This window comes from Somniosus microcephalus, chromosome 27 (genome assembly GCF_052327205.1).
Source record: "Somniosus microcephalus isolate GS21.2 chromosome 27, FLI_Smic_1.0, whole genome shotgun sequence".
NCBI lineage: Eukaryota > Metazoa > Chordata > Chondrichthyes > Squaliformes > Somniosidae > Somniosus > Somniosus microcephalus.
Genome location: NC_141013.1, coordinates 10,793,735 through 11,082,092, shown reverse-complemented (window position 1 = coordinate 11,082,092; position 288,358 = coordinate 10,793,735). Strand labels below are relative to the sequence as shown.

General features: G+C 47.0%; 1 protein-coding gene across 3 annotated transcripts; it reads right to left on the bottom strand.

The window, feature by feature from the left end:
• Positions 1–59,922: 59,922 nt before the first annotated feature.
• On the bottom strand, positions 59,923–259,762 carry LOC147099965 (synaptic vesicle glycoprotein 2B-like). Of its 3 annotated transcripts, none has more exons than XM_085968509.1 (13): positions 259,606–259,762; positions 129,386–130,286; positions 110,604–110,784; positions 104,536–104,687; positions 97,136–97,269; positions 94,627–94,716; positions 92,071–92,181; positions 90,194–90,282; positions 87,392–87,556; positions 85,570–85,703; positions 82,771–82,977; positions 70,272–70,431; positions 59,923–68,019 (listed from the first exon to the last, which is right to left on the bottom strand). In XM_085968509.1, exons 2-13 carry the CDS (start codon positions 129,921–129,923, stop codon positions 67,836–67,838), a joined length of 2,145 nt encoding a protein of 714 aa, XP_085824635.1. In that variant the 5' UTR covers positions 129,924–130,286; positions 259,606–259,762; the 3' UTR covers positions 59,923–67,835. The 3 variants fall into 3 exon arrangements, with proteins under 3 accessions (XP_085824635.1, XP_085824636.1, XP_085824638.1); XM_085968510.1 differs by lacking the exon at positions 259,606–259,762 and adding an exon at positions 200,142–200,354; XM_085968512.1 differs by lacking the exon at positions 259,606–259,762 and adding an exon at positions 130,368–130,607.
• Positions 259,763–288,358: the final 28,596 nt, after the last annotated feature.

Below are 288,358 nucleotides of genomic sequence, written 5' to 3'. Positions count from 1 at the left end.
GTTTCGGATTTCCAGCATCTGCAGTATTTTGCTATCGTGACCAGTTGATCAATTGAGGGAGGAGTGGAAGCCTAGGACTATGTATCTGGTGAGAAGCGGCGTAGAGGGAATAGGGGCACACACGCAGATCAAAATGGCCAAATGGGGAACATGATAGTTTCTCAGCTGTTGGGACCGTGGACATTTCTCAAAGAAGGGAGCACAGGATGTCAGGTCAGATAGGTACTCTGGAATTTGACTACAATTGCCTTTCAGGTGGGAAGCTGTGCAAGAACTTCCCTCTTGTGGGCTCTGTCTGACCTCCTCATTCGATTTTCCTCTGTGCACTGAGCTTAAGCAATCCAATATATAACAAGAAAATTGGCCGCCGTGTTTTACTACCCCATTAACAACCCCGCCCAAATATCCTTCCCTGGTAACCTATTCCATAATTCCATCATGTCTGGGGTGAAAAAGTTTTGGCTACTTTCTGTTCTTATTCCGATTTTTTCATTTCTGCCCCTGGTATTTGAACCCTACCACATACCGAACAATTTACCTGGTTTGGTTTCATTAATTCCCCTCATAATCTGGAAGGATAATTGAAAGGCCTGGCTTTACTCAGATCTTTATTTGGATACGGGAAGAAATTTTGCAGAATTTTTCCCTCAGAGAATTAGATGGGTGTGGCAGGTTGTACGTGGTCTCTGGAAGGAATGTACGTGATAGACAAAGTAGCCCTTTCTTATTCCATCCTTTTATTCTTATTCCATCCTTTATGTTCTTTTCCATAGCCACAATTATTGCTGTACATCACAATGACTGCTCCTCACTCTCCCTGCTAACCAAGTCCGAGATGAGTACCAGTGCCAACAGCCAGTGGAAGTTACTTGGCTCTATGTCATCTGATTGGAAAATCACAATTACAATGGTCGATAGTTAAGGAGTCAAAGGCACTGAAACATAGAAATCTCAACAGTGACGAGCGTCTTAATGGACATGTGATGTGAGACATTTACCTTTTCAGAAAAGTTCATTCGGACAGACTAACCCTCATCATTGTTTAAGTACCTGGTGTCCTGGCCAATATTTATCCCTCAACCAACATAACTAAAACAGATTATTGGGTCATTATCATATCACTGTTTATGGGACTTTGCTGTGCGCAAATTGACTGCTGTGTTTCCTACATTACAACAGTGTCATAGAGTCATAATAACACAGAAGGAGGCCATTCGGCCCATTGAGTCCGTGCCGGCTCTCTGTAGAGCAATCCAGTCAGTCCCATTCCCCCGCTCTATCCCTGTAGCCCTGCAAGTTTATTCCCCTCAAGTGCCTATCCAGTCTCCTCTTGAAAACATTGAGTGTCTCCGCTTCCACCACTTCCGTCGGCAGTGAGTTCCAGGTCCTTGCCAGTCGCTGCGTAGAAAAGTTTTTCCTCACATCCCCCCGTATCTCTTGCCCAAAACCTTAAATCTGTGTCCCCTAGTCCTTGTACCATTAATTAGTGGGAACAGCCTTTCCCTGTCTAGCCTATCCAAACCCGTCAAAATCTTATACACCTATCAAATCACCCCTCAACCTCCTTTACCCCAATAAAAACAAATCCAGCTTCTCCAACCTGTCTTTGTAGCTAAGATCCCCCATCCCCGAAATCATTCTGGTAAATCTCCTCTGCACCCTCTCAAGGGCCTTCACATCCTTCCTAAAGTGTGGTGACCAGAACTGGACGCGATACACCAGTTGTGGCCTAACCAGCGCTTTATAAAGGTTCAGCATAACGTCTCTACTTTTGTACTTAGTACCTCTATTTATGAAGCCCAAGATCCCATATGCTTTGTTAACCACTCTCTCAATATGTTCTGCCACTTTCAGGGACCTATGCACATTAACTCCCAGGTCCCTCTGTCCCTGCACACTCTTAGAAACTGTGCCATTAAGTGTATATTGCCTCTTCCTGTTCCTTCTACCAAAATGCATCAGCTCACACTTCTCTGTATTAAATTCCATCTGCCACTTGTCTGCCCATTCTGCTAGCTTTTCTATGTCCTGTTGCAGTTGATTGGTATCATCCTCATTGTTTGCCAGACCCCCAAGTTTGGTATCGTCGGCAAATTTAGAAACTCTACTCTGTATTCCAAAATCCAGGTCATTTATCAAAAAAAGCAGTGGCCCCAGCACTGACCCTTGGGGAACACCACTGTCTACCATCCTCCAGTCTGAAAAACAGCCGTTTACCACAACTCACTGTTTTCTATCCTTAAGCCAATTCCTTATCCAAGCTGCCACTGACCCACCTATTCCATGAGCCTCATTTTTGTTAACCAGCCTTCTATGTGGTACTTTGTCAAATGCCTTCCTAAAATCCATGTAGACGATGTCCATTGCATCCCCTTCATCAATTCGCCCCGTTACTTCATCAAAAAATTCAATTAGATTAGTCAAACACGATCTGCCTTTTACAAATCCGTGTTGGCTCTCCTTAATTAGCTTAAAACTCTCCAAGTGCCCGTTAATTTTTTCCTTGATTATTGTTTCCAAAACTTTACCCACCACTAATGTTAAATTGACTGGCCTGTAGTTACTAGGATTGTCCTTACACCCTTTCTTTAATTTGTTGAGTTTTATTTAAAGTTTTGTTAAGTTACAGACTACTTGGTTAATCACCCAAAATCAGAAGTGTACACCCTTTCTTGAACAGTGGTGTCACATTTGCCACTTTCCAATCCTCAAGCACCTCCCCTGTATCTGACTACAGTTTTGAAGTGACTATGAAAGGATAATTACTAGTCCTAGCCCTTTTCGGGCTACCCCGGATCAGGCGTATTCCCTAGATGTTCACCTTCAACTAAAGTTAGAGATAGCTGAATCCTATAAGATGCTTAATTGGGACTAAAGGTCCAGACTATCTCTCCCTAAAGGAAAGGAATGACTTGAAGATGTTACCGCCCTCCAGATAGCACTTTTAATAAGTTTAACTAGACTGTAACCTTCCGGATATTATGAGGGTCTGGAAAACTCTCCCAGAATTCTGCAACTCCTCACCAAAGAGTGTACAGAGATTGAGTTCGTGAGTTTGATACAGAAGTACTATGTGAGACAATTCTAAAAATATATAGATTTATTAAAGAACCGACATGTAATTACAGCTGGTGATTCAATCGTAACTTTAACAGTTCAAAATACAAATAGCTTACAATTCTTATTCTCAGATCCTTATTCTCAAATCTTAACTTCGTTACATTTTTACATTTCTTACTTATTTCTAATCCAGGATATCCACCAAAATCAAATACCTTTGATTACCCGAGACTCAAAGGGTTTTAGGCTTTCAGAGCCTGTTTCTGAAGCTGAGAATCGCTTTGCCCCTTCCAGCGAATTCTGTCTTCCTCTTTGAAAGTTCCATATTTTATACCCTTTTTTCAGTGGTATATCCTTTGAAGTTTTCTGCTGATGTAAGCTAATTATCTCTAGTCATCTTTCTGTTGACTTCTTTCTATTCTTACAGTCAATTCAGCTGTTAGCTTGCAGAATTCTGTCTGCTGTGTAGGTGTTCAAAACGTATCATAAAAACAATGTGATTGTTTAGTGCATCTATTGATGTCACATTTACAAAGTCTTCTGTTTGTATCTTTTATAACATGTAAATTAAAAACACTTCAACCGAGTACATGATTGTCTTCCTAGCCACCTCGGTTGGTTGTATTACAGACTTATGTCTCCTGTCTTTCATTTAATGTCATATTTATGAAGGCATATGGTTCTTTAATGTTCTGTGTTTCTGTTTCCCGAAGTGTTGGTTTATGACACCTTAACATTATACCATTGTGCTCTTTCATGTGCCTGTTTATAAAGTGTTGGTTTAAAACAATTTAACTGGGTTATGGTATTGTGTTCTTCCCAAAGCTCAGGCTTTCTGGAAGCTCCAACCATTTGCTTCAATAGGGCCATTGTTTCAGTGTCAACAACCGATTCCCATTTCAAAAGCCTGTATGGTGTTTACAGCTTTGTGTTAACAACTTATCTTATCTCAAAAGCCTGTATTCTGTTTACAGCTTTGTGTCATTGAGGCTCCTAGATTTTTAAACCCAGTTTGTCATGTTTTAATAAAGTCAGAATTCTGTTCATAGGATGGTGTATTTTTCTGAATAGGTATGGCTCATTCCTTTACAACTAAACTTCAAACGAAATCCATTGGATGAAAAGGCCTTTGGGATGTCCTGAGATCGTGAAAGGCTCTATATAAATGCAAGGTCTTTCTTTTCTTTCTTTACATGCACGGGGAAATAAGGCTACACCTTATGGTCAGTATGCAGTCTCCCAGGAGCTCATAGCTGGCCATTTAAGCAGTCTGGGGATCCACTGTTAAGACAAAAGAGATCAAGATCACAAAAGCCAGACTGGCTGAACTTAATTTATCAGTAGTGACCTTTAGTGTTCAGATGAATCATGAATAGTGTGAATGTAGTTTGCAGTAAATCAGGGATTGATATATCCAATTAGGTGCACACCAGTAGTTCTCAGTTACAGTCTTAACATGAATCAGAACTAAATTGCACACTTATTTTTAATTACTATGTAATTTTGTGCTTGTGAAGGTGAGGGACGTCAGTGCTGGGGAATGGGACACGTTTTATTTCCATTTCAGGCATCCAATATGTGTCTCGAGCACTCCCAGATCAGGTCAGGTCAGAGAAAGAGTAAAGCTTCCCACTCTTTGTTCTTGGAGTGAGAATTCCAAATCAGGCCCAAACTCCTTGTAAGTAGGATCCATTCAGAGAGAGACAACAAACTTTCATCCATCACTCTAAATTTGACCTCTGGTCCCAGAGCTGAAAGGCTAGTGTTTAACGCCCTCGGCCATCCGGTTGTCTCCTACGCACTGTCTCGTTATTCTGTAAATGGAAGTCTTGTGCCAGGTGTGCATGCGTCATTCTCCAAAGGTCACACTTTGTTACAGATGCAAAACAATTATTAAAAAAAAAGAGTCAGCCATTTCCTGCTGGGCTCTTATGACCAGGGACTAGAAATTTGCAAGTAGTTAAAACTGCCTTTTAATTGAATTTCTCCCATTTTTGCCGCCTTCTGAAGACTGGCTCTTGCTGGGTGACAGGTCTGTGGGTACCAGCAACCTCCCGTCAGTGGTGGCGCTTGTTGTTTTAAAACAATCTTCTGTTGTTCAGTTGAGTAGTAACAAATTCAACCTTCTGGTTATAATCATTTTATTCTTTAGCTTCAGCATAAAAAGCAATTTACAATCGGAGTATAGTCACAGGTAGAGCACACGAACCTAGGCATGAGTTCCTTCTCCTGCTGCTTGAACAAAGGAAAAAGTTTATATTTATACTCTGTTTTCTTATCAAACTGGAACTGGCATTGCTGAATATGGTAGTCTTTGGCTCCTGCATAGTCCAGAGACACAAGTCTACATTTTCTTCAACATGAATCAATAACATTAGATGCACGTAAAACACCATGGCCTTGCTGTGGTAAGCATAGCCCTTCTAGTCTCTAGACATTCTTATCATAAATATTAACATTTCTGATCTAAACATCCTAATGAGGAACATATCCAAGGCCAGTTGGTTGCGAACACCGGCTGTTGCTAAGTGAAATCTGTATTTCTCTCTCTCTAATAATGCCAGCCACCTTTTTTTTCCCCCTTATACTGAATTAACTAAACATGAGCGCCTTTCGGAAGCTGAATTAATCCAGTTCCATATGCCAACAGCACTACAGAGCATCTACTGGCGAGGACAGTGTAATTATAATGTGACGAGTTTGCACGGGCAGTTTGCATTAAGTATGGCCACAGGAATTTGTGATGGAAAATGCTGATAGGAAGAGCAAGCAGTTACGAGATTTTTAATACAGTGAAAAATAAATTCTCTGCAAAATGTCGATAGCGCTCCTTGAATTGCATTGCTCAGTGCTGCACCTTTCAATTCATTCGGACGGGACGCGACATTGGAAAATTCAAAACTAGATTGTCATTTAACCTAACTGGAACTTTTAGAAATATTTTAGAAGCTGGTCACTATTTGAGTTTGCAATTGCAGTTAAGGAAAATCAAGATTAAAGTACATTTTGAGCGGAACTGTTTATCTTAAAATTCCTCGGGAATATTAAAAAAAAATCAAAGGACTGTCAGAGGTAGCGGAATGAAATATGAGTTTATAATTCCCATTTGCAACAGGGAAATTACATGCCGTAGAAATGAGGGAGGTCATTTTGCTCAGCTAGCTCACCCTTCCACAGAAGCATACGCTTGTCCTCCACCTTCTTAGCCGGAAGATCTTTCCAGGTATTGATCACTTTTGGTGTAAAAAAAAGTTCTTCCTGACATTAGTCCTGCACAGTACCTTTTACAAGGGTGCACCTCAGTGCTGGCCGTGGCTCAGTGGGTAGCACACTCGCCTCTGAGGTCAGAAGGTTGTGGGGTCAAGTCCCCACTCCAGGGACTTGAGCATATTAAAAAAAGCTAGGCTGACACTCCTGTGCAGTGCTGAGGGAGTGCTGCACTGTCAGAGGTGCCATCTTTCAGATGAGACATTAAACCGAGTCTGCTCTCTCAGGTGGATGTAAAAGGCACTATTTCAAAGATGAGCAGGGGAGTTCTCCCCAGTGTCCTGGCCAATATTTATCCCTCGATCAACATAACAAAAACAGATGATCTGGTCATTATCGCATTGCTGTTTGTGGGAGCTTGCTGTGCGCAAATTGGCTGCCGCATTTCCCACATTACAACAGTGACTCCACTTCAAAAAGTACTTCATTGGCTGTAAAGCGCTTTGAGACGTCTGGTGGTCGTGAAAGGTGCTGTAGAAATGCAAGTCTTTCTTTCTGTCCCCTTGTCCTGGAGTCATAGTATAACTGTAATAGTGTTCAGAATTAACCTTTTCTATTCCACTTAAAGTCAAGGAAGGAATATGATGCAGTGTGTCAGTGTCCATTAGTAATCTGTCAGCAGAATGTCTGCACTCATTTTACACTTTTATAGCTTGCAAATGCGTTTTGTGTTGGTGGGTCCATGCATGCTGACCCACCTCTAGCACCTAACCCCAGGAGACATCCTGCGTGTGTGCGGGCAGAGAGTGAGTGCAAGATATTTGTAGTGCGCCTCGTGCTGCACAAGGTTCTAATATACTGCTACAATAAAACAAGTTCATTTCTTCTGAAGAAAGCTAACGGCCCTTTGACTTTTACCACTGTGTGCATATCAGCCGGCCAATATATATCGCGACTATGTCTGGCATTCATGTGACATTCTGCCAGCTGGTGATTGCAGTTCACGTGACCATTTTCCCAGTTCAATAAGAAAGGAAGACTTGCAGTTATACACCCACTTTCGCGACCTCAGGATATCCCAAAGCGCTTTACAGCTAATTAAGTGCTTTTTGAAGTGTAATCACTGTTGTAATGTAGGAAACCAGCAACCAATTTGCAGACAGCGAGGTCCCGGAAACAGCAATGTGATAGTGGCCAGATAATCTGTTCTTTAGTGATGTTGGTTGAGAGATAAATATTGGCCCAGGACACCAGCAGAGCTCCCCTACTCCTCTTCGAATTAGTGCCGCGGGATCTTTTACGCCCACCTGAGAGGGCAGACGGGGCCGCGGTTTAAGGTTTCACGACTAGGGTATCTTAAGGGTGGTGGTGGTGAGGGGCGGGAAATCAGCCCGACCTTCTGCTCCTGACCACTATCCGGTGATCCCTGTGCGAGAACAGGATCGGGATTGACGGTGACGCCCCCATGACTGAACAGACTGCTGACCACTGTCTGGACTCACGTGAAGGATGCCCACTTCGCGGAGTCACGAGAGGGTGCCCAGCCCACATGGGTCCAGAGCCCTAGCGCGAGCCACTGTCTCGTGAGTAGACGAACACAGCAGAAAAAAAACAATTCCCACCCTTACGGGTGGCTGCGAATATAACTGGAGACTAAAAAGGAGATGCATTTTCTGTTGCAGTGGGAGTGCATTAAATACAGTGGCCTAGAAATTCAGTATAGCCACTTTTGGGGCGGTAAAGTCGGGCGGGCGCTAAAGTTAGCGCCCGCCGGAAAGTGGAGGCCACTTCGCCGAAATTCAGTAGCTTTGGCCAAGGAGTTTGGGCGAGCGCTGAAACTGGCGTTGCACTCCTATCTTTAGGCGCTAAGCCGGCGGTGCGGACTGATAACGCCGAGGCCGGGCGCAGCGCAGGTGCGGTCATGTTTTGATTGACAGCAGACACCCTGACGCCGGCCAGCTCTTAAAGGGGGAAGGGTCGACTTTGTCTGCAGCCACGCCCTGGATAGTGGAGCCCTGCAGCTAGGCCTGAACACTGCTGGTGGACCCAAATAGCGCCTGAAGCCATGCAGAAGGCCCGTGAACGAGCGCAGCGCTTCTCAGAGCATGCTTTGAGGGTGCTGCTTAGGGGGTTGGAAAAGAACAGAGAGATCTTGTGCCCGGACAGTGGCAAGAAGGCTCCCAGGAGGCAGTACAGGAGAGCCTGGAGGGAAATCGCCCAGAGGGTGTCAGCCAACAGCGATGTCCCCAGGACTGGTGACCAATGCCGCAAGAAGTACAACGACCTCAGTCGGTTGGTCAGGGTGAGTACCCTTTCCAGTGTCCTCCTCATCCTTGCATGTGCACCTCACATTATGGGCAAAGGGACCTCAAAGGCCTAATGGCCAGCCCTCCTCCCGCAGCTATGGCACTGGCATGATCATCAATAGCACTCTCTGCACTTAACACACTGGCCAAGCTATTCGACCATGGGAGGCAGTGCACACAACAACAGGGCACCACACTGTACTTAGAGGCCGTCCTTTCTCTTGCAGGCCAAGCTGGCGCGGAATTTGAAGAGCCAGACTGTCACCGGGGGAGGCCGTGCCCAGTTCCAGGAGCTCAGTCAGCTGGAGGAGAGCGTGGCTCGACTCATGCGTGGCCGGGTGACTGGCCCCGTTGCTATTGGAGATGCCGACCCTGTGCTGGGACCCAATGGTAAGGACATGACCGTTTGGACCTCTCTGGTTCCCCTTGCGCTTCAGATCTACATCCTTTGCCACTATCCCACCAATGCGCATAATGGCACCACTCATGCCTCCCTCGCTGATGCCCTGTCCTCACTCTAAAGCTACTCTTGTGCCTTCCTGCTTTCAGCTGGTGAGGAGGAGGTCCCTGAAGCTGAGAGTGCCAGTCCCTCGGAAGAGGAGGACGACGAGGACCAAGAGGAAGGCGGCACATCGGGGGAACCCTCATCCACGCCAGGGGATGGCAATGGAGGGGACACGTCTTGCCTGGAGGAGAGCCAGGCGGAAGTGTTGCAGGGGGGTGTAGCTCCTGGGCCCAGTGGCGTCCAGGCACGCGGGAAGGGTCGGGCAGCACGGCTGCCTTCTCCCCAGAGGGGGGAAGTGTTGCAGGGGAGGGCAGTTGCTGGGCCCAGTGGCGTCCAGGCACGCGGGAAGGGTCGGGCAGCTTGGCGGCCTTCTCCCCAGAGGGAGAGTCCGCCCTCCAGTCCGGAGACGGTCCTCGCCCAGGAGGTGCGCCTCCTTGATGAAATGTCCGCGGCCTCGGAGCGGCGCCACAACGAGTTCATGGGGGTTGTGGGACAGTTGCCTCAGGCCATTGAGTCCCTGGCTCATAGTGTGGCCAATTTCAGGGACTCACAGGCCAGGGGTGTCGAGCAACTCGCGGCAGCACAGGCCAGGGGTGTCGACCAACTCGCGGCAGCACAGGACGCGAGTCGCGAGTTCATGAGTGGTGCCGTCCAGACACTGGCTGATCTGATGCAGGCACAGACCAGGGCAGTTCGCGCACTCACTTCTGCCACACTCGCTGTGTCACGGAAGCATCGCCAGGGCACCCGCCGCCCTGCTGCAGCACAGCGGTCTGGCCTTCACCAGATTGCTGCGCTTGCTGCAGTGCCAGCCCGGCCGAGTGCCAGTGTCTCTGGCGACCAGCGAGCGCCTGGCATCAGCCAGCTTGCCCCCATTGCTGCAGCCGCCACTGCCACTCCCCCAGCAAAGCTGCGACGAGCTGCTGGAGAGACTGATGCTGGCCAGCCACAGCTGCAGCAGTCAGCAGCCGGCCCCTCCAGGGCCGGACCTCGTCTAGGCCGACCCCCAAGGGCATCTGCCGTCACGCATTGTGCCCCTCAGGAGCCTTCCCCCAGCCTTGCAACACCCACAGGGCCCAGGTTGAGGCGGAGCAACAGGTCGGGCAGGGGCCGGAGAAGCCTGCACAAGGTCTCGCCCTCTCGGCACACCAAGTAGAGTGTGTTGCCAACTGTTTTTTTTATATGGGGGTGTTTGTGTTCTGGAGGGGGGGGCTTATTTTGGTAAGGCCGAGGATGAAGGCCAATTGGATGGACGATTTTTGTTATTCCTCCCCAGGTTGTGGGAGTGAGATATGTTTTTGACTGTCTTTTGGGGGTCTTGTCTGTTTTTCTGTTTCATGTGGGAAGGGCCCTGAGTTTGTTAAATAAAGCTTTTTATTTATTCAGCTTGTCCAGGTGTCATGTTTCAAGTGGTTGTTGCGTTAACTGGCTGAGGGCTTGCGGAGCAGTTGCATTCAGGTGCGTTCATTGCCACAAGCCATTCCCTGACAGGGGGCCTAGAAGTGTCGTTCAATAAGCCGCCGGCGGACGGCCCTTGGACCTTGTGGCTCCCTCCTGGGCTGGTACTCCTCCTCCTCCTCCTCCTCCTCATGGTCCTCCTGCTCGTCCTCCTGAGGTGGTGGTCCAACGCGAGGTGGCAGTGCCTGAGTCCTGCGGATAGCCAGGTTGTGCAGCATGCAGCAAGCGACGACGAACTGGGAGACTCTATCCGGCGAATACTGTAGAGGTCCGCCGGAATGATCCAGGCAGCGGAACCGTTGCTTGAGGACGCCAATCGTTTGCTCTATGATGTTCCTTGTGGCTTGATGGCTTTCGTTGTATGCCTCCTCCGCAGGGATCCTGGGCGCGCGGAGCGGGGTCATGAGCCATGTACACAAAGGGTAGCCCTTGTCCCCAATAAGCCATCCCCTTGGTGGAGGCTGTGCCTCGAACATGTCAGCCACAGTAGTCTGGCGCAGGATAAATGCATCGTGGCTGCTTCCTGGAAAGCGGGCATTGACAGCTAGGATGCGCTGCCTGTGGTCACACACCAGCTGTACATTGAGGGAATGGTAGCCCTTCCGGTTGCGGTAATCCTCGGCATTGTCGATAGGTGCCCGCATAGCCACATGCGTGCAGTCAATGGCGCCCTGCACCATGGGGAAGTCGGCGATCCTGGCAAATCCGACTGCATGCTGCTCCTGCCTCTCTAGGGTCATGGGGAAGGAGATGAATTGGTGTCTCCTTGCGAAAAGGGCATCGGTGACCTGCCGGATGCAGCGATGCACGGCGAACTGGGAGATGTTCGCTATGTCCCCAGCAGCGGCTTGGAAGGAGCCGCTTGCATAAAAGTTCAGAGCCACCGTGACCTTCACTTCCACCGACAGAGACGTCCTGCACATCAGCTGTGGACGCAGATCTCTGTGAAGCAGCTGGCAGATCTCTGCAACCACCTCCCTTCTGAAGCGCAGCCTCTTAACACAATGCGCGGCAGTCATGGTGAGATAGGACACCTGCTGCCGGTATTCCCTGAGTGGGTAAGGCCTACGTTGCCGACGCCTGATGGCCCCTCTGTGTCTAGGCATGGCTGGCCCTCTCACACAGTGTCTGCGAGCCCTTCGCACATAATGCTGGAACTGAGGGTTGGAACCCCATGCAGCCCCCATAATAAACTTGCAAACAGTGAAATCACAATGAATCAAATTTCAAAGCTCTGGCCAGAAGCCAAAAATACCTCTCCTATGTTGTCCCAAATCAGTAAGGTCTGCTCCTTGGTCTCTGTCCAGAAATCCAAAGCACTAATGTCATTGCAGCAAAATGGCTGGCCTTTATAGTTCAGTGTAAGTGCCCTTTAATTAGCGCTCCCCGAGGCCCGCAGGGCCTCTGCTGCGTTCCACTTCACAGTTCTTAACAGCGCCACGCCCACATTGGGCGGGCGCTACTGAATTTCCGGTTTGGGGCGCACAAACAGCGTTGCACGACGAAATGACGTCATAAGCTGCGCGCGCAGCTGAGCGGGCGCAAACACTTTGCGCCGGCGCTAAATGTCAACTGAAGTTGGGCGTAGGCGCAGATCGGCCTGCGCCCGGGCGCTAAGTGCCTAGTGCTGGAAATCTACCCCTCTTATGGCGTTAACGGCTGGCGAACGCAACTGAATTTCTAGGCCAGTGGCTCAAACTAAACACTGGTTCAGAATAAATTTAAGTTTATCTAAAAATATATTCATTTCAACAGAGGATGGGGGGTGGTGCGGGGGCGCATAAATGTCACTTTTGATTTCATTTCTTCGCTATCAGATTCCCTAGCCGAACCTCAATGTTTATAAAGTGGCGATAACCCTCGGTACATGGGATAGTAGTTCATCATCCATCTGAGGACAGGAAGAAATTGAGTCAGGCTTCATTGCATGCTGATAAGAGTATAGATGCTAACTACCTGGTCGCCCTCTGTAAAGAAAGAAAATTCAATCTTTTACAACAGCGGGCACCCGTCAGAGCACATTGAAGCAGTATTGTAAAATTATTCAGCGTGGGAGACAATTGGTGGGGGGGACAAAATAGTCTTGAGGTAAGAAAGCCGATTGTGTATTTAAAAAAAAACATATACAGCTCATTGGGACAAATCTTAGCCATAGCCTGCGGAGGAAAGTACGGCCTGTGTAATGAAACTGGGATTAGTGTTTCTCGGCAATTTCTGCCTTGCTTTTTAATTATTTTTGATGAACTGCAAAGAATAAATGGTTTTCCTCTCCTGCAACTCAAGCGAAGAGGATTTCGTGAAGCAAGCTGCCTGGGACCCTATTCTCAAAGCTTTCTTAAAGGGAAAGCGTTTTCTACCCCCCTCGCCAATGTTCCCGTTTAAGCTGCGCGGCGGTCTGGAGGTCCCGCGCAGGCCGCTCGCCTGCTTTTAAATGGGGGGGAAAGAAACCCGCGCATGGGTGATTTATTTGAATGGGCCGTTCAACCTGTTAAAGGGGCCGCGCACCCCAAAATAAAAATTAGCGAGAACATTTCCCCTCGCTTTAGACCCTTTAGGAACAGAAGCCCAACAAGCCCCGTCTCTTTTTTAATAGATCGCCGACGCCTGCCCCCACTCACCCCAATTCACCCACCTTCTCACCATATCCTCGAATTGACAGGTGCAGGGAAGTCAAAATGTGTTTCTAAAGAACAGTGTTTCATGGTTTCCCAACCCCAGATACAGAGGAAATCTTCGCCCGTGGGCTAAATCTGCTGAGACCCTGTGCCACCAGAGGGGTCTCGCATGAGTTCGGGAGCTTCTTTGGAAAATGGCAGCCTGCAATGAAATCAATGAACAGAAAACCACAAGCATTGCATCCACGATAAGCCTCCTCCTGCCTGAGAGGCCCCAAGGGTTTCACAGGGTCTCAGACGATTTAGCGCCTAATGTCCTCTCCTAGTCACTACTTCTTCATTGGCCTCATTTTAAAAATGTTGTTGAGTAATACCCCTAACTTTCTGCATCGAGTTTAATTGACAATTAATTTGCAAATGCAGAGATCTCTTGAAACTCACGGGGAGGTTCAGGGCGAGCTTCCCTTTGTGCGAGACTAATGGCAAATCGTTCAGCAATTTGTGGCGATTCGCAATTCATGGCGTACCACTTCCTCGCCACAATTTGCCGGACAATTTCCACAGTAATAATGGCGAGCGCCGTTAAACTCGCCGCAAATTCAGGAATTCATGAGAAACTTCTTCATCCAGAGAATAGTAAGAATGTGGAACTCGCTACCACAAGGAGTGGTTGAGGCGAATAGCATTGATGCATTTAATGGGAAACTAGATAAACACACGAGGGAGAAAGGAATAGGAGGTTATGAAGATAGGGTTAGATTAAGAGGCTTGGGAGGAGACTCGTGTGGAGCATAAACACCAGCATAGACCAGTTGGGTTAAAGGGCCTGCTTATGTGCTGTAAATTCTATGGACGCAATTTTCCCCAGGTTGGGGGCGGGGGGGGGGGGGGCTCCGAGGCGGGCGGGAAACCCGGGAGGCCGAGTTTCCCGCAGGCCCTGCCAATTTTACCAGCAGGGCCTAATTTGAATCTCGGGCCTCGGATTCCTGGCTGGCTGCGGGCGGGTAGGCCTCAGTCGGCATCGGCGGTCCAGGGTCCCCGTCCCAACCCCATCCTGGCTCCGAGGAAAACGGGAGTGGGCGGGTTGGAGGTGGGATCAGGTCGGGAATTCCACTTTTAACAATTTAACTGCCCCCACACTCCAAAACCACCTGATTTTTTAGGGGGGAAATTCCGCCCTATGTCTGTTCTGAGCTTTGGGCCTTAGCCCTTCAAAATAAATCTCAACAATGCCTGGTTCCCTTCTCTCCAGAAGCCCATCTATTGTCTTTTTTATATGGTCTCTTTCTATGTCCTTGCCTGGCAACTTATTCTACAATCTCTTATCCTTTGGGCGAACCTGATTTCCTCACTTGCTTCAAAGTTTCTAAATTAGAAATTGTATCCCCTTCACCATAATGAACTATTTTCCTCAATCAATTCCATTCAAAAGTAAAACAAAAAAAGATAACTCCACCTGGGTCAAACCCAGCCCCAAGCCTCCACAGTCCACTAGTTATAGTGGAGTCTAAATTTAACATCATTGCGCCTGTTTTATGGGCCTGAACCAGCACAGCAGTAAACAATTTAGCAGTGCAGAAGCTCTGCCTAATCTGCACAGGAGTTTGGGACACTGCTAAATTGATTGGTGCCTTTTTTGAGACTGCTTGAAATGAGCGCAGGCCATATTTCAACATTGATTACCAGCATTTCCGGGTTTTAAGCAGCCTAACCAGTGGTCCTTAATGGGATCTCTGGAGGCCGCTCAAAAAGCAGCCCCAAAACTTCCAAAATGTTGTTTCTTGTTGGGTCGGGAAGAGCAGGAGTGCTCCTTCTGGCTTCACTAAATAACCACAGGCCTCTACCAGCCCGCCTTGGGAACACTGGGGCCTAAGGAATGTAGGCCCCAATGTTCCCAGGTGAAAGGAGTTTGTCAGTCTCCATCTAAATCCTACGGATGCTGGAAATCTGACGAAGGGGTCGACCCGAAACGTTGACTCCGTTTCTCGCTCCTCGATGCTGCCGGACCTGCTGAGTGTTTCCAGCACTTTCTGTTGTCGTTTCAATCTAAATCCTAGTGGGCATAATCAGAACAACACTGTTTCTAATGGGCAGAATCTAACTCGGGGAGGCCGCAGGCAGCTAGTACATTAAATAAAAAAATGTTGCGGGAAAATTGGGGCATGAAGCACATTGTGAAACAATGTAGAGGGAGCTGTACTCTACATGTATCCATGCTGGGAATGTTTGGTGCCAACACTGAGTGCTCAAGATGGGAAGTGCCCCATTCTCAGGTGCCCCATTCTCAGGTGCCCCATTCTCAGGTGCCCCATTCTCAAGCGCTTTCATTTTGATGAGCATAAAATTCACAAAGAGAGAGAGAAATGTGGCTTTAGAAGGTTTACGCCTATACTGCAGCAGGTGGGAAGCCCTAATGGTGTAAAATTTCTTCACACAGCTTACATCAAGCCATTGCCTGCACAATACTGGCTCCTGGTAAATACAGGTACGTAATTAAATCTTTCAAAAGCGCAGTTAACATTACCCACAGGAGAAGTCTCTAAGGCTTTGAAAACCTACTCACACTACTATACCTTTACATTAAACTAATTAAAGCCCCCATGCGTACATCTGTACATTTTACTAACGCAGTATTTTTTTTACACCGCACGGCAAGATACATTGACTAATCTTGAGCTATCTTGATAGATCACCAAATCAGTTTTTTTCTCTCTTTATTCGCATTGTTTTACTATGGCATTAATGTTACTGACTGCAAGCTTGTACTCACCAGGGGAGCAAAAGGCTGTGTGGGTTGTAAGCAGCAATTCTCTGCCTACTTTTGAGGGCATGCAAATTACATCTTATTCGCAATCAAAATAATACGGCTTGGAAAATGCGTCACTTCTCGCTCACAAAGCCACTTACCTGGATTTTCTTAAGCCATGACCTGCCCCAACTTGCTCCAACTACCCGGGAAGGCCCGTTGTCTCTTGTCAGAGGCACCCAGTTTAATTGATTTTATAATGTGCCACATAAACAGTGATATTGGTGAAATGCAGCGCTGTGTTGAGTTGATTTATGTGCAATTTATGTGTAAGCCAGTTTGGGTTTTGTCGTTGTGTTATTTGACTGCGGTTTTAGAAGATAAATGCTCTTCCCTCGAATGTGAGCGGGTTACCGGTTTCGCATTGTCATGAAAAGACTGGCAGGGTCGCACAACACCGACCAAAAAGAAAACCCACTAAAAAAAAATCCTGGAATCACGGACAATAGAAATGGAGTTTGACTTTATTTGGGTGCATTTTATGATCACATTTCAGTGGAATTGGGGAAAGAAGTGGAATAGAATCCGTTCACAAATAACCTCAACATGCTGTTATTATTGGGCTCTTTGAAAGCACTTTCACAAACAGCCGAGAACCCCACGGCGCTGAACGGTCACTTTAGATCGACAGATAGATGACGGCGTGCCGTACCAGCATAAACGGTACGCAATTCGATGGACATCTAAACGTCGTAATCAGAACCAATTTTATTACAATCAACTGCTGGGCGCCTTCTGGCTCCTTCTTTGAATATACAAAGTGCCCAAGGCCTGTTTCAGGCGCGGGCTCTGGACACTTAGGGGCTAGATTTTCATACTGGAGGTGTGTAGGAGGCGGGACTACAACTTTCGGGGTTGTAGTCCTGCCTCCATCGAGTTGTGGCCAGCCCACGCGATTTTCACTTGATTGACCTTGTTGAGCCCGCCCAGCGGGCTCAGCAGGCCAATTAAGGGCCAGCCGGCAACAGATGACGTCATAGATTGACATTTCATCTGTCAAAAGCTTTTGACAGATGAAATATCAGTGTTTGACAGCTCTTTGAAGCTGTCAAACACTGACAATCTGTACTTCAAGTTAATTCCTTCCTCTCAGGCTGATTTAGAGATCTCTCCAGAACAGAAAGCTGAATGCTACAACTCACGGCCATTCTGCTTTCTGTGCCGGTGAGATGAGGGACTCCCAAAACCTGAAGGAAGGAAGGCTGTAAAGGTAAGTAAATGTAAGTAAAACTTCTTTAAACACTTTACACAGACTAAACACACTTACCTCTGCACTCATCACTCACCTGAACACCGGACATCTCGAACTCTCCAAGCCCTTCAGCCCGACGGTCCGCCTTGCTAACTTGGCATGGTTTGGAGCCGTCGGGAATCCCACACTTCAGCTATGAAAATAGGGATTAGGCTAAAAACTGCCTGTTAACTACCTGTTAACAGGCAGTTAATTGGCACTAATCCCCTTCCCGCCTCGGGGAGGCGGGTCCCAGCGCGGGTCGGGTATCTGCCTCCTTTGAAACTGGCATGGAGGCGGGTTGGGGGCGGGATGGGTTCGTGCCCCCCGATTTTGAGATTTTAACCCCCCACACGCCTCCAATCCCGCCTCCACGGCCCAATGAAAATCCTGCCCCTATTGTTTTGCCTACACCGATATGGCGGGCAGCGCACCTCCGTCTCGTAATGAGCGTGCGCTTCCTGCCCGCCATATTGGAGGCGCGGGCGGCCATTTGGGCGTCCGAAAAACGGGCGGGCCGCCATCCAATTTCTCGGCCATGGTCCTGCAAGTTGATCACATTGTGGAGATTCAAAGTTAAATAGAGTGTAAACTTATACTGATGGCAGTTTAATCCCCCAATAGTACAGTTTTGAATAGTTAAAACAAAAACAAGAATAGATTTACCAGGCTTAGCTCTCTGACCTTAGCCAGCACAGCAGTAGGGGTTTTACAATTGGCGTGAATTCCACAGTCAACTCAACATCGTGTTATACTTCACCAGTATCACTATTTATAAGGTACATTATACAATCTATTAGCCGCACACCAAAGACGGAAGGCAAGGGCTATTTCTAGGAGGTTCAGGTAGGCCGTGGCTGGAGAACGGGCAGACAACAGCCAAATGACTCAGCCTAATTTATTTTGATCAATAGTAGGCTGCAATGTGTACGCAGCCAGGAAAAAAACGGAGCAGGAATAAATCAGTCAGGGTTCCTGCTCCTGATCGCTATCCAGTGAATCCTGTGCTGTGTGTGAAGGTCGGCATTGGGTTCAGCTCTGGTGCCCCCCCCCCCCCCACGTGGCTGAACGCTCGCCATGAAAGCTCTGACATGAAGAATGACCTTTTGGGTGAGGTAATTGGGTGGGGGCAGTGGTGGGAGGGTTAGTGATTGTAGAGCTCGTGCCCCAGTAAGAGTCAGCAGAGGAGGTTGTTTAAAAGAGAGAAAGGGATAGACTGAGCAATATCAGGCCAGTCAGCCTCACCTCGGTGGTGGGCAAAATATTGGAAAAAATTCTGAGGAACAGTATTAGTCATTATTTAGATAGGCACGGATTAATCAAGGAAGTCAGCGTGGATTTGTTAAGGGAAGGTTGTGTCTGACTAACTTGAACTTTTTGGAGGTAACAAGGAGGGTCAATGAGGGTAGTGCATTTGATGTAATCTACATGGATTTTAGCAAGGCTTTTGACAAGGTCCTACATGGCAGGCTGGTCAGAAAAGTAAAAGCCCATGGGATCCAAGGAAAAGTGGCAAGTTGGATCCAAAATTGGCTCAGTGGCAGGATGCAAAGGGTAATGGTCGATGGGTGTTTTTGTGACTGGAAAGCTGTTTCCAGTGGGGTTCCACAGGGCTCAGTACTGGGTCCCTTGCATTTTGTGATATATATCAATGATTTAGACTTCAATGTAGGGGGCATGATTAAGAAGTTTGCAGATGATACAAAAATTGGCCGTGTGGTTGATAGTTAGAAAGAAAGCTGTAGACTGCAGGAAGATATCAATGGACTGGTCAGGTGGGCAGAAAAGTGGCAAATGAAATTCAATCCAGAGAAGTGTGAGGTAACGCATTTGGGGAGGGCTAACAAGGCAAGGGAATACACATTAAATGGTAGGACACTGAGAAGTGTAGAGGAACAGAGGGACCTTGGAGTGCATGTCCACAAATCCCTGAAGGTAGTAGATAAATTGGTTAAGAAGGCATACAGGATACTTTCTTTTATTAGCCAAGGCGCAGAATATATAGAAACACACAGAAGAGAGGAATTTTAGTAACACAAGCTTGCTTCGATTATCAGACAGAAATATTAAAATGCTTGGAGGAAATATAAATCTGAAAGGGTTATTTCAACATCTGGATGTTGGAACAAGCTAAATGTGCCTCTTTTCTTCCCCGTTTATTGCATGTCACTAGATTACAAAGAGAAATTGCCATTATAATCCTGAGACCAACACTCAACCATCTTTTAACAGCGCAGCCCTTCATGCCTGGGCCCTATCTCCGTTCCACTATCTGTCTCATTGAAACTTATAATATTCTCTCATTGAAACTTAGGACTAGACAGACTAGATGCAGGAAGGATGTTCCCGATGGTCGGGGAGTCCAGAACCAGGGGTCACAGTCTAAGGATAAGGGGTAAGCCATTTAGGACTGAGACGAGGAGGAATTTCTTCACCCAGAGAGTGGTGAACCTGTGGAATTCTCTACCACAGAAGGCAGTAGAGGCCAATTCATTAAATATATTCAAGAAGGAGTTGGATATATTTCTTAAGGCTAAAGGGATCAAGGGATATGGGGAGAAAGCAGGGACAGGGTACTGAATTTGGATGATCAGCCATGATCTCATTGAATGGCAGAGCAGGCTCGAGGGGCCGAATGGCCTACTCCTGCTCCTATCTTCTATGTTATAGCTTTAGTCTGCTTTACAAGGAGAGCATCCTTGGCAGCCAATAAATTGGAAAGCTCTTCAAATGGCCCACAGTTCAGATCATTCGAATAACGCAGTTCGACCCCCACTAACCCCCTCACAATTCTACTCCCCACTCCCCCCACCCCGCCCCATCCTCCCAGCTGCCAACTTCAGCATGGAAGCAATATAGTTAGAGCTATCTCAGGGCCACTGGTGCCTGAGCAGCTAAAGTGCGCTGTAGTGCAAATGGAGCTCAGAGAGCATTCAATTAATTAAAGAAAGGTCAGTGGACCTATTGAAAACAGAAATGAGGAATTTGCAGCTGACAATCACTTAATGGCTTTTCTCAGCTGATGAATATTATCAGCCCTGCCATTAAGGTTTTTGCATCGCGTTCTAAAGTCTTCAGCATATATCATCGCTGTTGCTGGCTTGTAAGCAAAGCGCCAAAGTAGATAAATATACCTAGTGCCCCAGCCCCAAACATCATTTGCCCCAGCCCGTGTGGTAAGGTAAATAGCAGTTAGAAATAAAAGAAATAAAAGAGAGAACCCCCCCCCCCGCCACAGCTGTTGGGAATCTAAAATAACAAAACAGAAAATACACCGCACGTCAGTCAGCATCTGAATAAGAGAAAGAAATGGCTTAATGTTTGGGGTGGTTGCCCTTCGTCAGAGCCGAGAGTCAGGAAATTCTTCATCAATTCATAGATTTTTGCACAATGGAGATTTAAAAAAACTTGGAATCATTAGGAACAGCTGGATAATGTGATGGGCTGAATAGCCTCACTCATCTGTATCTATCTTGTCATCAGCATAATAGAAATGGAATACAGTCCCCCCCACTCCTCCGGCCCGACCCCCCCCCCTTTAATATTCCTCACCTGTTATTGTTGCTACGAATGGCTAAGGTCGGAGTGGCAGCATATCCTCCAGCAACTTGTGGTGATTTGTAAGTTCACGGAGTGTCTCTTCCTCGCCAGAAATTGTTGGCCCAGTTCCACATTAATAAGGGCGAGTGCCATTGAACTCGCCATTATTTAGTCAGCAAAATCAGAGCATGTGGAACTCGCTACCACAAGGAGTAGTTGAGGCAAATAGCTTGGATGAGGGAGAAAGGAATAGAAGGTTATGCTGATTAGAGTTAGATAAAGTAGGGTGGGAGGAGGCTGGTGTGGCGCATAAACACCGGCATGGACTAGTTGGGCCGAATGGCCAGTTTCTGTGCTGTAAATTCTATGTAAATCTAGGTAATCTTAATGCCCACTAACCAAAGTGGTGCGATTTCCCTGCTGTCAAATTCAGCCAACTATGCCAAAGTAGTCTAAACATACAAGCATCGATCTGCAAGGATCCAGCAGGGAATTCATGAGAAATTTCTTTACCCAGAGAGTGGCAGGAACGTGGAACTCGCTCCTGCATGGAGTAGTTGAGGTGAATAGCATAGATGTATTTAAGGGGAAGTTAGATAAGCACATGAGGGAGGCAGGAATAGAAGGATCTGTTACAAAAGCAAAATACTGCACATGTTGGAAGGGTCATCGACCTGAAATGTTAACTCTGTTTCTCTCTCCACAGATGCTGCCTAACCTTCTGAGTATTTCCAGCATTTTCTGTCTTTATTATAGAAGGATATGTTGATGGGGTTAGATGAAAGGGGCGGGTGGAGCACTGGAGGCTTGTGTGGAGCATAAACACCGGCACGGACCAATTGGGCCGGACGGCCTGTTTCTGTGCTGTAAATTCTGTGTAAAATTCTGGCCCCATGTGTCTTAAACTAGCTTGGCAGGGGGGTGGGCATCAGCATATAGGAGTAGAAAAGAGGAATCAGGTGCATAAAAGAGTGAGTGTGTTGGATAGTGCTACAGAAGAAAGTAGTACTAGAGTCGGAAATAGTACCATATTAGATAGGAGCAGACTAAGAAAGACTATGAAAAATTTGAAAATGGGTTTAGAACACATGTACGTAAACGCACAAAGTGTGGTGAATAAGGCTGGTGAGCTACAAGCACAATTAGCCGTGTGGCAATATGATGTGGCAATAACGGAAACGTGGCTTAAAAACAGTGAGGACTGGGCACTTAATATTCAAGGGTACAAGGTGTTCAGAAAAGATAGGGAAGGAAAAAAGGGAGGCGGGGTGACAGTGCTGATTAATGAAGACATTGTAGTGTTGGAAAGGGAGGATGTTCTTGAGGGGACAAGGACAGAATCCATTTGGTTAGAGTTGAGGAGCAAAAAGGGTATGATCACGCTATTGGGGGTATTCTACAGGCCTCCAAATAGTGAGAGGGAGGTAGAGGAGCAAATCTGTAGGAAAATCGAAGAGATATGTAAGAGCTGTAGAGTGGTGATATTGGGGGACTTTAATTACCCAAATATCGATTGGGATAATGCTAGGGTAAAGGGAAAGGAGGGGGAGGAATTTCTGAAATGTGTTCAGGAGAATTTCCTCGACCAGTATGTTCTTAACCCAACTAGGAAGAAAGCATTGCTGGATTTGGTACTGGGGAATGAGGTGGGCCAGGTCGACCAAGTGTCTGTGGGAGAACACTTGGGTACGAGTGATCATCGTATCATAAGATTTAGATTAGCAATGGAGAGGAGAAAGGAACAATCTAGAGTGGTACTTCTAAACTGGAATAGGGCTAACTTCAATGGGATCTGAAAGGATCTAGCCAGAGTAAAACAGAACCAAAACTTACAGGAGAAACTGTAACGGAACAATGGGTGATCTTTAAGGAGGAGATGTTCCAAGTACAGGCTAGGTACATTCCAACAAGAGGGAAGGGTAAGGGAACCAAAGCAAGGGCTCCTTGGATGACGAGGGAGATAGAGAAGATGATTAAACAAAAAAAGAGGGTGTATGATGAATCAGGTGAATTCTTCAAGGGAGAACCAGACCAAATACAATAAGTTGAGAGGAGAAGTGAAGATGAAAATAAGATTGGCAAAGAGAGAATATGAGAGTAGAATGGCGGTTAGCATAAAAGGGAACCCAAAAATCTTCTACCGGCATGTAAACAGTAAGCGGGTAGTAAGAAGCTTAGAGGTGCAGGGCAAGGCTAGAATATTGAATGAGTACTTTGTATCGGTGTTTGCTAAGGAGGTAGATGCTGAAAAATATCGGTAGAAGTGGAAAAGGTAGAAGCAATGGAAGGGGTGAAAATTGATAGACAGGATGTACAAGAAAGGTTGGGTATGCTTAGAGTGGATAAGTTGCCTGGTCCAGATGGCTTGCATCCCAGGTTGTTAAGGGATTTGGGGGAGGAGATAGCGGAAGGGCTTGCCATAATTTTCCAATCTTCCCTAGATGCATGGGAGGTGCCTGAGGATTGGAAAGTGGCAAATGTGACACCATTGTTCAAGAAAGGGTGTAAGGACAATCCTAGTAACTACAGGCCGGTTTAACATCAGTGGTGGGTAAAGTTTTAGAAACAATAATCAAGGAAAAAATTAACGGGCATTTGGAGAGGTTTAAGCTAATTAAGGAGAGCCAACACGGATTTTTTAAAGGCAGATCATGTTTGACTAACCTAATTGAATTTTTTGATGAAGTAACAGGGAGGATTGATGAAGGGAAAGCAATGTATGTCGTCTATATGGATTTTAGGAAGGCGTTTGACAAAGTACCACATAGAAGGCTGGTTAACAAAATTGAGGCTCATGGAACAGGTGGGTCAGTGGCAGCTTGGATAAGGAATTGGCTTAAGGGCAGAAAACAGCGAGTTGTGGTAAATGGCTGTTTTTCAGACTGGAGGATGGTAGACAGTGGTGTTGCCAAGGTCAGTGCTGGGGCCACTGCTTATATATATATAAATGACCTGGATATTAGAATACAGAGTAGAATTTCTAAATTTGCCAATGACACCAAACTTGGGGGTGTGGCAAACAGTGAGGATGATACAAATCGACTGCAACAGGACATAGAAAGGCTAGCAGAATGGGCAGAGAAGTGTGAGCTGATGCATTTTGGCAGAAGAAACAGGGAGTGGTAATATACACTTAATGGCACAGTTTTAAAGAGTGTGCAGGGACAGAGGGACCTGGGAGTTAATGTGCATAGGTCCCTGAAGGTGGCGGGACATATTGAGAGAGTGGTTAGCAAAGCATATGGGATCTTGGGCTTCTTAAATAGAGGTATTGAGTACAAAAGTGGAGAAGTTATGCTGAACCTTTATAAAGCGCTGGTTAGGCCACAACTGGAGTATTGCGTCCAGTTCTAGTCACCACACTTTAGGAAGGATGTGAAGGCACTTGAGAAGGTGCAGAGGAGATTTACCAGAATGGTTCCGGGGATGGGGGATCTTAGCTACAAGGACAAGTTGGAGAAGCTGGATTTGTTTTCATTAGAGCAAAGAAGGTTGAGGGGTGATTTGATAGAGGTGTACAAGATTATGATGGGTTTGGATAGGCTAGGTGGGAAAAGGCTGTTCCCACTAGTTAATGGTACAAGGACTAGGGGACACAGATTTAAGGTTTTGGGCAAGAGATACAGGGGGGACGTGAGGAAAAACTTTTTTACGCAGCGAGTGGTGAGGACCTGGAACTCGCTGCCGACGGAAGAGGTGGAAGCGGAGACACTCAATGTTTTCAAGGGGAGACTGGATAGGCACTTGAGGGAAATAAACTTGCAGGGCTACGGGAATAGAGCGGGGGAATGGGACTGACTGGATTGCTCTACAGAGAGCCGGCATGTAGTCGATGGGCCGAATGGCCTCCTTCTGTGCTGTTATGACTCTATGACACTGTGACTATGACAACAGCCAGCAGGGGGTCATGATCAGCAAAAAGGTGGAGAACTCAACAACGTGGTGATCAGGCTCCAACATTTCTGGGATCCCAAGAATCAGACCCCATCCGAATCAGCACAGACCATGAAACCAAGTCTTCTATTTTGTCCAAGGGGCTCAACGGTGACCAGCAGTGTGCCAATAAAGAAAAGATTTAAGGTGATTGGCAAAAGAACCAGAGGCAACATGAGGAAAGATCTTTTCACGCAACGAGTGGTTAGGATTTGGAATGCGCTGCCTGATAGGGCGATGGATACAGATTCAATAGTGTCTTTCAAAAGGGAATTGGATAAATACTCAAAGGAGAAAAAATTGCAGGAATATTGGGAAAGAGCGGGGGAGTGGACTAACTGGATTGCTCTTCGAAAAAGCTGGCGCAGACTCGATGGGCCGAATGGCCTCCTTCTGTGCTGTACTATTCTATGATTCTATAAGAAAGGCGAGAACTCAGGTTGAAGGTCTCCACTTGGGTGCTACCCTCCCGGCATCGTACCATTGACATAAAAATAGCTCGGGTGATCTACCACCTATTAATAATAATATTGGCAGCGTGCCGCTTGTGTTTCTGATTTGCAAGCCAAAAATTGTTGCAGATCACCACCACACAGTGACAGTCGTACTGTGGTAGCAGGCCCTTGAGTGATATCAAAGATGGCAGCGGACAGATTGACTGTGCCTCAGTCGTTCCATCTAACAGAGTTTTGTGCAGTTATGAAAAGCAGGGACCTCACATAACTAGGCTTTTAACAAAATTGTTGCTCTTGGGACTGTCAAAGAAAAACTGTCTTCCATCTAAAAATCAAAACAGATTGAATCTGTCACGTTCTGTCCTCGGCATTCAACCGGCTGGCTCCTCAATGCTTTGCAGCAACATCAGCAGGCAATGAAACGTTGCCACAGCCATTTCTCCTCTGCAAGGCAAATATTCCTGATGCTTCCGCTAATTAGGTTTTAGTTCCGCTTTAAGAAAGTAAGAATCCTACGGCATTTGAGTTCAAGGGCAACTTGGAGTCAAGCCAGGTGAGCACGAGGATGGGTTTGAGTCCTGTGACTCGGTGTTTGCGCTCTTGCTACAGGTTGGAGGTTCAAGCCCCACTGCTGATTCTTGAACAGATACCCTCATCCGGCACTCCAATGCCACGGGACCTTTTCCACCCAGCTGAGAGGACAGACGGGGCCAAAAAAACAGCACCTCCGATAGTGCACCTCTCCCTGAGGAGTCGTAGATTCATAACGGCACAGAAGGAGGCCATTTGGCCCATCGAGTGTCAATCTAACTCACGCGTTTAAAGCCTGGAATGGGGCTTGAATCCACGACCGCCTGATCAAGGTCTAGCGTGCTACAACAACAACTACTACTTGCATTTATATAGCGCTGTTAACGTAGTAAAATGCCCCGAGGCGATTCACAGGAGCATTAACAAACAAAATTTGACACCGAGCCACATGAGGAGAAATTAGAGAACGGGTGCTTGATCAAAGTGGTAGGTTTTAAGGAGCGTCTTAACGGAGGAGAGAGAGGCGGAGAGGCTTAGGCAGGGGATTCCAGAGCTCGGGCCCAGCCAGCTGAAGGCACGGCCACCAATGGTTGACCGATTAAAACCAGGGATGCTCAAGAGGCCAGAATTACCACTAAACCAAGGTTGACAGCTTAATAAGGCATCAAGAAAATTGTGTTAAATTACTACTACTCAGCTCCTTGAATGGCCTGGTACCTAAAATCCTTGCCTGCTGTAGCACAAAGCCAAATACACCAGAGGGTCCCAGGTTTTATCACTGAACTTGCTGAGTTAGCAATCTCGGGACAGGCAACAGTAGGGTACGACATGTTGTCCTAAGCGCTCCTATTCTAGGGGAGTGGGGGGAAACAAAGTCAGCCAGGGTTCCCACTCAGTTATCCAGTGACTGACTCCTACTGGAATGTGCATCTTGTGGGCAGGATCAGTATCGGGTCACGATCCCACCACGGTCGAAGAGTCCGTCGCCATCTCACCAATGTTCCCTTTAAGCTGCGCGACAGTGCAGCGCTCTGGAGCGCCCGCGCAGCCGGCTCTCCAGCTTTTAAATGGGAAAAACTGCGCATGCGCGGTATTTGAATAGGTCGCACAGCCCCTTAAAGGGGCCACACACCCAAAAAAGAATTAAAGGGAACATTGCATCCCATCACAGTCAAATAGTGTGTTTATTTTTATTCATTCATGGGATGTGGGCGTCGCTGGCAAGGCCAGCATTTATTGCCCATCCCTAGTTGCCCTTGAGATGGTGGCGGTGAGCCACCTTCTTGAACCGTTGCAGTCCGTGTGGTGGAGGTACTTCCACAGTGCTGTTAGAGAGGGAGTTCCAGGATTTTGACCCAGCGACGATGAAGGATCGACGATATATTTCCAAGTCAGGATGGTTTGTGACTTGGAGATGGTGGTGTTCCCATGCGCCTGCTGCCCTTGTCCTTCTAGGTGGAAGAGGTTGCGGGTTTGGGAGGTGCTGCCAAAGAAACCTTGGCAAGTTGCTGCAGTGCATCTTGTAGATGGTACAGACTGCAGCCACGGTGCGCCGGTGGTGGAGGGAGTGAATGTTTAAGGTGGTGGATGGGGTGCCAATCAAGCGGGCTGCTTTGTCCTGGATGGTATCGAGCTTCTTGAGTGTTGTTGGAGCTGCACTCATCCAGGCAAGTGGAGAGTATTCCATCACACTCTTAACCACCTGTTGCCATCCTACCAAAGTCAAATAGTCTATCGTGATCCCAACGCGGTCAAATAGTCTGTCACCATCCACCATCTAGGTTCGCACATGAAGAATGGCAGCTCGAGCAAGTACCAGAGGGTGTCTGATGCCGGCAAAATTTTAACCAACCAAGAATAATCTCCTTCCGGAGAGGAGAGGAAATAACTATATCTGTGTCGGCGCGGGGCGGGTGGGGTGGGGGGGGAGGGGAGAACGAGCAGGGAGAGGGAACAAAAGAAACAATTAAGATTGATGACGGCAGTGCACACCGATAAAACATTTGAATTTTTCTATTTACTGTGAAAGTGCTGCTTTCTGGAGATGCGGAGGTGGTGGTTTGTGCGACATGGACGAGAACCTCTCCAGAGTGCCATCTACTGGAGAAAAGCTAAAGCATTCCGTTCAATCTAAACAAACCCGAGGCACCGACAGAAGGCAAGCACCTGAAAATGTCCTGTGGGCCCATCAAAGCTCAACGGAGCAATACATGTAGGGGAAGAGAGGTGTATTTTTACTGAATAAAAACAGAAAACGTTGGAAATACTCAGGTCAGGCAGCACCTGTGAAGAGAGAAACAGTTAAGGTTTCAGGTCAATGGCCCTCCGTCAGTACTGGGAAAGGTTGGAGATGGAACAGGTTTTTAAGCAAGTGCAGGGGCAGGGAAAGGGGGGAGGGGAGGAAAGAACAAAAGGGGCAGGGCTGTGAAAGGGTGGAAGGCAGGAGAGATTAAATGACAAAAGGGATGATGGTGCGAGGCGGCGATGGCGCAATGCAAGAGCTTTTCCAGTTCTGACGAACATTAGTGAACTGGTTGAGGTTTTTACTGACCGCTTTCATGGCCGTGATCTGGTGCTAGCCCACTTTGGGTGAGAGGGACTCGACCATTGCTGACAGTTCATACCGCATTGACTACGCAGTAAAAGTTCCAGAAGTACACGCCGCGAAATAACGCACAATTTGACATCTGCTGAAATTATTAACCCATATTTGCAAGAAAAAGTGGGCACAAATTCATCAATTATTATAATTCCAATCAGATCTTTAAGGAGACGATGTTCCAAGTACAGGCTAGGTACATTCCAACATGAGGGAAGGTTAAGGGAACCAAAGCAAGGGCTCCTTGGATGATGAGGGAGATAGAGAAGATGATGAAACAAAAAAAGAGGGTGTATGATGCATATCAGGTGAATTCTTCAAGGGAGAACCAGACCAAATACAATAAGTTGAGAGGGAAAGTGAAGATGAAAATAAGATTGGCAAAGAGGGAATATGAGAGTAGGATGGCGGTTAACATAAAAGGGAACCCAAAATCTTCTGCCAGCATGTAAACAGTAAGCGAGTAGTACGAGGCGGGGTGGGGCCTATTCGGGACAAAGAAGGTGATACATGCTTAGAGGCGCAGGGCAAGGCTAGAATACTCAATGAGTACTTTGTATCGGTGTTTACTAAGGACAAAATATCAGTAGAAGTGGAAAAGGTAGAAGCAATGGAAGGGATGAAAATTGATAGACAGGATGTACTGGAAAGGCTGGGTATGCTTAGAGTGGACAAGTCACCTGGTCCAGATGGCTTGCATCCCAGGTTGCTAAGGGAATTGAGGGAGGAGATAGTGGAAGGGCTTGCCATAATTTTCCGATCTTCCCTAGATGCGTGGGAGGTACCTGAGGATTGGAAAGAGGCAAATGTGACACCATTGTTCAAGAAAGGGTGTAAGGACAATCCTAGTAACTACAGGCCGGTCAGTTTAACATCAATGGTGGGTAAAGTTTTAGAAACAATAACCAAGGAAAAAATTAACGGGTACTTGGAGAGCTTTAAGCTAATTAAGGAGAGCCAACACGGAAAGGCAGATCGAGTTTGACTAAACTAATTGAATTATTTGATGTAGTAACAGGGAGGATTGATGAAGGGAATGCAATGGATGTTGTCTACATGGAATTTAGGAAGGCGTTTGACAAAGTACCACATAGAAGTGTAAGCATCGAACGCAGGCCCCAAGTTCATTTCAGACTTTTTGAAAGATTGTTACCAACAACCTGTTTGGAGAAGATGGGAGGGGCCCAGGTGTTTGTGGACAGGAGATTCCAGCCAGGCCTACAAACTAATTATGGGAGAATTTCTGGGCAGACAGGATTCTCTGGGAAGACAATGGGCCCGGGCTAGGTGACTCTTACAGTGACGAGCACCTAGATGAGATAGGCCCGAAGGCGGGAACCAGACAAAAGAGGGCCATTGTAAATTAATGGGAAGCCACTTAACCCAGGATCAGGTGAAAAGTGCGGCCCATCATCTGCCATTAACACCAGCACTTAGATGGGATAGCCCAAAAAGGTGGGAAACCAGACAAAGAAGACAAAGAAAGGTGATTAAAAGGACATCACTGCAACGACACAGGGCTGGAAGGATGTAAAGAAGGCAGCTTTGGCCATTCTCTCTCTCTCGCTTGCTCAAACCACCATGAGTGACAAGAGCCTCGCCTTGCTCTTCGACTGTAGGAACGAACCTCGAAACTGGGACTTGGATACTGTGATACGGAACTAGGAGACACGTTCTACACAGGGGAGCAGCGAGAAAGAAAACGGACAATCAGGGTGAGCATTGTCTGAGCCCACGCATCCTTAAGACCACCGGTACTGTGTGAGGGGGTGTTGTGTGTCCCAACCAAGCCAGAAGGGTTTAGTGGAGAGGTTCTGTGTGTATTATATACAGGAAACTCTTTTTTATCCGGCACCGACGGGACCGGCGTGGTGCCGATTGATCAAAAAGTCCAGATCACAGAGAGGTATACTTACCAAGGTACGAGAGCCCCGTACACGGCCACAGATCCAGGAACCCTGGTTACACGGCCACAGATCCAGGAACCCTGGTTACACGGCCACAGGTGCAGGAACCCCGGTTACACGGCCACAGATCCAGGAACCCCGGTTACACGGCCACAGGTGCAGGAACCCCGGTTACACGGCCACAGATCCAGGAACCCTGGTTACACGGCCACAGGTGCAGGAACCCCGGTTACACGGCCACAGATCCAAGAACCCCGGTTACACGGCCACAGATCCGGGAACCCCGGTTACACAGCCACAGGTCCAGGAACCCCGGTTACACAGCCACTAATATATAGTAAAACTTACCTGAACCTACTCCTGAATTTTGCCGGTTAAGAGAGATTTCCGGATATTTTTTTTTTAGGTGCCGGTTAGGAGAGAGTTCCTGTAGTGTTTGTGGGATAAGTCCATGTTAAACACAGTGTGATTTTAGGCGTCTTAACACGAGACGGGCCTGTTCGACGGGCCAAGTTCTTTTTGTAATGTTTGTTTTATGCCACCAGGTATTTTATATACAGGAGGTGGGTGTGTGTGTTAACCTTATTAAACACCATACGGTTGAGTCCGAAAAGCTTGACTGTGTCCCAATCCTGTTCACCGTAATGCCTGTCGTATAGAACTAAGTAGGGGGGGTGATTCGAGCCACCAGAGCAAACCACCTACAGAATTGGTGACTGTCAGCAGGACGATAGGTTGTGTGAACAGGATCATGGAGAGTTTAGAGGGCCAGAGATCTGCGATGGGGGACAGAATTTCCTCCTATGGGTTTGGTAAAGTTATTAATGTGTCTCAGCGGTGGGTGCTGGAGATGTTGTGTTCTGACAGTCCTCACGATAGGGCCGCAGAGGGGACAGGCAGCAAGGAGCATAAAAAGTCTAAGAAAAAGGCGATTTGGCTCCTGCGCCTGCAGAAACAGGTCCAACTGCTCAGGGAGCAGGTTGGCAAGCTGCAGGCCGAGCTCAGGGAATCAGAAGAAAAGTCAGGCGCAAGGGGGATAGTCGGGAGTAGACTAGTGGAGGAGCTGCATGAGGAAAGACAAGAGAAACGCGCACAGGAGGAAACCTCCCGTAACACCGGGGAGTTCCTGCAGTGCCAGGTCACCGAGGCCAAGCTCAATGAGCAGGCTGTAAGGGAGGAGAACGCCCGCTTAACGGGTAAAGTTAACGGGCTACAGGGGCAGCTTAGAGACATAAAGGCAGCCTACAGGGTCACCAGGAACAGGGGGGTATGAGAATTTAAACCATGGGCCCTGCGAGGAAAGGATAAAAGGTCTGACCCAAGCCCTGTCCAAAGCCAGAGGGATGGTTTGCTTAACAACCCCGCGGGAAGCTCAGGTGGACTGGGAAGAGGAAAGACAGGGGTCTGAGGATTGGGTCTGGGATAGGGAAGTCCCACCGGTGCCGGAAGCACCACCGAGAACAATGTACCCTCTGCGACAGCAAAAGTACGGTCCGCCCGCACCTAATGGTGCTCAGGGCCCGCTGCAGAGCGATTACGTGGTCCCATTTACCACCCCACAACTGCAGGCTATGATAGCAAGCATGCCCAAATTAAGAAAAGAAGGGAACCCCTCCGTTCACTTCATGGAAGTGGAGCAAATTGGGGGGATCAATGGGTGTAGTGAGGACGAAACCCACAGGCTGTTACTATTTTCCCTGGATGGAGAATTGTACCAGGCCCTGTCCGCAGCCACCCAGCTGGGGCAGGGAACCAAGGCAGGTTTAAAGGAGGAAATCCTGAGAGCCATGGGACATACCCAGGGTAGTCCGTTCTCCCAAGTGGAGAGAATGCTGCAGCTGGCTGGTGAAGCACCACAGGCATTCACAGACAGGCTGTGGCCTGTTTACGAAAAGGCCACGGGTGGGATACTAGAGAGGTTACAGCTGCAAAGGGGCCCCAGGTATCACTGGCTCAGGACCCTCGTGGCAAACAGTTTGCCACGAATAAGGGCAAAAGCAGAAGCCTGGTTTGACTCCGAGGACCTCGCGAATACGGAGGCAGGCGTGCTCAGAAAGCTGAGTCTAGCCTTTAAGGCCGATTCTGGGGAGGAGGTCAAACCAAAGGGAAGGCCCACGAAATGAAAGCCAGTGAGGGTAATAGGAAGGAATGGCGTCAGGAAGGGGTTAGTGCAGAAAAGGCAAGGACATGTTTCAGGTGTGGGAAGACGGGACACTGGAAACGAGAGAGCCCGACCCGGAAAAAGGGGCAAGGCCGAGGGGATCCTCCGGTGCAGAAGGCACAGACTGTCGAGGTGAAGGGGGCGACCGGGAAACCGTTTGACGTTCTGGGGGCTGCCCTTTGGACGGTTTTTGTGCAGGAGAAAGGGCGAGTAGACGCTGCCGCGAGCAATGTGATCCCCACCGCTCCCGAATGCCCAACACTCTGACTAGAGCACGCCTAGCCTGAGTACCTGTGTCCGCTCACGTACGATGAGTGGGGCAGACCTTGTGTGAAGATGGGGGTGGAGACGGTGCATGGGAAGTACTTGGTGGACACCGGGGCCTCGAGCACGGTGATCCATTCAAGGGACCCGACCAACTCACCCTGGTCTAGCAAGATCCCATTCAGTCTCGTGGGGTTCACCGGGAACGACCAGGCGGGGGCAATGTCCAAACCTTTGGCCATAGACCTAGGATCTCTCCACACCACGTGGGAGTGCGTCCTAATAAAGTGGAAACAGCCAGGGTCAGGAGTCCTAGGGGCCGACTTTGTTAGCCCATCATATAATAGTGGATTTAAGGAATCACTGCCTATGGGGGGCAGTGGATTCAGATAAAGCCGAGGAGGTGCTAGTAATCCCTAAGGATAGTGAAGGAAGGGGTAGCGTGTGTACTATGAAGCCCAAGGGGAGTTACAACCCGGAACAATTGGTCAGTAATACCCCAGCCAAGTATCAGGCGAACGTAAAAGACAATCTCGCATCGTTCGCCACGCACAAGCACGACTGTGGCCGGGTGACGGGGGTAGAAGTCCAAATACACGGGGACCCCATGTCACAGCCACAAAAGCAGTATCATTTCCCCAGCGAGGCAGAAGCCGACTTGGAGACGGCACTGGGATCCCTGGTAGAACAGGAGGTGTTGAGGCCGACAGCCACCCACGTGAACTCACCACTCTGGCCGGTTAGGAAACCCGACCAGTCATGGAGAGCCACCATGGACTATCGGGTGCTCAATAAAAACATCCCAGCCTGCGCGCCCACAGTCGCGGCTGTTGCCGATCTGATAGGGAGCATCCCAGTGACCGCAACCACTTTCACGGTGCTGGATATCTCCAATGGGTTTTGGTCGATTCCCCTAAAAAGGGAAGACCAATACAAGTTTGCCTTTACTTTTAAAGGGCAACAGTACACCTGGACATGCCTTCCCCAGGGTTTTCATAACAGCCCTTCCATATTCCACCAGTGTATGGAGGATGCCTTAAAGGGTTTTAGCCGACCTCAGCAGTTAGTACAGTATGTGGACGACTTGCTTTTGTTCTCTGCCGAGGGGGAGGAGCATGGGCCACTGCTGGCCGAGTTGCTGGAGCTGCTGAGGGAGGCCGGGTTTAAAGTAAACCCGAAGAAAGCCCAGATCGGCCGCGAGGAAGTCAAATTCCTCGGGCTGACGGTAAGGGCAGGGGAAAGGGCCATAGATGAGGTGAAAAGAAAGGCAGTACAGGAGTTACCAGTCCCCAAGGACGTAACAGGGGTACGATCCTTCCTGGGACTCACCGGGTACTGCAGGGATTTTATTGAGGGTTACGCAGCCACGGCAGCCCCTCTGCTTCAGCTCCTCCGCAAGGGAGTCGGGTGGGAGTGGGACCAGAACTGCCAGGAAGCGTTCACTCGCCTCAAGGAGGATTTGCAGACAGCTCCCGCACTGGGGGCCATCAACGATGGGGAGGAATTCTTTTTAGAGGTAGCAGCCAGCGGGGATAGCTTGAGCACGGTGTTGCTCGGCAAGCTACGGCCCGTGGTCTACTCATCTAGGGTTCTCACCGAGGTAGAACGGGGATTTCCAACTGCGAGAGGCATCTCCTGGCCATGCATTGGGCCGTAAAGCGCTCACAGCTCTTTACGGGATCATCCCTGATAGTCCTACTCACCCACCATACCCCCACTCAGATGTTGTTGGACGGGAGAATAAAGGATGGGACAGTGAGCAGTGCTTGCATTGCTCGCAGGACTTTATTGCTCTTGCAGATGAATCTGAGAGTGCAGGGGTTGACCAAGCCCAAGTTGGCAGCGAACATGATTTACCCAGGTACGGCCCACACGTGTACGGTAGAAGGGGTATGGGACGTGGATGTCGGGTTCCGGGCCGGGACATTTACGTGGATGGGTCCAGTTCGGTAACAAAGGGGGTGCGCTTCAGCGGGTGCAGGATCTATGACCCCACGGCTAAGATAGCTAAGGCCCTTAAACCCCCCAGCAACCTGAGCGCTCAGCATACCGAACTGGCGGCGGTGGCGTATGTAGTCACCCACCCCAACGAGTTCCCCACCCCCTACACCATCTGCTCGGATTCCATGTTTACATGTAATTCGTGCACCGAGTACCTGGCCATCTGGGCTCGGCGCGGTTTTAAATCCACGGATGGGAAGCCCCTAGCAACAGCACCGTTGCTAGGGAGGGTTTTGGAGGTCACGGGCACCCGGGGAGATCACTATATACATAAGGTCAAGGCCCACTCTAAGACGGAGCCCAGAGGGGAAGGTAACCAAAGGGCCGACGAGTTGCCCAAGCAGGGGGCCAGGGAAGGAGAGTTCTGGGATCCCTATGAAGTAGGCCTGGTAGCAGCAATCCGGGACAAGGGAGGAACACCGGGGGTAACTTTGGCCCTGGATTTAAAACAAGTCCAAGCCCAGGATCCCGTTCTTAAGGCTATCCTGGGGAAGAAGGAAAAGGGCGAACAGGTAGAGGGTCCGTTCGGAGCAGCGGACATTACCGTTAAAGAGGGGAGCGGTGGATAGTTCCCAAGCAGTACCAGAGGGAATTCCTCCAGTTGGCCCACGGGGGCCCAGGAGCGGGACACCCAGGGCCGGAAACTACCTGGCAAAGGGTAGAACAGGCAGGGTGGTGGCCGCAAGTCAGGGAGGATGTCTGCGACTTACGGAACTATGCCCGGGTAGGGGCGTTTGAGCCATTATACATGGGGCTGTATAGCATAGTGGACAAGGCAAGCCCCATGGTGTACATGGTTAAACTCCCAAAACGCACAAAGTGGTTCCATATTAACCTGTGCAAGCGGTTTAACCCAGGGGAGAGAGTAACAAAAGTAAAACGACACCAAGGCCCAACAATGAGCATGGTGGTCGCGGGTCTTCCTCCCATGATTTGGGACGACGATGACCCGGTGGTTGGGACAGTAAGAAGGAGCAGTAGGGTCCCACGGCCGAGGACACCGTGGACGTCTCCTTACACGCCGACCGTGAGCCGCAAAAGGCCCCGGTGAGAAGAGCCTTAGCGGGGGCACCCGGCAACATGGGTAGTGATGTACATAGTTCTTGTATATAACGAAGCCAGACCTGTGGAGGTAAACCCTCTCACAGAAAGGGATTGTTGCTTTTTGTTTTCATAGGAAGCCGAGGACGGAATGGAGACGGCCCTGAGACTGAGCGTGATCTTGATGTTGGCCGGAACGGGACACAGCAGGAGAGGGGACACCGAGTCGTCCCTCCTCTCCGGCTATACTGGGGGGGGGGGACCCACTGTGACTAAGGGGGGTAGGAGGGGGGACACAGACGGGATGGCAGCCTACTTCCAAGAGGAAAGATGGCCAGGGTGGCTGGGGCCCAATTCGACGAAATACTCCAGCCACGCCGGGTTCACGTATGGGGAGGCTTCCCTACCATGTCCCCAACTGAAGATCACAGCCTCACGGGTTAGGGTGACCGAGGGCAAGCGCGTGTGCTTAAGATGCAAGGGACACATTCCCCTGGGACGGTGGTGGTGGCTTAGGAAGTTGAGTCAGGACAAGGGGAACAGGTCAGCGGACTGGGGAAGACTGGGGAACGACACGTACCGACAGATCACGGGGATGAAGGGGGGAATGGAAGTATGCTGGAACAAGTGGTGGAAGGAGGCACAGGGGATTTATGAGTGTGTGTGGGGGTCAGAACGGATCTGCCCAGCAGGTGTGTCGATTGCTTTCATACGGCAATGGCAGGATTCTGGAGCCGGGATGGGATGGGATCGGAGTTTGGATGCTTGCGTAGTCCCAGACCCTCCCAACACAATAAATTCTACGGAACTGGTAGTGCACGATAGGAAGCCCCTGCCCACAGCCCCACCGGTACAGGAGACAGAAGTTAGGTGTCCCGCCACCACACCAGGCCCAGGGAATGGTTCAGTTCTAGTCCCGAGCGGGAAGGTTTTATTCCACGATGTACATTACGCGGCCGCGTCGGTCATCTTAAATTTAACCCGGGTGCAGCTGCCCGAGTGGTGTCCGAAGGAGACTGAGCAGTTTTACGAAGCCCTTATTAAAGAAATGTTCCGCCAATTTTTCAAGCTCAGCTACGGGGATGTGAGTCGGGAGAAACTGTATGGCATGGATGCGTACGATAGAGGCAAACCGGGTAAACATTGGCGTCTTGAGGGACGGGGTGCATGTGCGGTATCATGGGGCCCCACCGTTTGTTATAAAGTGGGAGCACACCATGACCGGCACTGACCTCAAGGGGTGCCAGGCCAGAGCAGGGGCCACACGTGTCCCCAGCACCTGAACGCGTTCGATCGACCAGTGTGTGGGTTTGAATCGGAAAGTGCAGAGCCCATCAATTGCACCATGGAGGTGATGGGCCAGAGCCATGTTCCACCTCAGGTAGCATACGCGGGTGACGGTATGTACCGCGTCACGACAAGCGCGGACCAGTATCGGGTACACAACGACACTTGGTGCCCGGTCACTGATTCGACTTTCTGCTTCAAACCCCACACAGAAGCTCAGGTGGCGCAAGAGCACATCCTTCCCATTTCAGAGCCATCCACAGTACACCTCGTGGTAAACAACACGGTACAGTGATTTGATAGAGGTGTACAAGATTATGATAGGTTTGGATAGGCTAGATGGGGAAAGGCTGTTCCCACTAGTTGATGTACAAGCACTAGGGGGCACAGATTTAAGGGCAAGAGATACAAGGGGGATGTGAGAAAATATATTTTTATACAGCGAGTGGTGAGGACCTGGAACTCGCTGCCGACGGAAGTGGTGGAAGTGGAGACACTCAGGCCTAGAAATTCAGTAAGGCGCTGCAAGCTTTGCGCCCAGTTACCGCCTAAAGAGGGCTTCTGCGCCAGTAGAGGAGGTTGCGCTGATATTGAGCTCGGCGGTAATGGCGGCGGTAGCCGGTAGTGCTGCGCCGGCACGGATGACGTCATTGGTGTGCGCAGTGCCCCGTTTCCGCCCCGATGCCGGCCCGACGCCCATATTCAGTTGCCGCCGCCTCCGCCGTGGCGGCCGCTACTAACATCCGGAGACCAGGGCCTTACTGCAGCCTTAGTGGGGCGCATAAAGGTGGAGGTGCAGCCGGCCGCTTTTTCGCCGGCCGCCTGCCCGCACCTCCTTCCCCGGCCTCCTCCACCACCACCCCCGCGGCATTGCCGGCTGCTTTCCGCAAGCCCGGCACTTCTCCGTGGTGCCGGGCTCATTTGCCGGCACAATCCAGCGGCGATCTCCCTGTTGCAGGCACCTCCACCTTAAGAGAAGGAGGAGGCCTGCAGTACCGCAGCCTGCCGCACCGCATCGGGTGGCACAGCGGCACTTAGAGCGCTGAAATTCTGTTTCAGCACCCCAAGCGGGGCCGGGCACACCCTGGAATAGCGCCCGGTTCCGACTTGGGGCGCAAAAAGTGAATATCGGACGGTCGCACATGGCTCCGCGCCCAGCGCTATCTTTTGGCCGTTAGCCAGCTGGTGGGGCCATAGTGAATTTCTAGGCCTCAATGTTTTCAAGGGGAGACTGGATAGACACTTGAGGGAAATAAACTTGCAGGACTACGGGGGTAGCGCGGGGGAATGGGACTGACTGGATTGTTCTACAGAGAGCTGGCATGGACTCGATGGGCCGAATGGCCTTCTTCTGTGCCGCTATGACTCTATGGGGGAAAAATTTGGTTGCTTTGCGCAAAGCAACTAGCACCCGGGCGTGGCAATGTTTGCGCCACTCGCCAAATTGATCAGGCATTTTGCGGTGGCGCTAAACACTACCAGCACGATTTCCTTCAGCTGCAGATCGTGACCTCAGTCGAGCGTGCAACGCCCTGCTGGTGCCCTGGACCTTATATTGGGTGGCGCCCCCTGCCTTACCGCCTGCCGCTAGCAACGACAGGTTGAGGGGAGCGTTTTGTAGTCGGGAAGGGACTGGGGGAGCGCTATTTAAAGGCGATCGCTTCCTGATTTAGCGCTCCAATCACCTCCAGGGGCGATAGAAGCCAAGTTTGCAGTCGAAGGTGATAATTAGCGCCAGGCGCTAAACTTTGCGCCTGGCCGATAATTGCGCCCCAAACGGGGCGATACCGAATTTCTCCCCCATGACGCTATGGGGAAAAATTCCGTTGCTTTGCGCCTCCCGTTAGCATCCTAAGAGGGCGCTAATGGGGCGCAAATCAACTACTGCCCGAACGTGGCAATGTTTGCGCCGCTCGCGAAATTGACCAGACATTTTGCTGCGGCGCTAAACAGTACCGCCACGATCTCCTGTGCCCGCAGGTCATGACGTCAGTCGAACATGTAACGCCCCGGACCGGATATTGAGCGGCGCCCCCTGCCTTACCGCTTGCCGCTTGCAAGGACAGGTTGAGGGGAGCGTTTTGCAGTAGGGAAGGGACTGGGGGAGCGCTATTTAAAGGCAACCACTTCCTGCCTTTTTTTGTCTGTGACATTTTTGCACCACGCATTCTGAGAAAGAGAGAGAGACTTCTGGAGAGATTCAACGCTGTGTGAAGGAGTTTTGGGTACTGAGCAGCACTTTGCAGGTTCATTTTGATTTGCCCTTCCTTGCATCGATTTAGAAGAGACTATGGGGGCTGCACTGTGAGCTCTTTCCCTGGGCCTCTCCATTGTTCTTTCCAGCAGATTTGATGTACAGGTCTCTCCAGGCCGAGATTCAAGGCTGCAATGAGCAGGGTGTGGATGGAGAGCAAGATCAACCCTCCCCTTTAAGAACTGGCCGGCGCCAGTGTGTCTGTGTTCCATTGCCGACTGACATCACATGAGCGTAGCCAGCGCTCTGAGGTAGCGCCTCGCTCCTCAGCGCGAGCGCCTTAAGAGCAGTGTGAAGCGCCTGATTTAGCGCTCCAATCACCTCCAGGGGCGATAGAAGCCAAGTTTGCAGGCGGAGGCGATAATTAGCGCCAGGCGCTAAACTTTGCGCCCAGCCGATAATTGCGCCCCAAATGGGGCGATACCAAATTTCTCCCCCTATGACTCTGAGAGGCAACAGAATTTTCTGTCCATCCAAGTTAGTGGATTGGAAATGACAGGTTGGTAGGGTGCAAGTTTGTGATATGTGCGATCGACGTGCCCCGAAGAGCAGGATTCCAGAATCGATACTCGTAAGGCCCTCTTTGGTCACAGCCAGTAAGGAAAAAAAGAACTTGCATTTATATAGCATCCTACACAACCTCAGGACATCCCAAAGCGCTTTACAAACAAGTGTTGTCACTGTAGCCAATTTACGCACAGCAAGGTCCCACAAACAGCAAGGTGATAATGACCAGATAATTTGTTATGATGTTCATTGGCGGATGAATATTGGCCAGGACACCGTGAAGAACTCCCCTGCTCTTCTTCAAAGAAGTGCCATGGAATCTTTTACCGTCCACCTGAGAGGGCAGACGGGGCCTCGGTTTAACGTCTCATCTGAAAGACGGCACCTCCGACAGTGCAGCACTCCCTCAGTACTGCACTGGGCGTGTCAGCCTAGATTACGTGCTCAAGTCTCTGGAGTGGGACTTGAACCCACTGTAGGATTCGCAAAATTGAACTTTATATTATAAAGGGTCAAATGGCAGAAGAGGCCGTGATTTTTACAGACTGTTTTAAAAGAAGCCCAGAAAAAGTGGCATATAAAATGGCCGCCATACCACGTGACCGGCTTATTGGGACATTTTAAAATGGTTCCTGCGAATCCTCAGACAGTTTTGTGGATTCAACCCACAGTAAGTTCTGGAAGCCGTTTCTGAGGGAACGAAACCAGACCCACACGTATACATATGGATTAGATGCAGATCCAGTCAAGATCGGCCTGGAGACAGAGGCCATCTAAATGTTGACCCAGACAAAAGGGGACAATTTCATATTCATGAGAACAGCACCCAGGACTAGATAACGAGATCAGCAGGACATTAAAAACAATGAAGGTCATTCCAGACCAGAGATGGGCCTTTACCGGCCATCTAAAATATTTTAAAATATAATAGCTACCCCGCTGTGCTCCCAGCCCGCCAAAAGATAAACAAAGACTAACCTGATTTTGGGCGGGAAGTGGAAGCTTCTGAAGGAAAAGTATAATTGGAAGAGGAGTTGAAGTTGTTGAGCAGTGGAATTCGGCGGTTGTTGAGTTGAAGTGGAAGTTGAGCAGTTAAGTTCGGCGGTTGTTGAGTTGAGTTGAGTTGAGTTGGAGTGGAGTCGGAGCTTCTTCGGAGCGGTGGGGTGAGCCTCAGCTTTTCGAGCTCAGCCCTGGAGCGTTGGCAGCCGGTCCAGCTTTTGAGCTGGGTAAAGAGGAGCTGGTTTGGGAGAAGATCAGCGAACTCCTCTCCACCATCGGAGGAAGAAGAAGAAGACTAAGCCGCCATCAAGAAGGCCGTTCGAGCCGGCGTCCCGCCCTGGGATCAAACTTTGGGAGATCATCGACCAACCCCAGGCCGTTGACGAAAACGAGAGGCCCTCTCCCGACTCGGGAGAAGAGACAAAAACAAACAACAGAACCAGCCGGTGTCCAGCCGCCCCCGACCCCCACCTCAGGAGAGAGGTGTGGTGCAGCTCGCTGGGGCTCCACGATCCACGTGGAGACGGGACGCCTGAAAGGATCAAACGCAGACTGGTTCAAAACCTTGCACTTCCTAGTTGGATTGGTGAGCATGTTTCTGGCCCTTCACAATCAGATCTAGATAGGTTTAAGGGGGTGGATATTTAAGGGTATAATTAACATGAGTTGTTGTCCCTCGATGTTCCGTGTGTTTCCTTATTTCATGATGATCTTTGTAGAGTATAAGATGCCTGTATTTGCCTTAGTTAGTATTGTGTCGTTATGATTTGTTTGTGTTTTTCCCTCCCATGTACTCTCTTATATGCTTGCATTTGATTTATTTTTCCATATGCAATAAAATTTAATTTCGTTTCATCAAACTTGGTCTACAAGAGTTTTCTCTACATTGTAGTTCCTGCCCCAAAGTCCAGAGTATAGAATCTAAGGGGCGAGTGGGTCGAACCACTCAAGGTTTTACTGTGCAAGAGAGAGAGGCCTCAAGAGAGAGAAACCTCTGCGATCTAAAACCCCTTACACCACAACCTTCTGACTCCGAGGCGGAGTGCCACCACAGCTGAGAGAACTTAAGCCTGTTCCACCTTAAGAGATGTACTACTTTCTCTGGCTGCTGTATACGTAATACCGGTGGTGACCACCGGTATATAAGCACTGTGTAGTAATATTGTATTTAGTATAGTCCTGACCTCCAACCAGTAAAGACCTGTTGAACTTTAATCTTGTAGTCTGTGTTAGTAATTACAACTAGAACACACAGACTTAACAGTGGCGACGAGTCCGATTCTTACCCTGCGGCAGTTTATATCCACGGCGGCTTCGTCCACAGAACGGACGTCGAAGAGAGGCTTCCACCCTCATCACCCTGCTGGAAGACACGTCGCGCGGCAGACATCGAGAAACCAAAGTGCAGAAGACATCCTGAACTTGAAGCCTCCATCAGCGGCTGTCAGCTATCTTCTTTCTACCTCGGTGGTGGGTAAGCCAGGCAGCGACACGACCAGAAAGTCGGCCGCGTTGGCTGTACAGATGGGGAGGGAAGACGGAGGAATAAGGGCGGCGAGATCGATCGCGACCGGAGATAAGGGCCGGGTTGCATTCGGGCCGAAAGGCGCAGCGCGGGGACATCGATCGCGGCTGGTGATAAGGGCCGGGCCGCATTCGGGCTAAAAAGGCGCAGCGTCTGGGGCAACTGAAGGCGCGAGAGCCGCAGTGAAGCGGAGACAGCGTCGGGGGACGGGTGAGGACCACCAAGCGCGGGAAAACCGCCATCTTGTAGGCGGAGGACGAAGACAAGAGCGGGAAGCCGCCATCTTGGATAAAAATTAAAATAAATTAAATTGCAACGATGCCTAAACATGGGAACATTAATACCTTTGATAGCGACATCGAAGATTGGGCCATGTATGTAGAACGCATACAAAATTATTGTAAAGCAAATAAAATCCCAGATGAAGAGAAAGCACTAACATTATTAAACTTAATGGGTGCGAAGACATACGGGCAATTGAAACACCTTTTATCACCAGATGAACCGGTGGATAAGACGTTCGAGGAGATTGTTACTGTCCTGAAAAATCATCTAAACCCCACGCCGCTGATGCTAGCGGAACGATTTAAATTTTACAGCAGAAGGCAGCTGAAGGATGAAAGCAATGCTGAATATTTAATGGAATTGCATAAGCTAGCAAAGTACTGTCAGTTTGGAACGAGACTGACAGAGGCGCTACGAGATAAATTTGTGTGTGGTTTATTAAAAGAAGATACACAAAAGCGACTGCTCGAGGAGAATGAGCTGACGCTTGAGAAAGCGGTCACTATGGCAGCAGCACACGAAGCCGCAGCGAGAGGCACGGCAGTAATGCAGCTACGGTCACTGGAACTCAGTACAAATAAATTGGGTTTGAGTACTGTAAAATGTTATCGTTGTGGAAAGACAACGCACGATCAGAACCAGTGTTGGTTTAAAAACCAAGAATGCAGAACGTGTGGCAGGCTTGGCCACATAGCTAAAGTATGCCGGTCAGGAAAGAAGACCAGCAACAAAAAGTCACCGCAAGGAAAATACATAAAGGTACACAAGGTGACAAAGAACAGTTCGACCGAACAGAAGTCAGATTCAGACGCTAGCAGTAATGAACTGGGTAGCTTAAGAGAACACAACGTTGGTAAGGATGCAGATCTCCAGACAATTTGGGTCACCCTTCAGATAGCAGGAGTCCAAGTAAAGATGGAATTGGACACTGGATCGGCATTGACAGTCATGAATAAGAAAGATTACAAAAGGTTATTCCAACATATTCCCCTATGGGATACGGAGATTATATTGAAAACATACACGGGGCAAAGAGTGTACCCCATCGGAAAGATAGAGGTAAAAGTGGTCCACAAGGGCGAAGAAAGCCAAGTAATGGACTTATATGTGCTACCTGAAGGAGGTCCACCACTACTGGGACGGGAGTGGATTAGGAAAATGAATATGGACTGGCACTCCTTGAAGGCACTAACGGTAGATTCCGGGGAAACAGATGTCAAACCTAAACGATTGTCCAAAATATTGGATGATGCTAAAGAGGTGTTCCAGCAGGGACTGGGAACACTGAGAGGAATTACGGCAAACATCAAGATTGATGAACATGCACACCCAAAAATTTTTAAAGCCAGACCGGTACCCTATGCAATACGACCTACTGTAGAAGCGGAACTGGAAGCACTAGAACGTTCAGGTGTACTGTCTAAGGTAGATTGGAGTGAGTGGGCTACGCCCATTGTTCCCGTTCTGAAACGTCCTTCGAGCAACAAGCCAGGAGAACCAGGGAAGGTTCGCATCTGTGGAGATTTCAAAATCACCGTTAATCCGGTGCTTCACACGGTGCAGTATCCGCTTCCGCGGATTGAGGATATTTTTGCTTCGTTGTCTGGCGGGAAACACTTCACCAAGATAGACCTGGCGCAGGCGTACTTGCAGATGGAGGTTGAAGAAGAGTCACGCCAATACCTCACGATCAACACGCATCGAGGTTTGTACCGGTACAATAGGCTGGTTTTTGGAGTGGCATCGGCTCCAGCAATTTGGCAGAGGGCCATGGAGCAGGTATTACAGGGAATTCCAGGCACACAATGTTACCTGGACGATATTCTGATTACAGGTGATGGTGATGAAGAACACCTCGCAAACTTGGAACTGGTGCTCAACAGACTGAAAGAGTATGGACTTAGAGTTAATCGGCAGAAATGTGAGTTCTTCCAGAAGCGGATCTCGTACTGTGGTCATGTCATTGACCGGGAGGGGCTTCATAAGTCTCCTGACAAGATAGAGGCAGTTGTAAAGGCTCCCGCTCCGGATAATGTCTCTCAGTTGAGGTCGTTTCTAGGATTGATTAACTATTACCATAAATTTCTACCAAATCTATCCACGGTACTGCACCCGCTAAACGCTCTTTTACAGAAGGGGGTACCATGGGAATGGAGTGAAAACTGTAAGAAGGCATTTCGCAAAAGCAAAGAATTGATCACCTCAGAGGAAGTGTTGGCTCACTTCAACCCGACACTGCCTATTCGGTTGGCTTGTGATGCTTCTCCATATGGTATTGGGGCAGTACTCTCACACAAGTTGCCAAATGGCACGGAAAGGCCAGTCGCGTTTGCATCCAGATCATTGACCTCCGCTGAGCGCAACTATGCGCAGATCGATAGGGAGGCTCTCAGCCTTGTATGGGGAGTGAAGAAGTTTAATCATTACCTGCAGGGCCAAAAATTCACACTTCTGACAGACCATCAGCCGTTGGTATCCATTTTTAACCCTAAGAAGGGTGTTTCAGTGATGACAGCACAGCGTCTCCAGAGATGGTCCCTTTTCCTAGGGGCACATCAATATCAAATAGAATTCAAAGGTACGAAGCAGCATGGCAATGCTGATGGGCTGTCGCGCCTGCCACTACCTGAAGAAGAAGAAACGACGAAAGTTGACCCTGTTGAGTTATTTCATTCGACCATCATCGAGTGTTTACCAGTCACCAATGCAAGTATTGAAAGAGAAACCAGGAACGACCCGACACTGTCCAGAGTCTACGAGGTGACAGTGAAAGGATGGCCAACATGTGGTGATCCTCTGTTACCGGCATTCTCGGCAAGGCGAGACCAGCTGTCCGTCTGCCATGGTACTTTGATGTACGGGACAAGAGTGATTATTCCTCCCAAGTTAAGGGAAAGAGTTCTAAAAGAACTGCATGAAGGTCATCTGGGGGGAGTTAAGATGAAAAGTCTTGCTAGGGCTTATGTATGGTGGCCGGGTATTGACCAACAGATAGAGGAGTTGACGAAAAGCTGCGCTGGGTGCCAAAAAGTGCAAAATGCACCTCCGATCGCACCACTACACCCATGGGAATGGCCTTCAGCCCCATGGCAATGCGTACATATTGACTTTGCTGGTCCATTCATGGACTCCATGTTCCTAATTGTGGTGGACGCACATTCCAAATGGCCAGAAGTGATCAAGATGAATACCACTACTTCAGAAAAGACAATTGCGGTGTTAAGAACAATATTCGCAAGGAACGGATTGCCAGAACAGATCTGTTCGGACAACGGACCACAGTTCATGTCGGAAGAATTCCAAAAATTCTTAAAGAAGAATGGGGTGAAACATTATACCTCTGCCCCATATCATCCGGCGACAAACGGGTTGGCCGAGAGATTTGTCCAAACATTCAAAAAGGCAATAAAGGCCATGAACGATGATCAGATTCCGCTACAGCACAAGGTGGACAATTTCCTAATGGCATATCGAAACGCCGCTCATGCAGTGACTAACCAAAGTCCTGCCATGATGTTTTATAACAGGAGGTTGCGGTCCAGGTTGGACTTGTTAAAACCAAATGTGCGGAGGGAAGTGGAAAACAAACAGTTCCGGCATATTAATAATAAGACCACTCGAAGTTTCGACGTAGGACAACCAGTGTTGGCAAGGGGCTATGGAAACGAAAAATGGCAGTCCGGAACAATTCGGGCCAGACAAGGACCTCTGATGTACACAGTAGATATTGGTAACAATGTGATAAGGCGTCATGTGGATCAACTGGTAGAATCGAGAGCAAGGGTCGAACCCATGGTTGCGACAGAGACAACTGTGGAAGACGTTAATGAACCTGAAGCATCTACCTCGGCAGGGAATGTACCTGATGATGATAACACCCAATGCATGGGAGACCAACTAGAGGAGTCACCTCAGCAACAGGAATCAGAGACCACTGAAAGGCGTTATCCAAACCGAATCAGAAGGCCTCCTGAGAGACTGAACCTTTGAACTGTTATACCTGAAGTTATATATGTTATTATGTTATGTTAAATGGGGATATGACTGTTAAGCTAAAAAGGGAGGATTGTGGTGTATGTAATCTGTTCCACCTTAAGAGAACTTAAGCCTGTTCCACCTTAAGAGATGTACTACTTTCTCTGGCTGCTGTATACGTAATACCGGTGGTGACCACCGGTATATAAGCACTGTGTAGTAATATTGTATTTAGTATAGTCCTGACCTCCAACCAGTAAAGACCTGTTGAACTTTAATCTTGTAGTCTGTGTTAGTAATTACAACTAGAACACACAGACTTAACAGCTGACACCTTAATTAGTGCATTCATTCAGTGTCACTTTCCTTCACTCCTTTACCCTGTAGAAAATTGGATCCTTTACTCTTCATCTGCACCAATAGAACACTTCTAACTATCTCAAAGTTTCTAATGTTTAGGGATCAGTGAAGACTCCATATTACCCTCTTTTATTTTACTGCAAGTGTCTTCTTTTTAACTTACTGTGATCTTCATTTACACCACTGGGTCCTAATATCGGGAGAAAGTTAAGAGGTTAGGAGTGAGACGAGAAGTCAAGCAGAACCTTTCCAGGGGGTTATTGTTAGATTTTCAATGATACAACATCACTTGCGAGACCTTGTCCCATGAAAACTCTGGCCAATAATTTGGAGTGTGAATACTGGAATAGGGATCATCTACAGGTAAATGCCATTAGGCCTATCTAGCCCTTCCATTCTTCCCTTCCATTCTTGATAGATCAACACCATATTCCTCCATCCCTTCTCTCTCCAGAACTCCATCGAACTGCTTCTTCATACCACACTTACACGTCCTTCCCCAGTAAACTTATTACACAACTGTTGCCCTTTGGTTAAAAGTTCTCATTTTTACTCCTAACTTCCTCATTTTTATCTTACATTCCTCTGGCATTTGAACCAGGGAACAATGTACCTGGATCAACTTTATCAGCTGCCTTTATGATCTTCAAAACATTTGTCATATATTGGATACTACTACTTTTGTATTGTGGGAAAAGCTTCTAATGGGATGTCTAGTTTGGCTCTCCATTCGATGGCCTCCTGAGATGCCAAGTGGAGAAATAAGGTGCCTCCCGCAACAGATCTCAGTGGGCAGGTTGATGTAACGTGTTCCATGGTCTGGGACTCAGGGCCACAGTCGCACTTCAGGTCGTCCCTCATCTTCCACTTGTGCAGCGGGTGGCTGCATCGTCCGTGGCCTGTGTGGATTGGGTTGAGCACCGTCTACTGTCTTCAAGGGAGGTCGGAGCCAGGGACCTCTGCTGTTGGTTCAGTGATGAGGGGTTGGTTCTTTATGTTACCGTGCGTCCCACGATTCCGTCAGCAGTGGGTCGATACCAGCTGCGTGAATATTGGCCCACAATGGCCGGCCCGATTTTAAGTGCTTTTGTGGTGGGTTTTTCAAGTCTTTGTGAATGGGAAGGTCATGATTTTTTTCCCATCTCATGGAGCACGGTGGGGTCGCGGTGAATGGCAGGCGGGGCAATGTGGGTCAGCACCGGGAGCCACTCAGTTGGAGTGGACCTGAGCGTCCCTGACACTGCCCTCATGGTGGCCTTTAGCTGCATGTCCACGATCTTTGTGTGGCAGCTGCAGGACCATGAGGCGGAGCAGTTCTCTGCAGCAGTGTAGACCAGGGCCACTCTTCAAGTGTGAAGTGTTCTTATATAGGATGAAACCATATAGACAACCCATTCGAGGGCCATTAAAATTGTAATCATAACCCATCAAAGAATCAATTTATAGAAAGGATCTAAGGACAGGAGTCACTATTGGAGATGTTATTGTACGAACACCTAATGCACTCGTATCACACCCCCCTCATTAAAATGGAAGGGGTTGTGCCACCATTAGGAGTTTTGAGGGACTTTGATGCCATGTTCCTACAATAACATCGCTGACAGCAACTTCTAACTGTTTGAATCCTTCGCAGGGTTTCTCCTCTGGGATTCACCTGATCAGCTGCCGTAACTTTGGCAGAAGATCATCGAGAATCCCGTTTGTGTCCGAGGTTTCCGCTAATCTTCGGCCGAAGGTACGACGGCTGATCGAGGACATTTGCGGCATTTATTTCTGGAGCAGTCCCTGAACATTCCTCAACAATTCCAAGGCACAGACACTAGGTGGCACAGTTACCCCACACTGGCTACACAGTGCAGTGTGTCAGGAGTTTGTTACCTCCTAGACTCGACTATTCCAATCCTCTCCTGGCCAGCCTCCCACCTGGCACCCTCTGTAAACATGAGCTCATCCCGTTCACCCATCACCCCTGTGCTCGCAAAAATAACATTTTAATAAGGTTGCCCAGTCGTCCGCCTTGTGAGTAACCTGATTTAAAATCACTGAAAATTATGTAAAACGATACTGAACCATTTAATGCTCCATTGGTGTACACGAGTCAATTTCTTAGTAAATTAAATACTTTTTGATGTGAAAATACTTTTAAAACGTGCCTCCGAGTGCCTGTGCACCTAGGAAAATGAGCGCAATTTGAGGAGCCTCCCTGAACCAGTTCAATCGGTGGAACCCCGCAATTTCGACATTGGGGGGTAGGGGTGGGGCAGTTTTGTGGGCGGGGCCTGATCCGGGTGAATTGAATCTTGAACCAGTGTAAAAGATCGCGGAAAACGCAAACGTAAGTGGTTTCGCATGTTACTTTTAAAAATCCCTGATCTTTTGCCCTGGTTCCGGTCCAGCAAAGCCTCGATTTTAAAATTCTCATTCTTGTTTTCAAATCCCTCCATGGCCTCGTCCCCTCCCTCTCTCTGCAGCCTCCTCCAGCCCTACAACCCTCCAAGATCTCTGCACTCCTCCAATTCTGGTCCGCATCCCCAATTTCCATCGCTCCACCATCGGCAGCCGTGCCTTCAGCTGCCTGGGATCCAAGCTCAGGAATTTCCTCCCTAACCCTCTCTGCCGCCCCTCCTCTCTCTCCTCCTTTAAGACGCTGCTTAAAACCTACCTCTTTGACCACGCTTTTTGGTCACGTGTCCTATTATCCCCCTCTGTGGCTCGGTGTCAAATTTTGTTCGATAACGCTCCTGTGAAGCGCCTTGGGATGTTTCACTACGTTAAAGGCGCTATATAAATACAAGTTGTTGATTGGGTGATTCCACCTTCAGTTATGACATAAACTAAGTGGAAGGGATAAACGATACAGGGAATAAATACAATGGGGTCGAGTTTCCGGTAGTTACATCAGCGCAATCCGGGTGGATTCGGCCAAACCAGGGCAAAAGAGCAGGGATTTTTCAAAGTAACGTGCGGAACCACTTACGTTTGCGTTTTCCGCGATCTTTTACACTGGTTCAAGATTCAATTCACCCGGATCAGGCCCCGCCCACAAAACTGCCCCACCCCCACCCTCCAAGATCGAAATTGCGGGATTCCACCGATTGAACTTGTAATGTATATACCTTTAAGGGGGGAACTACTTTTTACAGCTCATGTATACTGTAGTACCGACAGTGACCACACCTGTATATAGCACTGAGTAGTAATCTGTACAGATCAGTTCCACTGTGAGCCACATTGAGTAAACACCTGTTGTACCGTTCGCCGCAGTCTGTGTCTTATTATACACGGATACAACATTGGCGATGAGGCAGGTTCGAACCTACCTGCAACTCTGCATCACCTCCCGGGGGTTCGTTCCTGGAGATCAGTGGATTGGAGGTCAAGGCCAGAGACTCGGGCGTCGACCACGGGCAACCACCCAGTCATCCAGCAGAGACTCGAGAATTGCGGGGGAGGCTGTCGAGAGTCAGGCTTGGCTTTCCAGTCGAGGTGGTCCAGCAAAACGGGCTGGCAACAGGTAGTGCGCAGACCCTTCCCGGACAGCGGCGGGCTAGAGCCCGACCGAGCGGCACAGCAAAGGGCCGAGCAACGTCGACGGGGGAGAGAGAGAGAGGGCAGAGCGCACAGGGCACAGCCGGTGTTCAGGGGCCGAGCAGCGTCGGAGAGAGGGAGAGAGAGACGCACAGAAACCCGCGAGGCGCCGCCATTGCCACGAGGACCGCCGAGAGTGGCGTTGGCAGCAGCGCAGGAGAAGCGCGTGAAACCTACAGGGCGCCGCCATTGCCACGAGAACCACCGGGAGCAGCGTTGGCAGCAGCGGGGGAGGAAGGAAAGCGCGGGAGACGCCATTTTAAGCCATTGGGAGACGCCATTTTAAACCACACCCAAAATGCCGAAGAGTGGCAGCATCACCGCATTTGACAATGAAGTCGAAGATTGGACTACATATGTCGAACGAACAGAGGTGTACTGCAAGGCAAATGAGGTGTCAGATGACAAGAAAGCGTCGGTATTGTTAAATTTAATGGGTGCAAAGACGTATGGTTTATTACGAAATCTAGTAACCCCAACGAAGCCAATGGAAAAGAGTTTTGAAGACATAGTAATGATACTAAAGGAACATTTAAACCCCACACTGCTGCTGATAGCAGAAAGATTCAAGTTTCACAAACGGAACCAGCATAAGGATGAAAGCAATGCTGATTATTTAACAGAACTGCGCAAACTATCGAAACACTGCCAGTTTGGAGCGGGACTGGCAGATACCTTAAGGGACAAGTTTGTGTGTGGGCTTCAAAGTGAAGGAACCCAGAAACGGCTTTTATCTGAAAAGGACCTTACGCTGGAAAAGGCTTTCAGCATTGCGGTATCATATGAAGCAGCAGCACGGGGCGCTGCAGAGGTACAACAGAGACCACAAGAATATGGCACAAACGAAATGTCATATGGAACAGAGAAGTGCTATCGCTGCGGCAGAACAACACACGACCAGAATGATTGCTGGTTCAAAGACAAAGTGTGCAGACAGTGTGGAAAAGTAGGACACATAACACGAGTCTGCAGGTCGGGAAAGGAACCAGCAATAAGAAACCTACCAAAGGAAAGTACAAGAAGGTACATAAGATGATGGAGAATAGTTCAGACGAACAAAAGAGTGATAACGACTCCGAAAGCAGGGAACTGAGTTGTCTGAAACTACATAATGTGATCACAACGGAGGATCACCGAACCATTTGGGTCACTCTCAAGATAGCAGGAGTCCAGGTAAAGATGGAATTGGACACAGGATCAGCCCTAACAGTCATAAACCAACGGGACTACGAGCGACTATTCTCACACATACCCTTGAGAGACACAAAAATTATTTTGAAGACGTACACGGGGCAAAAAGTCTACCCCAAAGGAAAAATAAGGGTGACCGTTATACATAACGGTAAGGAAACACCAAAACTAGACCTGTATGTATTGCAAGGTGGAGGACCACCATTACTGGGACGTGAATGGATCCGGAAAATACAACTGGATTGGCATTCCATACAGGCACTGACTGTGGCTGACAAAAAGGATGACGACATCACACCTGGGCGACTGTCAAAGATCCTAACTGACGTGAAAGAAGTGTTCCAGCAAGGACTCGGAACACTAAAGGTCATGACAGCGACGATTAAAATTGAAGAAAACGCAAGCCCAAAATGTTTTAAGGCCAGACCGGTACCTTATGCGATCCGCCCAGCCGTCAAAGCAGAGCTGGAGAGTCTGGAACGTTCAGGTGTACTGTCCAAGGTAGACTGGAGCGAGTGGGCTACACCCATCGTCCCTGTGATGAAAAAGTCGTTGAGCAGCACGCCTGGGGAACCAAGTAAGGTTCGCATCTGTGGGGACTTTAAGGTAACAGTGAACCCGGTCCTTCACACCGTACAATATCCACTTCCGCAGATTGAAGATATTTTCGCCTCGCCCATACGTACCTGGTGATGAACCCGACGTACAGGTCCATCTACCCCAGAAACAGTAGCATCGGAAGCTGATGAACCAACCGACGACAGGGGGCCAGAATCGCCTCCGCACCAAGAGCAAGACACTCGGGAAAGGCGCTATCCAGAAAGGATCAGGAGGCCTCCCCACAGACTGAATATATAAATAGACTATTTTCAGCTAATGTTGCATGTTAAAAGTGTTAATTGTAATTAGTTTGATATTTAATTGCTAAATGAGTGTTATGGTACTGTTAATCTAAAAGGGGAGGAATTGTAATGTATATACCTTTAAGGGGGGAACTACTTTTTACAGCTCAGGTATACTGTAGTACCGGCAGTGACCACACCTGTATATAGCACTGAGTAGTAATCTGTACAGGCAGTTGCAGTGTGAGCCACGTTGAGTAAACACCTGTTGTACCATTCTCCGCAGTCTGTGTCTTATTATACACGGATACAACAGAACTGGTTCAGGGAGGCTCTTCAAATTGCGCTCATTTTCCTAGGCGCACAGGCACTCGGAGGCACGTTTTAAAAGTATTTTCACATCAAAAAGTATTTAATTTACTAAGAAATTGACTAGTGTACACCAATGGAGCATTAAATGGTTCAGTATCGTTCTACATCATTTTCAGTGATTTTAAATCAGGTTACTCACAAGGCAGGCGACTGGGCAACCTTATTAAAATGTTATTTTTGCTGATGAAACCCCATTTCCAGCTGTATTAATCAAAACTGTGCACCAGGTTACCACTCTTAAATACATCAAGGAATACTTTTTAATGAGAAAAAAAAGATTAGGTTCTATTAGGCTGCCCGAGCTGGTTTGTGGAAGATTTTACATTTGTAATTATGCGATGAATTTTAGCAGAAATTTGAACTGCAACCATATTCTCTGCCCAATTTCAAGCGCATTTTCAGGCGCAATTTCCTGATTGCACCCAAAGTGGAAACTCTACCCCAACGTGCTTGAAAGTGCAGCGCTGCAAGGACGGAGTGACGTCCCCGTTGAACACCCCCGTTGCCTTCTGTCTGTTGTCGGTTGGACAAGTTGTCATTTATGCTTTAACTCCAAACTCCCAGCAGGTGTCACTGTTGTACTTGATCAAACTCAGTCCGTAAGGGGGACCCTGAGCTTCCGGTCGCCTGTCACTTTAATTCACCGCTCCATTCCCACTCAGACCTCACCGGCCACGGCCTCTTACACTGTTCCATTGAAGCTCAGCGTAAGCTCGAGGAACAGCACCTCATCTTTCGATTAGGCACTTTACAGCCCTCTGGACTCAACATAGAGTTCAACAATTTCAGATCATAACCTCGGCCCCTATCATATTTATATTTTTTATCTACACTTTTTGTTTGTGCTTTTTTTTTCCCCTCCCACATAGCAGCTGTCTTTCATTCTGCCAGCGCAACTCACACTTCATCTAGAGCCATCCTTTGTTTCTTAACCTGTCCCATTACCATCTCCTCTTGCCTTGAATATCTCTTAATGCCTCTTTACTTCTCCTGCCTTCCATCCTATCACAGACCTTCCCCTTTTGTTCTTTCATCCCCTCCCCCATTTCCCAGCCCCTAAACTTGCTTTTAAATCTGTTCCATTTCCTGCTTTTTTCCAGTTCTGATGAAAGGTCTTCGACCTGAAACGTTAACTCTGTTTCTCTCTCCACGGATGCTGCCCTGACCTGCTGAGTATCTCCAGCATTTTCTGTTTTTATTTCACTGTTGTACTTGTCTCGTCCACAAATACTTGTGTGATCGATGAGCCCAACGTCCAAAAATAATCACCGGAGGATAATCTACATTGTAGTTCGCAGACAGTCAATGGAGGAGCGTGCTTTATATTTTAGAATATTTTTGCATTGTTTTCTTTGACACTTTTTCTTTGGTCAACAAGGAAAGTGATGTTAAGCATTGGGGAATGGAACCTTTTGCCATTTCAGGCGATTAGATGTGGGGTAGAATCCCCATGACCTGGCCTCAACCACAGGAGAGCAACCGCCAAGTGTGATCAGTTTTTCACTGTCTCACATCTGGTTGTATCAGTGACCCTGTGGCTCAGTGGGTACCACCCTCACCTCTGAATCTGAAGGTTGTGGGTTCGAGTCTCACTCCAGAAACTTGAGCATAAAAATCTAGGTTGACACTCCCAGTGCAGTGCTGAGTGTGTGCTGCACTGTCGGAGGTGCCGTCTTTCGGATGAGCTGTTGAATCAAGGCCCCATCTGCCCTCTCAGGTGAACAGCAGTGGAGTGTCCTGGGCTAATATTTATCCCTCAATCAACATCACTAAAACAGATTATCTGGTTATTAACACATTGCTGTTTGTGGGAGCTTGCTGTGCACAAATTGGTTGCTGTGTTCAGTGGTGACGTTTGGGCATTGGGTAATGTTGTGTTGTGTGTTGTGTGTTGTGTGTTGGCATCACTCGTATACACACACTTGCTTTCTGCCCTCCACTGCAGTAGATCTTTGCTCTTGCTGGGGTACGATTCCAAAGGTGGGACCTTGGTCAAGTGGACTCCATCTGTGAGTGTAGAAAGGTAGTGGCAGCAGACTATTCAACCATGGGGGGATGATAGACAAGCCCAATCCTGTCATCCATGTCTATCCAGCAGGGCCACTGGAATGCGAGCAGGAACAACCCCCCAGGCTGATGTTCCACCTCTCGTCTCCCAAGTTGTCAGCTGTGGCTCAGTGGGCAGCACTCTCGCCTCTGGGTCAGAAGGTTGTGGGTTCAAGTCCCACTCCAGAGACTCGAGCACAAAAATCTAGGCTGATACTCCAGTGCAGTGCTGAGGGAGTGCTGCACTGTCGGAGGTGCCGTCTTTCGGATGAGACGTTAAAACGAGGCCCCGTCTGCTCTCTCAGGTGGACGTAAAAGATCCCATGGCACTATTTCGAAGAAGTGCAGGAGTTCTCCCTGGTGTCGTGGCCAATATTTATCCCTCAATCAAAATCTAAAACAGATTATCTGGTCATTATCACATTGCTGTTTGTGGGAGCTTGCTGTGTGTAAATTGGCTGCCGCGTTTCCCACATTACAACAGTGACTACACTTCAAAAAGTACTTCATTGGCTGTAAAGCACTTTGGGATGTCCAGAGGTCGTGAAAGGCGCTATGGAAATGCAAGTCTTTTCTTTCTTTCAGTGGTTTTGTGGCCAATTATGGAGTCCACTCCCCTGCCCTCGCTGAGATCAGAGAATCACACTTGGGACCCTGGTAACATAATGGCCCAGTAATTCCTGTCACAACGCGTAAGTACGGACGGGGTACTCACGCGTGTGCCCGGAGGAATTGCCGGTTTTCAGCATGCACAGCGCATGCGCTGAAAACCGGCATTTCCTGTCCTCTGACCCAAGGGGTTAAGAGGCAGTACGCGCGCGACTGCACAGGCAGCGCGAGCGCAGTGAAATTCCATTTTTTTTTCAGAGTTGCGCGCGTGTAAAGGCCTCCGGTCTTTACGCGTGGAAAAACCAGACGTATTTAGTTTTACAGGTAAGTGGGCTTTTAGTACAATGTAGAACATTTTTTTCCACAGGTTTGTTATTTTTAAAGAATTTACAGTAAGGTAAGTTTAGTTTTAGACCCTATTTTTTTTTAATTTATTTTTTACAAAAAGTTGATTAATTGTTTAAAACATTTTTTTAAACTTATTTATAGTTAATATAATCAGTGGGATGTTTTTTTAAAATTTTATTTAAAGTTAAAGTAGTGTTTTGGCAGCCCATACTTTTCATGAGTTTGACAGCTCTGTCAAACTCATGAATGAGTTTCCCCTCCCCTGATTGGCTGCACAGTGCTCACCTGATCACAGCCGGCACATCGCACTAACTACGCCGCTGGATCAGGTAAGCACAGCGCGCCGACATCTGAACCGGGCCTGTGACAGGAAATGCAAGCAGGCCCAGGCTTCAGATGTCGGCGCGCCGGGTGAGTGCACATCGGGGGCTTGCACACGCGGCAAGCTCCCGATCCTAATTTCAGGGCCAATACTGCACAGAGTGGTGCATTTACCCACTCAGCCATCAATGGAGTCCCCATGAGTGTTCAAACTTTCAGCCAACTCACGGTGATGTTGGCTCCTCTCCAGTTGCAGAGGTCACTTTCTGTCTGACACCAGTGGTCTGCTTCATAGTTCAGGCATTAGCGAGCTCGTCCCACCAAGAGCGCACGTTGAAAATATTGATGTGCCCTGCACACAATATATTGACCAAATGAACATTAGCCCTGAAGAGTGTGTTGAGGCCTGTTAGAGTACGCACCCATGTGTATGTGTGTGTGTCTGAGTGTGTGTGTGTCTGAGCGTGTGTGCGTGCGAGTGTGTGCGTGCAAGTGTGTGTCTGTGCGAGTGTGTGTCTGTGTGTGCGTGTGTGTGTCTGTGTGTGTGACTGTGTGTCTGTGTCTGTGTGTCTGTGTCTGTGTCTGTCTATGTCTGTGTGTGTGTGTCTATGTGTCTTCTACCTGTCCAGCTTTTCAATGGACCATCCAGAGATTTCCAAAAGTTAAACTTGAAAACCAAAGTCTGATTTTTTTTTTAAATAGAAGTCCATTTTCTCACTTTTTTCTGTGTCTCGAGCAGTTAATCAGAGTCCAAGCCCTGGTCTCACCCCATGCTCTGTTCCTAGCCAGGGATTTAATATAGGAAATGATGATAATCCTCCCTATGTGTGTGGGACATAGACCGAACCTCCCTCCCCCCTCCTTGGAGTTTCTAGTTCCAGCAGAGCTGCTGGTAAGGAGGCCAGGAGATGTCCATCAACTTGGTGGCAGTGTCTTTTCTAGACCCCTCTCCTGTATCGCCCATAGGCTGTGACCCGGGAGCAGGCCACTCATCCTGCCTCGGGGAGGTGGCCTGGACCATAAAGGGGGGAGAGAGGGAGGCGGACCTGAGCAGCCCGTGGCTGGATTTCCCAGCACTGTGGGGCAAGTCAAGATGTGCCCCTATTTGTGTGGGTATTTGCGAATTAGGTCTGCTTCCCCTGACCCTACTTACTCCAGCTGGGTTAGTGCTGGGATTGCTGGCCCGCAGGGCATGTCAAGAAAAAGTCTCTCTTTTTATGGTGCTTTCATCTCCTCTGGTGTCCTCCCTTCCATCAGGAGCAGGCAATTAGCTGTTCAACAGGCCTCTGCTCTTAAACTGACCACTGGGAGGCGCATGAGAACAAGTCAGAAGTGAAGCTCACTCCAATTCTCTCTCGTGTGGGTACTCCAACCCTCAGCTTGGCCACGCCTTACCCAAAACACCCTTGCCCAGATCATCAAACTCATAGTATATCACCACTCTGTGTACTTTAAAACAAATATGTTCTTAGGATGCACACAAGGCTGCATTTATTGCCCATCCCTAGTTTCCATAGTGATTGTTTTATAGCTAGACTGCTTCAGAATGTGGGACTGGAGTTGTGCGTGGGTCGGACCAGGAAAGGATGGCTCGTTCCCTTCCTCGGGGCTTCCATAGTCAATTGGTCTGATTCCAGCTCACAAGGTAGAATGACGTAGTATTTACAGCACAGAAACAGGCCATTCGGCCCAACAGGTCCATGCTCCACACTCGAGTCTCCACCCACCCTACTTCATCTCACCCTATGAGCAGATTCCTTTCTCCCCCATGTGCTTATCTAGCTTCCCCTTAAATGCAGCTATGCTATTCACCTCTCAACTACTCCACGTGGTAACAAGGTCCACATTCAAATTACTCTCTGGGTAAAGAAGTTTCTCCTGAATTCCCTGTTGGATTTATTAGTGACTATCTTATATTCATGGCCCCTAGTTTTGGACTCTGCCATAAGTGGAAACATCTTCTCTACGTCTACCCCATCAAACCCCATCATAATTTTAAAGACTTCTATCAGGTCACTCTCAGAAATGATCAGAGAAATGATCAGATTTATTGCATTTCCAACTTGCAGTGGTTGGATTTGAATACGTGACCTCTAGACTGTTAGTCTAGTACCACAATCACTACAATACTAAGCCAATGCGACTCTTTTTCCGTCCAACCAAACAGCCAAATGGGTACCACTGGAGACTGAATGGGATAATAGCCAATAGGAGCTTGGTATTTTGGGACGGGGGGGTGGGGTGGGGAAAAGGAGGTCGCTGGTTCCAATCCACATCCCAGCTCTCTTTGGTTTCATCGACCATTCATTCTGCACAGTTCTTCAAGGTGGGTTTGAGAACTCAAAGGTCCTTGTGAAAATACAGCAGGCTCACATTCAAACATTCAAATGTTTGCACTCAAAGGGACCTGGGTGTCCTTGTACATGAATCACAGACAGTTAACATGCAGGTACAGCAAGCAATGAGGAAAGCAAATGATATGTTAGCTTTTGTTACAAAGTGATTAGAGTATAAGAGTAAAGAAGTCTTACTACAATTATACAGGGCATTGGTGTACAGTTCTGGTCTCCTTACCCAAGGAAAGACATACTTGCCTTAGAGGGAGTGTAGCGAAGGTTCACTACACTGGTTCCTGGGATGAGGGGATTGCCCTATGAGGAGAGGTTGAGTAGGCTAGGCCTATATTCCCTAGAGTTTAGAAGAATGAGAGGTGATCTAATTGAAACATATAAAAATCTTAAGGGGCTTGACAGGGTTAATGCTGGGAAAATGTTTCCCCTGGCTGGGGAATCTAGAACACGGGGTCACAGTCACAGAATAAGGGGTCGGCCATTTAGGACTGAGATGAGGAGAAATTTCTTCACTCAGAGGGTTGTGACTCTTTGGAATTCTCTACCCCAGAGAGCTGTGGATGCTCAGTCATTGAGTATATTCAAGACAGAGGTTGATAAATATTTGGGAACAAAAGGAATTAAGGGATATGGGGATAGTGCGGGAAGGTGGAGTTGAGGTCGAAGATCAGCTATGATCTTGTTGAATGGCGGAGCAGGCTCGAAGGGCCAAATGGCCAACTCCTGCTTCTATTTCTTATGTTCTTATTATTCAGGTTTGACTGTGGGGTGCATCACAGCTTCGCCTGATGTGCCTTTACCTGGCATCCATACTTGCACCTTCTTCAGCACATGTTAGTAACATTGATGAGGAGCAGGAACCCTCCCTGACTTTTCCCCTCCCTGATCCAGTGGGAGACACTATAGACAGTTGTAAAGACCCAATACTGGCCTGACTAAGCCAAACCCAACATGGATAAAACCTGGGATCTTTTGTAACATAAGGCACTGCCTTTACCCAGTTGGCCATTGAGAGAACTCTAAAACACATGTACTTATATATAGAGATGTCCCATGGCTTTGTGTATGCTGAGTCAAGACCAAGATCAGGTGAAGTGGGGTTAGAGGCTGGCGGGATAACTGGACCAGGACACACAGATATAATTCAATCTCCATTTTAAAATGATGTAATCTGTCCTTATTTTTGTATTAACATTATAAATTCCTAAATTCACATCTATAGTGACAATTGTCTTTGAAAACTTGCTATGCTGTAACGGCATTCTCCCGTTGTTGTTAGCATTACAGCACCGCCACTGGCGGGAGGGTGTAATTACAATGTGACATGTTTACATATCATCATAAACACAGGCTTAGGAAAAAGTTGACAGGAAGTGTGCACAAGAGTAAGATTTTTCACATATATATATTTTTTAAATGAATTTCAGGTAAGACAAAAAATAAAACGTCCAATAATTGTTTTTTGTTTTAATATTACACACACGAAACAAAACAGACTCGGATTGTCAGCACCCGTCTCCATTTCTCAAGTGCAGCCAGACAAGCTTGTAGAAAAATAATTGTCAGATAAGACTGTGGTTAAACGTACGCCCAAATGAAAAATGAGAAATAAATTATTTATTCTCACCTCTGACAAGTGGACACGCCAGGTTTTATTTACAATTAACAACATACAGCACCCGCAAGGAGACTAACCTAACATCCATTAATGTGACGTGAAAACTGACACCAGCAGTACAAGACGCTTATCACATGTAAAGCTTTTTTTTTCTTCTTTTGGCTAAAGACTAAACATAGAAGTTTCTGACTGAGGTGCGAAGATTGAAAAAGAAAGGGTTATTGCCTTCGATCAGAATAAATAATTTTATAAAATGTTCCTTCTTTTTAATGAGTTGATGTGTCCAGCGGTGGACGTTTTGTAGTAGACAGCCTCTAATGCCAAAGTAAAGCAATCACTCTCCTTAAAACCATGCATTTCTATAGATGCATATAAATGATACATATTTATACTGCAGTGAATGATTTGTCGACATGTGAATGGCGAAGCAGCATGCACATTTAGACATTACACCGACATTATCTGTTTTCTTTACATTTTATAACCCATATACAGTCATTTAATACTGAACCCCTTTATGTCACAATGATTGCGTCAGTGAAGCTAACAGTGTGAATTACTCGGATATAATGCGCTTTCCACCAAAGAATCCGTGACACCTGTTGCACTCTGTCAAATTGTAGACGGTTCCGTGGTGATTTTTTTTTTTGTCGTTGTCTTTGGTGCCTAATGGACCGGCATCTCCAGACAATTTTAGCTCCAGCATCTCATAGTAAATCTCAGGGCTGGAAGAGGCTATGGAGTAGATTTTCAGCTGGCAGCCCGGGTGTAAAACTGGCACTACACTGGCATTATGTTCTTATGTCAAAAACCTCCCAATAAATAAGTCCAACGAGTTTGCCTTCCTGCTTTTGCTTCTCTTTAAGATACCTGTCCAATTTTACTTTGAAGAGATCTAAGCTACTTGCTGCTACAGTCTCCTTTGATAGAACCGAACAGCCCCTCATTAATGTTTTCTTAAGCTCTTCCTGAATTCATCTCTTCTGAGCTGCATCCTATTAGCTCATACAGCCCTGACTGATCCTTTGCATCCCGAAGGACTATTGATTTGGAAACCTCAATCAGATCCCCCTCAGATTTCTCTCCAGTGGGAAACGGTCCCAGTTCTTTGAGTCAATCTTCCAGTTTTATTCTCTCGTTCCCTTATTATTCTAGTAGCTCTTCTCTGTACCTTTTCCATCTCAGCCACATCCTTTCTGAGGTAGGGCCTGAAGTATTTGTCCTCTGTCTGTTCTGTTTCTTAAGTGGATGAGTTTACCCTTATCCACATTAAAGTGTATCTGCCAATTATCTGCCCACCTCCCCAAACAATCCAAGACCCCTTGTAGCCTGTCACCAACTTAACCACTCCTCCTATTTTGGTGTTATCTGCAAACTTTGAGATGGTGCTACCACCTTCCACATCATTTAGGAAAATGTTGAAGTGTAGCGATCCTACCACTGAGCTTCTCTCCTCTCCATCCAGAATACTTCCTGATCACGCAGACCCTCTGTCTCCCTTTTGTCTACCCGCAATTCAAGCCATCTCAGCACACTGACAACCGAAAGCAAGCCAGCTAATTTCTGAACTAGTGTTCCCATCAGAAGCTTTACTGAAATCTGAGGACATTGAAACGTATAAAATTCTGACAGGGCTAGACAGACTGGGTGCAGGGAGGATGTTTCCCCTGGCTGGAAGATCTAGAATGAGGGGTCACAGTCTCAGGATACGGGGTAGGACATTTAGGACTGAGATGAGGAGAAATTTCTTCACTCAAAGGGTGGTGAACCTGTGGAATTCTCTACCCCAGAAAGCTGTGGCGGCCAAGTCACTGAATATATTTAAGAAGGAGATACAGTAGATAGATTTCTAGACACAAAAGGCATCAAGAGGTATGTGGAGAGAGCGGGAATATGGTATTGAGATAGAGGATCAACCGTGATCGTGTTGAATGGCGGAGCAGGCTCGAAGGGCTGAATGGCCTACTCCTGCTCCTATTTTTCTATGTTTCTATGACATCACCTCTACATTCTCGCATTTATCTGCATCTTTTGTTACTTTATCAAAAAATTCTGGCAGGCTACTGGCATTCTAGCATGGAGCTGAGCTTCAATCTTAGAATCATACAGCACAGGAGGAGGCCATTTGGCCCATCGTGCCCGGGCCAGCTCTATCCAGGTTTCCAAACTCAAGATTTCTAATCTTACAATAGAAGATACTGAGATTTTTTTTCCCCCCCTCTCCTCCTCTCCTGAAGGTGTTGATTCATGCCGGGATACGGTTTCACGTACGCTAGTAGCCCCTTAGTTCCCCACCACTCCTTCCCCCACCCCACTCCATCATGAGCGAGCCAGGACAAGTGAGTGTCAGTGGGCGATGCAAGCATTGGCAGGGACAACACAGTTGAGCCTGATTCTATCCTAAAGCCCCATCCTCCCAGTGTCCAACACAGATCACCAGATGGCAATCAGAAGTGGAAATTCTTGTCTGATTTTATCCCTCTGTATCCCAATGGCATTGAGACCAACTGTAGCATCCTCATCCACACCTCAACCGACCCTCAGCACAACCCAGAAGCTGAACACGGGACATTTTGGGCCGTATGTGCCAGGCCTTACACCACTTATATTAAACACATATTTACAATTATTTTCTAACAAGCTTCACTATGACTGTTAGATTATGCTGAGCCTCATTTTAAAATCAGTACCTAAGTCCAAATATGACCAAACTGCACCCATCTAAAAATGGAGTAAAAAGGGATTGAATCTGGGAACCCTGAATTAAAAACAGAAAATGCTGGAAATTCACAGCAGGTCAATTAGCATCTAAAAGAGAAAAAAAAACAGGTTAGCATTTCGCAAGTCTTATATGAGGACAGTCTGAAGAAGGTTGGGCTTTTCATCCTTGAATGGAGACATCTGAGAGGGGACCTTCTTGAGGTTTTACAAGATTATAAACGGAATGGGAAAGGTAAATCTGGAAAATTACTTTAAATTGAACCGTAAGAGTAGGGTGAGAGGTCGCAGGTCAAAACTAGTAAACGGCACCTTTGAGACCGAGATCAGAACTTGCTCTTTCCTCCCCAAAGGGTGATCAGCACTTGGAATGGACTGCCACAAAAAGGAGGCAAAAAAAAACAAAACCATTTCAGAACTAAAGGAATGCTGCATGGGGTCACTGTGGATGAATGAGCTAAGATGGGACAAATGGCCTCCCTGATCTGTAATGACACTGTGCAGACCTTTCATCAGAAATGCACTGATTTTTTTCTTTCATCCGTCTTTCGGATGAGACATTAGACCGAGGCCCTGTTTGCCCTCTCAGGTGGACGTAAAAGATTCCATGGCCACTATTTCGAAGATGAGCAGGGGAGTTATCCCCGGTGTCCTGGGGCTAGTATTTCTCCCTCAACCAACATTAACAAAAACAGATTACCTGGTCATTTTCACACTGCTGTTTGTGGGAGCTTGCTGTGCGCAAATTGGCTGCCGCGTTTCCTACATAACAACAGCGACTCCACTTCAAAAAGTACTTCATTGGCTGTAAAGCACTTTGAGACGTTCGGTGATTGTGAAAGGCGCTATAGAAATGCAAGTTCTGCGTTCAGCAGCGAATGGTTTTGATTGATAGGTTCCTGCAGCAACCAGCATGCATACTGTGAACATACAGACAATCCAGGGGTTAAGCAGCGGTTCAGTGGAGAGCTCAGAGATGGGAAAATATTTGCTATTTATGGTTGGATTGTGACTGCTAAATATTAATGCCTCATAAATGATAAATGGCCCTTTTTTATTATTTTGGAGTGAGATATTTCTTGTCAAAATATAATCGTTAAAAAAAGAATTGCAACGGACCGCTGGCTCTCGGCATCTGCACTGCAAACACTGTGCAGAACGAATTTTCCAATTTCAACATTATAATCATTTTTAGACCAATATATGTTGGATATATCCTGGAACAGAAAACATTTGCCGGGCTAAGGGAGCGGGACTAATTGGACAGATCTTTCAAAGAGCCAGCACAGGCACGATGGGCTGAATGGCCTCCTTCTGTGCTGTGTGATGATAGGCAGATTTTGTTTTGGTTTGTACTCATCAAGGTGAGGAATGAAGCACTTTTTATTTCCATTCCAGGCACCCATTGTGAGCCTCAAGCATTCCCTGCTCAGGTCTTGCACACTGGTTGGACACAGAATAAAGTGTTCTCCACTCTCTTCTATCAGCCCCAAACCATCTCGCACAACGGTCTGGCGCTTGTTCCATTTCCTTGAATGAGATTGCCAGTTTAGTGGCAAATAAGGGATAACGTTGTACTTTGGGGCCCTTACAGCCAGTTGACAGAGGAGAGCTTCATCTGTCGATCAGGGCTGGATGTGAACCCAGAGGTAGAAGGCCAGTGTCTAGACCCCCCCACCCTTGCTCGGCTCAGCTCCCTTGCCCTTACGAGACCAAGCCACTAAACTCAACTCACGCAACATCTGCAACTCCTCGTCTCCCCCTCCTTATGCTCCAACACTGGGGACTGCTCGTTCCACCGTCATGCCCTTTGCTCCCACACTACATCCTTCTGTCAGGCCACCCCCTCCCGGCTTTCAAAAACCTCCTCAAAATATTGCTCTTCTAGCCCACTTTTAGCCCCTCCATCTCCCTACTTTGCCTCCTATGCAGCATCCACTATTCTCCTTACTATAAACCACTTTGAGACACGTTCCTGTTAGTGAGAAAGGCCATATAAATATATGTAGTTACTGCTTGTACGAGAGCAGAACAATATACTGAATGCAATCAGGAATCGGAGCGCTTTATGATGATTTAGTGTATGGTAAATAACGTTGTATCATAGAGTAATTGTATAGCTGTAACACATCCACAGTCTGCTAGGCTGGCTGGTGCTGGTTCATTTGAAATTCAGTTCTTATCATTTAATATCTCTTCAGACAATAGCTGAATTGGAATGTGCTTATCAAGGTGAGGGTAGCAACAGGTTCACACAATGTTACACGGATTATACTACAGCTTAAAAGAAGCTATCTAAAGCAACTCCCATTTTTGATATTTATAACCTCCTTTACATTTCGCCATTGGGTTCTGATGACTGATTCCAAGTTTAGCCCCTTCAGTTTGGGTCTATCGCTGCCATTTTCTGCCACTGGACTCTCCCACAGCTGATTGCATCACACCAAGAGAAGCCAAGAAGATTGTAGGTAAAGGTTCTTCTGTTTATTCCTGTCAGCTTTGTGCTCACCAAGATGAGGGAGGTTACTGCAGATTAGATGCAGGGTAAACCTCGCTCTACGCCAATGTGCCTTGACATCTTCTTCACTTCCTACTGCACCAGCGTGACATTTTTCCATGTCCCACCACAACCAGTTCTGCATCACATATACATTATCACTGGAACCTTGTTTTTTAATTACATTCTGAAAACGTGGGCAAGATCAGCATTTATTGCCCAACCTTGTATAATTGAATGGCTTTGCTGGGCCACTTCAGATGGCAGTTACAAGGTACAAGTTACATTGGTGTGGAACTGGAGTCACATATAGGCCAGACTGGGTAAGGACAGTAGGTTTCCGTCCCTAAAGGACATTAATTTCCTACATTACAACAGTGACTACCCTTCAAAAGTACTTCAACTAGATGCAGGAAGGATGTTCCCGATGGCGGGGAAGTCCAGAACCAGGGGTCACAGTCTAAAGATAAGGGGGTAAGCCATTTAGGACAGAGATGAGGAGGAATTTCTTCACCCAGAGAGTGGTGAACCTGTGGAATTCTCTACCACAGAAGGCAGTTGAGGCCAATTCATTAAATATATTCAAGAAGGAGTTAAATATATTTCTTAAGGCTAAAGGGATCAAGGGATATGGGGAGAAGGCAGGGACAGGGTACTGAATTTGGATGGTCAGCCATGATCTTATTGAATGGCGGAGCAGGCTCGAGGGGCCGAATGGCCTACTCCTGCTCCTATCTTCTATGTTTCTATTGGCCGTAAAGCACTTTGGTCTTCAGATTGTGAAAGGCGCTATATAAATGCAATTTCCTCCTGCCTTTTATTTCCAGACATTTTTTTTTAAACTGAATTCAAAATCACTTGGGGACTCACATTCTCTGAGCCTCTGGATTACTAGTCCAGTAACATAACCGCAATGCTACCATACCGACTGCCAAACTCGTATCACATAGCACCTGTACAGACAGCAAACTGCATCCCACCAAACTGGATGGCACTTGATGGCAGGTCCCCAGGCTGAAATACCACTGAACTACCCAGTCCCACGTAAAGGCTCTCTGTTGCAGTATGTTACCAAAATCTTGAACATATAAAGATGTTTAGATTTACATGCACCATTTTTCATTTTGCGCTGCGTTCTATTTGAAAATGTAATGTGCTGTACATTTTACTAATATAGGGCAGTTGGCAAGCCGAGGGAATGGGCTTAGCACAACACATTCAACACTGTAGCTCACTGCACTGCACCTTGTGCCTGAATGAATGAGAGTTGATTTAATATCAGTAACCTTGCTCAATTTGTACTGCCTTATACGTCCCTATGTGGCCACTCTCTTCAGAAGGTCTCAACACAATGTCTACTTCCAGTGTCATGTTGACAATCTGTACACAACACGATGGGGAACAGATAAGTAATAAATTGAAATAAAATAATTCTGATGTATTATCCTGCCATTGAAGTGTCTCAAAGCCTGGTGAATTCTTTTTGCTATACTTATGAATATTCTCTATACAATATACGTCCCACAAACAGCAATGATTTGAATGACCAGTAAATCTGATTTTTGGTGGTATTTGTTGAAAGAGGACACCAGGACACCCTGCTTTTCTATCGTTCCTGCCATGGTACCTTTAATGTCCACCTATAAAGCAGGCGGGGCTCTGGTTTAATGTCTCCTCTGAAAAAACAGCACTTTGAACAATGTGCTGAGATCCTGGAGAGTGACTTAAACCCACGACCTCCTGGCTGAGAGTGTTATCAACTGAGCCAAGCTAACACTGAGCTAGGGGAAGAAAGCTTGCTTCCCATTCATGTGGCGATCGGGGCAAGTGTGAGCAATAATGTACCCTCAACCACCTGGATTACTGCATATGGTGCTTTGACAATTCTTCTGGCTCCATCTGGCGAAGGCCCATCATGGAATAAGCATGCTAAGCCAAAGAGTTCCCATTGATGTACTGTTGCTGAAGGTGGAGACATGAGCTAACAGTCAGGAAGTTGTCCCTTTAACAGTACAAGCACTATTTCATCCAAACCAGTAATAGCACAATTTCAATGGCGCTAGTTCATGATTTGCAGCAGTTTTGAGGGGATCTCCACCAAGATCTCAACACCTTGCAAGATTAGCATGAAGTAACCTTGGAAGAAATTCCGTGGGCAGACCTAAAAATTGGTATCAGAGGACTTGCCCTTTAAAAGGGCAAATCCAATTGCAATGAAGTACATATGATTAGCAAAGGAGAGAAGAACCACAAGAACAGGTTAACATCAAATTTGAAGTGCGCAACGCTCAACAATGAAAATGGTTTCCGATCTTCCCCATCCCAGCCTTATGGGGTATGTGTGCAGGGCGACTTCTGTAAATATGTGTTAACTAGCTACGTGAAACCGTATTGAGTGCACAGATAGCACAAGTATGTCCAGTCACAGAAAGCACAGATGGTCGAGTGGATGCTTTAGGCTGTAAGGACAGTGGTTAGCAGCTGTGCATATACTGTGAGTCCAGAAGTGTTTGGAGAGCCCCTCACATCAGAACTTGCTCCCGGGTCTCGGGGAGTCGGAGACCAAGCAGGGCACCTCCTACTAACGCAATAGAAGCCAGCAAGATAGGGATCACCTTAGTTATCTCCACAAATGAGGCAAATATTGATATACCCAGTATCGCAGCAAACTTAGAGAGTCCATTCAGAATACCAAATGCAGTTGCCCTGTGGAAAGAAAAATAGAGATTTAGTTCCACTACTAATCATAGCATGTTTCTATATTTCTTAAGGCTAAAGGGATCAAGGGATATGGGGAGAAGGCAGGGACAGGGTACTGAATTTAGATGATCAGCCATGAACTCATTAAATGGAGTACCAGGCTCGAGGGGCCGAATGGCCTACTCCTGCTCCTATCTTCTATGTTTCTATGTTTCTAAATCGTGTTCTCCAGACAATGTTCTTACAGATTTGTCAAATGCCGAGGAAGTCATATATTGGGAGATGTGACGTAGTAAAGGCTTACAGTGTAACAATTTCCATTTCCAAACGGTGATGATGCAGGGAGGAGGAGGAGCTTGTCGAATTTGGAATTTAGGAGGAGCAGGAGAGGAAAGTTCAGAGGAAGAATGGCCCCGGCAGCAATGTTGCCGTTATGTTGTGCGGCCGCACAGCGGTCTGGAGGTCCCGCACAGACCGCTCAACGGCTTTTAAATAGAAACTTTGAATGGGCTTTGAATGGGCCATGTAGCCCGTTAAAGAGGCCGCACACCCGCAAAACAATTTTTAGGGGGAACATTGCCTAGCGGTATTGCTAAACTAGAGAAAGGCAGCAATGCTTATGGCAGGGAGAGGTCAACGGTAAAAGAAAGGTCAGCTATCAGACAACAACTTGCATTTATACAGCATCTTTAATGTAGTAAAACGTCCCAAGATGCTTCATGGGTGCATTATCAAACAAAATCTGACAACGAGCCACATTAGGACAGGTGAGCAAAAGCTTGGTCAAAGAGGTAGGTTTTAAGGAACATCTTAAAAGGAGGAGAGAAAGGCAGAGAGGCCGAGAGGCTTAGGGAGGGAATTCTAGGGCTTAGGGCCCAGGCAGCTGAAGGCACGGCCGCCAACGGTGGAGCGATGAAAATTGGGAATGCGCAAGAGGCCAGAATCGGCAGAGCGCAGGGATCTCGGAGGTTTATGTTGACTACAGGAAACTTTTGTTTATCCGGAGGTTAAATGTCCGGAAAGCTCTATCCACCAGCAAAATTCAGGAGTCGGTTCAGATAAGTTTTTTTTCTTTTCGTTGCTTTTTTTCCTGCAGTCGTGGCTCTGCAAGGTCTAGCTGAAGCTGTTGCTTAGCTACAGAGACGCTTGCAAGCTACGCCGACTGTTTTGAAGCTGTTGCTAAGCAACAGGGTTTGTTGCTTCACACGGAGCTCAGAAGCTCCGTATGTTTTAACATTAGCGCTGGTTTCTACGGCAGTTTTGATGGGACGGCACCAGCTCGGTCCCGTCAGTGCCGGATACCAGAAAGTTTCCTGTAGTATGCATCCTTCGAGGTTCCCACTGCTGATCCTGGCCTCCAGTGTACGTATAAGAGGCTTTCATATTTCAGTACCTGAGTTGCAATAGCAGTGCTTTACCAACCTCTCTCCCCTATTTACATTTCCAGCCGGCACCATTCTCTGGGCTGAAACTTAGCTAGTGAATCCTGTGACCCCTGCAAAAGTGGCCCTCCGCTGCCACTCGAAAGGGAAGTCAGCAAGTTTACTCACTACAGCCTCTGGCAAGAAAACTGGACATTTGCATCAACGGCAGGTTTGAAACATGAAGGCACCTTTAAAGGTCAGCACTGGCCAGGACGTGGGTAGGCTTTTGTGAACAAGAAGGATTTCAATCCTCGCTCAATGTAGTAAGAGCTGGCCAATGGCACTTTTTACACCCCAGAGGGGCCTGGGTGGTGCAGCAGGGTATTTCCTGGCCTTTCACCTCCACAACAAGAGTGCTGGTTGAAAGTCTCCTCCGTCTGCTAGTTGTCAGGAAGTTTGGGCAGTTTCAATCCAGATTAGGGCCACAACACAAATCTGTCCCAAATTTGACACCACATTGTCAATCTCACTCAGAAAGGTCCACAAGATGGCGAGAGTGAGAAATGGAAAAAAAAAATGTTACACTGGTGTAGAAGGCTTTTCCGAGCTTGAGATTAAGGCACACTGCTTGGGGGGGCAGTTTAGAAGGAGCTTCACTAACCTACATCTCAACCATGCGATAACTGAGCCGAGAGTGTTTGATGCTGAGACTGGGTGCCTGAAATAGGAAAGCGTTCCATAATCCAGCACGAATATCCCTCACCTTGATCAGCAGAAAGTTTACCAAAAAGAAAACACGTTGTCCCAGCAGGGAGATTTCCCTTAGTTATGCCATGGTGTCCCAGATTAACCGACATACCTGCCGTAAGTATGCCACAAAGGACTCCGGCCTACCTTTTATCTGTAGGGTAGAGCTCCACTGTGATCACATCCAGTGCGTTCCATGCCGCTATACTGACCCCACAGAACAGGCACTGCATCCCAATCATGGCCGACTCGCTATTCCCAAAAAACAGGAAGAAGCAGGTGATAGCCGATAACAGCATTGATCCTCCTGCAAGACAAAATTAAACAAGAGTTGCCACACAACAGTCACTGCCCTCCAAAGCTAGTTCATTGTGTTAGACAATCTGAGGCAGTTCGACATGATAAGGCTTCAATAGCCTCTGAAAAGATATTATAGAATCATAGAATGGTTACAGCACGGGAGAAGGCCATTCAGCCCTCTGCAAGAGCACTTCAGCTAGTCCCACTCCCCCGCCCTTTCCCCGTAGCTCTGCAAATGTTTTTCCTTCAGGTACTTATCCAACTCCCTTTTGAAAGCCATGATTGAGTCTGCCTCCACTGCCCTTTCAGGCAGTGCATTCCAGATCCTAACCACTCGCTGCGTAAAAATGTTTTTCCTCATGTCGACCTTTGGTTCTTCTGCCAATCACCTTAAATCTGTGTCCTCTGGTTCTTGACCCATCTGCCAAAGGGAACAGTTTCTCTCTATCTACTCTGTCTAGACCCCTCATGATTTTCAATACCTCTATCAAATCTCCTCTCAATCTTCTCTGCTCCAAGAAGAACAACCCCAGCTTCTCCAGCCTATCCACGTAACTGAAGTCCCTCATCCCTGGAATAATTCTCGTAAATCTTTTCTGCACCCTCTCTAAGGCCTTCACATCCTTCCTAAAGTGTGGTGCCCAGAATTGGACACAATATCTCCTTGACTGTGCATTTGGTACGCTCCTTCCTCCCTTAACCTTTGCCATATCTTGTCTGGCATCTTCTTCTCCCCCTGGTAAGGCATCTTAAGATGTTCTTCTACATAAGAACATAAGACATAGGAGCAGTAGGAGGTCATTTGGCCCCTCGAGCCTGCTCCACCATTCAATAAGATCATGGCTGATCTGATCTTGGCCTCAACTCCACTTCCCTGCCCGCTCCCCATAACCCTTGACTCCCTTATCGTTCAAAAATCTGTCTATCTCCACCTTAAATATATTCAATGACCCAGCCTCTACAGCTCTCTTGGGAAGAGAATTCCAAAGATTCATGACCCTCAGAAAAGAAATTCCTCCTCATTTCCATTTTAAATGGGTGCCCCCTTATTCTGAAATTATGCCCCCTAGTTCTAGATTCCCCCACGAGGGGAAACATCCTCTCTGCGTCTACCCTGTCGAGCCCCTTCAGAATCTTATATGTTTCAATAAGATCCCCTCTCGTTCTTCTAAACTCCAATGAGTATAGGCCCAACCTGCTCAACCTTTCTTCATAAGACAACCCCTTCATCTCCGGAATCAACCGAGTGAACCTTCTCTGAACTGCCTCCAATGCAAGTATATCCCTCCTTAAATAAGGAGACCAAAATTGTACGCAGTATTCCAGGTGTGGTCTCACCAATACCCTGTACAGTTGTAACAGGGCTTCCCTGCTTTTATAATCCATTCCCTTTGCAATAAAGTCCAACATTCCATTTGCCTTCCTAATTACTTGCTGTACCTGCATGCTAACGTTTTGTGATTCATGTACAAGGACTCCCAGATCCCCCTCTACCTCAGCATTTTGTAATCTCGTCCCATTTAAATAATAATTTGCTTTTTTATTTTCCCTACCAAAGTGGATAACCTCACACTTTCCCACATTAAACTCCATCTGCCAGATCTTTGCCCACTCATTCTAAAGGAAGGACAGTGTAGAAATGCCAATATTTTTAAGGCCTTGGGTTATCTCCCACCTCCCAAGAACACCATATAAAAAGCAGAAATATTAATAATATTTATATTAGTATAATAACCATAGTTATTTCAACCAAATAATCTTAAACTGTGCTGGGAATCCAAAGTACGCGGACCTGAAAATAGAATATTTTATCAACATTGAATGAGAAGACATATTTCTGCGGTGTTTTGTGCACATTTAAAGGAGTAAAGCAATCACAAAGCAAAGGGGAGTTGTTGTGTGGTGTTTTAATGGGTCGGAGCACCGGCAGTGCAGGTCTGATCCCCTCCCCCCCGCCCCTCACTCCTCCACTGTGTTGTCAATCCCAATTGTGTCACTGTGTGGAGACACCAGAGGGTGCTGCCCTCTCGCAGAGTGGGGAAAACTAAAAGGACGTGGAACAAAGGAACATGGGCACAGGAGCTGGCCATTCAGCCCCTGGAGCTTGTTCGACAAAGGCAGTGGGCTGCCTTTAGGCACCGCGTGGCAGTCGGTTCAAACAACAAAAAGAGAGACACCACCTTCATGAAGAAAACATCTGCAAAAAAAACCTTCCTTTTATTAACCAGCATGCAAACAGATGACGGAGATTATCTATCCTGTCAGGTAGGTGTGGCCTTGTCATGGTTTAAATGACACCTGGCTATTAGTGATCTTCCCAAAGAGAAATGTTTGGTGAACACTTTCCTCCTGAAGACATGAAGCATAGAAACACAGAAGATAGGAGTAGGCCATTCGGCCCCTCGAGCCTGCTCCGCCATTCGATGAGATCATGGCTGATCATCCAAACTCAGTACCCCGTACCTGCCTTCTCCCCATATCCCTTGATACCTTTAGCTCTAAGAAATATATCTAACTCGGCCTAAACCCGGAACTTGCGCGGCCCCTAAGGGCGCCTACGCACCTCGTATGCACCCGTAGGGGTCGCAAAATACGGCCCATTGAGTTTCGCTGAGACATGTTCTGTAATGACAGTGAGTGGGAAGGGGTTTAAGGCATTGGAAGTGTGTGCTTGCAATGAATGTGCATTCATCCGGTGTTGACTGTGGCAGATAGAAAATAAATCAGTGCTAAGCACTCATTTATACAATAGGCATGGAGCACTGTATATTATTTCACTTGTGACCTTAACAGTCATGGCCTGAAGCAGGCGGGATTGATGCAATGCTATGGTGCTCCTATAAATATGCTTCAGGTATGCTTTTTTTCCCCCCAACATTCCTCTCCTGAAAATGCTGATTCGTGTTGGGGTGCAAATTCCCACCGGGACCACCTGCCCTTCACATAGGGCCAGTTTTTTTTAGGTGCGAGCCCACACAATGAGTGTTGGCAAAACCCAAGATGTGCAGCATTTTTTGGAATGGAGAGACCTGACGATTGTATATAAAATTCAAATTCAAGCATTCAGTTTTAGCTCTGGTTTGTACGTGCTGTTACTGCAGTAATGAGCTGCTTTTTCACTTCTCTAAAATATTACCGAGTACAATTATTGAAGAGTAAATTATCCTTCCATTAAAGGAATGTAAGTGAAGTAAATTTAAAAATACAGAACAATTGATGGAAATACCAACTTTTTATGAAAAAAAAATGGAGGTATATACTTGCAATGATAATTTTCAAAAGGGAATGGGATAAATACTTAAAGGGGAAAAAAATCGCAGGGCTGTGGGGAAAGTGGGACTAATTGGATCGCTCTTTCAAAGTGCCTGCAAAGGCATGATGGGCCGAATGGCGGCCTCCTTCTGTGCGGTATCATTCTGTGATTCTGTGAAATACACAAAAACAGTGAGTTCATCAACATAAATGCCAGAAGTGTATAGATTAGACCAATTTAAACACAACAGGAACTCGCACAACTCCAAAGCTGCAACGTATTACGCTGAAATATACGGTAAATGTTCCCTTTTTGAACGAGAAGCCCAACTGAACGACGACGAGGCCCATAGTGGAGAACAGCGCCATGGCTGAAATGAGTTTGAGTAGCAGACGGAGTAATGAATCTTGGAGACTGTCAACAAAAAACAGGAGCATGCCTGTTGCTTTCTTTAATGAATGACCCACTTTAGAAATGGCCTTCTCAGAAACCATTATTTTTGAAAGCCGCTCAGTTCTGTGGTTCCATTAGCGGGTTGACCACTGTGGAGAAAAACAGGTATCGAGAGGGCTTCCACCCCTCTTGAGTTCAATGCGGTGAAGATGCAGAGGGCAGTTCTATCACCAGCGATTTGAACACTATGCAACAAAGCTTTTCTCGTGGGTTTACTGCTTTCTGTATGTTAAACTTAATTGATTATAACGGTGACAGGTCAGCTTGATGGAAATGTCTCCCCAGCTTCAGAGCTGTTGCGAGTCGAAGGAATGAGGAAATCTATCAACTGTTTGAAATTCATCATCCTTGCCTAAGGGCAAGGCCATAAAAAAAAGTTAATCTGTTCTTTATTGGAGCTCGAAGTATTGATTTAGGGTAGTGTACCTGCCATTTTTTTTTCCATTTATGCCCCTTTCTTAAATAATTTTTATCGGGTTTGCAAGATTTATCCATCTAATCTAAAGGCCCTAATATCAAATCAAACAGTTGCTCTTGCTATGTGGAGCCATATCTACTTTGAAAGCTACTTTCTTCACAGGTAGCCTAGTGACTCCCCCCATTTTCTTCCACCGCCCCGCCTCCCTGCCCCACTCCTCATCATGCCAAAGGGAGCTCTCTTGCTCCTATCTGTGGCTCAGAGTTAAGTCAGTTAAGTGAACATGGTGGGAAAATTGGCTCGCGCTGGAAATTCAATGGTAGCGCCCCAAGCAGGAGGCGGCGCACTACTGGAAGTGCTCCCCCTCCCTCTTGGGGCGCTCCTATTGAATATCGCGGCGCTACGTGCAGCAACACCACACCTGTCGGCAGGTAGTGCCGCGGTACTACAGGCCTCCCTCCCCTGATTAAAGGGGAGGGGCCTAGCGCAGCGTGCACCGGGGCCCTGCCGGACCACCGGGGAGCGGGGTGCCGGCAAAAGAGCCCGGCACTCAAGAGGACCGATCGCGGCCGGCGCCCCGCAACTGGAGGCCAGAGGGGGCAGGTGCTGGCAGAGAGCCCAAATAAAATGGCCGCCCGGTGCCTGCCCTTTAATCATCGCCACCCCAGCTGCAAAAACGCCACCCTGACCCTGTCGGACACAGCGTCCGGCGGTAGGTCAGGGGGCGTGAGGCAAGTTTGCTGAATTTCGCGGGAGGCGTTAACGGCACCGCGCCTGTACGCTAGTTGCTTTGCATCCCATTAGCGCCCCCCTCGGGACAAATCAACCAAATTTTTCCCCCATAACTCTTGTTCAATGCAGCAAGCCCAATACCATTCAACAAGGCCCATTAGTCTGGCTTACCTTGGTGACATTAAAATAGACAAGGGAGGGTTTAATACAGTGGGGGGGGGGGGGGGGGGGAACACGGTGAGAAGGAAAACATGGACAAGGAATGTAGGAAAGGGAAAAGAAAAGATATAAAGAACACATCAGGAAGACTGAGTAAAGACTGTCAAACAGAGAGAGGTAGGTTGGAATTGTATGTACATAACTGCACAAAGTATTGTGACTAAAACTGGTGAGCTGGAGGCACAAGTTACTACTGGGGTGTAATATAAGAACATTAACAGAAATCTGACAGGGTAGGGCAAGACTAGGAGCTGAACTTTCATGGTTACAAAATATTGAAGAGGGATAAAGTAGAAAAAAGGGGTAGCAATGTTAATCAAAGACTCCAATACAGCACTAGAACACAGGAATGGTATGAGGGATTCTGCAAAAGCTGAATCTATTTGGTTAGAACTACGGAATAAAAAATGAAGGCTGCTTCATTGGGAGTATTGTATAGACTGCCAAACAGTGGAAAGGAGATAGAGGAAGGGATTTGTCGACAAATGAGAGAAAACTGCAGGAACAACAGGGCATAATAATAGATGATGTTAATTATCTTACGGTAGACTGGAGTAAATGTAAAGTAAGTGGCACACAGGGCAATATGTCCAGGACTGCTTTGTACATCACATCTTAGTGCAACACGGAAAGAGACAGCACTGGATCTAATTCTAGGGAATGAAGGGTAAGGGAATATCCAGGAAACAGCAACTATAACATAATTGGACACAATATAAAAACTGGAAAGGAGAGGGAACAGTAAAAGCCAATTTCAGTGAGATGAAAAGAGAACTCGCCTTTGAGATCCCTTCTTGAGCCACTGTAGTAGTAATCCTGCATATCCCACTGATTTATTGAGTTTCTCATCTCCCCTTACACCAATCTTGGACCTGGAGTACATGCCCCAGGTAAAATCTATGGGGGAATTTCCCGGAGGGGGGGTGTCAGCGGGCAGGATCGGTGGCGGGTCGGGTGGGATAGTGTTTTTTTTTTTTTTTTTTTTTAAATATAAACAGCGGCTCGGGACACTGCCGTCAACCCGCCGCCACGCGCCTTTCCCAATGTCGGGTCTGTCAGCACTGAGCAGACCCGACAGGCAGCGGCGGACGACTCAATTAAGCTCATTATTGCTGTCATGAATCTTACCATTCATGTAGAAATGACTCATGAGATAACACTGGGCGGCCAGCTGGTGGCGCTGTCCAAGGAAAGTATAAATACTCGAGCGTGGGCCCAGCTTGCTCAGGACATTTTTGTAACCAGGAACTAGTGATGTAACTAGAAACTCATGGTTGTGAAACAGTTGATTAAAGCCTTGCTTTACACTCAAACCAAGTGCTTAGTAGTTTTCTTACGTCAATTGCCTTGTTGACAGATCATTAACAGGCTTTTTTAACTTAACTTTTCACTTTAACTTCATGGCCAGGGGAACCATGCTGTTTGGGGTCCACGGCTGTCAACCTGAGGCGGGAGTTCAGTGGTCTTTGCTCCAGCTGATTCCTTGACAGCTTCAAATGTGCAGCAAAAGCTCCCACCTGACAGATCATCACTTTCCTCAGCCACAAGCTGTTTCTCAGTCCATTTCCAGCACAGATTCTGCAGACTTTCCACTCTATCCAGTGTCACCTCTTTAGAAGAACTCTCTCACCATTGACAGAATGCTTCTGTCATTTCTACTTCACCTGCCATCTATTCCATCAACATGGATGCCCTTTATACTGTCTCAGCTTGGTTCTCAGAATCCCACCACGATTAGCCCCAACACCAGCAGCACCAACAACACCACCAAACTTCTCCACAATCAACTGATGCTGTACAGGACACAGGGCATCAGCACCCGAGCACATTGCTGCCCAGGAGGCCAGGGATGGTCTCACCATGGCCTGATTTACTTCTCTTGATGCTGTACACCCTGGCTGCCACATGATGCGCCAAGTTGGCACCACCCCACACCAACACCATAAAGCATCCCTACAATGTCCAAACCATTCCTTTCACACTCACCACCATTGTGGGGGGTACCGTTATGTCTCACCATTCACTGCAACTCACTAAGCCACTTCTAAAGGTGCACGGAAATCTGTCCAAGAACGTAAAGTGTTGAAAATAAACGTTTCAATGTTTGACAGCACATTAACAGAAACTTTACATGAACATTGGACCCAAGTGGCTACCCTTGTGTGTTGTTATATGATTGGACTAGGATGAGGGTGAGTGTGAGGGGTGGCTAGTGAGATGGGGATGTGATAATGTAGATAGAGAGAGAGGGATAGGTGGAGGTGCAAGGTAAGTTGGTGAGAGTTTAGAAGATTGAGAGGGGATCTCATCGAAACCTATAAAATTCTGTCAGGTCTGGACAGACTAGATGCAGGAAGGATGTTTCGGATGGCCGGGGAGTCCAGAACCAGGGGTCATAGTCTAAGGATAAGGGGTAAGCCATTTAGGACTGAAATGAGGAGGAACTTCTTCACCCAGAGAGTGGTGAACCTGTGGAATTCTCTGCCACAGAGGGCAGTGGAGGCCAGTTCATTAAATATATTCAAGAAAGAGTTGGATATATTTCTTGAGGCTAAAGGGATCAAGGGATATGGGGAGAAGGCAGGCACAGGGTACTGAATTTGGATGATCAGCCATGATCTCATTGAATGGCAGAGCAGGCTCGAAGGGCCGAATGGCCTACTCCTGCTCCTATCTTCTATGTTTCTATGTTTCTATGTAAGGATGTGCAGGAGTAGGGTAGGGAAGGCAGAGTGATGGGGATGTGATGAGAGGCACAGGAGGATGAAGGTGAGTGTGGCTTTGTACTAACGTTTTGTGATCTAATAAGATAATTGAAAGGTTTGTGCCACTGCACCCAGGTCCTCCTGATGACATCCCTGCTTGTGCCCTCCTCTGCAATGTGCAACCAGGCTGTCTTGGTCTCGTGGGGAGGTCTCTTCCACCCATTGGAAGGGAAGAGGACCTCCCTGCGTGCTCTGACTCCTTCCATAAGCATATGGAGGAAGTCATGGGAGAACCTGGGTGCATTCCTGAACCTCTGTGCAGTGCTCGTCAGTGTTTGCAGCACTTCAATGCTGTAGAACACTGACAGCACAAACGTCAAAATAAAGTTGGCCATGGTCCCTTTAAAGAAACTGGCTGATGATGCGTCATGAAATGACGTCCCCAGCCCCGCTTCCTCTAATTGGCCCGGGAAATACGCTGGGCGGGCTTAACAAGCCCTATCAACGGAAAGTCATTTCACAGAGCGGGATGGAGCCAGCAGCGGGGTCGGAACCCGCCACCGACGTCGCCCACCACCGAGGTTAGTAAAATCACGGCCTGAGATTTTACCGTGTACCTTCATAGCATCCAGCTCTTCATGAGGGCTGCATAAGGTGCTAGACTGAAACTGATGAAAATAGATGAAAGCACCCTTTGGCAGTTTTCCCTGCGCCATACGATACTCTACAATCTTCATTAAAGTCACAAAGGGGGAGAAATTGGGTGAGTAGCGCCACCTGTTAGCGCCTAAAGAGGCAGTCAGTGGCTGTAGCGCCACTGGCTGCGCCTCCCGCGATATTCAGCAGGGGCGCTAATGGTGGCGTTAGGCATTTGCGCTGCGCCGCCACCGATGACTTAATCGGTGTGCGCAGCGCCCCATTCGCAATATTTGGTAGCGAATGGCACAGTTCGCTACCCGCGCCCGGTTCACGGGGCCTTGCTGTGCTGGCAGCGGCGCAAATTAAGGTGGAGGTGCGGGGCAGCTGCCTTTTTCGGCGGCCACCTGCCAGCACCTTCGTCCCCGGCCTCCTGACCACCCCCCCCCCCCCCCCGCGGCATTGCCGGCTGTTTCCCGAGAGCCCGGCACTTCTCCTTGGTGCCGGGCTCGTTTGCCGGCACTCGCAAGCGGGGATCCTGCTGTTGCAGGCCCCTCCCCCTTAACAATGGGAGAAAGGCCTGCAGTACCGCAGCGTGCCGTGCCGCAGCGTGTGGCGCTGTGGCACGTTGCGCTGCGATATTCAGTTTCAGCGCCCTAAGAGGGACGCGGAGTGCCTCGAGCCTCGCCCCGTCTCCCTCTAGGGGCAATGGAACTGAATATCTGACGATCGCTAAAGCCTCGAACGCTGCGCTAAATCCTGCGCTCAGGCGACTTTGGCGCCCCAACCCAATTTCTAGGCCAAACTGTCTTATACATTGCTCACAAGAGCAGACCCCAGCCTGTTCCTTTGTGATTACTGCAGGGCGTTGAATGTACAAGAATATATAAGTATATACAGTACATTTCATACTCGCTAGGATACCCCGTGTTGTGGATAGGAACTACAAACTGCAGGCCAGGACACTGCAAGTACACTTGCCTCAGAATCCTGTTCACCGTCCACAGAAGAATGGTTGCCTGGTGAGCTAGTGGTTCCTGGCACTTTACAAGACCATTGTTGTTCCCCCTCCTCCCTAGAGCAGCTTTTAGGAATTTTTCCATGAATACTATAAGTGCTTGTGGCCTTATCGTTACCTAGGTGATGCAACGTGGAGTCCTCCCATCAAACTGGTTCATTGAGGTCTTCCATCTGTGCACCACACTTCATCATTCTTTCTGACTTCCATACCTCCTGACATGTGTCTAAATTTGCCCTTTTCAATCCTAAAACTGGACCCTCTTGTGCTCCTGTCCCATCCTATCTGAAAGCATTGTTCTGGGTTTACTTTCTCTATCCCATTCAGTATCTTCCAAACCTCCATAAGACTCCCTCTGCAACGTCTCTTTTCGAAGGTGAAGAGTCCGATTTTAGCAACTCGCTCCTCACAGTTCATCTCTCCGACACTGGTGATCAGCCTTGTTGCCCGCCTCTGCCTCGAGGGCCTGCGTGGCCTCTTATTATGCTGCCTCAGCCAGAACTCTGCAACACTCCAAATGGTGCCGTACTGGGACCTCGTACAGCTTCAACATGAGCTCTCAGAACCTGAGCTCAAATAAACAGGCAATATAACCAGCACCCTAGTCACTTGGAGCTTGACTTTCCCAAGGGGAGTTCCCCTATTTTTGGAGAAGATCCACAGGGAACTCCAGAGCAACAATGTAAACAGCATTTACGTTGTTTTCTCCAGAGTTTCCACAGATCCTCCACAAAACTTACCTCTTGAGAGTCAGGAGAATTCCCGCGGGACTGCAAACACCTCATTGAAAGTTATAAAATTCTAACAGGACTAGGCAGACTAGATGCAGGAAGGATGTTCCCGATGGTCGGGGAGTCCAGAACCAGGGGTCACAGTCTAAAGATGAGGGATAAGCCATTTAGGACAGAGATGAGGAGGAATTTCTTCACCCAGAGAGTGGTGAACCTGTGGAATTCTCTACCACAGAAGGCAGTAGAGGCCAATTCATTAAATATAGTCAAGAAGGAGTTAGATATATTTCTTAAGGCTAAAGGGATCAAGGGATATGGGGAGAAAGCAGGGACAGGATACTGAATTTGGATGATCGGCCATGATCTCATTAAATGGCGGAACAGGCTCGAGGGGCCGAATGGCCTACTCCTGTTACTATCTTCTATGAATTGTGTCTTGCTGTCTCCCACTGTTTGAACATATGAAAATGACAGACAGGAAGAGACCAGCTGGTCCATCAAACCTGCCCCATACTCATGTTGCCTGGAGCATCATGACGAGACACTTCCTGTCATCCCGACCCCCTGCCCACAGCCACCACCCCCCTCCCTCACCAGCCTCCAGGGAGAGGCAAAAAAACAGAAAAAAACCCAGGGACAATAAATCGCAAACATTCCTCTCCAGCCCCCTCAGGCGATCGAAACCAGTCGAGGAGATCACATTGACCGTGCTTGCATTAACTGTTAATCCACTTAGCTCCTATATGATGTGATCTCTGCCCAAACCAAGCATCGGTCCAGCTCCCTCTTGAAGGTGTGCAGAGAGTTGGCACCAATGTTCCCTCTAAATTTTTTTCATACACGGTCCCTTTAACTGGCTGTGCGGTCCATTCAAATTTTCGCGCGTGCGCGGTTTCTTCCGTGTGAAAGCCAGTGAGGGGGCCTGCGCGGGACCTCCAGACCGCTGCGCGGCCGTGCATCCAGCGTATTCCTATTTTGGTGTAGTTTAAAATGCAGAGCCCCAGGTCCTCCCCAATCTGTCATATGATGAGCAGCAAGTCAACTAGCACCCCCGGGTCTCCTTCAGCTTCCTCCCTTCATAACAAAAGTAGACACTCCGTGAAATAACAACAGAAAACGCTGGAAACACTCAGCAGGCCAGGCAGCATCCGTGGAGAGAGAAACAGAGTTAACGTTTCATGTCTGTGACCCTTTGACGAAAGGTCTTCGACCTGAAACGTTGGGCTGGATTTTCATTCAGAAGTCGGGAAGGAGGTGGGACTACAACTTTCGGGTTGTAGTCCCGCCTCCATCGAGATGCAGCCAATCCACGCGATTTTCACTTGCTTGACCTTGTTGAGCCCGCCCAGCGGGCTCAGCAGGCCAATTAAGGACCACCCTGCAACAGGTGATGTCACAGACTGAAATTTCATCTGTCAAGACGTGTTGACAGATGAAATATCAGTGTTTCACAGCTGTTTGAAGCTGTCAAACACTGGCAGTCTTACTTCTAACCTGAGTCCTTCTACGCAGACTCAGTTAGAAATCTCGCCGGCACTGAAAGCTGCAGGCTGTCACTTTTGACAGCTCGCAGCCATTCTGCTTTCTGTGCCGACTGAGTGATGGACTCCCGAAACCTAGAGGAAGGAAGGCTGTAAAGGTAAGTACAGGTAATTTAAACTTCTTTATACACTTTAGTCACACCAAACACACTTACCTTTGCACTCATGCACCCATCACTCACCTGAACACCGACATCTCGGCCCCTCCAAGTCCTTCAACCCGACGGCCTGACTCCTCTAACTTGGCGTGGTTTGGAGCCGTCGGGAATCCCACACGACAACCTTCAAAATAGTGATTAGGCTAAAAACTGCCTGTTAACAGGCAGTTAATTGGCACTAATCCCTTCCCGCCTCGGGTAGGCGGGTCCCAGCCTCCTTTCAAACTTACATGGACCGGGTTTTGGGCGGGATGGTGTCGGGACCCCCGAATTTGGGATTTTAGCCCCCCGCACGCCTAAAAGCCCGCCTCACGGCACACTGAAAATCGACCCCGTTAACTCTGTTTCTCTCTCCACGGATGCTGCCTGGCCTGCTGAGTGTTTCCAGCATTTTCCGTTGTTATTTCAGATTTCCAGCATCCGCAGTATTTTGCTATTGTAGACACCACGCGAACTTCTTTCAACTGATTCTGACTACTCACCAATCATCTTAATCCTTCCAATTTTGTCCATAAACAGGGCAGACACAATGTTTCCCGGCAACACAGCCAAGGAGCCCAGGAAACTGACCAAGTAAGTAAGAAATGCAGTTTCAGCATCATCAGTGAAGTCAATCTGGCAGCCTTCCTTGTTGTGAAGGAACGTGGTATTTATAAACCTGCTGTCGATGAATCTTGTGCGGAACAGATCTGGAAAAGAAACCAGAGTTAAGTGTGACGGCGCGAGATGCTCTTCTGCTATTCGGGCGAAGGCATCTTGCTGGAATAGAGTAGGAGGAGCTTCATTCTGAATGTATCCCGTGATGTGCCAGATCTGGGAGTGCTGGATGCCAATAGTGGTTGCCCAAAGTGGAAAAGATGTTCCATTTCCCACCACAAACATCCCTCACCTCAATAAAGATCAAAGTTCACCAGAAAAAATAGAGAGAAATGCAGAGAAATAAAGAAAATGTGTTTTATTGACCGGAGCTCTCTCTAACATTGCGAATGACACACTCAGACACACATTGCTAATGTCACTCTTTCCCTTTAACATTAATGATGGCTCTCTCCCTCCCTCACTCTGAAATCACTGGTCTGCCCTCTCTCCTTTTCCCTAACACCGCTAAAGATGTCCCCTCTCTCTTGTGCTGTCTTTATCTCTCTGACATTGCTAATGCTGCTCTCTCTCTCTCTCTCTCTCTCTCTCTCTCTCTCTCTCTCTCTCTGCCTGTCTCTCTCCTTTTCTCTCTCTGTCTCCCTCTCAGCTGTGTCTCAGTGGGTAGCGCTCTTGCCTGAGTCAGAAGGTTGTGGGTTCAAGTCCCCACTCCAGGGACTTGAGCACATAAAGCTAGGCTGACACTCCCAGTGCAGTACTGAGGGAGTGCTGCACTGTCGGAGGTGCTGTCTTTCGGATGAGACGTTAAACCGAGGCCCTGTCTGCTCTCTCAGGTGGATGTAAAAGATCGCATGGCACTATTGTGAAGAAAAGCAGGAGAGTTATCCTCTGTTCCCTGGCCAATACTTATTCCTCAACCAACATAACAAAAAAAAATTCTGGTCATTATCACATTGCTGTTTGTGGGCGCTTGCTGTGCGCAAATTGGCTGCCGCATTTCCCACATTACAACAGTGACTACACTCCAAAAGTACTTCATTGGCTGTAAAGCGCTTTGGGATGTCCGGTGGTCGTGCAAGGCGCTATATAAATGCAAGACTTTCTCTCTCTCTCTCTGCGCCCCCCCCCCCGCCCCTGCACAACACAGCTAATGCTGCTCCCTCTTCCCCTCCTGCCTTTCCCTCTCTCCGTGTCTTCCTCCAGTTTTCCTGCATCCGCAGCAACCCAGGTGAGTCAATTGCCTTAGGTCCAGGAACAGGAAAATCTGGCCCTTTATATAAACGAGCACTCTTGGAATATTGAAAAAGGACATCAAGTCAGATTTAAGGAATTGTTTGACTTTTCAACCTTTTGAGATGCATCCCAGTCAAGCGAACAAAACACATTAGGGTACCACAGCCATCTTAAACCTCACCATCTGTTATAACAAACTGTAATTAATTTTTTTATGAGGTGACAGAGATATAATCAAATCTGTCTGGGAAATTAATAAATTGCTGCCATTTTTAATTATGTCGTATTTTGCGCTCTTCATCATTGTGTTTAATTCTACCTTAAAACCGGACTGAATTAGAAACAGGTGCAAAAACATAGTTCAGAAAACGACGGTCGGTGAAGCTATTAAACAATCTAGGATTAAATTGCTCTCTCCACTATTTTAATCGCTGTGTTAACCTGTCTAGTTTAAAAAAGCAGAGAGAGGAATATGAAAAGACAGTGTTAAGGGGTGGCACAATAAGATCACTAGTTGTCTCCAGGCCATAATATTGTAATAATGTCACCACATTAAAAGCTCTGTGTACAGTTGAGAAGAATAATAAATAATGCCTCTTCGACAGCACCTCCCAAACTCATGACCTCCACCACCTAGAAGGACATGGGAACACCAAGTCACACACCAAACCCTCCTTGGACATATATATTGCTGTTCCTTCATCGTCGCTGGGTCAAAATCCTGGAACTCCCTCCCTAACAGCACTGTGAGAACACCTTCACCACACGGACTGCAGTGGTTCAAGAAGGCGGCCCACCACCACCTTCTCAAGGGCAGCTGGGGATGGGCAATACATGCCAGCCTTGCCAGCGACACCCACATCCCGAGAATGAATGAATAAAAAGAGTTCACTGATCTCAGACAGAATGGCAGCTAAGGTGTTCCAATTGGGTCCAGTATTCCTTGGCCTCGGAAAGGAGGGGGGAGCCAGGGTTTCTGCTCCTGATCACTGCCCAGGCACCTCCCACCACCACCCACTCCTCTCCCGCAACACTGCTGTGATGTGTTATGTATATCAAGAGATGCTGGGATCTGGCTCACGAATGGGGTCCCTCCAAAGCTGCATAGCCTGTCGACATTCACCAACTCGGCTCAGATGTGAAGGATGGGTGTTTGGGCCTGGACTCTGAGGGTGGCCAGCGCCAGCAAGAATCAGCGCCTTCAGGGGAAGGGGAGAAAATCAGAGTACAAAAGGAGTAAGTATAATCTGGGTTAGCGTGGGTCTTGATAAATTAGTGGAGATACTTTCTTCTATTCAGTAACATTACGATAAAGTCAGCGTGAGTATAAAATGGGAAACCTGCTTGTGTCGTTGGCAAATGGAGAACACTATCACCCCAACCCCTCCCCAGATCTTCTGTGTAAACAGTGGTTCAAACAGCTGACAGTGGTGATGCCCTCAGAGACTGACCTGTGTTATAGAAGAGAGTCGCCATTAAAGTGCAGTTCTTAAAGAAAGTGTTAGTCGATGTGATGTCTCCAAAGTAGCAATCCTCAAACAGGGAGTCTTCAAAGGTCACGGATTTGAATTTTATCCCAATGAATCTGTCCAGAAAGTAATTGGCAATTAGAATAATAGACAGGTTGGCGTGCTACACACAAACTGCACTGTGTTATGCAGGTTGAAGTTTTTTATCTACTTTTTCCTTTAAAAGATGCAATGGCCTCAACTGCATCCTGTAGTACAGCAGTCCAAGCTCTTACAAATCTCTGGGTAAAAAAAAATCCCTTGCTTCTCTCCTCACTCTTTCAATGACAATTTTAAATTGATATCCCTCTAGTCACTGACTCCCCAAAAAGATAAAATAATCATTCCCTAATCAATCGGTCAAAACAATTCATAATTTTAAAACCGCCTGAATTTCCTCAATCTTCTCTGCTCCAATGGCAATAGTCTCAATCTCAAGTCTCTCTTTATAACCATTGTTATATCCGAGTAGTAAGGTCCAATAACTACGATAAGTGAGACTTCAGGAACTCAAAACTTTACTTTTAATTACACAGAATAAGGAGAGAACAGAGCTCTTACAAGCTACAGGCATGCACTTCTAATTCTACTGCATGAGCAAACCAACATGGAGGATGCTATGAGTCATTCTACCCATAATGCAATTTTACCTTAAGACTAGTAAATATAATCCCTTTGCATTTGTCTCCCTCTGGTGGATAACTTAAGCATTACATCCGAGATTACTATAACCATAGTTTCCCAACCCTGGCATCGTCCCAGTGAATCTCCATTGTATGCTCTCTGTGGTTGTAATGTCCTTTCGATAATGTGACTGCCAAAACTGCACACAGTACTAACCATTGCCATGTACAAATTCATCATAATCTCTTTGTCCCTCTTTGTACTCTATGTCCCTAGTTTAAAACCCCAACTGCTACTTGATTATTTGCACTCTTTCCAAATGCTGCCAATAACAATTACTGATTTATTACGAGGCCAGGGACTCTCTACAACACCGTGCCCAGACCGGGAATGAGCACCATTAGGCATGAGCTGCAATTACCACTGGTAAGCAATAAGAGGAACATCAGTGATTGACAAGTCAGTGATTACCTGGCCAGGTCCCTTGGGGCACCCACTCAACCTTTGCTGTGAGAATGTGCAGAGATTTTACAGTGAGATTTTACAGTGAAATTTTACAGGGTGATTTTGCTGTGAGAATGTGCAGTGAGATTTTACAGTGGGATTTTGCTGTGAGATTTTGCTGTGAGATTGTGCAGTGTGATTTTACAGTGGGATTTTGCTGTGAGATTGTGCAGTGAGATTTTACAGTGTGATTTTACAGTGTGATTTTGCTGTAAGATTTTGCTGTGAGAATGTGCAGTGAGATTATACGGTGTGATTTTGCTGTGAGATTTTGCTGTGAGATTTTGCAGTGAGATTGTGCAGTGAGATTTTACAGTGAGATTTTACAGTGAGATCTTACTGTGAGATTTTACTGAGATTTTTGCAACGCAACAGCGGATCTAAGAGACAGAAAAGTACACACATACGTCTGGTTACTCCGATATTACATAATGAATGTGTTAAATGCAGGACAATACACAGGCTGGAGTGTTTTACACTCAGGATAGTGCTCAGACTGCAATGTGTTACATACAAGATAATACACAGCCTAAAATGTGTTACACATAGAATGAGTAGGGTCATTTGTATGAGTAGGTTAGGATGTAGGTTGATAGTTGTCGCACTTTTGTGGCCTGACATTCTCGGGTAGGCTCACCTGACATTGATGTACTCTCCCTCTGTATGATACTGGTTCTCCAGTGTGAAGTTGAATGTGAAGTGCTCAACGCGCTCCTGATGGAATGTCTTCATTCTGGATTCATAATCTTCATTTTGAAAGTACTTGATCATGTCCGGGAACCACACAGTCAGTCCATAGTAGCTGAACAAGAACAGAGCCCAAATTGAATAGGGTTCAACAGACAATTACAAAGCCCATTAATTCTTAGTTACTGGCCCAGCCCCAAGTGACATCGGCGGCACAATCAGTCGTCCAGTTCCCATTTATAGAAAAGGAAGCCAAAGAATGAAGATTTGAAATTTAAGGGATTCTAATAGCCATGGGATGCCATAAAATGGGGACTCCAGACTCTAACTAGCTCTCTAGGCTTTTGTAAGTCATGGGCAGACTGGGATCAATAGTTTGCAGATTAGTTAACCTGTGTTATTAATTTGTGAACATTATTGTGACAAAAGGTTGTGTTTATTCTTCTTAAGTTTGAAAATAGTGATTATCTCCAGGTGTGGATTGCGGTGGAAAGGACATTGCATGGGGAGCTTATCAACCACAAAACAAACTCTCTGATAACTGAACCTCCTCTCATCTTAGCCTCAAAAACTCTCCTACTATCGACACTGTGATGAGTGCTTCTCGGAACTTTCCTCTCATGTCTCTGAGCTCCAAATCCATCATCCCACACTCTTCCCTCCTTCCCCCATCCTCGCTGAATTGAAATCAGAACTCATCACACCATCTCCTACCCTCACTCCTTACCTGTCTGTCTTCCTGCCCTCCTACGATTTTCTTTTAAACCCCCCCCCCCAAGCTGGGTGTCACCTAATCATTACTCGATTTAACATAAAAACATAAGAAATAGGAGCAGGAATAGCCCTCGAGCCTGCTCCGCCATTCAATAAGATCATGGCTGATCTTGGGCTCAAAGCCACTTCCCTGCCTGCTCCCCATAACCCTTCACTCACTTATCTTGCAAAAATCGGTCTATTTTCACCTTAAATGTATTTAATGACCCAGCCTCTACAGCTCTCTGGGGCAGAGAATTCCACAGATTTACGACCCTCTGAGAGAAGAAATTCCTCCTCATCTCAGTTCTAAAAGGGCGGCCCTTTATTCTGAAACTATGCCCCCGAGTTCTAGATTTCCCCACGAGGGGAAACATCCTCTCTGCATTTAGCTTGTCGAGCCCCCTCAGTATCTTATATGTTTCAATAAGATCACCTCTCATTTATCTCATTTTCTTTCCTACTTGTTGGTGTCCTGCACCGTGGAGCTCGGTTCTTCATCTAGGAAGGAGCTACCAGGCGGCTTTTGTGACGGCCTTCTGAAGATTGGGAAAGGGCAAAGGTTATCATCCTGAGACAGCTTCCTCTGCTGAATAAAACCAGTGAGGAAACAGCAATCACAGGCTCCAATGCACGACTGCACTTGAAACCCAGGGGATAGTGAAATTAATAGCATCAGACACCATTATACAGTCCATTACCATTTCCTACAAGATTTTACTCAAAAGGATTCTTCCCAGCTTTGAAACTCAAACTAATAGCTAATTAACAAACCTTTTCATCGTTTTTCTGTGCACTTCTCTTCATTGTTTCTACCAATTACCGTTGTGTAATTCTTATGTTCTCTAAGAACTAGAAGGTTGTGCGAAGGATTTATGCGATCATTGTGCAAATATCATGTTTCTGTTTTTTAGACGGAAGGCTGACAGGTTCACGTCCAGTCAGAATAATGGATGATAGTTCCCTCCATCCACTGTCTGCAAGGATCCTACTTGAAATCATTTCAGATCAATCTCAATCGGGTTCCAAATGGGCTCATAGCACAAACTGCCCCATATCTGGTACAAATGGCAAAATACACAGAGAGGCCACAAGATGGTTGGCATAAGAAATGGAAAAACTTCAAACTGGTGAAGTAGGGAGCACTCCTCTGAAAGTGGGGTCAATGGATGCAGACCAGAAGAAGCTTTACTCTGCATCTAACCTACACTGTACCTGACCCGAGAGGCTTGGTGCTAGAGTGTAGAGGAAGCCTTAAATTGCATCGAATCCATGCTTTACCTGACCCATCAGTGCCTATTAGGACAGTCTAAGGGAACGTTCTTTTGCATCTAGCCATGCTTTGAGTGCCTGATGGCATAATGTAGAAGGCATTTTACTCTAAATCTAATTGTGCAAAACCTGACCCGAAAGTATTACAAAGTATTTACAGCACAGAAACAGGCCATTCGGCCCAAATGGTCCGTGCCAGTGTTAATGCTCCACACGAGCCTCCTCCCACCCCTCTTCATCTCACCCCATCAACATATCCTTCTATTCCTTTCTCTCTCATGTGCTTATCTAGCTTCCCCTTGAATGCATCTATGCTACTCGTCTCAACTACTCTGTGTGGTAGTGCGTTCCACATTCTAATCACACTCTTGGTAAAGAAGTTTCTCCTGAATTCCCTATTGGATTTATTAGTGACTATCTTATATTCATGACCCCCTAGTTCTGGTCTCGCCCACAAGTGGAAACATCTTTTCTACGTCTACCCTTTCATAATAATGAAGATCCCTATCAGGTCACCCCTCAGTCTTCTCTTTTCTAGATTGTGTTTGATGGGGCAGAGTAGATGGAACTTAACTCTGTGTATCACTGGTTTCCTGCTTACACGGAGTACCCAGTACAGGATAGTGTTCGATGCTAACATCCTTCACCTCAATGAGAACCAAATTCACAAAAATGAAATACAGAATAATGCCTCACTGTAGATATTTTGTCTCTGATCAGCACTAACCTGAAGGACATGGTGAACCAAACCACAGCCAGGAACAGGGTCGTCATCCTGTACTTGGGTAAAAAACAAAGCAACGTGTTCTGCCAAACCTGAAAAATAGACAGAACTCTAGATGTCAGAGAACTGCTCGTGGATATTCACCTTCATAACCTCTACATCACACCTCAATCAGTGAGTAAAGAAGAATGTATACATTGTGTTGCCAAGTCTTCATTGGGTGACAGTCGCAAGAGACACTGAGGTGCTCTTTATCATAAAGACTGGGTCTTTGGAGGGCAGCCCAAGAGTGGAACTTCCTAATTTTTAATCACATCACCGGTCTCACTATGAACCAGGGAATGAAAGGAAGAGCAAATGCAGAATGGCTGTGATAAATTGGCCAGTGCAATGCGCAGTGTAACTGTGTGATGATATCATCAACTAGCGACATCGCAATGCACAAAACATATTTGGAATAGAGCATATACTTGGTCATGGACATCATGATATCATCAAGAGCGGGGACCGGGGGGTTTCTACATCACACTGCTGTTAGTGTAATGCTTCTACTGGGCACAGTTATAGGCACTAAGACCGAAGGTAAAGTGGGTCTCCCTGGCCACCAGTCCAGCAGTTTTAGCCTCATTTGACCACCGGCTGGAGAAGAATTTAAAAAACAGCTTAGTAACCAATAGTAGCACTCTGCTCAGTGACCGAACCTACTCAGTATGGCTCAGTACTGCAGTGTGGGGGTCGAACTGGGTTCAAATAAAATTGAAAAGAAAACATATTACATAAGGGTATCAAGAGATCGGGATCAATGGGTAGATGGAGTCGAGGTACAGATCAGCCATGATCTAATTGAATAGCAGAACAGGCTCAAGGGGCTGAATGGCCTCCTCCGGTTACTATGTCCATTTTATTTTATTCAGCACCATATTCTAACTTACTGGTCCACTTGATCACAGCCAGGATCTTACCAAAAGATTGACAGTATTATATCAATTAAAATACGTGTCTTCACCAGGAGTCAGCAGGGACTCAGTGGGTGGCACCCTCGCCTCTTGAATCAGAAGGTTGTGGGTTCAAGTCCCACTCCAGAGGCTTGAGCATACAATCCAGGCTGACACTTCAGTGCAGTACTGAGGGAGTGCCGCACTCTCGGAGGTCTTTCAGATGAGACTTTGAACTGAGGCCCTGTCTGCCCTCTCCGGTGGCACTATTTCGAAGAAAAGTGGGGGAGTTATCCCCCGGTGTCCTGGCCAATATTTATCCCTCAACCAACATCACTAAAACAGATTATCTGGTCATTTTCACATTGCTGTTTGTGGGACCTTGCTGTGCACAAATTGGCTGCTGTGTCTTTTACATTACAACAGTGACTACACTTCAGAAAGTACTTCATTGGCTGTAAAGCGCTTTAGGACATCCTGAAGTTACGAATGGCGCTATATAAATGCAAGTTTTTCTTTTCTTCCTTTCACATAGAAATAAAACATCTCAAAACGCTTCACATACAATGAATTACTTTTCAATGTGCAGTAGCTGATGTTGTAATGGTAAATGGTGCTGTGTTTCAATGTGAGCAAACTCCCACAGACAGCAATGAGATGAGCGAGTCTCTCCTTGGCTCACATGCCTAATAATGGCACGATTCACATTGAAATAAGTCATGACGCTGATTCGCTTTCATGTGACGAGATTGTGATTACCGCAATACACAACTCTTCTGAGATCTTTCTATCCTGCAAACCGCAGTAATTTGCCTCTTTAATGTTTACGGTTAAAATCAGTAACTGGGAAACAGGCCGGGGATGACCAGACACCCGTCTCGCGTGTCCCCGAGTAATAAGTTGGTGAGAAGGCTTTGTATCTTAGTGCGGTTGATTTATACAGACCTGCTTCACCACGGTCATGATCCTGACCAACCAACGCTGGTACCAGGTGCCAGTTGAGCTCTGAATCTCGATGAACTCATCCATTTGTATTGGGGTTTTTATATGGGAAACCTGAAAACAAGAGTTTTATTTAAATATTGCTGCTAATATTCTCCATTTCCCCCTCCCATTTCGCCTGCTCTCAGTTGAGACAAGGAATGATGTGGTGGGGAAATATTTCTTGAAGTGAGATTAGTCAGGTTTATACTGAGAAGGTTCAGATTCTCAACCCTGACTGTTAGTGGAGGAAGAAAGAGGAATGGAGAGAGAGGGAAGAGAGTGAGGGAGGAAGCAGAAAGAGAGAGAAGGAGAGGGGAGACTGGGGGAAAGAGGAGAGAGAGGAAGAAAGGAGAGAAAGAGCAGAGAGTCGGGAAGAAAGAGAAACATAGAAACATAGACATAGAAGGTAGGAGCAGGAGTAGGCCATTCGGCCCTTCGAGCCTGCTCCACCATTCAATGCGATCATGGCTGATCATCCAAATTCAGTACCCTGTCCCTGCCTTCTCCCCATATCCCTTGATCCCTTTAGCCTCAAGAAATATATCCAACTCTTTCTTGAATATATTTAATGAACTGGCCTCCACCGCCCTCTGTGGCAGAGAATTCCACAGGTTCACCACTCTCTGGGTGAAGAAATTCCTCCTCATTTCAGTCCTAAATGGCTTACCCCTTATCCTTAGACTATGACCCCTGGTTCTGGACTCCCCGGCCATCAGAAACATCCTTCCTGCATCTAGTCTGTCCAGACCTGACAGAATTTTATAGATTTTGATGAGATCCCCTCTCAATCTTCTAAACTCCAGTGAGTATAAGCGCAATCGACACAATCTCTCCTCATACGTCATTCCTGCCATCCCAGGTATCAGCCTGGTGAATCTTCGCTGCACTCCCTCCATGGCAAGAACGTCCTTCCTCAGGTAAGGTGACCAAAACTGCACACAATACTCAAGGTGCGGTCTCACCAAGGCCCTGTACAACTGTAGCAAGACATCCTTGTTCCTGTACTCGAACCCTCTTGCTACGAAGGCCAACATACCATTTGCCTTCTTAACCGCCTGCTGCACCTGCATGCTTACCTTCAGCGACTGGTGCACAATAACACCCAGGTCTCTTTGCACTTCCCCTTCTCCCAATCTATTGCCATTCAAATAATAATCTGCCTTCCTGTTTTTGCCACCAAAGTGGATAACCTGACACTTATCCACATTATAGTGCATTTGCCATGTTTCTGCCCAATCACCCAACCTGTCCAAATCATACTGGAGTTTCACGACATCCTCCTCACAGCTTACCCTCCCACCCAGCTTTGTGTCGTCTGCAAATTTGGAGATATTACATCCAATTCCCTCGTCCAGATCATTAATATATATTGTGAACAGCTGGGGTCCTAAGACCGATCCTTGCGGTACCCCACTAGTCACTGCCTGCTACTCGGAAAACGACCCGTTTATTCCAACTCTTTGCTTTCTGTCCGCCAACCAGTTCTCTATCCAAGTCAATACCTTGCCCCCAATCCCATGTGCCTTAATTTTGCACGCTAATCTCTTATGTGGGACCTTATCGAAAACCTTCTGAAAGTCCAAATACACCACATCCACTGGTTCTCCCTTATCTATTTTACCAGTTACATCCTCAAAAAATTCCAGTAGATTAGTCAAGCATGATTTACCTTTTGCAAATCCATGTTGACTTTGTCCAATCCTGTCACTGCTTTCCAAGTGCTCTGCTATTACATCTTTTATAATAGACTCTAGCATTTTCCCCACTACCGATGTCAGGCTTACCGGTCTATAATTCCCCGCTTTTTCTCTACCATCTTTTTTGAATAGTGGGGTAACATTAGCTACCCTCCAATCCATGGGTACTGTTCCAGAGTCTATCGAGTTCTGGAAGATGACCAGCAATGCATCTACTATCTCTAGGGCCACTTCCTTAAGTACCCTGGGATGTAGACCATCAGGCCCTGGGGATTTATCGGCCTTCAGTTCCATCAATTTTCCTAACACCATTTCCCTACAAATACTGATTTCTTTCAGTTCCTCCCTTTCATCAGACCCTATGTTCCCCGGCATCTCTGGGAGGTTATTTGTGTCCTCCTTTGTGAAGACAGAACCAAAGAAAGAGTGATAGAAAGGGGTAATAGAGGTAGAGAAAGAAGTGAGAGAGAAAGGGAGTTGGAGAAGAGAGACGGATATGAGAGAGAAGACAGGTAGAGGGGGAGGAGAGGGAGAGAGAGATGGGAGGGAGTGATGGACAGAATGAAGGGGAGAGAAAGAGAGAAGGGTTGGAAGCGAGTGAGCGAGAGAGATCAGAAGGCAAATCAGCCTAAGCCATTCCTGTACACGGGCTGGCAGAGGCTTGGGCCTTGGATCTCTGATCCTCAGGAGAATGGTAATCGATATGGGGAAGAATTAAAAATCAGGAGGAAGAAAGATTACTGGAAAAAAAATGAAGCAGGCAGTCAAAAAAAATTTACTGTCTTCAATTATCCACTTATTGAGTTTGCTTTCAGCTCACCGTGAAGACAGCTTCCGGGTGCCCTTTGGCCCTCATGTTCGTGTCATAAATCTGCTTTAGAACCATCCAGGCTTCATCATGCTTCCCGATCTATTAAACAGAAATTTAAAAAAGTCTTCAGAATTTTGAATTATCATCAAATCTAATAAGAGAAAAGTCTATTTTCTTCTCTCGTCATTGTTTTAAGGATTTGCCCACATCTATCTGGTTCAAAGCCCTGCTCATCCACCAGCCAGTCCTTATTGACCTCCACTGGCTACCCTACTCTCTCCACGACTCCACCTCGCCCAACCTCTGAAGCCTTGTCCAGCCCTATGTCCCACCTCGAATCACGCATTCTTCTGACTCTGGCCTACTGCACACTGCCCACTCCCTCCTCTCCAGAGCCTTCATCCATCAACCCCCCCTGAACTGTGGAATTCCGCTCATAAATCTCTCGGCACTTCCACAGCTCTCTGCTAAATCAAAAGCCTCCTCAAAGCTACCTCTTCGAATACGTCTTCAGTCACCTCCCCAACCTCCACCGAATTCCTGCTCAGCGACCAATCTGTCACTTTGTGAAGCGACTTGGGAGGCTTCACCCTGCTACAGGTGCTGTGTAAGTAGAATTTATTGTTGTTAAAGACTATCAACCTAAGGAACTGAATTTCCATTGGGAGGGGGTGGTGGGGGGGATTTATCCTGGTCGTCTGCCGTAACTTTGGCGGAAGATCTGCAGAAACCCTAGAGAAATGCCGTTTCTCCAGGATTTCCGAGGATTTTCCCCTCCAAGTTACGGCAGACAATCGGGAGAACCCTCATGGAGATTCAACCCCAAAATGTATAAAGCAACAAATCTAAAATGAACTGTGTGCAGAAACCATGAGCTTAAAGGAGTCACTCTTTAAGGCCTCAGGGACGATATTTTTGTAAGTCCTTTGACGATCGTGCATTGTAGCAGCAGCATTCGAATCACTAAAACATAACCGGCATTGCAGCAATATCACCAAGCCCCACATCCTTAAAAACTGGCCACATGGCGGAACATCGTAATGGTTATCCTTCCGCCCCACCTAGGCTGAGCGGCCCAGTGGCGCTGTAAATGGCACTCGGCACCCGCCCACCTGACATGGGAAATGGGCAAGGGGCGCAACCAAGGGGTGGCTGGAGGTCGTGCACAGCTGCACCTCTGGTGGTCAAGTGGGGACCACAGGAAATTTCAGGGCCTAGTGTCTAACTCACTGCAGCAACAAAGATCCCAGGAAATCACAGAATAAAATCAGAGAGTGAGAAAGGACAGAAGGAGGCCATTCAGCCCATCATGCTGGTGCCGTCTCTTCGAAATTGCTCTCCAATTAGTCCCACTCCCCCCTGCTCTTTCCCCATAACCCTGTAGATTTTTTTCCCTTCAAGTATTTCTCCAATTCCCTTTTGAAAGTTACTGTTGAATCTGCTTCCACCGCCCTTTCAGGCAGCGCGTTCCTCATGTCGCCTCTGGTTCTTCTGTCAATCACCTTAAGTCTGTGTGCTCTGGTTACTGACCCTTCTGCCACTGGAAACAGTTTCTCCTTATTTACCCTGTCAAAAACCTCCATGAGTTTAAACGCCTCTATCAAATCTCCTCTTAACCTTCTCTGCTCTGCTACGTTTTGCATTGCACCGCCATCCAGCGGTGGATTTTAATTCCGCAATCCCGTGCCTCCAGTGGGGAGTTGCGCTCGCTGGGATCACAGGTTGGAGAATTGGGCCTAAAACGCAGTAGACCCATTGCTGTCCCGTGATCCTTGAAAATGTAGCTTCCCCGCTGAATTACATACAGCACAGAAACAGGCCATTCGGCCCAACCAGTCCATGCCGGCGTTTATGCTCCTCTCGAGCCTCCTCCCGTCTTTCCTCATCTAACTCTATCAGCATAAGCCTCTGTTCCCTTCTCCCTCATATGCTTATCTAGCCTCCCCTTAAATGCATCTGTACTATTCGCTTCAACCACTCCCTGTGGTAGCAAGTTCCACATTCTCCCCATTCTCTGGGTAAAGATAATTCTCTATTTGATTTCTTATATTGATGGCCTCTAGTTTTGCTCTTCCCCACAAGTAGAAACACTCTCCCTGTGTCTACTCTATCAAAACCTTGCATAATTTTAAAGATCTCTGTTAGGTCACCCCTCAGCCTTCTCTTTTCAAGAGAAAACAAGCCCAGGCTGTTGAACCTTTCCTAATAGGTATAACCTAGTAGTTCTTGTATCATCCTTGTAAATCTTCTCTGCACCCTCTCCAGCGCCTCTATATCCTTTTAATAATATGGCGCCCAGAACTGCACTCAGTACTCCAGGTGTGGTCTAACCAAGCATTTCTATGAATTAGGAAACGCATCTTTAGGCATAAGTTAAATATATTTTACCACGGAATAGCTCGACCCTGAGAGATTAAATGAAAAATTTCCAAGGATCAGACACATGCATAGTGGGTTAGATTGTCTCTCCTGGGGACTAAAGTATCAGGCACAGCTTGTACTGTGCTGGTTGTCTCACCTCTAACAAATAGCGTGGGCTTTCCGGCACGAATAGAAGACCGATTAGGGAAGAGAGACAAGGCAGAGCACACACTACGACAAACAGGCGCCAGCTGTGGAATTGAAAGGACGTGCCCATGCTGAAACCCCAGCCTGCAACAGACAGAAAGACAAGGGTTGTGTAAAACTTGTGCCAGTATAAGCAAAGAGAAAGAGTGGCCAGCAGTCCTTGATCCTTCAGCTCTGACCGCACTATTCCATTGGCGTGATTTGCCTTCTAACATAAGAACATAAGAAATAGGAGCAGGAGTAGGCCATTCGAGCCTTCGAGCCTGCTCCCACATTCAATAAGATCATGGCCAATCTTCTACCTCAACTTCTGCCACTTTTCTCGCCCCCTCCACCCTCTCCTGAGGGTGTTGCCTCAGACTGGGATACAGCTCCATGGACTCCAGCAGACCTTGCCCATGTAACGGTTCTTCACGTGTGAGCCTGGACAGTGAGTGTTAGCGGAATTCTGACTGGAAGGGAGCACCTCAGCAGTGCTCAGTCCCAGACAATAATCAGAGGCTGGAAACCAGAAAAACTGAGACGAATAGTATATGTTCCAATCACTGTAATATGATTCTAAGTTAAAGAAAGAAAGACTTGTATTTCTATAGCACCTTTCACAACCACCAGGCATCCCAAAGTGCTTTACAGCCAATTAAGTACTTTTGAAGTGTAGTCGCTGTTATAATGTGGGAAACGCGGCAGCCAATTTGCACACAGCAAGCTCCCACAAACAGCAATGTGATAATGACCAGATCATCTGTTTTTGTGATGTTGGTTGGGGGATAAATATTGGCCCAGGACACCAGGGAGAACTCCCCCTGCTCTTCTTCGAAATAGTGCCATGGGATCTTTTACATCCACCTGAGAGGGCAGACGGGTCCTCGGTTTAACGTCTCATCCGAAAGACGGATTTTAAATGTAAAAGTCCAGCGCGCTGGTGCCCCAATGCCCATTGAGCAGCCGGGCATGGGTTTGTGTATGTCAGTCTACCCATGCCGAATTCATCTTTCAGCCATATTGTGGTGGGGAGTTCAGGCTCTTCCCCACAAGGAAGGATCGGAAGTCCGAAAGGGGCTACCCTCCACCGCCCCCCGCCTTGGGCAGCTCTTGTGCTCCTTCCTGGTGCCTGCTTTGAGGATAGCCATCGGCAGATGCCAGGAGCAAGTCACTCTCTCTTGACTCTGGATGGTACGTGGCACTGGAAGAAGGTGGCGAAGAAAATACCTGGAAACAAAGGAGTTACTCCCTGATCTGAAGCAACCGGTAAAGATACCCACTCAACTAAATTTCAGCAAACTAGACAAATTGAAATGCAGTGGGCCGTGTGCTCAGCTCATGCATCTCCTCGCTGTAAGTTGTCTCCAACCTTGACAGCAACAGCAATGGCTGAAAATCAATGTGGCTTTGAATGCACATTTAGTCAAATTAAAAGTTATCTGAGCCAGCAAATTAACATTAAACATGCATAAAGTATACGCAGAAGTTCAGATACAAATGATCAAATTAGTAAATTAATCACTGGAAATGATTTAACCTTGCCAGCAGGAAATTTCTGCCATTCTGGCACTTGTGTGTTGTATTTCTTTTTTAATTTAGTGACATTTGGAAAATAATGGATTGTAGGGAATGATTAGACTCCTGTAACTGAGATTGCACGAGAGCAAATCTCTAACCATCAGTCGCATCTGCATCCAGAAACCATAGCCAACCTCGCAGTCCTTCCCTCCCATCTGCTGTAAAGACTGGACCAACAATTTAAGTTATACAAAACATACAAAAAAATGACAGACAAAAAGACTCACTGGTCCATCTGGCCTGCCCCATATTGTTGTGATGTCCTAGCACAAGCGAGGACGGCAAGATTGGGCTTTGTAACTTGTCGGAGGATTGGAATACCAGGAGGACGGGCTTCGCAGTGTTAAGAATGAGCTAGAGCAGGAGACAGTGTGATGAGTCTTGATTTCAACACAGGGACGATGCAGCAAGGAGGAAGAGTGCAGTATCTTTGGTGTTCAGAAAAAAACACTTCAAAGATGCATGGATCAGTGCAGTATCAGTAAACTAGTGACGAGGAAGGCTGCAATGGAGAGACGGAGAGAGAATGGAGTTGAAAGAGGCATTGTCTGACGGTGACACCGCTAAGTTAGTTTTTTCAGATTATGTCTTAATTTTTGAACGTTTTTTTTCTCTCTCTCTTAAGACGGTTGGTGAAGTAACCAAACGGTGTTGTGTGCGAGTCTCAGGACATTAGCAGTAGCTTTTCATTATTTATGCATTATTTGCCAGTCTGCTTTGGCTTCAAATTCAATTAGATTCAATATTCTGTACCTTACTTCTGAATCTCTGCCAAATCCTCCTTTGGCCATCCATTAACATAATACATTACTTTGTGTTTATGAATTTCCGCATGTTCCCTTGACAGCAGTAAACACAGTTTCAATAGCTGGAATACACTCCCTCCCTGCCTTTAAAAGTCTCCTTAAAACCTATTTGTTTTAGCCATAGTTTCGGTCATCTCTCCGGACTTCACTGCCACTGCTCCACATCTGTTCCTCCTCTGTGGCACGTTTTCTACATTAAAGGTGCGAGATTTTTACTGCTGCAATTAGGGAAACACGATTGAGTCAGACAGTCTGCAAGATGGAGCTTGTATGCTGCTGTATGTAAAGTTGTTTACAACCGCAATAAATCTTTTGCTTTTCCGTTAGTTATTTGATACTGGACTACTGGGAGCCCGAACAATAATGTGACGCAGTTGCCAGGTGCGATGTACCATCTGTAGTGTATGTAACCTGTACCACCTTAAGAGGATACCTTAAGGTGATGGACTACTTTCTGATGGCTCCTGTACATTGTAGTACCGGTGGTGACCACACCGGTATATAAACCCTGTGGAGCAAAGTGTATTTCAGTTCAGCCCTGACCCTCAGTTACTAAAGACCTGTTTAAGTATTCTGTAGTCTGTGTCCAGTTATTCAGCATAACTACATTTGAAAGCACAGACTCAACACCATCCAGAGATTATGCAGTGATTTTCGCTTTTTCCCCCCTGCCCCTACCCCCCTTGTGGGCGAGAGTGGGGAGTGGGTTGCCACAACTTCTGCTCCTTGGCACGGCTCATCATTAACAGAGCGGAGCGATGAATCTGACACCCCCTCCTACCCCGAGCACTGAACGTTGGCAGGCCAGACACAAGACTGTGAGCAAAACTGATCGGGCTGAATGCCACCAGGGCATTAGCACTATTTGTCATAACAACAGAAAATGCAGGAAAAACTCAGCAGGCCAGGCAGCATCTGTGGAGAGAGAAACAGGGTTAACGTTTCAGGTCGAAGACCGAAAGGTCCCAGACCTGAAACGTTAACTCTGTTTCTCTCTCCACGGATGTTGCCTGGCCTGCTGAGTTTTTCCTGCATTTTCTGTTGTTATTTCAGATTTCCAGCATCCGCAGTATTTTGCTATTGCACTATTTGTCAAATCATTCCTGCGGACTTGCAGGAAACTACAGCCGGTGCTGTACGTTCTGCTCACTTAACCGCAGACAGCTAACATTTTAAACACGATGTAGTGTCAAGCACAACAATGCACCTAGATTTGGATCAGAAACACGTGAGATCCTCGATGAAGCCTCAAAGGTCATTTCAATTTCAGTCGAAACATGAGCTGTGAGACATAATTGATACACAGCCTCCTGCAGTATCCAAATACAGGGTTACTGATCAGAGAGCTGACGGCTATAGTAATACCAGCTCCCAATAGGGAACAAAATATTCTTCATGATGTCCTTGTACTTCAAACTGAGGAACCTAAGGCCTATAATACAGGGCACCATTAAGGTTGAACAAAATGGGACCTGGATTAACAAGGTAACACACTGTCTGGTATGAAGCCGAGCCTTGCAGATCAGATGGTTTCTGCTTTAAGCTGATTTCGCTAAACTCAGCTCATGTTACGTTTGGCCTCGGACTGCTTTCGTTTAGGAACCTTGTAACGGTAGAAAGATCTTCATTTCGATCTGGACTGGATTTCAATGCAGGGCCCAGGGATGAAAGGACATTGTGCTACCCCATTGCACCATGCGGTTCCCCTCAAAACTGTGTTTAATTAACAAACATTAGGGGGAATTTTTTTTTCTTAAAACACTTCAGCTAATGGTGTTATTGCCATCTTTCTTAATCCAACCAGGGCTTGACAGGGTAGATGCAGGGAGGATGTTTCCCCTGGCTGGGGAGTCTAAAACCAGGGGGTCACAGTCTCAGAATAAGAGGTCGGCCATTTAGGACTGAGATGAGGAGAAGTTTCTTCACTCAGAGGGTGGTGAATCTTTGGAATTCTCTACTCCAGAGGGCTGTGGAGGCTCAGTCATTGAGTATATTCAAGACAGAGATCGATAGATTTTTGAATATTAAGGGAATCAAGGGATATGGGGATAGTTCAGGAAAGTGGATTTGAGGTAGAAGATCAGCCATGATCTTACTGAATGGCGGAGCAGGCTCAAAGGGCCGAATGGCCGACTCCTGCTCCTATTTCTTATGTTCGCTCCCTGACCTGTGTCATTGTTCGGACAAGTTGCTCCCCCAATCCCTAAATGAAGATTGACGACCCCCTCCCTATATACCCTGTGATTGGTTCTGACATGGTTTGTGGTTTGGGCATCTTTGTCATAGAGGCCCAGAATCCATTCTTTACCGAGAAATGCCAGAATGTTTCCTTACACTTTAAATAATGCCCCGCTGGTGAAATTGCAGAAGTGTGTCAAATCTCCTGTTTTTCATTAAAACTGCAATTTCACCCCTCCCCCAGCAGAATGTTAAGCAGCAATGGCCATTTGCCACTTTAGAGAGGATTCTCCGCCTACTAACAAAGGAAACAGTTACTTGGGTGCCATAAATACTCTCCGGAAGCAGCCTATTTAACAACCCCCTACGGCACATAAATCCAACTCTGGTGGTCACGTGGCCTCTTCACCCCACTCACTGTATATAATGGTTTACTGCTGTTAGTGTGGATTTTAATCTCACTCATGCAATGCTGTGGGTTCAAGCAGAGCGGGTTGGATTAAGAATTCTTGGGGGGCCCTGGGCACCATAAACATTCGGGGGCCCATCGCACCCTCCGCACAAACCACCCCCCCCAACCCATTAAAGCACAGACTCTGCCTCACCCTCTTCCAACAGCATTTTTAAATGCTACGAACATACGAACAATGACGGACAAATAAAGACCCTCTGGTCCATTCAGCCTGTCCCACACAATTGCGATACCTTGTGTATCACAATACAGGAAACTCACGTTTAAACGGCACCTAAATATCCGGAATTCTCTATTGACCGGCAAAATTCTCACTCCGAAAACAACACTTCAATAACCAGCAATGTTGCTGAGTCCGAGTCTCCCGCGGTGGACGAGTTAGTCAGTGGGGGTAGTTCTCCAAACCGACACTACTCGGCTTCTTGGCGCTGTCAGAAGTCCGAACACCTCAATACCCCTGTAACAGGAGTCTGACTCTCCCGCGCTGCCGGTAGTCTCCTCCAATCAGCCATTTTACAGAGGTACTGTGTGTCTCCCACGCTGCTGGTAGTCATTGCATTGCATTACCCTCAACTGGCAGTACTGTACTTAATCAAGCTTCTGCCACCATCCATTTAACACAACATTCTGTAGGTGAGTACCCAATTACTGTATACTGCACATTTCTTGATTTTTTATTTTACTTTGTTAAAAATAGCCTCGGTAGATAACCCTCTCCATCATCCAGAATTTTTGATCAACCGGCAACACGCCGGCCCCATCGGTGCCGGATACCAAAGAGTTTCCTGTATTACATTCCCCACCCCACCCGAGACCATGTGATCTCCTGGGAGAGGCAAAAAACCAGATTTTTTAAAACCCAGGCCATTTTGGGAAAAAATCTCCAGCCCATCTCGGCGATGGAAACTAGTCCAGGAGATCGCTCTGGCCCTGAATTGCCTGCGGTACCTACCCCTTCTGTAAGGGGTGATCTCCGCCCCAGCCAGAAAGAGGTCCAGCTCTCGCACGAAGGAATTCAGCGAGTCCGCGTCCACCGCACGACACGGCGGCCTGTTCCAGAGGTCCACTATTCTCTGGGAAAAGAACCACCTCCTGACCTCTAACCTAGATCTGGCCTTGTACAACTTAAATTTGTGACCCGTGGTCCTCCCTAACCTATTTAGTTAAAACAAACTGTCAGCTGGAACACAATCTATTCCCTTCATTATCTTATAAGCCTCAATCAGATCCCCCCTAAGTCTACACTTCTCTAAGGTATAGAGTCCCAACTCTTTTAGCCTATCTTGATAACTAAGATGCTTTAGCTAAGTTTTCGTTAATTTACCAAAATATTTTGATTCAGCCGTTACAGGAAACTTTCTGGTATCCGGCACGGACGGGACCGACGTGGTGCCGGTTCAGCAACAATTCTGGATAACCGAACGCTATAGTGAAAGATACGTATGAAGCAACAAACCCTGTTGCTTAGCAACAGCTTCAGAAGAACGTCCACAAGTTGCAAGCGTCTCTGTAGCTTAGCAACAGCTGCAGCCAAACCCTTGCCTTCCTCAATTTGTTGCTGTGCAAGTAATAAAAGTTATAAAAGTTAGCTGAAACCGACTCCTGAATTTTGCCGGTTAAGCGACATTTCCGGTTATTTAGGGGCCGGTTAATCGAAAGTTTCCTGTATTCTGCAATATGGTGAGTTTTACCAGAAGTCCCGCATTTGCATGGGACCCCCTGGTTGGAGCCCCATATTTGGCTGATGCCCCTGAGCGCAGAGAGGGGGGCCCAATAGGCCTGTATGTTAATCTGCCCCTTAGCTTCAAGCCCTACTCCAAGGCTTGAACACACAATCTAGGCTGGCACCGCACTGAGAGGGCGCTGCATTGTCAGAGGTGCTACCCTTCGGATGAGACATCAAACCAAAGCCCCATTTGTTAGTTCCATTTGCTCAGGTGGGATGTCAAAGTTCCCATGACACGATCTGAAGAACAGCAGGGTGTAGAGTCCTGGCCAACATTCCTCCCTCAACCAGCACAACCAAAAAAAAAGATTAATCGGTACTTCATCTCATTGTTTGTGGAATCCTGCTGTCCACAAAATGGCTGCTGTGGTTGCCTGCATAGCAGCCACTGCACTTCAACGTCATTCATTAACTGTGAAGCACTTTGAGATGCCTCCAAGACACGTGACAAGGTATTACATAAATAACAATATTTCTTTCTTGTTTTCTTGAAGGAAGAATCTGTAGATAAAAAGATTTCTTCCACAAAAAAAAAGTTTGCTCTCAATGTTTACATGCAGAATGGGCCAACAAAAAAAATACAGAAGCCAACTGATCATGGCACTTACCGTAATGTGGGATGATGCTCCAGGCCATTACTGATGCGTAAATTCCACCAATCATCCAGAACATGCAAAGCCAGCTGAGGTGTTCCCCTCGCTTCTCGCGAGACAAGAATTCGGAAAAATATGAGAAGACGATGGGGATGGAGCCACCGATACTGAGAGAGAGAAAAAGGAGAGCAAGCTTCAGAACACAAGAGGTGACTGAGAGACGTCAGCAGGACGCAGACCCATTCTCATTCATTCCCTTCACATGTTATCAGGGCCCCTCCTATTGGCTACCATCCTGAGACCAAAAGAACAGGAGTGGTGAGCTTTAAAAGGATAATGAATGATGGCGGACATTTATAAATCTTTTGAGCAGCCAATATTTGTTATGATATGCTCATTTATAGATGTTCCCTTACTTTAGGAAGTCGCAAAGCCCAATCCCACTGGGACATCCACTGGTGCCTCGAGGAAGGAACAGTGCAACTAATGAAATGAACCCGCAGTCTGCCCAAACTATCCGTATCAGATCATTTCAAACAATGATCATCAAAGTCAGATCAATAATGTCCTCAAGCCCCTCTAATGTCCAAATGGTCACAGAAAGCTTCACAGTGTCAGCTGTGGCTCAGTTGGTTGCACTCTCCCCTCTGAATCAGAAGGTTGTCAGTTCAAGTCCCACTCCACGGAACTTGAACACAAAAATCTAGGCTGATACCCCAGTGCAGTACTGAGGGAGTGCGGCACTGTCAGAGGGGCTGTCTTTCAGATGAGACGTTAAACAAAGGCCCTGTCTGCTCTCTCAAGTAGATAAAAAAGATCCCATGGCATCATTTCGAAGAAGAGCTGTCTCCTGGCCAATATTTATCCCTCAATCAACAGATTATCTGGTCATTATGAATTGCAACAGTTATACATTCCTTTCTGGCGCAGATTGATTAAGAGGGGAAAAATAGAGTATGAGAGTAAACTTGCAAGGAACATAAAAGCAGACTGTAAAAGCTTCTACAAGTATGTAAAAAGAAAAAGATTAGTGAAGACAAATGTAGGTCCCTTACAGTCAAAAATGGGAGAATTTATAATGGGGAACAAGGAAATGGCGGAGCAATTAAACAAATACTTTGGTTCTGTCTTCACGGAAGAGGACACAAATAACTTTCCAGAAATGCTGGGAAACTAAGGGTCTAGTGAGAAGAAGGAAATTAGTTATAGTAAAAAAATTGTGCTGGAGAAATTTTGGGACTGAAAGCCGATAAATCCCCAGGGCCTGATAATCTGCATCCCAGAGTACTAAAAGAGGTAGCCATGGAAATAGTGGATGTATTGGTTGTCATCTTCCAAAATTCTATAGATTATGGAACAGTTCCTGCAGATTGGAGGGTGGCAAATGTAATCCCACTATTTAAAAAAGGAGGGAGAGAGAAAACAGGGAACTACAGACCGGTTAGCTTAACATCAGTAGTAGGGAAAATGCTAGAGTCTATTAAAAAGGATGTGATAGCAGGACACTTAGAAAATATCAACGGGATTAGACAAAGTCAACATGGATTTATGAAAGGGAAATCGTGTTTGACAAACCTACTGGAGTTTTTTGAGGATGTAAGGGAGAACCAGTGGATGTGGCATATTTGGATTTTCAGAAGGCCTTTGATAAAGACCCACATAAGAGGTTAGTGTGCAAAATTAAAGCACATGGGATTGGGGGTAATATACTGGCATGGATTAAAAATTGGGTAACAGACAGGAAACAGAGAGTAGGAATAAATGGGTCTTTTTCGGGGTAGCAGGGATCAGTGCTTGGGCCCCAGCTATTCACAATATATATCAATGATTTGGATGAGGGAACCAAATGTAATATTTCCAAGTTTGCTGACGACACGAAACTAGGTGGGAGTGGGAGTTGTGAGGAGGATGCAAAGAGGCTTCAAGGCAATTTAGACAAGTTGAGTGAGTGGGCAAATACATGGCAGATGCAGTATAACGTGGATAAATGTGAAGTTATCCACTTTGGTAGAAAAAACAGAAAGGCAGAGTATTATTTAAATGGTGATAGATTGGGAAATGTTGATGTACAAAGGGACCTGGATGCCCTTGTACACCAGTCACTGAAAGCAAACATGCAGGTGCAGCAAGCAGTTAGGAAGGCAAATGGTATGTTGGCCTTCATTGCAAGAGGATTTGAGTACAGGAGCAAGGATGTCTTACTACAGTTATACAGGGCCTTGGTGAGACCACACCTGGAGTACTGTGTGCAGTTTTGGTCTCCTTACCTAAGGAAGGATATACTTGCCATAGAGGGAGTGCAGCGAAGGTTCACCAGACTGATTCCTGGGATGGCAGGACTGTCGTATGAGGAGAGATTGGGTTGACTAGGCCTGTATTCACTAGAGTTTAGAAGGATGACAGGGCTAGACAACCTGGATGCAGAGAGGATGTTTCCCCTGGCTGGGGGGGTCGAGAATGAGGGGTCACAGTTTCAGGATACAGGGTAGGACATTTAGGACTGAGATGAGGAGAAATTTCTTCACTCAGAGGGTGGTGAACTTGTGGAATTCTCTACCACAGAAGGCTGTGGAGGCCAAATCACTGAATATATTTAAGAAGGAGTTTGCACATTCTCCCCGTGTCTGCGTGGGTTTCCTCCGGGTGCTCCGGTTTCCTCCCACAGTCCAAAGATGTGCAGGTTAGGCTGATTTGGCTATGATAAATTGACCCTTAGTGTTAGGGGATTAAATACGTGGGGTTACGGGGATAGGGTGGGATATGTGTCGGTGCAGGCTCGATGGGCCGAAATGGCCTCTATCTGCACTGTAGATTCTGTGATTCTGTGATTCTGTGAAGGCGATAGATAGATTTCTAGATGCAAAAGGCATCAAGGGGTATGGGGAGAGAGGGGGAATATGGTATTGAGATAGAGGATCAGCCATGATCATATTGAATGGCGGAGCAGGCTCAAAGGGCCGAATGGCCGACTCCTGCTCCTATTTTTCTATGTTCTACGTTTCCTATTATCACATTGCTGTTTGTGGGAGCTTGCTGTGCACAAATTGGCTGCTGCATTTCCCACATTACATCAGTGACTACACTCCAAAAGTACTTCATTGGCTATAAAGCGCTTTGAGACGTCCGGTGGTCATGAAAGGTGCTATAGAAATGCAAGTCTTTTATTCTTCTAGTAAACTGGTGGGGCACCATGTGGTCATATTCCATGGTCATCTTGCGTGCACTAAAATTCTAAAAATGGGCAAGCAGTTACAAGCATCCCGACTGGCAACCCCTCACATCCTGGACTTGTGAACGGCCAATATAGCCAAGCCCAGGGGCTGACCTACCAGAAGGTCCTCCGACCTCTTGCACCGAAGACAAACCTGGTGAGTGAGAAGTGCAGTCAGTTAAGGAACAGCCCAGTTAAATGAGAAAACGGGCTGCAGGATCCAGTACTGTGAAAGCAGGTGAAAAATAGGCCCACCCTGACTGCAAAAGAGAGTGTGTCGTTTAGAGACAGTCCCTTAACAATCAGTATCTGACAACTAATCGAGCAGGCCAGGTCCAGACTGCTCAAACCAGGGGCTTGTAAGCAGAAGTTGAACCACCGAACATAAAATTGTTCTAAATCTTGTTAAGGGAAGAGGTTTATAACATTCTTACACATGACAGATGGGGTGATGCTCGCCCATCTATTCCGCAATGCACTAGGTGGAGAAGCAGAGCCACCACCATCAGATTTTTGCTCAACACAAAAGATTTGGGTGTGAGGGGTTGGAGGTGGTCTTTGTCAACGGGAGGGAGAACAACCAAGGAATGTGCATATGGTCTGTGCACACGTGTCGATCTCAGATCAGGACAGGACGATGCCAGCCAGGCGTTGAGGTATTGTTTACAGTCGACATCGTCCTGTCCTCATCTGACATCTACACACGTGCACTTCCAGCAGCAATCACTAGATAGCAATCAGGAACAAGAACCATATCTGGCCCTTCTCCTTCCTCGCCCAGGGGTGCTGAGTCCAATTGTAGTCCTTCTAGGCTGACACTCCCAGTACAGTGCTGAGGGAGTGCTGCACTGTTAGAGGTGCCGTCTTTCTGATAAGATGTTAAACCGAGGCCCCGTCTATCCTCTCAGGTGGCGTAAAAAATCCCATGCACTATTTCGAAGAGGAGCAGGGGAGTTATCCCTGGTATCCTGGCCAATATTTATCCCTCAATCAACATCACTAAAACAGATTATCTGGTCATTATCATATTGCTGTTTGTGGGAGCTTGCTGTGTGCAAATTGGCTGCCGCGTTTCCCACATTACAACAGTGACTACACTCCAAAAGTACTTCATTGGCTGTGAAGCGCTTTGGGACGTCCGGTGGTCATGAAAGGCGCTATATAAATACATTCTTTCTTTTTTCTTTTTACTAACACCATAGCTGAAAACAGCTGATTGCACACAGAACAAGGATCGAACCTGTGTCCTTCCGGCCTATATGGCTCGGCACCACACAGAGCGGTGCCCACAAAACCATGGGGATAGGAGTATGAAGAGTTAGCAGTGGCACATGTTCAGTGGGCTGAATGGCCTCCTCCCATGTTGTAACTTCAATGATTCTTATCAAATCATATAGGGCACCAAAAAAATATGTTTCATTCGGATGTGTTGATAATTATTCTCCTCACTTCAGTTGTTGCCAACATTCTCGCACTGGGAGTAGACAGAGGGAGTTTATACATTAAGGTACTGTAGGGTTGTATGTGGGGACCACAACCTGGGCAGAGATGTTGTCGTAGTTTGAAAGAGTAAAAAAGGGAAACTAAAAATATGCAATGATCGGGGTATTTCTTGTAGGGAAATGCATTTACCATTTTAAATTTCTCTCCCGAACATTTTAATTTTAGAATTTTGTTTTTATTTGCCCTCGAGATGTGGGCAAAGCTGACAAGGCTGTATTTATTGTCCATCCCTGGTTGCTCTGAAAAGACAGTAGTGGGCCTTCTTCATGAACCACTGCGGTCCTTGTGTTGATGGTGCTCCCATGATCTCCGCTTAGTGAGTCTTTGCTTTCGCTTCATACCAAATCAGCACTGGGAGTTGATTCGGGATATTCTCAGCTGACCCAAGCCATGCAATTTGTAATTGGGACATCCCAATGCTAAACAGTGTCACTGGGATGTGCAGCAAAGTGCCAGTTGGCAAAATCAGTCTGTTTACAAGTTCTACAAGAGAACCTCACTGTCAGCCCAAGCGTTGAGCTGAATTCTATTCTTTCAACTCGCTGTATAATTTCACACGATAGTTTAGGTGAAGGTAGCCCTTTGTCCCATTGAGCTCCCAAACATCAGTCCTATCGTCCTCCCATTACCACTCTTAAGGTAAACCTTTATGTTGCTTTGTCACTCACTCACTCTGCAGCTGGGGACGAGCGAATAATCGATGGGTTTGTTTCCGCGTGTGATTTACGAGGATGATACCAGAAATGTGAGGGTATACCTATCAGGAAAGGATGAACATGCTTGAGAAAAATAAGGCTGAGGGGTGACCTAATTGAGGTCTTTAAAATTATGAAAGGTTTTGATAGAGTGGATACAGAGAGAAGGTTTCCACTTGTGGGGAAGAGCGAAACTAGAGGCCATCAATATAAGATAGTCACCAAGAAATCCAATAGGGAATTCAGAAGAGACCTCTTTACCCAGAGAGTGGTGAGAATGTGGAATTCACTACCACAGGGAGTGGTTGAAGCGAATAGTATAGATGCATTTAAGGGGAGGCTAGATAAGCATATGAGGGAGAAAAGGAAGAGAGGGTTATGCTGATAGATTTAGATGAGGAAAGACGGGAGGAGGCTCGAGTGGAGCATAAATGCCGGCATGGTCTGGTTGGGCCGAATGGCTTGTTTCTGTGCCGTACATCCGATGTAATCCACCTGAACAACGCCTCGGTTTCATCTTCCACTGTATTACACGGGAGTGTCAGCTTACATTATGCATTCAAGTCTTGGTGTGGGCGTCTTAACCCAGAGGCAAGAAAGCTACCAAGAGAGCCAGGATGGCTCTCAATGACCATACTTTAATTCTCCTGTTTCAAAAGATACGATTCACTTACCCAATCCCTGAAAGTAGTCGGCAGAACAGGAAGATGCCATAACCCTGGACAAACGATGATAAGATGATAAAGACTCCATTGATGCTGAGGGCAATGATCAGACAATATCTTCTGCCCATTTTATCTGCCAGACCGCCCCAGATGAAGGCGCCTACCATCATTCCCAAATATACTATCAACCCTGTGAAACAGTAATAAGAAGATTAATAAAATAATCACCACAAATTGTCCTCACACAGTGAATTATTTTTGGAGTGCAGTGACTATTGTTATGTAACCAAACACATCAGTTAATGTTGTGCACAGTAAGATCCCACACACAGGAATCCTTTTTCTTTGGTGGTGTTTGCTGGTGGGAGGAATGTTGACCAGGGCTCCAGGAGACCTCCCTGCTCCTGTTCAAATACATGAGACCGTTAATATTCATCTTAACAATCAGACAGAAACCTGGTTCAACATCTCATCCAAAGGATGGCACCTCTGGCAATGCAGCACACCCTTAGTACTGCACTGGAGTGTAGGCCTAGATTTTAACATTCAGGTTCTGATTTGGGACTTGAACCCACGACCTTCTGATGCAGAAGCAAGAGCGGTATCAACTGAACCACAGCGGATGCTATTTAAAAAAAATTTTTAATTCATTCTTGGGTTATGAGCATCGCTGGCAAGACCAGCATATATTGCCCATCTCTAGTTGTCCATGAGAAGGTGTTGGTGGGCCTTCTTATTGAACTGCTGCAGTCCACATGCTGAAGGTGCTCCCACAGTGTTGTTAGGTAGGGAGCCCCAGGACTTTGACTCAGCAACGATGAAGGAATGGCGATATATGTCCAAGTCGGGATGATGTGTGACTCGGAGGGGAAGTTGGGCGTGGTGGTGTTCCCCTTCTCCTTCTAGGTGGTGGAAGTCGCAGGTTTGGGAGGTGTTGTCGAAGGAGCCTTGGCAAGTTGCTGCAGTGCATCCTACAGATAGTAGACACTGCAGCCACGGTGTGCCAGTGGAGGAGGCAGTGGGTGACATGAATCAGTCATTCATGAAAGAAAGACTTATGAAATAATACTGCGGGTGGCGCTGTCCAGGGAGAGTATAAATACTCTGGCACGGGCTCAGCTTGCGCAGGACATTCTTTTACAGGAACTAGTGAAACATAGAAACATAGAAGATAGGAGCAGGAGTAGGCCATTCGGCCCTTCGAGCCTGCTCCGCCATTCAACGAGATCATGGCTGATCATCCAAACCCTAGCACCCGGTCCCTACACCGACAGCCATCCCACCCAAGCCCTATCCCCGTAACCCCATAACCCCACGTATTTAATCCCCCCTAACACTAAGGGTCAATTTTTTTTTATCATGGCCAATCAACCTAACCCGCACATCTTTGGACTGTGGGAGGAAACCGGAGCACCCGGAGGAAACCCACGCAAACACGGGGAGAATGTGCAAACTCCACACAGACAGTCACCCGAGGCCGGATTTGAACCCGGGTCCCTGGCGCTGTGAGGCAACAGTGCTAACCACTATGCCACCGTGAAGGACACAACTAAACCTCCATGTTGTAAAACAGTTGATTAAAGCTTTGTTTGACGCTTAGACCAAGTGCCTAGTAGTTTCCTTACATCAGTGGGTGTTTAAGGAAGTAGATGGGTGGACAGCTTTGTCCTGGATGGTGTCGCGATTCTTGAGTGTTGTTGCAGCTGCACTCATCCAGGCAAGTGGAGAGTATTCCATCACACTCTTGACCAATGTGCCCTTTAAGCTGCGCGGCTCTCTGGACCTCCCGCGCAGCCGGCTCGCCGACTTTTCAATGGGGATAACCATTTTGAATGCGCAGGGGCCGAGCCCCCCCCCCCAAAAAATGAACAGGAACATTGCTCCTGACTTATGCCTTGTAGGTGGTGGAGAGGCTTTGGGGGATCAGGAGGTGAGCCACTCGCCGCAGAACACCCACCCTCATTATACCGTATTATATTTTATTGTACTCATATCGTATATTAAGCAGGGGCTCCCCATTAGCTCTGTGGGTAAGTGCGCGGCCCAGAGCGTTACTGAGCCATAAGGACCAAGAAGATCCGAGGTTTGATCTCTGGTCTGTGCTGAGATAGTGGACCTCAGCTGGGACAAAATTTGAGGCTTCAGTGGATTAGGGATCAGCAAAATGGACCAGGTTTACCACTCCTGATCTAGCAAGTGAGCCCTGTTGGAAAGTCTATCCATATGGACACCGGGTAAGAACAGACTCAGCCTGGTTGGCACCTGTGCAACTGGACCTCAGCAAGGGTCAGTGTCTGTAGGAGAGGTGATGGCTGTCACCCCCCTGCAGTCATTTCCTATTTCTTACACCAGCCGTACTATGATCTGTGCCAATTCTGCACCAAGTTAAAGGTGATTTTATGCAATGGGCTGAGCTCATTAGGAACTGGATTGATACTGCCGAAACCCACGTCATGTAGGATTCCTCACAACCATCAACCACCTCATCATTCTGGGCTGAATTCAAACCCAGGTCAACCTGCTAACCCACTACAACACACAGCTATCCACCACCTCCCTCCTCCTCCCCCTACCCCACTGCACCCCCCCAGACCCCCTCCACGGGTGTCAGCCATGGCTCAGTGGGCAGCACTCTTGCCTCTGAGTCAGAAGGTTGTGGGTTCAAGTCCCACTCCAGAGACTTGAGCATAAAAATCTAGGCTGACACTCCCAGTGCAGTACTGAGGGAGTGCTGCACTGTCGGAGGTGCCGTCTTTCGGATGAGACGTTAAACCGAGGCCCAGTCTGCTCTCTCAGGTGGATGTAAAAGATCCCACGGCACTATTTCGAAGAAGAGCAGGGACGTTCTCCCCACTATCCTGGCCAATACTTATCCCTCATTCAACATCACAAAAACCAGATTATCTGGCCATTATCATAATGCTGTTTGTGCGCAAATTGGCTGCAGCGTTTCCTACATTACAACAGTGACTACACTTCAAAAAGTACTTCATTGGCTGTAAAGCACTTTGAGACGTCCGGAGATCATAAAAGGCGCTATATAAATGCGAGTCTTTCTTTCTTTCCCACCCCCCCACCGCTCAAAAATCCTTAAAGGTGCATCAACATCCTTGAAAAATTTGAAGCAGAGATTTTATCCACAGCTGTTAGATACTCAACACAGTGAAGTCATTCACATCAGAAAAAATCACGGTGTAACTAAGTTATCAACTCAGCAGTTGTGTGCGATGCTTTCTTGATGCTCAATTTTTAATGATCTCCCTTTAATGTAGATACTTAAAAAAAAGTTTTTTTATCCTTGCTTGCAAAGTAAATTCCCCAATCAGTAAATCCACTGGCTGGTGTGGTACTGAGCCACTCAGACTCTGTCTGGGCTGGGTTAGCTGATATCAGCAGGAGCAGGAATGATTGGTCTCCAATGACTCTTGCTGTTAAAGGGCATATATCCGAGGACACCGAGGGCTGGATTTTCCCTGCGGAGGCGGGATGGCGACGGGAGAGCTGGATGGCGGTATCCAATCCCGCTCCCGTCTGCAGTTGCTCTCTCAAGGAGATTTTCCATAGATTGTCCTTGTTAAGCCCGCCCTGTGAGGTTCCTGGCCAATTAACAGGAAGCGGGTCTGATGACGTCATTTGATGAGAGAGTGAGGGATGGGTGGAGGTGCAAGGTGTGTTGGTGTGATTAAGGATGTGCAGGAGTAGGGTAGGGAAGGCAGAATAATGGGGATGTGATGAGTGGCACAGCAGGGTGAGTTTGAGTGTGGCATTGCAGTAACATTTCGTGATCTACTGAGATCAATGAAAGGCTGGCGCCACTGCAGCCAGGGACTCCTGACGACATCCCTGCTCGTGTCCTCCTGTGCAATGTGCAAACAGACTGTGTTGATCTCCTGGGGAGGTCTCTTCCTTAAAGGGACCACGGCCACATTGATTTTGACAGTTATGCTGTCAGTGTTCTGCAGCATTGAGGTGCTGCCACCACGGACGAGCACTGCACAGAGGTGCACGCCTGCACCCAGGCTCACGCCTGCACCCAGGCTCACGCATGACTCCCTCCATATGCTTATGGAGGGAGTCACAGCACGCAGGGAGATTCTCTTCCCTTCCCATGGGTGGAAGAGACCTCCCCAGGAGATCAACACAGTCTGTTTGCACATTGCACAGGAGGACACGAGCAGGGATGTCGACAGGAGTCCCTGGCTGCAGTGGCGCCAGCCTTTCAATGATCTCAGTAGATCACGAAATGTTACTGCAATGCCACACTCAAACTCACCCTGCTGTGCCACTCATCACATCCCCATTATTCTGCCTTCCCTACCCTACTCCTGCACATCCTTAATCACACCAACCTACCTTGCACCTCCACCTATCCCTTACTCTCGATCTACATTATCACTTCCCCATCTCACTAGCCACCCCTCACACTCACCCTCATCCTAGTGCAAGCATACCAACTAACAACACACAAGGGTAGGCACTTGAAAGGTTTAGCCAATGTTCATGTGAAGTTTCTGGTAATGTGTTGTCATGCAGCAAAATCTATATTTTCAACATTTCACCTTATTGGGCAGATCTGTGCGCACCTTGAGAGGTGTTTTACTGAGTTCCAGTGAATGTTGAGATATAAATTCCCCCCCGCCCCTGCCCCCCCTCCCCGCTACAGTGATAAGTGTGAATGGAATGGCTTGGATATTAAAGTGATGCTTTACGGTGCTGGTGTGGGATGGTGTCAACCTGGCGCATCATGTGGCAGCCAGGGTTTACAGCATCAAGTGAAGAAAATCTGGCCATGGTGATGCCATCACTGGCCTCCCGGGCAGCAATGTTGTCAGGGGCTGATGCCCTGTGTCCTGTGCAGCATCAGGTGATGGCGGAGAAGGTTGGTGATGTAGGTGTGCCCGGTGATGTTGGTGTTGGGGCTGATCGTGGAGGGATTCAGAGGACCAAGGTGCGATTTTTTCAAGGGCACAGATGTTGCTGCAATAGATAGCAGCTGCAGGTGAGATGACAGAAGCGATCTGTCAATGGTGATAGAGGTTGTTCCAATGAGGTGCCACTGGACATACAGTTGGATCTAAACACTTGCAAGCTAAAGAAATCTCTCTATGTATTAGAAATGCAGTAACCAACAGTTTCTGAGCTCTGAAACTGACCACCTGCAACATGGCATCCTTTATACCACTTCTGCAGCTCTCAGCTTATCAGATACATCAGAGCAAACTCAACTCACGCCAGGGTGAGCTGGCATGTTCCCCGAGCAGCGGGTAACCCATGGGGGAGCAATTAAAATTGCAAGGTAGCCTCAAAATAGCATTAAATTGGCTGTCAACAAGCCATTTAATGATCTGAATTGTCTCCCCCGCTGCTTGGTGTCGGGTCAGTTCTCCGCTGACAGACCAGACACCTGGGAGATTCACGTGGAGGTGGGTTGACAGCGGGTTTCCTACCTGCTGTCAATCTTTGCTATTTTGACAGCTGACCCGCCTCCAAACCCACCCTCTGAGCGCCAGCAAAATTCAACCCTGAGCGAGGACAGGATTGGGCTCAGCTGTGATAACCCACAGCCGAATAGCCCAGTGGCATTCACTATCTCAGCTCACATGTGGAGAATGGCCACCTAGGAGCAGTTCCCAAAAGTGGATATGGAACCATAGCCCAGCGTGTATCAGCACCTTCAGGAGAGGAGGGGGAGAAACTGAGTGAAAGTTGGCTGGGTTTTGAGATATATGGGCCAAGTTCCTCTCTGAGTCCCCACCTATTGTAAGATACCGGAGGTGAACTGTATCCATGAAGGGAGGAATTGGCCTGAGTCATTCACATGGCCTGGGCACCTTCCTGGTAGAGGCCTGTTCCCTGGCACAGCCTTGCACTGGAATCAGGGGAAGCAACAGAAGTGCAACTACAGGCCAGAAAAGCCTGCAGCTGTTCTCCTGATCACCTTCCGGCTGCTGTTGGAGAGGGGGGACTATTTCAAATATCTTCGGGGCATTCCCGAGGCCCCCTTAAACCCTCCGATCTGTGGAAGGTCTCAGCGCAAGATCCACCTCCAGGTTTTCTGGGGGCCCTTCTCTCTTTGGGTGGCCCATGGGCACAATCAGGGGGAAGTGAGGCTGGAGAGTTGGGAACATCGCCTGCCCTCCCTCATTCACATTGTTGCACTGGACCAACGACCACTGCAGGTCCAAGCCCAGTGACATCACTTGGGGGAAGTCCTGGTAAGCCCTGGGGCAACGCTGTGGGGTTGGAGACCGGTCAGACTGGGTCTGTGACCCTATTGCTTCCTCACTGTACCTAGCATAGGAATTGCGAGACGAAAAAAGACCACGGTCCATCTAGTTCGCCTTCTGCCATCCTGGTAGTCGCCTGATACAATGATAATGGAGTTGTTGTCTAATCATAGCAATCAATCTCGATCAACTTGTCTAGCGCAACGAAAAAGAAAATCTTCCCCATAAAATCAAATGATTTAGTTTCCTGTCCATTGTAAAATTTTCACCACAGTAGAGTCAAAGGAAATACAAAGGAACAGCAGAGACTGCGCTCCTGGTGATTGTCCGAAACATGTTCACTATCCTTGAGAACTCAGCCTGTTTGATGCTTTTTTTGCACCTCACTCTGGAGACACTTGAGAATCTCCTGAACCCATCTGCTACAAGCGTGGTCTAAAATATTAATTAGACAGAAAACTCTTTTGCTTCAGTCAGTACTTCATGGTGGTCTCCAGAGGATAGAGTGTCCAGAAGTAACGGTGCAATGCGGCTCTGAGGAGAAAGAATGACTATGGGGTAGCAATTGGACCTCGTTGCGTCCGTCTTACAACAATAACAACAACTTGCATATAAATAAAGCGCCTTTAAAGTAGTAAAACGTCCCAAGGTGCTTTACAGGAGCGACTATCAAACTAAATTTGACACCGAACCACGCAAAGAGATATTTGGACAGGTGCTCGGTCAAAGAGGTAGGTTTTAAGGAGCCTCTTAAAGGAGGAGAGGTGGAGAGGCATAAAATGGGCACAACAAGGCATAACTTCAAAGACAATCGACCTTAAGGACGCCCGAATCATGTCCGACCTGAAACTGGGTTGGTGATTTTTCAGGCATCCACGTTGGCTGCCTAAAACAGGCGCTAGGCCCCTTATGTTGGTGTCCTGGGTAAGGCCTGCTCCTCTGAGCTTAACCTTTCTTGGTGGCGGCCGGTTAATAAACCACATCCACACCTGGTGAAGTTTTAATATTTTTTTAAAAATTCATGTGGAGCCAGCAGGAACAAGGGTGCTCCTCCCAGCTCCACATCAGTCCCGACGGCCACTGCCGGCGAGATTGGCCCCTCTTCCGACCACCTCGCTCCGCTTCGTGATCGGACCCCACTGCCCCGAAATCTGACCCGACCCCCACGTCCCCCGGGAGCCGATGCTCGTCCCGAGGTCCTCCTCTCCACTCCCCGGCTGCGGCCTGGTGCCACAGGCCTACCCCACCCCCCTCCCAGCCAGCCAGCCAGCCTCTCAATCTGGCTGGCTGCCGGCCGGGAAACGGAGACAAAAAATCGAAATGAGGTCCTGCCGTTAAATTCTGGTTCGCCCGCAATTCCGGTGATGTTCTCTTATCCTCTCCTAGCCCACAAGAGTACTGAGACCATCTGTAGCAGCCTTACCATCACTCCAGCTGACTTCAGCTAACACAACACAAGCCAGAGATCAAAGCTGAAACCCTCCTGGTCCGCGTGGCTCGGGCCCACACTGAGATTGGCTTTGATTTCAAGTGAAACCGTTGGCTTTTTCTAACCATTTGGATGCTGGTATAGAATTCTGTTTCATCTACTCACTTTGATATACCAGTGGCCGAAAGCCAAGCGTCAATTACCTGGCCTTTAATGAAGTAAAAAAAAACACAGAACCGGTCTTCAGTTTATCAGTGTTCAAAGAAATTTGTCTAAATCCAGCTGGGTGTGTGTGGTGATTATTCTTGTTTTATAAGAAGCATTGTAATTGGTTGCCTGTTTTCCTGCCTTGAGATATATGCTGTAAACTTATTGGTTAGTTGATTCCATGTGACCTGTGGTGGCCATCTTAAATTCAGTGTTCTACAGTTTGGTTGAGACTGGGTGCTCAACATGTACTTGCTGGTTTTTTAAGGTTAATAAAGCCTAGCTTTTGAAAGGCAATCTACTCTTTATTTCAATTTATTAACCTTTTGCTATAATGGAACGATATCTTAGAAGTGAAGGCCCTTATAGATACGGGCAGTACTGAGAGCTTTATAAGTCTTCAGTTTGTGAGGGAGAAGCGTTTGAAAATTTCGCCTGTTTCCTATCAGGTGTGTATGGCTCAGACGACTCTCACCTCACAAGTAGCTGGTTGTTGCCTTGTGAAATTAATTCTCCTAGGTAATACGTATACTGATATACGCCTATCCGTTCTGCCTAATCTCTGTGCGGACATTTTGATTGGTCATGATGTGCTTCAATTACATGAGTCCCTCAGTCTTTCTTTCGGAGGAACCAAGCCACCTTTGTCTATTTGTGGATTAACTTCTTTATTTATTTCTCCATTATCACTTTTTTCCAATTTGATGCCGGATTGTAAGCCAATTGCTACCATGTCAAGAAGGTATAGCAGTCAGGATAAAGAATTTATTAATTCTGAAGTTCAACGTCTTTTATCGGAAGGAATCATTGAACCTAGTTTTTCACCCTGGCGGGCACAGGTAGTTGTCACCACTAATGAGAGACATAAGAAGCGAATGGTGATAGACTACTCTCAAACTATTAACAGGTATACTCAATTAGATGCGTACCCCCTGCCTAAGATTGATGAGCTTATCAATAAAGTATCTCAATATAAGGTTTTTAGCACTATTGATCTAAAGAGTGCTTATCATCAGATTCCTATCGCTAAGAGGGACAAACCATATACGGCATTTGAAGCTGGCGGAAAGCTGTACCAGTTTTGCCGAGTACCATTCGGTGTTACTAACGGTGTCGCCTGTTTTCAACGGGCAATGGATGCTTTTATAAGTGATAACTCTCTCTCTGACACCTTTTCATATTTAGATGACATCACGGTGTGTGGCAAATCAAGGGTGGAGCACGATTTTAATCTAGAAAGATTCCTTCAAGTTGCGGAAAAAGTTGGCTTAGCTTTCAATAAAGAGAAGTGTATCTTTTCGACCACCGAGGTAAATTTACTGGGGTATATTATCTCGGGAAACAAGATTAAACCAGATCCAGAACGGCTGCGACCACTGATTGATTTACCTTGCCCTACTAATTCTAAGGCCTTGCAACGAGTTGTTGGACTGTTTTCTTATTATTCTAATTGGATTGCAAACTTCTCGCAGAAGATCCGGCCCCTTATTCGGGTTACGACATATCCTCTATCATGGGAGGCCAGGATGTGTTTTGATAATCTTAAAAAGGATATCCTTGGAGCAGTTGTGCATTCTATTGATGAGCAGGTTCCCTTTGTGATTGAGACGGACGCTTCCGATTTTGCAATTGGGGCTACCCTGAACCAAAATGGAAGACCTGTGGCCTTTTTCTCATGTACTCTGAGCAATAGTGAGCAGAGACATTCATCAATAGAGAAAGAGGCGTACGCAATAGTAGAAGCACTGCGTAAATGGAGACATTATTTATCTGGGCGACATTTTACATTAGTAACTGACCAAAAATCTGTGTCCTTCATGTTTGATGTCAAACATTTCGGAAAGATTAAGAATGATAAAATAATGAGGTGGAGGATCGAGTTGGCATGCTACCATTTTGATATAGTCTATCGTCCGGGGAAGGATAATGTTGCCGCTGATGCGCTGTCGAGGGCTTATTGTTCTGTGCTTCACGGAGATACGCTTATTAATCTTCATAATGCTTTGTGCCATCCTGGTGTTACGAGGATGATACACTTCGTACGCAGTAAGAATTTGCCCTTTTCAGTTGAAGACGTCAAGCGGATGACTTCGTCATGCTCTGTCTGCGCCCGGTGTAAACCGAATTTCTTTAAGCCTCAACGAGCTCATCTTATAAAGGCTACTTCTCCCTTTGAACACCTGAGCATTGATTTTAAGGGGCCTCTTCCTTCAACGACTCAGAATCGATATATATTTACTGTTGTGGATGAGTTTTCAAGGTTCCCTTTTGCTTTTCCTTGTGCAGATGTATCAGCTGCTACAGTTATTAAATGTCTGACTCAACTTTTTGTCATCTTTGGGATGCCTGCGTATATCCATTCAGATCAGGGAAGTTCTTTTATGTCTTCCCAGTTGAAGGAATACCTCCAGAGTCGGGGAATTTCTACTAGCAGAACTACCCCGTATAATCCCCAGGGTAATGGACAGTGCAAACGATACAATGGGGTGATCTGGAAGGCAGTTATGTTGGCTTTGACATCCCGGAACCTTAAGAACACACAGTGGGAAATGGTACTGCCTGATGCCCTGCATTCCATTAGATCATTGCTTTCAACGGCTACTAATGTGACCCCCCATGAAAGGCTCTTCAACTATCCGCGGAGATCCACTACGGGATATTCGGTACCTTCATGGCTTACTATGCAGGGACCTGTGCTGCTCCGACGCCATGTTAGACTGTCAAAGTATGATCCTTTAGTGGAGGAGGTGGAGCTATTGGAGGCAAATTCCCAATATGCTCATATTCGATTCCAAGATGGGAAAGAAAGTACGGTTTCAGTTAAAGACTTAGCTCCTTGTGGTGGCCAGCCCTCTCCTGAGGACATTAACAATAGCCATAATTCAGATAATGTTGATGTCGTCACAGATACTACGAACATTTCCAATCCTATTGCAGACACTTACAATTCTCTTAGTCTGCCCCCGATGGATGTTCATGACCCTCCCAGTCTACCTTCTAATGGGACTTCCAATTCGGAAACCGTTGATAATCGGGATATTGATAGCCTCCCTGCAGAAGATATTTCTGTGTCTCCTGGTGTGGGAGGGCAAGGAACTCCACCAAGGCTAAGAAGGTCGACACGAACAAGATATCCGGTCGACCGATTAAAAATGGACTTTTAAAATAATTAATAATTTAATAGTAAAATTTTAAAATTGTTGAAGGCATTATACATGTATTGCTCTAGTCATAAATAACTAATTGTAAACTGTAAAGGCTACCTAGGTTGAAGTATATTTTAAAAGGAGGGGTGAATGTGGTGATTATTCTTGTTTTATAAGAAGCATTGTAATTGGTTGCCTGTTTTCCTGCCTTGAGATATATGCTGTAAACTTATTGGTTGGTTGGTTCCATGTGACCTGTGGTGGCCATCTTAAATTCAGTGTTCTACAGTTTGGTTGAGACTGGGTGCTCAACATGTACTTGCTGGTTTTTTAAGGTTAATAAAGCCTAGCTTTTGAAAGGCAATCTACTCTTTATTTCAGTGTGCAGTCACGGTTTGGTGTAGCCATAGTGTAGCTGATCACCGTCAGCTTCACAACTGGGAAAATTGTGTTTTCTAAAATTCCTTGCAGCACTATATAAGAAATATAGAATAACAACTTGCACTTATTCCAGAAACTTAACTGGAGCAGCCACATAAATACTGTGGCAAAAGAGCAGGTCAGAGGCTGGGTATTCTGTGGCAAGTGTCTCACCTCCTGACTCCCCAAAGCCTTTCCACCATCTACAGGGCACAAGTAAGGAGAGTGATGGAACACTCTCCACTTGCCTGGATGAGTGCAGCTCCAACAACACTCAAGAAGCTCGACACCATCCAGGACAAAGCAGCCCGCTTGATTGGCACCCCATCCACCATCTAAAACATTCACTCCCTCCACCACCAGCGTACCGTGGCTGCAGTGTGTACCATCTACAAGATGCACTGCAGCAACTCACCAAGGCTCCTTCGACAGCACCTCCCAAACCCACGACCTCTACCACCTAGAAGGACAAGGGCAGCAGGCGCATGGGAACACCACCACCTCCAAGTTCCCCTCCAAGTCACACACCATCATGACTTAGAAGTATATCGTCGATCCTTCATCGTCGCTGGGTCAAAATCCTGGAACTCCCTCCCTAACAGCACTGTGGGAGCACCTTCACCACACGGGCTGCAGCGGTTCAAGAAGGCGGCTCACCACCACCTTCTCAAGGGCAACTAGGGATGGGCAAAAAATACTGGCCTTGACAGCGACGCCCACATACCATGAAAAAAAAATTATATTGTGCCTTTTACACACTAAAGCGTCCCAAAATGCTTCACAGGGGCAAAGTCAATGGTGGGAGAGGAGTTGGGGAGGTAACTGAAGGTGCGTTCAGAAGTGGCTTTTCAGGAGTGATTTATAACCAATTAATGACTTTTGAAGTGCAGTCACTGTTGTCATGTAGGTAAACACAGTGGCCAAATTGCGTACAGCAAGATCTCACAAAATAACTAAAGAATGAATTACAATAATCTGTTTTGGTGGGTCTTGTTTGAGGGAGAAACATTGGCCAGGGCACCAAGGGAACTCCCTACTTCTCTTTCAACAGTACTGACATGAATCTTGTCATTCATGCGGAAATGACTTATGAAATAATACTGGGCGGCCTGCTGGTGGCGCTGTCCAGGGAGAGTATAAATACTCGGGCATGGGCCCAGCTTGCTCAGGACATTCTTTAACAGGAACTAGTGAAGGACACAACTAGATCTCCATGTTGAAAAACAGTTGATTAAAGCCTTGTTTAATACTCAGACCAAGTGCCTAGTAGTTTTCTTACGTCAAGTACCGTGAGATCTTTTCTATTCATCGGAGCAGACAGATAGGACCTCAGTTTAACATTTCATCTGAAAGACAGCACCTCTGGCAATGCAATGCTCCTTTTGTACTCACTGAAGTGTCAGCCTAGATTATGTGCTCAATCTATACTGAGGCTGAACCCACAACTTTCTAACTTAGAGCCAAGAATGTGGTCAACTGAGCCAAGCTGATATTTGGTACAAGATGCAGAAATCAGGGACAGGAGTTTTCTGTTCTGTTGCGTTGGTACTTCCGGCGCGATGCTCTCAAAAAATCGGCCAAACCAGCGCAAAAGATCTTGGAAGTTCACGTGCAAATTCCGGACGACGCGAATCGAATTTCCGTGATCTTTTTGCGCTGGTTTAAAAAAAATCACGCTAGAAGCCGGCCCCGCCCATAGAGCTGGCCACGCCCCCAGGTTGAAATAATCACCATGGCGAGCTTCCGCTAGTTGCACCCATTTGCGGGCCTTCGCGGAGGCTCTTAAAACGAAACTGGGTTTTTTTAGGCGCAAGGACACTAATAGGCACATTTTAAACATTTTAAATATTATTTTTTTTAATTTATACTTAAAAAAACTGACTACTGTTCACCAATGTAACTAGTAAATAGCTCTGCCTAAATTTTAAAGTAATTTTCAGTTATTTAAAATCGGGTGGCAGACTCGACACTGATTAAAGATGCTTATTTTTTGTTAAAACCCATTTTCAGCTGTATTAATAATGCTGCACCAGGTTACCGCTCTTAGATATATCAATGAATTTTTTTAATGCAAGCTTTAAAAAAAACCCATTAAGTTCTAAAGCACTGCCTGATTGCGCTGGTTCATGGGAGATTTTGCATTTGGCGATATGCAAATAAGTTTGAGAAAATAAACTTGAGAAAAATATACTTATCAAAACTAGCGCAGTTTTGAGCGCAATCTGCACCCGGATCGCCCATTGCGCCCAAAGCGGAAACCCCAGGCCCTCATGTTTAATTCGCTGTCCTATCTTAGCCTGGTGCTGTACTAAGCTGCATAGCAGGTGACATTGTGCTCTTGCACTCTACTGCAGTGAATAGTGTCAGGGGAATGCACGTGTCTTGCTAGCTTCTCAGGATGTCACCGGCTTTGAATGAACCCACTAACAGTGAGATAACTCTACTCCACTGGGGAATAAACCATTTGATAGTTTCCCAGGAAATGAAATAACTGTGTCAGCAACCACTGATTGGCTGGTAATGGTCAACATTGTTTTTTTCCTCGCCAGTTTTCTCTCCTTCGGACTCTCGCTGGGGTCACAGTTCCATGGGTGCCAACAACACACCTTGCTAAAGTGGGCACTCCTCATGGGCGAGCCTTGACAACGAGTGCTGACAGGCTACTCGATCCTGTCCTCTCCTGTGTTCTCATGCACTTTCCAATAGATAGCAATAAGGAGCAGAAGCCTTGGCTCAAGCCTATCCCCTTCCTACGCCAGGCAATAAATCTAATCGTACTATCTCTGCTAAGATTAGCTTGTGAATGTGGAACTGAGGCACAGACTATGCAACATCTCCTGCAATGCCCATCGTTAGAGGAACCCTGCACTGTTGCAGATCTTGCCGAATTCAACAACAAGGCGCAAAAATTTGGTGGATGTAAAAGATCCTATGGCACTCTTTCAAAGAAGAGCAGAGGAGTTATCCCCAGTGTCCTGGGCAATATTTATCCCTCAATCAACATCACTAAAATAGATTATCTGGTCATCATCATATTGCTGTGTGGGGGAGCTCACTGCGTGCAAATTGGCTGCCTATATCCTACATTATAACAGTGACTACACTTCACAAAGCACTTCATTGGCTGTAAAGCAATTTGGGATGTCCAGTGGTTGTGAAAGGCGCTGTAGAAATGCAGGTCTTTCTTTCTGTGCTGTAAGATTCTATGATTCTATGAACTCAGTCCTATTTGTTATTTGATGGTTTGTCCTGTTTGATTTCTGTGTGTTTGGTTGTTCTGAGCACTTTGGGCTCATTAGTAGATAAATCCTAAATCGGAACACCAAAACCTGTTCGTGTCAGCAATTTGAGATATATGCAAGTCACAGGAAACATGGATTTAAACTTTATATTTGGTCTACTCGCTCTATGGCATGAACCTATGAAGGATAAAAACTTAAATTAACTCCCTCCCCCTCTGCTATTCTGCTGCAACCATTTACACCTCCTCTGGACCCATCTTTTGTTTCTTTACTTGTCCTATTACCATCTCCTTTTGCCTTGCACCATCATCATTTTTGGCAGGGATGACTGTGCTATTGTTTACAGCAGTACAATACTTCTACATATGATAGGATCAGTATTGTGCAAATTCAGCTCTTTAAAGAAAACCTTCAGGACAGATGGAACTTGTGCAACTCACAGGTCAAGTGCACCAAGGTTAGATGCAGAGTAAAGCGTCATCTTCTCAGCCCAACAATGAACCTCAAACCCCAACTTCAGAAGAGCATCCAATACTGGGCCTATATTCCCTAGAGTTTAGAAAAATGAGAGGTGATCTAATTGAAACGTTAGCAATTATTAAGGGGCTTGACAGGGTAGATGCAGGGAGGTTGCTTCCCCTGGCTGGGGAGTCTAGAACTAGGGGTCACAGTCTCAGGATAAGGGGTCGGCCATTTAGGACTGAGATGAGGAGGAATTTCTTCACTCAGAGGGTGGTGAATCTTTGGAATTCTCTACCCCAGAGGGCTGTGGAGGCTCAGTCGTTGAGTATATTCAAGACAGAGATTGATAGATTTTTGGATATTAAGGGAATCAAGGGATATGGAAATAGTGCAGGAAACTGGAGATGAGGTCAAAGATCACCCATGATCTTATTGAATGGCTGAGCAGGCTTGAAGGGCCAAATGGCCTACTCCTGCTCCTATTTCTTATGTTCTTATGTACTGTATCAGTATGGCATTTTTCCCATTTCCTACAGCCTTTCTGAGTGTACATGCCAGTATAGTACCATATCAAAGCAATTTTGTGTGTTGTGTTCCATGCCCATTGGATAGAGACTGCCTGAATTATTTTCCCATAGAACCCTATGGCTGCTTTCAGCCCATCAGACTGGCTGGCTTAGAACCCTAGAGGTGAAGGGACAGCATCTAACCCACATCACCACCCAGTCCCCAGGAGGGGGGGGGGGGGAAACCTATGAAGGATAAAAACTTAAATTAACTCCCTCCCCTTCTGCTATTCTGCTGCAACCATTTACACCTCCTCTAGACCCATCTTTTGTTTCTTTACTTGTCCCATTACCATCTCCTTTTGCCTTGCACCACCACCATTTTTGGCAGAGATGACTGTGCTATTGTTTACAGCAGTACAATACTTCTACGTATGATAGGATCAGTATTGTGCAAAACTTTCCCCACCATTATACAGGATAGTAATGCCACTTTAAAACCTTTGAATGGTTTGGAGGCACTCTATAGTTGCAATCTCATTACTTTCCCTTTTTTTCCAAGATACTTAGTTAAAGTACTGCAGTCCCAAGAATTTATTTGCCTCGTAGTCAATCCACAAAATGGAAGATGGTACTTTAACAGACAATTTCCATTAAACTCCACAATCAATAAAGAGCTGGGAGCTTACATCACAGATCATTCTCCGTGCAATCAATAACACTCCGGGCACCTGGCCATCATTTTAATGAGGCTCTGCATGAACAGCAAAATATTGTGTTCATTCTTGTTAAAATTGTGTTAACCATTCAAAGTACCTCTATTACTTTACTGCTTCAAACAACTATTTAACCTCTTGAGTATTTAAAGTCTTAAAGGGGCTGCATCATCATATATAAACCTGAAAATACAGTTAACCCTATGTGCGTGGATTGATGAGGGTGAAACTCTCTCTCCTCCCTTCCCCTCTCTAGCTTTCTCCTACCTTTTCTGAGTCATGTTGTGTTTAATGTTCATGTTGGCAACTTCCATGCATCTCGTCCAGCTGCCTTTCTCTGTGTTTGAGCTGAGGTAGTGTGAAGGACATTTTGTCTTCATCTGACACTGGACACTTGGGCTTTTCAGCAGAGATAGTGTTCAGGAGCAGGAATACCAGTTGATAGTCGAGGAACACTGAGGCAAATTGTAGAACCCTTGCCATCTTCCCAGGTGAGATCAGATAACTGAGAACAAACTGGAAATCAAGTCTGCCCCTTCTTGGTCTTCTAGGCAGTGCCTTTAATGCCACCACCCCCCTCCCCCACCCCGTCCCCAACCAAAAGAGCTCTCTTTAATGTAGTTACTTTATCTGTGTGTTGTGCACTGTCCCAAATGGAGCCGAATGTTCCTTCACTGCCATTTCGGAGGGTCACTCTGTAATCGGCCACTAGGCGGTGCAGCCTAGGGCAGGGGGGTTTACTCCATCTTAAAGCCTTCCCTCCCTTGCTAAAATAAACTGGCTGGCTTCCAAACAGCACTTTACCGCCCTTACCTCATGTGTCAGGTTGATGCCATCAGTGCATACCAACGTCATCATGTCACCACATGTTCGGGTCACCATACTTCATCAGCAGTTTAAATAAAATAAAGTACATTTAAAAATGCTCCGGGCAGCGGTGGGTAAATGCACCTTGTGGCACGGTACTAAACCATATCGACCAGGAAGGTCTCAGCTTCAAACCCAGGTCTCTGCTGAATTAGCAGGGCGGAGCTGGCGTTCTACAATTCATCTCCACGTCCCGAGGCTACGGAGGCAGAGAATTAAATCTGCTCAACTTTCCTGATCCCACTGGAAACTTGTTGGTGTGGAAGCTGGGTGAGAGCACGTTGAGTCCGAGCCGTGAAGGCTCGCAAGGTTGAATGGCCTGCCAGCTGTTTGTGACAAGGCCCGTGCATGAAGAATGGGTCAGGTGGTGGTAGACTATAGTGTCAGCTGTGGCTCAGTGGGTAGCACTCTCACCTCTGAGTCAGAAGGTTTGTGGGTTCAAAGTCCCACTCCAGAGACTTGAGCACAAAATTATAGGCTGACACCCCCAGTGCTGCGCTGTCGGAGGTGCCGTCTTTCGGATGAGACGTTAAACCAAGGCCCCGTCTGCCCTCTCAGGTGGACGTAAAAGATCCTCTTTTGAAGATCAGGAGAGTTATCCCTGGTACAAAAGCAAAATACTGCGGATGCTGGAAATCTGAAATAAAAACAGAAAATGCTGGAAATACTCGGCAGGTCAGCCAGCATCTGTGGAGAGAGAAACAGAGTTAACGTTTCAGTTTCTCTCTCCACAGATGCTGAGTATTTCCAGCATTTTCTGTTTTTATTTGAGTTATCCCTGGTACCCTGGGCCAATATTTATCCCTCAATCAACATAACAGCAACAGATTATCGCGTCATTGTCGCATTGCTGTATGTGGGAGCTTGCTGTGCGCAAATTGGCTGCCGCGTTTCCCACATTACAACAGTGACTACGCTTCAAAAAAAAGGTACTTCATTGGCTGTAAAGAGCTTTGGGACAACCTGAGGTTGTGACAGGTGCTATACAAATGCAGGTCTTTCTTTTCTATTAAGCTGCTGGTGCCTACTGAACGTAGCGTGAATCGTCCTCTTCAAGGAAAGGAGGAGCAAAGAGAGAGAAAAAAAGATAAACGCACCCAAACCAAGTTCAAACTACAGCAGATGGAGCTTTACCCAAGTGGAGAACATGACGGAGTTTCAACAAAGATCGCCTTTGGCTACCAAAGGGTACAACCTGTGTGTGAAAAAATATCCCCCACCCCAAATTTGAAATTGATCCCTTTAGAAATGTATCGGGTTTCCTAGAATCAGAGAAAGCTACAGCACAGAAACAGGCCTTTGGCCCATCAAGTCAGGTGTACTTCCCTGCTGACTGAAGATGTGCTGTGTCAGTGTTGCACGGCAGTATGTTGGGAAGACCACGTGCTTCCCGTGCCAAACAGGGGGCAACGTCTGCTTCACATCCAAACTGCAGGATGCCAACACTGACATCTCCAGGTTTCATCAGGATTACCCCTCATTTTGGAATTCACCCTTTGGGGGAAAAGATGTCATTATTGGATTTAACCCAAAATCAGAAGGCGTATTCGTAAGTGTAGCGGCACTTACCCAGCATTCCTTTGTTGGAACTTGACATGCACATGTCCCTTTCCGCAACGGGAAGTACAAAGCCCACCACAAAGACTTCTACTCCATCAGCCATCAGTGCCAATCCTAAGACAAAGAAGAGTGTCCACTGGAAGCGTCCGTGTCCGCACTCCTCGATGATTGACTCGTACTGGTGCGCTAGCTGCTCCTCGTCCTTCATACGTTCTGCCATGAGGTCTGCTTGGTCCCTGTATTCATCAGGAATGGGTTGGGTTGCTGCCATCCGATTGGCTTTAATGTCATCAGGATGTGGGATCCCCTGGTATTCCCCCTCGTAGATTTCATCGTCTTCATCGTGCCCTTCCGTGGCATCACTGTCAGCGTCTTCCTGTGCATGAGGCTCACCGCTGTGGTAATATCCCACATCTTGAGAGGCATGCTCCCCACCACCTTCGTACCGTGTGTAAGAGTCTTGCATCCTGTTGTGCCTCTTGGCCTCGTTGGCAATATCCTTGGCTCCTTGAAAGAGGTTTGAATTATTCCCAAATCCGTCATCCATCGTGCTCACAGAAAACTAGACCTCTTCCGATGTACACCTCAACTACATGTACATAGTCTTGTCAGCATAAGTTACAATTTATTCCACTGTTGAAAGTCAGACAGACGATAATGTCGGGCTGTTGGATGCTCTTCAGCTGATTTCTGCGGAGGACACAGTTGAAGAAAGAACTTTGAAACTGTTTTTTCAGTTCCACGCGGAGGTCACTGCACGTCTCCCGAGAGAGATGCTGATGTAAACAGAACAGCCATAGGGCAGCCCTTGCAACTAGATGTAAAAAGCTTAGCTATCGAATTCTATCAGTGCCTTGAAGTGATGGATGACCTTTAGCACGTCTCATTGATTGGTCCAAATGGTAAATTTCTGCAGAAAAGAAGAAAAAAAGAAAATAAACTTAGCTGTCTCCAAGGCGTAGATTGAAATGAAATGAGTTACTTTTACAACCTGTCTCTTTCTGATCTCATTTCTGATTGAGCTGTTGTTGTTAGGGCTGTCTGGCTAACTGCATGCAGTCCTTGGAGGCTTCAAGCATATATCAATGCTCAGTGTAGTCCCCATATCTAGTTAATTAAATGTGAGGTTTAAATGAAATGGGTTGAAGCTAAATATTTTTTCATCACATTTGGTCATTTTTGGACTGTTTTACATCAAAATATATTGTTTGTATCTACAGCGTTATTGGTTTCTGAATTAAAAGTGCTCAATTCCTGTTGTCTGCTGAGTTAGCTGATCTAAGCTGTGCAAGTAACAGGAACACAGGAATAGGTGCAGACCATTCGGCCCACTCTGCCTGCTCGGATATAAAGGCGGTGCTACAATTGACATCATTGCCCCTGCACTAGGGAGAGAGAAAACACCCAGCGCTCCCACTCCTGACTACCATCCAGTGGGCCCTGCTGGAAAGTGCCTGCATGTGGATGTCGAACGAGGGCAGCAATGTGCTTGGCTTTTACGCCCTCCCATGGGCGGGGGCGGGGGGGGACGACAACCTGACAGCTATCACTTGCCCAGCTCACATATCAAGAATGGACATTTTGTTACTGCATCAGCCTTGGCTCAGTGGTAGTACTCTTTCCTCTGAGGCATAAGGTTCTTCAGCATGACAACATCGGAACAGGAGGAGGCCATTCAGCCCCTCAAGCCTGTTCTACCATTCAATTAGATCATGGCTGATCTGTACCTTGACTCCATTTACTCGCCTTGGTTCCATATCCCTTACCTAATAAAAATCTAGCGACCTCAGTCTTGAAAATTTCAATTGTCCAGGATCCACAGCTTTTAGAGCGCTCCAGATTTCCACTACCCTTTGTGTGAAAAAATGCATTCTGATTTCACTTTTAAATGGCCTGGCTCTAATTTTAAGATTATATCCTCTTGTTCTGGATTCCCCCACCAGAGGAAATAGTTTATCTGTATCTATCCTATCTAATCCTGCAATCATTTTACATATTACATAGGATTACATCGGATATACGGCACAGAAACAGGCCATTCGGCCCACCCAGTCCATGCCAGCGTTTATGCTCCACTCGAGCCTCCTCCCGTCTTTCCTCATCTAACTCTATCAGCATAACCCTCTATTCCCTTCTCCCTCATATGCTTGTCCAGCCTCCCCTTAAATGCATCTATACTATTCGCTTCAACCACTCCCTGTGGTAGCGAGTTCCACATTCTCACCACTCTCTGGGTAAAGAAATTTCTTCTGAATTCCCTGTTGGATTTCTTGGTGACTATCTTATATTGATGGCCTCTAGTTATGCTCTTCCCCACAAGTGGAAACATTCTCTCTGTATCCAATCTATCAAAACCTTTCATAATTTTAAAGACCTCCATTAGGTCACCCCTCAGCCTTTTCTTTTCAAGAGAAAAGAGACTCAGCCTGTTCATCCTTTCCTGATAGGTATCCCCTTGCAGTTCTGGTATCATCCTTGTAAGTCTTTGTCTTCTTGTAATTTGTTGCAGTCCTCCTCAGTGTTGACAATCCCTCCCAATTTGGTGTCATCCGGAAATTTAGAATACCTCAATTAGATTAAAGTGGATATAATGCCAAGGTAAAGCCATTGCTCCCAGAATCAGTTTACACCAACTAAAAAGCAATTGTGCTTCCATAAGCTATAAGAAAGTCATTATGGCATCAGATGACCCATTTAATGTCATACAAAGAGTGTTAGTCCACAGAGTTTATTCTTGCTTTAGGTTAATATATACTGTACCCCTGCTTCAATAATTACACCACAGATAACTAGAGAGAGCAATGGACATCTGGGGGAAGCCATGGGTGCGATGAAATCAGAGTGAATCTTAAACTGTCCAAACCCTGAGATTAGATTGCATTTCTGAATTCTATCTCTAATACCTAGTACAAAAGCAAAATGCTGTGGATGCTGGAAATCTGAAATAAAAACAGAAAATGCTGGAAATACTCAGCAGGTCAGGCAGCATCTGTGGGGAGAGAAACAGAGTTTCCAGTATCCGCAGTATTTTGCTATTGTATTCGTGTTTAATTCACTGCCACCTCTCTTCTAGGAATACCCACCTTGAAGAAGTTCTGCTCTTCTCTCTGACGGGATTTCCATTTGTCTCCTCCCCTCCCCCCTTTCCCGGCCCCTGCACTTGCTTAAAAACCTGTTCCATCTCCAACTTTTTCCAGTTCTGACGAAGGGTCATCGACCTGAAACGTTGACTGTTTCTCTCTCCACAGATGCTGCCTTGGTCTGTTGAGTGTTTCCAGCATTTTCTGTTATTATTTCTAATACCTAGTGGTTGTTTTCTGCTCAATAAGGTTAGGGATGTCAGTGCTGGTGAAACACAGACTTCTCCACATTTTGGCACTCAGTACCAGTATTAAGCACTCCCAAGTCAGGCGTAGCTTGTCTTATGTGCAGGAAAGGCCCCCCTCTCTTCTCAATATCCTTTAACCCAACCTCAGAAGGGCTTTGCCCCCCTTCCCCAGTGGACTGGTGTGACATTGCAATTTCCCATGTCAGTATCTGTATGGTTTCTCTTGTGTGGGATTGCCAATTTGGCACAGTTGGTTGACAGTCACAATCTGGAACTTTATTTTCTGGCTGCTAAGCCTTCCGATCCAGCTGAGCAAGGTCAGTGCTGGTCAACGATTGGGGAACTGCCCTCAAGAGCACCAGAAAAAGTAGAAATTAGACAAACAGCGAGGAGGGGAGCTGTAAAAGACTTCAGGAGGACATAGTTTAGTAGAATTGGCGGATAGGTTGAAGATACAGGTTAATGCAGAGAAGTGTGAGGTCACCTATATTGGGAGGAAAGACAATGAATGGGATTATATACTTAATGGAAAGACACTGTAAGGCATGGAATAACAGAGATCTTGGGGTGCAAATACATAATTCCTTGAGAATGCAAGTGCAGGTACATAAAACAATAAACAAGGCCAATAGCATTTTGGGTCAGATAGTTAGTTGGGCAGATGGATATGCCCCATGAGTTAAGCAATAGTGAAATAATCTTTTCAGTTTGGCAGTTACCTTGCGAGATCTCAGGAGAAGGAGCTTATGAAAGTTTAGAATTACAGATTAGACAAGAGAAATGCTGTCTGTATTTATCAGTCAAATGTAGATTAGTGTATTTCTTAGATATGTAATCTATTTCTTACTTTATTATTTTGAAGAGATAAATAAAAATAGTTGTACTATAATTACATCATCGTTAAATCATTGTTAGGTTATTCACGTGTTCATCATTTATGCAATAAATTTGCTTCATAAACATTAGAATTAGGAGCAGAAGTCGGCCATACGCCCCCTCGAGCCTGCTCCACCATTCAATAAGATCATAGCTGACCTTCGTCCTCAACTCCACCTTCCCGCCCAATCCTCATATCCCTTGATTCCCTTAGTGCCCAAGAATCTATCGATCGCAATCTTGAATATTCTCAATGGCTCAGCATCCACAGCCCTCTTGGGTACAGAACTCCAAAGATTCACAACCCTCTGAGTGAAGACATTTCTCCTCATCTCAGTCCTAAATGGCCGACTCCTTATCTTGAGACTATGACCCCTAGTTCTAGACTCTCCAGCCAGGGGAAACAACCTCTCAGCATCTAGCCTGTCAAGCCCTCTAAGAATGTTATATGTTTCAATGAGATCGTCTCTCATTCTTCTAAACTCCAGAGAATATAGGCCCAATCTACTCAATCTCTCCTCATAGGACAGCCCCCTCATCCCAGAATCAATCTAGTGAATCTCTTTAAGGCAAGTATATCCTTCCTTAGATAAGGAGACCAAAACTGTGCACAATGCTCCAGGTGTGGTCACACCAACGCCCTATATAATTGCAGCAAGACTTCATTACTCTTATACTCCAACCCCCTTGCAATAAAGGTTAACATGCCATTTGCATATTCACACTTTAAGTGAGGTCTAGTAACAATCTCTCTACTTTTGAAAATGAAAGGTGTTATGTTGATGTCCAGTATGTTCATTTCCCTGGTACTTTACCAAAGCTTTTCCTAAAATTTGAAGCAAAAATGCTCTGGAGGGTTTGTGAAGTTAGGATTCACCCATAAAAGTGAGCTGAAATGTAAGAGCTGAAATAATCTAGTGTGGCGGAGCCACTGAATGACTCTGGGCAACTGTACATAATTCCCTTTAACGATGTTCTAACACCAGCCTAAGCCTGTACCATTGTGTTAGACATTACATCGTTTTGTATATAGTGTTTGTATGCACGGGGCGTGGCCCCTTTAAGAGCATGGGAAAACACGGGCAAACGTGATGACATCATGTCGCAAACCACGTGACTGCCCAGTCAGTCCTCGTGGCATCCCTGTTGGGAAAAGACCTGCTCCATGGCTCTCCTGCATCGATCTTTGTTGTTTTCTGGAATTCATCTAAACCTACATTAAAGACCTGTTTGATTGTTCTCCTGAGTTCGACCTCCGTTATTAGTTAGGAATACGACAATTCCGACACTAGGATAATAAAGTTTAAAAAATACTCCAGAAGGTAAAATGGAATCATCGAATGCTATCACCTGTGGAACCGTACCAAAGAAGACTAGGTATTGGAGAACAGCCATCACCCATGTACCATAACACAGAAAGACTAGGTATTGGAGAACAGTCATTACCCATGTACCATAACACAGAAAGACTAGGTATTGGAGAACAGTCATTACCCATGTACCATAACACAAAAAGACTAGGTATTGGAGAACAGTCATCACCCATGTACCATAACACAGAAAGACTAGGTATTGGAGAACAGCCATCACCCATGTACCATAACACAGAAAGACTAGGTATTGGAGAACAGTCATTACCCATGTACCATAACACAGAAAGACTAGGTATTGGAGAACAGTCATTACCCATGTACCATAACACAGAAAGACTAGGTATTGGAGAACAGTCATTACCCATGTACCATAACACAGAAAGACTAGGTATTGGAGAACAGTCATTACCCATGTACCATAACACAAAAAGACTAGGTATTGGAGAACAGTCATCACCCATGTACCATAACACAGAAAGACTAGGTATTGGAGAACAGCCATCACCCATGTACCATAACACAGAAAGACTAGGTATTGGAGAACAGTCATTACCCATGTACCATAACACAAAAAGACTAGGTATTGGAGAACAGTCATTACCCATGTACCATAACACAGAAAGACTAGGTATTGGAGAACAGCCATCACCCATGTACCATAACACAGAAAGACTAGGTATTGGAGAACAGTCATTACCCATGCACCATAACACAGAAAGACTAGGTATTGGAGAACAGCCATCACCCATGTACCATAACACAGAAAGACTAGGTATTGGAGAACAGTCATTACCCATGTACCATAACACAGAAAGACTAGGTATTGGAGAGCAGTCATTACCCATGTACCATAACACAGAAAGACTAGGTATTGGAGAACAGCCATCACCCATGTACCATAACACAGAAAGACTAGGTATTGGAGAACAGCCATCACCCATGTACCATAACACAGAAAGACTAGGTATTGGAGAACAGTCATTACCCATGTACCATAACACAAAAAGACTAGGTATTGGAGAACAGTCATTACCCATGTACCATAACACAGAAAGACTAGGTATTGGAGAACAGTCATTACCCATGTACCATAACACAAAAAGACTAGGTATTGGAGAACAGTCATTACCCATGCACCATAACACAGAAAGACTAGGTATTGGAGAACAGTCATTACCCATGTACCATAACACAAAAAGACTAGGTATTGGAGAACAGTCATTACCCATGTACCATAACACAAAAAGACTAGGTATTGGAGAACAGTCATTACCCATGTACCATAACACAGAAAGACTAGGTATTGGAGAACAGTCATTACCCATGTACCATAACACAGAAAGACTAGGTATTGGAGAACAGCCATCACCCATGTACCATAACACAGAAAGACTAGGTATTGGAGAACAGTCATCACCCATGTACCATAACACAGAAAGACTAGGTATTGGAGAACAGTCATTACCCATGTACCATAACACAGAAAGACTAGGTATTGGAGAACAGCCATCACCCATGTACCATAACACAGAAAGACTAGGTATTGGAGAACAGCCATCACCCATGTACCATAACACAGAAAGACTAGGTATTGGAGAACAGTCATTACCCATGTACCATAACACAGAAAGACTAGGTATTGGAGAACAGTCATCACCCATGTACCATAACACAGAAAGACTAGGTATTGGAGAACAGTCATCACCCATGTACCATAACACAAAAAGACTAGGTATTGGAGAACAGTCATTACCCATGTACCATAACACAAAAAGACTAGGTATTGGAGAACAGTCATTACCCATGTACCATAACACAGAAAGACTAGGTATTGGAGAAGTCATTACCCATGTACCATAACACAGAAAGACTAGGTATTGGAGAGCAGTCATTACCCATGTACCATAACACAGAAAGACTAGGTATTGGAGAACAGTCATCACCCATGTACCATAACACAGAAAGACTAGGTATTGGAGAACAGTCATCGCCCATGTACCATAACACAGAAAGACTAGGTATTGGAGAACAGCCATCACCCATGTACCATAACACAGAAAGACTAGGTATTGGAGAACAGCCATCACCCATGTACCATAACACAGAAAGACTAGGTATTGGAGAACAGTCATTACCCATGTACCATAACACAGAAAGACTAGGTATTGGAGAACAGTCATCACCCATGTACCATAACACAGAAAGACTAGGTATTGGAGAACAGTCATCACCCATGTACCATAACACAAAAAGACTAGGTATTGGAGAACAGTCATTACCCATGTACCATAACACAAAAAGACTAGGTATTGGAGAACAGTCATTACCCATGTACCATAACACAGAAAGACTAGGTATTGGAGAAGTCATTACCCATGTACCATAACACAGAAAGACTAGGTATTGGAGAGCAGTCATTACCCATGTACCATAACACAGAAAGACTAGGTATTGGAGAACAGTCATCACCCATGTACCATAACACAGAAAGACTAGGTATTGGAGAACAGTCATCGCCCATGTACCATAACACAGAAAGACTAGGTATTGGAGAACAGTCATTACCCATGTACCATAACACAAAAAGACTAGGTATTGGGGAACAGTCATTACCCATGCACCATAACACAGAAAGACTAGGTATTGGAGAACAGTCATTACCCATGTACCATAACACAAAAAGACTAGGTATTGGAGAACAGTCATTACCCATGTACCATAACACAAAAAGACTAGGTATTGGAGAACAGTCATTACCCATGTACCATAACACAGAAAGACTAGGTATTGGAGAAGTCATTACCCATGTACCATAACACAGAAAGACTAGGTATTGGAGAACAGTCATCACCCATGTACCATAACACAGAAAGACTAGGTATTGGAGAACAGTCATCGCCCATGTACCATAACACAGAAAGACTAGGTATTGGAGAACAGTCATTACCCATGTACCATAACACAAAAAGACTAGGTATTGGAGAACAGTCATTACCCATGCACCATAACACAGAAAGACTAGGTATTGGAGAACAGTCATCACCCATGTACCATAACACAGAAAGACTAGGTATTGGAGAGCAGTCATCACCCATGCACCATAACACAGAAAGACTAGGTATTGGAGAACAGTCATTACCCATGCACCATAACACAGAAAGACTAGGTATTGGAGAGCAGTCATTACCCATGTACCATAACACAGAAAGACTAGGTATTGGAGAACAGTCATTACCCATGTACCATAACACAGAAAGACTAGGTATTGGAGAACAGTCATCACCCATGTACCATAACACAGAAAGACTAGATATTGGAGAAGTCATTACCTGTATACTGTATGCCAGGGAGAGCAAATATCAGACCACAGCTGTCATTTATTGAACCGTGGAACAGAAAGAATCACCTGAGGACTGTCATCATCTACGAAACTGTGCCACCAGAAAAGTCAGGAGAGGAGGGAAGAAAACTAAAAAAAAATCTTATTCTGGGAAAAGGTAAAAAGCAATCATAACCGCAGTATCATGGATACAATATGGCTTGTCTGATTTACTGCTGGTTCCCTGCATTTATGGGGGTGGCTTGTGCCGACAGAAAGCCTTTGTTAATATGCAGATGCACCTGTTCCGTTACTGTTTAAAGGGGTACTGCCTTTCTGAGAATATTTCCATGGTAAACCCTTTCTCATTTGTTTGCAAAGACTTGATATGATGACAGAAAGCATAATGCGTGTATTTCTGACGTTTACATGTGATGTCACATGTGGAGAAGGCACATCTATCGTCTTCTTCAAACAAAAAAATTTAGCCAAACATATTTTCACAATGAAATGCCTTTAATTATGTTGATGAGAGAATCCCATAAGGAGTTCTATACAATGCTTCAGAAGCTCTCTCAACTCCCCAAATGGCTTCTTAATTTATTCCATTTGATAGGAATTGCTGTTGGTTAGCTCATTGCTGCTCAGGGACTGTCCTTGTTTTTTTATTCTTCTATGTTGATAGGGTGAGAAATATCAGTGTTAGGAAATGGAACACCGTCCATATCATCAGCCAGGTGTCAGCATCAAGCACTTCCAGGTCGTGTACAGTACGTCAGGTTCAAAGTAAAATTTCCTCTACGTCGCCCCAACAATGCGCCTCAGCCCCACCCGCAGAAGAGCGCCCCCGACTGCACCAGTGTGATATTTTTCCATTTCCCACATCAACTATTCTGTTGAGACCTACATTGGCTCCCGGTCCGGCAACGCCTCGATTTTAAAAGTCTCATCCTTGTTTTCAAATCCTTCCATGGCCCTCGCCCCTCCCTATCTCTCTAATCTCCTCCAGCCCTACAACCCTCCGAGATCTCTGCGCTCCTCCAATTCTGGCCTCTTGCGCATCCCCCGATTTTAATCGCTCCAACATTGGTGGCCGTGCCTTCAGCTGCCGAGGCCCTTAGCTCTGGAATTCCCTCCGAGCCTCTCCGCCTCTCTTTCCTCCTTTAAGACACTCCTTAAAACCTACCTCTTTCCTGTTCTAATATCTCCTTATATGGCTCAGTGTCAAATTTTGTTTGATAACACGTCTGTGAAGTACCTTGGGATGTTTTATGATGTTAAAGGCGCTATATAAATGCAAGTTATTGTTGTAGTCTAAGTAAGGTTGTCAGTTTAGTGACCAATTAAGGACGTTTTGTGCTGTTGGCCCCTTCCCACCAGGAACTGGGTGGCCTATTTAGTGCCTGAACTGAACCATGCCCACCAAGATCTGGACTGAGGCTACCCTGTGAAGTCTTCCACTGTCGAAGAGCCTGAGGATGCGCAGTGTCTAAGTTCACCTGTGAAGGATGGCACATGAGTGAGGTATCAGATGTCCCTGCGTATCCATGGATCCATAGCTCCACATTAGTCGGTGCCTTTTCGGAGGTGTGAGGGGGGCGCGGTCAAAGGGAAGGAGGAATAAAAGCGAGATATTGGGGAAAAAAGCCAAGATAGGTTGCTGGAAGCAAGTTCAATAGCAACTTCCAGAAGGGAATTGGATAAATACTTGAAGGAGAGAAAATTGTGCAGGACTGTGGGGAAAGGGCGGGGGAGTGGGACTAATTGGATAGTGGGATGGGCAATAAATGCTGGCCTTGCCAGCGACGCCCACAACCCAGGAACGAATAAAAAAACATTGGATAGCTCTTTCAAAGAGCCGGCACAGGCACGATGGGCCGAATGGCCTCCTTCTGAGCTGTAAGATTCTATATGATTCAATCCATGCTTATTTCACGTAGAAGACTCATAGCCAGCAAATAGAAGAGACTTTCTCCCATCAATTTGGGCTGGCTTTGAACGCATGCCCCAGAGGTGAAAGGTCACTGTACCACACAGTTTCCAATTTATTATATATATATTTTTAATGTAACAAATCAACAGCATTTGCTGCACTAAGTTTGTTCTCCCCTCCCTCCACCAACAGTACAAACTTCCACCCTCACAACCCTTGGGGCCTGGCCTCATACAAAAAGGGTATCCAAGGAAACAGGAAGATAGTCTAATGGCACTTCCTACACAAGCAGATAAACATCCTCCCACATTCTAAACCAAAAAAAATGCGATTGCGGCCAAATTTACTCAGCAAGTCACACACCATCCTGACTTGGAAATATATCGCCGTTCCTTCATCGTCGCTGGGTCAAAATCCTGGAACTCCCTCCCTAACAGCACTGTGGGAGCACCTTGCCAGTGACGCCCACATCCCAGGAACGAATAAAAAAAAAATTCCACCAGATTCCTGCTGTAACTCCAGCGGGAGTCCAATGGAACAGTCGGAAAAAGGCCAGGACCCAGGCTCACTGGGGTTCCCAGCCTAAACCAGGATTTCCTGCCTCTTACAAGACCAGTGATATAGAGGGCGCACAGACTCCCCACACTGGGAGTTCCCACTTCCAGTATGTCCGGTGGCTGGTACGCCCAGTGAATGAGGCAGAAGAGAATAAGTGGGCTCCACTTGTACGTGGGGTTGGGGGAAGGGGGGGGGTGAAACATAGAAACATAGAAACATAGAAGATAGGAGCAGGAGTAGGCCATTCGGCCCCTCGAGCCTGCTCCGCCATTCAATGAGATCGTGGCTGATCATCCAAATTCAGTACCCTGTCCCTGCTTTCTCCCCATATCCCTTGATCCCCTTAGCCTTAAGAAATATATCTAACTCCTTCTTGAATATATTTAATGAATTGGCCTCAACTGTCTTCTGTGGTAGAGAATTCCACAGGTTCACCACTCTCTGGGTGAAGAAATTCCTCCTCATCTCTGTCCTAAATGGCTTACCCCTTATCTTTAGACTGTGATCCCTGGTTCTGGACTCCCCAGCCATCGGGATCATCCTTCCTGCATTTAGCCTGTCTAGTCCTGTTAGAATTTTATAAGTTTCAATGAGATCCCCTCTCATTCTTCTAAACTCTAGCGAATATAAGCCTAATCGACCCAATCTCTCCTCATACGTCATTCCTGCCATCCCAGGTATCAGTCTGGTGAATCTTCGCTGCAACTCCCTCCATGGCAAGAACATCCTTCCTCAGATAAGGCGACCAAAACTGCACACAATACTCAAGGAGTGGGCAGAGTTTGGGCTCGGACACTCGAAGATGAGAATCAAAAAATAAATAAATTGCGGAAGGTCGGTGGACCCAGAGTGGCATTTGCACAAAGCAGCCCCATGCAACCCAGGTGCCCTTCCACTGACTCTACAGGCACTGGCAGGGTCAGCACGGGGAGGTAACAGCAGCCACGATTCTGCAGTCACTGCTGGCACCATGACTCGCCAATTTACAGGGCCATTTAAGCAAGTCTTTTAGTTGATATCAAATAATAAATATTGTTTCACTCCAGTTACACCCTGAAAAATTGTATTTCAATGTACTCACACACAAATGTAATTATTATTGAAACAAGAGCCTACAAGCAGCTGTCGAGGCCTTTCTGCTAACATCTGATAACCAGCTCGGACTGCTCCTTACTGGGCTCTGTGAAAGGTCTTTCCACTCTCTGAAAAATTAATCATAGCTGTGCTTCCTCACAAGAGCTTATTACAGTTTCCAATTCATTTTTTTTTGCAATTACAGTACAATGGAGTTCAGTTTTTATTGCTTTACGATTTCCTCGCCTCTTTTATCCCCTCATCGCCCGAAGGTTGCCGGCTCCTCGGTGACTGAACTATCCACTGCTGCCTCACCCCAAGTGGCCATTCTTCATGCCCGAGTTTAGGCGGTGAGTGCCCGCCGACTATCTAACCGTGAGCAGGTATCATAAAGAAGCAAGGCTCCTGTGCTCCTCCGAAATCCACACATGTTACACTGGGGCCACGAGGCAACAGTCAGGGGGTTGGAATCCTAGGAGACGTTCCCTTCCCTAGAACAGAGGCCAACTTTGGCAGATCTGCTGCAATCAGTTAACGCGGTCTGTACCCACTCGGCCAGTGGAGGAGATGGAGCCCATTTACTTTCATTACAATTGATGTTACTTCCTGTAGTTAATTCTGTTTTATCAAAGTCATGCTTCTTGATGTAGAAAGACGACTGAGAGCTTGGTTTGTGTATAAAACAAGGCTTTAATCAACTGTTTCAAAACCATGAGATTTCTAGTTACATCACTAGTTCCTGGTTACAGAAACATCCTGAGCAAGCTGGGCCCACGCCCAAGTATTTATACTCCTTGGACGGCGCCACCAGCTGGCCGCCTAGTGTTACTTCATGAGTCATGATAAGATTCATGACACGTCTATTCCATGGAAACAGTTCCATTAAAACTTCTGATGAGCATCAAAAATGCTCAGAGTCTGACTTACACTCTGGGATACAGCTGTGATTGGGATATTGAAGTTGTCTGCAGGTTTCCCCATACCTGAATTCCTATGCAGTAACCCATTACCTGGGCAAGCCACCAGGAACCAGAGCTTTACGCTGAAAATGCTATCCTGCATTTTCCAGCTCTCAAAGCTCCCTCTGCACCGCCTGCAAGAAAATGCCTCAAACGCAGTCTCGGAAGGCTGCTAAACCAATGCGATATTTAAACCATTTCCCACACCAACCACCTTGTGGCTTCTTTGAGTTAGGTTACCATTCAGTTGACGGAGGACACAGCTCTGGCACAGTACCCAGGCATCAATGAGCAGGTTGCCCTTGGTGGAGGATGGCGCGGGCCATGGGGAGAGATGACTGAGGGGGAATATAACTTAGAAAAGCAGGAGCCTCAACTGCGCAATGAATAAATAAATATTTTGTCGTTAATCTTTCCAACAAAATGGCAGTGGAGGTACAGTAAATATACTGCTTTTATAGTGAAATCAGAAGATTGTACTGTAGTCTGGAAAAAAAACAATTGCAGCGATGGAAGTGGATTTTCATGTTCATCAGCATCTTTCACTGTACCAGGCTGACCTCAATTTCTGAGCTAACAGCTTAGACCGCTTTACGTCACCACTAAAATCAAATGTCATCCTAGTCCGCTCTCCAAAAAAGACATGCAACATTTAATGCAGCCTTCTGTATTCTAATGATAAAGTAACAGTTAGAAAAGAAAGACTTGCGTTTATAGTGTCTTTCACGACCACCGGATATTCTAGAAGCACATAGCGGGTCCGTCAGCATGTGAACAGAGTAATGATGGTCCCCTTGGTCAGAACCGTGCTGACCATGAGTCGACACCCTTGGAATTAAACCTGCCTTTTCTCTTTCCAGAACCGGCTGTGCCTTTCTGGAATCACAGTACCAGAATCTAGTTGTTGCTTTTTTCTTTTTTAGCTCAAAACAGAAAAATGAAGTTGGCCAAACATTTTTCCCCACAAAGACACTGGCCCTTTAAAAAAAAAGAGTTCAAACAATAGGACGGATTTACCTGAACAGGAGACAGATGGTCATTAAGAACAGACATTAATCATGGTTTGGTACCTTCTGCCTCCATCATTTCTGTGAACGATACCCTTGCATACATCTACCGGTCCTGTCCAAAATCAAAAGAAAGCTTCCCCTTACCGGAGCAGCGACACCTTCCCACTGCTGTTCCATGCTGAGTAAGTGAGATAAACAAAACCTGGTCACATCGCACTGACTGAGAAACTACCCCTGCGTCGCTGCAGTTGTACAGACTGTGGAGTCCAGGGTGTGGCTGATATTGATTTATCTCTGCCATTAGCAAGTAAAGCAAAGTAGCCTGGCATTCGAGGATGTAGACAGCCGCAGTTTAGCAACGGCTGTCTGCCCGCTGATGCCAGCATGAAGCCGAGTGCAGATTGTACCCAGTTTAAATTCAGAACATAAGAAATAGGAGCAGGATTCGGCCATTTGGCCCCTCGAGCCTGCTCCGCCATTCAATATGATCATGGCTGATCATCGACCTCAACTCCACTTTCCTGCCCACTCCGCATAACCCTTGACTCCCCTGTTTTTCAAAAATCTGTCTATCTCGGCGATTATCGGCAATTTTTTTTTTTATTCGTTCACGGGATGTGGGCGTCGCTGGCAAGGCCGGCATTTATTGCCCATCCCTAATTGCCCTTGAGAAGGTGGTGGTGAGCCGCCTTCTTGTACCGCAGAGGGCAGTTAAGAGTCAACCACATTGCTGTGTGGTCTGGAGTCACATATAGGCCAGACCGGGTAAGGACGGCAGATTTCCTTCCCTGAAGGACATTAGTGAACCAGGTGGGTTTTTACGACAATCCAATAGTTTCATGGTCACCATTATTGATACTAGCTTTTTTTTTAATTCCAGATTTCTTTAATTAATTGAATTTAAATTCCCGAGCTGCCTGTGGTGGGATTTGAACTCACGTTTCCGGATCATTAATCCAGGCCTCTGGATTAATAGTCCAGTAATATAACCACTATGCTACTGTACCCACTAATTGTACCTCCAAATCAAAATTCAATCACTTGGGAAGTTGTCACTTGAGCGAATGGTTTTATTCTGAGGCACACTTACACTACAATTGTACCAATGCTGCAAGTTATTGTGCAAGTGCAGCCGGAAACCGGAGACAAGGCCCCAACCTGACACCTGAGCAAAGTGAAATAGACTTCCTTAAGGAGAGATTTACGCTGTCCGTTCGGGCCTTAACTCGTGCCGGCAGAGGCGCAATGGGCCAAATGGCCTCCTTCTGTGCTGTACAATTCCATGAGCTCACTGCCCCACGGAGTGCTTTGAGGCAAATAGCATAGACGCATTCAAAGGGAAGCTAGATAAAAACACAGGGGTCACAGTCTCAGGCTAAGGGGTCGGCCATTTGGGACTGAGATGAGGAGGAATTTCTTCACTCAGAGGGTTGTGAATCTTTGGAATTCTCTGCCCCAGAAGGCTGTGGATGCTCAGTCGTCGAATATATTCAAGGCTGAGGTCGATAGATTTTTGGACTCTAAGGGATCGGGCGGGAAAGTGTTGAGGTCGAAGGTCAGCCATGATCTGATTGAATGGCGAAGCAGGCTCAAGGGGCCGAATGGCCTATTCCTGCTCCTAATTCTTACATTCTTACATGAGGGAGAAAGGAATAGAAGGATATGCTGATAGGATGAGATGAACTAAGGTGGGAGGAGGCTCGAGTGGAGCATAAACACCGGCATAGGCCAGGTGGGCCAAATGGCCTGTTTCTGTGCTGTAAGTTCTAGGTAACACACGATTTACGCTATATAAATTTATTGTTGTAGCAAAACCAAAATGACTTTACGTCAATGCTAAATGTACCCTTAAAGAACTTCGTCCCGGGGCTCACCTAATGGCTCAGTGCGTTTATTCAGTGCATTGCTGAACGATACGGACCTCAGTCGGATCGGCAGTAGGGGAGCAATAGTTGACCTCAGCATGCCTAACCCTAATCACTATGCAGTGACTTGTGCTGGAAGTGCAGCTGCATGGACATCGGGTTAGGACAGGATTGGGGGCCAGTTGTGATTCCTCTCTTGGTCAAACAGCCTGGTATGTGCACTCACCAGAGCCACACATGACTAATGGCACCTTGGATGAAGTGCTCAAGGGCAACTGGCTACAATGGAACCATGCCCTAGCAAAGAGGCAACAGCTTTGGAAAAGGAGTGTAGAAAATTGGCAAGCAAATATAGGAGTAGAAATTCAGGCTGTAGCAATAAGCTCCCCCGAGCCACGATCTCCCACCTCCCACCTGGTATTTATGAGCCCTCCCCCTGCCCTCTGCCCTCCTCGGCTGTGACCTCTGATCTCCCCCCGCCCCGAGGCCTCCGATCTCCACTCCAGCCTCCGATCTCCACCCGACACCGGCCTCCAAACTATCGCTGTAATATTAGTGCTTGTTTCAGTGTCACAATACCTGTTATAAATCTCATCATCAAGAAACTACTTATGAAATAACGCTGGACGGCCAGCTGGTGGCACCGTCCAAGGAGTATAAATACTTGGGCGTGGGCCCCAGCTTGCCAGGGACATTTTGTAAGACAAGGAGCTAGTGAAATACAACTAGACCTCCATGTTCTGAAACAAGTTGATTAAAGCCTTGCTTAATGCTCAAACCAAGTGCGTAGTGAGTTTTATTACGTCAATACCCATTATGAAATTGTACAAAAACAACCAACTTAGGGAGACAGTTATTCCCTAGAACCTGCCAAGAGTCTAATGGTTAAATTTAACTTTAACTGTAGTTTTTTCCCAATTTTGTGTTTATGCACCAAATACAATGTCTCTCTGCTTTTAATTTCATTTCCTGTATTTCTGTCCACATCCTGTTTTTTTTAAATTGGAAAAGACAAACACATTCAGATCTACAGATAACACACAGCAGAGCGTGGGTTTGCTTGTGTGAGGCAGTGCTCAATATCCGACACAGTCCTGATCAGGGAAAAGAGATAAGGTTCAAAGCGGCGCAGCTTGGTAAATCACAGAGCAGAACGCTGTCTGGGAAATAGAAAGGATCAAATGGGTGAGACAGTTCAATGGAACAGTCTATTGAAAATCTATGATCATCACTGTCATTGTGGTAAGCTCCCAGTCTTGGCCAGGTTAGTAAAGGGGGAAGCATTATGTGAAGGTGCAGTGCTTCATAAATAAAGCACAGTCCAGGAAAAGGCTGTTTGACCTTAAAATAAATCATTCACAATCTTTGCTATTGTGAACTCTACACCAACTATTTCATCCCCTGAAGGAAAGTACAGGACAAATACTCCCTGATTTCCAAAGGTATTCAAGCCTAATAAACACAACTCCAGTACTCAACCAGTTCTGTTGCTCTCCACACTCAACTGCCTCCCCCAACCCCAACAGTACAGGAACCATTGGCAACCATTATGTCCCTTGGAGCATTCGACCATCTTAGTCTCTACATATCGCTATAAACCCTTCACATGTACATCATGTATGCCTCACAGCATTTTGAAGACCTGGATCATGTTCGCCCTCGTTCCTCACGCCCCACCCCTCACCCCCCACCTTTCTCCGATTAAAACAATGTCCAATCCAATTTTCTACTCACAACACCTCCACAGAGATGGGTCAAAACTCAATGAGAGGCATCCCATTTACATGGCCGTTTGTGTCATTTCTCCGGGTTTCTGCCTCTCTTCTGCTGAAGTTATTGCGGGAGACTGGAACAGACCCCCGCAGGAATTCCAGGCAGTTATTTCCTTTTTATTCCTGCTGTGTAGATAGGCACATTCCATCCCACGTTTTGCAGCCGTTCCACTGAGGCGGATATTGGTGTATGCAAGATACACAGCTTGGCATCGTGATTACATAAAATACAATACATAACAATGAAGAGTATATGTGATACACATAAGACTAGAAATTGGGTGACTTTGCACCTCCCGTTAGCACCCCCGGCTTTGCGGCCTGGCGCGGCGCTGATATCAACTTCCGCCATATTTGGCGGGAGTTTTGCGGCGACGCTATGGTGTTGCGCCCCGATCTCCTTCGTCCGGAGATCCTGACATCATCGCCGTGCACATCGCCCTGGTAGCGCCCCGGACCCGAAGCGGCGGTCGATAACACCGACAGCTGCAGGAGGCGTGCATCGGGCAGCCGGCCGCTTCAGGGGGCGATGATTAAAGGCGAGGTGGCCGAGGCAAGTTAAAAAATAACTTACCTTTCATGTTGCCGTTTTCTTCGCATGTTCCTGTCCGTGATCAATCAGCCCAGCACTCTGCTTGAGTTCCGGGCTGATCGTGCGGGATCGCGGCTGCCTTGGTGGTCCAGTTAGGTACTTTTTCTATTGCAGAGCCTGCAGCGATGGCCCTTCCCTTTAAGGGAGGGACGGAGCCTTTGAACGCGGCGGCGCCGCACGGCCCAGTGTGCAGCGCTGCTGAAGTCTCCGCATGAATTAGCGCTCCACTTCCTTCTTGGAGCGCAAACGGCGAATTTTTCAAAAGTTTGAAATAGTTTGCGCCTCGCACTAACTTCTCAAATTATAAAAAATTACCGCCCCAAATGGGGCGATACTGAATTTCACCCCCATTTAGTACAATGGAATATATTGGACACACAATAGGCCCAACCATCTTCAGCTGCTTCATCAATGACCTTCCCTCCAACATAAGGTCAGAAATGGGGATGTTTGCTGATGACTGCACAGTGTTCAGCGCCATCCACAACTCCTCAGATAATGAAGCAGTCCATGACCGCATACAACAAGACCTGGACAACGTTCAGGCTTGGGCTGATAAGTGGCAGGTAACATTTGCGCTGCAGAAGTACCAGGCAATGACTATCTCCAACAAGCGACAGTCTAACCACCGCCCCTTGACATTCAATGGCATTACCACCACCGAATCCCCCACCATCAACATCCTGCGGGACACCATTGACCAGAAACTTAACTGGACCATCCACATAAATATTGTAGCAACAAGAGCAGGTCAGAGACTAAGTATTCTGCGGCAAGTGTCTCACCTCCTGACTCCCCAAAGCCTTTCTACCATCTACAAGGCACAAGTAAGGAGTGTGATGGAATACTCTCCACTTGCCTGGATGAGTGTAGCTCCAACAACATTCAAGAAGCTCGACACCATCCAGGACAAAGCAGCCCGTTTGATCAGCACCCCATCCACCACCTTAAACATTAATTCCCTCCACCACCGGCGTACCGTAGCTGCAGTGTGTACCATCTACAAGATGCACTGCAGCAACTCGCCAAGGCTTCTTTGGCAGCACCTCCCAAACCCGCGACCTCTTCCACCTAGAAGGACAAGGGCAGCAGGCGCATGGGAACACCACCACCTCCAAGTTCCCCTCCAAGTCACACACCATCCTGACTTAGAAGTATATCGCCGAGCCTTCATCGTCGCTGGGTCAAAATCCTGGAACTCCCTCCCAAACAGCACTGTGGGAGCACCTTCACCACAGGGACTGCAGCGGTTCAAGAAGGAGGCTCATCACCACCTTCTCAAGGGCAACTAGGGATGGGCAATAAATGCTGGCCTTGCCAGCGACACCCACATCCCATAAAAACAAATTTAAAAAAAGACTATGGGACAGAAAATATATAATGAGGGACTGTTAGAATAAACTGCTGGGCAGTGAAGTATAAAGATACACTCTAGGGGTCAGTAAAGATAGAGAATAATCAATGGGAAACAGTAGGATTTAGGGGAGACACAATGTGGAATAATGGGGTTTAGAGAATACACAATGAAAGACAGTGGGGAACAATAACAACAACCTGAATTTGTATAATGCCTTTAGCATAGAAACATCCCAAAGTATTTCAGCGATGGGAGTTGGGAATAGACACCAAGACAGGAAGAAAGATTAGGAGATGAGGAGGAAAGCTTTGCTGAATAGGCGGGATTTTTGAAGGAAGTTGAGCGGTGAGAGGTCGAGGGAGGGAGTTGCAGAAAGCAAGACCAATGCACCTGAACGCTGTCTGAAAACTGGGGGGACAAAGGGGGAAATGAATAAAAGGCAAGTCAGAGCAATGGAGTGTTCAGTCGTGGTTGCTGGATGAGATGAGCTTGCCAAGGTAGGATGGGGCAAGGACACAGAGGCATTTATAGAGAGGAACAAGGATTTAAAATTGAATACGTGGAGTTGACGGTAGCCAGTGGAGGGCTGTGAGGATTGGATGATGGACAAATGAGACTTAGTACAGGACAGGACACAAGTGGCAGAGGTTTGGGCTAAGTTCTACAGAAGAGGCTGAGAGGGCAGTGAGGACAGAGTTTGAGACTACAGTGGGAATTGCACATTGGGGAACAGTAAGAAATAGAAAATGTACAATGGGGACAGCAGGGTCGACAGAATACACAATGATAGGCAACTGGATATACAGAATGCACAATGGGGGATTGTGGGGTCCAGAGAATACACAATGAGGAATAGTGGGGTATGGAGAACACATTGAGGGCTAGTGGGGCATAGGGAATATATAATGAGGAACAATGGCGTATGTGGAATATATAATGAGGGCCAACGGAATATAGAGAATGTACAATGTGAGACAATGAAATATAAAGAATAGATAAAGATGGATAGTGAAGCACACAGAATATGTAATAAGGAACAGTGAGCTATAGGGAATTCACAATGGGGGACAGTGTGGTATAGAAAGCAAACAATGAAGAGCATTGGGATGTACGGAATATGCAATAGGGAACAGTGGGGTATAGAGAATACACAATGAAGGATAAGTGGCTGTAATTGCAGGAGAGGGCCTAGAGGGTACAGATTCAGCACTAGCTAGAGACAGCTAGTTACATGGGAGCCTCGGAGCACACAGTACTGGGATAAAATCTGTGAATCGTCGACAATCTATGATGGTTGGAATCAGATGGCCTTTCTTAACCTCCAATAATTATACAATATGAGTCTATCTCTAGCATAGTTTATGGAATCTACATTTGAAATGTAATAGTTTAATACAAATCTTAGAGGGCCGAAATGGATTTTATTGCCAAAAAAAAGGTACAATACAATTGTAAAATTAGAAAATAAAGAACTTGCATTTATATAGCACCTTTTACAATCGCAGTGATTTAGCGATGTTAATTCAAGGATAAAAATTGGTCAGGACACCAAGAGAAATCCCCTGCTCTTCTTCAAAATAGTGACATGGGATCTTTTTCATCTACTTGAGAGGGCAGACGAGGCCTCAGTTTAACGTCTCATCCGAAAGACGGCACCTCCGATAAGGTAGCACTCCCTCAGCACTGCACTGAAGGTTGAGCCTAGGTTATGTGCTCAAGTCTCTGGAGTGGGGCTTGAACCTACAATCTTCTGACTCAGCTGAAAGAGGGCTACTACTGAACCAAGGCTGACACCAGTAAATTTATTATAGGTAAAGACTAATAAAGAAATCAATCCCTTTAGTTAACAATAGTCTTGCCGCTGCGATTTGCGCTGCGTCGTTTGAGACAAAAAGTAAAGCCCCGCTACCAGATTGCACGGGTCTCATTTACATATATTAAATATTTAAATCTGGTCCCATGCCGAAACTTGTGTCTGCATTTTAAAAAAATTAATTCCAAGGATGTGGCAAGGCTGACATTTATTGCCCATCTCCAGATGCCCTGGCTTAATACAACTGAGTGACCATTTCAGAGGGCAGTTAAGAGTGAACCACATTGCTGTGGGTCTGGAGTCACATACAGGCCAGACCGGGTAAGGACGGCAGATTTCCTTCCCTAAAGGACATTAGTGAACCATTTGGATTTTTACGACAATCCAACAACCGTTATTTATTTCCAGATTTATTTTTTTAAGCTTAATTCAAATTCTCAAACTGCCATCATGGGTGAATTCATGTTCTCTGGATTATTAGTTCAGGCATCGTGATTACTGGTCCATAACTACTACACTATTGGAGCTTTCGGTTGTCTATGTAACAGGACACATGGGAGACCCAGGAGCTGGGACCGAGGAGACAGTTCCAGTTCCCAATAAAAGTCTGTTTTTTTATATATATATTGAACTACATTTTGTTCCTCGCATCAGATGGTTTGCTGCTTAATCCGTAAATTTTATATTTCAGATAGGGCCAAGCTTATCCCATCACTGGAGTTATGTGGCGAATATTTCTGACCAGTTGCTGGCACTAAGCTACCATGGGGAGTAGATTTTCTTCAACATGATTACTCATTATTGCAAGTTTCTCTGCCTTCTGTGTAGAATTTCAGCATTTATTTGACAGAAGCAATTACGTACACAACAGTAGAACCGCTTGGTAAATGTATTATTCAACAATACAATTTACATGTCTGTAAATCAGTGGAGCTACAAGATGAATGAAATAAATTACCCATAAAATGCTGTGAATAGGGCATGGCTTTGTGCAGGTTCTTAGGGGGAAAAATTCAGTATCGCCCCATTTGGGGCGCCATTATCGGCCGTGCGCAAAGTTTAGCGCCTGGCGCTAATTATCGCCTCCGACGGCAAACTTGGCTTTTATCGTCCCTGGAGGTGATTGGAGCGCTAAATCAGGCGCTTCACACCTGTCTTAAGGTGCAAAGGCCGAGGAGCGAGGCGCTACCTCAGAGCGCTGGCAAAGCGAGGAAGGGCAAATCAACATGACCCTGCAAAGTGCTGCTCAGTACCCAAAACCCCTTCACACAGCGTTGAATCTCTCCAGAAGTCTCTCTCTCTCTCTCTCTCTCAGAATGCGTGGTGCAAAAATGTCACCAACAAAAAAAGGCAGGAAGCGGTCACTTTTAAATAGCGTTCCCCCAGTCCCTTTCTGACTGCAAAACGCTCCCCTCAACCTGTCATTGCTAACGGCAGGCGGTAAGGCAGGGGGCGCCACTCATTATCTGGTCCCGGGCGCTAACGGGGCGTTGTGCACTCGACTGACGTCACGATCTGCCGGTGCAGGAGATCGTGGCGGTAGTATTTAGCGCCGCCGCAAAATGTCTAGTTAATTTTGCGAGTGGTGCAAATATCGCTGCGCCTGGGCACTAGTTGCTTTGCACCCCATTAGCGCCCTCTTAAGGCGCTAACAGGAGGCGCAAACAACTGAATTTTTCCCCCTTAAGACCTAAAGACCTGCACAGCGCAACTTATGCATCTTTATAAAAAATGGAAGTATATTCAAAATTATAATATTTAGAATTAGTAAAGTAAAATAGGAGAAAGTATTTCCATTGGGCAATGAGTCAGTAACTACAGGGCATAAATTTACAAAAATCACTGAAAGAATAAAGCGAGAGATTGGGAGAAATTTTTATAGAGGGCTGTTAGGACATGGAATGTTCTACCAGGAACAGTGGGGGGAATCAGAATCCATAATAAGTTTTAAAAGGGAAGTGGATAAATATTTGACAAATAAAAAATGATAGGGATATGAGGAAAGGGCAGGGGAATCGGATTAAACAGGTGGATCTTTCAGGAAGCCAGCACAGGTGTAACAGGCCAAATGGCCACCTTCTGTGATATAAAATGTTATGATTTTATTAGCCAATAAAACAGAAATGATAGCTCATTAAGTAATGTTTTATTGTTTGAACATTCTCTGACTCAGGAGGAATGCTTTCAGAACATGTTATAGCCAAGGAAATGTGATGCAACAACACATTACAACAGCAACACACAGAAACCAAGGCAATGAGTGATGTTGGTTCAATAACTTTCTCCACCCAATCCTCCCGAGTTGGCAGTCTCAGTCACAGTGCTGTAGAGAGTCACTAAGCCAAGGCCAGGAGCACTGGCAAGGAAGGGAAATCCGACTGGGAGTTATCCTTGCGTTCTTGTCATGTGCCTGTTAACAACCAACAATGCCAAGGTGAACACCTGGGAGAAAGTCATCTATCTCCCTGGCCAGAAGTGGTGCATGGTCAGAGGACCTGTGACCAGTAAAGGGATCCATAATCTCACAAATAATGGAGAGGAAATACCATTGCAGCCTGTAGAGCTTGTGGATTTTATTAATTAATGCATGTTCACAGTACCCTAAACATTCAATTATCATTGTCATTAACCAGACTTTCATGGGTCAAATATTATGGGCACGAATTTCCTTGGAGTTGCTCCCATGCCATTGTAACTTCACTGGAAGGAGAAATGTTGGCTGGGAAAGTAGGAAATCTCCCTGCTCTTCTTCAAATAGTGCCATGGAATCTTTTCTGTCCACCTGGACAGACAAACAACATAGCACTCCCTCAGTACTGCACAAAAGTGTCAGTCGAGATTATGTGTTCACGCCAATAGTCTTTGATAACCTTTTATCCTTCATCCGGACTTCCACTGTCACATTGCAACAGAACTTGGACTACACATAATCTATTCACAGAAACTGAGGAGAACTTAATGCATATACATCAACAGTGCAACTCATTATGAATCGTTTCTTTCAAATGGTACGTAAATGGTTACAGCCATGAATTCCTTGATATGGTAGTGATGGCAAATAGGTCAGAGCAAGCTCTTCCATTCTTAGCTTGAACTAATTGTACAAGATTAGAAAATTCAGGGGAGCAGAATAACATTCAGGTGCTCATGGAATCCCTATTCCTGTTATTCGGCAAAGAACTGTGAAGGTCACTTTCAGCACCATGAACAGCTCCAATGCTGGTGCCAATGTGCGCGTCCAGTGATAGTGCTGTCAGTAAGCAGTACTTTATTTAACTGTCTCCTTTGTGCCTTTCATGTGCTCTGAAGGCCTTTGTCATAAGTCAGAGAATTTACGAGCAATTGAACGTTATTCAATGCGATATCATTTCTGGTTTATTGGCTATTATCATTTGATTTTCTCGCTAATTGCAAAGCGTCATAAGTCACACTGTGCAGATAGCTAAGTCACCAATCTGTGGGATGTCAGTGCCAGGGAATGGAACAGTTTCCCATTTCAAGTATTCATAGAAACATAGAAACAGAGAAGATAGGAGCAGGAGAAGGCCATTCGGCCCTTCGAGCCTGCTCCGCCATTCAACGAGATCATGGCTGATCATCCAAACCCTAGCACCCGGTCCCTACACCGACAGCCATCCCACCCAAGCCCTATCCCCGTAACCCTGTAACCCCACGTATTTAATCCCCCCTAACACTAAGGTCCAATTTAAAAAAATTTTTTTTTTATCATGGCCAATCAACCTAACCCGCACATCTTTGGACTGTGGGAGGAAACCGGAGCACCCGGAGGAAACCCACGCAAACACGGGGAGAATGTGCAAACTCCACACAGACAGTCACCCGAGGCCGGATTTGAACCCGGGTCCCTGGCGCTGTGAGGCAACAGTGCTAACCACTATGCCACCGATTCAGCATCAAGAACTGCCAGGTTGAGGTACAGTATGGGTTAGAAGCAAAATAAGTCTCTCATTACTCTGCCCAAACGATGCATAGTCAGCTGCAATCAGAGAAGAGTGGCACTTCCTATACTAGCCATCCATGACCTTTCTGAGTGAGATTGCCTATTTGGTCCCAATTAGTACCAAACCAGGGGCAGTCTTCTGCTATGGGTCCATGTCCACTAGCGACTGGATTGAGACTGTCCAAATACCAATCGCGCAGAACTCTTGCAGCAAGCAATGGACATTTTCACCCCATCAGTCTTGACTGGATTTGAACACATTTTCCAGAGGTGAAAGGTCAGTATCCAACATGCAGCACTCCCTCAGTACTGCACTGAAGTGCCAATCTAGATTATGTGTTCACACCAATGGTCTTTGATAACCTCTTATCCTTCGTCCTGTCTTCCACTGTCACATCACAACAGAACTTAGACTGCACATAATCTGTTCACAGAAACTGAGGGGACTTAGTGCATATACATCAACAGTGCAACTCATTATCAATTGTTTCTTTCAAATGGTACATAAATGGTTACAGCCATGAACTCCTTGATACAGTAGTAATGGCAAATAGGTCAGAAAAGCTCTTCCATTCTTAGCTTGGACTAATTGTACAAGACTAGTCTCCATTTTTTTTAAATCCGAGTCCCCATTTTCTCCCTAGTCCCTCATGGTCCCACCAGTTCACACATTTCATTCATCTAAGAAGACTGGCAGACAACCCAATCCCAGGCCTGCCAATGTTGTTGTTCAGTTGCCTGACAGGAAACATGTAGCAACAGCCTCATGATAACTTTCATTGTGATTATCCCTCCTCCAGTATCCCTCCCTGTATCTGGGCTCCAATTGATGACTTCTCACATTCACCTAGGTGAGATTGTGCAATGTTATTGAGATGAAAATGCCGCTCTGGCTTTTCCTACCCCACCCCCAACAAATAAATGATTTGCCAAACACTTTAATTTCATGCGGACATTGCATCTTTACATCAACGTTGTGAAGTGATTAATATGTTGAATATAAGATTTCTTTTGTAATCCACTGCAAACTACTTCTCAACAGTCACAGAAAAACCAGGGTGAAAGGGCAAAGCCCGTGTCCATGACAACACCAAGACTGGAAAGATTAGGGGAGCAGACAAAGGTAAATCAAGGTGTAGATTTAGATGATGCTGAACTTGGGTTTTAAAACTTGAAGGTGATAAGAGGAAGAGAAGACTGAGGGAGCTAATGAGCTTCATCGAGAAAGAATGAGCTCAAGTGAGAGATGTGACGACACAGTGAAGATGTGGGGAGAAGTAATAGAATTTAGAATTACATTGAATTTACAGCACAGAAACAGGCCCTTCGGCCCATCGTGTCCGCACCGGCTATCAAGCCCCGTCTATTCTAATCCCATTTTCCAGCACTTGGTCCGTAGCCTTGTATGCTATGGCGTTTCAAGTGCTCATCTAAATGCTTCTTGAATGTTGTGAGGGTTCCTGCCTCTACCACCTTTTCAGGCAGTGAGTTCCAGATTCCAACCACCCTCTGGGTGGAAAAGTTTTTCCTCAAATCCCCTCTAAACCTCCTGCCCCTTAACTTGAAACTATGCCCCCTGGTTATTGACCCCTCTGCTAACGGGAAAAGTTCCTTTCTATCTACCCTATCTATGCCCCTCATAATTTTGTACACCTCAATCAGGTCCCCCCTCAGCCTTCTTTGCTCTAAGGAAAACAACCCCAGCCTGTCCAGTCTCTCTTCATAGCTGAAGCGCTCCAGCCCAGGTAACATCCTGGTGAATCTCCTCTGCACCCTCTCCAATGCAATCACATCCCTCCTATAGTGTGGTGACCAGAACTGCACACAGTATTCCAGCTGTGGCCTAACTAGCATTTTGTACAGCTCCATCATAACCTCCCTGCTCTTATATTCTATGCCCCGGCTTTCCTGCTGCCTTTAGGGATCTATGTACATGCACACCAAGGTCCCTCTGATCCTCTGTCCTTCCTAGGGTCCTACCATTCATTGTGTATTCCCTTGCCTTGTTAGTCCTCCCAAAATGCATCACCTCACACTTTTCAGGGTTAAATCCCATTTGCCACTGTTCTGCCCATCTAACCAACCCGTCTATATTGTCCTATAGCCTAAGGCTTCCCTCCTCGCTATTGACCACTCCATCAATTTTTGTGTCATCTGCGAACTTACTGATCATACCTCCTACATTCATATCTAAATCATTAATGTACACTACAAACAGCAAAGGACCTAGCACCAATCCCTGTAGTACACCACTGGACACAGGTTTCCAGTCACAAAAACAACCTTCGACCATCACCCTCTGCCTCCTGCCACTAAGCCAATTTTAGATCCAATGTGCCAAATTGCGCTGGATCCCATGGGCTCTTACCTTCTTGACCAGTCTCCCATGTGGGACTTTGTCAAAAGCCTTACTGAAGTCCATGTAGACTATATCAACTGCACTACCCTCATCCATGCACCTAGTCACACCCTCGAAAAATTCAATCAAATTGGTTAGACATGATCTCCCCCTGACAAAGCTATGCTGACTATTCTTGATTAATCCTTGCCTCTCCAAGTGGAGACTAATTCTGTCCCTCAGAATTTTTTCCAATATTTTCCCTACCACTGATGTTAGGCTCACTGGCCTGTAATTCCCTGGTTTATCCCTACTACCCTTCTTGAATAATGGTACTACGTTAGCTGTTCTCCAGTCCTCTGGCACCTCCCCTGTGGCCAGAGAGGTTCTGAAAATTTGTGTCAGCACCCCTGCAATCTCCTCCCTTGCCTCACAGAGCAGCCTGGGATACATCTTGTCAGGGCCTGGGGATTTATCCACTTTTAAGCCCGCTAAAACCGCTAGTACCTCCTCCCTCTCAATACTAATTTGTTCAAGTATATCACAATCCCCCTGCCTGATTTCTATGCCTACATCGTCCTTCTCCATAGTGAACACAAATGCAAAATATTCTTTTAAAACCTCACCTACATCTTCTGGCTCTACACACAGATTTCCACTTTGGTCCCTAATGGGACATACTCTTTCCCTAGTTATCCTTTTACCCTTAATATACTTATAAAACACCTTGGGATTTTCCTTTATTTTGCCAGCCAATGTTTTTTCATGCCCCCTCTTCGCTCTCCTAATTTATTTTTTAAGTACCCCCCTGCACTTTCTATACTCCTCTAGGGCTTCCACTGTTTTTAGTCCTTTGTATCTGCCAAAAGCCTCCCTTTTTTTCCTAATCCATTCTTGTATATCTCTCGACATCCAGGGTTGCCTGGGCTTGTTGGTCCCACCCTTGACCTTTACGGGAACATGTTGGCATTGTACTCTCTCTATTTCCTTTCTGAAAGACTCCCATTGCTCTGATGTGGATTTTCCTACAAGTAGCTGATCCCAGCCCACTTTGGCCAGATCCTGCCTTATCATATTAAAATCGGCCTTCCCCCAATTTAGAACCTTTATTTCCGGTCCATCTTTGTCCTTTTCCATGACTACCTTAAATCTCACTGAATTATGGTCACTGTCACCAAAATGCTCTCCTACTGATACTTCTCCCACTGGTCCATGCTGGTGTTTATGGTCCACACGAGCCTCCTCTCACACTACTTCATCTAACCCTATTAGGAAGAAGTATGTGAAGCTTAGAAGGAGCAAGAGAGATAAATGCAGAGGAGCAATGACCATGAATAAACAGAGAGAAGCAGTGACAGAGAGTTGAGTGTACTTCTGTGAATTGCATATTGCACCACTATCAGCTGTCTTCAAAGCCCTAAACAGATTTAAATAGTTACTTTGCCCACGGATGACAAGAGAGGACTTTAATTCCATTTAGAAAAATTGCCCAATATATATATCATTAAAAAAGCAGACAGCAAGGAATGACTGCAAGACTGTAATCTAATCTCAGATTGCTGATGACATCCACAAATGGCCCGAGCTTCCCTTTCACATTTTCTAATATCATGCGAATTTCTCAATTAGATTTCAGCTTTGGCTCCCCCATGCATTTTCTACGTATAATATTTCAATTGTATTGGACAGTTTGACAGGTTTTCTCTGCAATGCCCAACCTTGCTCAATAAAAACATGATCAATAACTACGGGTTTTTTAAGTAAACACATTTTGCAGTACAAGGATCACAACTCATTTCCAAGCAGAAAAGCAAAATGATGCAGAGGCTGGAAATTTGAACTGATAACAGGAAAAGCTGACCTGCTGAGTGTTTCCAGTTCCGTTCGCCCATCTCCCCTGTGCTCGCTGACGGACAGTGGCTCCCGGGTAAGCAGCGCCTCGATTTCAAAATTCTCATCCTTGTTTTCAAATCCCTCCATGGCCTCGCCCCCTCCCTATCTCTGTAATCTCCTTCAGCCCCACAACCCCCCGAGATATCTGCGCTCCTCTAATTCTGCCCTCTTGAGCATCCCTGATTATAATCACTCAACCATTGGCGGCCGTGCCTTCTGTTGCCTCGGCCCTCAGCTCTGGAATTCCCTGCCTAAACCTGTCCACCTCTCTCCTCCTTTAAGACGCTCCTTAAAACCTACCTCTTTGACCAAGCTTTTGGTCACCTGCCCTAATTTAGAAACATAGAAACATAGAAGATAGGAGCAGGAGTAGGCCATTCGGCCCCTCGAGCCTGCTCCGCCATTCAATGCGATCATGGCTGATCATCCAAATTCAGTACCCGGTCCCTGCTTTCTCCCCATACCCCTTGATCCCTTTAGCCTTAAGAAATATATCCAACTCCTTCTTGAATATATTTAATGAATTGGCCTCTACTGCCTTCTGTGGTAGAGAATTCCACAGGTTCACCACTTTCTGGGTGAAGAAATTCCTCCTCATTTCTGTCCTAAATGGCCTACCCCTTATCCTTAGACTGTGACCCCTGGTTCTGGACTCCCCAACGATCGGGAACATCCTTCCTGCATCTAGTCTGCCCAGTCCTGTCAGAATTTTATAAGTTTCAATGAGATCCCCTCTCATTCTTCTAAACTCCAGCGAGTACAAGCCCAATCGATCCAATCTCTCCTCATACGTCATTCCTGCCATGCCAGGTATCAGCCTGGTGAATCTTCGCTGAACTCCTTCCATGGCAAGAACATCCTTCCTCAGATAAGGCGACCAAAACTGCACACAATACTCAAGATTTATCCTTATGTGGCTCGGTGTCAAATTTTTAGTCTTATAATATTCCCGTGCAGCGCCTTGGGATGTTTAACTATGTTAAAGGTGCTATATAAATACAAGTAGTTGTTGTTTTTGAAACACTCAACAGGTCAGGCAGAATCCGTGGAGAGAGAAAACAAAGAGCTAACCTTGTTACCTGACGAAAGGTTCACTGACCTGAAACGCAGGGGGGAATTTTGCCGGCGCTCGGCGGGGGGGGGGGGGGGTTTGGAGGCGGGACATCCAGCAAAATTGCAAAGATTGACAGCGGGTCGGAAACCCACCGTCAACCCGCCTCCAATCAATCTTTCCAGGTGTCGGGTCCCCGATTTGCACATGGACCCGACACCTAGCGGCGGGAGAAAGGTTATAGGCACTTAACTGCTTGTTAGCAGGTTGTTAACAGGCAGTTAAGAGGCTTTTTGCACTTTTGATAGGTCTACTGCAGGCTTCGCCACGTCCGGACACCACGCCAGGTAAGTGTGGCGTGCTGTGGGGCTACTGTAATGTTTGTGCATTGATGACAGCTGCAGAAGTGGTGTGAAGGATCCAATGGTACACCGGTGAGTTTCAGAGGTAAGAAAATGTTGGGAAAATCATTTTTAATGTATTTAGACTTTCCTGTAGGTGACAAGTTTTGAATTGTTTGTGTAGTCCCACCTCATTGGGAGAACCTCTCTCACCAGTGACAGATCGCTTCTGTAACCTCACCTGCAGCTGCCATCTGTTCTAGCCTAAGGAGGGAGTCACTGGAGAGCCTGGGTTCAAGGGCTCACCTTTGTACAGTGATTGTCAGTGTTTGCAGCACCTCAATGCTGTCAAGCATTGAAAAATAAGCTGTCAAAAAGATTGTGCGTGGCCCCTTTAAGAAAACCAGCAGATGACACGTCATCAACTGACGTCATCTGACACCAGCTTTCTCTTAATTGGCTGTCAAGCCCGCAGGGCGGGCTTAACAAGGCCAATTGATGCAAAACCGCGTCTGTGCGTCGGACATCGTTAGGGGTGGGATTGGAACCCGGAAGGCAGCTGTCCCGCCCCCAAGCCGTATCGAGAGGAAAAATCGTGGCCGTTAACTTTGTTTCTTTCTCCACAGAGGCTACCTGACCTGCTGAGTGTTTCCAACTTTTGCTGTTTTTATTTCATTTCTAGGCAGTCTGGCCATTAAAATGAAATGAATTGCATTCACAAAATCTGGCTACATTGTTTTGAGGAAAATACAATATTCACTGAACAATATCGCATTGATTTAAGCATTTCTTTGGAATTCTCTGCCCCAGAGGGCTGTGGAGGCTCAGTTGTTGAGCATATTCAAGTCAGAGATTGATAGATTTTTGTATATTAAGGGAATCAAGGGATATGGGGATAGTGCAGGAAAGTGGAGTTGAGGTAGAAGATCAGCCATGATCTCATTGAATGGCGGAGCAGGCTCAAGGGGCCGAATGGCCTACTCCTGCTCCTATTTCTAATGCTCTTATGCTATTTTCTTGTTAAAAACTGTTTCCTTTTAATTATTGGCAATTAATTTCGACTCATCAAGCTCTGTTTTCTCACAGCATATGAATTTTTGTACAGATGGATTTGAAACTTGGTGGTAAATGAACTGCTCAATGTCGAGCTAAACCATTCAGATCACAAAAGCCCCACACTTGACCTCTGAGTCAGGTGACCTCAGCTGGGGTTGTAATTGAAGTGTCATAATCGAGCTGAGTGCTTCTGAGCTGGGCAGAAGGGAATTAAAAATTAGCCAGGGCTAGGTACCAGAGAAGTGCATTTGTGGATGTGAGGCGGGGGACAGGATTAGCCTTGGTCGTGATGCCTGCCATTGTGGAATAGCTCTCCAGCATTCTCTGGCTAGGCTCATGCGTGAAGCATTACCAAACAGCAGATGCCTTCGTACAGTGGCACCTTCAGGAGAGAAGGGACGTAAACAGTTAAATTAAATCTGATTCAAGAAAAATTAAAATGTGTTCCAATCAGAACAGGCTTCTGGGAAGGAAAAAAAAAATGCAAGAAATATTTAATTGAAAGGTTGATTCCAGGAGGAAACATAAATTACAAGTAGAAAGAATTAAAGAAGCTGAGGCTTCATGAAGAAGTATTTGGCAAACTTGTTTCCTTATTCCTGTGCTATTGTCTGTTAAATAGTTCACTTATTTAAACCTTATCTCTATCATTTTAAAGATCTGTATCATGGCTCCCCGCAGTCTTTTTTCCCACAAGAGAAATGTCATCACTTGAGCCTTTCTTCATAACATTGCATAGAATCTACAGCACAGAAACAGGCCATTCTCTCTCCCACATGGCAGCTGTCTTTCATTCTGCCACTGCCATTCACACTTCATCTAGTGCCATTTTTTGTTTCTTAACTTGTCCCATTACCATCTCCTTTTGCCTTGCACCATCATCCCTTTTGTCTTTTAATCTCTCCTGCCTTCCATCCTATCACAGACCTTCCCTTTTGTTCTTTCCTCCCCTACCCCCTTTCCCTGCCCCTACACTTGCTTAAAAACCTGTTCCATCTCCAGCTTTTTCCCGTTCTGATGAAGAGTCATCGACCTGAAGTGTTAACTCTGTTTCTCTCTCCACAGATGCTGCCTGACCTGCTGAGTATTTCCAGCATTTTCTGTTTTTACTACAGAAACAGGCCATTCAGCCCAACTGGTCCATGCCGGTGTTTATGCTCCACACGAGCCTCCTCCCACCCCTCTTCATCTAATCCTATCAGCATATCCTTCTATTCCTTTCTCTCTCGTGTGTTTATCTAGCTTCCCCTTAAATGCATCAACTTCTCCTTAAAAACATATACCCCGAGATCTACAATCACCCTGGTCACTATATACTCGGAGCTCTCTCTAAAGCCTTTAAATACTATTTGAGGTAGTGTAACCAAAACTGCACATCCTACCCCTGGACTGGCCTCACTATTGATTTGCGCAGTGTCACTGTAACTGTAGCCCAATGCCATCAAGGTGCAGCCAAGCAGACGATTTTCCTTATTGATAGTTTCCTCACATTGTCCAGATGCTTTCAACAAGAATAAGAACTCGCAGTTATCGAGTACCTTTAGCTGAAAGATTATCCTAAAGCGCTTCACAAATAGGAGTAAGAAAACAGACAGTATGATTAGGGTCTGACCCTTGCCTTGTTAGCTCTCCCCAAATGCATTACCTCACACTTCTCCAGATTGAATTCCATTTGTCACTGTTCTGCCCACCTGACCAGTCCATTGATATCTTCCTGCAGTCTGCAGCTTTCTTCTTCATTATCAACCACACAGCCAATTTTTGAATCATCTGCAAACTTCTTAATCATACTTCCTACATTCAAGTCCAAATCATTGACATATACCACAAAAAGCAAAAGACCCAGTACTGAGCCCTGCGGAACCCCACTGGAAACAGCTTTCCAGTCACAAAAACACCCTTCGACCATTACCCTTTGTTTCCTGTCTCTGAGCCAATTTTGGATCCAACTTGCCACTTTGCCTTGGATCCCATGGGCTTTTACTTTCGTGACCAGTCTGCCATGCGAGACCTTATCAAAAGCCTTGCTAAAATCCATATGGACTACATCAACCGCACTACCCTCATCGACACTCCTTGTTACCTCCTCAAAAAATTCAATCAAGTTAGTCAGACACGACCTTCCCATAACAATTCCATGCTGACTGTCCCTGATTAATCCGTGTCTTTCTAAATGAAGATTTATCCTGTCCCTCAGAATTTTTTCCAATAATTTTCCCACCACCGAGGTTAGGCTGACTGGCCTGTAATTACTCAGTCCATCCCTTTCTCCCTTTTTGAACAACGGTACCACATTAGCAGTCCTCCAGTCCTCTGGCACCACACCTGTAACTTAGCTTTTCTCTATCTTCTCTTTGTCAATATAAAAGCTTGTCACGCATTTATTTTCATGAATATAATGCCCTTTAAGAGATTTAGACCAATGCATGCCAATGATTTCCTTGACGTTGCCTTAAAGAACAAATTTGTACTTAATTGTCTTTAGGAAGTGTTGGCAAAACAGAAAGCAAAACGTTAATTTTTAATAGCAGAGATAATGGATTATGTACCAGTTACATGACACTGGTAAATAAATCACAACTACAGAAACTAAAACAGATAGCCTAATCCTCGCACATATTGCTAAAGCAAGCTTCTTTGTGACCTTTGCGCATACCTTGATCAAAATCACCTTTAGCCTGTGTTGTTAACCAGTGAAGTTGTGAAGTGTGTGGCAAAGTGCAATATACTAAATATCTGCCGCAGGAACAGGATGTAGCCTTGAAGCCTTGACACCTTTGGGATGAGGCATCTTATGTTTTCTAATTGATCTTCTCAGAATTTCATGTCAATGCATTCCCTTTTTTTTCTGTCTTTTATTTTGTTCTGGTCAGGGTGAAGGATGTCATGTGGTGGGGAGCGTAGGACTTCTTACAATGTTGTTACTGAGTGCCGCAATCAAGCACTCGCAGCTCCGGTACAGTTGAGCAATGTTCCCTCTACTCTGGTCCAGTAACGTGCTTCAGCCCTTGTCTCAGAAGAGTGCCAACTACTGCACCGTTTCCCTTAATGGGTTTGCCAATTCACAGACAATGAGGGTAATTTTCACTTTGGACAATAGTGACATCGGATCAGTCACCCATTATACATCGCTCCGAATGTCAATGGAAAGTAAAAAGAGGAGAGATGTATGACGGGCAATCGATCCGGTATTGCCTATTTTACACTATTCCACAAAGTCAAAATTAACCCCAATTCGTGCTAAATTAGGGCCATTTTTGCACTCTGATCTCACGCCCACTGGAAACTGATTCAAACTGTATGAATAATTTAATACAGACTTCTTACAGGAAGACTCTCACCCTGTCAGCTTGGGTTGGCTTCAAACCAAGGTCTCAGAGTTGAAAGAATACTTACTACCAGAACCACTGCACCACCAATTCTCCCTCATGGCAGATGCTTCCTGAAACCTACCCTTTTGTACGAATCTGTTTGGGTGCAGGTAGATTCCATACTGAGCTGCAGAACACTAGTCAGCTTTTTCACCCAGCAACAGTGCCAAGATGGCTGTGGATGGTGTTATAAATCTCATCATCATAAAGAAACTACTCATGAAATAACGCTGGGTGGCCAGCTGGTGGCGCCGTCCAAGGAGTATAAATACTCGGGCGTGGGCCCAGCTTGCCAGGGACATTTTGTAAGACAGGAACTAGTGAAGTACAACTAGACCTCCATGTTCTGAAACAAGTTGATTAAAGCCTTGCTTTATACTCAAACCGTGCGTAGTGAGTTTTATTACGTCAGATGACACATGTCAGCCATGGCTCAGTGATGGCACTCTCACCTCTGAGTTAGAAGTTTGTGGGTTCAAGTCCCACTCCAGTGCAGTGCTGAGGGAGTGCTGCACTGTCGGAGGTGCCGTCTTTCGGATGAGATGTTAAACCGTAGGCCCTGTCTGCTCTCTCAGGTGGACGTAAAAGATCCCATGGCACTATTTCGAAGGAGAGCAGGGGAGTTCTTCCCAGTGTCCTGGCTGGCATTTATCTATAAATGCAAGTCTTTCTTTCTTTCTCAACCAACATCACTAATAAAACAAATTATCTGGTCTTTTATTTCATTGCTGTTTGCAGGAGCTTGCTGTGCGCAAATTGGCTGCCGCGTTTCCTACATCACAACAGTGACTACACTTATAAAAAGTACTTCATTGGCTGTAAAGCGGTTTGGGATGACCTGAGGTCGTGAAAGGCGCTATAGAAATGCAAGTTCTTTCTTTTTCTTTTATAATCCAGGTGGACCCTCCAGTGCAGTACTGAGGGAGTCCTGCAATGTCAGAAGTGCCGTCCTTCAGATGAAATATTAAACCATGGTCCGGCCTTCTCTCCCGGTGGTTCACGTGTTGTGACACAATTTTGTTCTCTGTATTAAAGAAGTGAAGGAAAGGCTGCAGGAGTATGAGGGGAGGATATGGCTGAACCATTACATGATATAAATATTAAAAAGGATTAAAGAGGCTTCGACCGGCCAATTCACCAAGCCTAGATGATCGAGATTCCAGAATAGTTAGGGAGATGAATGATGGAGTAGAAAAGGCACTGGCCATAATTCTTTGGAAATGGGAATTATATTTAACAAACTGGTGGAAGGCAAATGTTACATTCCATTCAAAAAAAAGGATAAGCCAGGTGACTAAAGATCAGCTAACTTCATATCTGTGGTAGGAAAACTGCAAGAGGCACTTAGCAAAGTATGGGCTAATCAGGGACATTTAACAGTGATTTGTAAAGCGAAGGTCATGTTCGACTCACTTAATCAAACAGACAAAAGGATGTGATATATTTGGCCTTTCAAAAAGCATTTGATCAAAAGCCCATAAGAAACTTAAATTCCATGATATTAAAGGTAAAGTGGTGGGATGGTTAGAGTAAGAAAGTAAAAAGCAGGATTAAACTGATTGACAAGATATAGCTAGTGATCTTTGTTGGGATTTCTCTTGCTCACCATACACATAAATGAACTACATATTGGCGTAAAGGGACCAATAACAAAAACTGTCGATGGCACCAAATTAGAGAACATGCCAAACTATGAGGAATAATACAGGAGTCTGGGGGATGATATCGACAGTTTAGAAAAACGGACATAAATGCTGTAAATCAGTGTAGATAAAGATAAGTGTAATACAATTTAAGCAAAAGAACAGAAAGAGCTTTCATTTATATAGCACCTTTCATGATCTCAGGTCATCCCAAAGTGCTTCACAGGCAATGAATTGTCGTCACTGCTGTAACATAGGAAACACGGCAGCAAGGTCCCACAAACATTATCCCGCAATGTGATAATGACTAGATAATCAGTTTTTAGTGATGTTGGTTGAGGGATAAATATTGTCCATGACACCGGGGAGAACTCCCCTGCTCTTCTTCTAAATAGTGTCATGGGATCTTTTACGTCCACCTGAGAGAGCAGACGGGGCCTCGGTTTAACATCTCAACCAAAAGACGGCTCCTCCGATAGTGCAGCATTGGGTGTATCAGCCTGGATTATGTGCTCAAGAAGCAGGACCTGATCCCATGACCTTCTGACAAAGAGGCAAGAGTGCTACCACTGTGCCACTACTGACTTCTATACACTGACTACAAAAGCAAGGAGGAGTGATGAATCTGATGAAGACATTGGTTAGGGCACAGTTGCTGTACTGTGCGAAATTTGGACAGCCTTTCATAGAAAGGATTGTAGAGCCATGGAAAAAGTCCAATGTAAATTCATCAGGATGTTACCAAGAATGAGAGAATAGAGTCCTGATAAACGATTTGGAAAGCGGGGCTGTATCTACTAGAACGTAGAAAGTTAACGGAGGCTCTCATAGAAGTGTTCAAATTTCTGAAAGGGTTTAAAAGAGTAAAAAGTGAATGATTATTTCCACTGGTAACTGGTAACAATACGGCAGAAACTTAAGATCATTACAAAGGGGGAGGTTAAGTGGAAGCTTTTCACGCAAAAGATTATGCATTATCACAAGTGAAATATTGAAACTGAGTCAATCACAGGATTTAGCAGGGAGATAGATAAACACTTGAAGAAGAAAAATTACAATGGGTACATGGATTAGTGGAGCTACCATTAATAGAGCAGCACAACCAAGTGGCCTCTGCCGTAAGAAAACTACGAGGCACTTGGTCTGAGTATTAAACAAGGCTTTAATCAACTGTTTTTCAACATGGAGATCTAGTTGTGTCCTTCACTAGTTCCTGTTAGAGAATGTCCTGAGCAAGCTGGGCCCATGCCCGAGTATTTATACTCTCCCTGGACAGCGCCACCAGCAGGCCGCTCAGTATTATTTCATAAGTCATTTCCACATGAATGACAAGATTCATGTCAACCTCCTTTTGTGTTCAAATACCTTTGCTTTCATGACTTCAAGAAGAACGAGAAGTTCTCCTACGAGTGTCCTGCAAACATTCCTCCCTCAAACAATATCACTAAAAAGAGAATGGCCCAGAACTTGGTGTCGGGGGCTTGCCGCGCGTGCAAGCCCCCGATCTGCACTCACCCTGCGCGCTGACATCTGAAGCCCGGGCCTGCTTGCATTTACTGTGACAGGCCCGGTTCTGATGTCGGCGCGCAGTGCTTACCTGATCCAGCGGCGTAGTTAGTGCGATGTGCTGGCTGGGATCAGGTGAGCACTGTACAACCAATCAGGGGAGGGGAAGGTTCATTCATGAGTTTGAGAGTAAGAACTGTCAAACTCATGAAAACTACGGGGGCCCAAAACACTATTTAAACTTTAAATAAATATTTTAAAAACATCCCAATCATTAAATTAAGTATAAATAAGTTTTAAAAAATAATTTAAACAATAATTTTTTTTTTGAAAAAAATAAATTTTTAATAAAAAGGGTCTAAAACTAAACTTACCTTATTGTAGATTCTTTAAAATAATAAACCTGTGGGAAAAAAAATTCTAAATTACACTAAAACACCACTTACCTGTAAAAATAAATACTTACGTGTGCTTTTTACAAGCGTAAAGACCGGAGGCCTTTAGACATGCGCATATCCCCCAAAACAGAGGAAATCCAAGACGCACGCGCTGCCCCCCTACAGCGCATGCGCTAGCCTCTTCACCTCTTGGGTTGGAGGAGAGGAAATGCCGGTTTTCAGCGCATGCGCTGTGCATGCTGAAAACCGGCATTTCCTCCGGCCAGACGCGTGAGTACCCCTTCCGTACTCACGCGTTTGGGTAGAAATTACTGCCCCACTAACTGGTCATTCAGCTCATGCTTTTACTGGGATCTTTTGCAAAATGGTTGCCACGCTTGCCTACATAATAACAGTCATGGCATTGCAAAAGTAATTGTATGTGAGATTTTTCTGATTGATATAAGACGTTTATACAAATGTCATTTTTTTTTTGCTTTTGAAGATATATAAACCAGGAGGATCCCAGGTTTGGCCCCAACTCCGTGTTGAGTGAGCTGATCTCATTTGGGGCAGTAGGCGGGGGTACAATTGACCTCAGTGCCCTGGGAGGGGAAAACTTAGCCAATCTTCGGGAATCGTCATTCAGTGACCTCTGCTGAAAATGCGTATGTGTGGAACGGTAGGATAAAACAATATTGGAATATCCTGCTGACACTCTCTGGCTAGACTTACACGTGAAGAATGGGGACTTCATGATACAGCACAGTAGAAGGCTATTTGGCCCATCGTGCCTGTGCCGTCCCTTTGGTAGAGCCGTTCAATTAATCTCAATCCCTCTGCTCTTTCCCCCTAGCCCTGTAAATGTTTCCCCTTCAAGTATTTATCCATTTCTCTTTTGAAAGTTACTATTGAATTTGCTTCCACCGCCCTTTCAGGCAGTGCATTCCAGATCACGACTCGCTGTGTAAAACGTGTCATCTCTGGTGCTTTTACCAATTGCCTTCAATCTGTGTCCTCTGGTTACCGGCCCGTCGTGCCACTGGAAACAGCTTCTCCTCATTTACTCCATCAAAACACTTCATGATTTTGAACACCTCTGTCCAATCTCCTCTTAACCTCCTCTGCTCGAAAGAGACTTGGGCAAGATAATGGAGGGCTGCTGATGCCTTTCCACAGCACGAGTTAATGCCTCCAGCAAAAAAAAAACAGAAGGAAATTGAAAATAAAATGAGAACTGAAGCACTTTCGTTGCAGTTCCGACTCACCCTTTCCTCGCTGAAGCAAGATGATCCAATTCCTTTGGGAAAAGCTCTCCAATTTCACAGTGTAGACAATGTTCCTTTTTTATAAAACGTTAATGGCTGTTCTATTCTTAGCCTCTAGCATGATTACTTCTTCAGTCATGACTGTCGCAGTATCCATTTTTTTTCCAGATCAGTGTTAAAGGGGCACTCTCTTCATCATGGGAATAAAAATGTTTGCCAAATCTCTTCTCTTCTGTTTGCATACAGACTCATAGAATCATAGAATGATACAGCACAGAAGGAGGCCATTCAGCCCATCGTGCCTGTGCCGGCTCTTTGGTGGAGCTATCCAACTAATCCCACTCTCCCGTCCTTTCCCCGTGGCCCTGTAAATGTTTTTCTCCTTCAAGTATTTACCTAATTCCCTTTTGAAAGTGATTATTGAATCTGCTTCCACCGCCCTTTCAGGCAGTGCGTCCCAGATCACAACAACTCGCCGCGTAAAAAAATGTTTCCTCATGTCGCCTCTGGTTCTCTTGCCAATCACCTTCGATCTGTGTCCTCTGGTTATCGACAACATTGCTGCCGCTGGAAACAGTTTCTCCTTATCTACTCGATCAAAGCCCTTCATGATTTTGAACGCCTCTATCAAATCTCCTCTTAACCTTCTCTGTTCTAAGGAGAACAACCCCAGCTTCTCCAGTCTCGCCACATAACTGAAGTCCCTCATCCCTGGTACCATTCTAGTGAATCTCTTCTCCACCCTCTCCAAGGATTCTGTTCCAATAAGAAACAGCATAGATTTTGGCAAAGCATGTCACCACAACCATTTTGTATGCAATTATCACAATCAATATGGTGCACAGCTTTTTTTAGCTCTTCACCCACCTCAGACCAGAAGTAGTTCCTCTTCAGTCTTGAAAGGAGGTGAATGAGTGGGGACCTTGTAGAGGTACGCAAGATATTAATGGGGGGGAGGGGAATCTTGAGTACTATTTCAAGATAAACCATGATTGCAAGACAAAGGAACATAGGTACAAATTGGTAAAAGGTAAGCTCCAGACTGATGTCAGGAAACACTTTTTCACACAAAGAGTGGTCCTTTGATGAAGGCAAAATTCAGGAATCATCCAATAGGTGGGTAGATGCTCGACGGGGGCATTGCAGATTTTTATGGAAGTATGGGTGTGAAAGACCGAATGGCCTCCTTCATCTGTACTTCATCTAGCGCGACACTCCGGTGCAGTGCTGAGGGACTTCCGCGTTGTAGAAGTTGCCATCTTTTGGATGAGATATTAAAATCGAGGCTCTGTCTGCCTCTTCAGGTCAACATTGAAGATCTTGTGACAATATTCAAAGAAGAGCAGGGAGCTATCCCAATGTCCTAGCCAACATTCCTCCCTCAACAACACAACTATAAAAAAAGACATTGGGGGTGATTTTCATTCAGAAGTCGGGAAGGAGGCGGGACTACAACTTTGGGGTTGTAGTCCCGCCTCCATCGAGATGCAGCCAATCCACGCGATTTGAACTTGATTGACCTTGTTGAGCCCGCCCAGCGGGCTCAGCAGGCCAATTAAGGGCCACCCAGCAACAGGTGACGTCACAGACTGAAATTTCATCTGTCAAGACGTTTTGACAGATGTAATATCAGTGTTTCACAGCTGTTTGAAGCTGTCAAACACTGACAGTCTTACTTCTAACCTGAGTCCTTCTACACAGACTCAGTTAGAAATCTCACCGGCACAGAAAGCTGCAGGCTGTCACTTTTGACAGTTCGCAGCCATTCTGCTTTCTGTGCTGGTTAGATGATGGACTCCCGAAACCTAGAGGAAGGAAGGCTGAAAAGGTAAGTACAGGTAATTTAAACTTCTTTACACACTTTAGACACACCAAACACACTTACCTTTGCACTCATGCACCCATCACTCACCTGAACACCGACATCTCGACCCCTCCAAGTCCTTCAACCCGACGGCCCGACTCCACTAACTTGGCGTGGTTTGGAGCCGTTGGGAATCCCACACTTCAAGCTTTAAAATAGGGATTAAGCTAAAAACTGCCTGTTAACAGGCAGTTAATTGGCATTAATCCCTTCCCACCTCGGGTAGGCAGGTCCCAGTGCGGGGCGAGTACCTGCCTCCTTTGAAACTTACATGGAGGCGGGTTGGGGGCGGGATGGTGTCGGGACCCCCGAATTCGGGACTTTAACCCCCCGCATGCCTCCAATCCCGACTCCACGGGTCAATGAAAATCGACCCCATTCAATCTCATTGTTGCTTGTGGGACATTACACTGTGCAAAATGGCTGCCATGTTTGCCCTCATAACAGCAGTGAGTGCATTTCCAAGTCATTCATTGTACGTGAAGTGCTTTGGGATGTTGCTGAAAACTGTGATAAGGTGCTATATAAATGCAAGCTCTTTCTTTCTTTGATCATCTTTGTGAAGCTTGACAAGAGCTTTTATTTCATGATGGCCGTACACTTTTAAAAGGAACCAGCTGAGAAATAGATTGAAACAATGTCCTTGCAAAGAGGGTAAATAAGATAGTGGGTGAGGATTAAACGAATAAGGCAAGGGGGAGAAATAAACAGATCAAAGCTAGAAACAGGGAATATACAGAGCAATGCAGATAGAAAAGATGCAGTAGCTAGATGTTATGGTAGAGCACAGGGAATGCTAGATGACAGTTAAGTACAGACACTGCTATAGTCAAAACTGCCCAACGCATTACCGGCACCCGGCTACCGACCATTGAGAACATCTACCAGAAACGCTGTTTACGGAGGTCACTGACCATCATCAAAGACCCTACCCACCCCAGCCACAGTTTGTTCGCCCCCCTGCCATCTGGGAGACGCTACAGATGCATTCGCACCCGAACGACCAGATTTAGGAACAGCTTCTTTCCCAGGGCTGTCATCCTATTGAACTCTGCAAATAAACTCTAAGCCTGCACATCTGCCAATGCACTTTATTATGTTTATGTTTATGTTACAAGCCAAATGTATGTTAAATGTCTAATCAAAATGTACACTCTCGGGAGCCGCAAGCTTACATTTCGTTGTACTGCACTTGTACACTAACGATGACAATAAAGTTGATTATTATTATTATTATTAGCAGATATGTGTGTGGAGTATAAAGATATGACCACATAGGGGAGCTGTGACAAATAAACACATTAGTCTACGACATGGGGAAAATGGATGCCTCAATGGATATGCAAGCTAGGAGATTAGGAATAAAATGTGAGATCTGGAGGTTCTTGCTTGACCAGGGATATCATTGGCATTATAGAGACCTGTCTCAGCAACAATACAGGTTAGACAAACATACAAGGATACAGATAAACTGGAAGAGGGTGCAGCTTTTTATGCAAATGAGAAATTGACTATAAAGAAATTGGATCTATCTGGTCCAGATGCAGATGAGGTGGCAATGGAATTTCTTACATCAAAACAATAATTTCCTCATTCAAGGTGGTAGCTTTGATTGACAGGTCAAGAAGCCAATCCTTGACAGGGAAAGTTGGGTGAGGGGCAGAGGTTAAGCTTTAGATTCTCTCTCTATCTCTCTCTCCGTGGAACAAAAGCAGTTTACAGCAGATTTGTGTCTGTTGAGTGATAGGAAATAAGTAAATATTGTTGTGGAAACGGAATCCTATTCATTCATGTACTTCATGCAAAACAAACCAGTTTGTTGATTTACAGTTGGCCTTGTCTCACCAGAGTGCTCACCAATCCACTTTTTGAAAGTCGGGAGAATGGGGGCACTTGATGATACATGGGCAATCACAGAGTTCAGTACACATAGCAAAGGGGACTTGTTGTTACAGCCCCCGAGGTCACTGTTGTGTATTTTGAATGTTGTATTTAAATTGTCCCACATAGCTTACCGTAGTTGTGATGTGCAATGCACTATGGGAAATAGAGTGCATAAAGTGGAGAAGCGTCTCTTGAAAGATGGCTGTTAACTGAACTCTGTCTCCTGCGTACTCTTTTAATTGTTATACAAGCAAGGTTAATAAACTCTTGAGATTTAACAGTCACACAAATATATAACTAGATATCAGGCAGTAAAGGTATACTCCTGACCGTAGGGATAGGAGGTCCACTTATGTTAGTGATCGATGACAGTGAACCTGAGAGAATATAATGCAGATCTGAAATTTGTAATTGTGCCCATGAATCTCTACCCCAGCAAGAGTCAGTACCTTCAGGAGAGGAGGAAAAAAATGGGCAAAAGAGTTGAAGAGACTGACGTGCTTACCGAAGAGATAGCGTTTCGGCTCAGGTAGGGGTGCACGAGGTTTGGTGTAAGTAAAGAAGCAGGTGGAACTTCTCCAGCTCAAGGTTAATCGGGTGCTGGAATAAGTTACCCGAGAAGGTCCACTGAAGCAGATAGCATAAATGGGTTCAAGAAATAATTAGATGCGTTTCTGGACAGCCAAGGAGTATGGTGGAAAGGTAGGCTCCACCATTGGCGGCCGCGCCTTCAGCTGCCTGGGCCCTAAGCTCTGGAATTCCCTCCCCAAACCTCTCCGCCTCTCCACCTCTCTTTCCTCCTTAAAGACGTTCCTTAAAGCCTACCTCTTTGACCAGCTGTCCTAATATCTTCTTATGTGGCTGGTGTCAAATTTTTGTTTGATAATCGCTCCTGTGAAGCACCTTGGGGCATCTTACTACGTTAAAGGCGCTATATAAATGCAAGTTGTTGTTGTGGATAGGGTTGAACTATCCCAAAGCATTGGACCAGTTGTGGCTAATATCCAATTACCATTTCTAAAGGTTCTTGCTTCTTATAAGTGGTTAACAGCTCTGATAGCAAAATCTCGAGCCGTGCTCACCAAGTGTTATGCATACACAATGCGCACTGAATAGCCAACATTATCAAGGTAAACCGCTTACTCAAGCCTTACTTCAGACAAATAAGTAGTCCTCCGTTATAATTAATCACACTGCACTTGAATCTGTTCCGCAATGAGGAGAGGAGCTGGGTAAAGGAAAGGTCAGCCAACACTCAACGCTCAGTAAACCGCTTTGATCTGTATTTATCTTTGCGCAGCTGGCGAGAAACCAAGCGCTGAGGAGGTTTTCGAAATGGTGGGCTCTCTAGTGTGACACAGCAGGCACGGCAAGTCCAACAGTTTGTTGTGAGTCTTGGCCCCAGGGCAACTCGGAGTGAAGAAGTAAGGAGTGAATATTTTCTTCAGCTGTTCCAATCTCCTCTTTAATCAAGCTTTAATCTCCCTCAATGATTTAGCTGATAAGTGCTGTAGTGTGACATGGTATTGATCCTTATCGATCAGAAGCATCCAAGGTTCAATCCCCTGTCTATGCTGAGTTAGCCAATCTCAGCCATCAAAAAAGAGACTTGCATTTCTATAGCGCCTTTCACGACCACCGGACATCCCAAAGCGCATTACAGTCAATGAAGTACTTTTTTTTTGAAGTGTAGTCACTGTTGTAATGTAAGAAACGCGGCAGCCAATTTGCGCACAGCAAGCTCCCACAAACAGCAATGTGATAATGACCAAATAATCTGTTTTAGTGATGTTGATTGAGGGATAAATATTGGCCCAGGACACCGGGGAGAACTCCCCTGCTCTTCTTCAAAATAGTGCCATGGGATCTTTTACATCCACCTGAGAGAGCAGACAGGGCCTCGGTTTAACGTCTCATCCGAAAGACGATAATTCTAGGAAGAAGACATTCTGCCAATTAGGTTGCTGCAATTTGTCTCAGCACTCCTGGACTAAGGAGGGTGAAAATCTGCCCGAGTTCCTGCTCTTAATTACTATCCAGTGACCCGTGCTGGAAAGGGGGAAGCCAATGACTACCAGGTGAGAAATAGATTGGGCTAGGCGATGTTGCCTCACAGAGTTGAATAGCCTGTCCAGGCACACCTATGAAAAATGGACGCTTGGATGAAATACACAAAGACACCTGGATTCTCGGGAACCATACAATAGCACGAGCGAGTGCTTTTAGTAGAACAGAGAGGAAACTTGGGAGGAGAGGGCAAACAAACCATTTCATAAGAACATAAGAAATAGGAGCAGGAGTAGGCCATTCGGCCCCTCGAGCCTGCTCCGCCATTCAATAAGATCATGGCTGATCTTTGACCTCAGCTCCACTTTCCCGCCCGATCTCCATATCCCTTGATTCCCCTAGAGTCCAAAAATCTCTCGATCTCAGCCTTGAATAAACTCAAAGGGGGTGATTTTGCCAATGGGGGTGTGATGGAGGCGGGACTGAGGCTTGTCGGGTCGTTGTCCCGCCTCCATCGACATACGGCCAACCCACGCTATTTTCCCTTGATTTACCTTGCACGCCCAGCGGGCTCAGCAGGCCAATTAAGGGAAAGCCGGTTACTGGTGACATCAGTAAGTGACATTTCATCTGTCAAGAGGTTTTGACAGATGAATTGTCATCGTTTGACGGCTCTGTGAAGCTGTCAAACACTGACAATCTGTCTTCTAAGTTTAGTCCTTACTCAAGACTCAGTTAGAAAGCCTTCCCGAGCAGAAAGCAGAAGGCTGATGCATTTGAGAATGTAGCGGCTATTCTGCTTTCTCTGCCGGTGACATGAGGGCCTCCCGAGACCTGAAGGGATAAAGCCTGGAGGAAGAAGCAAAGGCAAGTAAAGCTTTTAAAACACTCAGCACTCACCTCACACACTTACCTCTGCACACATGCACCCATCACTCACCTGCCCACCGGACATCTCGGCCCCTCTGACCCCCGCAGACCCATGGCCCGCCTCGCTGACCCTGGCGATGTTCGGAGCCGTCGGGAAGCCCACACTTTAGGTGGCAAAATAGGGATTATCCAAAAAATTGCCTGTTAACTACCTGTTAACAGGCAGTTAATTGGCACTAATCTCCTTCCCGCCTCGAGGAGGTGGCTCCCAGCGCGGGTCGGGTACCTGCCTCCTGGGACATTGGCACGGAGGTGGGTTGGGGGCGGGATGGGTTCCCACCCCCAGATTCTGCCATTTTCCCGGGATGGGTACCCACCCCCAGATTCTGCCATTTTCCTGGGATGGGTTCCCACCCCCAGATTCTGCCATTTTCCCGGGATGGGTTCCCACCCCCAGATTCTGCCATTTTCCCGGGATGGGTTCCCACCCCCAGATTCTGCCATTTTCCCGGGATGGGTACCCACCCCCAGATTCTGCCATTTTCCCGGCAGTCCCGCCTCCATACCCGCCTCCCCAGGGCTGGCAAAATCACCCCCAAAGACTCAGCACAGCCCTCTGGGGCAGAGAATTCCAAAGATTCACAACCCTCTGAGTGAAGAAATTCCTCCTCATCTCAGTTTTAAATGGCTGACCCCTTATCCTGAGACTATGCCCCCTAGTTCTAGACTCTCCAGCCAGGGGAAACAACCTCTCAGCATCTACCCTGTCAATCCCCTTCAGAATCTTGTATGTTTCAATGAGATCACCTCTCATTCTTCTAAACTCCAGAGAGTATCGGCCCATTCTACACAATCTCTCATCATAGGACAGCCCTCTCATCCCAGGAATCAATCTAGTGAACCTTCGCTGCACCGCCTCCAAGGCAAGTAAATCCTTCCTTAGATAAGGAGACCATTGTTTTCTATGCAGCCTGTCCTCATAGCTTAGCCCCTTGAGTCTATAACCCTTGTTGCTGATTTGCCATGCCATAGAAAAGAAGCACTTCTTCACACATGAATTATTTTCATTGTAAATAATTCTAGGAGGAAGGCATTCTGCCAAGATCATACACTGAGCTAACACTGAAAAACAACACAACTCACCCAGCATCAAAGTGAAGTCAACAGAGGATGCACTTCAGTGATCTATCTATGGAAAATAAACTATGTTCCACTGGTCACATAACCCAAGAGCACTGCAGACGCTCAGAAGTCACATGCACTGTAACAAGTGCTTTAGTTTCCATCAACCCCAGGTCCCCAAAGTACAGACTATTTATACAGTACCTGCGAACTATTTTAAGGCATCCTCATTTATTTGTTTCTTGTTATTTCGCTCCACCATTGGCGGCTGTGCCTTCAGCTGCCTAAGCCCCAAGCTCTGGAATTCCCTCCCTAAACCTCTCCGTCTCTCTACCTCTGTTTCCTCCTTTAAGATGCTCCTTAAAACCGACCTCTTTGACCAAGCTTTCGGTCAATCTGTCCTAATATCTCCTTATGTGGCTCAATGTCAAATTTTGATTGATAATCGCTCCTGTGAAGCGCCTTGGGACATTTTACTACATTAAAGGTGCTATATAAAAGTTGTTGTTGTTATTATTATTCTGAGTGCAGTTTTTCCATTATTGATGGATACATACACTGGCGCCAAGGTGTTTAATGCATTTGGCGACCGCGAGTATCATTGTTACAATAAAAGTGTCACAAAAATAGAGTTGGAGTATTGAGCGCAGTTCTGTGCACCCCAGTACAGGAAGGATGTTAGAACCATGGAAAGGATACAATGAAGATTCACTAGAAACTGTACCAGGGATGAGGGTTATAGTTACGGAGAAAGACTCAAAAATTGGGGCTGTTTTTCAGAGATTGTTACGGGGCATATCTAATAAAGGTTTTCAAAGTTATGAAAGGTTTTGAAAGTCTGTAGAATGAACGATACTTTTCCATGGTTTGGCAAATCAGCAACAAGGATTATAGACTCAAGGGGCTAAATTACGGAAAACTCTTTGGTATCTGGCACCGACGGGACCGGCGTGTTGCCAGTTGATTAAAAATTCCGGATAACGGAGAGGGTTATCTACCGAGGCTATTTTTAACAAACAAATATAAAAAAATCAAGAAATGTGCAGTATACAGTAATTGGGTACTCCCAGCAGCGCAGGAGAGTCAGACTCCTGTTATTGAGGTGTTCGGACTTCCAACAGCGCCAAGAAGCCGAGTAGTGGTAGTTTGGAGAACTACCCCCACTGACTAACTCGGCCACCGCGGGAGACTCGGACTCGGCAACATTTCCGGTTATCGAGGTGTTGTTTTCGGAGCATGAATTTTGCCGGTTAATAGAGAATTCTGGATATTTAGGTGCCGTTTAAATGAGAGTTTCCTGTATGAGGACAGGCTGCACAGACTAGGCTTGTATTCCCTTGAGTCTAGAAGTTTAAGGGGTGATCTAATTGAGGTGTTTAAGATGTTTAAAGGACTTGATACGGTAGATAGAGAGAAACTATTTCCCCTGGTGGGAGAGCCCAGAACAAGGGGGCATAACCTTAAAATTAGAGCCCGGCCATTCAGGGGTGATGTCAGGAAGCACCTCTTCACACAAAGGGTGGTGGAAATCGGGAACTCTCCACCAAAAAGCTGTTGAGTCTATGCCAATTGAAAATTTCAAAACTGAGATTGATAGATTTTTGTTAGGTAAGGGTATGATGGGTCACGGAACCAAGCCGGGGTAGGTGAAGTGGAGATACAGATCAGCCATGATCTAAATGACTGGCGGAACAGGCTCGATGGGCTGATTGTTCTACTCCTGTTCCTATATTCCTATCATCACTAGAAAAATGAAGAGGGAAGTCAGAATTTTTTTTTGGAACCAGGAATGCTTTACCACAAGTGGCTATTAAGACAGAGGCTGGTAATGTCATTTATGATCGAATAAGTATTTGAAATGAAAAAAATAGGAAAAGATGCCGGGAAAAGGCAGGGAAATTGGATAGCAACAGTTGAAGAGCTAGCACTGAATGGCCTCCTCCTGTGCTGTAGTTCTACATTTCTACAGCTGATCACGTGTGCAGCAGATACATCATTGAGTAGAAACTACAGGTCACACGTACTGTTTACATTTGTACTTTTTTCACCACGTAAATGAACTTTGTGCCTACCAAGCTGGAGGATGTTAGTGTTGAGAATGGAACTTTGGTCACCCAGTTTGAGCATCAAATACTCCCTGGACAGCACAGTTTGATGCAGAATAAAGCTCCTTCCTCTCTGTTTCTGAAAACAAGGTACGATAGCAGAGTGGTTGTGCTACTGGGCTAGTAATCCAGAGGCCTGGTGTAATAATCCCACCATGGCAGCAGGGGGGATTTAAATTCAGTTAATTAAATTTAAAAATCTGGAATTAAAAAGCTAGTATCAGTAATGGTGGCCATGAAACTGCTAGATTGTTGTAAAAACCCACCTGGTTCACTAATGTCCTTTAGTGAAGAAAACCTGCCATCCTTACCCGGTCTGGCCTACAGACCCGCAGCCATGTGGTTGACCCTTAACTGCCCTCGGAAATGGCCCAGCGAGCCACTCAGTTATACCAAACCGCTGCGACAAAGTCAGCGCTGTGGGAGCACCGTCACCACACGGACTGCAGCGGTTCAAGAAGGCGGCTCACCACCACCTTCTCGATGGCAATTAGGGAATGGGGCAATAAACGGCCTTGCCAGCGACGCCCACAACCCAGGAACGAATATTCAAAAAAAAAGTAATGCTGCTTAACTACCCGATACTTCTGAAAATCCCTCAACTGACTGCACACCGTGCATGCTTCCACTCCCAACATGAGCATGGACTCTCTGAGTAAAAATCCCAATTTAGTGCCATCTTGCGGGCACTTTCCTGCTATGGGTCCATCAGAAACTGGACTAAGATGGAAATTCATGGCATATAGGACCATTACAAGCACAAGAGAAAGGAGATTTTTATCCCTTTGGCCTGAGCTGGATCTGAACCCATCTCCCAGAGGTGAAAAGCTAATATCTGGCCATCTAGTTCCTGTATAAGTGTATTCATCTCCACATAGTTTTCTCTGCTGATTTCCTGCCACAACTGATCCTTGGCAACTATTTACTGGCCAGCTCCTTATTGGTACCAAGGGTGTACTATGGAATGTTTTAAAGGATTTAATTTCAAGCAACCGTTGTTGATGAAAATAGCATTAACTTGGGAAAGATCAAAAGGTCAGTCACCAAATAGTCAATAATTGGGTAAATATCACTGTGCTCATTCCTCCCGGGGTTGCTGTTCCTTTTAAAATACTCTTTGTGTTTTTTATAATATAGTTAGATTAGAGCTCCATCAATCTTGCCCGTTCTGTGTGCTGCCACAGCTGCTCTGTGTCAGATACAGTGATAGATGCGCTAGCAAATCTCTCATGACAGTGCCTCTATGGCTCAATTTTCCTAACGTGTTCAAATCAAAATGGCAGTCTTGACACATTAGCACGATTGTGTCTCCATTATAGTTAACTAGCTGGGGGGGCCCGGCATTGCCAGGGCAGTTTACAGGGCGGCACGGTTCACGGCCGCCCGCTTCCGCTCCCCTGCTCTGTGTCTCGGGCCGAACGGTTGTGAGGCCCGGCCCGAGTGACCCCAACTCACCTCCCGGTCCGGCGGGCCGACGCAGCTGCCCCGCTCGCTGTTGAGGAAAAGCAGGGGAAAAAATGGCGGCTACATTTCAGGAGGCTGCAGGATTATGTCCCGGCCGTGACGCACCGATTGGTCAACCATCAGGTCACTGAACTGTAGGAGTGGTCAACCATCACGTCACTCAATGCTAATGAGCGGTAGGATTGGTCAACCGCTAATGAGCGGATTTTTGAAGGTTTTTTGTATACTGTCCGAACAATTTTTGTCTGACCAAAAGGTAAATATACCTATGACACTCCCCTGATCATCAGCTTTCTTTTGATATAACATATGTGTAGGTACGCTCTATAACTTTTGAGTGTATAGCGGACAGACAGACGGACAGACACCACTATCCTTTTATATATATAAGATAGATAGATAGATTTGGGGGAATTCTGTGATTATCCAGGTGCCAGGGCTGTGGAACAAAACATATTTGGGTATTCAGCATCAGTATTAAGCACTCTGAGGTCAAGTATAACCCAGCAAAGCTCCTTCTGGTCTGCCCCAAGAATGTACCTCAGTACCACCCTCAGACAGAGTGCCCCCTACTGCACCAGTGTGACTTTTTGCCTATTTACCACATTAGTCATCCAGTGATCTCTCTGAGTAAGCTTGCCAATTCAGCGCTAAATAGTGCGCAGTTTGGGGCAGTTTTGTACTGTGGGCCCATAGTCTGTATGGCTCATGAACTGAATGACCGATGGTGCTGTAACATTCTATGATTCTAGGAGCTGGTTTGAGCCAGCCCAAACTTATTCACATAGGACCTTTATGGTCAAATGACGGAGAAGATTTTCATCCTACTTAGAGGTGAAAGGCCAGTGTCGAGCCCAGGCTCTGTTTCTCCAGCCCTGAGGATAGAGTGGACAACCTGCTGACATCCTCCCTTTGACACTCAATACCCTCACTTCAAGTCAGTGCCTCGCCCTTGATTCAGTGTATCCCCATGGCAAGACCACAGAGATCAAAATCTCTGCCAACAGTACAATGCATTGGGGCACAAGCACCTCCCTGGTGTCCTTGCTCTGTTTGCCACAACAGAGAGTTAAATTTTGAATATAAATTAATTAATTTCACAGATCCACAGCAGCAGAATCAAAATTCACTGCAACCCGACTCCTCTTGCTGAGTATTAAATACAAGTGAACAAATATTTTGTCATTAATTGCTGCGCCATCAACTGGACGAGTGTCGAAAATTTAAATGTCGTGTGGAACACATACAGCAAGTATAGAACCAGCACAGAGTGGTAGCACTGCTTTTTTTAATCATACAATATAGAGGGAGAGTTGAAAGAGCAAGGTTTTAAATATGCTTAAAGGAAAAGAAGAGTCTAACAAATCTCAGGAGGGCTAGATGCTAACACTGCAGTACCCATCGGCATTGAGTGTCTGCAATACAATACGGCATTACAGGAAGTCGAGAACACTTCCCCTCCCCCCAGTTTCAACCTTGTGAGTTTCCTTGAGGGAGTAAGGACTACATTCTCCCACAGTCGGTAGCGTTTTAATCGATGTAGCCAGGATCTGTATGGAGGTAGTTGGTTGCTTGTTCCCCGTGACCATCTTCAGCTAAGAAGTTGCAATTCAAGGGGATCTTAATCCAGCCAGCTGCCGTACTTGCTGATGACTGCATGGCATTGACACCTGCCCAGTTTTGGGTCGGACTGTCCTGTTTTTGATTGGGTTGTCCGGAAACTTTTAAGGTGTAAACCAGATCCTAAAGAAATGTAAAAGCCCATTTCCACCCCCCCCCCTACCCTACCCTCGCCCAATTTGCTTCTGTACCTTATAATGCACTCAATATTAGGGCTGTTATGAATCTTATGATCCATGAAGAAAGACTCATGAAATAACACTGGACGGCCAGCTGGTGGCGCCGTCCAAGGAGTATAAATACTCGGGCATGGGCCCAGCTTGCCCAGGACATTGTGTAAACAGGAACTAGTGAAAGATAACTAGACCTCCATGTTTTGAAACAAGTTGATTAAAGCCTTGCCTTATACTCGAACCAAGTGTGTAGTGAGTTTTCTTACGCCAAGACTTTGAGGGAATCCTCCTCCAGTCCAGCGCCTATCCAGTTCCTCCGTCTGGCTACTCAGTGGTGGGCCCCATTCTGTCCCATCTATGCTCCCATACTGCCCTCTGTTTCATTTTGGACTTTGCAAAAGGTGCCAATTCTAGCCTGTCCCTGCATCTACTTTACTTCCCTTCCCGCTGTCATTCTTACCCCAGGCCACCACTGCCGTCACTCAGGCTGCCATTACCCTCTCCAATTCCAACATTATCGTCCCCAGGCTGACACTATCCTCCCCCAAGACCACTGCCAATATTTGTATTCAAAAGAGTTTTTTGACACATCCAAACAAGAGAGGCTTCCACTGCACTGGAAGGTGTGTAACCTGAAAATCCATCAAGTTAAATCCACCTCCCTGCGCAGACTTGAATCTACCTTGCTTATGTGTGAGACAGATGGTGCGGTTGTGTGTGACAGAGGATAAATAGGCCCTCTCTAATCTCCTGAGTACACTGCCTGTCATTAGAAAGTAAGCACCACTGACTAACTAGTAGAATCTGTCTTTTGGTTTTCTTTCACCAGTTTTTTCTTCTTGAAGGTATTGACTCCGGCGGGGGGCGGGGGTGCGAGATGGGGAGGTTACCATTCCACTGGCATTAGTAGACTTCTGGTATCACGACCAAGGTGTCAATTTTAATGTTAAAAAGGAAATTAAATGAACACTTCAAGAAGGAAAATATCAAAGGGTATGAGGAATGAACAAAGTAATGGGATTATTGTAGAGAGCTCCAATGCGGAGCTCGCACCAGGGCAGGTACAATGGGTCAAATGGACTCCTTCTGCATTAATATTTCTATGATTCTATGATTCTATGTTTGAAGCTAGACAAGGGGATAGGTTTTCAGAGTCCTCACTTGCACATTGCTCACAATTTTCCAATACGCGTTAGCAGATGGTGAGGGCCACAGGATCTACTCTAATCACCAATGATGGGTAGGCACAGCTGAGACCGATCCTGTCCTACTCAACTTCTCTTCTTCTTCTTCGTAGGCAGTCCCTCGGAACCGAGGATGACTTGCTTCCACGCTAAAAATGAATTCTCAGGTAACTGATGAGTCCAATGCGGGACCCACAGGGGTCGATTTTCAGTGTGCCATGAGGCGGGCTTTTAGGCGTGCGGGGGGGCTAAAATCCCAAATTCGGGGGTCCCGACACCATCCCGCCCAAAACCCGCCTCCATGTAAGTTTCAAAGGAGGCGGGTATCCGCCCCGCACTGGGACCCGCCGACCCGAGGCGGGAAGGGATTAGTGCCAATTAACTGCCTGTTAACAGGTAGTTAACAGGCAGTTTTTAGCCTAATCCCTATTTTGAAGGTTGAACTGCGGGATTCCCGACGGCTCCAAACCACGCCAAGTTAGAGGAGTCGGGCCGTCAGGTTGAAGGACTTGGAGGGGCCGAGATGTCGGTGTTCAGGTGAGTGATGGGTGCATGAGTGCAAAGGTAAGTGTGTTTGGTGTGTCTAAAGTGTGTGAAGAAGTTTAAATTACCTGTACTTACTTTTACAGCCTTCCTTCCTCTAGGCTTCGGGAGTCCATCATTCAGCCGGCACAGAAAGCAGAATGGCTGCGATCTGTCAAAAGTGACAGCCTGCAGCTTTCAGTGCCGGCGAGATTTCTAACTGAGTCTGCGTAGAAGGACTCAGGTTGGAAGTAAGACTGTCAGTGTTTGACAGCTTCAAGCAGCTGTGAAACACCAATATTTCATCTGTCAACACGTCTTGACAGATGAAATTTCAGTCTGTGACATCACCTGTTGCCGGGTGGCCCTTAATTGGCCTGCTGAGCCCGCTGGGCAGGCTCAACAAGGTCAATCAAGTGAAAATTGCGTGGATTGGCCGCATCTCGATGGAGGCGGGACTAAAACCCGAAAGTTGTAGTCCCACCTCCTTCCTGACTTCTGAATGAAAATCCAGCCCACAGTCTCTGTCACAGGTGGGGCAGATGGTGGTTGAAGGGGCAGGTGGGAGGGGTGCTTGGGTTGACGTGCGCTCCTTCCGCTGCTTGCGCTTGGCTTCCGCTTGCTCCCGGTGAAGAGACTCGAGGTGTTCGGCGCCTTCCCGGATGCTTCTCCTCCACTTTGTGCGGTCTTGGGCCAAGGATTCCCAGGTGTCGGTGGGGTTGATGCACTTTTTCAAGGAGGCTTTAAGGGTGTCCTTGAAGCGTTTCCTTTGCCCACCTGAGGCTCTCTTGCCGTGTCGGAGCTCCGAGTAGAGCGCTTGTTTTGGGAGTCTCGTATCGGGCATTACTCAACTTACACACACGCACACACACATAATTTAGAGGGATCAAATCCCAGTGATGAGGTGCAGAAACACTGGGCTTGGGCTATGATGAGACTGGATAAACTTGGGTTACAGGTGAGACCGGGAGTGACTCTTTCTCCTAGTAGAAGAATCTAGAATCTTGAGAAGGAGAATTCAGAATAGGGGGACATTATCTTAAAATTCACGTGAAGTCGGTCAAAATAAAGGTCTTCGCACACAGGTTGTGAGGATGTGAAACACACACAGGCTCAGAAGGACACAATGCAAAGTCGATTGAGGTATTTAAAAAGGAGATAGACACTTATTTAGGAAGTAAGGTTATTAAACACGTGGAGAAAAGCAAGAAAATGGGATTAAAGAGAGAGAACCAAAACGACGGAGCTGGCTCGAGAAGCCGAACGCCTCACTGCTGTTCCCGTGTTCTGGTTCTTAAGCAAAACCAACTTAGTAATTATCACCTCCTCCCTCAGCCATCTGCTCCTGGCTCATGCACGCTGCCTGAACACTTGCTGTGTCAATCACCTCGCAGACTGCCTCTGTCACAAAACGTGGATTGGAATATTGGAGTTGGGGCCCCAGCAATGGTTCTTAAGACTCTGTACCCTTGGCGATGTCACTGTTTACATCCCACCAGTCCAAAAAACATCCATTAACCACTACTTTCATTTTCTGTCCTTTAGACAACTTCCTTTCTATGCTGCTGTAACACCGTGTACTTTAGTTTGATCAACAAGACAACTTATGAAACACATTTTGAAATATATGCACACAACACCTATAGATATAACAAACCCTTTGTCAATACACAACATTATTTCCTCAAAGAGTTTGACCTAATTTGTCGGGTACACATGTTTTTCTAGTTATTAGTTGAAGAACAGTATCTTCTGAAGGCGATGGAATTAGTCCCAGCAGGGAAAAGCTTCCATGGAAGTCCAAGGACCACGGACGATAGGATCTAACTGGAAGAGCAGCAAGAGGTTGATCGCTACAGGAGCTGGCTGAGGTAAGACCTCAATGGTGAGATCTCGCAGTTTCTCTGGTCAGCTTCTTGATGATGACTGACCGACAGATTGCTCTGATCAGACCCCAATTCAGATTGAGACTCATCTATCCGTCCGTGATTAATCCTACACTGTCAGCCATGGCTCAGTGGGTCGCCTCTGCGTCAGAAGATTGTGGATTCAAGTCCCACTCCAGAGACTTGAGCACATAAAGCTAGGCTGACACTCCCAGTGCAGTGCTGAGGGAGCGCTGCACTGTCGGAGATGCCGTCTTTTGGATGAGACGTTAAACCGAGGCCCCGTCTGCTCTCTCAGGTGGACATAAAAGATCCCATGGCACTATATTGAAGAGTAGGGGAGTTCTCCCCGGTGTCCTGGCCAATATTTATCCCTCAACCAACAGAACAGAAACAGATTATCTGGTCATTATCACATTGCTGTTTGTGGGAGCTTGCTGTGCGCAAATTGGCTGCTGCGTTTCCTACATTATAACAGTAACCACACTTCAAAAGTATTTCATTGGCTGTAAAGCGCTTTGAGATGTCCAGTGGTCGTGAAAGGCGCTATATAAATGCAAGTCTGCCTTTTACTATCTCCCCTCACTACACAACTAACGAGATAACTAGGAAATCCCTTGTGTATCTGATTACAAGTAACCACCACTAACTATACCAGTAATCACCCCTGCCTATGCTACTAACTGACACTAATTGAACCCTACCATACGACAGTGACTACACTTCAAAAGTACTTAATTGGCTGTAAAGCACTTTGGGACGTCCTGAGGTCGTGAAAGGGGCTGTAGAAATGAAAGTTCTTTCGCTTTTTTCCTTTCAATTATACCAGTAATCAACACTAACTCTATCAGGTTTTAAAACACTCAGAGGAATGGATAATGTAAATGCAAGCATGTTATTCAATTTGAATGGAGAGGACAGAACTGTAAGATGAGAGTCCATGATTATCAAACCTGAGGCAAGACTTGAGATTAGAAGGATTTTCCCCTCCCACACAGTACTGAATCTGTGGACTGAATTCCCAGCTAAAGCATTTTGATGCTGCGCTGATTAATTATCTGGTTAGAAGCATGGTTGCGAATGCTAAGGATAAGTTCAGAGAGAAATGACTGAATGCCATGTGGGACATGCTGGATCCCGAGCTGATGCCTCCGTGGAAATGTCACATCAAGTAGAGGAGCTAGTCGGCTGCGTAGAATGTAGGATATAGAGATTCTGGAATTTTATTTTATTTACCTTTGTGGGTCAGGAAGAAACCTTACCAAACCTTTCCTCATGCGATTAAACGAGGTGGGTAGAGTCTATTAGAGAGACAATTATACACGAGATATGGAAGGAGCAGGCTAGATGGGCAAAAGGTTTTTTCCTCATTCAAAATTGGGAATCTCGTAAGATTTAAACATATTCATCTTGGGCAAAAAGCGAACTGACAGCCCGTTTTACATTCGGCCCGATTTTCTGCTACGTTAAGTGTGAAACGAGTTGCCGTTGTTCTATCGCCAAATTTGCACCACCACCCAAGGCGTATTCCACCCGACATTCCATGAATTCCTAAAAAGCTTCGCTATCGCCTTCATACTCCCTCGCTGTCTCCAAAAGCTGCAAAGGCAAAGTGAAACCAGCGTCTGCCGAAAGAATAAGAAGCTGCACGAGCTGGAGGGAGACTGATGAAGGTGACAGAAACTGCATGAATTCTTAATGTTTAAAATATAAATAGTTAGCAGTAGCTTTTGGGTAGTGGATGTGACAGAACACGATAATGAGATTGCTGAGCAGGCTTGGAATTGAAAATTAGGTCATGGAAAATGCTGCTAATTACATCTCAATGAAATTAAATTAATTACATGTTTGTAATGAAAAGCATTGGCGCACATTAAACAGATGGTTCAAGTTATAGTGCTGGACAAAACTAGTACCTGCCTGTGGACACAAAGTGAGAGACAGGTGAGAGTAAACATTTCAGGAGGTAAGTAGATGTGGGGTTGCCATCTTTGCCGAATTCAAAAGCAAACAGGGCTTAGGAGAGAGCTAGGGCTCCGGGCAGAAGGGTTAGGCCTGAAGATGATTGACAGCAACCAAATGTAAAACAAATAAGAGTATTTTATTGATAAATATCCTTTCTTTTAGTTGAACAGAACTAATATCTCAAGGCTGAGGTCAATAGATTCGTGAATATTAATGGAATCAAGGGATATGGGGATAGTGCAGGAAAGTGAAGATGAGGTCGAAGATCAGCCATGATCTTATTGAATGATGGAGCAGGCTCGAGGGGCCGAATGGCCTACTCCTGCTCCTATTTCTTATGTTCTAATATCCAATTGCTCAGATTCTCCTCAATAAGACAAACCTCATCATTGGCATTTAAATTAATTTGGTATCCGAGAAAGAATGTTCACATCAAGGAATAATCTCATTCGCCTTGTCTCCAGTACCAAAGCGCCATTAAAGGGAACAGAGAAGCTCACGGTGACCGTGGGGCAGTCACATTTTGTAGTGAGCCAGTAAATGCTGAGGCCTGACTTTACCCCGGACACACTTTCAGCCCGCCGGAGGAAGTGGGGTCACTCCACCAATGTGCAGCATCAGAAGAGCTGTGGTCCATCCTGTCAGGAGAGCCTCGTGATGGAAGCCTTGGCTTCCAGAAAATAAAACAAATCACTTCGTAAATCTGAGCGCCCCGCCCCCCGCCACCCCAGTGTCCGCCCCCCGCCGCCCCAGTGTCAGCTACTTTAAATAATTTCTCCGTTTTCTGTACCCGCATGCCTCACGCGCCACATGCACTCCTTCAGGCTGCTTCTGTCACATGCTTCGTGGTGTGCTTGGATTGGTCGAACAGATGCTGTTAATAACAGGCTGGACTTTAGCTGATTAGAATCATAGAATCATATAGAAATATATAGAATCATAGAATCACAGAGCCCTATAGAATCATTGTAGAATCATATAGAATCAGAGAATCATATAGAATCCTAGAGTCATAGAATCACATAGAGCCCTATAGAATCATAGAGAACCATTGAATCATACAGCAAAGAAGGGGGCCATTCGGCCCATCGTGCCTGTGCCGGCTCTTTGAACGAGCTCTCCAATTAGTCCCACTCTCCCTGCTCTTTCCCTATGATCCCTCACATTGCAGGGACTGAGATGATGACTGGTCTGGACACCAAGATGAAAACTGGACCACACAGATCAAAACTGGATTTTTGCCACCGAGTCCACCTTCTATAAAAATGAGGGCAAGCCTGCCAACTACCTGGCCAGAAAATGGACAACTGCCGATCCAGCTCTGGTCATACATGACCCGCCTTCTCTTTCCGATGCTGATCACTTATATTTTCCCTGCAAGTCACTGCAGTGTTAAATACTTAAACAGGCTGCAGTGCATGGCCTTTGCACCAGACGCCCAGCTGTTCATATTCATTCTCGAAAGAATCTATCATTTAAACTGAAAGTAATCGCTGGTGCTCTGGGGCATCATTAAAACAAAAGTCTGAAAGATTGCAAGTGTTCAACAGCAGTGATCTTTTTTTTATTCATTCATGGGATGTGGGCGTCGCTGGCAAGGCCAGCATTTATTGCCCATCCCTAATTGCCCTTGAGAAGCTGGTGGTGAGCCTCCTTCTTGAACCGCTGCAGTCCGTGTGGTGAAGGTACTCCCACAGTGCTGTTAGAGAGGGAGTTCCAGGATTTTGAGCCAGTGACGATGAAGGAAAGGTGATATATTTCCAAGTCAGGATGGTGTGTGACTTGGAGGGGAACTTGGAGGTGGCGGTGTTCCCATGCGCCTGCTGCCCTTGCCTTTCTAGGTGGTAGAGGTTGCGGGTTTGAGAGGTGCTGCCGAAGAAGCCTTGGCGAGTTGCTGCAGTGCATCTTGTAGATGGTACACACTGCAGCCACAGTGCGCCAGTGGTGGAGGGAGTGAATGTTTAAGGTGGTGGATGGGGTGCCAATCAAGCAGGCTGCCTTGTCTTGGATGGTGTTGAGCTTCTTGAGTGTTGTTGGAGCTGCACTCATCCAGGCAAGTGGAGAGTATTCCATCACACTCCTGACTTGTGCCTTGTAGATGGTGGAAAGGCTTTGGGAGTCAGTAGGTGAGTCACTCACCACAGAATACCCAGTCTGTGACCTGCTCTTGTTGCCACAGTATTTATGTGGCTGGTCCAATTAAGTTTCTGGTTAATGGTGACCCCCCAGTATGTTGATGGTGGGGGATTTGGTGATGGAAATGCTGTTGAATGTCAAGGGGAGGTGGTTAGACACTCTGTTGTTGGAGATGATCATTACCTGGTACTTATGTGACGTGAATGTTACTTGCCACTTATCAGCCCAAGCCTGAATGTTGTCCAGGTTTTGCTGCAAGCGGGCACAGATTGCTTCATTATCGGAGGAGTTGCGAATGGAACTGAATACTGTGCAATCATCAGCGAACATTCCCACTTTTGACTGTGATGGGCCTTCAATAACCACAAAACTAGAAGTTATAGACTTAAACAAGTTGGCTTTTAATCACTAAGATCAGAGCTAACATCTCAACACGCCGACTGGTTCACAGGAATGAGTCATACAGATCCTGGGATCTTTATGTAAGAGAAGTCAGGGGCGGAGCCAAGAGCCAAGACCTGGAACCTCCCAGGTTAGTCGGGAAAGAGGAAGTGAAACTATACACAGTGGGGGAGGGTAATATACATGAGTGCAAAACGAATACAGGATCAAGACAAACAGATTTCATTACAGACCGTATGATGGAGGGAAGGTCATTGATGAAGCAGCTGAAGATGATTGGACCTAGGACACTGCCCTGAAGAACTCCTGCAGCGATATCCTGGGGCTGAGATGATTGGTCTCCAACAACCTTTGTACTAGGTATGACTCCAGCCAGTGTAGCGTTTTCCCCGATTCCCAGTGACTTCAATTTTACTAGGGCTCCTTGATGCCACACTCGGTGTCTTGATGTCAAGGGCAGTCACTCTTACCTCACCTCTGGAATTCAGCTCCTTTGTCCATGTTTGGATTAAGGCTGTAATGAGGTCTGGAGCTGAGTGGTCCTGGCAGAACCCAAACTGGGCATCAGTGAGCAGGTTATTGGTGTGTTAGTGCCGCTAGATAGCAGTGTCGACGACACCGTCCATCACTTTGCTGATGATCTCCATAGGATAACACACAAGGAGGAGTGCGTGGCATACAGAACAACCCACAGAGAGGATTGTATTGGACACAGGATAACACACAGACTGAAGCATGTTACACAGAGAGACACGTCCAAGTTGAACTGTGAAAAGGAAATGGTAAAAGCAACATAATAACGTAGGAAAAGAAGGGTGAGGAAGGACCATTAGGCCCACAAGACCTCCTCTATAGAATTAACAGTGTAACCTTGCACACTGTTTACCCGCTCCACAATCAAGAAGATATTTTTCATTTCATTAAAGCCTTGAACACACTCCACAATCAAGGTGAGGCTCACAGATCTGCAATGCGATGGTATATCCCTCGCTCAGAGGCTCAGATTTGCTACTTTCCATTAACAACAACTTACATTTATATAGCGCATTTAACACAGTAAAAACGTCCCAAGGCGCTTCACAAGAGCGATATCAATGAAAAAAACATTTTGGACAATCCTTTGGGACAGTGACAGATTCCAACGAGCATTGAAAGATTTTGGTGAAAAGATTCGCAATCTCCTCAGCCAATTCCACCAGAACCCTTAGATGGAAAGTGTCAGAGTCGAGAGCTTCCTGAACCTTTGTACTTGTCATCCCCGTGACACTAAAATGAGTTTCCAGTCGGTTCTTATCCTCCTCGCTCAACTCAGGCATCTCACCCTTCCTCCTCACCCATGGCTAAAAAAGTCACAAAATGATGATTTAGCCACTTCCTTGTCCTCAAACACCACCTCCTCACTGCCACTGGTACACCATCCAGTGCTTTTCTGCACCCATCTCCTGCTCCTGATATACTTTGCTGGCATCCTTTACATTTTCCACTACATTCCTCTCATGTTCCTTCTTTGCCGCTCATCAGTTCCCTTGCCTTCCTCTGCAATATCAGTCTATTATAAAAGATGTAATAGCAGAGCACTTGGAAAGCAGTGACTGGATTGGACAAAGTCAACATGGATTTACAAAAGGTAAATCATGCTTGACTAATCTACTGGAATTTTTTGAGGATGTAACTAGTAAAATAGATAAGGGAGAACCAGTGGATGTGGTGTATTTGGACTTTCAGAAGGCTTTCGATAAGGTCCCGCATAAGAGATTAGCGTGCAAAATTAAGGCACATGGGATTGGGGGCAAGGTATTGACTTGGATAGAGAACTGGTTGGCGGACAGAAAGCAAAGAATTGGAATAAACGGGTCGTTTTCCGAGTGGCAGGCAGTGACTAGTGGGGTACCGCAAGGATCGGTCCTAGGACCCCAGCTGTTCACAATATATATTAATGATCTGGACGAGGGAATTGGATGTAATATCTCCAAATTTGCAGATGACACAAAGCTGGGGGGGAGGGTATGCTGTGAGGAGGATGTCGTGAAACTCCAGCACGATTTGGACAGGTTGGGTGATTGGGCAGAAACATGGCAAATGCACTATAATGTGGATAAATGTGAGGTTATCCACTTTGGTGGCAAAAACAGGAAGGCAGATTATTATTTGAATGGTAATAGTTTGGGAGAAGGGGAAGTGCAAAGAGACCTGGGTGTTCTTGTACACCAGTCGCTGAAGGTAAGCATGCAGGTGCAGCAGGCGGTTAAGAAGGCAAATGGTATGTTGGCCTTCGTAGCAAGAGGGTTCGAGTACAAGAACAAGGATGTCTTGCTACAGTTGTACAGGGCCTTGGTGAGACCACACCTTGAGTATTGTGTGCAGTTTTGGTCGCCTTACCTGAGGAAGGACGTTCTTGCCATGGAAGGAGTGCAGCGAAGATTCACCAGGCTGATACCTGGGATGGCAGGAATGACGTATGAGGAGAGATTGGGTCGATTGGGCTTATACTCACTGGAGTTTAGAAGATTGAGAGGGGATCTCATCGAAACCTATAAAATTCTGTCAGGCCTGGACAGACTAGATGCAGGAAGGATGTTTCTGATGGCCGGGGAGTCCAGAACCAGGGGTCATAGTCTAAGGATAAGGGGTAAGCCATTTAGGACTGAAATGAGGAGGAATTTCTTCACCCAGAGAGTGGTGAACCTGTGGAATTCTCTGCCACAGAGGGCAGTGGAGGCCAGTTCATTAAGTATATTCAAGAAAGAGTTGGATATATTTCTTAAGGCTAAAGGGATCAAGGGATATGGGGAAAAGGCAGGGACCGGGTACTGAATTTGGATGATCAGCCATGATCTCATTGAATGGTGGAGCAGGCTCGAAGGGCCGAATGGCCTACTCCTGCTCCTATCTTCTATGTATCTATGTACCTATGTGAACATCTGTCAGCTTGGCTCATTTTGTTGCATTCTTGACTCTGGGTCAGAGGGTTATGGGATCAAGCCCTACTCCAACACGACACTGAGGGATTACTCCATTGTCAGAGGTCCTTCAAATGAACTATTAAAGCAAGATTCTATCTGCTTGTCTCAGTGGTTCAGGGAGACATTAAAGATATTTATTAAAAGGTGAGCCGGGAGCTACACGGTTTGAAAACAGAAAATGCAGGAAACACTCAGCAGGTCAGGCAACACCTCTGATTAAAGATCGTCGACCTGAAACGTTAACTCTGTTTCTCTCTCCACAGATGCTGCCTGACCGACTGAGTGTTTCCAGCTTTTTCTGTCTACATTTCAGATTTCCAGCATTCGCAGTATTTTGCTTGTGTTTGAGAGCTGCATGGTTTCCTAGTCAACGCACCTTAAAAAGGTTAATGGGTCACTGAATTCACTACTGCTTGTAGAACCTTCCCGCGTGCAGCTTTGTTTGTCTACACAAGTCACTCACTTCAAAATGACTGATTGTATGTAATGTGCTGAGCAATATGATAAGATGCGATATAAATGCAAGCCCAGCTTTCTTTATATATATATTAATCAGTTAATATGTGATGCTTCTTGCTGGCTCTGTGATTGGGAGTTATTGTTACCAGATTTAGGCTACCGTCATTTGTCAAATTGATTTCCTGTACAATATGGAAAACTAATACATCACCAATAGCAAACAAATTACAAAGAATATTTTCAATTGCTTATGTTTGACATTTCAAGCAATATATGGGAAAGTTCACCATTAATAACTGTGGATTATAAACTCTAGGGTCTAGCTGGATAATAATTATATACACAAAACATAATGATATTGGAAATGTCCACTGGCCCCAGTGTTCCCATATTTATAGGGATTCCTGCATCCGATTCGGAATGTAGAACGGACGTGCCAAAACCAACATATGAACATATGGAACAAAGGGGCGACAAAAGGACCAATGAGAAAAGACTTGCATTTATATAGCGCCTTTCACGACTTCAGGATGTCGCAAAGTGCTTTGCAGCCAATGAAGTACTTTTTGAAGTATGGTCATTGTTGTAATGTAGGAAACGCGGCAGCCAATTTGCGCTCAGCAAGCTCCCACAAACAGCATTGTGATAATGACCAGATAATTTGTTTTAGTGATGTTGATTGAGGGATAAATATTGGCCAGGACACCGGGGAGAACTCCCCTGCTCTTCTTCAAAATAGTGCCATGGGATCTTTTATGTCCGCCTGAGAGAGCAGATGGGGCCTCGGTTTAACATCGCATCCAAAAGACGGCACCTCCAACAGTGCAGCACTCCCTCAGCACTGCACTGGGAGTGTCAGCCTAGATTTTTGTGCTCAAGTCTCTGGAGTGAAACTTGAAACCCACAACCTTCTGACTCAGAGGTGAGTGTGCTACCCACTGAGCCACAGCGGACACCCACTGAGCCCCTAAAACCTGCTCCATCAAGTCAGTGGTGAAAACTTGAACACCGTTCATCCACCACCCAAATAAGTGAATCTTTCCTCAGTGATATCCAACATGGCTGCTTTGTATTTCAGATTCCAAAATGGTGCCTTGAGTTCCCAGAACTGATCGATTTGCACTATGGACTGATTAAGCATTTTGGAGCCATACAACAAATTGCAGCCCTCTAACTAATAGTAAATAGTTATTTTTGAGGAGGATCTCGGTTGTTTCCATCAAAAAAAGATAATGGCCGGAGTTTCCACTAGGCTGCGGTGTTTTCTCAGCGCATTTCACCTAAAGTCGGCCAAACCGGCTCAAAAGACCACGGAATTTCAAGCGCAAATTACGTCCAGCACAAATCGAGCTTCCGCGATCTTTTGCGCTAGTTTAAAAAAAACATCGCGCTAGAAGCTGGCCTCGCCCATAGAACTGGCCAGGCCCCCACATTGAATTAATCACCGTGGCGATTTTCCGCTAATTGCGCTCGTGTGCGGGCCTTCGAAGAGGCTCTTAAAATTAAGCTGCTTCTTTTGGGCGCAAGGACACTAATCGTCACGACCACACGCTGCGGCACGGCACGCTGCGGTACTGCAGGCCTTCCTCCCATTGTTAAGGGGGAGGGGCCTACAACAGCGCGATCCCCACCACGAGTGCCAGCAAAAGAGCCCGACACCAAGGAGAAGTGCCGGGCTCTCGGGAGACAGCCGGCAATGCCACGGGGGGGGGAGGGTGGCAGGAGGCCGGGATGGAGGTGCTGGCAGGCGGCCGCCGAAAAAGGCAGCCGCCCCGCACCTCCACCTTAATTTGCGCCACTGCCGGCACAGCAAGGCCTCGGGGCGCTAATGGGGCACTGCGCACACCGATGACATCATCGGTGGCGACGCAATGCAACAGGCTAACGCCACCATTAGCGCCCCCGCTGAATATCATGGGAGGCACGGCCAGTGGCGCTACAGCCACTGACTGCCCTCTTTAGGCGCTAATAGGTGGCGCTACATACCCAATTTCTCTCCCTTTGAATATTTTTTTTAACTTACTAAGAAACTGACTACTGTACACCAATATAGCGAGCAAATGGTTCTGTAAAGTTTTTAAAGTCATTTTCAGGTGTTTAAAATCGGGTTACTCACGGGTGGTGGACTCGACACTCTGATTAAAAATGCTTATTTTTTTGCGGCAAACCAATTTTAAGCTGTATTAATCAAACTTTACCAAGTTACCACTCTTAAATATATCGAGAAAGATTTTTTAAAGCAAATTTTTTTTAAAAACATTTACGTTCTAAAACGCTGCCCGATTGCGCTGGTTCATGGCAGATTTTACATTCGGCGATATGCAAATGAGTTTGAGCAGAAACTTGAGGGGAGAAAAACACTTCTCAAAACTAGCGCAAATTTGAGCCTAACTTGCGCCCAAAGCGGAAACTCTTCCTCAATACTCGGATCAAATATTTAACATTATTCAGTGGAAAAACTGCTCAAACTTGGCAATGTGAAATCAGAAACATGAATCACAGGAAAATCAACTCACCTGAAAATCCCTTGTATCCAACATGCTAATCTATATTTCCCTAATCAAGCTCAAATATGGTGTCCCACATACACTTCCTGCTCCTGGTATTCGCACTATGTTGAAATCAAGATTCATCTCACCATCTCCGACTCTTAATTATTCTCTCCCAGAACCTCCTGTGGTGCTTCTCACCTCCTTCTCTGGTCACTTCCTCCGTTTACAGGCTGTTAAAAGGCAAGTCAGAGGTGCCGTCTTTCGGATGAGACATTAAACCGAGGTGGATGTAAAAGATCCCATGGCACTATTTCGAAGAAGAGCAGAGGAGTTCTCCCAATATTTATCCCTCAATCAACATCACTAAAAACAGATTATCTGGTCAGTATCACATTACTGTTTGTAGGGGCTTGCTGTGCGCAAATTGGCTGCCGCGTTTCCCACATTACAACACTTCAAAAGTACTTCATCGACTCCAGTGGCCGTGAAAGGCGCTATATAAATGCAAGTTCTTTCTTTCTTTCTTTTTCCTGACCACTATTTCTTGATTGACATCATCTTCTTCCCATCTCTTTTGAACCTCAGTAGTGTCCTGCACTATCGGCCTTGGTCTTTCATCTTGATTTCTCCAAAATAATTGAAGGAAATCAACATGGATACTATTGAATGAAACCTGATACTCGAGATGAGATTTTGTCTTTTATGTGTTACTGATCAAGCTCTGTAGAATGATTTGAAACATGTTAATTGCCTAACTGCATTTTGATTAAACTACTTCCATTTCTTGATCCTTATACTGCAGTACGCCTGTCAGGCTTTTGGCCACTTAAACATTCTTGAAAGGTACAGCTTGATGCCTTGCATGTGAAATTAAATGTTCTTCCTCCTGACAGATGACAACCATATTTTATTACTGCTTAACTAAGCAGAATTTCTTTGCCTGGCTTGTATTAATAGTCAGCTTTTGATTGTAACTACACAATGGTTGATTACACATTCACTGTAGTTTTCTCTAGGGAAGTGTCTTTTCAAAGATCTTTTTCTGTTTTGCTCCAGGTTTTTCTGCCTGATTTTCTTCACTTACAGATTCCTTCCGACTGTAGCTTCCCCCTCCTGCTTGAAAAACAGTTTGGGCCCTGCACCTCTCCTCGTCTACCATCAATAACTCACTGTTAGCAGGACATATGAAAGACCAGAGTCAGAAAAGAGCATTTATTGGCCTTTCCTAGCTGCCCTGGCTGAGAGGCTCGCTCGGCCACTTCAGAGGGCAGTTAAGAGTCAACCACGTTGGTGTGGGACTGGAGTCACGTATAGGCCCAGACCGGGTAAGGACGGCGGGTTTCCTTCCCTAAAGGATATTAGTGAACCAGTTGGGTTTTTACAACTTTTGCTGATACCAGTTTCGAAGAAGAGCAGGGGAGTTCTCCCCAGTGTCCTGGGGCCAATATTTATCCCTCACAATCAACATCACAAAAACAGATGATCTGGTCATTATCACAGAGCTGTTTGTGGGAGCTTGCTGTGCGCAAATTGGCTGCCACGTTTCCCACATTACAACAGTGACTACACTCCAAAAGTACTTCATTGGCTGTAAAGCGCTTTGGTATGGCCTGAGGTGGGGAAAGGCTCTATATAAATGCAAGTTCTTTTTTTTATTATTCCTGCATTAATATTGTAGGTTCTGAATCAGTCCTGAGCCATCCTTGTGGATACTATATCAGACCTGTATCTGGACCAGTGGTACGGGTACTTTCGCAGACCCATACTTGGGCTGGTGTTGCCGATAATTGCATGAGCCTTGTACCTCAGCCAGTGTCGCGGGCACTGTAACACTGTAACTCGGACCAGTCAGCGGATGCTATACCAGCACTGCAGCAGGGTCACGCTGCGGGGCGCTGTGCCAGTCCACTGTCCGGGTCTTGGCTGCATGGTCCGTGCCTGCATCAGTTTTTGTGGGCACTGCACCAGGACTGTACCCAGAGCACTGCTTGCAGGAATGGTGCCAGTTCTGGTTTCTGCATCGGTCTTCAGGACTGTGTGCACAGATGCCTAGATCAGACTTTTGTTTATTTTTTGTTTAAATAGTGCAGCAACGGAAAGCTGATGCTCCACAATGCATTAGACTTAGACCCTGATACAAGGCTGTACATAATGGATGGAGAGAGTGAGGCAAGGGAGTTGGCACGCCAGTGGAATAGGCAGATCAATATGCCTGCCCGAGGCAATAAAATACACTGAGTGTCTTCTCTGATTTTGACCATTATATGCAATCACTACATGCCGGTATAAATTTCGGACCAACTCATCTGTGCAATCCCATGGCCTTTATGTACTGCACAGACCCGGACACTTGGGTTCTGTACAGAATGGAGTTATGATTTACAGGCTATTTTTTTCGTTCTGTGAAGCAGAAAGGTGCAATTCTCACTGGAAAACATGCCCACCGTGACCAGGGCACCAATCCAGTCCATCACTGGGACCTGCACCAATATATTTCCACCGGTGTATGTAAGCAGCTTGGGTGCCTCTGATGTCTTTACAAAGCCACATTACAAAGAGAATTAATATCAGTCACTGCACGTGACCCTCGGATATCATCGACCGGAAAACGAGTGATTCAACAATTCTTCCATAAATCAATTTCCATATTGCAATAAAGAACGACAAAAAAAATGTGTTTTTTTAAGAAAGAAATTTAACTCAACTCCGCTCCAAGCATTTCTGATACTAGCTCGAACAGCCACTAATATAAATTAACTTTTCTTGACTATTTTCCTAAATCACACAACAGCCTCAACAGAGCAAGGTGATATTTCAGTAGCAAGTTACCTTTTTCTCTAGTCTAACTCTTCTAAGTTTTACAAGGGACTGAAGTTGGACAGTTGCACACTGAGAGAGGTGCTCTTGCAGGAGTCAATTTCCAGTCTGATTATAAATATCTGTTAAAGCTCGGGGAGGGGGGAAAGACAAGAACATGCTCAATAACCAGGGGCCACCCCCCCTGTGAACTCACCACAATAAACATCTCCCACTTCAGCGCAGGCTGGACTGTGCGCTCTCAAAATGGTCGTGAGCTGCTAGCAGAAGATTCCGTCTGTGCAGCACCAAATGCTGCTATCAATGTAAGTCAACAAACAGCCCTGAGCCCTCGGCTGCACAGGGTGTGCTGCTCCACTCCCCGGCAGGGAAAGTCCGCTCACAGCTCCAACAAGCGACTGCAGTGGAGGAGGAGGAGGAGGAGGTGGGAGGAGGAGGAGAGAGGGCAGATAGCAGGGGATGCGAGCTGGCAAATGGTCCACATGATAAATAGGGAATCTGTGACGCTGAACTGAAGTGGGGTTGACATAATTCAAAATGATAATGAGAGGCTTAACTCTTTCAAAGGCTAGCAGAACATTTTTGTTTAATGCCACAAATACTGCAATATTATTTTATCATTTTCTTCCGGGGTGGGGTTTACTGCATGTTTCGCCTGTATTATTTTCCCGTGCTTTGCTTTGAACGCAGTAAGGAGATGTCAGCACTCAAAGCTCACCTCTTAAAGTGCCAATGCCTGGGCTTGGGTCGGTGGGAGTATCTTAAATCAGAATGTTTGTGTGTTCAAAGCCCCACTCCAAGACTTGAGCACATAATCTAGGCTAACAGTTCTGTGCCTTACTGATGGAGCACTGCATTGCTGAGGGTGCCATCTTTCAGACAAGATGCTAAACTGATGCTCTCCTTGCCTGTATAGGTGGATATAAAATATGTCACGGCGCCATTCAAAGAGTAGGGGAGGTATCCTGGCCAACATTTATCCCTTATCTGACACTGGCAAAAACAGAATAACTAAGGTTTGTGGGATCTTATCTTTATCCGCTGCATTTGCCAACACAACACCGGTAACTGCACTTCAAAAGTAATTCGAGAAGCACTTTGGGACGTCCTGAGAACCTGGAAAGGCTCTATATAAATGGAAGTTCTTATGTGGCATTGAGAAGCCGTGGGTTTGATTGTCGTTCTGTGCTGATCTCAATGGGTTGGCGGTATGCTCAATGTGGCTCAGTGAGTCAGAAGGTTGTGGGTTCAAGTCCCACCACAGAGACTTAGTGCTGCACTGCCGGAGGTGCTGTCTTTAGAATGAGACGTTAAACTGAGGCCCCGTCTGCTCTCTCAGGTGGATGTAAAAGATCCCCTGGCACTGTTTTGAAGAAGAGCAGGGGAGTTCTCCCCGGTGTCCTGGGGCCAATATTTATCCCTCAATCAACATCACTAAAACAGATGATCTGGTCATTATCACATTGCTGTCTGTGGGAGCTTGCTGTGCACAAATTGGCTGTTGCATTTCCTACATTATAACAGTGACCACACTTCAAAAGTACTTCATTGGCTGTAAAACGTTTTGGGACATCCTGAGGTCATGAAAGGCGCTATAGAAATGCAAGTTTTTCTTTTTGGGGACTGACATTGACCACAATAGGCCAGGGCTGGGGAGAAACATTATTCAGGGTTTGAACTTCTATGCACTCCATCTATTGTAAACCCATTCCTTATACTTTCATTGCATAAAGTGCACAGGGAAAATCTTCCCTTGATTGCTAGCCAGTGACTCATGCTGGCAATTCAATGTGTGCGGGCAACAGGGGAGGACAGATCAGGCTTGGACTTTCAATCTTGATGAATGGTGACAAATCAAATCCCAGCAGGAGTCTGTACCTACAGAAATGAGTGGAGAAACCTGGTTTAAAAACCACAGTAAATTTGCTCCTGGACCTATTTAGACTAAATATCAACTTCTGCACAGAGTCAGTACAAAGCACTTCAATCGATGTTCAGTTCATTCAGAATCAATCATTCTCAGAAATTATTCTATATGCAAAATTAAATAGATTATAGAGGGGGCTTGGGTGGGAATGCCAAACAGGCGGAATTGCATTGGTCACCCATTATCTTCAATAGAACTGAATATAGGGCGTGTCCTATAATGCGATTCCACCTGATTTGCCTCCCCGTCCAATTCCAAATGCACCCCCATAAAATTCAGTCAAGAGCAATAGGTTTATGCTTCCAGTCGTCCTGTCCCAGATTGAATATTGGGCAAACCAAGTTCTAAGCCCCTGGCCATTAGCTGAGCATGTTGTCAGTCTACAACCAATAGAACCAGGACATAATGGTTCTGACGTAAGAAAAATACTAAGCACTTGGTTTGAGAATAAAACAAGGCTTTAATCAACTGTTTCACAACCATGAGTTCTAGTTACATCACTCGTTCCTAGTTACAAAAACGTCCTGAGCAAGCTGGGCCCACGCCCAAGTATTTATACTTTCCTTGGACGGCGCCACCAGCTGGCCACCCAGTGTTATCTCATGAGTCATTTCTACATGAATGGTAAGATTCATGACAGCTTCTTCACATAAAATTGACTTAACCTCCATCAGTAAGAATATAGGGTCCAGCCGGACCTTGCCCTTTGTTTGAATCTTGTTGGCTATTTGACTTTGGGTGGCTTCACAGTCAAGCTCTATCCTGTCCTCACCTGATGTCCACACTCACACACATGTGCTGTCCAACTTGGGTGACTGGACAGTAAAAAGGAGTGGGATGCCAGGCTGATTATTTTTCCCACTTCCGTACTCCAGGAGTGCTGACCCCAATTGTAGCACCGATACTACCACCCAGCCTGAGATTAGCCAACTCCGTACAGATCAGGGTTCACACCAAAGACCTTCCAGGCCTGTATGGCTTAGTACCACACTGCTGATTCACGAGAGAAGCCCCCCCTTTAGAAAAGCACCCTCTCCACACAGGAAGAAATAACTAGGAAAGGTAAACAGACATCCCTGCCAATCCAGTTATCTGCTGACACTTCTGTTCCAGATATTTTCCTCTTTTCTGGGATATGGTAACTTGAGTTTGTCAATGAGCAGTTGTGACAGTCTCCTAGCTGGGTCATGAGCCAGTACTTGGTGCAGGGGCGCAGGGGCTGGGGGTGGGGGAGAGGGGGCTGGGGGTGGGGGAGAGAGGGCTGGGGGTGGGGGAGAAGAGATCGAGAACACAATATTGTCATCTCGTAGGATGAGGATAAACTGCTAAGGTAAAATAAATATGCTGTTCTGTTTCTACAAAACATATTAATAAGGAAGTAAGTTTCCTTTGTTTTGTCTACTTTGTAATATTTTGAATGATTGCAATTGAATTTCTAGAACACGATCAATGGGTCTAACTGCATGGTTCGTGCTTCACATTGCTATTTACACCCCTGCTAGAAAGTGCATGTGTGTGGACATCGGTGGGACTAGATTTGGTCTTATTAGATAGGGTGTACTACATAGTATTTACAGCACAGAAACAGGCCATTCAGCCCAGCAGGTCTGTGCCAGTGTTTATGCTCCACACGAGCCTCCTTCCGCTCCTCTTCATCTCACCCCATCAACCTATCGTTCTACTCCTTTCTCCCTCATGCGTTTATCTAGCTTCCCCTTAAATGCATCTATGCTACTCATCTCAACCACTCCTTGTGGTAGCGAGTTCCACGTTCTCACCACTCTCTAGGTAAAGACGTTTCTTCTGAATTCCCTACTAGATTTATTAATGATTGTCTTATATTTATGGCCTCTAGTTCTGGTCTCGCCCACCAGTGGTAACATCTTCTCTACATCGACCCTTTCAAACCCTTTCATAATCTCAAAGACCTCGATCAGGTCACCCTTCAGTCTTCCCTTTTCTAGAGAAAAGAGCCTCAACCTGTTCAATCTTTGCATTTAATGCCTCCCACAATTGAAATGCCTGCAACACACATGGAAAATGGGCAAGTGGGTGAAATATGGGTATCATACAACACAGGAACGCAGGGGTCAGGTTACAAATCCAATGCTTTGCTTCCATATTAGGGATGCCCCCTCTCCCCCTCCACGATCTTCCATCCATCAAAGAACAGAAATTTGTGGAAGCAGCTCCCGGCACACCATCCTGGGACACTGAGCTCCACACTGGGAGTGAAAATTTGCAACATTAGTGCTACAGGGAGTGGATTCATGGTTTCTTCCACTCTGCCCAGCAAATCCAGGGCAGAATGAGAGGTGAAGAGAGAGGGGATAATTTGAAATTTGGGCGAGAGTGTAAAACGGATGTTATCAATTTGACCGCCTATTATACGACCGGCCTGATTTCCACCCCCCCACCACTCCACCCCCCACCCCCATTGACTCTAATGTGCGGCTAATTCGATATTGCCCATTTTACACTCTTGCCCAAAGTTCAAATTATCCCCAGAAAGTGGGGAGAATGAGAAAGGAAACACGAGAGAGAGAGATGGGGCTCCTAATGTGCAATGATTACTCACGAATGTTTGGAGTTTATCCAGAAACTAAACAAAATCAAAGTTTCTTTCAGTGGCAAAGACATCAATTCAAATCACACACAAAATCCATTTTAATCTCCCCTGCGCAGAAAAGCAAATGGTTTTAATAAGATCTGTTATTTTGTGCTATGTCTTCTGTGCGATGGATGCACTTCCATCTAGTTATCCTGCTGATCAGGAAGATGTGAGTGTTTTACGGCTGTCATTAATTACTCCCTCATTAGGTGAGTGCTGTTGGCTCTCCCAACAAAGTTTACTTGCTGCCCTTGCAGTTGCATTTCTGCATTGAGTCACTTAAATCTGACAAGGGCAGCACTTTTCAACGTATTCAGCAAGAAGGCCAGAGATGGGGGCTATAATTTGTGCGCGCACACTGACATAAGACAACTACTAGGCACTTGGTCTGAGTATTAAACAAGGCTTTAATCAACTGTTTTTCAACATGGAGATCTAGTTGTGTCCTTCACTAGTTCCTGTTAAAGAATGTCCTGAGCAAGCTGGGCCCATGCCCGAGTAGTTATACTCTCCCTGGACAGCGCCACCAGCAGGCCGCCCAGTATCATTTCATAAGTCATTTCCACATGAATGACAAGATTCATGTCACACACAATGTTGCTTCTCAGCCTTTCCTAGAAGCAGTTTGCTGGCGGAAAAAAAGAAACTAATAGGCTAATTCTTCTTGATCTCGCCAAGTTGGAGGCAACTTGGAGGCACCTCACCGCCCTCGGTCTCTTACACTGTTCCAATGAAGCTCAACGTAAGCTCGAGGAACAGCACCTCATTTTTCAATTAGGCACTTTACAACCTTCTGGACTCAACATCGAGTTCAACAATTTCAGACCATAACCTCTGCCCCTATCCTTTTTTTCCATTTATTTATTTTTCTTTTTTTTTCTCTCTCTCACATGGCAACTGTCTTTCATTCTGCCAGTGCCATTCACACTTTATCTAGAGCCACCTTTTGTTTCTTAACTTGTCCCATTACCATCTCCTTTTGCCTTGCACCATCTCTTAATCTCTCTTAATGTCTCTTAATCTCTCCTGCCTTCCATCCTATCACAGACCTTCCCTTTTGTTCTTTCCTCCCCTCCCCCTTTCCCTGCCCCAACACTTGCTTAAAATCTGTTCCATCTCCAGCTTTTTCCGGTTCTGACGAAGGGTCATCGACCTGAAACCTTGGCCTAGAAATTCATTGACGCCACTTTTGGGGCGCTAAAGTGGGGCGTCCGCTAAAGTTTGCGGCCGCCGCCAAATCTAGGCCACTTCTCCGATATTCATTAGCTTCGCCCTACTAGTTCGGGCGAGCGCTAAAACTGCTGTTGGACGCCTCTCTTTGGGCGCTAAGCCGGAGGTGGTGATCGATAGCGCCGAGGCCGGGCGCAGCGCAGGTGCGGCCATCTCGTGACTGACAGCAGACACCCTGGCGCCGGCCAGCTCTTAAGGGGGAAGGGTCGACTGTGTCTGCTGCCACGCCCTGGATAGTGGAGCCCTCCAGCTAGGCCTGAACACTGCTGCTGGACCCAAATAGTGCCTGAAGACATGGAGAAGGCCCGTGAACATGTGCAGCGCTTCTCAGAGCATGATCTGAGTGTGCTGCTTGCTGCTGTGGAGAAGAGGCGCCATGTTTTGTACCCGGACAATGGCAAGAAGGCGACGGTCCGCGTCTACAGGAGAGCCTGGAGGCATGTCGCCAGCAAGCTGTCAGCCAACAGCGACGTCCCCAGGACCGGTGCCCAATGCCGCAAAAAGTTAAATGACCTCACACGCATTGTCAGGGTGAGTACCCTTTCCAATGACCTCCTCATCCTTGCATGTGCACCTCACATTATGGGCAAAGGGACCTGAAAGCTCTAATGGCCAGCCTTCATCCAGCAGCTATGGCACAGGCATGAGCATCAATTGCACATTCTGCACTGAACACACTGGCCAAGCTATTCCACCATGGGAGGCAGTGCACACCAGATCATGGCGACACACTGGCCAGGCTATTCCACCATGGGAGGCAGTGCACACCAGATCATGGCGACACACTGGCCAGGCTATTCCACCATGGGAGGCAGTGCACACCAGATCATGGCGACACACTGGCCAGGCTATTCCACCATGGGAGGCAGTGCACACAAGATCACGACGACACACTGTACTTAGAGGCCGTCCTTTCTCTTGCAGGCCAAGCTGGCGAATAATCGCAAGAGCCGGACTGCGACCGGGGGAGGACGACCCCATATCCAGCCACTCACCGACCTGCAACATCGCGTGGAGCGCCTCATGGGTGACCGGGTGATTGGGCCCGTTGCATGTGGAGATGCCAACCCTGTTCTGGGAAGCAATGGTAAGGACATCACCTTTTGCACCTCTCTCGTCCCACTTGCGCATCAGATCTACATCCTTTGCCACTGTCCGACCAATGCGCTGAATGCCACCACTCATGCATCCCGCACTGACGCCCTCTCCTCACTCTAAAGCTACTCTTGTGCCTTCCTGCTTTCAGATGGTCAAGAGGAGGTCCCTCAACTTGCCAGTGACAGACCCTCCGAGGAGGAGCAGGAGGAGGAGCAAGAGGAAGGCGGCCCATCAGGGGAACCCTCAGCCGCGGCCACCCAGGCCAATGTAGGGGACACGTCTTCCCTGGAGGGCAGCGTGGCGGAAGTGTCGAAGGGGAGGGGAGCTCCTGGGACCTGCGTGCTGCAGAAAGGCGGGAGGGGGGTGGAAGCTCGGCGGCCTTCTCCCCAGAGGGGGGATGTGTCGGAGGGGAGTCCAATTGCTGGGCCCAGCGGCCTCCAGCAACGCAGGAAGGGTCGGCCAGCTCGGCGGCCTTCTCCCCAGAGGGAGAGTCCGGCCTCCAGTCAGGAGATGCTCTTCGCCGAGGAGATGGAACGCCTCGAAGACTTGTCCGCGGACTCGGAGCGCCGGCACACGGAGCTCATGGCGGCAGTGGCACGGTTGCCTGAGTCCATCGATTCCCTCTCTCAGAGTGTGGCCGAGTTCGGGCCCTTAGAGGCCACCAGTCGGGCGGAATACCGGGCAGATCTTTCAGCGACTGGCCAGGTGATTAGTGGTGCCGTCCAGTCACTGGCTGCTCTGCTGCGGTCAGTGAACAGGTCAACACGGGCACTCACTGCTGCCACACTCGCTGTGTCAGCCAGGCATCGCCAGGGCACCCGGCGCGCTGCAGCAGCACATCGGTCTGTCCCTCGGCAGATTGGTGCGCATGCTGCAGTGCTGGCCCGGGCGAGTGCCAGTGTCTCAGGCGATCAGCGAGCGCCTGCCATCCGCCAGCTTGCCGCCATTCCTCCAGCCGCCACTGCCACTCCCCCAGTGGAGCTGCCAGGAGCTGCTGCAGCGACTGATGCTGGCCAGCCACAGCTGCAGCAATCAACAGCCAGCCGCTCGACGCCCAGACCTCGACTAGGCCGACCCCCAAGGGCATCTGCCGTCACGACATGTGCCCCTCAGGAGCCTGCCCCCAGCCTTGCAGCAGCCAATGGCCTTACTTTGAGGCGGAGCAGCAGGGCGGGCAGGGGCCACCCAAAGATGGCCAAGGCATCGCCCTAGCGGGCCAAATAGTCGAATGTGTGGCCATTTGTGTTTGTTTCTTGAGGCCGAGAATTGGATGTTTGTTTTTTGAAGGCCGATGATGTGATGTTTGTTTTGGACGAAGGCCGAGAATGACGGCCATTTTACTTGCCCTATTTTGTTAATCCTCCCCAGGTTGTGGGAGCGAGTAATGTGTTTGAGTGTTTTTTGGGGGTTTCCTCTGTTTTTGGTTTTCATGTGGGAAGGGCCCAGAGTTTGTACAATAAAGCATTTTATTTATTCACATTGTCCATGTTTGATCTTTGAAGTGTTTGTTGCCTTAACCGGCTGAGGGCTTGCGGAGCGGCTGCAATCATGTTCTATCATTGGCACAAGCCATTCCCTGACAGGGGGCCTAGAAGTGACATTCAATAAGCCGACGACGGGCGGCCCTTGGACCTTGTGCGTCCCTCCTGGGCTGGTACTCCTCGTCCTCGTCGTCCTCATGCTCCTCCTGCTCCTCCTCCTGAGGTGGTGGTCCAACGTGAGGTGGCAGTGCCTGAGTCCTGCGGATAGCCAGGTTGTGCAGCATGCAGCAAACGCCGACGATTTGGGAGACTCGATCCTGCGAATACTGGAGGGCTCCCCCGGAGCGGTCGAGACAGCGGAACCGTTGCTTGAGCACGCCGATTGTTTGTTCTATGAGGTTCCTCGTCGCTTGATGGCTCTCGTTGTATGCCTCTTCAGCAGGGGTCGTGGGCGCGCGGAGCGGGGTCATGAGCCAGGTACACAAAGGATAGCCTTTGTCCCCAATAAGCCATCCTCTTGGGGGAGGCTGTGCCTGGAACATGTCAGCCACAGTTGTCTGTCACAGGATAAAGGCATCGTGGCTGCTGCCTGGAAAGCGGGCATTGACAGCTAGGATGCGCTGCCTGTGGTCACACACCAGCTGTACATTGAGGGAATGGTAGCCCTTCCGGTTGCGGTAACCCTCGGCATGCTCAAGAGGTGCCCGCAAAGCCACATGCGTGCAGTCAATGGCGCCCTGCACCATGGGGAAGCCCGCTATTCTTGCAAACCCCACTGCACGCTGCTGCTGCTTGTCCAGGGTCATGGGGAAGGAGATGAATTGATGTCTCCTTCTGAAAAGGGCTTCGGTCACCTGGCGGATGCAGCAATGCACGGCGAACTGGGAAATGTTAGCGATGTCCCCAGTAGCGGATTGGAAGGAGCCGGAGGCATAGAAGTTGAGAGCCACCGTCACCTTCACTGCCACCGACAGAGACGTCCTGCGCATCAGCTGTGGCTGCAGATCTCTCTGAAGCAGCCGGCAGATGTCTGTAACCACCTCCCTTCGGAATCGCAGCCTCCTAACACACATCGCGGCAGACATGGTCAGATAGGAGGTCTGCTGGCGGTATACCCTGCGTGGGTAAGGCCTCAGTTGGCGACGCCTGTTGCCCCCTCTGCATCTAGCCAGGGCTGCCACTCTCTCACGGCGTCTGTAAGCCCTTCTGGCATAAGGCTGAAATTCAGCGTTGCCACCCAATGCAGCCCCCATTATATGCTGGCAAACACTGAGCTCTGAGTGAAGGCTAAGATAATTGGTAAGCTCTGGCCTGAGCCAAAAATACCTGTCCAAGTGTTGGTCCAAACCAGTAAACTCTCCTCCTTGGTCTCTGTCCAAAAAACCGTTGCACAAGAGTGAATGCTGCAAAATGGCTGGCCTTTATACTGCTGGGTAAGTGCCCTTTAATTAGCGCTCCCCCCGGCCCGGCTGGCCTGTGTACCGTTCCACTTCACAGTCGCTCGGGACGCCCGGTGCACAATGGGCCGGCGCAAGTGAAGTTCCGGTTTGGGGCGCACAAAGGGCGTTGCACTATTAAATGACGTCATGATCTGCGCGCGCAGCAGGGCGCGCGCTAAGACTTTGCGCCGGCGCTAAATGTGTCCTGAAGTTGGGGAGAGGCGCAGATCGCGCTGCGCCCGGGCGATAAGCGCCTAGCGCTCGAGATCTACTCCCCCTAAGGCGCTAACGGCTGGCGCGCCCAACTGAATTTCTAGGTCCTTAACTCTGTTTCTCTCTCCACAGATGCTGCCTGACCTGCTGAGTATTTCCAGCATTTTCTGTTTTTATTGGAGGCAAACTGCCTCTATTTTCAGAGTCGCTATTCATCCCCCTGATGACTTTGCAAGCTTGGTACAGTCCAAAATATCATTATGAAGAGTAGAACCCATATATACATCTAAAGCTGCTAAATCCAACAGGTGGATAAGTCACTGAAAGAGGATTACACAGACCAAGCAAGCTGCTTGCTAAATATAGAGCGGCCCGCTCTTATTCATTTCTTTATTTCATTTTTACTCATCTATTTCTTTGGCATTCTGTTTGGGTATCGGGGTGCACACTTTGGGATGTCCCCCCATCCCAAATAAGGATTGTTTCACTAACTTATTACTTCTTGGGAGGGTGGGGGTGGGAAGGGGCCTGAGCTTGTCACCAAGTCTGCCGACAGATTGGCGTGCAAGCTCTTTTCATCAATCACAGCCATGTTTCCTGCCTTAGCTGATCCCCAATGACTGAGGTGATCATCATAGTATAATCGACCCGAGATATACCTGTCCTCATTAAAAGTACTGTACACCTCCTTGTGCGACTCTGCCGGAGACAGTGCAGTTTGTGTGCTTCGCCTTATTAAACGTTGGCTACACTACATGTGGTGTGACTATTTAATTATACTTGACTATTGCTGAATATCAGTATACAGAAACAAATGTTACTGTACAGCACACACACTAGGGACAAGATGTCTTGTGTGGCTTGAACAAGCAACAGATTGGGGGGGGGGGAAATGGCAAATGCAGTATAAAATTACACAGCCGTGCTTTAGCATTCTGTCTGTGCCTCAGGGCTGGCTGTAAGGCAACTGGGGCAGCCCAGCATGACAGTGTTTGGCACCTGTGCCTTTCTACCGCTGATCTTGGAAGGAGGCCCCTTTGAGGCACAGCAAAGATGCCTGCCCATCTGCAATGACACATGCACATGCCAGGACCCACCACCCCCCTTCCCTCCGACCCCCCGCGGGGATTCAGAGCAGTGCCCAATTCGGAACAGATAAGCTGAACTGGTTGTCGTTTCTGCTGCTGGAGCAGAGCTAGTGGGCGTTTCATCATACAGAAGGGCTGCAGCCTGGCTCTTCCAGACATTTCTGCTCGTGTGAAAGAATATCAAGGACGGCAGCGAATTTACTGTGAATGGCCTGGTTTTGCTGGATGTTCTCGGGCTCCGATGGCTTTTGAGTCTCTCACTTTGAGTGCCTTGAATGCCAATGCTCAGAGATTAAATCCGTAGAACGGTATTTCTGGTTGCAAACAGGTATTGAATTATGGGGTGTGAAGGACTTCCAGAGAACTCGGCAATTTTATGGGTTTTTTTAATGAAATCTACACACATTGCACTTGAATCTTATAACTCATTCTTTCCCAAGAACTTATAACCACAGAGCTCCTTACCACCCTCAGTCTTCTATTACATAGAAACATAGAAGATAGGAGCAGGAGTAGGCCATTCGGCCCCTCGAGCCTGCTCCGCCATTCAATGAGATCATGGCTGATCATACAAATTCAGTACCCTGTCCCTGCTTTCTCCCCATATCCCTTGATCCCTTTAGCCTTAAGAAATATATCCAACGCCTTCTTGAATATATTTAATGAATTGGCCTCAACTGCCTTCTGTGATAGAGAATTCCACAGGTTCACCACTCTCTGGGTGAAGAAATTCCTCCTCATCTCAGTCCTAAATGGCCTACCCCTTATCCTTAGACTGTGACCTCTGGTTCTGGACTCCCCCGCCATCGGGAACATCCTTCCTGCATCTAGTCTGTCTAGTCCTGTTAGAATTTTATAAGTTTCAATGAGATCCCCTCAAGAGCAATGCTGAGCCATGCGATCACATTTGGCATTGTTTCCCTCCTCTGTAGTCCCATTTCTTGCTAACCTCATGGAAATAAAAAGGGGGAGAGGATTAGAGATTTGCATAATCTTTTTTAAAAAACTTTTTCTGTTCTGTGAATTTTATGCCCACCATGGTGAGGGAGATTTGTTCCAAGGAATGGGGCGCTATCAATTAGAGGTGCTGGTGCCATGTACAACATAGAAACATAGAAGATAGGAGCAGGAGTAGGCCATTCGGCCCCTCGAGCCTGCTCCGCCATTTAATGCGATCATGGCTGATCATTCAAATTCAGTACCCTGTCCCTGCTTTCTCCCCATATCCCTTGATCCCTTTAGCCTTAAGAAATATATCCAACTCCTTCTTGAATATATTTAATGAATTGGCCTCAACTGCCTTGTGTGGTAGAGAATTCCACAGGTTCACCACTCTCTGGGTGAAGAAATTCCTCCTCATCTCTGTCCTAAATGGCTTACCCCTTATCCTTAGACTGTGACCCCTGGTTCTGGACTCCCCCGCCATCGGGAACATCCTTCCTGCATCTAGTCTGTCTAGTCCTGTTAGAATTTTATAAGTTTCAATGAGACCCCCTCTCATTCTTCTAAACTCCAGCGAGTATAAGCCCAATCGACCCAATCTCTCTTCATACGTCATTCCTGCCATCCCAGGTATCAGTCTGGTAATTCCTCTAATTACTCCTCTAATCTACAAACATTTAAAACCCAACCTTGCTAATATCTTCCACTATGGGCCTGGGCCTTTCATGTGGGCTTCTCAGTTACATAGGAACAGGAGTCAGCCATTCAGCCCCTCCAGCCTGTTCCGCCTTTTTGATCGATACCGTAACTCCATTTCCCCACCTTTGATCCATATATCCTTGATACCCTTCCCTAATAAAAAATCTGGCGATCTCAGTCTTGAAAATTTCAATTGATCCCCTCCAGCCTTTTGGGGCAGAGAGTTCCACATTTCCACTACTCTTTGTGTGAAAAAGTGCTTCCTGATTTTATCCCTGAATGTCCTAGTTCTAATTTTAAGATTGTGCCCCCTTGTACTGGAAGATTGGATGGTGTAGTGGGTTGGCATACCAGGCTTTCTTAAAGGCATTGTCGGCACCAAAAGGCGTAAAAAGAAAGACCTGCATTTATATAGCGCCTTTCATGACCTCAGGACGTGCCAAAGTGCTTTACAGCCAATGAAGTACTTTTGAAGTGTAGTCACTGTTGTAATGTAGGAAAGGCGGCAGCCAATTATCACACAGCAAGCTCCCACAAACAGCAATGACCAGATAATAAAAACAGAAAATGCTGGAATTACTCAGCAGGTCAGTCAGCATCTGTGGAGAGAGAAACAGAGTTAACGTTTCAGGTCGATGACCTTTCGTCAGAACCAAATAATGAACAGATAATCTGTTTTTAGTGATGTTGGTTGGGGGATAAATATCGGTCGGAACATTGGGGATAACGCCCCTGCTCTTCTTCAAAATAGTGCCATGGGATCTTTTACGTCCACCTGAGAGAGCAGACGGGTCCTCGGTTTAACGCTTCATCCGAAAGGCAGCACCTCTGACAGTGCAGCACTCCCTCAGTACCGGACTGACATGCCAAAAATGATGGTACAATGGCATCACCAGAAATGCAGTATGAAAACAGTATCTCTCCACTAGAGACAGGTACCAGAATAATGGGGTTTCCTCTGCAGTGAAACACAAGCACAATCCAATGGCTACTGGACTGACTAAATAAGATGGATCAAAAGATCAATACTTGATAAAAAATTAATGGCATTGGACATGAGTTCATTATTCCTGTAAGAGTCATATTGAAGGACATTCCAGTTGGTGCAAAACTAATAGGTATAACTGGCACAGTCAGTAGCTCAGTGGGTGAAAGCATCATGAGGTGTGGTACTCAACGATAGGGATGACACCACAGTCTGCCCTGCCTCAGCTCATCCGCTGCTGAAACCCTCATCCATGCCTTTGTTACCTCTAGACTTGACTATTCCAATGCACTCCTGGCTGGCCTCCCACATTCCACCCTACGTAAACTTGAGGTCATCCAAAACTCGGCTGCCCGTGTCCTAACTCGCTCCAAGTCCCGTTCGCCCATCTCCCCTGTGCTCGCTGACCTACATTGGCTCTCGGTTAAGCAGCGCCTTGATTTCAAAATTCTCATCCTTGTTTTCAAATCCCTCCATGGCCTCGCCCCTCCCTATCTCTGTAATCTCCTCCAGCCCCACAACCCCCCGAGATATCTGCGCTCCTCTAATTTTGCCCTCTTGAGGATCCCTGATTATAATCGCTCAACCATTGGTGGCCGTGCCTTCTGTTGCCTAGGCCCTAAGCTCTGGAACTCCCTGCCTAAACCTCTCCGCCTCGCTACCTCTCTTTCCTCCTTTAAGACACTCCTTAAAACCTACCAAACTTTTGGTCACCTGCCCTAATTTATCCTTATGTGGCTCGGTGTCAAATCTTTTGTCTTAAAATACTCCTGTGCGGCGCCTTGGGACGTTTTACTACGTTAAAGGGCGCTATATAAATACAAGTTGTTGTTGTTGAGTGAGCTGATCTCAGGGCAGCAGTGCAACCAGTTGGCCGCAGTATCCGAGGGCTGAGGATCAGGGGCGAAATAAGCATCTGAGGTTCCAGTTGATGGGTGAGGAGAGATCGGAGCTCGACCGTGACCGTCCCATTGTTGCACAGCGTGCTACTACTTGCCGTCTCAGAGTCAAATATGAAGGATGACCACTTGAGTGAGGTATTGAGTTCCGCCAATGGAATCGTACCCCAGCAAGGAGTTGACGGCTGTAGAAGAGGAGGAGGAGAATACACTGGGGGCAAATGGGATGAATTATTATTCAGCCTGAAAGCCAAGGAGTGGATTGTACAAATTCGTTTCCCTGCTGCAGAGTGTAAAGGAGCACTAAATCGTAAAATCTAACCCCCATAATTAATAACACCACTGTTGATGAGGGTGAAAACCGGTATTGTGTACTAAGACGTGAATCTAACCTGAGTAAATTCAGTTCTTGTTTACCCATGTTGGTGATGACCAGCTGCAAAGCCATGATTAATAGATTGCCTCAGTTTGGCACTCCCAGTAGGGCACCAATTAAAATCACAACACCTTGGGAGTGCAGCTGAACACTGCAGGTCTTGTGCCATCAGAAACAAGGTTCGGACTGTGTTCCACCAAGGTCCAATCCCGTGAATAACATTTCAGCAACAAAACATCATCTATTCAGTTGTACGTTTAGTGGAAAGGGTCTTTGGAAGAGAAAACTACTGCTCCAAAATGCAGCTGCTTGTTCTAAACTTTAAATGATTAAACACTGACAAAGAATGAGTAGCTGCAGAGCACTGATTTAGAATCTCGCAGGATTTTGTGTGAAATTACACATTAAAAAAAAAAAATCATATATTGTGGTGAATTAATTTTCTCATCAAGTTGAAGTCATGCAGCCCAGCACACTCAGATCAGGTGTGACATTGGTTTAGAAGCAGAGTTAAGCTCCTTCTGCCTGGCCTAAAGTTGTGCCCAACCTCACAAAACACCCCTTACCACACCACTGGGACACTCCAGCCATCCTTGTGGCCTCTCTCAGTGATAGTTTGATTCGACGGCCAATTTATGTTGAATTATGAGCGGTGGTGGGCTGGGAACTCACTCGTTAGGAAATAGCTCGATCTGGAGCATACAAATTCATTTCATCTCAATCCCCAACAGGCTGAAGCAAGAGATGACATTTCTTTCCATCGATCAGGGCTGGATTTAAGGAAAAGACAATATCCTCAGCAGGCGATTTCAATAGAAATTTGCCACTTTGGTGGCAAAAACAGGAAGGCAGATTATTATCTGAATGGCAATAGATTGGGAGAAGGAGAAGTGCAACTAGACCTGGGTGTCCTTGTGCACCAGTCGCTGAAGGTAAGCATGCAGGTGCAGCAGGCGGTTAAGAAGGCAAATGGTATGTTGGCCTTCGTAGCGAGAGGGTTTGAGTACAGGAACAAGGATGTCTTGCTGCAGTTGTACAGGGCCTTGGTGAGACCACATCTTGAGTATTGTGTGCAGTTTTGGTCGCCTTATCTGAGGAAGGATGTTCTTGCCATGGAAGGAGTTCAGCGAAGATTCACCAGGCTGATACCTGGGATGGCAGGAATGACGTATGAGGAGAGATTGGGACGATTGGGCTTGTACTCGCTGGAGTTTAGAAGAATGAGAGGGGATCTCATTGAAACTTATAAAATTCTGACAGGACTGGACAGACTAGATGCAGGAAGGATGTTCCCGATGGTCGGGGAGTCCAGAACCAGGGGTCACAGTCTAAGGATAAGGGGTAAGCCATTTAGGACAGAAATGAGGAGGAATTTCTTCACCCAGAGAGTGGTGAACCTGTGGAATTCTCTACCACAGAAGGCAGTAGAGGCCAATACATTAAATATATTCAAGAAGGAGTTGGATATATTTCTTAAGGCTAAAGGGATCAAGGGGTATGGGGAGAAAGCAGGGACCGGGTACTGAATTTGGATGATCAGCCATGATCGCATTGAATGGCGGAGCAGGCTCGAGGGGCCGAATGGCCTGCTCCTGCTCCTATCTTCTATGTTTCTATGTTCAAAAGGGATGTAGATTAACATTTTTTTTTAGCAACTGAAGCCGGCCTCCTTCAGAACAGGGACTTCCGTTCTGCAGTCACCTCCATGGTGCTATGATAAGTAAAATCATACGGGCGATTTTGCCAGCCCTGGGGAGGCGGGTTTGGAGACAGGACTGCCGGGAAAATGGCAGAATTTGGGGGCGGGTGCCCAACCCACCTCCATGCCATCTTGCCAGGAGGCGGGTAGCCGTCCTGCGCCGGGACCCATCTCCTTGGAAGCGGAAGGGATTACATCCGCTTAACTGCCTGTTAACAGGTAGTTAACAGGCAGAAAATAGGATTATCACCATTTTGCCCTCACAAGTGCAGGCTTCCCGAAGGCGCCGAAACCCGCCAGGGTCACCGAGGTGAGTAGTGGGTCTGCGGGGGTCGGAGGGGTCTAAAAGTGTGCTGTGGAGGTGAGTGATGGGTGCAAGTGTGGAGAGGTGAGTACCTGAGGTAAGTGCAAAGTGTTAGTAAACGTGTACTTACCTTTGTTTCTTCCTGCAGGCTTCAGTTGGTGGGTATGCGGAGAGTCTCGCACCTCCGCGGTAGAGATGGCCGATGGCCGTTCTCCAATACAACAACCATCTAATTTCTACAAAAGAAAGAGGTTTGATGAGGTGTTGAATTCAAGAACTCATCAAACTGCAGAGAATGTCAATGTTTGACAGCTTCACAGAGCTGTCAAACGATGACAAATCATCTGTCAAAAATATTTGACAGATGAAACGTCATACGTTGAGGTTCTCTGTAACCGGCTTTCCCTTAATTGGCCTGCTAAGCCCGCTGGGCGGGCTTAACAAGGTCAATCAAGGGAAAATAGCGTGGGTTGGCCAGAAGTTGATGGAGGCGGGACTGAAACCCGACAAGTGGGAGTCCCGCCTCTAAAAGCTCCCTATTGGCAAAATCCAGCCCAAGGCATCAGTATCATGGATCTTCCCCTTCGTGACAATTATGGGACATCCCAAACTCTTTGGGCCACATTTTGGAATGGCCGACAGCAGCTCTTTGGATCTGCCACATTGCAGAGAGTGCACACTTCAGAAAGGCTGAAGTAAGACAACTTCCAGCGAGGCCCTTCTTTCATTTTTCCTCCATGTGATCGATAAGATAAATATTCTGTGTTCCTGCTGTAATTCGATTCGCTTTTCAGCACTGGAAAATGAAAACTGGAAAAACAAGCATGGGAAGGAAGGATTTCATTTGCTATTTGCGGAGCAATCCAAAATGTGACTATAACTCACATACTACAAATAGTGAGCAGGAAATCTAAGGACTGCCCCCACCACCCCGCCCCAACCTCCCCCAAATTTCCTTGGCCTAGACTTTCACCAATCACCGAGTTAGAAACTGGTGGCAAAGATCAGAGGTCCATGCTTTAGGACAAAATACACAGGCCTAGAAATTCAGTTGTTTGCGCCAGCCGCTAGCGCCTTAGGAGGAGGAGATGTGGGGTGCTAAGCGGCTAGCGCTCGGGCGCAGCGCGATCTACGCCTCTCGCCAACTTCAGTTAAGATTTAGCGGCGGCGCCAAGCCTTTGCGTGCGCTCAGCTGCGCGCGCAGATCCTGACGTCATTTCATGGTGCAACGCCCTTTGTGCGCCCCAAACCGGAAATTCAGTGGCGCCGGCCTATTGTGCGCCTGGCGCCCCTAGCGACTGGTAGAGGGGAACGGTTCCCAGTCGCTGCGGGGCGTGGGGGGCGCTAATTAAAGGGCACTCCTCCTGCAGTAGAAATGGCAGCCATTTTGCAACACTCCTTCTTTGTGAGAGACGGATCTTTGGAGAGAGACAAAGGTAGAGAGCTTTCTGGTTTGGCTCAACACTCGCACAGGTACTTGTGGCTTCAGGCCACAGCTTTGCACTTGTCTTTAACTTCAGAGCCATAGCATTGATTGGAAACATATAATGGGGGCTGCAATGGGTGGAAACATTGGGCTTCTCCATTGCATTCAAAGGGCTCAGAGACGCCGTGAGAGAGTGCCAGTCATGGCCAGACGGAGAAGGGGCAACAGGCGTCGGCAAAGGAGGCCTTACCCACCCAGGGTATACCGCCAGCAGTTCTCATATCTGAACATGTCTGACGAGCAGTGTGTTCGGAGGCTGCGATTCAGAAGGGCGGTGGTCACTGAGATCTGCCACCTGCTTCGCGGAGATCTGCAGCCACAGCTGAGGAGCAGGACGTCTCTGTCGGTGGCAGTGAAGGTGATGGTGCCTCTCAACTTCTATGCAACCGGCTCCTTCCAATCCGCTACTGGGGACATTTCCAACATCTCCCAGTTTGCGGTACATTGCTGCATCCGCCAGGAGACCAATGCCCTTTTCAGAAGGAGACGTCAGTTCATCTCCTTCTCCATGACCGTTGACAAGCAGCAACAGTGTGCAATGGGCTTTGCAGCATTAGCGGGCTTCCCCATGGTGCAGGGCGCCATTGACTGCACGCATGTGGCTTTGCGGGCACCTCTAGAGAATGCCGAGGATTACCGCAACTGGAAGGGCTACCATTCGCTCAACGTGCAGTTGGTGTGTGACCACAGGCAGCTCATCCTAGCTGTCAATGCCCGCTTTCCAGGCAGCAGCCACGATGCCTTCATCCTGTGCCAGACTTCTGTGGCAGACATGTTCCAGGCCCAGCCTCACCCACGAGGATGGCTTCTCGGGGACAAAGGCTATCCTTTGTGCACCTGGCTGATGACCCCACTCCGTGCGCCCCGCACCCCTGCTGAAGAGGGATACAATGACAGCCATCAAGCAACCAGGAACATCATTGAGCAAACAATCGGCGTCCTGAAGCAACGGTTCCGCTGTCTGGATCGTTCCGGAGGAGCCCTACAGTACTCGCCTGAGCGAGTCTCCCATTTCGTTGTCGTGTACTGCATGCTGCACAACCTGGCTATCTGCAGGACTCAGCCACTGCCACCAGACATTGGAGGACCACCAGAGGAGGAGGAGGAGGAGGAGGAGGAGGAGGACCAGCACAGGAGGGAGGCAGAAAGTGCAAGGGCCGCCCGTCAGCGGCTTATTGCACGTCGGGGCACAAGATGAATGTCACTGCTCCACAAGCCCTCAGCCGAGCAGGGCAACCAGGACTTCCAAAAGAAAGCATGGACAGTGCGATTTCAGAAAATTTATTACTTTGATACCTCTGTGCCCTTCCCACATAACAAACTAATCGAGAGAAGCCCCCCCCAAAAACACAAATAGACCAGTCTCGACCTTTACAGAAACACAAATAGACCAGTCTCGGCCTTTCCAAAAAAACAAATAGACCAGTCTCGGCCTTTACAAGTAAAACAAAGACACCAGTATCGGCCTTTACAAGTGAAACAAAACATTTGGCCACACCTTCTACTTTTTCCCCTGCGAGGGTGATGCGTTTCACATCCGTGACTGGCCCCTGCCCGCCCTGCAGCTCCTCCTCAATGGGACCCCAGTGGCTGCAGCAAGGCTGGGGGAAGGCTGCTGAGGGTCAGATGGCGAGACGGCAGATGCCCTTGGGGGTCGGCCTGGACCAGCTCTGGGCCTGGAGGGGCCGGCTGCTGACTGCTCCAACTCTGCTTGGGCGGCAGCAGTCTGTTCAGCGGCTGGTGGCAGCTGCAATGGAGGAGTGACAGTTTCAGCTGCAGGAATGCTGCCAACCTGACAGATCACAGGTACTCCCTGGTCGCCTGATACATTGGCACTCGCACGGGCCAGCACTGCAGCATGCGCAGCAATCTGCTGAAGCACAGACTGCTGGGCTGCTGCGGCGCGGCGAGTGCCCTGGCGATGCCTGGCCGATCCAGCGAGGGTGGCAGCAGTTAGTGCCCGTGTGGCCCTGGTCTGTGTCCGCATGACACCAGCCAGTGAATGCACAGCACGACTGAGCACTTGGCTAGAAGCCGCCTGTGCTGCCGCGAAGTCCTGCAGACTCCTGGCCTGTGCTGCACTGAATTGTTGCAGACTCCTGGCCTGTGCTGCCCCAAATTCCTGCACACTCCTTGACAGTGACTCTATGGAGTCAGGCATCCTTGCCACTGCAGCCATGAGCTCAGTGTGCCTGCGCTCAGCCTGGGCAGCCATTTCCGCTAGGAGCCGCACCTCCTCTGCGCTCACCATAGCAGGACTGGAGGCCGCACTCACCCTCCGGGGAGAAGGCCGCCGAGCTTCCCCACCCATCCCGCGTTGCTGCAGCCCGCTGGGCCCCGGAGCTTCACTCTCCTCCGACCCTTCCCCCCTGCTCCCCTCCAGGAAAGACGTGTCCCCATCATCGCCATGGGCTGCCTCGGCTGAGGGTGGCACTGATGGTCCGGCTTCCTCTTCCTCCTCCTCGCCCTCCGATTCACTCACAGTGCCAGCTTGAGGGCCCGCCTCCTCACCTGGCGATTCAGCATCTGAAAGCAGGGAGGCACAAGAGTTGCTTTAGAGTGAGGACAGGGCGGCAGCGAGGGAGGCATGAGTGCTGTTATGCACTGCATTGGTCCGACAGTGGCAAAGGATGCTGTTCTGAGGCGCAAGTGGAAAGAGAGAGGTCAAAAAGGTGATGCCCTTACCATTGGGGCCCACAACAGGGTCGGCATCTCCACTGGCGACGGGGCCAATCAGCCGGCCTGACATAATGCGCTCCACACGCTGCTCCAGGTCGGAGAGCTGTTTTGAGGTCAGGATGGCCTCCCCCGGTCTCACGCTGCTGCCTTCGGTTGTGCGCCACCTTGCCCTGCAAGAGAAAGGACGGCCTCTAAGTACAGTGTGAAGCCCTGATCTTGTCTGCACTGCCTCCCATGGTGGACTAGCCCTGACAGTGTGAAGCCCTGATCTTGTCTGCACTGCCTCCCATGGTGGAATAGCCCTGACAGTGTGTAAAGTCCTGAATGTGCAAGTGATTTTCATGACAGTCCCATAGCTGCTGGATGAGGGCTGGGCATTAGGGCTTTCAGGTCCCTTTGCCCATAAACTGAGGTGCACATGCAGGGATGAGGAGGACGCTGAAAAGGGTACTCACCCTGACAACCCGAGTGAGGTCATTGAACTTTTTTCGGCATTGTACAGGAGTCCTGGCAACCACGCTGTTGGAGGTCACCCTGTTTGACACCTCCCTCCAGGCTTTCCGATAGGCGCTGGGCAGCGGCCTCCTGCCACCTTCAGGGAACAGAACATGGCACCTGCGCTCCACTGCGCCAACCAGCACCCTCAGGTCACCCTCGCTGAAGCGCTGCGCTTTCTCCCTGGCCTTCTCCATTGTCCTGGGCGTTGTACAGATCAAGCAGCAGTGGTCAGGCCTTGCTTCAGGGCTGCAGTGTGCAGGGCGTGGCAGCCAAACAAATCCACCCTCCCCCTTTAAGAGCTCACCGGCGCCAGAGTGTCTGCCTTCAATCAGCAACTTGCCGCACCTGCGCTGCGCCCGCCCTCAGGGGTATCGCCCCGGGCCGCCGGCTTAGCGCCTAATGATAGTCGTGCATCGCCTGTTTTAGCGCAGCAGCAACCTCTTGGGGCGATGCCACTGAATATTGGCGAAGGTGGCGCTAAGTTGCGCCGGACGCAAACTTTAGCGGCCACCCGGCTGTAGCGCCCCAAACGTGGCTGTACTGAATTTCTAGGCCACAATCTTTACTTTTTTTATTCATTCATGGGATGTGGGCGTCGCTGGCGAGGCTGGCATTTATTGCCCATCCCTAGTTGCCCTTGAGAAGGTGGTGGTGAGCCGCCTTCTTGAACCGTTGCAGTCCGTGTGGTGAAGGTACTCCCACAGTGCTGTTGGGGAGGGAGTTCCAGGATTTTGACCCAGCGACGATGAAGGAACGACGATATATTTCCAAGTCAGGATGGTGTGTGACTTGAAGGCGAACTTGGGAAGTGATAGTGTTCCCATGTGCCTGCTGCCCTTGTCCTTCTAGGTGGAAGGGACCGCGGGTTTGGGAGGTGTTGTCACTTTCAGCATTAATTTTGAGATTATTCTTGTGCCTTTAGAACAGGATTTAGCAAAAAGAAAAAAAATGTACACCACCACAGTTTTAAACTGCAATTTTTCCGTGATTATTTATTATCATCTTAACTCAACACGTTAGGAAAATGTACCAGTACGTCATAAACCTGTTAAGTTCTCTCCTCTGTTGTGCTGTCTATATTGTTCACTTACACCCACACATTTCAACATAACAGCTGGAGCCTTCAATTATATGTGCAAAAATATGAGCCACCAGAATAAACAAAAAATTCAAGAGAACTAAACAATCAAATCATCACAGTAACCTTTCAGAGAAACCATCCCGCCATCAAGGGCACTCCAGAAAAATGTCTGTTCATCAGAAATCCTTCAGAGTCAGAGTCCGACTATAACCAACCCTCCAGACAAAGTGTCTGACCACCAATAAACCACCAGACAAAGTGTCTGACCATCAGTAACCCTCCAGACAAAGTGTCTGACCATCAGTAACCCTCCAGACAAAGTGCCTGACCACCAATAAACCACCAGACAAAGTGTCTGACCATCAGTAACCCTCCAGACAAAGTGTCTGACCATCAATAAACCTCCAGACAAAGTGTCTGACCATCAATAAACCTCCAAAGTGTCTGAACATCAGTCACTATCATCAGTTACGATGAATATAAGTCTTATTCGACTCTTAGAGTGTCTTGTCATCAGTAACCCTGTACAGCGAGCGACTGACTATCAGTAACTCTGTATGGAGAGACTGTACTCTGTTGTTATTTCAGTAGATTTAAGGATAAGACAGCTCCATTTGAACAGCTATCACCACCACATACTTGATGGGCCAAATCGCTTCCTGCAGTACTGGGAGTCAAGAGAGCTACAGAATACTAAAGGTGTCAGTGTTAGACACTTTTTATCGTGCATCAATAGGGTTAATTTTCTCTTTGCTGATAGATGCTAGGCTGACCATGTATGGTATTGTATGATTATTCCAAGCTTACAGAGCAAATTGATTTATGTTGTTTAAATTGTGCGTTCATTCAGGGTAGCAATACATTCTAAACAAGCTTCTATTCAGAGCTGAATGCTTCATGAAGCTGCAGATGTTGAGAGAATGCACTCTTATTTTATCAGTTTACTCTCCACTATCCTATTCCTTTGCACGCACATCAAGCCTCACTACTGTTCTCACAATCTAAGAAGATATATCATTGCCCCGATTCAGTATCTTGTAATTAGTAAGTTCTATGCTATAAAAAGATCACCCCTAAAAGATGTCATTGGTGACTTTAACAACTGATACCAAAAATATAATGCCATAGCTTAATGAGGAAGGGTTACCGTCAATTTGGATCTGATCCAGACAGTCTGAATCATTTCTTAAATATAAACTAGATAGCACAGGGTAGATTTTCCAATCAATTTGCTCATTAATCAGCTGAAAATTGGGTGAAATTGACTGGAAAGTGGAGCAGAGATTCCTGACGATATCTCTTTGCCCATTTAAGATCCAGTCCAGCTCCCTGATACTAAGTTTGAAGATCAGCTGAAGTGTCTGCCAGTTTGTAGGTGGCTTTGTGCAGATGAGTTCAAAAGGATCTTATAATGTTGCCCTATTTCCTGATGAACAGGCCGGCATGGCACTGTTTCATGTACCTGCCTGTACAAAGTTACCGTCCCTTTTCAAAGTTACTATTGAGTCTGCTTCCACCACCCTTTCAGGCAGCGCATTTCAGATCACAACAACTTGCTGCATAAAAAAATTCTCCTTATCTCCTCTCTGGTTCTTTTGACAATTATCTTAAATCTGTGTCCTCTGGTAACCGACCCAACCGCCAGTGGAAAGTTTCTCCTTATTTACTTTATCAAAACCCCTCATAATTTTGAACACCTCTGTTAAATCTCCCATTAACCTTCTCTCCTTTAAGAAGAAGGACCCCAGCTTCTCCAGTCTCTCCATGTATCTGGAGTCCTTCATCCCTGGTATTATTCTGGTAAATCTCCTCTGCACCCTCTCCAAGGCTTTGCTGCCATCTTCTGTCATCCCAGTGGCATCTTTGAAGCAACTTTGAAAGGGAATTGGAGACCAGGGTTCTGGCAAAGGCTCTTTTTGGATTTAGCAAAAGATGGAACTCAATTTACTTGTCAGTTTTCTCACTGAAATTCATTTCCTGAAAGTTGGCATTGCAGTTAAATTCTAAAGTAGAGGGCACAGTGGAGTCTTCCTATACCAAAAAAAGTAAATCTAAACCCTCAAAACATTAATAATAATGTATTCCTTGGAGGTTGGAGTGTTGGGATTGCTCAAACTTACTTTTGATGGATGACTAACAGACAGAGCTGACATTACATAGAATTTACAGCACAGAAACAGGCCTTTCGACCCAACTGGTCTCTGCCAGTGTTTATGCTCCACACAAGCCTCCTCCTAAACCCTACTTCATCTAACCCAATCAGCATATCCTTCCACTGTGGATCAAAGAATATTTCTGCTGGCATTGTCTGTGAGTCAGGCTGCCGTGTTTATACGGTAATAAATATTTAACCATTTTCATATGTTTGGCAGCTCATAATGTGACATTTTATTTGTGCCTCTTCTGAAAAGATGGCGACATATATATTCAGAACAAGTGACACATTTTTCTAGCCAATGTTTAAAATCTGTTAAGAACCCAGTTAACATTTTATAATATTCCTCATTTGCATCTGGCATTCAAAGGTGCAGCACAGGTGGTAGAATATTCATTATATTAGAATGGCAGTGATCTTTTCAAGACAATTGCATTGCATAATCTCAACTGGAAGGTAATTATTTTGTTTCAAGTGGTAACACTTAAAGATGAGGTTGTAAGTAGGTTTTTTTTAATTAGCATTATACAGCAGAGATCACTTAACCCTTAGTCTGTTTGTTTTCATCTGATGCACTGTGGTGATGGAATAGAGACATACTTGCATTAATCATAAATTATCACTTCCCACATTGAATTACTTCTGGAAAGCAATGACTGTTGTTAAGTTGCCCTCCTCATAACCTTCCCCTCCAGTCACAAACCATCCTCACTTGGACATGCATCAATATTCTTTCATGATGTCCACCATGCCTCAGTGGTCATCTCTCAGTCAGAAGTTTGTGGGTCGAAGACCCACTCCAGAGACTTGAGCACCAAATCTAGGCTGACCCTCCCAGTGCCAGTACTGAGGGAGGGCTGCACTGTTGGAGGTGCCGTCTTTTAGATGAGACGTTAAACCGGGGCCCCGACTGCCCGTTCAGGTGGACGTAAAAGATCTCATGGCACTATTTTGAAGAAGAGCAGAGGGGAGTTCTCCCCAGTGTCTTGACTAATATTTATCCCTCAACCAACATCAGTCAAACATCATGGCCTAGAAATTCAGTTAGGGGCGCCCAGCTCGCCTGGGCGCCGGAATTACCGCTGCGCGCGGAGCCACTTGCGCCAGCGGGAAATTCAGTTTCAGCGCCCCAAGTTGAAGCCGGCCGCTAAACAAGGGTTTCGGCACCCCGCTTGGGGCGCTGAAACTGAATATCGGCGTGTAAAGTGCCGCAGCACCACCCGCTGCGGCACGGCACGCTGCGGTACTGCAGGCCTTCCTCTCACTCTTAAGGGGGAGGTGCCTGCAACAACGCGATCCCCGCTCGCGAGTGCCGGCAAATGAGTCCGGCACCAAGGAGAAGTGCCGGGCTCTCTGGAAACAGCCGGCAATGCCGCGGGGGGGGGAGGTGTAGGAGGCCGGGGAAGGAGGTGCGGGCAGGCGGCCGCCGAAAAAGCGGCCAGCCGCACCTCCACCTTAAATCGCCCCACTTCCGGCACAGGTAGGCCCCGTGTACCGGTCGCTGTTTGCGGCCGGCGCGGGGGAGGCGGCAGCAACCAAATATGGCCAGCGGGGCGATAGCGGGGCACTGCACACACCGATGATGTCATCGGTGGCGGCGCAGCGCTAATGGCTAATGCCGCCATTAGCGCCCTGCTAAATATCGCGGTAGGTTTGCACAGTGGCGCAAAAGTCCTCTTTGGGCGCAAACTGGTGGCGCAGGCCACTGAATTTCTAGGCCATTATCTGGTCATTGCGCAAATTGGCTGCCGCATTTCCTACATTACAACAGTGACTACACTTCAATAGTACCTCATTGGCTGTAAAGCGCTTTGGGACATCCTGAGGTTGTCAAAGGCGCTATATAAATGCCAGTCTTTCTTTCTTCGTCACTGAGTTAAGATTCTGGAATTCCCAACCTAACACCATTGTGAGAGTACAATCAGCACAAGGACTGCAGCAGTTCAAAGAGAATGCCCGCCATCCTGTTCTCAAGGCAATGAGGGATGGGCAATAAATGCGGTCTTGCCAACGTTGCCCACGTCCCAAGGACAATTTTTTTTTTTAAATCTTTTTGTCTGTGCTTTCAGTCATCTCTACCAACACATCCACTACCACTCAGTCAGTTCTCCCCTCTCTGAAGTGCCTTGGGACATTTATCATTCTAAAAATACTTAGTTCTTCTGTGACTGGAATCATTTATTCATTGCCAATGTCCAGTGATGTAGAAGTTGTGTGGAATTTGATTGAAGGCGGTGACAAATCTGTTGAATGGTTGCATTGGGTCCTGTGCCAAACCAATTGAGTCAACACTGCTAAGAAGCACAACTTGAAGGTAGTTCACCTATTTTGTGTATAAGTCTGCTGGTTTATTGTGCCCTGGCATGGCATACTTAAATAATGGACTCACTATCAGTATCATTAACTGATGCTGGCACTTGAAGACTGCCTGAACAAGATAAAAGATTGAATATTAATGCAGTGTTTATGTGCATGAGCTGCAGCGTAATAACGTTAGGAGCTATCCTGTGAGAAAGCTAAAGGGAATGAGTAGCAACTCCTCAATGTCCTTTCCAATACAACATTTTAAAATTGTTATTTAAGAGAACATGGGGGAAAAATTGAGTCGCGCCCCCATTGGGGCGCTACTTTTAGCACCCCGAAAAAATTTGCACCCCCCCCCCCCCCCGCAGCCGAAATTCATTGGTAGCGCCACAAGAGAGAAGCGGGGCACTACTGGAAGCGCCCTGTCTCCCTCTTGGGGCGCTGTGAGGGAATATCGCGGTGCTGTGGCACATCACGCCGCAGTACTGCAGGCCTTTCTCCCCTTCTTAAAGGGGAGGGGCCTTGTGCAGCGCGACCCGGGGCCTAGCTGGGTCACCAGGGGTCGGAGTGCCGGCAAAAGAGCCCGGCACTCAAGAGAAGTGCCGAGCTCACGGAGCGCAGCCGGCACACCACGGGGGCGGGGGACTGGTCAGGAGGCCGGGGACGGCAACAGGGGCAGGTGCTGGCAGGCGGCCAGCAACAAAAATGGCCGCCCGGTACTTCGCCTTTAATTGGTGCTGCCCCGGCCGCAGGTAGGCCCCCCTGACCCCGTCGGACATAGCGTCCGGCGGTAAGTCGGCGGCGCTACCGAAGACTGTGGCCGGGGCGCGCTGCGCACAGTGATAGAAACATAGAAACATAGAGGATAGGAGCAGGAGTAGGCCATTCGGCCCCTCGAGCCTGCTCCGCCATTCAATGCGATCATGGCTGATCATCCAAATCCAGTACCCGGTCCCTGCTTTCTCCCCATACCCCTTGATCCCTTTAGCCTTGAGAAATATATCCAACTCCTTCTTGAATATATTTAATGAATTGGCCTCAACTGCCTTCTGTAGTAGAGAATTCCACAGGTTCACCACTCTCTGGGTGAAGAAATTCCTCCTCATTTCTGTCCTAAATGGCTTACCCCTTATCCTTAGACTGTGACCCCTGGTTCTGGACTCCCCGACCACCGGGAACATCCTTCCTGCATCTAGTCTGTCTAGTCCTGTCAGAATTTTTAAAGTTTCAATGAGATCCCCTCTCATTCTTCTAAACTCCAGCGAGTACAAGCCCAATCGATCCAATCTCTCCTCATACGTCATTCCTGCCATCTCAGGTATCAGCCTGGTGAATCTTCGCTGAACTCCTTCCATGGCAAGAACATCCTTCCTCAGATAAGGCGACCAAAACTGCACACAATACTCAAGATGTGGTCTCACCAAGGCCCTGTACAACTGCAGCAAGACATCCTTGTTCCTGTACTCAAACCCTCTCGCTACGAAGGCCAACATACAATTTGCCTTCTTAACCGCCTGCTGCACCTACATGCTTACCTTCAGTGACTGGTGCACAAGGACACCCAGGTCTCGTTGCACTTCCCCTTCTCCCAATCTATTGCCGTTCAGATAATAATCTGCCTTCCTGTTTTTGCTACCAAAGTGGATAACCTCACATTTATCCACGTTATATTGCATCTGCCATGCATCTGCCCAATCACCCAACCTGTCCAAATCATCCTGGAGTTTCTCGGCATCCTCCTCACAGCACACACGCCCACCCAGCTTTGTGCCATCTGCAAATTTGGAGATATTACATCTAGTTCCCTTGTCTAGATCATCATTAATATATATTGTGAATAGCTTGGGTCCAAGGACCGATCCCTGCGGTACCCCACTAGTCACTGCCTGCCACTCGGAAAAAGACCCATTTATTCCAACTCTTTGCTTTCTGTCTGCCAACCAGTTCTCTATCCAAGTCAGTACCTTGCCCCCAATCCCATGTGCCTTAACTTTACACACTAATCTCTTATGCGGGACTTTATCGAAGGCCTTCTGAAAGTCCAAATACACCACATCCACTGGTTCTCCCTTATCTATTTTACCAGTTGCATCCTCAAAAAATTCCAGTAGATTAGTCAAGCATGATTTACCCTTTGTAAATCCATGTTGACTTTGTCCGATCCTGTCACTGTTTTCCAAGTTCTCTGCTATTACATCTTTTATAATGGACTCTAGCATTTTCCCCACTACCGATGTCAGGCTTACCACCTTTTTTGAATGGTGGGGTAACATGATGACGTCATCGCCCGCAGTGCAGCGCCGCAGGGCGCTAACGGTTACCGCCGCCGCTAACCTCCCACTGAATTTCGCAGGAGGCGTTGGTGGCGCCGCGCCTGGGCGCTAGTTGCTTTGCGCCCCGTTAGCGTCCGACTTTTTCCCCCATGTATTTAGTGAATTGCCCCATAATAACCCCTCAACGTTGTGAAGTGGGACATCTGGATACTTGCTGGTGTCTTGCTATTGCCCCTTGTTAATGTGTTGAACCACTGGTTAGACAAAGAAAGAACCTACACTTAAACTGCGCCTTATCATGTCTTTCAGGAATGCCCCAAAAGTGCTTCACACATATAAATTTTACTGAGTAGTTACTGCTATTATATTGTTAAGTGTGCCGGCCAACTTTGTATACAGCAAGGTCCCACAAACAGCAATGAGATGAATGACCAGTTATTCTGTTTTTGGTGTCGATGGCTGTTCCTCTTTGAAGTGTGCCATGGGATCTTTCCTATCCACCTGAACCATCAGCGATGGTAGACGTCTCAAACGAAGGAGGGCATCTCCGACATTGAATGCTACCTTCTTGCTGTGCTGGCACGTTAACCCAAATGGCATGTCCAAGCTCTAGGGCGCGGCTCAGAGGCACAGCTTCCTGACTCCATGAGAAGCAGATTAGGGGGGGGGGCTGCCATTTGGAACTCTGATTTAGCTGGCATCATCAAGTTCCATCCCAGTTCCTTCATAAATGGGGCGCCGTACCCTCAGCCCATAGTTCACAAGAATGGAATGTCAGTTTGTGCTGATGCTGAGCAGCTGTTTCACCTGGCTGGAGAGTCTAGGACCAGGGGTCATAGCCTCAGGATAAGGGGCCGGTCAATTAGGACTGAGATGAGAAATGTCTCCACTCAGTGGTAAATCTTTGGAATTCTCTACCCCAGAGAGCTGTGGATGCTCAGTCATTGAGTATATTCAAGACTGGAATCAATAGATTTTTGAACATTAACAGAATCAAGGGATATGGGGATTGGGCGGGAAAGTGGAGTTGAGGTAGAAGATGAGCCATGATCTTATTGAATCGCAGAGCAGGCTCGAGGGGCCATACGGCCTACTTTGCTCCTATTTCTTATGTTTCTGTGTTATCACATGGGAGAGTTTTGTGGAAAATGGTTGGCTCCAACCAGCATTTCTATGGGAAGAAGCACTGTAACAAAGGACAACTAAGTGACACCACTAATAGTATAGACATCTCTCATTGTAGATTGTAAGGTTCTGAGGTAGTTCAGGAAAATATAATGTCCTTTAATTATATATTTTTTCTACTGTATTTGCCTCCTTCACTTTGCCTCTTGTACAGGTAGACTACCCTTTATCCGAACTTCCGAAAACCGAAACCCTCTAAAAACCGAAGGTTTTTTCGTTCAGCGTAAGTCGTGCGCACGACATGACCAGAGTGGCGCACGACTTACGCTGAGCAGGGCAGAGGGTCACTGAGTTCCCTCCTGGGTAGGAGATTGCAGGCCGAGCCGGGCAGTGTGAAGGAGGTATACCGGGAGAGTGAACCCAACAATACAGCGGCCCGTCCAATAGCTGCAGCGGCCTGTCCAATATTCTTTTCTCCCCCCCCGACCCCCGACCCCCCGCCGACCCCCACCCTTTCGGATAAGGGATAGTGTATCCTTTATCCGCACTTCCGAAAACCGAAATCCTCTGAAAACCGAAAGTGTTTTCGTTCAGCGTAAGTCGTGCGCACGACCCCGACCCCCGCCGACCCCCACCCCCGACCCCCCGCCGACCCCCCCGCCGACCCGACCCCCGCCGACCCCCACCCCCGACCCCCCGCCGACCCCCACCCCCGACAAATTTCCCAGTCTTATAAAATACCTTCCGAAATCCGAAATTTTCCGAAAACCGAAACACGGCTGGTCCCGAGGTTTTCGGATAAAGGATAGTCTACCTGTACCTTCTTTTGTTTGATGCATACAATACCCGCTGGCTCCATCCTTGCTGACAGTGTAGGTAAGACAAGAGTTAGCAAGTGTCAATGAATCTTGCAATCTTACTGGTCAAATAGGTAATTATGGGGATTCTACACGTAGCATAAGCAATGAATAAATGGAACTGTAGGTGCAACATCGCTTTTTTATGCTACATGAATCTAATGGAAGGTATTAAAAATGTATCTGGCTAAAGTCTTGGCTCAACATAACTCTTCCTGAACATGCGCTTTTAATATTTTGCCACTTTGTAGAATTGAGTGGCCTTCATGCAGTGATGTTTTGTATTTTATGAATAATGGAGAATAGATGGCACCGAGAGGAAAAGAATGCTTCACAGCTTTACATTCCTCGATGTTCTGCAATGATTTAGCCCCAAGTTAGAGAACCTTTGGGGATTTTAACCCTACTCGATCAGCAGAAACCTGATGGGTGGGTGGTTAAAATCGGCTCCGGCTCTTACCTGTCCCAAAGCCGCCATGATCCCAACATCTGCAATTTTAACCCGCTCTCCTGACACGCGCCCGGAGCCAACGGGGTCCTTCTTTATATTTGCATGTTGCGGCCCGATGACATCATTGAGACCCGACTGTGTAATTTTAACCCAGGCCTGAGCGGGGAATCCGCCTGGAGTTAAAATCGGGGCCAAATTGTTCCAGTTTTCTCCCCTCTCCTTTAAAGGTGTCCACTCATTGCTAGGGTGTGGTTCCACATACATCGCCAAGTACCCATGTGACCCCAAACAGTAAGTGGCATCAGGATATTTGACTGTCTGGGCCTTTATAGCTGGGCCCAGTCCTGTCCTCACGAAGATCCTCATTTACGATTAGGATTTGCTACAACAACAACAACTTGCATTTATATAGCGCCTTTAATATAGTAAACATCCCACGGCGCTATCATAAAACCATAGAAGTTTACTACGCAGAAGGACGCCGTTTGGCCCATTTGGTCATTGCACAGAGTCAAAAGTCCTGTCTATGCAGAAGGATGTTAAAAGGGGCAATGGGAGTAGGGCATTGCTTGAAAGGAAGAGATCAAATGGGGCAAACGGACTTCTTCTGAATTTAGTGTTGCAGAGTTTCTCTGTAGCCACACAGAGCAGGATGCCAAGATCAATATACCAGATGGGGAGCGGATCTCCGCTCCTGTCAGCTGTACAGAGGTCTTCCCATTTATGTTGAGATGTCCTGTTCACACCATAAGAACTGCGGGTTAACAGCGCTCCAGCCATCGGCACTATCTTTACAATCGCCACCTGCTGTATTGTGTAAAACCAACACTACAGCGTGCCCTTCAGAAACATGTGGCTGACTCTCTGCAGTTTGTTATGTGCTATGGGGCTGCAATAAAGAAGCTGCGCTTTTTTCTTCCCTATATTTACGGTAATAGGAAACCGCCTCCCCAGACTGCCCGAGTTACTGTGACTATTATATTTACAGCAGCTACACTCCAACAGACAAGCAAGCAATTAACAGATTGGTACTTACAATAGAGCGCAAGGGCCGAGGGTATGGAACAGAATGAGACTAGAATTACCATGAACAAACCTTTAATTAGCCATGTAATATCGGAGCGTGGAAGAGACATTCGATTAAAGCACATAGGATCAGCCATGATCTCATTGAATGGCGGAGCAGGCTCGAAGGGCCGAATGGCCTACTCCTGCTCCTATCTTCTATGTTTCTACGTAGCAGGTGACGTGAGTTTCAAAATTGAGTATTGGCATCAGGATATATTTCAAGCCCCTTTAAAGCTGCACTTCGGGTTCTGAAAGAGCAAAGATCCTTTAATCTGCCGTCATCACTATCCTGATTTTATTTTTACATCTGTTGTTGGTTTCCCCCACCAAGCCAATTTGGTGAAGGAACACTAGGGGCTGGATTTTCATTGAGGAGTCGGGTAGGGGGCGGGACTACAACTTTTGGGGTTGTAGTCCCTCCTCCATCGAGTTGTGGCCAACCCACTCGATTTTCACTTGATTGACCCCAGCGGGCTCAGCAGGCCGATTAAGGGCCACCCGGCAACAGGTGACGTCACAGATTGATATTTCATCTGTCAAGACCTTTTGACAGATGAAATATCAGCGTTTGACAGCTGTTTGAAGCTGTCAAACACTGACAATCTGTACTCCAAGTTAATTCCTTCCTGTCAGGATGATTTAGAGATCTCCCTGGAACAGAAAGCTGAACGCTGGAACTTTTGACAGATCGCGGCCATTCTGCTTTCTGTGCCGGTGAGATGAGGGACTCCCGAGACCTGAGGGAAGGAAGGTTGTAAAGGTAAGTAAATGTAAGTACAACTTCTTTAAACACACCAAACACACTTACCTCTGCACTCATGCACCCATCACTCACCTGAACACCGGACATCTCGAACCCTCCAAGCCCTTCATCCCGACAGCCCGCCTCGCTAACTTGGCATGGTTTGGAGCTGTCGGGAATCCCACATTTCACCAATGAAAATAGGGATCTGGCTAAAAACTGCCTGTTAACTACCTGTCAACAGGCAGTTAATTGGCACTAATCCCCTTCCCGCCTCGGGGAGGTGGCTCCCAGCACAGGTCGGGTATCCACCTCCTTTGAAACTGGCATGGAGGCGGGTTGGGGGGTGGGATGAGTTCGTGCCCCCCGATTTTGGGATTTTAACCCCCTACACGCCTCCAATCCCATCTCCACGGCCCAATGAAAATCCTGCCCTGGGCATCTGATGGGTGACCTGATGTGGCACAAGTAGCGAATTGACACTGAACTGTTGCTGTGTGTCTGTATGATTACAGGACAAAGAAAGAATTTCAGTTAATTAAATAAATCTGGAATAAAAAGCTAGTATCAGTAATGGTGACCATAGAAACTATCGGATTGTCGTAAAAACCCATCTGGTTCACTAATGTCCTTTAGGGAAGGAAATCTGCCGTCCTTACCCGGCCTGGCCTATTTGTGACTCCAGACCACACAGCAATGTGGTTGGCTCTTAGCCGCCCTCTGAAATGGCCCAGCGAGCCACTCAGTTGTGAAGAGGGCGGCTCACCACCACCTTCTCGAGGGCAATTAGGGACTGGCAATAAATGCTGGTCTTGCCGGCGACGCCCACATCCCGTGAATGAATTTTTTAAAAGAATCAAAAGAAAGAGTTTCATTTCTATCGTACCTTATTACACCTCTCAGAAACACCTCAAAGTGCTTCACACAATGGGGGTAATTTTGACTCTGTGCGATGGTGTAAAGCGGGTGATTGTCGATTGGCAGCCCATTTTCCATTTGTCCCGAATTTCATTTCTATTGAAGTCAATGGAAATTAAAATAAGGAGATATGCATAACAAGCAGCCAATTCACTATCGCCTGTTTTGTACTATTGCCCAAAGTCAAAATTACCCCCAATTGTAAATGCGCTGACTGTTGTTATGTAGTCTTCCTCATTCTGCCCTTCCTCCTACAGACTGCAGCCCTTTAAAGGACAAGCTTGGTATCACCAAACAACAACAACAACAACTTGTATTTAAATAGCAACTTTGACATCGTAAAACGTCCCAAGGCGCTTCACAGGAGCAATTATCAAACAAAATTTGACACGTTATGAATCTTATGATCCATGAAGAAAGACTCATGAAATAGCACTGGACGGCCAGCTGGTGGTGCCATCCAAGGAGTATACATACTCGGGCGTGGGCCCAGCTTGCCCAGGACATTTTGTAAACAGGAACTAGTGAAAGATAACTAGACCTCCATGTTTTGAAACAAGTTGATTAAAGCCTTGCTTTATACTCGAACCAAGTGCGTAGTGAGTTTTATTACGTCAGAAACCGAGCCACATAAGGAGATATTAGGGCAGATGACCAAATGCTTGGTCAAAGAGGTCGGTTTTAATGAGCATCTTAAAGGAGGAGAGAGAGGTAGAGAGGTGGAGAGGTTTAGGGAGGGAATTCCAGAGCTTAGGGCCTCGGCAGCTGAAGGCACGGCCGCCAATGGGGGAGCGATTAAAATCGGGGATCCACAAGAGGCCAGAATTGGAGCAGCGCAGATATCACAGAGGGTTGTAGGGCTGGAGGAGGTTACAGAGATAGGGAGGGGCGAAGCCATGGAGGGTTTAGAAAATAAAGATGAGAATTTTTAAATTGAGGCATTGCTCAACTGGGAGCCGATGTAGGTCAGCGAGCACAGGGGTGATGGGTGAACGGGACTTGGTACGAGTTAGGATACAGGCAGCAGAGTTTTAGATGAGCTTAAGTTTAGGGAAGGTGGACAATGAACCCACTACTTGTTGATTTTCCTCAGCTTCTCTCCTCTCTTTTAACCCATGGTGGTGTCCTGTGGCCCTTTATCCAGGTTTCTCAATTTAAAGAAAACTCTCTGTAATCCATTTCACTTCCTGAGGAAAGATTTTGCAAAGTTTCTCCCTGTCCCCAAAAATAAAATCACACAAAACCCCACAGTACCTGACATGAATCAACTGAGCGGCCTGCAGGTGGCGCTGTCCAGGGAGAGTATAAATACTCGGGCACGGGCCCAGCTTGCGCAGGACATTCTTAACAGGAACTAGTGAAGGACACAACTAGACCTCCATGTTGTAAAACAGTTGATTAAAGCTTTGTTTAACGCTTAGACCAAGTGCCTAGTAGTTTTCTTACGTCAGTACCCATCTGACCTCACATCCTAATCACTCATCCTTGACCATTGGCCTCCTTGTGTCAGCTGTGGTTCAGTGGGTGGAACCCTCACCTCTGAGTCAGGAGGTTGTGGGTTCATAGACCCACTTCAGAGACTTGAGCACAACATTCTATGCTGGCACTCCAAAAATCTATGTGGCCACTGAGTGAACACTGCACTGTTGGAAGTTATGTCCGAGTCCGAGTCCCCGTCTGCTCTCTCAGGTGGATGAAAAAGATCTCATGGCCACTATTTTGAAGAAGAGCAGGGGAGTTATCTCCGGTATCCTGCCCAATATTTATCCCTCAATCAACATCACTAAAACAGATTATCTGGTCATTATCACATTGCTGCTTGTGGGAGCTTGCTGTGCACAAATTGGCTGCCACGTTTCCTACATTACAACAGTGACTACACTTCAAAAGTACTTCATTGGTTGTAAAGCACTTTGGGACATCCTGAGGTCATAAAAGGCGCTATATAAATGCAAGTCTTTCTTTTCTTTTCCATGATGTGACATTTCTATGGTCCAGCTCAGGTGCACCATCTCCTATACCCTGTCATTAAATCATCGCTATCTGATCTTCTAAAAACCCTCAATCCCGTTCTAACTAGATATTCATCCAGCTGTTTGTCTTTAAGATCTTAGTCAACACAGCTTCAATACAGCTTGGAAACAATGCACATATTCATGTGGGGAGGGCGGGGGAATCTATCAAAGTTCAAGCCTTCCTTGGGGCTCATTAATTTTTTACTCCTACCCTTTAGTTCCTTCACAATAGGATACTCTGAACTTTAACCAATCCATGCACAGCTTTTGAAAATGCCTTAAGGGAAGAGACTGAATGACAAAAGCAGCGGCAATATGCTGAGAAAGAAGTGAATATATGACAGAGCCCAAGGGCTCACCATTCAGTCTAATGAATGGGTAATGGATGTGTTTATACCCTTGAACTTTTTGCAGTGTTTTATGTGCGATCTTGTTTACTTCCTGACTGTTTTATGGTGCTCTTAGGTTGCTGGATAGCAGATCAGGCAGAGCCCCACATTGTGCGAGAGGCACTCTCCGTGTTTTACCTCATAGCGGGACGTCAACCTCATTGGTGACCCAATTGGAACAGAGGCCTGTAACGGTGTCAGCCTTGGCTCAGTGGGTGGCACTCTCTCTCGCCTCTCAGTCAGAAGATTGTGGGTTCAAGTATCCCTCCAGAGACTTGTGCACATAATCCAAGACCGACTCTCCAGTGTAGTACCGAGGAAGTGCTGCACTGTCGGAGGTGCCGTCTTTCTGATAAGTCGTTAAACTGAAGCCCCGTCTGCTCTCTCAGGTGGATGTAAAAGATCCCATGGCACTATTCCATGGCACTGTCCCATGACGCTACAGATGCATTCGCACCCGTACGACCAGATTTAGGAACAGCTTCTTTCCCAGGGCTGTCATCCTACTGAACTCCACAAATAAACTCTAAAGCCTGCACATCTGCCAATGCACTTTATTATGGTTATGTTTATGTTAATGTATTACAAGCCAAATGTATGTTGAATGTTTAAATGTCTTAATCTAAATGTACACTCTCGGGAGCCGCAAGCCTACATTTCGTTGTACTGCACTTGTGCACTAACAATGACAATAAAAGTTGATTTGATTTGATTTTGATTTTTGATTCGATGCAGAGCAGGGGAGTTATCCCCGGTGTCCTGAGGCCAATATTTATCCCTCAACCAATATCACTAAAACAGATTATCCGGTCATTATAACATTGCTGCTTGTGGGATCTTGTTGTGCGCAAAATTGACGACTGCGTTTCCTACATTACAACCGTGACTACACTTCAAACAGCACGCCATTGGCTGTAAAGCGCTTTGGGACGTCCTGAGGTCGTGAAAGGTGCTAAAGAAATGCAAATTCTTTCTTTCTTTAAAGGCAGTAGATCTCAGGGCCCACAGAAATTCAGGTTTCACGCACTCCCAGAGGGGCAGATTTCACATTGTTTCTGCCACAGCGTGATGGTGGGAGTCCAATGACAAATTCCCACGGTAAAAATTGTCATTAGTCAGCTTAGCTGGTATGTTGTTATACTATTTGACATTTTTTCTTCCTTGTTTATCTGCCCAATCTCTCCCCTCCTCCTCTGCACCTCCCCCTGTCCTGAAAGGAATGACACCTTCTTGACGTGTGCATTCTAACCCAGGGGCACAGAGGCAGTGCCTCTCACACCCCTCCGACACAGAGTGGGCGGAGGGTTAATATCCTGTGAGGAGCCGTTATTAGAGCTGAACAGGGTTTTCAGTAGATCTTCAGTAAGATAAATTTCCATTCCTGCAAACAACACGTAATTATGTTTCATGCTAAAAAGACATCTTTCACTGTCTGCCAAACCAACTAGACATCATTTCCGCCAGCCTTAAGTAACACAAGAATATAATTGAAAATTCTCTTTCATTCCCTTCAGACCTAAACTGGAAAGAAATTTCTCACATGGCGGAGGTTGACTGGTGCGATGTGGTATCAGCGTAGCTCCAAGGCCTTGACTCTTAGCCTAATTTCAGTCTATTTTCCACCTTGGCCCTTCCTGAGAGACAACATCCATTCTTTCCTCTTACTTCCCACCTCCAATTCCCTGCCCCCTCCCCGAAGACGCTGACCCTCGCTGGGCACGGGTTCCAGGGGCACAAGTCACCCTTTGGTGCCTCTCGCAAGTGATCATCTTGACCTGCCAGCCCAGGCTAGTGAATGTCTGTGGACTAGTCAATACTGGGAGGCATCCTGATTAAACCCAATCACCTCCTTACCTGCCATCCAAGCCCTTATTTTTTCTGGATGGTGACCAGGAGCAGGAATCCTGGCTGATTTATTCCTCCCCCTAGCCCAGGGGTACTGAGTCCAATTGTAGCACCCCGACTGTTGAATCAACAGTGGTCAGCGAGCTCACTGTGATGTTCTGGGTCAGAATGCAACAGCGGGACATGTAGGGCGCAATCTTGCCAGCCCTGGGGAGGTGGGTATGAAGGCAGGACTGCCAGGAAAATGGCAGAGTTTTGCCAGGAGGCGGGTAGCCGTCCCGCGCCGGGTCCCATCTCCTGGAGACGGGAAGGGGATTACAGCCACTTAACTGATAGTTAACAGGCAGATAAGAGGATTATCCCCATTTTACCCACACAAGTGTGGGCTTCCTGAAAGCTGCGAACCCCGCCAGGGTCACTGAGGCGAGCAGTGGGTCTGCGGGGGTCGGAGGGGTGCAAAAGTGCGCTGTGAAGGTAAGTGATGGGTGAAAGTGTGGTGAGGTGAGTATGTGAGGTAATTGGAAAGTGTTAGAAAAAGTTCACTTACCTTTGTTTCTTCCTGCAGGCTTCAATCGTTGGGGATGCGGAGAGTCTCGCATCTTTGCGGCAGAGATGACAGATGGCTGCTGCATTCTCCAATGCAACAACCATCTAATTTCTGCTAAAGAAAGAGGTTTGATGAGGTCTTGAATACAAGGACTCATCAAACTACAGAGAATGTCAGTGTTTCACAGAGCTGTCAAACGATGGCAATTCATCTGTCAAAAATTTTTGACAGATGAAACGTCATACGCTGACGTTTTCTGTAACCGGCTTCCCCTTAATTGGCCTGCTAAGCCCACTGGGCAGGCTTAACAAAGTCAATCAGGGGAAAATAGCGTGGGTTGGCCATAAGTCGATGGAGACGGGACTAAAACCCGACAAGTGGGATTCCCGCCTCCAAAAGTTCCCCATTGACAAAATCCAGCCCGTAGTTTACCCTTTCAGCTTCAGGGGTTAATGGTAAAACATGAAACTACACTTTCTAACACAGCTTTCTGCCATTTTGATCATATTCTGTGCGTAATCAAGAGGTTGGGTGGTGTAATCGAATGTATTGTAACTTGTTATTTATTGGGAGGAGAGAGGAGAAAAGGGAGGGCAGGAGTTGAGGGCGGGGAAGGGGGAAGAGTGGAAAGCACAGGGAGGGGGAAAGTTGAGAGATCGAGAGAGGCAAGGGGAGAGGGGAGATGTGGGGGGAGGGAGAGGTAAAGAACAGGGAAAGAGAAGAGGAGAAAGGAGAGAAGAGAAGAAAAGAGAAAGGAAGGGAGGGGAGAGGAGGGGAGAGGAGAGGAGGGGAGGGGGGAGAGGGGAGGAGAGGAGAGAGGAGGGGAGGCGTAGAGGGGAAGGGAGAGAGGAGAGGAGAGGAGAAGAGAGGAGGGGAGGCGTAGAGGGGAAGGGAGAGAGGAGACGAGAGGAGAAGAGAGGAGGGGAGAGAGAGACGAGGGGAGAGAGAGAGGCGAGGAGAGAGGAGGGGGAGGGGAGGCGTAGAGGGGAAGGGAGAGGTGAGAGGAGAGGAGAAGAGAGAGTAGATGAGAGAGGAGAGGAGGGGAGGGAGAGGAGAGGAGGAGAGGAGGGGAAGGGAGAGGAGAGGAGGGGAGAGGAGAGGAGAGGAGGTGAGGGGGAGAGGAGAGGAGGAGAGAGAGGAGAGGAGAGGAGGTGAGGGGGAGATGAGGGGGGAGAGGAGAGGAGGAGGGAGAGGAGGGGAGGAAAGGAGGAGAGAGAGGAGAGGAGGAGAGAGAGGAGAGGAGGGGAGAAGAGAGGAGGGGAGAAGAGAGGAGGGGAGAAGAGAGGAGGGGAGAGGAGAGGAGGTGAGGGGGAGAGGAGAGGAGGGGAGGGGAGAGGAGAGGAGGGGAGGGGGAGAGGAGGGGAGGGGGAGAGGAGAGGAGGTGAGGGGGAGAGGAGAGGAGGGGAGAGGAGAGGAGGGGAGGGGGAGAGGAGAGGAGGGGAGGGGGAGAGGAGAGGAGGTGAGGGGGAGAGGAGAGGAGGTGAGGGGGAGAGAGAGGAGAGAGGAGGGGAGGAGAAGAGAGAGGAGTGGAGGATCAGAGGAGAGGAAGGGAGGGGGGAGGGGAGAGGAGAGGGGAGGGGAGAGGAGGAGTGGAGGAAAGGGAAGGACAAAAATTGTTGTAACTCAAATAATAAAGGAGTATGAGCAGCTAGGGGTCAAATTAAAAAACAGAACCTCAAGGGTAATAATCTCTGGATTATTACCTGAGCCACGAGCGAATTTGGCTAGGACAAATAAAATTAGAGAGTTAATGCGTGGCTCAAAGACTGGTGTGGGAGAAATGGGTTTTGCTTCCTGGGACACTGGCACCAGTACTGGGGCAGGAGGGAGCTGTTCCGTTGGGACGGGCTTCACTTGGCCAGTGCTAGGACTAGAGTCCTGGCGGATCATATAACTAGGGCTGTAGAGACGGCTTTAAACTAACTAGTCGGGGGGAGGTTCCTAGAGAGCAAATAATAAAAATGACAACAGAGAAGGTCATAGACTTAGGTAGCAGTGGGGAAATTAAAAACCAGAGCGTGTCAGGAAGGGGCAGAAGGTATGGAGTAAAAGGTAAAGTAATAAAAAGGGCAAAAGCAGGAACTAAGTGTCACAAAACATATTTGAAAGTTCTCTATCTGAATGCACGTAGCATTCGTAACAAAATAGATGAGTTAATGGCACAAATAACTACATATGGGTATGATCTTGTGGCCATTACAGAAACATGGCTGCAGGGTGACAATGCCTGGGAATTAAACGTACCAGGTTATTTAACGATCAGGAAGGACAGGCAGGAAGGAAGGGGAGGTGGGGTGGCTATGTTAATAAAGGAAGGAGTCACTGTAATACAGAGAAATGATATTGGGTCAAAAGATCAGGATAATGAAACAGTTTGGGTGGAGATAAGGAATAATAAGGGGAAAAAAACACTAGTGGGCGTAGTCTATAGGCCTCCGAACAGTTGCAACTCTGTTGGACGGAGTATCAATCAGGAAATAGTTAAGGCTTGTAATAAGGGAACATCTATAATTATGGGGGATTTTAAGTATCATACTAATTGGACAAAACAAATTGGGCAGGGCTGCCTTGAGGATGAGTTCATTGAGTGTATTAGGGATGGGTTTCTTGAGCAGTATGTAACTGAACCGACCAGGGGGCAAGCAACCTTAGATCTGGTCCTGTGTAACGAGACAGGATTAATTAAAAATGTCCTAGTAAAGGATCCCCTTGGAATGAGTGACCATAACATGGTTGAATTCCATGTTCAATTAGAGGGTGAGAAGGTTGGATCTCAAACAAGCGTGCTAAGCTTGAATAAAGGAGACTATGAAGGTATGAGAGCAGAATTGAGTAGTGTGGATTGGGAAAATAGATTAAAGGGTAAGACGATACATGATCAGTGGTGTACATTTAAGGAGTTATTTTACAACTTCCAAAAAAATATATTCCACTGAGAAGAAAAGGGTGTAAAAGAAAAGACAGCCATCCGTGGCTAAGTAAAGAAATGAAGGATAGTATTCAACTAAAAACAAGGGCATATAAGGTAGCCAAATCTAGTGGGTGGATAGAGGATTGGGAAAACTTTAAAAGACAGCAAAAAATAACAAAAAGATTGATTAAGAAAGGGAAGATAGATTATGAAAGTAAATTAGCAAAAAATATAAAAACAGATAGTAAGAGTTTTTATAGTTATATAAAAAGAAAAAGGGTGGCTAAAGTAAATGTTGGTCCCTTAGAGGATGAGACCGGGAAATTAATGGTGGGAAATATGGAGATGGCAAAAACACTAAAAACCTACAAGGGGACATAGACAGGCTAAGTAAGTGGGCAGAGATTTGGCAGATGGAATACAATACTGGAGAGTGTGAGGTTATGCACTTTGGCAGGAAAAATCGTAGAGCAAGTTATTATCTTAATGGCAAGAAACTGGAAAGTACTGAAGTACAAAGGGATCTGGGGGTCCTGGTGCACGAAACTCAAAAGGTTAGTATGCAAGTGCAGCAATGGAATGTTGGCTTTCATTGCTAAGGGGATAGAATATAAAAATAGGGAGGTACTGCTTCAGTTGTACAAGGTATTGGTGAGACCGCACCTGGAATACTGCATACAGTTTTGGTGTCCATACTTAAGAAAAGACATACTTGTTCTCGAGTCAGTACAAAGAAGGTTCACTCGGTTAATCCCGGGGATGAGGGGATGGACATATGAGGAGAGGTTGAGTAGATTGGGACTCTACTCATTGGAGTTCAGAAGAATGAGAGGCGATCTTATTGAAACATATAAGATTGTGAAGGGGTTGGATCGGGTGGATGCGGGGAGGATGTTCCCGATGATGGGTGAAACTAGAACTAGGGGGCATAGTCTTAGAATAAGGGGCTGCTCTTTCAAAACTGAGATGAGGAGGAACTACTTCACTCAGAGGGTGGTGGGTCCATGGAATATGCTGCCCCAAAAAGCTGTAGAAGCTACATCATTACATAAATTTAAAACAGAAATAGACAGTTTCCTAGAAGTAAAGGGAATTAAGTGTTACGGGGAGCGGGCAGGAATTTGGACATGAGTCTAGGTTCGGATCGGACATGGCCCTGTGGGTAGCGGAGCGGGCCCAGGGGCCGTGTAGCCTGATCCTGCTCCGATTTCGTGTGGCTAATTCTGTTAGATTCAGGAGATGGTTCTGTGATAGTAGATTGGCGGTTAGGATCAGATCAGCCATGATCTTATTGAATGGTGGAGCAGGCTCGAGGGGCCGATTGGCCTACTCCTGCTCCTATTTCTTATGTTCTTATGTTCTAAATGAAGGTTAGAGTAGGTGACAGTAAAGCTAAGCTCAGTGACATTAAGCCACGGGTGTACCTATACACAGTACACACTTAGTAATGTTGTTTACATAAATGAATATAAGTTGACGGTAATTATGACAAATTGCTTTCTGCATCAAATTTTCATTGTATTAAATGTGGAGCAGGCTCTAAACACGGTGTGCAGTAACTAACTTTTAATTACTAGTATTAATATCCTGGGAAGTGGATATTCTATAACTGGTATCCCCATGATGGGAATAAATAAGTATATTAACTAAATACAGGAAAGGTTTGGGATGACTCTTCTTTCTATATGATGAAGTGCCCACCAGCAACTATTTTATTAACTGAAGGGAATGTTGCAATGGTGTGAACAATCAAGATAAATAAAAAATGCCTTCAATCGTAAGCTTATTAGCAATGTTGGGCTGCTTGCTGCAGTAGGTCACACAGTGAAACCTAGGGTTCCAATCCCGCCTAGACTGATCAAATATATCATAGAAATTACAGCATAGAAAGAGACCACTTGGCCAATCTTGGCAGCACGGTGGCATAGTGGTTAGCACTGTTGCCTCACAGCGCCAGGGACCCGGGTTCGAATCCGGCCTCGGGCGACTGTCTGTGTGGAGTTTGCACATTCTCCCCGTGTTTGCGTGGGTTTCCTCCGGGTGCTCCGGTTTCCTCCCACAGTCCAAAGATGTGCAGGTTAGGTTGATTGGCTATGATAAATTGACCCTTAGTGTTAGGGGGATTAAATACGTGGGGTTATGGGGATAGGGTGGGATATGTGTTGGTTTAGGGGTTACGGGGATCGGGTGGGATATGTGTCGGTGCAGGCTCGATGGGCCGAAATGGCCTCTATCTGCACTGTGGGGTTTCTGTGATTTCTGTGATTTCTGTGATCTTGCCTTTGTCTGTACTGGCTCGCATTCCATTTCTCTGTTTTCTCCCATTGCGCAAGATAATTGCAAATGAGGAAGGCCATTCGGCCCATCTTACTTCATCCATCCGGGGAGATCCTAATGTCATGAATCTGGCCATTCATGTCGAAATGACTCATGGGATAACACTGGGCAGCCTGCTGGGGGCGCCGTCCAGGGAAAGTATAAATACTCGGGCGTGGGCCCAGCTTGCTCAGGATGTTTTTGTAACCAGGAACTAGTGATGTAACTAGAGCTCATGGTTGTGAAACAGTTGATTAAAGCCTTGTTTTATATTCAGACCAAGTGCCTAGTAGTTTTTTTATGTCACCTAATGCTTCTCCCCCATTGTAGCATCCAATTGTTCCTCAAATGATTTGCCTCCACTACTCCATTTGAAAGTTTATTCCACACGTTGATCACTCTTCACGTGAAGAACCATTTCTCGTTACCAATCCTAAAATTATCTTTTACTCATTTGAACTTGTGCCCCCTGGGTCTACTTCCTCTGCTTAATTTAAAGTAATACTCCAGGCAATATTCCTTTTCTATACCATTATCAATTCGGCAGGACCTCCACGTCCCCCAGCCCGCAAACACGGGCCCCTGCTCCCTCCCCGTAAATATCGGGGCCAAGTTGCGGTTTGGCCTGAGTACTATAAAGTTTGATCAATGCGTCCTTTGACTTATATGCTCCAGTTTTGGGAATGTAGTTTAGCATCCTATTGACTTTGTTGCTCTGCATGAGCTGGGCATGTTTAGCATTGAATAAGATTCCTAGGTCTCTTTCATCTTCAGCTTTAGCTATTTCAATATCCTTTTATATTCCTCCCTTTCAAATATTTGTCCAATTCCCTCTTAAATGATGTTATTGTCTCTTCCTCAATGGGCACTTATGCTAAAGAATTCTGCGTTCTAATAGCTCCCTGTGTGAAGCATTTTTCTCCCAATTTGCCCCAACACAAAAGTCTTCTCTGTCTGTTGATTGTAACCATATTGGGCAAAATGAGCTTGGGCAGTCTCACTCCAGTTACCAGTGGGCATCAGCCCAAAGCTGCAAGTTGCTCCTAAATTGGCAATTCTACAGCATACTTGGGTGTGGGAAACAGAACAATGTCACTTACTGCAATGGAAGGTACTTTCCTGAGGTTGGGCATGAGGCATGTAGAGAGAACTTTACTTTGCATCTATATTCTGCTGTGTGTAATCTACAATGGAAAATGTTCCATTCCCCAGCACCAATATCCCTTGCCTTAATGAGCATAAAGTTCACAGGAAAATATGAAACCACCCAACAGGTACATTGACCAATAATGTAAAAAGCTTCAAAATAGGCCCTTGAACAAAAATAAATGGTTATCTTTACCCTCCGTACTGTGAACCACTCTCCTTTGCAACAAGCAAAGAATCATTGGATTACCGTGCATGCTTTGCCAGTAGCTTGTTTTTCCAGATCGGGCGATTCTGCATAAGCTCCCGGTCCCAGGTCAGTCTCGCTGCTGCCATCAACACCAATAGTGTTACGTGCAGTGGAGGCAGTGCAGAGAAGGTTCACTAGGTTGATTCCTGGGATGAAGGGGGTTGACGTAAGACGAAAGGTTGAGCAGGTTGGGCCTATACTCATTGGAGTTTAGAAGAATGAGAGGTGATCTTATTGAAAGATATAAGATTCTGAGGGGGCTTTGACAGGGTGGATGCTGAGAGGATGTTTCCCCTAGTGGGGGCATCTAGAACCAGGGGGCATAGTTTCAGAATAAGGGGTCGCCCATTTAAGATGGAGATGAGGAGGAATTTCTTCTCTCAGAGGGTCGTGAATCTTTGGAATTCTCTGCCCCAGAGAGCCGTGGAGGCTGAGTCATTGAATATATTCAAGGCGGAGATAGACAGACATTTGAACTACAAGGGAGTCGAGGGGTATGGGGAGAGAGCGGGAAAGTGGTGTTGAGGCCAAGATTGGATCAGCCATGATCTTATTGAAAGACGGAGCAGGCTCGAGGGACCGATTGGCCTACTCCTGCTCCTGTTTCTTATGTTCTATGTCAGGATGCAGATTTTCCTTCCCGAGCATGGATGTCACTGGAAGGAAGGAGACTTAAAATGGCAGGTCTCTGCTATAGCAAAATATTTGAGGGAATTTTGAAGATTTTTTTTTGTACAAATCAGGGAATTACTTTCAATAAGAAGCATTCTCCCATTGGCTACCTGTATCCTTTAACAGGTGGCAGCATATGAGGGAACTGTATCAAAGTGGACACATAAGAAAGAAAGGACTTGCATTTCTATAGCGCCTTTCACAACATCAGGACGTCCCGAAGCACTTTACAGCCAATGAAGTACTTTTGAAGTGTAGTCAATGTTGTAATGTGGGAAACACGGCAGCCAATTTGCGCACAGCAAGCTCCCACAAACAGCAGGTGAGGTGTGAGTGACTGCCCTTGACATCAAGGCAGCATTTGACCGAGTGTGGCATCAAGGAGCTCTCGTAAAACTGAAGTCAATGGGAATTGGGGGGGAAAACGCTCCACTGGCTGGAGTCATACCTAGCACAAAGGAAGATGGTTGTGATAGTTGAAGGTCAATCATCACAGCCCCAGGCGCTGCAGGAGTTCCTCAGGGCAGTGTCCTAGGCCCAACCATCTTCAGCTGCTTCATCAAAGACCTTCCCTCCAACATAAGGTCAGAAATGGGGATGTTCGCTGATGACTGCACAGTGTTCAACGCCATTCACAACTCCTCAGATAATGAAGCAGTCCATGTCCGTATGCAACAAGACCTGGACGACGTTCAGGCTTGGGCTGATAAGTGGCAGGTAACATTCGCGCCACACAAGTGCCAGGCAATGACTATCTCCAACAAGCAAGAGTCTAACCAGCACCCCTGGACATTCAACGGCATTACCATCGCCAAATTCCCCACCATCAACATCCTGGGGGGTCACCATTGACCAGAAACTTAACTGGACCAGCCACATAAATACTGTGTCAACAAGAGCAGGTCAGAGGCTAGGTATTCTACGGTGAGTGTCTCACCTCCTGACTCCCCAAATCCTTTCCACCATCTACAAGGCACAAGTAAGGAGTGTGATGGAATACTCTCCACTTGCCTGGATGAGTGCAGCTCCAACAACACTCAAGAAGCTCAACACCATCCAGAACAAAGCAGCCCACTTGATTGGCACCCCATCCACCACCTTAAACATTCACTCCCTCCACCACCAGTGTACCGTGGCTGCAGTGTGTACCATCTATAAGATGCACTGCAGCAACTCGCCAAGGCTTCTATGGCAGCACCTCCCAAACCCGCGACCTCTTCCACCTAGAAAGACAAGGGCAGCGGGCACATGGGAACACCACCACCTCCAAGTTCCCCTCCAAGTCACACACCATCCTGACTTAGAAGTATATCGGCGATCCTACATTGTCGCTGGGTCAAAATCCTGGAACTCCCTCCCTAACAGCACTGTGGGGGTACCTTCACCACACGGACTGCAGCGGTTCAAGAAGGCAGCTCACCACCACCTTCTCAAGGGCAATTAGGGATGGGCAATAAATGCCGGCCTTGCCAGCGACACCCACATCCCATAAACAAATTTTTAAAAAGCAATGTGATAATGACCAGATAATCTGATTTAGTGATGTTGATTGAGGGATAAATATTGGCCCAGGACACCCGGGATAACTCCCCTGCTCTTCTTCAAAATAGTGCCGTGGGATCTTTTACGTCCACCTGAGAGCAGACGGGGCCTCGCTTTAACGTCTCATCCGAAAGATGGCACCTCTGACAGTGCAGCGCTCCCTCAGCACTGCACAGATAGTGTCGGCCTAAATAATGTGCTCAAGTCTCTGGTGTGGGGCTTGAACCCACAGTCTTCTGACCCAACCGCGAGAGAGCTACCACTGAGCAACAGCTGACATCTAATGCAGTGGAAAGATGGAAAGGGTTTTAAAAATGTAGTAAAATGAGATGAAGCCATGACTCAAAATGGAACTAACTGCACTGAACTCTCTTTGAAGCCTCTCGGCACAATTGATTTCTTTTTTTTGTCTCTCGATCTTTTTACTTCTCCTTTTGGCAGTTGCTCAATAATCAAATCTAGTGAGCAATTCATCATTCCAGAAAATGTTTATTTGTATTACTTTTGTTTCTATTTCGACAATTCGAGTGTACATCAAATTGAAGGATGGGTCAGCTGAGGCCTGGGCTCGTGTGCTACTGAATAGGCTCTCCGAAGATGATTCACTGAATAAACATCTTACTTGCTTGGCGGCCAAGCCTTCAGCTGCCTTGGCCCTAAGCTCTGGAATTCCTTCCCTAAGCCTCTCCACCTCACCTACTTTCCTCCTTTAAGGCGCTCCGAAAAACCTATTGTCTTTGACCAAGCTCTTGGTCACCTGCCCTAATGTCTCAGTGTCAATGTTTGTCTGATTGCACACCTGTGAAGCACCTTGGGACGTTTTACTGCATTAAAGGCGCTATACAAATGCAAGTTGTTATTGTTCTTCTAGGTGGAAGAGGTCGCGGGTTTAGAAGGACAAAGGCAGCAGGCGCATGGGAACACCATCACCTCCAAGTTGCCTTCCAAGTCACACACCATCCCGACTTGGAAATATATTGTCGCTCCTTCATCGTCGCTGGGTCAAAATCCTGGATCTCCCTCCCTGACAGCACTGTGGGAGCACCTTCAGCACACGGACTGCAGCAATTCAAGAAGGTGTCTCACCACCACCTTCTCGAGGGCAATTAGGGATGAGCAATAAATGCTGGCCTTGCCAGCGACACCCACATCCCAGGAACGAATAACAAAAAACTGTGCCACACAAAGTGCAGCAGGAAGGTCTCCGGTTCCCATATCTGTGTTGATTAATTGTTAGCTTGGCTCGGTTGGTAGTACTCTCACCTTGGGGTCAGAAGTCTGAGAGTTCAAATCCTACACCAGGCACAGGAGCTCATAATCGAGGTTGACAATGCACTGTCCTTCAAATGCGGTATCAACCTAAAGCTCCACCTGCCTGTTCAGGTAAATGTTACCGATCAAATGCTATTATTTGAAGAAGGCAGGGAGTTCACCTGGTGCTCCTGGCCTCCCCCTTCCTCCCTTAACCATAAAACGGGTTTAGTGGCCATTCATCTCCTTGCTGCTTGTGGAATCGTAAGCGTGCAAGAGGGCTACTATGTTCGTCTCCACAGCAACAGTCACCACAATGCAAAGTAATTAATTGGATGTGAGGTAATTTGAGATTTTATTTTCATTCTTGGGATGTGGGTGTCGCTAACAAGGCCGGCATTTATTGCCCGTTCCTCGTTGGCCTTGTGAAGGTGGTGGTGGGCTTTCTTCTTGAACCACTTCAGTTCGATGTGATGATAGGTGCTATATGAATGCAATTGGGTATGCTACAATTGGCCTCAGTGTCAATGTGCTCAGGAGAGAAAGAACTAAAATCATCCTGCGTTCCTGCTGCTGAACCAGTGAACCTTCTGGTCAGAGCAGGTGTTTAGATGTTCTATGAGGGGCAGAATTGGATTCAGCTGCAGGTCTAAGAACAAATTTATTCGAGATTAAATACGTTCAAAAAGAAATTCCAGGTTTGAATAGGCTGCTGACACTGAAGCTCTGAAATTCCTCAGGCCGTGATCCCAGCAATTACGCCAGTGACCCCTGCCGCTGATCCCACCTCTGGAATATGCAGGGTCAGTGGGAGGTCACCTCACCTGCATACAGGCTGTGGGTGCCCATGCCACCAGGGCCACATCGCAAGTGCCTGACCAGCCCCAAAGGCTAGCGAATGTGGCCTTGGTGCTCAGGCCAGGCAGTGTTGAGCTCCCTTGTCTTGGAAACATTCAGTCAAGGGAGCCATGGAAAAATATATCTATCCATCTATTATTATTATTTTTATATATATAAAAGGATAGTTCTGTCTGTCTGTCTGTCTGTCCGGGCATCACTCAAAAGTTATAGAGCGTACCTACACATATGTTATATCAAAAGAAAGCTTATGATTAGGGGAGTCTAGTAGGCATCTTTACTTTTTGGTCAGACAAAAATTGTTCGGACAGTAGACAAAAAACCTTCAAACAACGGAATAAAATCCGCTCATTAGCGGTTGACCAATACTACCACTCATTAGCATTGAGTGATGTGATGGTTGACCAATCCTACAGTTCAGTGACCTGATGGTTGACCAATCGGTGCATCACGGGGGGCATTTCATGGCGTTTGTGGGCGGGGCCTAATCCTTCAAACTGCCGTTACTGAGGTGAGTGGCGGCCATTACACATCGGCCGGGCCTGAAGCTTAAAAAATTTCTCTCTCTCTCTCTCTCTCCTTCCCCCCCCCACTCTCTCTCTCTCTCTCTCCTCTTCCCTCTCTTCTTCCCTCTCTCTCTCTCCTTCCCTCTCTCTCTCTCTCCTTCCCCCTCTCTCTCTCTCTCCTTCCCCCTCTCTCTCTTGCCGTGAGTGCGGGACCGGGAAAACCGGGGCTTTCACACGAGCTATCCCCGACCGATATCAGACACGGGATTCCGCAGCGAAAGGCGTTCCACTGCCGCCCGGCCAACCGGGTCCAAAGGCCCGCCGCGTTAACCATGAGGAACCCCGGGCTCACTTCGGAGCGATGGGCACCCGGACTCCCGGTGTCCGATATACTCCCTTCTGGTACCGTGGTGAGTCTGAGGGAGAGGAGAGGGAGAGAGAGAGAGAGGGGAGGGAGTGAGAGAAGCAGGGAGAGAGAGCGGGGAGGGAGGGGGAGAGAGAGCGGGGAGGGAGGGAGAGAGAGAGAGAGGGGCAGGCAGAGAGAGGGGCAAGGAGAGAGAGAGGGGAGAGACAGGGGCAGGGAGAGAGAGGGGGGCGGGAGAGAGAGGGGGAGGGAGAGAGGGTGAGGGAACTTCCCGCCGACCTCACAAAATGGCGGCCGCCCTTCTTCACCCGCAGTCTCTCTCTCTCTCTCCCCCCCAGTCTCTCTCTGCCCCCCAGCCTCTCTCTCTCTCTCTCTCCCCCCCAGTCGCTCTCTTCCCCCCAGTCTCTCTCTCCCCCCCAGTCTCTCTCTCTCTCTCTCCCCCCCAGCCGCTCTCTCCCCCCCAGTCTCTCTCTCCCCCCGTCTCTCTCTTCTCCCCCCAGTCTCTCTCTCGATCCCCGGGCCTCTCTCCCTCCCCAGTCTCTCTCTCCCTCTCCTTCCCACACAGACAGACAAACTCATTTATATATATAAAAATTATTTCTACTTTTTTCATAACAACATGCCCTCAAAAAACCCTCGGCACCGCCGGGCACTCCAGCTAGTACATATATATATGTATTAAAATTGCTCCTCCTCCAAGGTCCAGGTCTCAGTTCCAACCTGAATCCTCACATGGGCCTTGCTACCACCATTGAAAAGGTTGACATGCCTCTTTTTTTCTTGGTGTACTGGCCGCCAATGAATGGCTATGCCTTTGAGAGGCCAAGGATGCAGGAACTTTCAATGTAGGGAGTCCATGACCTCGCCCACTAAGTTGCTGAATTTCCAAGTGGCAGGCAAGGCTCTCCCCCTCACAAGGCCCAAGGAAACTCTGGCATTAAGCAGGAACCCGACAGAACTGGGTTCTGCCTAATTTTCAGCCCTTAATGCACAATCCTGATGGACTTACTTTAGCTCCTGATTGTCTTGGCTTACTCACGAAGAACGGCCACTTGGCTGGGGTGTAGCAGGGCTGCTAGTGTTGCTCGCAAGATTACGAATTTACATGACATTCACCTGGCAGTGAGCAACGCGCATACATGGGCAGAGAGAACGGAGCGGGTGCTGTACGTGGGCAGCATGGGAGGCCACAGCGTAGCGAGCATCTGATGGCCCCGTTGTCTCTGCCGGCGTTGGTCTGGTGTGGCTCGTGGTCTAACTGGCCCCTGAGCAGACTCACACAGCATCCGAGTGAGATCAGGATTTTCCAGATTTCCTTGCCTCGTGCATTTGTTTCTTTTTCCCGTTGCACCGTGTGCAACAGAGTTGGTCATTGCGCCTGGGTGGTGAGATAAGGGGCTGGATTTTCATTGAGGAGGCGGGACTACAACTTTCGGGGTTGTAGTCCCACCTCCATCGAGTTGTAGCCAACCCACGCGATTTTGACTTGATTGACCTTGTTGAGCCCGCCCAGCGGGCTCAGCAGGCCAATTAAGGGCCACCCGGCAACAGGTGACGTTACAGACTGATATTTCATCTGTCAAGACCTTTTGACAGCTGAAATATCAGTGTTTCACAGCTGCTTGAAGCTGTCAAACACTGATAATCTGTACTCCAGGTTAATTCCTTCCTCTCAGGATGATTTAGAGATCTCCCTGGAACAGAAAGCTGAATGCTGGAACTTTTGACAGCTGGCGGCCATTCTGCTTTCTGTGCCGGTGAGATGAGGGACTCCTGAGACCTGAAGGTAGGAAGGCTGTAAAGGTAAGTAAAGGTTAGTAGAACTTCTTTAAATACTTTATGTAATGTATGTAATGTATATATACCTTAAGGGAGAGAACTACTTTTTACAACTCCTGTATACTGTAGTACCGGCATTGACTACACCTGTATATAAACCCTGAGTAGTGATCTGTACAGTTAGTTCTAGAGTAACCCTCATTCAGTAAACACCTGTTGAATCGTTCCCTGCAGTCTGTTGTCTGATTATTGAAGGACACAACATTAAGATACACGGACATAACATTGGCGACGACGCAGATTCGAACCTACCTGCAACTCTGCATCACCTCCCAGGGCTTCGCTCCTGGAGAACAGTGGAAGGAGGTCGAGTCCAGAAGCACGGGCGTCGACCACGGGCAACCGCCCAGTCATCCAGCGGAGATTTGAGCATCGCAGGGGAGGCTGTCGAGAGCCAGGCTTGGCTTTCCAGTCACGGTGGTCCAGTGAAACGGGCTGGCAACAGGTACTGCGCAGACCCTTCCCGGACAGCGGCGGGCTAGAGCCCGACCGAGCGGCACAGAAAAAGGCCGAGCAGCGTCGACGGGGGAGAGAGAGAGGGCAGAGCGCACAGGGCGCAGCCGGTGTTCAGGACCGAGTGCCGTCAACGGGGGAGAGAGACGAGAGAGAGCAGAGCGCAGCCGGTGGTCAAGGGCCGAGCAGCGTCAACGGGGGAGAGAGGCGCGCAGGAAAACGCGAGGCGCTGCCATTGCCATGAGGACCGCAGAGAGTGGCATTGGCAGCAGCGCAGGAGCAGCGCACGAAACCCACAGGGCGTCGCCATTTGCCACGAGGACCGCCGAGAGCGGCGCTGGCAGCAGCGCGGGAGACGCCATTTTAAGCTGCAGCGGGGAAGAAAGGAAAGCGTGGGAGACGCCATTTTAAGCCGCAGCGGGGAAGAAAGGAAAGCGCGGGAGATGCCATTTTAAGCCAGTCTAACCACACCCAAAAATGTCGAAGAGTGGCAGTATCACAGCATTCGACAATGAAGTCGAAGATTGGACGACATATGTCGAACGTATAGAAGTATACTGCAAGGCGAATGAAGTGCCAGATGACAAGAAAGCGCTGGTATTGTTGAATTCAATAGGTGCAAAAACGTATGGCTTACTACAAAACCTAGTAACCCCAGAGAAGCCAGTAGAAAAGGATTTTGAAAACATGGGCCTAGAAATTGGGTTGGGGCGCCAAAGTGGCGCAAAAGTCACCTGAGCGCAGGATTTAGCGCAGCGATCGAAGTAATTCCGATCGCCAGAAATTCAGTTTCAGTGCCCCTTGAGGGAGACGGGGCGAGGCTCGAGGCGCTCCGCGTCTGATTATCGCAGCGCAACGTGCCGCAGTGCCACATGCTGCGGCACGGCATGCTGCGGTACTGCAGGCCTTCCTCCCACTGTTAAGGGGGAGGTGCCTGCAACAGCGCGATCCCCAATCGCGAGTGCCAGCAAATGAGCCCGGCACCAAGGAGAAGTGCCGGGCTCTCGGGAAACAGCCGGCAATGCCGCGGGGGGGGGGGGTTTAGGAGGCTGGGGACGGAGGTGCTGGCAGGCGGCCGCCGAAAAAGCGGCCACCCCGCACCTCCACCTTAACTTGCGCCGCTGCCGGCACAGTAAGGCCCCGTGAACCGGGCGCGGGTAGCGAGCGGCGCAACTGCGGCGTTCGCTACCAAATATCGTGAACGGGGCACGAATGGGGTGCTGTACACACCGATGACATCATCGGTGGCGGCGCAGCGCAAAAGCCTAACGCCACCATTAGCGCCCCTACTGAATATCGCGGGAGACGCAGCCAGTGGCGCTACAGCCATTGACTGCCTCTTTAGGCGCTAACAGGTGGCGCTACTCACCCAATTTCTCCCCCATAGTGTCAATCCTACAGGACCACTTAAACCCCACACTGCTGCTGATAGCAGAAAGATTTAGGTTTCACAAAAGGAACCAGCATAAAGATGAAAGTAATGCTGAGTATTTAACGGAACTGCGCAAGCTATCAAAACACTGCCAGTTTGGAACGGGACTAGCAGATACTTTAAGGGACAAGTTTGTGTGTGGGCCTCAAAGTGAAGGAACCCAGAAATGGCTTCTATCAGAAAAGGATCTTACGCTGGACAAGGCTTTCAGCATTGCAGTATCACACAAAGCAGCAGCACGGGGCGCTGCAGAGATACAACGGAGACCGCAAGAATATGGCACAAATGAAATGTCATACGGAACAGTGAAGTGCTATCGCTGCGGCAGAACAACACACGACCATAATGATTGCTGGTTCAAGGACAAAGTGTGCAGACAGTGTGGAAAAGTAGGACACATAGCAAGAGTCTGCAGGTTGGGAAAGAAAACCAGCAGCAAGAAATCCCCACAGGAGAAGTACAAGAAGGTACATAAGGCGACGGAGAGTAGTTCAGACAAACAGAAGAGTGATACAGACTCCGGAAGCAAGGAGCTGGGTTGTCTGAAACTACATAATGTGATCAAAACAGAGGATCACCAAACTATCTGGGTCACGCTCAAGATAGCAGGAGTCCAAGTGAAAATAGAATTGGACACAGGATCAGCCCTAACAGTCATAAACCAAAGGGACTACAAGTGGCTATTCTCACATATACCCTTGAGAGATACAAAGATTGTCTTGAAGACGTACATGGGGCAAAAAGTCTACCCCAAAGGAAAAATAAGGGTGAACGTTATATATAACGGCAAGGAAACACCAAAAATGGACCTATATGTATTGCCAGATGGAGGACCGCCACTACTAGGACGTGAATGGATCCGGAAGATACAGCTAGATTGGCATTCCATACAAGCACTGACTGTAGATGCCAAAAAGGATGACGATGTCACACCTGGACGACTGTCAAAAATGCTAACTGACGCACAAGAAGTGTTCCAGCAGGGACTCGGAACACTAAAAGGCATAACAGCGACGATCAAAATAGAGGAAAATGCAAGCCCAAAGTTTTTTAAGGCCAGACCGGTACCTTATGCAATCCGCCCAGCCGTCAAAGCAGAGCTGGAAGGTTTGGAACGTTCAGGAGTACTGTCCAAAGTGGACTGGAGCGAGTGGGCTACACCCATCGTTCCTGTAATGAAGAGGTCATTGAGTAATACGCCTGGGGAACCAAAGAAGGTTCGCATCTGTGGGGACTTTAAGGTGACAGTGAACCCAGTCCTTCACACTGTACAATATCCGCTTCCGCGGATTGAAGATATTTTCGCCTCGCTATCTGGAGGGAAATGCTTCACTAAGATTGATCTGGCCCAGGCGTACCTGCAAATGGAGGTAGAAGAAGCCTCGAAACAGTACCTCACGATCAATACTCATAAAGGTCTCTACCAATACAACCGGCTGGTGTTCGGGGTAGCATCAGCTCCAGCTATTTGGCAAAGGGCAATGGAACAAGTCCTGCAAGGGATTCCAGGGACCCAGTGTTATTTGGACGACATCCTGGTCACGGGCGAAAATGACAGTGATCACCTCGCCAACCTGGAGCAGGTGCTCACTAGATTGAAGGAATATGGGCTCCGAGCTAATCGCCACAAATGCAAGTTTTTCCAGAAGCAGATCTCGTATTGTGGCCACGTTATTGATAAAGAGGGGTTACATAAGTCCCCTGAAAAGATTGAGGCAGTAGTCAAGGCTCCAGCACCGGAAAATGTGTCACAACTGAGGTCATTCCTCGGGCTGGTGATCTACTACCATAAGTTCTTGCCGAATTTGTCTACCGTACTACACCCACTCAACACCCTACTGCAAACGGGGGTACCATGGAAGTGGAGTGACAAATGTAAACGAGCTTTCCAGAAGAGCAAAGCATTGATCACATCAAAAGAGGTGTTGTCTCATTTCAACCCAGCACTACCAATTCGGTTGGCGTGTGATGCATCACCCTATGGCATTGGAGCGGTGCTGTCGCACAAATTCCCGGACGGCTCGGAGAGGCCAGTAGCCTTTGCGTCTCGGTCACTAACCTCAGCCGAGCGTAACTACACCCAGATTGACAGGGAGGCCCTCAGCCTAGTGTGGGGAGTGAAAAAGTTCAATCACTATCTGCACGGGCAGAAGTTCACCTTGCTGACTGACCACCAACCACTTGTCTCCACCTTTAATCCAAAGAAGGGCGTTCCGGTGATGACTGCGCAACGGCTACAAAGATGGTCCCTTTTTCTAGGGGCGCACCAATATGAAATCGAGTATAAGGGCACGAAACAGCATGGAAACGCTGATGGGCTATCACGCCTGCCACTGCCTACTGCGGAGGAAGCACCAGCAGTGGATCCTGTCGAAATATTTCATTCGACTATAATTGAATGCTTGCCAGTAACTAACACTGGTATAGAGAAGGTGACCCGAAATGACCCGACACTGTCTCAGGTATATGATTTGACGGTGAAGGGATGGCCAGCACATGGCGACTCACTGTTGCCAGCACTCTCATCCAGAAGAGAACAGCTGTCAGTATGCCAGGGGACAGTGATGTGTGGATCCCGAGTGGTAATTCCACCCAAGTTAAGGGAGAGAGTGCTCAATGAGCTTCACGAAGGTCATCTGGGAGGGGTGAAAATGAAAAGCCTTGCTAGGGCTTATGTGTGGTGGCCGGGGATCGATCAGCAAATCGAGGACCTGACAAAGAGCTGCTCAGGATGCCAGAAGGTCCAAAATGCACCACCACATGCCCCTCTACACCCATGGGAGTGGCCCTCATCTCCATGGCAACGGGTGCATATTGATTTTGCTGGTCCATTCATGGACTCAATGTTTTTAATAGCCGTGGATGCGCACTCGAAATGGCCTGAGGTGATCAAAATGTCCTCCACCACCACGGAGAAAACTATTGCAGTCCTACGGACCATTTTTGCCAGGAACGGCTTGCCAGAGCAGATTTGCTCTGACAACGGACCACAGTTTGTGTCCGAAGAGTTTCGAAGATTTATGAAAAGGAATGGGGTAAGGCATTACACATCCGCCCCATATCATCCAGCCACAAATGGATTGGCTGAGAGGTTCGTACAAACCTTTAAAAAATCAGTAAAGGCCATGTGCAATGACGACATTCCACTGCAGCATAAGGTGGACAATTTCCTGTTAGCCTACAGAAATGCGACACATGCAGTCACCAACCAGGCCCCGGCCATGATGTTCTTTAACCGAAGGTTGAGCTCTCGTCTGGATTTGCTCAGACCAAATGTACGAAGAGATGTTGAGAGTAAGCAATTCCAGCACATCAATGAGAAGCCGACAAGGAGCTTCAATGTAGGGCAACCAGTCCTGGCCTGCGACTACCGAACAGAGAAATGGCAACCAGGAACGATATGCACACGGCAGGGGCCACTAATGTACACAGCGGATGTTGGGGAGAACATTGTGAGACGCCATGCTGACCAGATCCTAGAGTCACAGGAACAAGTCAACCCCATGTCTCGGCCATACGTACCTGGTGAGGAACTCGACATACAGGTCGCATCTACCTCAGAAACAATAGCATTGGAAGCTGATGAATGAACTGACGACAGGGTGCTAGAATTGCCTCCGCACCAAGAGCGAGACACTCGGGAAAGGCGTTATCCAGAAAGAATCAGGAAGCCTCCCCAGAGACTGAATATATGAATGGACTATTTTCATATAACATTGTATATTAAAAATGTTAATTGTTAAATGAGTATTATGGTACTGTTAATCTAAAAGGGGAGGAATTGTAATGTATGTAATGTATATATACCTTAAGGGAGAGAACTACTTTTTACAGCTCCTGTATACTGTAGTACCGGCAGTGACCACACCTGTATATAAACCCTGAGTAGTGATCTGTACAATTAGTTCTAGAGTAACCCTCATTCAGTAAACACCTGTTGAATCGTTCCCTGCAGTCTGTTGTCTGATTATTGAAGGACACAACATTAAGATACACGGACCTAACACTTTACACACACCAAACACACTTACCTCTGCACTCATGCACCCATCACTCACCTGAACACCGGACATCTCGACCCCTCCAAGCCCTTCATCCCGACGGCCCGCCTCGCTAACTTGGCGTGGTTTGGAGCCATCGGGAATCCCACATTTCACCAATGAAAATAGAGATTAGGCTAAAAACTGCCTGTTAACTACCTGTCAACAGGCAGTTAATTGGCACTAATCCCCTTCCCGCCTCGGGGAGGCGGGTCCCAGTGCTGGGCGGGTACCCGCCTCCTTCGAAAATGGCATGGAGGCGGGTTGGGGGCGGGATGAGTTCATGCCCCCCGATTTCGGGATTTTAACCCTCCACACGCCTGCAATCCCGACTCCACGGCCCAATGAAAATCCAGCCCAAGGTGTGTAATGGAAGTTCTGACTGGTTAGCTGCTGGGAGCCTCCTTGTTTTAGCAGGAGAGCAATGCCTTCCCACCCTAAGCAACCCTGCTTCAAATCCCAGCCTCGACTCCCGTTAAAATTTCCATTAAATAAAGTTATAAATTTTAAGTCGCGATGGCAGACCTCAATGGTACAGATAATATTGCATTATGCAGTCGACGATATCAATATTTTAAACGAATTCCCCTTTCCCCCTCACGCTGATCTTTCTCTATTCTCCCCATCAGAAAAACCAACAGAAGGCCAGCATTTACCTGGGTGAAGAATCTACTTGCTGTGTCACAGAGCGAAAATACTTCCTCTCTCGTCCTTGGTAGCCAATGATGTGGAACAGATAACCTGACACGGAGGCTTAATTAGACAACAGAGGGTTTCCCACTAGCAGCAAGCAGGAGACCATCTGCTGTTATTTCAGTGCCCGCCCACAGAGTTATGATTCATCCTCTTAGACGCTGTCAGTAAATCCATACCCAGTACTGCTGCACTATGCTGCATAGGAACATATGCTTCCAAATGATTGTTGTTTTTTTTTAAATCCTGCATTATTCACTGAAACCCTTTCATGAGGCCAGCAAGCCTCTCCTTCAGAAATTCATTTCAAATTGCAGTTATCGATTTGCTCATTAAATAGTAGCGCATCGAAAATGGAATATTCCTTGAGCTTTTCCTTCACAATTACTCAGCAAATATGCCCGGCACTTTTAAATATTGCATGCTGGATAAAAGAAAAGAATGAAAGATTTGCGAGGTACCTCAGACATATCTCAAAGTGATTCACTGACAATAAATTGCTCAAAGTTATGTCAGAAAAACGCAGCGGCCAATCTGCACCCAGCAAGGCCCCACAAGCAATGAAATGGATGATCCATTCATTTGTTTTTTGCGAGTATTGATTGTAGGACAAATGTTGACCAGGACACAGGGGAAACTCTCGGCACTGCTCTGAGATTGTTAACATCTACTTGAGCAACCAGAACTTGGCTTAACATTCCATCTTGCACCCTCCGTAAACGTGAGCTCATCCAAAACTCAGCTGCCCGTGTCCTGACTCGCACCAAGTCCCGTTCACCCATCACCCCTGTGCTCGCTGACCTACATTGGCTCCCGGTCCAGCAATGCCTCAATTTTAAACTTCTCATCCTTGTTTTCAAATCCCTCCATGGCCTTGCCCCTCCCTATCTCTGTAATCTCCTCCAGCCCCACAACCCTTCGAGATCTCTGCGCCTCTCCAATTTTTGGCCTCTTGTGCATCCCCTATTTTAATTGCTCCACCATTGACGGCCATGCTTACAGCTGCCTAGGCCCTAAGCTCTGGAATTTCCTCCCTTAACATTTCCACATTTCTACCTCTCTCTCTTCCTTTAAGATGCTCTTTAAAACCTACCTCTTTGACCAAGCCTTTGGTCACCTGTCCTAATATCTGCTTATGTGGCTCGGTGTCAAATTTAGTTTGATAATCGCTCCTGTGAAGCGCCTTGGGACGTTTTACTACGTTAAAGGTGCTATATAAATACAAGTTATTGTTGGTGTTGTTACTCAAAGGACAGCACCTTTAGCAATGTTGCACTCCCTCGGTGCTGTGCTGGAGTTTTGGTCTGTGTTATGTACTTAATTCTGAGAGAGGGGCTTGAACCCACATCGCTCTGACTCACAGGTGAGAATGCAACCAGCTAATCCACACTGAGTCCAGAAGAATGTAGACAGTCTCTATAGGAGCCAATGATGACGATTTAAAGGCCCTGAATTTCCGCAGAGGTTGTCCCAATCTCCCGCCAAAGTCACAATTGGAGACCCCCACGGACATTCAAGACTTTATATTCTCAAAGGCAAACCGTACACGTCTCAAAAAAAATCTATTGGCCGTTCACAGAGCATGCCAGGACTTCCTGTTTGTAGGCCCAGTTCTGTTATGTCTTCTAGCGCTCGTAGTGCTTTGTAAAGACAACTCTGGACTCGGTAGTTTGTAATTATAAACTACTGTTTTATTTGAGTTGTAATCACTGCCTGCCGCATGGTGCGGGGTGATATTTCCAAGTGCCTTGTGCAGCGCCTGCGCACTACTTTCCCAGCATCGTAGTACTGCTACACTTGATTTGAGTGTTAGTACACTTGTACAATGTAGTCCCAACATAACTATGTAACATCCCTCTTTCCCAACAAAACTAACTACGTCAATTTTCTATTTTACAATGTTTCCAGTTGAATAACGTTAACAAAATACAGAACATGAGCTTTCTTTGCTCAATTTATATACAGATATTTGTCCATGTTGTTTTACTGTTCTGTGCGAATTATAATTGTCTCTATAATTATTCGCGATACCGCTCAGGTGGTTGTATGCTCCTCCTCCATCTTGTGGACTTGGCTGTAACTATTCCTTTCTGCGGTGTTTTGGTGTGTTCTTTTCTTGTTGCCGGTGCTGTCGTGTTTGGCTCTGGAGAGTGCATGTTTGCAGTTGTTGTATTTGAGGTGTTTGTTTCTGGCGTTATATTGTTTTCCGTGTCTGGTACCGTAACTGCTGTTAATGTTGTCTGCTGTTTGACAGCTTCAGGTGAGGGTCTGATATGGATCCTGTTTCGCCTGTATTAGTTTCCAGGTTCTGTCTCTACCAAGTAAGATCTTGGAGTATCAGCTTTTCCAATAACCTTGGCTGGACTCCCATGTTCTCAACAACGGATCTTGTATATGCACTGATTGCCCATTTAGCAGCTCCGGTAGTGGTTTTGCATGCTTGTTATAGTGTGTGCTCCCCGTAGCTTGTGTTTCCATCAGCTTCTGCCGAACGTCCTCTTGGTCCTGGGGAGGATATATCTTTGCTGGTAGAGTTGTTTTGTATTTTCTACCGTTTAGTAGTTCTGCTGGTGATTTCGAGTCTGCTCTCAAAGGTGTCGATCTGATTGCCAAAAGGGCAAGGTCTTGGTCTTCTCCCATCTCCTTGCTTTTAATGAGAGCTCTTTTGACTGTTTGGATCTGTCTTTCAATAAATCCGTGTCCCCCTGGGTAATGTGGGGATGAGGTAATTATTTTAAATCCGTATTTTCCAGCCAGTGCTCTGAAGTCGCTGGAGGTGAATTGTGTCCCATTGTCGCAGATGACCTTCTCTGGGATGCCTTGTTCTGCGAATAAGTTTTTCGCAATTTTTGTGATTGTTGTGGCTCTCATGTCATTTATCCTTCTGACAAAAGGAAATTTTGAGTAGTAGTCTGCTACTATGATGTACCACTCCTGGTTGCACAGGAACAGATCTGTTCCTACCGTGTGCCATGGTCTCGGGGGTTCTTCCATTTGAATCGTCTCCTCCTTCTGCTGTGTGTTTCGGTATTTCTGGCATATGCAGCATGTGGAGACCATTTGTTCTATGCTTTTGTACATGCCTATCCAGTACACAGCTGATCTGGCTCTTAGTTTACATTTCTCCATCCCCATATGGCCTTGGTGTATTAAGCGGAGAAGTTCCGTTTGCATCGTTTTTGATATTATGATTCTTGAGCCAGCAAGGAGAACACTGTCCTCCACCGAGATGCCATCTCTGATTGTCCAGTACTGTCGGATTTGGTTTTGGACCTGCTGGATCTTCTCCGGCCACCCCTATATTACCTGTTGCATGAGTAGTAGCAACTCCTCTTCTTTACCAGTCTCCTCTTGAATTTGGCTAAGCTCTGTGGGAGTAACGTTTACGAGGTGGTGTATTTTTACTGTCAGGCCCTTCATCTCGTGTTTTTCGTGTGGTGACAATCGAGACAATGCATCTGCCAGTACCATTTCTTTTCCTGGCCGGTATTTTAATTTGAAGTCGTAACTTTGGAGTCTTAACAGTAACCTTTGCAGTCTTGCTGGGGCCTTGCTTAGGTTTTTCTTGTAAATTTGTTCGAGTGGACGATGGTCACTCTCTACCTTGAATTTTCTTCCGTATAAGTAGGTGTGGAACTTTTCGCATCCGTATACTACTGCCAATAGCTCTCTTTCGATGTTTGCGTATCTTGTCTCTGCTGATGTCAATGCCTTCGATGCGAAAGCTATTGGTTTTCCTTCCTGCACGAGGGCTGCCCCTAGCCCCCTGGTAGAGGCATCTACCTGTAGGGTGACAGGTTTTTTTCTATCGTAATAAGACAGGCTGGTTTCTTTACATAATAATTCCTTTAGGTGTTTGAAGTTCCTCTCATGGGACTCTGACCATTGGTATTCGGTGTCTTCTTTTAGTACTTCTCTTAGGTTCGCTGTGTAGTCTGACATGTTCGGGATGAAAGAGCTCATATACTGGACCAAGCCGAGGTAGCTTCTCAGCTCCTTCTTGTCGTTTGGAGGTTTCATCTCTGCTATCGCCTCGACTTTTTCGGGATTAGGCTTGACACCCTCCGGTGTGTAGATCATGCCAAAAAATTTGCATTTCGTACTTTTAACAATGCACTTCTCGGCGTTCAGCTTGATGCCAGCCGTTCTGGTGCGCTCCATGGCCTCGTGCAAGTGCACGTCGTGGTCTCTTTCATTTGTTCCGTAAACTTGGATGTCATCAGCGATTCCAATGGCTCCTTCACAGCCTTTGTATGTTTCATCGATCTTTTGTTGGAAGATGTCTTGGCTGGCTTTCAACCCGAATGGCAGCCGCAGGAATTTATAACGCCCCAATGGTGTATTAAAAGTCGTCAGGTTAGTTGATTCTTCGTCCAGTTTTACGTTCCAGTAGCCGTTTCTGGCATCCAGTTTGGAGAAGACTTTGGCTCCTGCCAGTGCTGGTGTGATTTCTTCTAATGTTGGTGTGGGGTAGTGGTCCCGCTTTATTGCCTGGTTTAAGTCTTTGGGGTCCAGACAGATTCTGAGCCGCCCGTTCGGCTTTTCCCGTACCACAACCGAGTTTACCCAGTCTGTGGGTTCAGTGACCTTTGCGATTATTTCTTTCTCTTCCATTTCTTTTAGTTCGGTGTATAATTTTTCTTTTAGCTCGATGGGTATTTTTCTTGGAGCGTGGATGACGGGTTTTACCTCTGGATCTATTGTTATATGGTACTTGAACTCCCCGAAGCATCCTACAGTGTCATCAAAACACTCTGGATACATGTCCATCAAATGTTTCGTGTCCATGATTTGTGGACGATTTTCCAGTGGGGTGTTGCTGTCGACTTTCAGTGATGTTTTTGTTAGTTCGTGGTTTCCCGAGATTAACCCCAGCTTCTCGCAGCTGTTTAATCCCAGGATCGCCGGTCCCTCGGAGTCGGTCACATAGAACATGCAGTTGATGTTTCTGTTTTTGTGTGTTCCTTTTATATAGGTTGTTCCGAGTTGTCTGATCTCGCTCCCCCCATACGCTGTCAGCGTGACGTTGTTTGCTTTTAAACATCCTCTTTTCGGGTATCTATCTTCGCCCAAGTTTTCGGGGAAGATCCTCTGGTATAGCCTCAGTGGAAGGATGTTGCTCTGAGCTCCTGTGTCCAATTTTACTTTTAGGTTGACGGTTGTGGGCTGTCCTTCGATCCTCTTTTTAATCTGGATGATAGTGTGCCATTCTTTCTTTGGGGTGCTTTCCGCTCTGGACGTTTCGTGTAAGAGAACCTTTATGGTTTCAATGTTCAGAGCTTTGTCGTACCCGCAGTCTTCGTCATCTTGCTCACCCATGGTATGGATTTTGTTTTTCTTTTGTTGGTTCTGCTGTCCACCTCTGCTTTTGGTGTGTAGCCCCTCTCTTTTAGCTCTGCACATCTTTTGCCAGTGGTTTGCTTTACCACACATGTTGCAGCTTGTTCCATACGCTGGGCATTTTCTTCTGTCTGTGTAGTCGTGTTGTCTTCCGCAGTTTCTACACGTATTCTTCCCACTGTCATAAACTTGTTTTTGTGTGCTGTGCTTTTCGCTCACTGCATCTACTCTGTGATCCGGTTCGGGAGTTGTCCGCACGTCAGCCGTATGAGTATTCAGCGTTTTCATCTGTTGTTTTGTGGCTTCATGAGCCCTCGCTGTATCTATGGCTTCTGATATTCCGAGCTTTTCTTTTCCTATTAGTTCTTTTTGCACTTCTGTATGTGCTGATCCCCATATTAATTGGTCTACCAGCCTTTCTTCTAATTCCGTAAACTTGCATTTGCTGGCTTCGTTTTTTAATCTCGTCAGGAAATTGTCAGCCATTTCACCAGGTTCCTGTCTTAAGCTTTGGAATTTATACCTGTGTATGCGGTGGTTTGATTTAGGCTCGAGATGGTTACTAAACTTTTCATAAATCTCCGTAGGGTTCATTTTATCCTCTTTGGATAAACTCCAGCTGTTATAGAGATCTAAGCCTTTTTCTCCCGCCTACAGTAAAATGTAGCTGACTTTTTCCTCATCGGAGGAGCCTTTCAGGAAACTTTTAAATGTAAGCTCGCATTTTTGCTTAAATTTCCGGAAAGCTTCCACGATATCGTCGGCTTCCCAGTTCATGATGGGGAGCATATTCGCGGTCAGTGCATTGGACGCCGCCATTTTAGCTGCCCGTACGATTCGCGGTTAAAACGCTGCAGAGTTTACTTTTAAATTTCTTTCTTCAATCTGATATCGTTTTTATTTGCGTAAGTTTTACTCACTTATACCGCTGCCACCATGTTATGTCTTCCAGCGCTCGTAGTGCTTTGTAAAGACAACTCTGGACTCGGTAGTTTGTAATTTTAAACTACTGTTTTATTTGAGTTGTACTGGCTGCCTGCCGCATGGTGCGGGGTGATATTTCCAAGTGCCTTGTGCAGCGCCTGCGCACTACTTTCCCAGCATCGTAATACTGCTACACTTGATTTGCGTGTTAGTACACTTGTACAATGTAGTCCCAACATAACTATGTAACAAGTTCTAACTGAATAAAAAGGTAACAGACACCAATTGAGTAACCGTGAAATAACATGTTAGAGGCTGGGCTGGATTTTCATTGAGGAGGCGGGTAGGAGGCGGGACTACAACTTTCGGGGTTGTAGTCCCGCCTCCATCGAGTTCTAGCCAACCCACGCGATTTTGACTTGATTGACCTTGTTGAACCCGCCCAGCGGGCTCAGCAGGCCAATTAAGGGCCACCCGGCAACAGGTGATGTCACAGATTGATATTTCATCTGTCAAGACCTTTTGACAGATGAAATATCAGCGTTCAACAGCTGTTTGAAGCTGTCAAACACTGACAATCTGTACTCCAAGTTAATTCCTTCCTCTCAGGATAATTTAGACATCTTCCCGGAACAGAAAGCTGAATGCTGCAATTTTTGACAGCTCGCGGCCATTCTGCTTTCTGGGCCGGTGAGATGAGGGACTCCCGAGACCTGAAGGAAGGAAGGCTGTAATGATAATTACATGTAAGTAAAACTTCTTTAAACACTTTACACACACCAAACACACTTACCTCTGCACTCATGCACCCATCACTCACCTTCACACCGGACATCTTGACCCCTCCAAGCCCTTTATCCCGACGGCCCGCCTCGCTAACTTGGTGTGGTTTGGAGCCATCGAGAATCCCACATTTCACCAATAAAAATAGGGATTAGGCTAAAAACTGCCTGTTAACTACCTGTTAACAGGCAGTTAATTGGCACTAATCCCCTTCCCGCCTCAGGGAGGCGGGTCCCAGTGCGGGCCGGGTACCCGCCTCCTTTGAAACTGGCATGGAGGCGGTTTGTAAGCGAGATGGGTTCGTGCGCCCCCTCCCGATTTCGGGATTTTAACCCCCCACATGCCTCCAATCTCGCCTCCACGGCCCAATGAAAATCCTGCCCAAAGGATGCGCAGTACATACAGAAGGAATAAGCGGAGGAAAGGAGAGTCTTACACACAGAGAGAGAAAGCGAGGGGAAAAGTCAAAGATAAATAACGAAACATCAAGAGAACGTGTGCAAGAGGCAGAGGGAGAGAAAGAGGGAGTGGAAGACAAACAGAAAGCCCGAGAGAAAGAATTAGACCGTGGAAGATAAGCGGAGAATTCGTTACAGGAAGACAGGAGATCAACTAATGTATTAAAAATATAAACTGCATTTCTTTAAGTCCTTATTATGTCCTCAGGACATCCTAAAGTGCTTCAGAATCAATGAAGTACTCTTCAACTGCAGTTGCTATTGTTATTTAGACAAGAACAGAAACCAGCGCACACACAGCAAGATCCCACAAGCAGCGGGTGTTTTTGGTAGTATTGGTTGAAGGACAGATGTTGATCAGGACACTGGGGGAACTCCCTGCCTCTTCAAGTCGGATACGGGGGGGGGGGGGCGGTGGGCCGAGTCCAGGGTTTGGGGAGGTCCCCGACTATCCTTGTGGGGCCCAGAGCATCGCTCTTTGCTCCTCCTCATCTTCCTTGGGCCCTCTTCATCCTTCCCGACAGCTGCCGACCTGTTTCCACCTGGAGAGGTGGAAAGTTGCAGCGGGTTCCCCGCTCAGGCCCTGGGTTAAAATGTAATTGGGGTCCGGGTGACCTATAAATGCCCTGATATGCGTAAGCCAATAAGGCTTTAGGCAGGAGCCTCAGCGAGCTACAGAATCCTGCAGGTTGAGATCACAGGCGGCGGGGATAGGGGTAATTAGCCAGCTCGAGTTCAATTCCCCATTCACTCGGTGTTTGCTAGGTGGGTAGGGTTATAGTTGACCCCATGTCATTATACTGTAATGCAGAGGGAATGCAAAAAAATATATATAAACAACAACAGCTCACATTTATATAGCACTTTTAATGTTGAAACCCCGCTCCACCCCCCAAGGCGCTACACTGAGACGTAACCAGCCAAACATGGATGCTGAGACAAAGAAGGAGATATTAGATGTGGCGACCAAGAGCTTGATCAAAGAGCTGGGTTTTACGGAGGGTTTTAAAGGAGGAGAGAGACGGCGAGAGGCAACTGGGTTTCGGCAGGGAATTCCAGCCCTGGGGCCGAGGCAGCTGAAGGCACGGCTACCGATGTTGGAGTGAAGGGAGGAGGAAATGCACAAGGGGGCAGAGTCAGAGGAACATTGCGTTCAGGGTGGGTGGTGGTAGAGCTACGGCAGTTTACAGACATAGGGAGGGGCGAGGCCATGAAGCGATTTAAAAGCGATTTACGAACCACAATGAGAATTTCGTGTTGGAGGCAGTGGGGAATGGGGAATCAATGTAGGTCAGCGAGCACGGATGTGATATATGAGCGGGACTTGGTGTGGGAGCGGATACGGGCAGCAGAGTTTTAGATGAGCTGAAGTCTACAGCGGGCGGAGGATGGGAGGCCAGCCAGGAGAGGATTGGAAGAGTCAAGTCTGGAGCAGCAAATGGGCTGAGGCAGGGGCTCAGCAGAATGAAAGCAATGAATCTCTGAGTGAAAGGAAAGCGCCACAATGATCCCCTTGAATAGGAGGCAAGCCTTGTGGAGGGGAAGAAAGAAAGATTTGCATTTATATAGCGCCTTTCACAGCCACCGGACGTCTCAAAGCGCTTTACAGTCAATGAAGTACTTTTCGAAATGTAGTCACTGTTGTAATGTAGGAAACACGGCAGCCAATTTGCGCACAGCAAGATCCCTCAAACAGCAATGTGATAATGACCAGATAATCTGTTTTTGTAATGTTGATTGAATATTGGCCCAGGACACTGGGGAAAACTCCCCAACTCTTCTAAGAAATAGTGGCCATGGGATCTTTTACATCCACCTGAGAGCAGACGGGGCCTCAGTTAAACATCTCATCCGAAAGACGGCACCTCCGGCAGTGCAGCACTCCCTTGGTACTGCGCTGGAGTGTCAGCCTAGATTTTCTGTGCTCAAGTCTCTGGAGTGGGGACTTGAACCCACAACCTTGTGACTCAGAGGAGAGTGTGCTACCCACTGAGCCACGGCTGACGTGCCAAGGGAGAAAAAGTAACCCCTTTCAGGTGGCTGGGTGTTACCTGAATTTAGAGAGAGAAAAAAAACAAGGCATTCGGCCTCTTGCTGCGAATTCCCACTCTTGCCCACTCGGCAGGTACTGGATCTGGTCGGGTTCGGGCGGCTCAGCGAGATCATTTGTGGTAATGAGGCCCGGTTAATCAGATCAGCTAGGCCTCCACTTCTCCAGTCTCCCCAGGACCCCCGCGAGTTTCTGGGCTCATGTAATACCCCCCACCCCCCTTTAAAATAGGGAGCATAGAATCATACAGCACAGGAGGAGGCCATTCGGCCCATCGTGCCTGTGCTGGCTCTTTGAAAGAACTCTCCCATTAGTCCCGCTCCCCCTGCTCTTTCCCCATAGCTCTGCAAATTTTCCTTTTCAAGTATTCTGCGGATGTTCTGTGGATGTGGGCGTCGCTGGCAAGGCCGGCATTTATTGCCCATTCCTAGTTGCCCTTGAGAAGGTGGTGGTGAGCCGCCTTCTTGAACTGCTGCAGTCCGTGTGGTGAAGGTGCTCCCACAGTGCTGTTGGGGAGGGAGTTCCAGGATTTTGACCCAGCGACGATGAAGGAACGGCCGATATATTTCCAAGCCGGCCCTGTGTGTGACTTGTAGGGGAACTTGGAGGAGGTGGGGTTCCCATGCACCTGCGGTTCACAATATATATTAATGATCTGGACAAGGGAATTGGATGTAATATCTCCAAATTTGCAGATGACACAAAGCTGGGTGGGAGGGTATGCTGTGAGGAGGATGTCATGAAACTCCAGTACGATTTGGACAGGTTGGGTGATTGGGCAGAAACATGGCAAATGTACTATAATGTGGATAAATGTGAAGTTATCCACTTTGGTGGCAAAAACAGGAAGGCAGATTATTATTTGAATGGCAATAGATTGGGAGAAGGGGAAATGCAAAGAGACCTGGGTGTCCTTGTGCACCAGTCGCTGAAGGTAAGCATGCAGGTGCAGCAGGCGGTTAAGAAGGCAAATGGTATGTTGGCCTTCGTAGCAAGAGGGTTCGAGTACAAGAACAAGGATGTCTTGCTGCAGTTGTACAGGGCCTTGGTGAGACCTGTAGTGTATATGCCTTTAAGTCAAAACTACTTTTACAGCTCCTGTATACTGTAGTACCGGCAGTGACCACACCGGTATATAAGCTTTGCGCATGCCTCTGTACCCCCAGTCTAGAGATTACTCTCCTCCAGTAAAGACCTGTTATTTGTTAATGTACAGCATCCATGTGATTATTTATCCATTGAACCACGGATCTAACAGTGGCGACGAGTGTCGATTCGAATCTACCTGCAACATAAAAAAAAAGAAAAATAGTCGAGGCCAGCAACACGGGCGTCGACCACGAGCAACCGCCCAGCAGTCAGGCAGAGATCCAACTTCGCTGGGGAGGCTGTGGAGAGCCGGGCTTGGTTCCCCAGCCACAACGAGCAGTAAGAGACCGACGACAGGTCCAGCGCAGACCCTTCCCGAGCAGCGGCGGCTGGAGCCGACCGACGGCAGAGAGAGAGCCGAGCAGCGTCGACGGGGTAAGACAGAGGGTGAACAGCGCAGGGCGCAGCCGGGGGTTGAACACCGAGCAGCGTCGAGGAAAATAAAACAAACCGGAGAGAGAGAGGGTAAGAAACAGCCGGGTTCTAGACTGAGCGGCGTCGAAAAATATCAAAAGAAGAACGCGCAGAGCACAGCCAGTGCTCACGGGCTGAACAGGGTCCGCGGGGCGAAGCAAGGGGAGACGTCATTGAGCCGCGGACAAGAAGGAAGAGCGCGGGAGGCGCCATTGAGCCGCGGAGAAGCAGGGAGAGCGCGGGAGATGCCATTGAGCCGCGGAGAAGCAGGGAAAGCACGGGAGACGCCATTGAGCTGCGGAGAAGAAGGGCGAGCGCGGGAAGGAAGGAAAGCGCGGGAGACGCCATTTTGTGCCAGCGGAGAAGAAGGGGAAGCGCGGGAGGCGCCATTGGTGATAGTTAACGCACACCCAAGGATGCCGAAGAGTGGCAGTATCTCTACGTTCGACAATGAAGTCGAAGATTGGGCGACATATGTGGAACGTATTGAGGTGTACTGCAAGGTGAATGAAGTGCCAGATGCTAATAAAGCACTGGTTCTGTTAAATTCCATGGGTGCAAAAACTTATGGGTTACTGCGAAATCTAATAACCCCAGAGAAGCCGGAAAACAAGAATTTTGAAAGCATAGTAGAAATCCTACAGGACCACTTAAACCCCACACCGCTGCTGATAGCAGAACGATTTAAGTTCCATAAAAGGAGCCAACACAAAGACGAAAGCAATGCTGAGTACCTAACGGAACTGCGCAAGCTATTGAAACACTGCCAGTTTGGAGCGGGACTAGCAGACACGTTAAGGGACAAGTTTGTGTGTGGGCTACAAAGTGAAGGAACCCAGAAATGGCTTCTATCAGAAAAGGACCTTATGCTGGACAAAGCTTTCAGTATGGCAGTATCACACGAAGCAGCCGCAAGGGGCGCTGCAGAGATACAACGGAGACCGCAAGAATATGGCACCAATGAAATGTCCTATGGAACAGGGAAGTGCTATCGCTGCGGCAGAACAACACATCACCAGAAAGATTGTAGGTACAAGGACCAAGTGTGCAGACAGTGTGGGAAAGCAGGACACATAGCAAGAATCTGCAGGTCTGGGAAGAAAATCAACAGTAAGAAATCTCCACAGGAGAAGTACAAAAAGGTACACCAGGTGATGGACAGTGGTTCAGACGAACAGAAAAGTGACACAGACTCCGGAAGCAAGGAGCTGGGTTGTCTGAAACTACATAAGGTAACCGAAATGGAGGATCACCAGACTATCTGGGTTACACTCAAGATAGACGGAGTCCAAGTGGAAATGGAATTGGACACAGGGTCAGCTCTAACAGTCATAAATCAAAGAGACTACAAGCGGCTATTTTCACACATAGCCTTGAAAGCTACAGAGATTGTCTTGAAGATGTATACGGGGCAAAAAGTCTACCCCAAAGGAAAAATAAGGGTGAAAGTGACATATAAAGGCCAGGAAATACCTAAAATGGATATATATGTATTGCCAAATGGAGGACCACCACTGCTAGGATGTGAATGGATCCGGAAGATACAATTAGATTGGCATTCCATACAGGCACTGAAGGTTGAGGCCAAAAAGGATGACGACGTCACACCTGGACGACTGTCAAAAATACTAACTGATGTAAAAGAAGTGTTCCAGGAGGGACTAGGAACACTAAAAGGAATAACAGCAATGATTAAAATAGAGGAAAATGCAAGCCCAAAGTTTCTGAAGGCCAGACCAGTGCCTTATGCGATCAGACCAGCTGTTGAAGCAGAGCTGGAAGGGTTGGAACATTCAGGAGTACTGTCCAAAGTGGACTGGAGCGAGTGGGCTACACCCATTGTTCCTGTAATGAAGAGGTCGTTGAGTAATACGCCTGGGGAACCAAAGAAGGTCCGCATCTGTGGGGATTTTAAGGTGACAGTGAACCCAGTCCTTCACATGGTGCAATATCCGCTTCCACGAATTGAGGATATTTTCGCCTCGCTATCTGGAGGTAAACGCTTCACCAAAATTGATCTAGCCCAGGCGTACTTGCAAATGGAGGTAGAAGAAGCTTCGAAACATTACCTTACGATCAACACTCATAAAGGTCTCTATCAATACAACCGGCTGGTGTTTGGAGTAGCCTCGGCTCTGGCTATCTGGCAAAGGGCGATGGATCAGGTCCTGCAAGGGATTCCAGGGGCCCAGTGTTATTTGGACGCCATCTTGGTCACGGGCGAAAATGACGGTGATCACCTCGCCAACTTGGAGAAGGTGCTCACCAAATTAAAGGAGTATGGGCTACGAGCTAATCGCCACAAGTGCGAGTTTTTCCAGAAACAGATCTCGTATTGTGGCCACGTCATCGATGAAGAGGGGTTACATAAGTCCCCTGACAAGATTGAGGCAGTAGTCAAGGCTCCAGCACCGGAAAATGTGTCACAACTGAGGTCGTTCCTCGGGCTGGTAATCTATTACCACAAGTTCTTACCAAATTTGTCTACGGTATTAAACCCGCTGAACACCCTACTGCAAACAGGGGTACCATGGAAGTGGGATGACGAACGTAGACGAGCTTTCCAGAAGTGTAAAGAATTGATCACATCAAAAGAGGTGTTGGCCCATTTCAACCCAGCACTACCAATTCGTTTGGCATGTGATGCATCACCCTACGGTATTGGAGCGGTGCTGTCGCACAAATTTCCAGACGGGTTGGAGAGGCCAGTAGCCTTTGCGTCTCGGTCACTAACCTCAGCCGAGCGCAACTATGCCCAGATTGACAGGGAGGCCCTCAGCCTAGTATGGGGAGTAAAAAAATTCAACCACTATCTGCATGGGCAGAAGTTCACCTTGCTGACTGACCACCAACCACTTGTCTCCATCTTTAATCCTAAGAAGGGCGTTCCAGTGATGACTGCACAGCGGTTACAAAGATGGTCCCCGTTTCTAGGGGCGAATCAATATGAAATAGAATATAAAGGCACAAAACAGCATGGGAACGCTGATGGGCTATCGCGCCTGCCACTGCCTACTGTGGAGGAAGCACCAGCAGTGGACCCTATCGAGATATTTTATTCGTCGATAATTGAACGATTGCCAGTAACAAACGCGGATATAGAGAAGGAGACCCGCAATGATCCGACGCTGTCACGGGTATATGAATTGACGGTGAGGGGATGGCCAACACATGGCGACTCACTGTTGCCAGCATTCTCATCCAGAAGAGAACAGCTGTCAGTATGCCAGGGGACAGTGATGTGTGGATCCAGAGTGGTGATTCCACCCAAGTTAAGGGAGAGAGTGCTAAAGGAGCTACATGAAGGTCATCTGGGAGGAGTGAAAATGAAAAGCCTTGCTAGGGCTTATGTGTGGTGGCCGGGAATCGATCAACAAAACGAAGACCTAACTAAGAGCTGCTTAGGATGCCAGAAGGTCCAAAATGCACCACCACATGCCCCTCTACACCCATGGGAGTGGCCCTCCTCTCCATGGCAATGGGTACATATTGATTTCGCTGGTCCATTCATGGACTCAATGTTCTTAATAGCAGTGGATGCTCATTCAAAGTGGCCTGAGGTGATAAAAATGTCTTCAACCACTACAGAGAAAACGATTGCAGTCCTACGGACCATATTTGCCAGAAACGGTTTGCCAGAGCAGATTTGCTCTGATAATGGACCACAGTTTGTGTCCGACGAGTTCCAAAAATTCATGAAAAGGAATGGGGTAAGGCATTACACATCCATCCCGTATCATCCAGCCACAAATGGATTGGCTGAGAGGTTCGTACAAACCTTTAAGAAGGCGATAAAGGCCATGTGCGACGATGAAATTCCACTACAGCATAAGATGGACAATTTCTTATTAGCCTACCGAAACGCGACACATGCAGTTACCAACCAGACCCCGGCCATAATGTTCTTTAACCGAAGGTTGAGATCTCATCTGGACTTGCTCAGACCAAATGTGCGAAGAAATGTTGAGGACAAACAACTCCAGCACATCAATGAGAAGCCGACAAGGAGCTTCAATGTAGGGCAACCAGTCTTGGCCCGTGACTATCGAACAGAGAAGTGGCAACCCGGAACGATATGTACAAGGCAGGGGCCATTAATGTACACAGTGGATGTCGGGGAGAACATTGTGAGACGCCACGTCGATCAGATCTTAGCGTCACAGGGATGCGTCAACCCCATGTCTCGAGTACCTGGGGATGAACCCGACATACCGGTAGCATCTACTTCAGACCCAGTAGCAGTGGAACCCGATGAACTACCCGATGAAAAGGGGTCAGAATCGCCTCTGCACCAAGAACAAGAACCTCTGGAAAGGCGCTATCCCGAAAGGGTCAGGAAGCTGCCCCAAAGACTGAATCTATAAATGGACTTTTGTTGTTTAATGTACATGTAAAAATGTTAATTGTTATTTGAATATTAGGGGGTATTATTAATCTAAAAGGGGAGGAATTGTAGTGTATGTGCCTTTAAGTCAGAACTACTTTTACAGCTCCTGTATACTGTAGTACCAGCAGTGACCACACCGGTATATAAGCTTTGTGCATGCCTCTGTACCCCCAGTCTAGAGATTACCCTCCTCCAGTAAAGACCTGTTATTTGTTAATGTACAGCATCCGTGTGATTATTTATCCATTGAACCACAGATCTAACAAGACCACACCTTGAGTATTGTGTGCAGTTTTGGTCACCTTACCTGAGGAAGGACGTTCTTGCCATGGAGGGAGTGCAGCGAAGATTCACCAGGCTGATACCTGGGATGGCAGGAATGACGTACGAGGAGAGATTGTGTCAATTGGGCTTATACTCACTGGAGTTTAGAAGATTGAGAGGGGATCTCATCGAAACCTATAAAATTCTGTCAGGTCTGGACAGACTAGATGCAGAAAGGATGTTTCTGATGGCCGGGGAGTCCAGAACCAGGGGTCATAGTCTAAGGATAAGGGGTAAGCCATTTAGGACTGAAATGAGGAGGAATTTCTTCACCCAGAGAGTGGTGAACCTGTGGAATTCTCTGCCACAGATGGCGGTGGAGGCCAATTCATTAAATATATTCAAGAAAGAGTTGGATATATTTCTTGAGGCTAAAGGGATCAAGGGATATGGGGAGAAGGCAGGGACAGGGTACTGAATTTGGATGATCAGCCATGATCTCATTGAATGGCGGAGCAGGCTCGAAGGGCCGAATGGCCTACTCCTGCTCCTATCTTCTATGTTTCTATGTTTCTATGTTTGTCCTTCTAGGTGCTGGAGTTCGCGGGTTTGGGAGGTGCTGCTGAGGAAGCCTTGGCGAGTTGTTCATAGCGCCATGAGATTGTTAATGTTCATCTGGGCAGGCAGACGGGCCGACAGTTCAACATCACATTAGCAGGACAGCACCTCTGACAGTGCAGCACTTCCTCCGACCTACAATGTAGTGTTAACCTAAATTATGCGCAAGCCTTTGACTCTGCGCTAAACTGATGAGCTATTTGCTTCCTTAAAAGGTTAGATGGTGACCACCACGTCGCGAAGTGAGCCCTACTGTGGAGTATACAGCAGGCCTGAGTTGTCTCGTACCTCATTAAAAAGGATTGAATCACAGCGGAGACTGAAAGGAATGTTGGCAGTCTTCAGTCAGTTCATGGGCAGGAGGCAGGCAGTCAAGAGCACTGGCAAGACAATCAGGAGCAAATGGCCGGAATAACAGGGCGAGGCATCCGTCCGTACCTCAATGCACAGATACAAGGTAAAACAGCCAGCAATAGATCAAAGACATGACAGCTGGTGTCCCAAAATATCTCGCCCAAAGAGAGAGGAAACAGGCCGTCACTGGGCAAGGAATGAAGCTCAGTCACCGACTGATAGCCAACATTTCATAAACTCAGTTAATCTGCTTTGTATCTTTTCACCGAATTAAAATCTAGAATGTTACAGTCATTGATTGAACAGGAAGAATTCGGTTTGAGAATTTTTATTCAATATAATGGGAAAACAGCGCCCCCTAATGGCACAGACGGCAAAAGCAACAGCAGTGCCGACCAATAAGACTCCAGGCTCTGTCTGCGGTCCACACTGACCGCTGCCGCCCGTGTCCTAACTCGCACCAAGTCCCGTTCACCCATCACCCCGGTGCTCGCTGACCTTCACTGGCTCCCCGTTAAGCAGCGCCTCGATTTCAAAATTCTCAACCTTGTTTTCAAATCCCTGTCTGGCCTCACCCCTCCCTATCTCTGTAATCTCCTCCAGCCCCACAACCCCCCGAGAGCTCTGTGCTGCTCCTCCAATTCTGGCCTCTTGAGCATCCCCCGATTTTAATCGCTCTACCATTGGCGGCCGTGCCTTCAGCTGCCTGGGCCCTGAGCTCTGGAAGTCCCTCCCTAAACCTCTCCGCCTCTCTCTCTCAACAACAACCACAACTTGTGTTTATATAGCGCCTTTAACGGAGCAAAAGGTCCCAAGGCGCTTCACAGGAGCATTAAAAGACAAAGGGGGAAAAATGGAGTTGCGCCCCCTTTGGGGCGCTAACTTCCCCGGGGCGCTAAAAGTAGCCCCCGTGGCCAAAATTCATCGGTAGCGCCCCAAGAGGGAAGCGGGGCGCTACTGGAACTGCCCCGCCTCCCTCTTGGGGCGCTGCGAGTGAATATCGCGGCGCTACGTGCCGCAGCGCCACAGTACTGCAGGCCTTCCTCCCCTTCTTAAAGGGGAAGGGCCTTGCGCAGCGCGACCCACGGCCCAGCTGGGTCACCAAGGATCGGAGTGCCGGCAAAAGAGCCCGGCACTCAAGAGAAGTGCCGGGCTCACTGAGCGCAGCCGGCACTCCGCGAGGTGGGGGGGTTCAGAGGAGGCCGGGGACGGCAGAGGGGGCAGGAGCTGGCAGGCAGCCTGCAACAAAAATGGCCGCCCGGCACCTCCCCTTTAATTAGCGCAACCCCGGCCGCAGGTAGGCCCCCCCTGAACCCATCGGACATAGCGTCTGGCGGTAAGTCAGGGGACGCTACTGAAGATCATGGCTGGGGCGCTGCACACGGCGATGACATCATCGCCGGCGGCACATCGCCGCGGGACGCTAACGGTTACTGCCGCCGCTAACCTCCTGCTGAATTTCGCGGGAGGCATTGGTGGCACCGCGCCCGGGCGCTAGTTGCTTTGTGCCCCGTAGGGCGCTAACGGGAGGCGCAAAGCTACCGAATTTTTAGGCCAAAAAATTTGACACCGAGCCACATAATGATAAATTAGGGCAGGTGACCAAAAACTTGGTCAAAGAGGTAGGTTTTAAGGAGTGTCTTAAAGGAGGGAAGAGAGGTAGCGAGGCGGAGAGGTTTAGGGAGGGAATTCCAGAGTTTAGGGCTCAGGCAACAGAAGGCACGGCCACCAATGGTTGAGCGATTATAATCAGGGATGCTCAAGAGGGCGGACTTAGAGGAGTGCAGATATCTCAGGGGGTTGTGGGGCTCAAGGAGATTGCAGAGATAGGGAGGGGGTGAGGCCATGGAGGGATTGGAAAACAAGGATGAGAATTTTGAAATCGAAGCGTTGCTTAACCGGGAGCCAATTCTTAAAATCTACCTTTTTGACCAAGCTTTTGTCAACTTTCCCTAATATCTCCTTATGTGGCTCAGTGTCGAATGTTGTTTGATAATCGCTTCTGTGAAGCACCTTGGGATGTTTTCCGACATTAAAGGCGCTATATAAATACAAGTTGTTGTTGTTGTTGATACCAGCTCAGATTCCTACTCCTGCTTGGAAACATGTCATGAAAAAGCAGGATTGGACTCAGCTGTGATGCCTTCCACTGTGGAATAACCTTCTGACACGGTCTAGTTCCTCACCTGAAGAATGGTCCCTTGGGTGAGGCAGAAGAAGTCGGATCCTTCAGAAAGAATGGGAGAAGACTGAGGGAGTGAGGAATTGTCTCGTCAACTCTGTGTAGCTCACTCACAACACGTCAATCACTGACACACATCTCAAATTCCTCGCTGTACCAAATCAAGAGCTAGGTAACCAAGCACGTGTGACCACAGGTTCAACATAGTCGCAGCAAAGCATCTTCTCTACATCTGTGTACAACAGGCCAAAATGGATCAAGTGGCTTACCAGAAGGTCCATTAGAAGCTGGTGTACACGTCCTGCCTGCCTCCCCTCCCCTCTCACCAATCTCTGGTTACCCTGTGATCAAATTCATGATTAGCTCCAATGGTCGAGAAAATTCCATAGCCTTTAGCACCTTCTCCTGCCCATTTCCTCAGGCCTCCTACCTGTGCATAATCAAAACCTTGGTTTCACACAGCTGTGGTACTCATGGTATAGCCCAGGGGCCATGTGGTACTCATGGTATAGTCCAGGGGGCGTGTGGTACTCTTGGTATAGCCCAGGGGCCGTGGGATACTCATGGTATAGCCCAGGGGCCGTGTGGTACTCATGGTATAGCCCAGGTGGGGGTGTAGTACTCATGGTATAGTCCAGGGGCTGTGTGATACTCATGGTATAGTCCAGGGGGCATGGGGTACTCATGGTATAGCCCAGGTGGGGGTGTGGTACTCATGGTATAGTCCAGGGGGCGTGTGGTACTCATGGTATAGCCCAGGGGGTGTGGGATACTCATGGTATAGTCCAGGGGGCACGGGGTACTCATGGTATAGCCCAGGGGGGCGTGTGGTACTCATGGTATAGTCCAGGGGGGCGTGGGGTACTCATGGTATAGCCCAGGGGGGCATGTGGTACTCATGGTATAGTCCAGGGGCCATGTAATACTCATGGTATAGTCCAGGGGGCATGGGGTACTCATGGTATAGCCCAGGGGGCATGGGGTACTCATGGTATAGCCCAGGTGGGGGTGTGGTACTCATGGTATAGCCCAGGTGGGTGTGTGGTACTCATGGTATAGCCCAGGTGGGGGTGTGGTACTCATGGTATTGTCCAGGGGCCGTGTGGTACTGGTAGTATGGCCTGACGCTTCCAGACACCCAGTACTTTGTCAGTCGATGAGCTTCTAACCTCCAATAGTTTGACTCCAAACATCCCCCAGAAGTCTGATTTCTCATCCTACCCCTCCTCTCCTGTCGGCACTGACTCTTGTCGGGTTAGAGTTCCATGCAATGTTCCCTCTTATTTATTTTTTTTGGTGCGCGGTCCCTTTAAGTGGCTGCTCGGCCCATTCAAATTTTCACGCATATGCGGTTTCTCCCGCCTAAAAGCCGGTGAGCGGCCTGCGCGGGATCTCCAGACCGCTGTGCGGCCGCGCGGCTTAGCTCGAACGGTGGTTCCGCGTGCACCAGCAGCCCTTCAGTTAGCCACTCTTCACAGTTGAGCCCGGACAGCGAGTGGCGGACGACTATTCGACCATGGGGGGAATCGCAGCCGAGCACAATCCTGTCTTCACCCAAAAACAGTTACTTGGTTAACCCTCAGTTTAAGAGAGACACTTAAACAAGCAAAGAGATAATCCAACAGTAAATCATTCGGAACTATTGATGCAGAATGGTGGGCTTACTGTAGTCAAGTAGCAGAACTGAGCAAAATTAAACATGGATTATTAATAGGTCCTAAACAGCCTCAATAGATTTTGTGGGTGGATTTCTTACTCTAATTTGAGGTGTATCAAAGATTTATACTTTTGTTTACATATAGTTAGCTTCAATTAATCATATACACAGTTTCGCTGCAGTCTAGTTAAATGCAGATTTAAGTGTTCACGAGAGCACCAGGATTTTAAATTATTAATCAAGTAAAATAGATGCAGCTGAACGTATCTGTAAACTGCTATAGTTCAGTATTACAAACTGCATTTAGTAACTGGATAATGGAGCAAGTGGTGAGTGTTCATAATAAAGCCAGGCTCAGAGAACAGCAGGGTCACTGTGCTGCCACCTGGTGTAGGAGACTGGTTCAACACTGATTTTACGTTCTTTTTATTTGTTCCTGGGATGTGGGCGTCGCTGACAAGGCCAGCATTTATTGCCCATCCCCAATTGCCCTCGAGAAGGTGGTGGTGGTGAGCCGCCTTCTTGAACCGCTGCAGTCCGTGCGGTGAAGGGGCTCCCACAGAGCTGTCAGGGAGGGAGTTCCAGGATTTTGACCCAGTGACATAGAAACATAGAAGATAGGAGCAGGAGTAGGTCATTTGGCCCCTCGAGCCTGCTCTGCCATTTAATGATCATCCAAATTCAGTACCCTGTCCCTGCTTTCTCCCCATGCTCTTTCAAAACTGAGATGAGGAGGAACTACTTCACTCAGAGGGTGGTAGGTCCATGGAATATGCTGCCCCAAAAAGCTGTAGAAGCTACATCATTACGTAAATTTAAAACAGAAATAGACAGTTTCCTAGAAGTAAAGGGAATTAAGGGTTACGGGGAGCGGGCAGGAATTTGGACATGAGTCTAGGTTCGGATCGGTCATGACCCTGTGGGTAGCGGAGCGGGCCCAGGGGCCGTGTAGCCTGATCCTGCTCCGATTTCGTGTGTCTAATTCTGTTAGATTCAGGAGATGGTTCTGTGATAGTAGATTGGCGGTTAGGATCAGATCAGCCATGATCTTGTTGAATGGCGGAGCAGGCTCGAGGGGCCGATTGGCCTACTCCTGCTCCTATTTCTTATGTTCTTATGTTCTTATCCCTTTAGCCTTAAGAAATATATCCAACTCCTTCTTGAGTATATTTAATGAATTGGCCTCAACTGCCTTCTGTGGTAGAGAATTCCACAGGTTCACCACTCTCTGGGTGAAGAAATTCCTCATCATCTCAGTCCTAAATGGCTTACCCCTTATCCTTAGACAGTGCTGCGACAGCTCCAGCCTGAATCTTTTCAATGATATTTGAGGCCAGATTTGGGAACACCAAATTTCAAGCCCAAAAGTATTAGCCACCAATTTGGGTCAGTGACAATGAAGGAACGGCCGATATATTTCCAAGTCAGGATGGTGTGTGACTTGGAGGGGAACTTGGGAGGTGGTGGTGTTCCCGTGCGCCTGCTGCCCATGTCCTTCTAGGTGGAAGAGACCGCGGGTTTGGGAGGTGCTGCCAAAGAGTAAATGCAAATATATGGACTAAAAAAACTGCTGGTAGCATCCGACTGGCATTTCGCTATCGCAGTCAGCCTGGCTGAGGTTAGCCTAAATCCGGCACAATCTTTGGTTCAGAGCAAGTTTAACCAGTCTCAGCCAGAGTTTTCGGCAGGGACGCTGCAATTGGTTGTTGATATTCCCAGGCTGGGTCCAGAGCAAACATGTGTTTCACTGAGCTGCTCGTTGTTTTTAATCTGTGAATCTAGATAGTGAGTGTCGCAGGCTATTTAACCAGGGGGAGCCTCACAACTATTTGGGGCAGCTCCAGCCTGAATTTTTTCAATGATATTTGAGGCCAGGTTTGGAAACACCAAATTTCAAGCCCAAAAGTATTAGCCACCAATTTGGATCATTGATCTCTGGAAGGAAAAATGTAAGAAGTCACACAACACCAGGTTATAGTCCAACAGTTTTATTTGAAATCACAAGCTTTCGGAGCGCTGCTCCTTCGTCAGGTGAAGTGGAGAGATGCCTATAGACACAGATTATATAGTCAGAGAATAATGCCAGATGATTACAGGTAATCTTTCTAACTGCCATTTATCACACCTCGGCAGAGAGATAATCACAGCAATCAAAGGTGTGAATGGTGTCCAAACAGGTCAGTTAGGAAAACATTACATCAAAGAACAATGAGGTGGAGTCACAAGGGGTAAAATGTTGCAGATGCTGGGGTCTGTATGAAAAACAAAAAACAGACAAAAAACATTTTCTTTGCTGGAAATCACAGCAGGTCCGGCCGCATCTGTGTAGAGAGAACAAGCCAACGACGACTCGAGTCTGGATGACCCTACGTCAGGTGGGGTTACATATAGCGTGACATGAACCCAAGATCCCGGTTGAGGCCGTCCTCATGAGTGCGGAACTTGGCTATCAGTTTCTGCTCTACAATTTTGCGTTGTCGTGTGTCTCGAAGGCCGCCTTGGAGAATGCTTACCTGAAGATCGGGTCTATAGGCATCTCTCCACTTCACCTGACGAGGGAGCAGCGCTCCGAAAGCTTGTGATTTCAAATAAAACTGTTGGACTATAACCTGGTGTTGTGTGACTTCTTACATTTGTCCACCCCAGCATCTCCACACTCTGGAAGGAAAGAAAGACTTGCATTTATATAGCACCTTCCACAACCTGAGGACACCCCAAAGCGCTTTACAGCCAATGAAGTATCTTTGCAGGGTAGTCACTGTTGTAATGTAGGAAACATGGCAACCAATTTGCACACAGCAAGCTCCCGCAAACAGCAACATCATAATGACCAGATAATCTGTTTTAGTAATGTTAATTGAGGGATAAATATTGCATAGGACACCAGGATAACTCCTCTGCTCTTCTTCGAAATAGTGCCAAGGGATCTTTTACATCCACCTGAGAGAGCAGACAGGGTCTTAGTTTTAACATCTCATCTGAAAGACAGCCCCTCCGACAGTGCAGCACTCCCTCAGCATTGCACTGAAGTGTCAGCCTAGATTTTTGTGCTACAAGACTGGAGTGGGACTTGAACCCACAACCTTCTGATGTCAAAGCAAGGGTGCTACCCACTGAGCCACTGGCTGACACCCTGGTGTGTGAACTCAAAGGGTTCAGGCTTCTGTCCAGATACTATCTTGATGCCAGTGTTTTCAAGCCCCTTATAAACCATCACTATATTAATAAAAAAAAAGGAAAGAAAAAATACACTTAATGCATCATAGAAACATAGAAACATAGAAACATAGAAGATAGGAGCAGGAGTAGGCCATTCGGCCCCTCGAGCCTGCTCCGCCATTCAGTGAGATCATGGCTGATCATCCAAATTCAGTACCCTGTCCCTGCCTTCTCTCCATATCCCTTGATCCCCCTAGCCTTAAGAAATATATCCAACTCCTTCTTGAATATATTTAATGAACTGGCCTCTACTGCCTTCTGTGGTAGAGAATTCCACAGGTTCACCACTCTCTGGGTGAAGAAATTCCTCCTCATCCCTGTCCTAAATGGCTTACCCCTTATCCTTAGACTGTGACCCCTGGTTCTGGACTCCCCGGCCATCGGGAACATCCTTCCAGCATCTAGTCTGTCCAGTCCTGTCAGAATGTTAGAACCAGCCATGTGATGCACGGTATTATTGAGGAAAATCAGGAGGTAGCATCGATCTTGAGTGTTAAAAAGCTCTTGGTTTGTCTGAGGAAGATGAGGAGCTCCACAGTTTGGAGGTTGTGGTGGGAGTCTTGATTTTAACACAATGAGGGAGGAGGGTTATTGGCGCTGAGTCTCCACCTTTGCCCTGCCGGCGAGGAGTCTCATCTGCATTCAATTCAGTCTCTATTATGTGTCAGCCGTGAATCAGTGACTAGCACTCTCACCATCTGAGCCAGAAGGTTGTGGCTACAAGCCTCACTCCAGAGACTTGAGCACAAAATCTAGGCTGCCCGCATCATTATGTTAGCGAGTGTGCCAACATCTAGGCTGACACTCCCAGTGCAGTGCTGAGGGGGGCGCTGCACTGTCGGAGGTGCCATCTTTCAGATGAGACGTTAAACCGAGGCCCCGTCTGCTCTCTCAGGTGGGCGTAAAAGATCCCATTTCACTACTTTGAAGAACAACAGGGGAGTTCTCCCTGGTGTCCTGGGCCAATATTTATCTCTGAATCAACATCTCTAAAACAGATGATCTGATCATTATCACATTGTTGTTTGTGGGAGCTTGCTGTGAGCAAATTAGCTGCTGCGTTTCCTACATTACAACAGTGACCACACTTCAAAACAGTACTTCATTGGCTGTAAAGCACCTTGGGACGTCCTGAGGCCATGAAAGGCGGAATATAAATGCAAGTCTTTTTTTCCATGAATGGACGGACGGTGTGGGCAGCGTGCCTATGATATCCTGACATGCGCAGCAAATGAGAAAGGCCCCCTGCCAGCAACGCAAGCTCAGAAAATTGGCTCGATCGCATTTACCAAAAATAACATGAGTTTTTTTTTAAATCCTGGCAGTAACTGATGCAAATCTGTTCTTTGTCTGTGTTGAGAAGTTTCACGTTTTCAATCTCTCTCCTGATATTAATAATAACTCCCCTCTCCCTGCCAAAACCTCCTTCTTTTAAAGTGCTGTTCCAGCACTGATAAACTTAAGGGCCCCTATATTCCATAAATGAATGCACAACACCACTTACCCATAGAAGGAGCACAGAGACATTGTCACAGATAATGGAGAGAGGCCGTCTTGAATTAATTTTTCATTATTGCATGAAACGTGAAGCAATTTGTAGAACATAAACAGTTTGGGCTGTTTGAGAATGTACACAGTGCAAGTTATAGAGCAAGAATCTAAGTTTAATTTGTGTCTAAGCAACAGGAACATTTAAACCGAAAAATTGGATGAGATCAGGTAAGGGCTGATCGAAGGTTTCCTGGAGTTATTTTTTTTTAGGATGGTGCCCCTCGTAATACAGTCCCGGGGCCATTTGGAGCTTCTCTGGGCTTCATCCATGGCTCTGTGTGTCTCTGTTCATGGCCTTCCCCAGCTGTGGGATGCTGGCTGAGCTGAGATTCAATGCTGCCCTCTCTCCATTCCCTGTTGCCCTGCAAAAAGAAAATTACAACCGCAGGACGTCCCAAAGCACTTCACAGCCAATGCAGTACTTTTTGGAGTGTGGTCACTGTTGTCATGTAGGAAACACAGCAGCCAATGGTGTTATGTTCATTAATAGCTAGTCGTTTTTATTATGAACAGCTAGCTTCTAGCTAGTCACTTTATTCATGCCATGTGGACTTCTACAGCATCCATCTTGACTACTGCCTTCTGGGTAGCCTAGTGCATTGTGGGTAGCCCAGTATTTATACATACAGCTAGACATACAGCTCCACCTAGTGTACCATTCTAGAATGACAGGTTACTGATCATTACAGATGGCGCACAGCAAGCTCCCACAAACAGCAATGTGATAATGACCAGATAATCTGTTTTAGTGATGTTGGTTGAGGGATAAATATCGGCCAGGACACTGGGGAGAACGCCCCCTGCTCTTCTTCGAATAGTGGCCGTGGGATCTTTTACATCCACCCGAGAGGGCAGACAGGGCCTCGGTTTAACGTCTCATCCGAAAGAAGGGGGGTGCAATTAGGAGGCAAGGCAAGCGAAAGGGCCCTGTTAAAAGTGAACTATTGGTTTTCTCGGGGTATTATTCCTTTTCTGTGTGGAGCAGCCTGGCTGCTACTTACCCCACTGAAATCAAGAGCTGACTGTGTGGGGAACGGCAGCGTCAGTCCTGCATTGCCTGGAGACCGCACTGCTGTGAGTGACGGGGATTGATTTGCGTGATGTAACTATCCTCCACTCACTGTACTTTGCTGGCGAAATCGGCCTGCTTTTATCGGGAGAGGTTGCTACAGTTTCCGGTCATGAGCTGCAGACTCTTTTTTTAAATAGTCTCTGTAAATAGACTCATTTTGCTTTGTTGTTTCCTGAGTAAATCTTTTTCTTCTTAGGCAGTCCCTCGGAACCGAGGATGACTTGCTTCCACACTAAAAATGAGTTCTCAGGTGACTGATGAGTCCAATGGGGGGCCTACAGTCTCTGTCACAGGTGGGGCAGACGGTGGTTGAAGGGGGCGGGTGGGTGGGGTGCTTGGGTTGACGTGTGCTCCTTCCGCTGTTTGCGCTTGGCTTCCGCTTGCTCCCGGCGAAGAGACTCGAGGTGTTCGGCGCCTTCCCGGATGCTTCTCCTCCACTTTGTGCGATCTTGGGCCAGGGATTCCCAGGTGTCGGTGGGGATGTTACACTTTTTCAAGGATGCTTTGGGGGTGTCCTTGAAGCGTTTCCTCTGCCCACCTGGGGCTCTCTTGCCGTGCCGGAGCTCCGATTAGAGCGCTTGTTTTGGGAGTCTCGTATCGGGCATGCGGATGATGTGTCCCATCCATCGGAGCTGATTGAGCGTGGTCAAAGCTTCAATGCTGGGGATGTTGGCCTGAGCGGGAACACTGACGTTGGTGCACCTATCCTGCCAATGGATTTGCAGGATCTTGCGGAGGCAGCGTTGGTGGTACCTCTCCAGTGCTTTGAGGTGCCTGCTGTAAATGGTCCATGTCTCTGGAGCATACAGCAGGGCGGTTATCACTGCTGCCCTGTAGACCATGAGCTTAGTGCGGGTTTGAGGTCCTGGTCTTCAAACACTCTCTTCCTCAGGTGACTGAAAGGCTGCACTGGCACACTGAGGGCGGTGTTGGACTGAGTAAATAAAACTTTGTTTGTTGTAAATGACATTGCCTGCTGTGAGCCCTGCCGTAAATCCCGCCCCACCTCCAACTCATTGGTGACCGCAACAGTGTCAATAGACACTCCAAAATAAATAAACATGCTGACACTTCATCACACGGGAATGACCAATCAAAGCTCATGGTCTGTAAGGGGACTTGGGAGCGTTGCTCGGTTTCCAGGGGAGGAAATGCATTCCGAGTCCAAAATGCCGTATCTTCGTCACATCGGATGTGACAACGAGCCAATTTGTGTGAAAGGGCAGAGGAAAGGACTTTAATCCTCCTGTATTAAAAGGGGCAAGCCCTTTCGTTGGAACATTTCCAAACAGGGATACATTGCAGAGCAGTTCAGCTACTGAATGCTAATTGACGGAGTGCAGTAATCCAACTCTGTTTAGGCTGCAGAGCACAAATGGAAAGTGGTAATTTTTCAAAACTATATATATTTATAATAAACTGCTGGTAGGTTGCCCGTGGTGTTGCTCACAGGTTGTCCAGGGCCTGGGGCACGTTGCTCCATTTTTGGTTTTACCGCGTTTATTGGGTTGCCAACTCCAGTTGGGCGAATTCCTGGAGGCTTCTTCTCATGATTTCCCTCCCCTCCCAGTCAAACAGCCTTTATTGCTACCGCCAATATTTTTATAACTAATAAATGAAAGTGTTCGAATAAAATGGAAAAAGAAACTCCACAGTATTATTTTATTGCCCCTATGATTCTTCTCCCGGGTTACTCCCAGCAGTGTACCTGGAGATTAATCTCAAAATATTACACAGCTTGCTGCTCCTGAAAGAAGATTAAGGGGTGACCGAATTGAGGTGTTTAAAATGATAAACAGATTTGATAGGCCGTTACTTCATCGTCACTGGGTCAAAATCCTGGAACTCCCTCCCTAACAGCACTGTGGGAGCGCCTTCATCACACAGACTGCAGCGGTTCAAGAAGGCTTCTCACCACCACCTTCTCAAGGGCAATTAGGGATGGCCAATAAATGCTGGCCTTGCCAGCGACGCCCACATCCCATGAACAAATTTTAAAAAAATACAGAGAAACTATTTCCTCTGGTGGGGAGAATCCCAGAACAAGGGGAGCCCAACCTTAAAATTAGAGCCAGGCCGTTCAGGGGTGATGTCAGGAAGCGCTTCTTCACACAAAGGGCGGTGGAAATCTGGAACTCTCTCCCCCAAAAGGCTGTGGATGCTGGGGTCTATTGAAACTTTCTCCAGACTAAGATCGATAGATGTTTGCTGGGTAAGGATAGCAAGTGATTATGGAGCAATGGCAGGTAAATGGAACTGAGGTACGGATCAACCGTGATCTAATTGATTGACGG

Bases quoted from the DNA above. Each gene is read 5' to 3' on its own strand.
- LOC147099965 (XM_085968509.1), bottom strand. From the start codon at position 129,923: ATGGATGACGGATTTGGGAATAATTCAAACCTCTTTCAAGGAGCCAAG. The intron at 110,785-129,385 runs GTAAGTGCCGCT...ACTGTTTCACAG, and splicing joins TTCCAACAAAGGAATGCTGG to GGTTGATAGTATATTTGGGA. The intron at 85,704-87,391 runs GTGAGCCTACCC...CTTTCTGGACAG, and splicing joins GGAGAGTACATCAATGTCAG to ATTCATTGGGATAAAATTCA.